The sequence below is a fragment of the Zootoca vivipara genome, chromosome 9 (genome assembly GCF_965207765.1).
Source record: "Zootoca vivipara chromosome 9, rZooViv2.hap1.1, whole genome shotgun sequence".
NCBI classification, from domain to species: domain Eukaryota; kingdom Metazoa; phylum Chordata; class Lepidosauria; order Squamata; family Lacertidae; genus Zootoca; species Zootoca vivipara.
The window spans coordinates 63,048,109-63,336,466 of record NC_142592.1 but is presented as its reverse complement, the minus strand read 5'-3'; positions in this window follow the sequence as shown (position 1 = coordinate 63,336,466).

Genomic DNA, 288,358 nt, shown 5'->3' with positions numbered 1-288,358 from the left:
CAATCAAGAATTATGTGATGCAACGATTCCGGTGCCCCCACAATTACAATCACATAAGAGCGATATCTGTCCATTGGAAAATCTATTTCTCAGCACGTTCGATGGGAAGGTGTTGAATCTTGCCTTTATAAAGGCGTATCTATGAGCTGAAGTAGTTAAGGAATTCAAATAATTTGGGAGCTTTAAAAGGGGTAATAAACCAAGGTTTAGAGGTGAGCAGGTACCATTGCCCAACACCATTTTCTGCTGCAAGTCCATCTCCACTAGTTTACAGGTTACTATTCTTTTAGCTGGAACTATGTCCTGCTCTCGTAATTTAGATGGGGAGATTCCCATCGCCGTAATTTTCAGTTGTAAAATTTTTACCCATGGGCTCTGGAAATCATCTCTCCACATACATTGTATCAAATACAGGTTTGGGAGATTGGGGGGGGGGAGGGTTTGGTGTCTTTTATTTTGTCTGACCAAAAATGGCAACTCCACAGCCAAGTGGTAACTCAAGACAGGTGTCCGACTCTTCCTTGCTGATCGTAGCCCCCTTCCTTTCAGGGGGCTTCTGGGCAGTGGCCACCATTTCCCAGCCTCGTCTCCTCGCCTTGCCAGCTCCTCAGCCAACGGCTATTACAAAGAGAAAGTGTGTGTCTGCATGTGTGGAGAATATGTCATCAGAGGGATTTCATTACATTTATATCTAATTCCGTATTATAATGGCTGTCAAAGATAAACACCCAGAGCTCCTTATCTGGCTTCCTCATCTCCTTCAAGGTGTGATGCAGTCATTCAGTTTTGCTTTGTTTTGTTAACTCCTTTCTCTGCGTTAAACACAGAGCCAGCCACAAACTGAAAGGGGGGGGGGAGGAAGAAGGAGCAGAGAGGTTTGCTTGTATGACAGAGTCAGGGTTGCTTGCAGGAGTAATCGCTCCAGCCCCAAAAGAATATCACCACCATCTAATTTATTACCAAGGCTCAGACCCTGAATTTCTTTTTTCATTATTTATTGAACTTATATCCCACCCCTCTTTCCCAAGATGCTCAATCTAAAACAAAAACAAAGCAGCATTTTAAAATTCTATGTCTTTTCTGCAGTGGCTCCCCGTCTGCGGGATGCTCTCCCCGGGGAATTTCGCCTGGTGCCTTCATGATACACCTTTAGGCACCAGGCAAAAACGTTTCTTTTTAACCAGGCCTTTGGTTGACCTGGTTGACATCAACCTTGGCCCTCCAGATGTTTTTGGCCTACAACTCCCATGATTCCTAGCTAGGAGGACCAGTGGTCAGGGATGATGGGAATTGTAGTCTCAAAACATCTGGAGGGCCGAGGTTGAGGAAGCCTGGTATAGGATGTCAACCAAGTCAACCAAAGGCCTGGTTAAAAAGAAACGTATACCCTTTAAAAATGTGGCTCTTTTTTTTTGGGGGGGGGGGTGTTATTGGACTGTTGTTTTTCATAGAATCATAGAGTTGGAAGAGACCACAAGGGCCATCCAGTCCAACCCCCTGCCAAGCAGGAAACACCATCAAAGCATTCCTGACAGATGGCTGTCAAGCCTCTGCTTAAAGACCTCCAAAGAAGGAGACTCCACCGCACTCCTTGGCAGCAAATTCCACTGTTAAACAGCTCTTACTGTCAGGACGTTCTTCCTAATGTTGAGGTGGAATCTTCTTTCTTGTAGCTTGAATCTATCGCTCCATGTCCGCTTCTCTGGAGCAGCAGAAAACAACCTTTCACCCTCTTCTATATGGCATCCTTTTATATATTTGAACATGGCTATCATATCACCCCTTAACCTTCTCTTCTCCAGGCTAAACATGCCCAGCTCCCTAAGCCATTCCTCATAAGGCATTGTTTCCAGGCCTTTGACCATTTTGGTTGCCCTCCTCTGGACACGTTCCAGCTTGTCAGTATCCTTCTTGAACTGTGGTGCCCACAGTTTTGATTATATATATTGTGGTTGATCTTTTCTTTGGACTGCGCTGAGACCTTCGGGTACAGGGCTATATAGAAATTCAAATAATAATAATAATAATAATAATAATAATAATAATAATAATAATTTAAAACATTCTAAAAACAAGTACAGTTAGAAACATCTAAAATCAGTTACAGTTAAGCATTCTATAAGCAGCCAGAGACATTCTTCCTCCGATTATCGTTGGGATGCCAGGAATGGGATTCTTCAGACATCAGATGCCTTGATGAACATGGATGCTTTCCATTTCCTCCTGAAACTCAGTAATGATGGAGACAGGTGGTCCTCACAAGGGAAGGCATTCTACAGCCAGGGAAGCACATGGTCCTCCTCATTTAATCCCTACCACAGCCCTTCCAGGTAGGTTAGGCAGAAAACTGGTGACTGGCCCAAGGCCACCCAATGAGCTTCATGGCCGAGTGTAGATTTGAACCCTGGTCTCCCAAGTCCTAGTCCAACACTAACCACTACACTACACTGCCTTTCCTTAGCATTTGGTCTGCTGAACGTTGAATAGCCATCAGTGTTACTGTTATTTTATTGTATTGGGTTTTATGCTGCAAACCACCTTGTTGTTGGTTTCGCCCCATTAATTTTTACACCCATGCTAAAAGCTACTTCTGATAATTAAATAAATATTTTTTTGAGGGAATAAAACCTCCTAAATTAGTGAGGAACTATTTCTGGGAAAAGAACATTGTGCTCTTTTTTTTTAAAAAAAAAGAAAGGAAAAAAAGTAACGTGCGTGCACACGCACACACACACCAGTGAAATAAAGCAAGCAAGCAAGCCATCTTTTCTTGAACAGAGAAGGTCATATAATGAAAAGAATATTGTAACCGGACTGATAACTGTGTCCCTTAAATTAATACTGGATAATTGGAAATGATAATTTGCAAGTGACATTTCCTGCATGGTTAACCAGGGTATAGGTATTATTGTTATATTGTTCACCGTGAATAAGTTGCTGCGCGGCTGTTAATAGCATTTGTCACTATGGAAGATAAAGCAACGATAAAGTGTAATCAAATCTCATGCTTCAAGGCTTGAGTTGATTGCCTGAGGGGGTCAGGAAGGAGCTGTACCCCCCGTCCTTGCAAACTGTGTTAACCCACCTCTTTAGTAACACCCTTCTTGACCCCTCTTCCACCCATGTTTCATCCCAAACCATGACTCCTCCTCTTGCTAAATCTGCTTATTACATTTTTAGTCCAAACTTCCTCGATGGGGAAGCATTTATTAACTTGCCCTGTCCGCCCCACAACTGATTTTCACAACAACCCTACATAGTAGATTGTTTCTATATCGATGGCACTCAAGATTAGGGTTACTATATTTCAAAAAGTAAAAATCCGGACACAAGTAGCTGTTGAGCTTTTTCGGGGGACATTTTGCCAATTTCCCAAAATTCCCCCCAGACACTAATCACGGATGTATGGCTAGCGGTGGTAAGGAAATAAATACATAACAGAAACAGACTGGAAAGAGAAGTTGCTGAATTGCAACTCATTACCAAGCTTAAAACCATGGAGAGACCTGGTATGAACAGAGACATAGGATTCTTATCTCATTATACATGATCAAGCTTTCTTTAGCACCTCAGCCCTTGCTTTTTCCTGCAAGACCAATTGCAGTCATTAACAGTCGTTTACAGTCATCAACAGGTTTACCACTCCGGTCAGCCCACCACCCATTCCCATCACCCCCCCACCCTCTGACTATACACAAGGGTCTGGTGACTTCTGTTTCAGTGTATCTGAAGAAGTGTGCAGGCACACAAAAGCTCATACCTATGACAAACTTAGCTGGTCTCTAAGGTGCTACTGGAAGGATTTTTTATTTTTATTTTGACTGCGTCAGACCAACACGGCTACCTACCTGTAACAAATACACAACAAACAATCAGAATATAACCACTTATATAAGATGGCCAACCAATGAAAACCAGTTAAGGAGAACACACCACAGGCACCTTTATTTACTATAGGTCAGGGGTGGCCAACTCCCAAGAGACTGCGATCTACTCACAGAGTTAAAAACTGGCAGTGATCTACCCGCTTTTTGGGGGTTCAGGTCAAAGTTGTTGAGCTTTTTTAGGAATGAGGAAGGCCTATTTTGATGGGGTTCGGGTCAAAGTTGTTGAGTTTTTTTCAGGGAGGAGGTAAAATGTTGAGCTTTTTTTTAGGGGAGCCACAGTCGTTCAGCTTCTTTGGAGGGAGCCAATGATCTACCAGTGATCTACCGCAGACGTCCAGTGATCTACCGGTAGATCATGATCTACTTGTTGGACATGCCTGCTATAGGTCAGTCAGAATAATGATGATATGTCTTTGCCTGGCAGTGGAAAGTCACCAGACAGGAAAACCGCCTCCCTTGGGAGGGAATTCCAGAGCCAAGGAGCAGCCACTAACAAGGCCCTGTCTTAAATTTCTGCCAAAATTGCCTCAAAGGTTGCTGGTGCAGAGAAAAGACCATAAAAGGGAAGCCAGTCTGTATGGGAGAAGGTGGTCTTTCAGGTAACCTGGTCGCTCAAGTCAAGTAGGCCTTCATAGGTCACAAACAAGACTTGAAGCAGTGCCTGCAAACAGTGAAGATTCATACCCTTCAAGTGTCCTGATTTCACTGGGACGTCCCTCCTTGCTTCTTCACAGCCCCTGCCATGCTACTGGGAGCTAAGCCATGGTTTGGCTTAGCGTTACATGCAAACATGGGCTCTAGACTTGTCTCACTCCAAGCAAACCTATTGGGAATTCCATTCCACCCTTTGCTCCAGATATGTGGGATTGTTACATTTCACATGTCTGTTTACTGTTCACATGCTCTGTATAGCTTTTGTTTTCTCTCTGAAGAACGACAAGGAGAGAGGCCATGTTTTTCTTTGTCCTGATTTATGTATATTAAAAGCGTAGTTTAGTATAGTATCCACGCCTCGAGCCTGATCTGTTGTGCGTTTACTCTGCTGAGTAAGGTGTGCTCTTGCACGCACAGCAGCTTGAGTCGCAGACGCACGTCAGAGGAGGATGACTGATGGATCTCCGCAGCGGCAAGGCTGAGAAGGGAGATGCTCCGGCTGGGGCCAAGCCAGCTGTGCATGCAAGAGCACACATTACTTAGCAGAGTAAACACAGCTGTAACAGAATTTTATTCTTAGCTTACTGCTCATGGCTTACTGGCAACAGACAAACCATGGCATAGGTGCTAGTAGGAAGGAGCAAGACAGCTGCAAATTATGCAAAGCTAGTTTGGTTTAGCGTTACACGAACACTGACTCAGTGATATGCACAAGGGCATCCAGTGAGCTTCATGGTTGAATGTGGGTTTGAACCTGGGTCTATCCAAAACCAACACTCTTAACTTCTATACACCAAACTATGTGCAAGGCTGGGCAGAGAAGGTTAAGGGGTGATATGATAGCCATGTTCAAATATATAAAATGATGTCATATAGAAGAGGGTGAAAGGTTGTTTTCTGCTGCTCCAGAGAAGTGGACACAGAGCAATGGATTCAAGCTACAAGAAAGAAGATTCCACCTAAACATTAGGAAGAACTTCCTGACATTAAGAGCTGTTCGACAGTGGAATTTGCTGCCAAGGAGTGTGGTGGAGTCTCCTTCTTTGGAGGTCTTTAAGCGGAGGCTTGACAGCCATCTGTCAGGAATACTTTGATGGTGTTTCCTGCTTGGCAGGGGGTTGGACTGGATGGCCCTTGTGGTCTCTTCCAACTCTATGACTCTGACTCTTTCCATATAGGTAGTTCCAGACCCTCCAAGTGTCCCTATTTTCCAGGTACAGTCCTGGATTTGCACAAGCCGTCCTGGTTTCTGATTTGATCCTGGAATATCCCGCTTTTCCTTAGGACATCCCTGGAGAAATGTTGGGGGTATGGAGCTATGTCACCCCCCAAGCCAAGGAGATAAGTAACTATACCTTTAGAAGACATCTGAAGGCAGCCCTGTATATGGAAGTTTTATTTTTTAAAATGTTTTCTTATGTTTTTATATATCTTGGAAGCCGCCCAGAGTGGCTGGGGCAATCCAGTAAGATGTGTAGGGTATAACAACAACAACAACAACAACAACAACAACAACAACAACAACAACAACAACAGAATAGGACACCCCTATTTTCATCAGAGAAGTGTTGGAAGGTAGGTAGTTCTGGGGCATCAGAGGGACAATATTTGGAATCTAGCATTAGGAAGAAGTCCTGTGAATCTTGCAAATAATTAAGGCATTAAAAGACTGGATAAGATTTTATTTATTTTAAAAAAATTAACAGGGTATATCAAATATATCTCAAGGCATGGATAAAAGAATACATGCAATCAATCATTACATTAATAAAACAAGAACAGATCATGCAATGAACACAGTCTTAAAATGCAGTGGTTGATTCACTTACTATAGCACAGTGGAGAGTCAAGTGAAAACATCTGAGAAAATAAGCAGGCCTTAACGTGGTACTGAAACAGAGCTAAAGTTGGTACCAGGTGGACCTTGGAGGGAAGATAACTCCACAGTTGGGGTGCCACTACAGAGAAGACCCTACTTGGTCAGGATATAAGAAGAGTGGTACTGGATCAGGCCAAAGGTCTATCTCGGCTAGCATTTTGTTCTCACAGTGGCCAACTAGAAGCCCATAAGAAGCCTACAAGCAGGTTTCGAGACTCACTTGTGATCCCCAGAAACTCAGATGAGCTATTGATAGATCTAGTATGTAATCTGAGCAGATGTCCAGTTCACTGTGTTGAATCCTGCCTCATAAATTACATGGAACAGAGCTGAAATTATTATTGTTTAGGAAGTGAGAGTGTGAGAAAATTGCACTTTGTTTTTTGCTATTTACCTGGGACTTCAAAAATCTGGCTATTTCGATTGGTCAAGTGGCCAAACAAAAGTTGACATCAGCTTTGCCTAAATTCTGTTGAGAGTCACCTTTCTGATGTGCCTCAATATTGACTACTAATGCCTGCCAGCTGTCAGATCCTGTCAAATGTTGAAAGCTTCAGGTTAGATACCATCAAATACCACCTGCTGCTGCATGTTAGCTGTCAGATATCATCTGCTACATATCAGATACTGTGAAATACTGTCAATTACATGTCAGTTGTCAAGATTGCACGAAGTACTGATTGCTATACGATCAGATTCTGATTGCCACACAAGGCTTGGCGAGTAATTCAGTTCAGCTTGCATTGCATTGCAGACTTACCTAATTGGCAGTTCTTGAAACAACATGGGAACTGAAATGCATCTTCTACCGGTATCTATCTATCTTTGAATTTTGCAGTGAAGTTCTCCAACCAAACAAATGTATGTTGGGGGAAAGGGAACATAAGCCTACAGGAAGTCCCAAAGGAAGATGTGAGTGCAATAGTACTCTCCCCACTTGTGAGAGCTTGTATGGCATAGTGGTTAGAGTGTCAGACTGAGACCAGGGTTCAAATCTCCACTTGGCCACGAAGCTCCCTGGGTGACCTTTGACCCAATCACTGTCTCTCAGCCTAACCTGCCTCGCAGGGTTGTCGTGAGGATATAATATGAAGTGAAGAACCATGTACACCACCCTGAGCTCTGGAGAACTTTAAAGTCGTTTAACAGTCAATCCCTCTTCCCAGGGAATTCTGGGAACAGAAGCTCTGGGAGGGGAATAGGGGTCTCCTAGCAATTCTTGGCACCCTTCCTAAACTACAAGTCCCAGAATTCTTTGGGAGTAGAACTGTTTAAAGTGGTATCGTACGGGGCTGTACTTCATGCAACAGCACCGTGAATATATACAAGGAGAGGCCTTTATTTTTGCATTGTTTATATTTTACTATAGCCACATATGCACTATACTTTGAAAGCACTATGATGCCTCTTTAAACAGTCATGGCTTCCCCCAAAGAATCATGGGAGTTGTAGTTTATTAAGGGTGCTGAGAGTTGCTAGGAGACTCCAGTTCTGCTCACAGAGCTCCAATTGCTAGAGTGGCTTAAAAATCAGTCCTTCTTCCCAAGGACCTCTGTGAATTGTAGCTCTGTGAGGGCAATCAGGGCCTCCTAACAACTCTCAGCATCCTTAAGAAACTACACTTCCCAGGATACTTTGGGATGGGGGAAGCCATGACTGTTAAAACCTTAGGTGGAAACAGAAGCCTGTCAATTACCAGCAGACTTTTGATGGGCTGCAGGCCTCCAGTGGGGTGCCCTAGCCTCGGTCATTGAAGGCACCCCCTTATCCGTGCAGGTGCCTTATCAAAAGACCCGATAGGATGTGAAAGAGGAGGAAGAAAATCCCTCGAATTAAGTTCAAGTATAAAATTCAAGCTAGGAGCTTAAAGAGCTGCTCAGGCAGTGGAGTGATGGCATGCAAAATGAGAATCCCGGAAGCGAGATAGGAGAGATGGGGGAATAAGAAGGAGGTTTAGATTCAGATGAATGCAAAATCCAGGTGCATCTCTCCTTAAGCTGCTCATCCACTCTGACTTGTCCATCTTCAAAATGCCTTTCCCCCTAAATATGCAGAAAGCCTTTTCTCTGCCTGTAGTTGCCAAGGTAGTACAGAGCGAAGCACATCTGATTTCGCCCCCCACCCTAAAACCTGGGATTACTCTCCCAAGCTCCTTTTCTGTATCACATCATGAAAAATCATTTCGGCGGAACCAGACCGATTACTTATTTCCCTTCCTTTTCGTTTGTACTGGGGGGGGGAACAGGACCCAGCAGCTTGCTCTCTCTGTATCTGTGCTCTCTGTCTGCTAGGATAAGACCACTGCGTGAACAAAACGGAGTAGAGGACTATCAAAGCTGGACGTTGGAAGATTCAGGACAGATAAAAGAAAGCACTTCCTCGCACAGCACAAAGTTAAACTATAGAACTTGCGCTCGCAGAATGCAATGATGGCCATCAACCTAGATAGCTGTACAAGAGGATTGGGCAAATTAATGGACAAGGGGGCTATCGATAGCAATTAGCCACGAGGGGTGTGCTCTGCCTCTACATTAGCCCCCCCTTTAGATTACTTTTTTAAAAATTACATTTTAATTTAATTCTGCCTTGGTCAGACCACACCTGGAATACTGTGTCCAATTCTGGGCACCACAATTTAGGAAGGTTGTTCACAAGCTGGAATGTGTGCAGAGGAGGGTGACAAAGATGATCAAGGGTCTGGAAACGAAGCCTTATGAGGAACGGTTGAAGGAGCTGGCTATGTTTAACCTGGAAAAGAGGAGACTGGGAGAAGATACATTCACCATCTTCAAATATCTTAAGGGCTGTCACATGGGAGAAGGAACAGGCTTGTTTTCTCTTGTTCTGGAGGGTAGGACTCAAACCCATGGCTTCAAGTTACAAGAAAGGGGATTCGAGCTAAATATCAGGAAGAACTTTCTGGCAGTAAGAGCAGTTTAACAGTGGAACGGACTCACTCAGGAGGCTGTGGACTCTCCTTCCTTGGAAGTTTTTAAGCAGACGTTGGATGCCCATCTGTCAGGGATGCTTTAGCTGAGATTCCTGCATTGCAGGGGGTTGGACTAGATCAGGCATAGGCAAACTCCGGCCCTCCAGATGTTTGGGACTACAGTTCCCATCATCCCTAGCTAACAGGACCAGTGGTCAGGGATGAGGGGAAGTGTAGTCCCAAACATCTAGATGGCCCTTGGGGTGCTTTCTAACTCTACAGTTCTATGATTCTATGAATTATGGAACTTTCAGCATATTAGACAGCCTCTATCCTCATTTTGCTGCTTCTGCAATGGCTTCTTTCTATTCTAAGTTCCTTCACTGCAAACGTTTTGGCTGCAGTTCTGCCGATACCATACCAAATGGAAACAGTTTTGTGATTCCTGTATTGGTGACCTTCCTTTAATTGAAGGTGGGATGTATGGGTTGTTGTTGTTGTTTACCCCACGCCCTTCAGCAATGTTGGAAGCTCCCAGCGAATGGGCACGGTTGAAATCTCAATTTGAAAATGCATTGAGTTGTTATTTTGCAGTTAGTTTGCCACTTAGCCTTCTGTTTTATTTTACAAAATTGAAGTCAGGGGATCCTAAGCCCCTTTCATTTTAGGGGGGCACCTGATCTGGTAGGCAATTCCAGCTTACTAGGAGAGGTCAAATGGGTGCCTGCGATAAGACTTGTGGCTAAATGTACTGCTTTATGGCAGGCTGCTGTCAAGGTGCATTATTTACTGGCAACGGTAAACTGACAAACGGAGGGTTCAAATTAAACCCTTAATGCTTTATGCCTTTTATGGGAAAGTTGCAATGCAATGTGTGTGTGTGTCTGTATGTGTGATCTCCACATATTTATTTTTTTAGATCTTTGTTTAAATTTCTAAATTACTCTTTGCAGGCGTTTTGCAGTATGTCTTTCTCTGGTTTACTTCAGGATAACCATGGAATTTTCCCAGTTTCTGCCACGATGGCTTAGAATTCTGGGTAATTCAGGAATCGATTAGAATGCTACATGACGGTTTGGGGGCACTGTGGCCATTTCATCTCATCCGAGGTCCCACCAACTCTTATCATGACCTATGCTAGGTTCAGCCAAGCCCAGAAATCTGAGGATTAATGCAATGCACGATTCTCAACTAAGCATCCATGACAGATGGCTATCCAACCACTGCTTAAAAACCTCCAAGGAAGGAGAGTCCACAACCGCTTGTGGGAGTCTGTCCACTGTTGAACAGCTCTTACTATCAAAAAGTTCTTCCTGATGTTTAGTCGGAATCTCCTTTCTGGTAACATGAAGCCTTTGGTTTGGGTCCCACCCTCCAGTAGAATCATAGAGTTGGGAGAGACCACAAGGGCCATCCAGTCCAACCCCCTGCCAAGCAGGAAACACCATCAAAGCATTCCTGACAGATGGCTGTCAAGCCTCCGCTTAAAGACCTCCAAAGAAGGAGACTCCACCACACTCCTTGGTAGCAAATTCCACTGCTGAACAGCTCTTACTGTCAGGAAGTTCTTCCTAATGTTTAGGTGGAATCTTCTTTCTTGTAGTTTGTAATCCATTGCTCCGTGTCCGCTTTTCTGGAGCAGCAGAAAACAACCTTTCTCCCTCCTCTATATGACATCCTTTAATATATTTGAACATGGCTATCATATCACCCCTTAACCTTCTCTTCTCCAGGCTAAACATACCCAGCTCCCTAAGCTGTTCCTCATAGGTGTTCTTCAGTTGAGTTTGCCCCATTTCCACACCAGTTTGCCTTTAAAAAATTCCTTGTGACAATACAGTAATATGTGTTTTTTCTAATGTACATATTGGTTGTGTGACATTTTGGTCAACATGCACATTTTTGAAAGCAGGTGTCCCCTATATATTGCATTTTTGTATATTGTTTTCATGAATGTATGAATTTTCTTCCCTGTTGTTGCTGTTGTTTAGTCGTGTCCGACTCTTTGTGACCCCATGGACCATACCACACCAGGCCCTCCTGTCTTCCACTGCCTCCCACAGTTTGGTCAAACTCATGTTCGTAGCTTCAAGAACACTGTCCAACCATCTTATCCTCTGCCGTCCCCTTCTCCTAGTGCCCTCAATCTTTCCCAACATCAAGGTCTTTTCCAGGGAGTCTTTTCTTCTCATGAGGTGGCCAAAGTATTGGAGCCTCAGCTTCCCTACTATATGCAATTTTGTACATTTTTTGGGGTTGCAGAACTCCTTAAAGGGTTTCATTTACTGGGCATCTGGTCAGCCTCTGTGAAAACAGGATGCTGGACTAAATGGGTCATTGGCCTCATCCAGCAGGCCTCTTCTCTCATTCTTGGCAAAATGAAGAGAAGTGCAAATTTCGTGGGGAAAGCTGCATTTTGGTTCACACCGAATCATACAATTGTAAGAGTGGGAAGGGACCACGGGGGGTCATCTTGTTTCAAATTAGGTCAGTTCATATTAAAACGAGGACTAGGCAAAATTTCTCCCCGTGCCTTACACTCAACATTAAGAGGATCATTTTGTAGCTCAAGACACAACCAGCGTTCTGGAGGAAAGACAGGGGAGCACGCCTGCTCCTCTGCAAGCCAAACTTAGGCCTGGTCTTTCCCTTATGAGGCCTGAAAGAGAATGAAGGGAAAGTCTGACACTTCCTGCCTTTGTAAGAAGTTAGCTAATTAAAAGCACTAATTGTGAGCCTTAGCTGACCGGTGTTGAAATGAGCCCTCGGCTGCTGCCAGGACTCCGTCCATTGTGCCGGGCTTGTTTATAGGGACGGGAAAATGACTTTCTAAACATCAAATTCCTGAGTGTTAGCCAAGCGCTGGGAGGAAGTTCCTTCTGCAGCTGCATGCCACGTCAGGGGGGCAGCCTTCCTGAGGTCTCTGCCCGAGGCTTCATTCCATTAAGCTGCCTTGGACAGTGCTATTTAATGCCTAGTTTCACAACCACAGTCGAGAGAAGGCACTCTTTGATGACCTGTGCTCACCAGAATTTCACCTTCCTCCCTGCAGAGACAGAAGGCATAATCCAGGTCGGGCTGGGGTGTGTGTGTGGTTTGTTGTTGCCAGAAACCCGGTTGCTAGATCAGGCCAAAAGCCTACACAGAACAGCATCTCATTCCCTACAATGGGATCAGAGTCATAGTAAGTGGCTTAGGTTAAGTTAGGTTAGGTTAGGTTAGGTTTATGTAAGGTAAGGTAAGGTAAGGTTAGGTAAGGTATATCCACTTAAAAGTCCCAAGATGATTTATGAGAAAGTGAAAATGCCTCGAGGTGCATATTGTGGCCGTTTCTAGCGATATATTATTTTCGGTTTGAAGGTGTTGTCTTTACCAATTTCATAGCAGTAAAACCTTTGATATTCAGACACCAGCACACTTTTAAATTATATTCCTGTAGTTTGGGGTTAAGGGCAGGACAGCAGAAGTGGATTTTACAAGCCCCAATGGTTGCGAAGAGACTTATATTTCAAACCTGGAACGCCAACACCAACCATCAATTACATAGAGTTGTCTACAGACCTCACCACTTTTGCTACATTTGAACATATCTTATATCTATAATATGCCAATCTCGTGCAGTTACCTGTTTGGACACCTGGAGGGCTGATATTGACTTGCATGCTTAATTTTTAGAAAGAAGCATGGATGGCTATTGTATTCTCAATGTAAGCTGGCATTATTTGCTGTTACTGCATTTCCCCCTGTCCTGTTTAAAAATCTGTTTTTGTTTGTTCTTCTTTGCTAAATTTGACATTTAAAAACAAACAAAACAGAGGGAGAGATAGTAAGTGGCCTAAGGTTGCCCGGTATGGTTTAGCATTGAGCAAGTCTCCAAATTCAGCTTTCTCTGGTCCTAGTCCAACATGCTATACCTACTGCACCACACTGCCTCCCAAGATGGTCCTAATGAAGTTGAGGACAAAGGATGGCATTAACTGCCAATTGCACAGGCTGTTTTCTGTATCCCTTAATGTACTAATAGAAAAACTGTCCAATGCAGAAGTACTATGAGTAGGCAGAGACACATTTAACTTTGTTTTCTTCTTTTGCTCCCCTGGGCTCTCACTTGTGGGGTGCCTCAGGGTTCCGTTCTCTCACCCATGCTTTTTAACATCTACATGCAGCCACTGGGAGAGATCATCAGGGGGTTTGGGCTGGGTATTCATCAGTATGTGGATGATACCCAGCTCTACCTCTCTTTCAAATCAGAACCAGTGAAGGCAGTGAAGGTCCTGTGTGAGTGCCTGGAGGCGGTTGGAGGATGGATGGTGGCTAACAGATTGAGGTTGAATCCTGACAAGACAGAAGTACGGTACTGTTCGTGGGGGACAGGAGGCGGGCAGGTGTGGAGGATTCCCTGGTTCTGAATGGGGTAACTGTGCCCCTGAAGGACCAGGTGCGCAGCCTGGGAGTCATTTTGGACTCACAGCTGTCCATGGAGGCCCAGGTCAATTCTGTGTCCAGGGCAGCTGTCTATCAGCTCCATCTGGTACGCAGGCTGAGACTCTACCTGCCTGCAGACTGTCTAGCCAGAGTGGTGCATGCTCTAGTTATCTCCCGCTTGGACTACTGCAATGCACTCTACGTGGGGCTACCTTTGAAGGTGACTCGGAAACTACAACTAATCCAGAATGCGGCAGCTAGACTGGTGACTGGGAGCGGCCGCCGAGACCACATAACACCGGTCTGGAAAGATCTACATTGGCTCCCAGTACGTTTGCGAGCACAATTCAAAGTGTTGGTGCTGACCTTCAAAGCCCTAAATGGGCTCGGTCCAGTATATCTGAAGGAGCATCTCCACCTCCATCATTCTGCCTGGACCCTGAGGTCCAGCACCGAGGGCCTTCTGGCGGTTCCCTTGTTGCGAGAAGCCAAGTTGCAGGGAACTAGGCAGAGGGCCTTCGCGGTGGTGGCGCCTGCCCCGTGGAACATCCTCCCAACAGATGTCAAAGAGGAAAACAACTACCAGACTTTTAGAAGACATCTGAAGGCAGCCCTGTTCAGGGAGGCTTTTAATGTTTAATAGATTACTGTGTTTTATTTTTCTCTTGGAAGCCGCCCAGTGTGGCTGGGGAAACCCAGCCAGATGGGTGGGGTATAAATAATAAATTATTATTATTATTATTATTATTATTATTATTATTATTATTATTCATAATGTTCAGGTGGAAATCTTGGTTTTCTGCTTTGCTTGTGAGCTGCAGCTCTCCTGGCAGGAGATCAATCTCAGATATACTGGCCATTCTTGGCTTTTCTTCTCCTGGGCCTATAAAATTGGATTCAACCCCACCTCCCTCTCTCTATGGCTAAGAAGGGCATATATTGTCTTTGTGACGAGGTTGTGAAAGAAAACACGGTTGTAAGTGTTTTGTGCCCAGTGTCCTTGCATACCCTCCAACATTCCTCAGATGAAAATAGGGACATTTATCCCCATGCACATTCAACTGCACTATATAAACAGAAGCATTATTGTAATAATTCTAATAGAGGAAAGCAATTGCATGTTCAAACCTTTAAACCTCCCCCTTAAATAAATTCACACAAGACTCAAATTTTTGGTTTGGTTTTTGGCAAAATTCAGGCCACAGCTTTATTGATTACAGCAAGTGAGTGGTTGCATAGACTCTGGTTTGACTAGCTCCCTGCACTGTTGCAGGTAGCGCTGACCCAGAGCTCTATCGTAGGTCAGCCAAGGGTGAATACCTGGAATGGCGGAAAGCCGGAGACATGCTATGTGACCACCAGCCAGACGTCCCCCTGGACTCAGGCATGGGCACAACCCCTCGCAGGGTTGACCAAACCATTGAGTCCCTGGATTCTTTTAACGGAATACCCCTTCGCATAGGGATGGCGAGAGCTTTCCCCCATCCCTATCACCTGAATCCCTATCCCCCATCCCTATCACGCCTATCCGCAACCTTACAAGTTGTGACGATTTGCTACGCAGCAGGTGAAACCCAAATGGCACCAGCCAGTCAGCCAAGTGGGGAAAATTCCTGCCATGCCCCTGTCCCAACGACAGACGACACACGATGGCATAGCAAGGTCAAGTGCACAAGCCCTAAATATAGGGAGATGTGGGCGGGTGTTCCAATGCACTGACCAAGAGAGAAAGCTCAGGGTCACGTGCATTGGCATATATAGGTCCCTTGATCCATTTGGCTAGCATCCCATTGGTCAGATTAAACCCGGCAACAAGGGACCTACCAATCGGGTGTTGTGGCTATCCAATCGTACCCACCCACAACACAAGGGTTAGGTTGCCAGGTCTCACTGCAACACGTGCCCTCTTTGAGGGAGGACACGATTTCCAAGAAGTTAAAGAGCATATCTACAGAAAGTTCCCAGTGCCCATTGCGAGGAGAATGCTGGAGAATCACACTCACAGAATTGTAGGGTTGGAAGGGATCCCCAAAGGTCATCTGGCCCAACAGCTATCTAGTCTATAAAAGGCTAATGGGTCTTTGTGGAGTCTCTGGACAAATGGAGACACTGAACAGGCACAACTGGAATTTCAGCTTCTCCCTGGAATGAGAGGAAGAAACTCAAATAGAAACATCCGAGGCTGCCTTAATTTGAGTGTGCTGGCCCCGGGGTGCCCAGCCCAGTGAACACTGGGTGGGATGACCAGAAACTCACCCGGGGTGGAGCAGAGGTGTGGTCAACAGTCCAGGTCAGCAGCGGTAGGTCCAAGCGAGGCAGCCAAGTCCAGGGGCTGGGCAAAAGCAGAGTCAGGAAACAGTCAGTGGGTCTAGCCAGGTAATCAGAGATCAGGAACACGCCAATGATTTGTGTGTAAAGCAGGGTCAAAGTCCAGTCCTAGGTCCAGGAGTCCAGCAAGGGGTCAGTCCAGCAGGAAGCAGGGCAAGGTACAGGTCAGGAACAGGCACAAGGTCACAGCGGGCTCACATTAGCAACTATGTTGCTCACACAACTTGGGACTGGGTCTGGCCGGCTTTTATCTGCCTCGAGGCATGGGGCGGCCCCGATCCTCCGGTGACTCGCCTCTCCTTCTGGCCTGGAGGCGAGCACTCCTCCTGCAAGAACTTACTGTAGTTTCCTTCGCCTCTCTGCCCTGAGCCTCCGCAGCTCAGGAGAGGCTGGTGGTTTACCGGACCCAGGGGCAGCCTCGGCTTCCCCTGACGGGGCTGGCAGAAGAGCAGCTGCAGGCAATGGGTCCTCCATCACATCGGGGCCCAGAGCAGACTCAGCTGATGACTGCACCTGAGGATCCTGCGCAGGTGAGGACCCTTCAAGCTCATGACCTCAGCTGGTTCTGTAGGCGGGGAACCCTGTGCAGGCGGGGATACTCAGGTTCAGCATCTGAGTCCAAATCCCAGGCCATCAAACTGAGTCAGACTGCTCGGGCATCTAGCTCAATATCGTCCACACTGTGGAAACAGCTCTCCAGGGTTCCAGGCAGGAATTTATCGCAACCGGACCTGGGATCCCATTCCTGCTGGGGCTTGAAGCCAAGACCTGCTGCATGCAAGACAGATGCCCTATGGAAGACTGAGCCAATGGAAGGGTACTTGCAGAGAGAGAACAATTATTTGCTTCTTTAAAACAAGGAGGAGGTGAAGGAGCTAATAGTGTCTTTTGAGAATGCTGTCACCATCTCATAACAACATAACTATAGGCAGTCCATCTCTTGAGTTCCTGAAGGGAGCCAGGAATGGAGGAAAAGTTGTAGTACAGTGGTACCTCGGTTTACCAACTTAATCCGTTCCGGAAGTCCTTTCTTAAACCGAAACGGTTCTTAAACCGAGGTGTGCTTTCCCTAATGAGGCCTCCTGCCCCCGGTGCCCTTCCACCATTCGGCTTCCATTCTTAGACCAAGGTAAAGTTCGCAAACCAGGACACTACTTTCGGTTTTCCGGAGTTCCTAAACCGAGTAGCTTGTAAACAGGGCTGTTTGTAAACCGAGGTACCACTGTATTTGAGTGTTTGTCTTCCAGCATAGAAAATCTTCCACAAAGAGAGATGCAAAAGGAAAGAGAGATATGGAAGGAGGGAGGGAGGGAAGGAGAGAAAGAAATCCATCTTTTCTCGGGTTTCACAGCAAACAAGAAGTGCCCAGAAGCCTCCTGGTTATTTTCTGGCTAATCCCGTGATAAACGTCTGGCTTCCTATCCTTGATGTGCCACCATTCTTCCACTCCCAAACACCATTGGATGCTTTGTCATTTGACTCACTATGAACAAACAGAGGCTGACAGTTTCCTTCCTCAGAGTAAACAGAACTGGTACTTAGACACAGTTCAAAGACTTTCATGCCCCCAGCTTGACCATTCCCCTCTCTGGACACAGAGAGTTCACATTTCAGTAGAGGAAACGCCTCCCAATAAAATAAAAAAAATCTGGCAATAAAATACAGCATAGTATTGCTTTTTATAACCTCCTCTTTCCCTGGGCAGGTAAACTATCTGCTTGGAACTGCCCGGCTGTTTGTACTGCTTCATGGGAAACAGTGGCTTCTCTCATGATACGTTGAGTTTAATGAAAAGTGTCCGTCTTGGAATGGAAACTCCTCTTCAGAATTTGGATTTACAGGGTTGGGGGTTGTCCCTATTTACAGTGTTCTTGGTTGTCCCTCTTTTGCAGGGACAGTCCTTGGATTTACACAAGCCATCCTGGTTTCTGATTTGATCCCAGAATGTCCCACTTTCCCTTAGGACGTCCCTATTTCCATCAGAGAAATGTTGGAGGGTATGGAATTATAAGACCCCTGAGCCAAGGAAATAAGTATCTAAACAACCTTTAGAAGATATCTGAACGCAGCCCTGTATATGGAAGGTTTTTAATGTTTAATGTTTTATTATGTTTTTATATATGTTGGAAGCCGCCCAGAGTGGCTGGGGCAACCCAGTCAGATGGGTGGGATAATAATAATAATAATAATAATAATAATAATAATAATAATAATAATAATAGAATACCTTATAGTTAGGTAGCCGTGTTGGTCTGACGTAGCCGAAACAAAAAATATTTTTTTTCCTTCCAGTAGCACCTTAGAGACCAACTAAGTTTGTCATTGGTATGAGCTTTCATGTGCATGCACACTTCTTTAGATACCAATATTAGAATGTCATTATTTTCATCAGAGAAATGTTGGAGGGTATGTAAGTGGACACACTTTCTGCTAAGGCTGTTGGATGTATCCTGCCTCACTAAATAAATAAGTAAAACTGGGCTTAATGTTTAGGTCATCTCCAGTTTTGAAACAAGTAAAGAATATGGGAACAAGACACAGGATGTTGACACGTACATACAGTCATACCTCAGGATACGTCCGCTGCGGGTTGCGCCTTTTCAGGTTACGGACACGCCAAACCTGGAAGTCCCGGAACAGGTTACTTCTGGGTTCTGCACGCATGTGCAGAAGCGCCAAAGCGCGCTTTGCGCATGTGCAGAAGCGCCACATTGTGTCAAACGCGTGAGCAGATGTGGCGCTTCATGTTGCGGCCTTTTCATGTTGCGAACGGGCCGCCGGAACGGATCCCGTTCGCAACATGAGGTACCACTGTAATCAGGTTTTTTTTTATAAAGGAGATCAAGGTTTGATGAGGGTAGGATGAAGGGCAATGAGAAACTGTTAGCACACTCAGAAAGGTGAGTACTTGTGTTATGAGGTACACAGACTTTTCTGGTAAGTTAAGCAGCCAATTTTTTTAAAAAAAGGGCAGACTTAACAGGGACATAGCTTGAGGTGTGGACTGAGTTTTTCTTTTAAAACTCATAGGCATGTTAAGCATTTGAAAAAGACCAAGGGCGATGAAGGAAATGAAAGTCAACGAAGGAGATAACCACAAGGAAGGAGAAATTTTCCTCCGACATGCAAATATTTAGTTTCAAGCTTGCTGGTGGGGAGAGGAAGTAAACCTTAAAAGTAGTGCAGAAACTGGGTTGATTTTTTTCTTGTTCTGTGCAATTATTACAAATTGCTTTCTTTGTCGGGGGTTTATTCCTTGCTATAGAAAAAAAATATTCCTGCATGGCTTCCCGTTGAAGGAATCCCTACAAAAGCAGATTTGTGGTTAATTAGCAACCAGTTTAGGAAATTATGTTATCATCACCTCATCCTCCTTTAACGAATTTTACCTCCCTCTGCTTCCTTCCCACTCTACCTCACTCCCCCCCAAAGCTGCCAAGTTTTTTCCAGCACAAGGATATTATTTTTAGCTAAATACACTCCTGTCTTGCCTACAAACCAAAGAGTTTTATTCTGGCCTTTGCATGTACACCTCGCTCATACTAGATTCCTATTAATTCTCCACTCTCCAGTGAGATCACTTTTGGGCATTGCTACGAAGGAAGGAGAATGGGGAGAGAGGAATTTTTTTTAAAAAAAGAGTATGTGCCTCAGAGCACTGGGCCTCTGCACATTTTGGCACCGAGGTGACCTCTGCTCCACACGTTTGTTGACAATGCACACCCGTTCATGTCATCCTTCACGGCAATGTAAAAACCTCAAGGAGAAAACAAACAAGGCCGAAAGACCCTCCGAGCTTCGAATGGCCGGGTCACAAGAATAAGCTGCGGGCGGCTCTGAGTAGGCAGTGCGATGGAACGAAACCCCGATGCAAAACAATGCGCTCAAGAGTGCTTGTTATTCTCCGCGTGCTTTTGAAGGGAGCAGGGCAGGCTCAAGACATTTCGTGGCCTGAGGCAGTGCAGCAAAGCCTCACAAAGTCAAAGGGAATATAGGGCTTAAAGCCAGTCAGGTTATTTTGGCACCTGAAAGTGTCTCTCCCTGACAGGATTTTATTGATTTATTAATTTATTAAACTATTTATTTAATAACTAGCAATCTGCTGGCCTTTCGTGGCAACTTAAACCAGCTGCCTGAGGCGACCACCTCCCTCTGTCTAATAGTAGGGCTGGCCCCAGAAAGGAAACAGTTGCTCCCTTCCACCTCCCTGCCCAATGATCTACTCCAGGGGTTGGCAAAGTTTTTGTGGCTTGGGCCGGTTCACGGTCCCGCAGATGCAGCGGTGGGCCGGAGTGTGTGTGCGCGCGCACATGGATGTGCACGCACGTGCAAACACTATTTCCGGCGCTCCTTCCGGCGCGGAGGAGGCGTGCGCAGCTTCCTGCAGCCAATGGGAAGCAAGCCAGTGTTGGTTTGGATAGGTGTGAAGCTGAGAGGATTTGCAAGAGGAAGCAGGCACAGAGCAAAGGGTGTGTGTGTGTGTGTGTGTGTGAGTGAGTGAGTGAGTGGGGGAGAGAGAGAGAGAGAGAGAGAGAGAGAGAGAGAGAATGCAGGAAGTCCCAAATTCTCAGCTGTTTTTTCAGGCCTACTTGTCCCGAGCAGCAGATGAGGTGGTCGAATTGTGTCGGGGAAGGAGCAGGTCCACTTCAGGGCCAAACTAGACATCGGACCTGCCCCTACCATTAGGCATCCTTTGGCGACTCCCTCAGGCATCTGATTTTGGCTGTCACAAAAGGGGCAACAGCATTAGGTGGAATGAGGCCTCCACCTCAGGTGGCAAATGCTGTGGGGAGCGGGCACAAACAGGAAGAACAGGAAGCACCCAACGGAAGTGACAAAAAAAAGGAGACTTCTTGCAAAGACTTTGAAGTTGATATTTTTGAGCTGTTTACCAGGAAACATGTTGCTATGTCTGCATATGGGAAAAAAATAAATATTATTTAGCGTTGGTAATAACAGCAATGCTACTTTTGAGATTGTGTTTCAAATGTTTTGTTTTTAAATATGTTTTATGCATGGCTTATTCATTGTTGTCCTGTCTTCTACAATAAGGCTCCAACGAGGGACTCTGGGGACTGGAAAGGGCTGGGCATTAATATTTGAGCTTGGTTCTCATTTTTTCTTCATCGTTTAACCCAGGTTTCCTCAACCTCGGCCCTTCAGATGTTTTGGGACTACAATTCCCATGATCCCTGACCACTGGTCCTGCTAGCTAGGGATCATGGGAGTTGTAGGCCAAAAAAATCTGGAGGGCCGAGCTTGAGGAAGCCTGGTTTAACCCCTCCAGTTCGCAGCACCATTAGCAAACTACGGTTCCCAGGATTCTTTGGCGGAAGTGGGAACTGTTGCTAAGACCATTGGTTGTTTAATTTCTTTGAACCAATTTTGTCTTTGCTTTTACCTAGGAATTTGGTTAAATTGGAAATGTAAACGTTCACTATTATAGTTTTGCTTTTTTGACCTTATAGCAGAATTGTTAAGTTGTTGTTTATATGATTTTCGATTGCTGTTTTGCTGTGTTTCTTTTATTGCTTTGTTCCCCGCTCTGGGATTGAAAATATTCAACGCAGGACAGGCTATACATACTGTAAATAAAAAGTATGGCACTTGCAGAGCCACAGTAGTGGGTGCTTCTGCTAGTTATTTTCTTATCAGTTAATAATGAATCCAAATACAGTAGGATTAAAGGAAGGGGGGAAGGAAAGAAGGTGACTATATATATTTATATAAAGAGACATGCCAATCAACCGAGATATTTACCAAAGCTTCCTATTGACCCTTATATGCTCTTATCTGAAAGCCATTATCTTCTAAGACAATGTTGACTAACAGCTTTTCCTTTAGTCTTGTTCCTATGTTAAAAGAATAACAAATAAGCTTAATTCGGCCACAAAATCTTTTCTCCATGCCTTTTTAAGCCTCACACAATGGCAGTTATTTTAAGAAGTATGACTAAGAACTCGCAACACTTTTATTCTCTGTCTATGTGTGTTTCCCCCCTTTACTCTCTTTCCCCAAACTGGGAACGCTTAATCACATTTAATCTTTGGGTACATGGAAGTGCCATTAACTTTGTTTGCTCGCAGACTGATATAAGAGCTTTCAGTCTCTTCTCTCTACCCTTATTCATTTCTCTGGTAAACCTTGCTGGGGTTTTTTTTAAGGACATGTTGAAGATTTGAAAGATTTGAAAGTATATCTTGGTTCGCGCGAGCTGAGCAGCGTTCAAGAAATGTTACAGATGACAGAGCCCAAGCATAAGCAAAGATGGGGGAGGAAACTTGCAAATCCCATGGGAATTATGGATCACGGTCTGGCATTTTGATATATCAAGGGCACAAAATGTGGGAAATAATGCCAGAAGCCTCCCTGTGAAATGGCGGAAAAGACTGCATATAAAACAAACAGGCAGAGAATTTTTGCAAAACATCGTGGCCCGTCTTGTATCTATTAACGATGGGACAGGCTCCCAAAATAGATGGAATCATAGAATTGTGGAGCTGGAAGGGACCCTGAGGACAATCTAGTCCACCCCCCAATGCAATGCAGCTGCCCAATATGGGGATCAAACCTGCAACCTTGGTCTTACCAGCACCATTCTCTAACCAACTGAGCTATTGGATATTGGAATTTAAGCATCTTGTCTCCGCCACCCATAGATCTAGTTTGTTAAGGGCGCAGAGAGTTGTGAGGAGACCTTTACTCCTTCACAAGAGCTACAGATTCCACCCAAACCTTAGGAAGAACCTCCTGACAGTAAGAGCTGTTCGGCAGTGGAATTTGCTGCCAAGGAGTGTGGTGGAGTCTCCTTCTTTGGAGGTCTTTAAGTGGAGGCTTGACAGGCATATGTCAAGAATGCTTTGATGGTGTTTCCTGCTTGGCAGGGGGTTGGACTGGATGGCCCTTGTGGTCTCTCCCAACTCTATGATTCTATGAGTTTCTGGAGCGGTTCAATCCTTCTTCCCTGGGAATTATGGTAATTATGGGAGGGGGGAGGGAATGAGGGTCTCATAACAACGTTTGGCACCCTTAGCAAACTACATCTCCCAGGATCCTTTGGGGGAAGCCAGGATAAACATAGAATTGCTATAGAGCTTTGTCAGTCCTGCCACCTAACATCAGCTAAACTTGTGCCTACAGTACCACCTTTTGCCAGAAGCACTGTTGGTGCAGTGGAGCAGAGATCAGGGGGGAAGCTGCCTCATCTGGCAAACCAACATGGCGCTGCAGAATGTCAAGGCCTGCTTGCTAGAGTCCCTGGCTCAAGGCCCTGACTACAGTCATGCCTCGGTTTAAGTACGCTTCGGTTTGACTACTTTCAGTTTAAGTACTCCGCGGACCCGTCTGGAACAGATTAATCCACTTTCCATTACTTTCAATGGGAAAGTTTGCTTCAGGTTAAGTACGCTTCAGGTTAAGTACCAATTATGTACTTAAACCGAGGTGCCACTGTACTTCACACAGGCAGACTGGATTTGTCCAAGGACGCCCTCTAAACTTCATGGCTAAGCAGGGATTTGAACCTGGATCTCTCCTGTGCTGACTCAAGTCCAACAGCACCAGTCAAAGAACAAAGGCACCTGTGTAAGCATTCTCCATGAGCCAGCCCCTAGAGGGACAGAACTAGAGTAAGGTGATGAACAGATGGTCCTTTCTGGCTTCGACTAATGCCCATATAATTAAGAAGACAGGTTCAAGTTGTTGCGCTGGAAATGGAGGATATGCATTTCCATTGGAGGCTCATGAAGACTTGGACTTGGTGGTGTTCCAGTTCGAGCTTCAGTCTAGCAGAAACCATGAAATGGAGAATTCACACCAGCTGTCCGTTTTCTCCTGGGGGACCACTGGAGGTCCCAACCTGGGGAAATGTGTCTAGCTCCATCTGGGGCTAATTACTCAATTAGGGAAGGAAACCACAAGCTATAACCCGATTTAAGAGCCAGTCTTTCTCCTTCTCAGTGTTCCTTTGACATCTGTCCAACCATGAGGTCAGACCCGTGATGGAGGAAGAGAATAAAGTATGTTTTGAGATTTGCCTCCAATGTCTGAAACTGGGCCTTTAAAAATGGACTCTTCACCCATCTGCCCTGCTTGTAGAGTTGAGATGACAGCTGTTTTGCAATTCTGCAAATCAAATGTAATTAATACGTTCTTTTGACAAATGTTCAAATCTGGGTTCTTCCCCTTTTAGAACAACGTTGTTGAATATTTGGATACCTGGAGATCAGTTTGTTTCTTTGCACAGCACCAAGTCATACAAAATTCCTACATTGCATTTTGCCACCCTGTCGAGACTCCTGGGGTGATTCATTTGCATGGGTTCATGTCCACCGATGACCATGTGAAATGAAAGTGCTCAAGTGTTATCTGCATAACACCAAGTGCTAAAGCTTCTCCATGACTTTAGACTGCAAGCAGGAGGAATAATAGAATCAGAAAATTGCAAAGTTGGAAGGGTCCTGAGGATCATCTAGTCCAGGGGTGGCCAACTCCCAAGGGACTGTGATCTACTCACAGAGTTAAAGACTGGCAGTGATCTATCCCCTTTTGGGGGGTTCAGCTCAAAGTTGTTGAGTTTTTTTAAGGAAGGGGGAATGCCCATTTTTTACGGGTTCAGGTCGAAGTTGTTGAGCTTTTTGGGAAGAGGGAGGCCCAATTTTTAGGGGTACAGGGCAAAAATGTTGAGCTTTTTTGAGGGGAGCAAAACTTGTTGAGCTTCTTTGGGGGGAGCCAATGATCTACCACAGAGGTCCAGCGATCTACCAGTAGATCACAATCTACCTGTTGGACGTGCCTGAATTCTAGTCCAATCCCTTGCAATGCCAGAATCTCAACTAAACATCCATGACAGGTGGCCGTCCAACCTCTGCTTAAAAAACCTCCAAGGAAGGAGAGTCCATAACCTCCTGTAGGAGTCCATTCCATGGTCAAACAGCACTTACTGGAGTTTGCATGTTTGAATTCTCTTTCACAAAGAAAACTCTCTGAATGAAGTAATGCAGCAAGCCTTGGAGTTGGGCTGAGCCAAGATGTCCTGCATGTGGGGGACCTGTCACTCTCTAGATCAGGCATCCCCAGACTGCGGCCCTCCAGATGTCTTGGCCTACAACTCCCATGATCCCTAGCTAACAGGACCAGTGGTCAGGGATGATGGGAATTGTAGTCCAAAACATCTGGAGGGCCGCAGTTTGGGGATGCCTGCTCTAGATGTTGCTATACGGTGACTCCTATCAGCTTTAACCATTATGGCCAATAGCTGGAGGGGTGGGAGTTGTGGTTCAGCAACGTTTGGAGGGCCACAGCTCCCTCAAGGCCTATGCTAGCTGGAATTTAAATTGGTCATATTTTGAATATTTTATTGCACTTATGATTTTAATCGTTCCAGCTGTTCTTCTTGAAAGCTGCTTGGTGGGCCCATTAAGTGGAAATACAAGGTAGGAACTCAACCAACTAACTAAGCCGGATAATAACACCTATATCTGCAGGAAGTGATGAAGCCCCTGGACGATCCCACCATTTGATTCTGCCAATTGATCCCAAGAGTCCGGCAACCACATTTGTGTGAAACCAAGGTCTTTTGTGTTTGCTTGCAGGTTTGCTGCCTGGATAAATTAGATACTGTTTGCTGTTAGCATCTACCACATCCTGACTTCTTACCCTTTGCAATGATGTCTAGCGGAGGTTAGGTAAAGGTAAAGGGACTCCTGACCATTAGGTCCAGTCGTGACCGACTCTGGGGTTGCGGCGCTCATCTCACATTATTGGCCGAGGGAGCCGGCGTACAGCTTCCAGGTCATGTGGCCAGCATGACAAAGCCGCTTCTGGCGAACCAGCGCGCACACGGAAATGCCGTTTACCTTCCCACTGTAGCGGTACCTATTTATCTACTTGCACTTTGACGTGCTTTCGAACTGCTAGGTTGGTAGGAGCTGGGACCGAGCAATGGGAGCTCACCCTGTCGCGGGGATTCGAACCACCGACCTTCTGATTGGCAAGCCCTAGGCTCTGTGGCTTAACCCACAGCGCCATCTGCACCCCGCTAGCGGAGATTAGAGGACTCTTAAACCTAGAACGGGGATGGGGAACCTGTAGCTCTTCTAGAGATTGTTTGACTCCAGTCCCCATCAGCCCCAGCCATCATGGCCAATGGTCAGGTGCGATGGGAGTAGTGATCCAGCAACATCGTTAGAGGGCCACAGTTTCAGCATTGCTACCCTAGAATGTAGGCTTATTGACCTAGCCAGTTCCTCCTTAATTGGCCCTCGCTTCAGTTGCATAGCTGAAGATTATAGTTGGACTGGTCTTGTTTGCAAGTCCCCCCCCCCAAAAAAAGAAAGAAAGACACATGCAAAAAGGATAAATGGAAGGGGGTTGGTTACCAGTAAAGCCAAGAAAGCCACAGCAGATGCACACAGGTGCAAGAACAGTTTCAATTTGGGTCAATAAATGTTGCCTCCTTAGTCCGTCAAGAGGGTCTTGCAACATGCCCTACTTTTCTGCGCTGAGGAATGGTGTGGTTAGAAACAGATGCAGTGTTAATAAAGGCTCGAGAAAGTTGAGCTTCCGTTAGTGGTTAGCCCTGGAGTACCTGACTGATGAGCTGGTTAATTGTACAGGGCAGAAAAATGCTTGAGCACCTTGCGTTTATTCCAAGGGGTACATGACTAGAATGCCTGCCTTCGACAAGTTGAGAGAAGCTCGTAACAAGCAGCGAGGATGCACTTCTGCAGGGATAACCATCACCTGTGACCATTGGCCATGCTGCCTGAGGCTGATGGGAGTTGTAGCCCAAAGCACCACTTTGGCTACTGTTGCAACACTGGGATATTTAGTGAGCATGCAGACATGATAAACAAGCCTGACTTTGCATAAGTAGCAAGACGTATTTTCTGCCGTGGCCAATAGTTATGAGCAATAAATATTTACAATGAACCAACGTGGTGTAGTGGTTAAGAGCGGTGGACTCGTAATCTGGTGAACCGGGTTCACTTCCCCGCTCCTCCACATGCAGCTGCTGGGTGGTCTCTCAGCCTCACTCACCTCACAGAGTGTTTGTTGTGGGGGAGGAAGGGAAAGGAGAATGTTAGCCGCTTTGAGACTCCTTAAGGGGAGTGAAAAGAAGGAAATCAAGTCCAAACACCTCCTCCTCCTCCTCCTCCTCCTCCTCCTCCTCCTCCTCCTCCTCCTCCTCCTCCTCCTCCTCTTCCAATATCATAGCAGAACCAGAGAATTGTTGCCCCATTGATGGGTAGGAACCTTTCCTCATGGGGTAGCAGATTTCATCCTGCGCAAAGATTAGAACAACCCTGATGGCATGTGAACAGGGTAAAAGTGGATTTTGCTGCAGGGGGATATGAAAGAACAACATGCCTGGCAGTGCTAAAACAATGAAACTTTGGTGTTATGGTTGCAGCCCTACTGAAAAGGGAATATTGGTGGTTGCTGCTGGCTCCACCCCCTTTTATAAGACTGCCCCCACCTCCCAGCAGTGTACCCTGATTACTGAGGTTGGGCATGAACCTCCAAAGAAAAACACTGAGAGGCAGGCCAGTCCCTAGTTGCCAGTAAGTTCCCTGGGATCCGAAGCACCGCGCGCGATCTTGCAAAGGGCACCCACAATGTAAAGTGTGAGTGCTCATTATTAGCAAAAGACCTGAAAGTGAAATAGAAAGCATCCCATGAACCCAGGACAATCCCACATTTGTAATTTTTGGCACTGCGTGTTGAAGTCGGAATGGGACAGGTAAGGCTGTGGAAATGTATCCTTCCTTGCCAACTTCCTGGCTATGCATGACACCTGCACATTAATATTGTGGAAAGAAAAACACCAATGTTCTTTTTTTTCTTAAGTGATCTCAATTAAGAGGGTTATTTGCAAGGAATCCAACATATTCATTACTCATGCCATTTGGGTTTTTTTTTTTAATATTTTAGCCTCCTCCATTCAACTGTGCACCTGAAATAGCATAGCAGTCTCTTGTCAATCACGCTCATCAACATCACTGAAAAAGTGCTCAATGCACTTCACATAGATTTCCGTGGCAATACTTACAATAACTCCCTGAGGTAGGCCAGAATTATTATCATCATCATCTCCCCACATTGGGGGTGGGGAGATGAGAGAACAGTGGTGTAGGGTTTATGTTGGCTCACTGTTATAGTGGAACGCGGGTGGCGCTGTGGTCTAATCCACTGAGCCTCTTGGGCTTGCCGATCGGAAGGTCGGCGGTTCGAATCCCCGCAACGGAGTGAACTCCCGTTGCTCAGTCCCAGCTCCTGCCAACCTAGCAGTATGAAAGCATGTCAAGTTGCAAGTAGATAAATAAGTACCGCTGTGGCGGAAAGGTAAACGGCGTTTCCGTGCGCTCTGGTTTCCGTCACAGTGTTCCGTTGCTCCAGAAGTGGCCACATGACCCGGAAAGCTGTCTGTGGACAAACACCAGCTCCCTCGGCCTGAAAGCGAGATGAGTGCCTTTGACTGGACTTAACCGTCCAGGGGCTCTTTACCTTTACTGTGCAATTTGATTTATATTTACTCAAAAGCAAATTCCATTCTGTTTAGTGGACCTTACACCTGTGTAGGTATGACTATAACATTGCAATCATAAATAGACTTACTTTGAAGTAAGCATGATTTAAGAATCAGCATTAACTTCCCATTGAAAACTCAGTGGTGCTTAAAATTAAGAACTTTAAGAGCCATGTTGGATCAGGCCAATGTCCTGTCTACTCCATCATCCAAAAAGATGACAGCTGTAAGCCTTTAAGCAGGACCTGAGCACAGCAACATTCTCTCCACTTGTAATTTCCACCAGCTGATTTTCAGACACATATTGCCTCTTGCCATGGTGGCAGAGCATAGCTCTTGTGACTAGTAGGCTAGTCATTGATAGCCTTATCCTCCACGAATTGGCCTAATCTTTTATAAAAGCCATCCAAACTGATGGCCACCACTACTATCGCACAAACTAATTCCTTAGTTAAAACTGTGTGCTCTGCAAGACAAAGACCAGGGATGCAGGAAATTTTAGATTCACTTTGCATTTAAAGGCAGATGTGCACTTTCCGGGGGGAAAAAAGTGAAGTGGAACAAAGCAATCTTTCTGAATGTGCACTTCTCTGAATTTTGCAATGGAGTTCTCCAACCAAGTAATGTGTATGATACATGCTTATACTTGGGGGAAAGGTTCCTAAAAATGCTTAGGTTAGTGGAAAGAACATTACAAAAATGTGTTGTATTAAAGCAAAATTGCAAAATTAGGAGAAAATTGCATTAAATGCAGATGAATTTTCATGAATATATATATTTTCATGAATTTTTGAAAGATTTGCCCACCTTCAGTGAAGGTACCCTTTCTGTCCTGCTTGAATAAGTGCTATGCTGTGGCTGGATCATGTCTTCTGCTACAATAATGTCAATAGGCCCAATCCAATCAGTTAAACTACTTCAGCTCAAGAAGCTGAAGCACTCTCCCACTGAAATCCATGTGACTTTACAGATCTGCATTCATATTTCAACAGCACTACTGCCCTATAATGACGTTAACATTAAGAATCATAGCATCATAGAATTGTCAGACCCTGAGATAAAGAAATAAACAGATTCCAATGTTTTTTATTCCAGTAAACCATGCACATAATCATAAAAGGATTTCATCATTCTACAATCAGAGAGAGAGAGAGAGAGAGAGAGAGAGAGAGAGAGAGAGAGAGAGAGAGAGAGAGAGAGAGAGAGAGGCTGCGTTTTGTTAGCCAGATTGGCAATTGCTTGCAACTTGCCAAGTTTCAGTGTGTAAATCACATGCCAGAAGATAGTTTGATTTCACAAGCAAAGGGGCTCACCTGCTTGTGAAAGGGATTCCTGCTGACAACACTCTTAAATGTGCAATCCCATACACGCCCTGGGTAAAAGAGTAAGAGAACCAGTGTGGTGTAGTGGTTAAGAGCGGTAGACTCCTAATCTGGGGAACCGGGTTCGTGTCTCCGCTCCTCCACATGCAGCTGCTGGGTGACCTTGGGCTAGTCACACTTCTTTGAAGTCTCTCAGCCCCACTCACCTCACAGAGTGTTTGTTGTGGGGGAGGAGGGGAAAGGAGAATGTTAGCCACTTAGAGACTCCTTAGGGTAGTGATAAAGCGGGATATCAAATCCATACTCCTCCTCCTCTTCTTCTTCTTCTTTGAAGGCAGTGGGAGTCGGACTCATTTTTCAGAAAATGTCTATAAGAGTGTGTTCAGTCCCTCTAATAAGGAAACTCAGGGGCTGAGTGCCGACAGGGTTGGAACTAAAATGGAGTCACCGAAACACAAAACAGTTTCAAGGGGCAAAACATCAACACACATGCAGAGCCCAGTGATGACTGAGCATGATGTTTAATGTGAGTACGGTGGAGTACCTAACAAATGTTTCAGGTTCCATTTGTTAGGGCACATCAGGCCAGCATTTGCAGGACAGATTCAAGCGCGGGAGGGTAGGGAAATCTTGTCTCCACTGACCAGTAGCAGCATTCTAGTTCTGCAGCACTCTAGTTTCCTAGTTCTGCAGGGAGATACCTCTTGCATGCAGAACATGTGCTCTGCCACTGAGCTACAACCATGTCCTGTGCCAGGCGCAATGTCCAAACAGCCTTCAAGGCCATTTCCAGGTAGAAGGACTGAAGCAGTCCAGGGTCAAGGTTATGGAGATGCAGAAGATAGCTGCTTGGGGCTGATACAAAGTGCTGGATTCGGAAATTCCCAGGTGTCAGAAAAGGTTATTTTTTGTATGCCACTATTGTGGCTCGTGTTTTGTGAGCCCCAAAATGGAAAACGAGCAAAGTCCCAACTGAAGAAGAATGGTAACTTAAACGATGCGCAGCTTGCGGACCTAACATATAGAATAAGAGATCAAGAAGAACATACATTTAAAGAAGATTGGAAAATGTTTATTGAATATATGGGGGGGGGGCGCGGAATTGTGTATATTTTAAAACGTGGGCAGCATTAAGATAAATTCAAGAGTGTAAATAAGTTTTGACGGATGTAATAATGTAATCCTGAATGGTTTAGTTCATATAAAACATGCAGGGATTTATGTTTTGCAAAATGAACCATGGAAAGGGAAGAAGGGAAGTCATTGATATTTCAAGGTTGTTTAAATGAATATTCTCAAATGTAAAACAGAAAATTTAATAAAAGTTATAGAAAAACAACAACAACAAAATGCTGGACTCATCTCACTAAATGGAGGTGTTGAAAGACATTCTTGGCTGGTACTAAGAAGCAGAGCTGCCATGCTTCCATCCCCATCTCAATACGGGTGACTCAGTCCCCAAACCAAGGTTGAAATGGTTCACTCAACTGTTCTGCCAAGTCTTTTTCTCTACCACCTTGCCCAAGAAGGGAGCATTTATGACTGAGCAGTGGTTGTCATAAGCCAAATTTTCCAGGGTGGGTTTCTGCAGGAGTGGAAGCCGGTGGGGTAAAAACTAAACATGTTCCCTATTCTTGGTGACCAGAACTGGCTTTTTTGGGGTCTATATTGATAAGATATGGGACCCAGGTGGCGCTGTGGGTTAAACCACTGAGCCTAGGGCTTGCTGATCAGAAGGTCGGCGGTTCGAATCCCTGTGACGGGGTGAGCTCCCGTTGCTTGGTCCCAGCTCCTGCCAACCTAGCAGTTCGAAAGCACGTCAAAATGCAAGTAGATAAATAGGAAGCGCTACAGCAGGAAGGTAAACGGCGGTTCCGTGTGCTGCTCTGGGTTGCCAGAAGTGGCTTTGTCATGCTGGCCACATGACCTGGAAGCTGTACACCAGCTCCCTCGGGCAATAATGCGAGATGAGCACGCAACCCCAGAGTCGGTCACAACTGGACCTAATGGTCAGGGGTCCCTTTACCCTTTACCTTTATTGATAAGGTATGTGCTTCTCAAGCTACTTCAACCTTTGATCAAGTAGCAAAGAACAAGAGCTGTCTATTGGGGACAATCTCTCTCCCCCGCCCCAGCCAATTCCAGTGGTGGGGTAATGTCTTTTTTTAAGAAAAGGAAACAACAAACGAACAACAACTCAAATTAATATTCAGCACGCAAGATGCATGTTATCTTCCTTCATTATTCTCCGTATTTCCCCTAAGGATCTGACTGGTGTGCTTCTTCAAGCACATTGTTCTTGTCAAAATCAATGAGAGAGCCGTCCGTGGAGGGATGTAGACCTGGGACTTATGAATTAAAATGTCCACCCAATAACAGACTGTGCTCACTGCAAGGGGATACTTGGCAGGCGACGGATGTTTTGAATTCTCCTCACAAAGCCTAGCAGAACCAAGGAAATGCTTTAGAAGTAGCTGGTTTTTTTAAAAAATAAAACAAAAACAAAAGTTGGATGCCTGCCTGCCTTTGATTCTTTCTGATCATAAAGACCATCCAAAAGGGGGTCTGTTTTTTTTAAAAAAAAAATTCCTCTGATATTTTGGAACGTGTTTTTAGAAGTGTCAGGAAAGCCAGTTCAGATCTTCCCCCGGATTTCTGAAGAACAGAAGAAGACCAGGTCGAAGCCATCATGTTTTCCACAGTAGCCAGCCAGATGCCCTTGGGAAGCCCAGCAGCAGAGCAGGACTGCGTCAGACCTCCCCTGTTCTTGTTCCCCAGACGTTGGTATTCACACGTTGAGCATTTCTGGGGAAACAAGACACTGGAGAAAACAGCTGCACTGCCAACAGGAGCAACACCCCAATATTTCCCAGGTCCACCTACTTCTCAAATTTTCATGAGCTTTGAAAAAGGAGCCACATCAAATTATTGCTTCTGTAAAATTTATTATTATTAATTAAATGTATTAGTCACTTTTTGCCACGGCAACTCAAAGCGACTTGCAGTATTATAAACAAAAAAACCCCACATGGATACATTAAAGCCAGCATTAAAAAAGAAGTCTACGGCCTCGGCCCAGTATACCTGAAAGAGCGTCTCCACCCCCATTGTTCAGCTTCGAGGGCCTTCTGACGGTTCCCTCACTGCGAGATGTAAGTAAAGCTCCAGGGAACCAGGCAAAGGGCCTTCTCGGTGGTGGTGCCTGCCCTGTGGAACACCCTCCCATCAGACGTCAAGGAAATAAACAACTATCTGACTTTTAGAAAACATCTGAAGGCAGCGCTGTATTGAGAAATTTTTTATGTTTGATGTTTTATCGTGTTTTTTTAATATTCTATTGGGAGCCGCCCAGAGTGGGGTATAAATAATAAATTGTAGTAGTAGTAGTATAAATAAGTTGTTGCTGTTGTTAAAAATCCCACTGACATAAAATTGCCATTGGTAGTTGTAAGGGGGAGGGCTTATAGAGAACAGCCCCCCCATCAGGTCGAGCTCTTCACAGAGCAGCAAGTCCAGTAGCGGATCAGATTACAGGAATCAGGAAGTAGAGAAGGAGGGGAGAGGCTCTGACAGCATGCGAGAGCCTCAACACTGAGAAGGAAGCAGCTGGGAAGGAAATGACGGGATTGGCTACTGGAGAGCAGTCAGAAGGACGGCCCTCCCCCCTGATGCCTGAATTGAGGCGCACGGCACCCCGTAGGGCGAGAGGGAGGCGCTTTGGGGTTCCCAAGCTGTTATGTTGGGCGTGAAACAGAAAGAAGCCATTGCGAGGTTCTGGCTCGGACTAAGCAGACATGTTTTCCAGACTCTTTGCACTGTAAATAATATGCACAATAAAAACACCTGAAAGACAAGGAGGTGTGGAGCGTCGTTACTCAAGAGTAGCCACAAGAACCTCTGACAGTAGTTAAAAGCCAAAAGCCCAATTAAGAAGAAATGTTTTGCCTGGTGCTCAAAGATGTGTAATGATGTTGCCAGGGGATGGGGAGAGCACTCCACAAGGGGGGAGCAACCACTGAACTGAAAAAAACTGCTTTTGTGTTTAATCTTGAATATCACCAAGAGAAGGACTTTAAACCTTAAAACTTCCTTATACCAAGTTTGGATCTTCTTTTTTTCAGATCAGGAAACAGGGCAGGCTGAGGAGTGATAAGGAAATGTTTACTGGAAGAAACTAAAAAGCCATCCATGGCTACTTTGCAAAGAATAAGTAAGCTCCTCCGGACCCAAATAAATTCTAAAGTGTCCTGAGAATGAGGGAGAATGAGGCTCTTTTGTTGGGGAAGATCACTTTCGAGAGACTGGAGGACAAGCACCGTCTCAAATAGGCCTTCCGCCCTCCTCAGATTCATTTCGGTTTGGGGCTCAATCATTCCATGGTGCATTTGTTCCCCTTCAGAAAAAAATAAATAAAAATTTGAGGATTCACTGAGATGAATCTGCTGCCAATTTGGACCACCACTTTAAGCTACTCATGTAGGAATCTGTTTTGACATGGCTCTAACATCTAAATGGGCACGAGGCCTTGGCAAGCCAGCCTAGAGGTTCATAAATCTGGTGAATTTCCTAGAATGATATTACTGCACGTGTGCACCTGAGGGGAATATCTGTAGGGTAGGAGACTGTTTTCCCCCACTTAAAGCTTCTGCCCAGAGTTTCAAGCGGTCTTGATATTTTGATGCACGATGCTCTTTATGTTTCTCCCTCGTTTTTATTTCCTTTTTGAACAATCATTTGTGTAAATCCAACCATAGAGAAACGGGCAAGGGAAATCAGCTGGGGATTAGTCATAACTCTGGTGTATTTTGCTCTAGCAACCAAGGAGGAGGATCATCACAATTCCTAATGCTGATTGATGGTTAAATACGCCAAAGCTTTCATGCCTCTCTTGTAACACCATTTGGACCAAGGAGGGGGGCATTAGAAAAAATCACACACACACACACACAAACTGAACAGCTTTTAATACATTTATAAGGGGCAATAGTAAAGGAAAATCAAAAGCATCTCCTCCCGCTGTCAGAGATGGGCCAGGAGAGTCTCAAATGTCAAGGTTCCTTGTCCAGGTCTACTACATCAGGCACCCCCAAACTTCGGCCCTCCAGATGTTTTGGACTACAATTCCCATCTTCCCTGACCACTGGTCCTGTTAGCTAGGGATCATGGGAGTTGTAGGCCAAAACATCTGGAGGGGCCGCAGTTTGGGGATGCCTGGTCTACACGGTCTACAATACCAGGTCTACAAGAATAACATCTCAAGATGGAGGAGCAGGACCACATTCACACCATGCGTTTGAAGCACAATGATGCCACTTCTCCCAAATAATTATGGGAGCTGTAGTTTGTTAGGGCTACTGAGAGTTGTGAGGAGACCCTTCTTCCCCTCCAGAGGCATCATCTTCTCTAGCTGGTTGAGAGGACCCAACACAGCGTCCTGATGTCAGGCATGTGATGTTGCGAGGGGTCAGAGCTGAACGCCCTCCGAACAATGCGCTGGCCCAGCACCCTCAAAAAAACCACTGGGGGGCAGGCAAACTACCTAACACGTAGGTGCTGTTGCATATGTTCCCCTCCCAGAACCACAGTTCCCAGAGTGGTTTAGCAATCAACCTCTCTTCACAAGGAAGTCTGAATGTGGCCCAAGACAAGAAATTGCCAGTTCGTTTCAGGGTCCTAGTCAAGGCATTCCCATTCACGTTTAAAGTCCTATCCAACTTAGGCCTCAAATAGTTGAAATACCACCTCCCTCCCTATGCAATTTCTCAGGTGTTAAGAATGGGAGAAGGGGTCCTCTTGGTTGTTTGACCGCCTTCAGGGGTTAGGTGACCCTTAAGTCGTGGCATTCCATGCCCATAGAGGCAGAGGCGTAGGAAGGTGAGGTGGTACCCGGTGCAGAAAATTTCTTGTAAACCCCCCCATTTATTTATTTATTTGCCTGCAAAAATGGTTTTACGTTATTTCATATTTTCTTACAAAGGAATGTGGATTCTGGGCCTCTGATAACAAGTAGGCGACTATGGACAGGTACTTAAATCTACAGGATGGATTGTGTTTTGGCTTGTGTTATTTATATTTATATTTATTGTTTATTTATTTAATAATGTGGGGGTGCATCTTTTTTGGTCTCAATTGCTACAGCGTAGGGTTTGGCGTGGCAGCACTGGCCCGGCTAGTCACGCTGCATTTGAACGCATGAGGAAGCGTGTCAATAGCGCGGTATCTTAAAAGATTGTAGAATTAGGGGGGGTCGCTTATCTTGCACCCTGCAATTAAATCTACCGTCACTTCCCTATACCGCGATGATGGTGTTCACCTGTCCCCAGCTGGGAGTGATTTGTGGTTGGGGGCTGTAGCTTGGGGTTTAAAAAGTTGGTTAGGTTTATGAGTGTTGGCGGGAGCCTGTGGCTTCTGTGGCAGGTTAGGCTTTGGTTGATGAGTTTGGGAGGGGCATCGCATGGAGGTGCATGCCCCTCAGTGTTGCTCTTATAGAAGTATTCCGTTAAAGGAATCCTGGGGCTCCGGGGCTCTAGTCTTTACACCCCCGCAATGGTGCAGGGCTGGGGCCAATACAGAGCACGAGCCTTGGGGAACATTTCTGGTGGGGGTAGATTGCCTGTGCTCAGCTATCTCCTCCACCATGCGGTGTTTACTTGACTTTCCTAATGCAGGAAGTCAGAACTGGTCCTGTCCCACCGTGGGGCAGAAGGTTAACCAAATACTAAGGCCAACACTCAAAATTATTTGTAATTTTTAATAAAGTTGTGGCCAAAATTATGCCAAAAAACAAAACCTAAAATAATGTGTCTGTCTGAGTTATTGGTGGGGAATTTTCTGGGGATGTCTTGGCTCGCAAGTAGGTGACTATGGACAGGTACTTAAATCTACAGGATGGATTGTGTTTTGGCTTGTGTTATTTATATTTATATTTATTGTTTATTTATTTAATAAAATTTATTTAAAAAAAACCCTGCAAAGTGGTTTACCAAAACACACACACACACACACCACAGCAGTAAAATCAAGAAAAATTAACAATCCTACTTTAAAACATACAAAAGCTAAAATATTAAGATTAAAATTACTTCAACTTCCTAAGCATCTAGGTATGCTTGCCTAAAGAAGAATGCTTTTAGCAGGTGCCCCGAAAAGAGTCTAGCAAAGGCACATGCTTTGTTGCAATAGGCGGGGAGTTCCAAAGTGCAGGTGCTGTCGCAGTAAACAATGCAGTACAGATATTATGTGGAACCTGTAGTAGTGCTTGAAACTACTGAAGGGGAGGTTTTATTTATTGTGATTTTACCATGCTCTGTATTATCTAATCTACTTGGCCTAGTCTCATTTTCTTCACATAGGCCGACTTTCCAGGACCCCGGAAGCCCAGCGGAGGGTAGGGCAGTAGGGCGGTTCATAAAAAACGTTTCTTAAAAATAAAATAAAAATGCCTGCTCCAAAGGTCTTATCTTATGCCTGCTCCAAAGGTCTTATCTTACTAAACTAGGGATTATATAGCGATATCTGAGATTTCATGCATATCAGTAAATATCTTGACCCTGCTCTACTGAATTGAAATTTCAGCCTTCATGACATAGGAAAACGGCCACGTACTGTAAACAGCTATTTTTGTGGACCATTAACAGACCATTGTATTTTAATACTTTGTTGGAACCCACCCAGAGTGGCTGGGGAAACCCAGCCAGATGGGCAGGGTATAAATAATAAATTATTATTATTATTATAAATTATTTATTTTTATTATTAGTATTATTATTATAAATTATTATTATTATTATAAATTATTATTACAGGGACCCAGGTGGTGCTGTGGTTAAACCACTGTGCCTAGGGCTTGCTGATCAGAAGGTCAGCAGTTCGAATCCCTGTGACGGGGTGAGCTTCCATTGCTTGGTCCCAGCTCCTGCCAACCTAGCAGTTCGAAAGCACGTCAAAATGCAAGTAGATAAATAGGAACCACTACAGCGGGAAGGTAAATGGCGTTTCCGTGTGCTGCTCTGGTTCGCCAGAAGCGGCTTTGTCATGCTGGCCACATGACCTGGAAGCTATACGCCGGCTCCCTCGGCCAATAATGCGAGATGAGCGCGCAACCCCAGAGTCGGTCACGACTGGACCTAATGGTCAGGGGTCCCTTTACCTTTATTACAGTCATACCTCAGGTTACGGCCGCTTCAGTGTTGCGTGTTTTCAGGTTGTGCACTGCGCCGAACCCAGAAGTCCCGGAACGGGTTACTTCCGGGTTATGGTGTTTGCGCAGAAGCACCGAATCGTGATCCTCCCGCATGGATCACGTTCGCAACCCGAGCGTCCACTGTATTATTAATCTTGTCTTTTAAAGTTTTTGCAGCCTACAACTTGGGACCTCACTCTGAGGAAATTTAATGTTACTGTACTATTAATACTACAAATACTGCTGCTGGGGGGCATGTTGTGCTTGGATCGAGAGCTTTTCCATTTGCTCTGCTCGTACTCTTCCTCACATATCCATCAGTTTTAACCTTGAGGCAAAGTGTGTTCGTGACCTATGGCCATCCTGGCCTGGGTGGATGGAAGATGGCATCTAATGACATATTAACCACCGCAGCTTCCCCAGCTGTGGTCCAGTTAGCTAGTGGTTGCTGCAGCATCAATTTTTCTTCCTGGCTAGAATCTCTTTCTCCTTCCTGGATTACTCACACAGAGGACCGAGGCCAATCTGGGACCACATTGATCGTGTGTGGGGACACTTTGGCCCTCCAGATGTTGCTGAACTACAACTCCCATTATCCCTGGTTATTGGCCATGCTTGCTGGGGCTGATACAGATGATGTCATGGAGCTACATAGCCAATCAGATTCAGATACATGCTGTCATCACTAAGTGCACAAATAAAATCAGGGGATGCTTCTTAAGCACTCGATGCAATGGCTGAAAAACCTGGGGGTTCTGTCAAGTAAGCCCTACTTTTTAACCTTTTTAAAAAACGAAAAATGTGGCAGAACAGATTGCCTTCCAACTCCATCAGCTGCTCTTCAAAGCATGGCACCCTCAAAGCGGGGGGTTGGACTAGATGACCCCCGGGTGTCTTCCAACTCTGCAATTCTATGATTCTATGAAAGCTGTATAAGTGCCACCTTGGAAACAGCATCATTTCATTTTCATGAGGGCATCTGAGGAAGGCGACAGCCAAAACATTTTTCCCACATAAATTAAAAACTCTGTTTTGTTGATGCATATATTATCTTAGTGATTAACTGAATCCTTATAGGGCTCCAGAACAAGCTTTCATGATGCTGTCTGATGCCTTTATAACACACACACACACACACACACACACACACGTATATGTATATGTACAAACAACAACAACAACAACAACAACAACAACAACAACAGCAACAACAGCTGTTTTGCTGTAGGGAATTGTAGCGTGTGGACTGATAGGTGAAAATGTGTGTAGGTATTTATTCAGTAATCAATCACAGGGAGAAAAGACCTTCAAATTGCGGTTGGAAGTTTTTATTTTTATCCCTTTTTCCTTACTATTGGTCTTTTTTTTTTTAAGGGGAAAAAACCCCTGCTATGAGGAAGGCAATACACGGCTGCCTAGCTCTCATCAAAAGCCAGCAATCACGGCTAAATCAGCATGCAAAATGCCACTCAACCTTGGGCCTTTATTAAAATTTGCTGGGACTCAATTTGAGATAGCGATCATTCTTATTAAAAAGCAAAATGTAAGATAGTTTTTTTTATATATAAATCTCTGGATGGAATGGAATTGTTAATCAGCATAGACTGATGTGATTTCTCTGTTGCAAATCCTGCCGAGGGCTCAGAACTGCCATATTACCATAATTCCTAGGCTAGAGCTGGCAGCTCAGGAGGAAAAAGGGGGAATAAAATAAAATAAAGACCCACAAGAGTCTTTCAAATGCTTTAGCAAAGCTGGAATCCAGAGCGGACAGGGCAGTCCAGGCATAGCTAGCCTAGGTTCCCCTCCAGGTTATATAACCAATACTGCCTGCCTCCCCCTTTCTTTTGGTAATCGTCCTCTTTGGGAATAAATATATACATTTTGGTTTCCTATCTAAATGCCAGTGCCAAAATGGACCTTTCCTATTGGAGCATACTACGCTGGGGAGGGCTGGGAGTAATTTTCAAGCCAGGGGCCACATTTCCTCCTGGATTTTGTTTTAGGGGTCGTGTACCAACAGTGGGAGGGGCCAGAAGCAAATGGGGGCGGAGCCACTAATGTGAATGCTGCTTTCTACCCAGGGAAGCAAGGGGCATTCTCAGAGCCCAAGGATACTTTCCGGCCTTGCAAATATACTTGAGGTGCAAAGAAGGGTCAGTAAAGGGTGCGGTTAGAGCAGGGGTCGGCAAGGCTTACCAGCCATGGGCCGGGTCACTCACACAGAGATTGTCCGTGGGCTGGACCGGTGCAGCGCAACACTGGAAATCGCGTCTGTGCATGTCCGCAGTGCCAAAAACCATGCCTGCGCAGAAGCTTTGGCAGCTGGGCATGTGCAGAAGCGATTTCCGGTATCTGCGCCTGTGCAGACACGATTTCTGGTGCTGTTCGGCGAGTCCCTGCGTCACGCTGCGCTGGTTTAGCACAGCATGCGGTGGGCTCACTGAGCTGGCTGCTCGGTTTGGGGGCAGCTTGTGGGCTGGCAAAACGGTATTTGTGGGCCGCATCCGGCCCATGGGCCACACGTTGCCGACCCCTGGGCTAGGGGGAGGGGATGGCAGGGTGGGCTAAGGATGAGATGGAGAGACCTGGCGGGTCACAATTGGTGAGTCACAATTCTGAACCCTCCATTATTTTAACTTGAAACCATTGGTTTTGGTCCTACCCTCTGGAGCAGGAGAAAGCAAGCTTGCTCCATCCTCCATATGAAAGCTCTTTAGATATTTGAAGATGGCTATCACATCTCTCAGTCTCCTCTTTTCCAGGCTTAACATACCCAGCTGCTTCAACCGTTCCTCATAAGGCTTGGTTTCCAGAAACTTCATCATATTGGCTGCTCAGAGTAGCCCCATCACAATCAATGGGCCTAACACAGTCATGTTCATTTCAATAGGTTTACTATGAGTAAAACATAGCTGAATACCTACCTACATTTCTAATACTTTCTTAGAAAACTTAATATGAAGTCTGTTGCTGTTTTTTAATGTGGCACTGTGGTCTCTTTGCCACTGAAGGGACAAAGTGGAGAAACCCTGACCCTCCGGATGTCCCAATTTTTTCAGCGACAGTCCTGGATTTACAGAAGCCATCCTGGTTTCTGATTTGATTCCAGAATGTCCCACCTTTCCCTAGGACGTCCCTATTTTCATTGGAGAAATGTTGGAAGGGATGGATTTATGCGACCCCCAAAGCTAAGGAGATAAATAACTATACAACATTTAGGAGACATCAGAAGGTAGCTCTGTATAGGGAAGTGTTTTTTTAAAATGTTTAATATTTTATTATGTTTTTATATATTATATTATGTTTGCCCAGAGTGGCTGGGGCAACCCAGCCAGATAGGCAGGATATGATATGGAAACCTATTCTCAACCGTTGGAGCTTGGCCATGGTTTCCTGACGCATTCCTCTTTCACACATTGCAAGTTTCCCATGGGGACAGCTGATGTGGTTTTGGCAGACATACCCACCAGTATAAATTATAAATTGACTGAAAATTCGCTTCAGTGCTGGCCTTCAATTGTAGATTGCCTTTGACTTTAGGCTGAGGAGTATTCCCAGTTTTTCTTCACTGGTCCATCAAATCTACCTGCCATATATGCTGATAACAAGCTCAGTTCAGAGGGCCCACTGTATGTAGGTTTTATTTTATTTGTTTTTTATCTTATATTTTGGAAATGTACATCCAGTTTTTCTGGGGTAACTTAAGGACTGGTGGGTTCCAGTGGTTAGCATTAGAATTGGCCCTGCACTATAAACTTGCAATATTCTTTCTTTCTTTTGTGTCCTGCCTTTCTTCCACCTTGACAATCACATACCAAACTACTCCATTGTTATTGTGCCCGCACCCATTAAGCAAGTTTGTTGTAGTCTGGTGACACCAGGTATGTGAAAAAATTCCTGTTTATGACGTTCTGGTAATACAAACCTAAGATGCAGCACACACAGAATCAGATTTGGGAGAGACCCCAAGGGTCATTTAGTCCTTGCATGCGTGTACATTTCAGTATACATGTAAGTTTCGTGTCATATTGATATTTTATTTTATTTTCTAGTTTAATCTTGTTGTTTTAAATTGCAAAACAGTGGAGTACTTAGGGTCTCTAAAGGTAATAAACTCGCCCTGGTACCTGGCCTTCCTCAACCGCTGGAAAGGGGAAACTGGTACACACATAGCCCAAGATATATTTGTACACATGTTGCTTCTAACCCAACAAAATGCCTTTTCAAGCTCATACCACCCGCCCTAGAGGAAGGGCTGTGACTCAGTCTGGACCATCTGCTCTGCATGTAAAAAGGCCTCTGTTTCAATCCTCAACATGCCCCAGTTGGTCTGGGAGAAATCCTGCCTGTAGGTTTGGAGAGACACTGCTAATCATGGTAGACAATGCTGAGCTAATGGAAGCCCAGGCAATGTCTCACCAAGATTCACATGGTCGTTTCCAGCCCTACCTGGAGATGCAAGGGGGAGACTTTGGGACTTTCTGCATGCAAAGCAGCTGCTCCAGCAATGAGGCATGGCCCTTCCCCCAAAAGCTTGGCTTTGCCATAGAGATACAGTACAATCATATCTGGCCGGCACAAAAAGCTGGCTGCTGATGTTTTCTTAGACATAATTTTCAGTACCAGTACTAGCCCCAAACGAAGAGATTTTTAACCTAGGGGTCCTGGCTTCAGAACATACATGAACTGGACACAAAAAATGCCCCCCATGCAATAAAATAACATTGTGTGGAAAATATTGTGTGCACGTGTTTCAGTGCATTTTTGGGGTGTGTGGGGTGTGTGGGTCCATAGCTTTCATGAGATCTCTCTCTCTCTCTCTCTCTCTCTCTCTCTCTCTCTCTCTCTCTCTCTCTCTCTGATTTTATAGTACAATGGTGCCTCGCAATACAAATTTAATTCGTACCGCGAGTCAATTCGTTTTGCGAAAAATTCGTCTTGTGAATCATGGTTTCCCATAGAAATGCATTGAAATTTCTTTTCTTGCCCTAGGAACACATTAATTAAATTTCAATGCATTCCTATGGGAAACCGCGATTCGCAAGATGAATTTTTCGCAAAACAAATTCTTCTTGCGAGTCACCATCAGATCGCAAGACGCATTTGTCTTGCGAAAAATTCGTCTTGCAGGCGTTCGTAAATAACAATAACAATTTATTATTTATGCCCCACCCATCTGGCTGGGCTTCCCCAGCCACTCTGGGCAGCTTCCAACAGAATATTAAAAACATGATAAAACATCAAACATTAAAAACTTCCCTAAACAGGGCTGCCTTCAGATGTCTTCTAAAAGTCTTGCTTATTTCCTTGACATCTGATGGGAGGTCGTTCCACAGGGCAGGCGCCACTACCAAGAAGGCCCTCTGCCTGGTTCCCTGTAACCTCACTTCTCACAGTGTGGGAACCGCCGGAAGGCCCTTGGCACTGGACCTCAGTGAGGAACATGGATATGTTTATAGAAAAACCATGAGATTCTCAGATGGTTCCATGGTCCCCCGAAAGGTTAAGAACCACTCGCTGCCTGAAATGTTTGAAGAGCAGAGTCTTTGAAGGATCACATGCCTCATTTGAACCCAAAGATCAAGATGGCAGTGAGAGGCTCAGTTCTGACCAGGGGTGCCAACTTGAATAAAATATTGGGGGTTCCAGGTAAGCCCTGCCCCACACAATCAATCACAAGACACACCACACACACCATTTGAATGACAATGCCCATCAACTTTTTTGGGGGGGGCGAACCCCTCAAATATTTTATGTGGGGGCCAAAGGGACACCTGTCCCTAGGAGTTGGTTCCTGTGGTTCTGAGTGACCAACCTTCTCTTTGAATTGAGGTGGGAACAGGCCCTTTTTCGGGTGATGCCATCTCAAAGTTGGAACTCTTTCCCCTTACCTGTTTACCCGATGCAAAATGTAACCTCCTTTAGGCCCCTAGTAAACAGTCCTGTTTCCCCAGGATTTTAGCCCCGTTTCAGTTCCCTTTGGAGCATATAGTATCTGCTGCTGTTTTAAGAATGCCTTTTACAGACCTGTAAATGCTGCCGAAATCTATTATTGTATAATATAATGTGCTGATTATATGCTTGCGGCCTTGATAATATTGTATCGGAAGGTGGAATAATAAGTGTTCCAAATTAATAAAGAGGTGCTTTATTAATTTTTTTAAAAAGAACCCCCCCCTCACATATATGAGAGAGAAATTGCATTTCTCGGCTAAGCGAGCCGGACTTTCCTCTGCTGCGACTGCTTCATGCGAAATATCGGTAGTATTTGTCAGCCTGGAAGTGTCTTGAGGCTGCTTCTGAGAGATACAAGGAGGCAACTGATAAGGAGAGCATCAGAAGGGCAGTTAATTGCCTCTAGTCTCTCGGTGCCGGGGAATATTTAAAATCTATGGGATTAAAGGCAGATTAAAAACTGTGGAAGCAGGGGCCCAATAGCGCTGAAAGATTCTAATCAGGAAGGGTAATGGCAGAGCAAAAATGAATGTGGCAAATAAAATGACAGATAGGAAATTCAGATCTCCTTCTAATGCTCGGAGTTCCATCTTGTAAGCACAATTCATCTACGTGTAAATCATTTTTTGGCTTCAAGCTTATCAGCCAATCAGTGAATTAAAAATGCTCTTTCCTCGGAGGATTAAAGAGGTTGATTGAAGTCAGTGTGAAAACTGGCTAATAAGTCTGGAAATGTCAGGAGGGTGCTTCAGAGAAACTTGCTGAACGCTTCTCTCTCTCTCTCTCTCTCTCTCTCTCTCTCTCTCTCTCTCTCTCTCTTCCTCCTCCTAGCTAAGCTGTGAAACGGGAAGTTTTAGAAGCTGTGTAGTTGGGTTACTTTGAGGAGGCAGCAGCCGTTTGAGCCGTGTTGTTTGTCTTCAAAGGATGCGTGTAATATTTCAAATCTAATGACTACATTATATAATCAATATTCTGATATACGGAAAAGATGCATGGGGGCATCCCACGTGCTTGCCGACAGGGGCTATCAAATTGCTCAGGATTTTCCACTGCACCAGACAGAAAGCTACCACACGCATGAAACAAGTCACCCCTATTCCCTGTGTTGCTTCCAAACGCAGCAGGAGATGGGTTGGGCCCCAACTGTTTGAGAAATGCATCTGCGGAATGATTTCACTTTCTCCTGCACTGGAGGGCTGAAGAGAACAAAAAAATAATAATTTGCAAGCTGGATCACAAAGGATGGGATGCGTGCAAGGCTGGGTTTACCATGAGGCAGAGTGAGGCATCTGCCTCGGGTGGCAAATTCTGAGGGGCGGAAAACAGCTAGAAATGTGTGCCGGGTGGTCTGCCCTGCAGCCACTATAGCTATCCTGCTGGCCTAGGGTGAGGTGGAGGACTGTTCCATCACCAGTGCTAAGGTAAGAATCAACAGCCTAGTCGGATTTTGTGCACAGAATGGGAAACGTACCATCTTGCTCATTCACCTCAGGCAGCGAAATGGGCCTCCTAAGGTGGGCTGCTGTCTCAGGTGCAGTGAAGGATTTTGCTGTCTCAGGTGCAGTGAAGGATTTTGCACCTGTGCTGCAAAAAAATCGCCATCATTTGAGTGGAAATGCCTCCTCATAAACATATTTCTGTACACTACAGTGGTACATCGCAAGACGAATGCCCTGCAAGACGAATTTTTCGCAAGGCGAATGCGTCTTGCGATCTGATGGTGACTTGCAAGACAAATTCGTTTTGTGAAAAATTCATCTTGTGAATCGCGGTTTCCCATAGGAATGCATTGAAATTTAATTAATGCGTTCCTATGAGCAAAAAAAAGAAATTTTGTGAAAAATTCATCTTGTGAATCGCGGTTTCCCATAGGAATGCATTGAAATTTAATTAATGCGTTCCTATGAGCAAAAAAAAGAAATTTCAATGCATTCCTATGGGAAACCGCAATTCGCAAGACGAATTTTTCGAAAAACGAATTGACTCGCGGAACGAATTAAATTCGTCTTGCGAAGCACCACTGTATTTTGAATGATCTACGCTTTTTTTTGCAAGCCATAGCCCTTGATGTAATGCATTTTTTATAGTTATTTGCAACGAATTTATTCATTTTAATGCACAGTCTTCTCTACTATAAGCATGTCTGTAAATCTTGCTTGGTTGGAGAACTGCGCTGCGGAATTTGTATAAGTGTGAATTTCAAAGGATGTCGCAGTTCGCATATTCTTCGGGTGAGTGAGAATCAGGCTTTAAATGAGAACAGAATAAAATTTCTACTCCCTCCCTAGTCTGGACAGCAACATGTCGGTTGCCCCAGCTCTAGAAGGATGGTGATGTATGCATAAAAAGGAAGTTATCATTAATTATTATCATTTCTTAAATTTGTATACTGCCCTATACCCACAGGTCTCTGGGTGTTTACAACATAAAGTCACAATATAGGGGGACTGCCGGCCGATCGCGCAGCAATGGCGGGTGCCATTCTCCTCAGCTGAGGAGAACGTGGTGCTCCCAAGGCAAGGGGGGACTGCTTCAGCACCCCCCCCAGAAGAAACCCCCAACCCATTTTAAAAGGGCATTAGATGTCAGTCAGCCAGCCAAAGGCCTGGTTAAAGAGGAATGCTTTGCCTGGTGCCTAAAGGTGTAAACAGAAAGGCCCCCTGGATGGTTAAGTCTAGTCAAAGGCGACTATGGGGTGCGGCGCTCATCTCACTTTCAGGCCAAGGGAGCTGGCGTTTGTCCACGGACAGCTTTCTGGGTCATGCGGCCAGCATGACTAAACCGCTACTGGCGCAACAGAACACCATGACAGAAACCAGAGCAGCGCACGGAAATGCTGTTTACCTTCCCGCTGTAGCAGTACCTCTTTATCTACTTGCAGTGGGGTGCTTTCGAACTGCTAGGTTGGCAGGAGCTGGGACAGAACAACGGGAGCTCACTCCGTTGTGGGGATTTGAACCGCCGACCTTCCCATCAGCAAACCCAAGAGACTCAGTGGTTTAGACCACAGCGCCACCCGTTCCCTATCTAAAGGTGTATAATGAAGGCGCCAACTGAATCTCCCTGAGGAGAGCATTCCACAAATGGGGAATGTTGCCATTTTCCGGACCTCTCCAGGAGGAGGCACACAAAGAAGGGCCTCAGAAAATGATCTCAGGGTCTGGGTCGGTTCATATGGAAAGAAGTGGTCCTTGAGGTACTGCAGAGTTTCTGCTTCGATCCAGGGGCTGAGGACACATAGCCTTGCCATTCAAACAATCAGGGACAGTATTGATCATCTCATTGGGAGCTGGGAGCCGGAATCTCTGGTCCTTCCTTTCTAGAAGATGATCAGCACTACCGATGATAAACTGAGCTGGGTAGCATGGCTACAGCTGTATGGTGACATGCATTTGCAGATGGATCAAGGCCCTTAACTCTGGCTGGGTTGTGTCCATATTGTTAAGAACGTTTCCGAAATTATCATTCCAGTCCACTCTCAGGGACCCTTGATTTATTAACCTGAATTCACATTTTCATCTTTATTTTCCCCCTTTCCTCTCAAAAAGCTCCCGGCAAATCAACAAAATGTTTTCCTTCAACGGATACGCAAGTAAACCTACGCAAGCTAATTTCCATTCCAGGTGAGTAACTCTGCTTTAATGCAGTTTTAAGGTTGAGTAACCAAGCGTGGAAAAGTAAGGAAATGCAATGCATTATTAAGATTGGGAAATCAAGCACTCTGCAACCAAATTTTAACTCTTGGTCCTCGTGGCTTCTGTGACAATGAATGAAACACTACAGCATGTGGCTTGGCTTGTTTGCTTGAGTTATCCAGAGCTATCTGATCTGTTGCAGAACTTATGCTGTGTGCTATTTGCCAAGAAGAAAGAAGAAGAAGAAGAAGAAGAAGAAGAAGAAGAAGAAGAAGAAGAAGAAGAAGAAGAAGAAGAAGAAGAAGAGGAGGAGTAGTAGTTTGGATTTGATATCCCGCTTTATCACTACCCGAAGGAGTCTCAATGCGGCTAACATTCTCCTTTCCCTTCCTCCCCCACAACAAACACTCTGTGAGGTGAGTGGGGCTGAGAGACCTCAGAGAAGTATGACTAGCCCAAGCTTACCCAGCAGCTGCATGTGGAGGAATGGAGACGCGAACCCGGTTCCCCAGATTAGGAGTCACCACTCTTAACCACTACACCACACTGGCTCATTTTAAGTAAGCCCCATTTTATCATGCATTGGAGTTAGTACTTTTATTATTATTAAATAAATTTTCATCACTTTTTTACAAAAAGCCTCAGAGCTACCAGTACGTACAATACGAAAACACCAACACCCCCTCCCCTGAAAACCAGAACCAAACACAATACTAAAAGCATTGATCCACATGTTTCAGGCAGGGGACATTCCTACCTAGAGATGGTGATGATTGAACCTTCTGGATGCAAAGCAGATATCCTAATTGCTGGGCTACAGCCTTTCCTCTCAGATAACGATGTTCATATGAGCTGTCGATTGCTCCCGCTAAATCGGGTCCTCCCTAACAAGAGGGCACTTGTTGCGGTGGGACCTGGCAATCAGTCTCTGTGTTGTGGGTGGGGACTTTGGAGTGGCCGCAGCACCCTATTGGTGGTCCCTCGATCTTGGGTGCAATTGGGCTTGAGGAACACCTGTCAAAGCGATCGAGGGACCACTATTTAACCGCTGCACATATCCCTGAGCTTCCTCTTTCGGGCTCAGTGCATCAGAACACCCGCCCACCTCTCCCTGTTTTAGGGCTTGTGCTTGACCTTGCTATGGGGTCGTGTGTTGCCTGCATAGATGCCAAGTTATCCCTTTTTAAAAGGGATTTTCCCTTATGCTGAATAGGCTTCCTCGCGATAAAAGGGAAAACTTGGCAGCTATGGTTGCCTGTCGTTGGGACAGGGGCACGGCAGGAATTTTCCCCACTTGGCTGATTGGCTGGTGCCACTTGGGTTTTGCCTGCCGCATAGCAAACTGTCACAACTTGTAAGGTTGCAGATAGGCTCTAGTTCAGGTTGATAGCGGTGGCAGGAGAAGAAGGAATCCACTGACTCATGTTGGTCTCCCCGTGCAGGGTTGTGCCCTGAGCCTGAGTTCAGGGCTCATCTCTGGGTGGAGGTCTAGCAGGGCTCCTGCTTGCCACTGTCCCAGGTGTTCATCCAAGGCTGACTTATGGTTGGTGCCCGAAGTCAGCGCTGTCTGCAAGGGTGCAGGGAGCTAGTCGAACCAGAGCCTATTCAGCCACTCACTTGATTTGTAATTGTTATATACTGAGCTGAATCCTATAATAATAGGATCCAAAAATGCAGCAGTCTGATTGGTTCGCAGGAGACACCCAGTCCAGCTCCAGGTGGAAGTGAATCCGCAATCTGATTGGCCTGCAGGAGCAGCCCATCAGGCTGCTGGCAGAAGTGAATCTGCAACCTGATTGGCCTACAAGTGCAGCCCTGAAGTAGCCAATCATGCACGGCCCATTGTGTAAATAATGTACCGTATATTCCGGCGTATAAGACAACTGGGTGTATAAGACGACCCCCAAATTTTATACGCAGGAATATACAGTATATAAGCAGACGTTTCGGGAAAAGAGCCATTCTTCTCTTCTTCTTTGCTACTACAAGCTGAATAATGAGCATGAAATTCACTCTCGACTCCGAGTATATTTCAGTAATCAATAAAGTTGTGGCCTAAATTCTGCCAAAAACCAAACAAAAAATTTGAGTCTTGTCTGAATTTATTTCTGGGGCTGGTTAAAAGGTCTCCACATGCAATAGCAAATACAGGTGCTTAGTAGTGTTAGGCAGCCCAAAGAAGCCTACTTATATGCAAGAGAGAGGTCTCAGCATAGAATCATAGAATTTTGGAAGGGACCCTGAGAGTCATCTGGTCCAACCCCCTGCAATGCAGGAATCTCAGCTAAAGAATCCAGGACACATGGCCATCCAACCTCTGCTTTAAAATCTCCTCAAGGGAACCCCGAGGTTTGGAGTAGCCTGGTACTACAGAAATATTTGCAAATACCAACCACCCATATCTAAGGAGACAAAGGCTACAGAAACAAAGTCAGGGAGGACTGACTTTCTAAGCTGTGGAAGCTGACTTTATTTTTTTAAAAAATATTTTATTTTAGTTATTGAATTTATATACCGCCCTATCCCTGGGGGGTCTCAGGGCGGTTCACAGAATAAAATCAAGATATAAAACCACAAATACATAATAAAAATAAATACAACAACCCAATAGCCACCCCCCTCAAATGTTTAAAAATGGCATAGGATGTAAATCAGATCAACCAAAGGCCTTTTTGAAAAGAAACGTTTTTGCCTTGCGCGTAAAGGTGTATAATGAAGGCGCCTGGCGAACATCCCTGAGGAGAGCATCCCACAGACAGGGAGCCACTGCAGAGAAGGCCCTGTTCTTGTGTTGCCACCCTCCGGACCTCTCGAGGAGGAGGCACACAAAGGAGGGCCTCAGAAGATGATCTCAGGGACCGGGTAGGCTCATATGGGAAGAGGCGGTCCTTGAGGTATTGCGGTCCTGAGCCGTTTGTGGGGTGGGGAGCAGAAAATCAACACAGAGTGAGAAGAGACTGGAAGAAGTCATAGCAGTCACATATACAGTAGCTCTCCACACTGCAACAATTTGTTGCAGGTCCTGCTGGTTATATTTTTAAGATGTGAATGCATGTTCAACAGTGCAAGCTCGGCACTCCTGTCACTGAGGTGTAGAACCACCTGTGATACCTGATGGAGGGCATAACAGGGGCTGTGCCTCAGCTCAGGCACCTGGCTATGTATTTATTTTATTTTAAAAAAATATTTTTTATTAAAGATTTCTTGAATTACAAAGGTGTGTGCAGTGTCACACATATTTTAACATGTATCAGCTTTGCAAATCAGTTTCATTTCATTTCATTTCTTCACTAAGAAGAAAGAGGGAAAACGAGGTAGATAGGGGATGGGAGGGTGGTTGGGGGTGGGATTAGGTGACGATGTTTCTGTTTTGCTTAATATATGTAGGGCTTGATGTCAGCTTTGTTTGTGCTGGTACTCCTTTATTCACTTGTATTCTTTTGATGGTGAGAGAGATTGGGGTTGGCCAAGGGTGTGGTTGTTCATTTGTGATTGGCTATGATGGTCTTTGTTTTCATGTGTGAGTGGGGTGGGTGGGTATTTTTGGGTCCGGTTAGCCATACAGTGGTACCTCGACTTACGAACGACTCGACAACCAAATTTTTCGACTTACGGATGGGGGTAATGGCCGTGCGCTTATGAATGTCTCGACATCCGGAAAAAAACCGTGGCGGTTTTAGATAGGGATTTTTCGACTTACGGATTTTTAGATAGGGTTGCTTCGACTTACGAATTTTTCCGTTTCCAATGCATTCCTATGGGAAATCGCGTTTCCAATGGCGTTTTTCGACTTGCGAATTTTTCGACCTACGAAGGTGCCTTCGGAACGGATTACATTAGTAAGTCGAGGCACCATTGTACTGATTTGTATACTGGCGATAAATATTTGTCATTATCTTGTTGGGCTGTGTGTGTGATAAAGGGGAACCATACCGGGGTGAAGGCATCCTCTTCTATTTGTACCCCAGAATTGGCCCTGTTAAACATCTTCCAAGATAATACTGCCCATTTAGACCACAAAGACCTCATAACCCACCTACTTCCAGCAACCAGAAATGTCTTAACCAGACACTGGCTATGTATTTATAATGTGCAGGAGGAATACTGTATCAAATAAATAAATACCGTATAAAATAAATTTGCTGGTGCCCCTCAGGAGCTGGGAGGTGGGTGTGTTTGCAAGAACAGATGATTGGGTTGTATTAATTTTTTTTAAAAAAAAACAAAGTTCAGGGTGTGTGGAGGGGAAGACCAGGGTGTAGAAAAATGTAGGGCAGGACAACTTGTTTCGCACTAAGGGCCTCATTAGAAACTTTTTAAATATTGCCTGCAGGGATCTGGCAATTATCTTGATTAATATAATTGCAGTGCAATTAATGCATTGAGAAGTGGGAGAGCAGTCTTTTTTCAGCCAGGTAGGATGACTCAGAGTGCTGGCAGCCCCCACCTGGTGCAGGTACCATGACTAAGAACTTCCAGGAAAATAAATGAAAGCAAAATCAGAATCAGGATGCTGATTTTTTTTTAAAAAAAATAAATAAATAAATCATGGGGATCAATACTCAGACTGTTGCCCTGTGCTGGTTAAATGACTGCTTTTGCACCAGGGTGACATATCAGAGATCATGTTCTGCATTTATCTTCATAGAATCCAGGAGATTTCGGGCTGGAGGTCACCTAACCTGTGCTCCGTGCATGATCTGTTGTCTTATTTGTTTATTAGAATTATTTCCCATCCTTTACCTTAAGGTTCCAAGGACGGGTTGCAACAATGCAGTGCAACAGTGCAGTGACAAAAACGAATGAAATAGTCACAGCTGCAAGAAACTATTACAAACACTTCCGTATATAAAACAACACAAACATTTCAGAACAACCCCACCTGCAAAGCAAAAGCTACCTGCTTAAAAGAGCACCGTAACAGATGCAGAATGCCATAAAGATCTCTACTTCATAGAATCGTAGAGTTGGAAGAGACCACAAGGGCCATCCAGTCCAACCCCCTGCCAAGCAGGAAACACCTTCAAAGCATTCTTGACATATGCCTGTCAAGCCTCTGCTTAAAGACCTCCAAAGAAGGAGACTCCACCACCACGCTCCTTGGTAGCAAATTCCACTGCCGAACAGCTCTTACTGTCAGGAAGTTCTTCCTAATGTTTAGGTGGAATCTTCTTTCTTGTAGCTTGAATCCATTGCTCTGTGTTCACTTCTCTGGAGCAGCAGAAAACAACCTTTCTCCCTCCTCTATATGACATCCTTTTATATATTTGAACATGGCTATCATATCACCCCTTAACCTTCTCTTCTCCAGGCTAAACATGCCCAGCTCCCTAAGCCATTCCTCATAAGGCATTGTTTCCAGGCCTTTGACCATTTTGGTTGCCCTCCTCTGGACACGTTCCACCTTGTCAGGATCCTTCTTAGGAAGATGTATCCTACTTATTATCCTACTTGTTATCCTACTTATGTATTTGTGTAGGAAGATGTATCCTACTTAAAAGGCCGGTTGGAAGTAAGAAGTTCTTAAGCAGGTGCTGAAGTGGCAATGGAGGGGAAACCCGCGGTGAAGATGCTGTAAGCTCAGAGGCCACAGAATTTGATCCGCTGCAGGGAAAAACTGGGAAACTGGGTTGGGAGAATGGATTGCAATACCCTGAATGGGAGCACTGACTGCACTGCAATGTTTTGTTGCAGTGTAGCTGCTGCTGCTGCTGCTGCTGTTATGGCTTTTTGCATCTATTTTTTTCCAGGCTTTCCCCTGTTGTAAACGAGATAGAGATCTGCCCCACATTACCTGCACCCAGTACCCTTATTTATTCATATATTTTTTAAAAAATACAAAATCCACCAAGGGTGTCTCCCTGATCTCTAACAACAGTCAGCCTCAGGAATCCTGCCTCTCGCTGCCAACTTGGAACCTGCGGCAGCAATTAGAGATTGCACAAAAAGCTGGCTCATTTTCCGTATGTATGAGTGTGTGTGGGTATATATATATAGAGGGGGGGGGAGAGGGAGACAGCAAGCAGCTTAAACTACCCTCAATTTAATTTCTTCCCCTCGAAGGAATGATCTCACAGAGGAGTGGGGCGGTGTCAGGGTGGAGCTGTGAGGGGCTGGGCAAACCCCAAAGCTCTTTCCCCACACTCCGCAGAGCTCCTGAATGTGCAGAAAGCTTCATTGTCTCTCCTAGCCCTTCCCTTTCACACAGCCTGACACACCTGTTTGGAGCGGGGGAAAGAAAACTAATCACGGAAAAGAGGCGCGTTTTCAAACGATGCCAAGAGAGGCCTGCCCCATAAAAGCTTGATGGGAGGGAATTCATTAATGTTCTGGAAAGGACCGGCCTCTTTCACCCAGTTTCTCAGGGGTGGCCTAGCCTGTGATGCAGCAACGTGGTTAAGAGGCTGAGCTGCAGCTCACGTAGGTCTGAAGCTTCCCTCGGTTGGGAACGCACGAGGCGGCCCTCCTCCTCCTCTGAGCCTCACCCATGCCATCTGCAAAATGGGTTTAATGACGCTGCTCTACCTCGCAGGGATGTTGTTGCAAGGATGAGCAAAAGAACAGGATGCAACGCCGCTCTAAAATGCCAGGTCTCATTATTGTGTTTCCCAGAGCTGAGGGTTCCCAGTGTGAGGATTTGAAGTACTGGTCTACCTCGCAAGGTTGTTGCAGGGATTACAACACAATAATGTGTTTACGCTAACTGCTCAATATTATTATGGCGTCTTCTAGAGTTTAGGGTTTTTGAGATTAGCATTTCCACCTATCTCTGGCCCATGATCCATGATAGACCAAATCCTGTAGGTGAGACTTCTATACCCACCACTTTATTCCTAAGGCATGGGAAATGCTTTGCCCATTGGATTTCTTCCTCTCGTCCTAGTGACACAGGAGCTCTACAAGGGGGGAAAAAAGATGGCAATGGAATCAAAAGGAAAGTCCAATTTCCTCCATGAACCTCAGAATATTTTTTTTAAAGCAAAGAAACCAACCAACCTAGTTTTCCGCACATTCAACATTAAAATGGAAATCATGCCTACATGTGAACCTGCCCTTAAGATACAGGTAGGTAGCCGTGTTGGTCTGAGTCGAAGCAAAATAAAGAAATTCCTTCAGTAGCACCTTAAAGACCAACTAAGTTTTTATTTTGGTATGAGCTTAGATCTGAAGAAGTGTGCATGCACACGAAAGCTCATACCAAAATAAAAACTTAGTTGGTCTTTAAGGTGCTACTGAAGGAATTTCTTTATTCTGCCCTTAAGAATCATTCTGCACAAGCTGCAGATGTGGTACAACTGATTGCAGACCCTCCAAGTGTCCCTATTTTCCAGGGACAGTCCTGGATTTACAGAAGCCATCCCAGATTCTGATTTGATCCTGGCACGTCCCACTTTTCCTTAGGACGTCCCTATTTTTATCAGAGAAATGTTGGAGGCTATGGAATTATGTGACCCCTGAGCCAAGTAACTATACAACTTGTAGAAGACATCTGAAGACAGCTTTGTACAGGGAAGTTTTTTTTTCATGTTTCATGTTTTATTATGTGTAGGTGCAGGGCCATCTTAAGCACCTCTGGTGTCCTGGCGCCGTGGTGCGACGGATCCCTCCGGTGCCCCCCCGCCCTGTTTCCCAGCGTGTCGGTCGGTCGGGCGCAGTGTGTAGTGCGGCTGCCGCAGGCGCTACTACGTGTCATGCAGGCTCAGCGTGCAGCGCAGCTGCTGAGGGCGTTGCTGTGCGGCGGAGCAGCCGGCGGCCAGACGGGCGCAGCTGCGTGGCGTCCCGCGCCACCCAGCCTGGCCGTAGGGCCGGCCCTGCGTAGGTGTGTGTGTGTGTGTGCATGTAAAAGATAAAGGACCCCTAGACGGTTAAGTCCAGTCAAAGGCGACTATGGGGTTGTGGTGCTCATCTTGCTTTCAGGCCGAGGGAGCCGGTGTTTGTCCACAGACAGCTTTCCGTGTCATGTGGCCAGCATGACTAAACCACTTCTGGTGCAATGGGATACTGTGATGGAAACCAGAGCTAGGTTTACTGTTTACCTTCCCGCTGCAGTGGTACCTATTTATCTACTTGCACTGGCGTGCTTTTGAACTACTAGGCAGGCAGGAGCTGGGACAGAGCAACGGGAGCTCACCCCGTTGTGCAGATTTGAACCGCCAACCTTCTGATCGGCAAGCCCAAGAGGCTTAGTGGTTTGGACCACAGCGCCACCCGCATCCCTTTACCTATATATAAATATATGCTGGACTAGATGGGCCATTGGCCTGATCTGGCAGAGCTCTTATTAACTATATATCTGCATGCATCTGAGTACACCCAGAACGGTGGTAGATCATGAGACTCTTCATTTCAGGGTTGCAGGGGGTTGGACTGGATGACCCTTGGCGTCCGTTCCAACTCTCCAATTCTATGATTCTATGTGTGGGAGAAACCTATGCTTGAACATTTCAACATGGTCAAGTTTTTATATTATTATTAATATACAGTGGTACCTTGGGTTGCAAATACCTCAGGTTACAAACACTTCGGGTTACAGACTCCGCTAACCCGGAAGTAGTACCTCGGGTTAAGAACTTTACCTCAGGATGAGAACAAAAATCGTGCGGCGACGGCGCGGAGACAGCGGGAGGCCCTGTTAGCTCAAGTGGTACCTCAGGTTAAGAACGGGTTCAGGTTAAGAACGGACCTCCGGAACGAATTAAGTTCGTAACCAGAGGTACCACTGTATTTGTTAACTTTATTGTTTTCTAGGTTCCTTGAGTTTATTTTAGTTTTAAAGGGGGAAAGCTTTTAAACTCACCATCCCTCCACCTTCGGCCATAGGGTTTGCTATTTATATGATAGCGGCAGGAAATCACAAGCCTGGAATGGCAAGGTGTCTTATTGTCCAGTCCTCTTGACTCTATACAATCTCAGGCCCTTGAGGGAGGAACATTCCTCTTATTCCCTCTGTTTGGAGCCACAGAGACAAGATCACACAGTTATTGTAAGGAAAGCAAGGCAGGAGCCAAACGTCTTAACCGTGCGGCACCCTCTCCAGGTCTCCTCTCTGCTTGCTTCCCTGCAAAGCCGCCTTCTGCAACCACACCTCCTTCCACATAACTCCTTGAGGGCTAGTGCAATGTCACGCTAAATGAAGAGGGGGCAGGGTGGGGCAAGAGAGCATAGAAGGATTCCTGTTATGACTCAGAAGTACACAACGTGCAAGTCTCTCTCTCTCTCTCTCTCTCTCTCTCTCTCTCTCTCTCTCTCTCTCTCTCTCTCTCTCTCTTTTCTTTCCATCCCCTTCTCCTTACTCCATTCTGGCCTCTTTGCATGGCAGCCTCGGTGTTAATTATACCCTTTAATGGGTGCTGTTTTAATTCCCCCCCTCAGTGTTTCAATTAAATTAATTGCACAATTAAAATTAATTAAAATTACATCATTTCGGAGGGAAGCAAAAACAAGAAAACAAAAAAACCCCACACAATAATAATAGTAAAATCACCCGTGGATGAACGCAGAAAATCTGGGAGATGGGGCAGGGAGGGGTGGGGTGGGAAAGGCAGAGGAGAAGGGCAGAGCTGGGAACCTGGCTGGGCATGCTACCACGCCCAGCTCCCTTCCTTTCCTTGCTCCGCTTGCGGTTAATTTGGGGAGACACTTGAGGATTGGGGCCCTTGAGCAGAACTTGGGTCAGAAGCAGCAGCTGCCTTTCTTGCCAAATGGTTATGCGTCCTCATTTACCATGGACAATCTGCTCTTAGAAGGGCTGTCAGGGTCATAGCTGCCAAGTCTCCCGTTTTCCCCGGGAAATTCCCGTTTTTCCATCTGTTCCTAGCTGAAAAAACGGATTTTTTTGTTTTTCCCTGGTTTATTCTGGCGCGACGGCCATTTTGGAACTGGGCAGAGCATGCTCAGAAGCGACTTTTGATGCTGCTCCGCCCAGTTCCAAAATGGCAGCAGCGCTACTTCCGGTCTGCTATTTCCTGCCCGGTTCCTTATTTCTCTGGCAGCAACTTGGCAGGTATGGTCAGGGGAGAGCTTGCTCTTCAGAGGAGTCCTTTATTGAGTCAGGCCATTGGACCTGGTGAAATGCTAACAGGGGATAGAGAAAGGGCAGAACTCCTCAACGCCTTCTTTGCCTCAGTCTTCTCCAAAAAAGAAAACAATGCCCGACCTGAAGAATATGGAGCCGATCATTCAGCAGGGGAAACACAGTCCAGAATAAGTAAGGAGGTAGTACAAGAATACTTGGCTAGTTTAGATGTATTCAAGTCTCCAGGGCCAGATGAACTACACCCAAGAGTATTAAAAGAAGTGGCAGAGGTGATTTCAGAGCCACTGGCAATAATATTTGAAAATTCCTGGAGAACAGGCGAAGTTCTAGCAGACTGGAGGAGGGCAAACGTTGTCCCTATTTTCAAAAAGGGGAAAAGAGAGGACCCAAACAATTACCACCAAGTCAATACCAGGAAAGATTCTAGAGCAGATCATTAAGCAAACTGTCTGTGAGCACCTAGAAAGAAACGCTGTGATCACAAAATGTCCTCATGGGTTTCTGAAAAATAAGTCATGTCAGACTAATCTGATCTCATTTTTTGACAGAATTACAAGCCTGGTAGACGAAGGGAATGCTGTGGATGTAGCCTATCTTGATTTCAGCAAGGCCTTTAACAAGGAGTTGGTCTCTTCCAACTCTATGATTCTATGATTCTATGGCCATCTAGCTCAATACTGTCTACACTGACTGGCAGCAGCTTCCCAGGGTTTCAGGCAGGATTCCTTCACAGCCCTACCTGGTTTGAACCTGGGACCTTCTTTGTACAAGGCAGATGCTCTGCCACTGAGTTACAGCCCTTTCCCTGCTTGCTCATAATGAATCGCATTTGCCATTTTGTCACCCTGCATTTTGATGAGGAGCTACCGAGTTTGCATTTCTTGAACGGATTCGCAGGTCAAACCGTGGCTACTGTTTTACAATTCTCAGTTCTCTGAATTATGCAATGCAATTCTGCAAGCAAACAGTAAGTGCAGAAGCATGTATTGGGGGAGAAGTGTGCCTTAAGAGACCTGTAGTGAGAATAAAAGGCAATGTTGCATTACATCTGGGGAAATCGCCTGTAAAAAGGTGCTGATAAATTTTCAGGAGGAAAACTAACTAACTAACTAACTAACTAACTAACTAACTAACTAACTAACTAACTGAAGTGCTACAGAAATGTAGAGGACTGAATTTTAAGATTTGTAAAATGTAAAATGTGAAGAAACAAACTGGACAGGTTCGTATGTCCCTACTGGCTGGTGCCCATAATGTCACGAACTCATTTCCTAGTTTCCCAATCGTTTTGTGAGTTAATTTTGAATGCTTAGTTCCCCCCTACACATGTGCACAGAAATATATATATATATATATATATATATATATATATATATATATATATAGACCAGTGGCTAATCCAATATTTGCGCTTTCCATCTATGTCTGCTTTCCAAGCAAGTGTTAACATTGCGCTTGCTGCAGCTGGTGAAGAACCTTCTCATAGCGTATTTTAATAGCTCTTTCTTTTTATTTATTTATTCATTATTTTTATTTTTATTGATACACCAAAAAAAAAAATCAAGAAAAGAAATACAAACCAAACCAAACCATAATATGGACATTATTAATTACAAATCAATAAAACAAAAAGCGGTCCTTGGACTATAGACCGGCCCTCCCGTCCATTCCTTATTTCAATTATCTATTATTTGTTGCCAATACAAATTTTTGTCTTAAATTAACTAATTAACCAATTATTGATTTATCTAAGGTTTCAGATCTTTCTTAAATCTACTACTAAAGTTATTCAAACGCTGCGACAGAGTTTAAACTACTGTAATTGTTTTACAGATAAACTTTAAAGACTTCCCATTTTGAGATGAATTCCTGCTTTGGTTTATTCTTTATTTTTTCTGATAAACTATCTAACTCCACATAATCTGTTAACTTTTGGATCCATTCATGAATAGAAGGGATTTTATCGCTCTTCCACATTGTAGCGATAAGAATTTTTGCTGCCTGTGGAAGTCAATATATGTAAGAATCATTTGTAATTAATAGAAGTTATTGCATTGTTTATGGTTATGATAAGATTAATTGTGCTAGGTACTTGATTTAGATTTGTGTTAGTAACTGTTAGCAGTACCGTATATACTAGATAACGAGGCAGGAAATGTATAATTTGCTTTGTTTATATATTGTATTGTTTATTGTATATATGTATTTTAGTTGTATGGTTTTGATTGGAATTTCAATAAAGATTATTTTAAAATTTAAAAAAAGAAAAAGAATGAAAAAGAAAAAAGAATTTTTGCTGCCACTGGGGCAAATAAAGATATACTCTTCATTTTTTTTTGCGGGATATCCAGATCTGTAATCCCCAGGAGGTAAGTTTTCTCTTGAAGGAAGTCTTTTTTGTTGTTGTATTTTTAAGTGGATACTCTCCCAGAATTATTTTGCATGTGATAGAAAGTGCCTGATTTATCTCCACACCTCCAGCAAATACTTGAGACATTTTTGTACATCTTTGACAATTTCCAAGGTGTTAGATACCATCGGTGTTGCATTTTTGAAGACGTTTTCTTTTAGAATATAACAATTTGTAAATTTCCAATTATTCTTCCACAAATTTCCCCACTGTGGCATGGTTATTGAATACCCAAAGTCCTGTGACCACTTAACCATGGCTGCAGTGACCTCCTCCTCTTCCTTGACATCCCAGTCAAATAATTAATAATAATAATAATAATAATAATAATAATAATAATAATAATAATAATTTATTATTTATACCCCGCCCATCTGGCTGAGTTTCCCCAGCCACTCTGGGCGGCTTCCAACAGAACAGAACATTAAAATGCAATAATCTATTAAACATTAAAAGCTTCCCTAATCAGGGCTGCCTTCAGATGTCTTCTAAAAGTCTGGTAGTTGTTTTTCTCTTTGACATCTGGTGGGAGGGTGTTCCACAGGGTGGGTGCCACTACCGAGAAGGCCCTCTGCCTGGTTCCCTGTAACTTGGCTTCTCGCAGCGAGGGAACCGCCAGAAGGCCATCGGCACTGGACCTCATTGTCAGTTTACTATCTTGGATTCGAATTGAGAGATTTCTGTTACGAACCCCTTTTGTTTGTCAGATTTAAATTTTTCATATACCTGATGGTATTGGAATCAGTCTGAGCCGTACTCTCTTTAATAGCTCTTTCAAGTGCAGGGCAGTTTGACAGCAACATTTTAAGGTCCCTGTTTCTATGACCTGAGAATGGATAGAAGCATGTCGATTTCTCTCCTATTATGAAATTGATACAATCTTCACATTCTAAGAGAGGCAATTGTCTTAAAAAAAAACACAACCAAAAATATCCTAAGATTCATCTTAGTAAAACTACAATGGAAGAAAGAGTTGGTTTCTGGTTTAATGGGAATGAACATTTTAAAGCTCTAAAACTCTTATTATGCAGAAGATTTCATACAATTCTCAAAGTAGATTTTTCAATGAAAATGAAAGGATGCCACTTTCTTTTTAGCATCCTATTATCTTGCAGTTTTTCCACAGGAGGAATGATCTAGGCGCAGTAATTACCATCTACTAGGAAGAAAATTTTTTATTTTCTATATTTTTTATTTTATTAAAAAAAAACAACCTACACAGTTGCAAAGTGTGGAGACCTAATTATCTATTCCTTCCAGTTCTCAGCACAGGTTATATGGAAATTCCTTTTGGATCTGATAAATGCAATTACTCACTAGTCTGCAGGGACATGTCATTACTCTATAATCACCTGGAATTTATTTACCAATAAACCTCATTAAATTGCTTCGTAATTAAACAGCAGTTACTTGGCATTTTGTCCTCTCCAGTATAAATTGCTGTGGACCTTTAAAGCCTTTCTAATTCCAGGGAATGGGAGCACCGATTTAGTGTTTTCAGCCCTCATAAGTCCAGAACATAGCTGCCAAGTTTTCCCTTTTCTCGCGAGGAAGCCTATTCAGCATAAGGGGAAATCCCTTTAAAAAAGGGATAACTTGGCAGAGCTGGCGTGGCTAAGCGTGAGCTATGAGCCAGTAACAGACAAAGTCACTAGATGGCCTAGCTTTAAGCAACTCACAATTGCTATGTTCTATGCAGGCGGAGGCAATGGGGGGGGGTGTAGGCAACAATTGCAGGATGAGGTGAGTGGTGCAATCCCCGAGGGCCCGAATCTGTTGCCCCTCTCAGCTGTCCTCAGCCTGCCATTTGAGGTGACTAGGGGACATGGGTGGCGCTGTGGTCTAAACCACTGAGCCTCTTGGGCTTGCTGATTGGAAGGTTGGCGGTTCGAATCCCCATGACAGGGTGAGCTCCCGTTGCTCTGTCCCAGCTCCTGCCAACCTAGCAGCTAAAAAAGCACACCAGTACAAGTAGGTAAATAGGTACCGCTGCAGTGGGAAGCTAAACGGTGTTTCCGTGCGCTCTGGCACTTGTCAAGTGCACCAGAAGTGGTTTAGTCCACATGACCCGGAAAGCTGTCTGTGGACAAACGCCGGCTCTCTTGGCCTGAAAGCGAGATGAGTGCCACAACCTCATAGCTGGCTTTGACTAAACTTAACCATCCAGGGGTCCTTTGAGGTGACTGTGTCAGTCTTCGGAGAAATTGCTTCCTCCCCTCTTTTGGCCATGCAACAGCAGAACAAAGCAATTAGTCTTTTACCAGTTTACGAGTGTTTAACGATCACAGCAAAAGAAAAATGCAGCCATTCTCAGAGTGAAGGTGCTCCCAATTAAGTTTTCCTCCTACTTCCCCTGAGTCCTTCCTGTCACTTCCCCTTCTTGCTACCTGATCTCGCAACCACTGAGCCTTCTGCATAGCAACCTTATCAGCTCTCCTTGCCCTTAGACACTTTCTAGCAAAGGGGAGTTAGTTATTTCTCTCTCTTCCTGTTCTGCTTCTCCTAGCTGTTCCCCACTCAGCTTTGCCCAGCTGTTTTTTTTTTTCTGAACTATGTCCCTCTGCAAACCAATTCTCTAAATCTATACCTCTCCACTGTTCCTGGGCAGCTTCATGATCTTGGTCAAGAGCAGGAAGAGGGGGAGGTTCCCACCATTCCTCATCAGAGCTGTAATCCTCAGTCTGGTCTCTGACACGCTGACCTTTAATATTTGTGCGACACCAAAATTCAGCACCTCCTGTGCACCTCACCTTTTGTTGTTTGTCATTGTTGTGGCTCCCTACGGCATCCTCTTGGCTCAGCACCCACTATAGGCGAACTGGTCAACCTTCCCTAAATCTGCCTCTGCAGCCTGGCCAAGTCCTGGGCCAGGGACCCTGGGGACTTGGAAGGCTCCCTCACCACCCCAGCCTAGCTGCATTGCCATTCACCACCCTTCCTATCTGGTCCCCATATGTTCTTCAACAACGGACAGAGAGGCTGCTTCGAAAAGGGAGCCAAGCTCAGTTCCCATCCTCAGTGACTTCCTGCCATTTTAAGTTTCCCCAAACATAGCTCTATGTTTCAATAGATTTTATTGATCTATCTATAACCACCTATAAAATATCTGAAGGGCTGTCACATGGAAGAGGGAACCAGCTTGTTTTCTCCAGTGGCTTCAAGCGACAAGAAAGGAGATTCTGCTAAGAACTTTTTGACCGTAAGAGCTGTTTGACAGTGGAATGCTCTCCCTTGGGAGGTGGTGGACTCTCCTTCCTTGGAGGTTTTTAAGCAGAGGTTGGATGACCACCATAGCTGCCAAGTTTTCCCTTTTCTCGCGAGGAAGCCTATTCAGCATAAGGGAAAATCCCTTAAAAAAAGGGATAACTTGGCAGCTATGATGACCACCTATCATGGATCCTTTAGTTGAAATTCCTGCATTGCAGGGGGTTGGACTAGATGACCTTTGGGGGTGCCTTCCAATTCTAAGATTCTATGGTTCTATAGCCTGAGTATTGTCACATCACTAAGATCTATGAAATATGAATTTTTCACAGGACCCTTCTTAAGTCCTAAAAGTAGATGCTTGTTTTCTTTTGGCATTCAGGGGTGGTGGAGGAGAAACACTACAATTTACTTTGGAAGAAATAGTGCACAGTAAAAATCAAATGTGTTTTTAAGTGAGATCCAGCTCCAAGGGCCTTCTGCCGGTTCTCTCACTGTAAGATGTGAAACTACGGGGAACCAGGGAGACTTCTTGGTAGTTATGCCTGCCCTGTGGAACGCCCTCTCATCAAATGTCAAGGAAATAAATAGCTATATGACTTTTAGAAGACATCTGAAGTCAGCCCTGTATAGGGAAGTTTTTAATGTTTAATGTTTGTTGTTTTAATTTGCTGGAAGCTGCCGAGAATGGTTGGGGCAACCCAATCAGGTGAGTGTAATAATAATAATAATAATAATAATAATAATAATAATAATAATAATAATAATATCTTCAGAAAACAGCCACACCTTTTGCACAGTTTTTGCTAAGGGAAACATAATCATAAAGCACCCTTGACCCCTCTTTTTTGGAGAATGGCAAATCCAACTTGATTTCCCTCTCCACAGTCCTCAGCTAAACCCAAATGAGACTTTCCCCTCTACAAATTATAGGCAGCCAGCGTCGTCTAAGCCGCCCTCCCTCCTCTCATCTGCGCACGCACACTTCTTTTTCCTTTTAACAGTCTCCTCCTCGCCATGCCATCAATACAAATAGCTTTGACATTTTTAGTGCATTTGTTGCAAAGGAGGTAACTTCAGGGGCCAGTGGAAGTCAGCAACGCTGAATTTCTCTCCTAGATCCCCATGTTTCTCTTATAATAAACAGAGCTGTCTATTGGGGAGATAAATTTCATTGTAACAGTCTGGACTTTCTTTCTTACTTTCTTTCCTCCCCCCTCCCTTTAACAAACCACCTGCAAGTTTTCTGCAAACAACATGTTTTATAGGAGCTCAAGGCAAAGCTCACCCATCACAACTTGACAGTAAGAGGAGGATGAATGGGGTCTTATCTCAGCCACACATGTAACCTTCAATGTCCCCTGGCCTGACCTCCCTCTGCACTCATTTATGAAAATGATTCATCTTCCCTTAACTGCCTGGAGGCTGTAGATCTTTCAATGCCGGACTTGTGCAGGCTGAGGTTATAAACTCCAGGGGTGTGGAAGGCATCTGCGGGCATTTTCATCCTGAACGTAAGGAAGTGTACACAAAACCCACTTAAAGGGACACTGAAGGATTATGGAAGGCGATACTTATCAGAACACATTATCTTCGTTAATGTAACAGCATAGGGAGAGCTCAGCTGGGTCAGACTGAAGGTCCAACCAGAGGCTTTTGGGCTGGCCGGAACCAGGACATGCGGACAATGCCTCCCTCCCTGCTTCTTCCCAGCAGCTAGAATTTAGCAGCATGCTGCCTCTTTGAACATGGATGTTCTGTTGTTGTTTAGTCATTTAGTCATGTCCAACTCTTCATGACCCCATGGACCAGAGCACGCCAGGCACTCCTGTCTTCCACTGCCTCCCGCAGTTTGGTCAGACTCATGTTGGTCATTTCGAGAACACTGTCCAACCATCTTGTCCTCTGTCGCCCCCTTCTCCTAGTGCCCTCCATCTTTCCCAACATCAGGGTCTTTTCCAAGGATTCTTCTCTTCTCATGAGGTGGCCAAAGTATTGGAGCCTCAGCTTCACGATCTGTCCTTCCAGGGAGCACTCAGGGCTGATTTCCTTCAGAATGGATAGGATTGATCTTCTTGCAGTCCATGGGACTCTCAAGAGTCTCCTCCAGCACCATAATTCAAAAGCATCAATTCTTCGGTGATCAGCCCTCTTGATGGTCCAACTCTCACTTCCATACATCACTACTGGGAAAACCATAGCTTTAACTATACGGACCTTCGTTGGCAAGGTGATGTCTCTGCTTAGCTATTAAACATTAGAACATAAGAAATTCCTGCAGGATCAGGCCATCCAGTCCACTATCCAGATCTCACAGTGGCCAACTGTGGGAAACCTGCAAGCAGGACCTGAGCACTCCCCGTCCTGTGGCTTCCATTCCTGCCGCTACACATGGAGACAGAGCATAGCTATAATCTAATCTAATCTAATCTATCTATCTATCTGAAGGTCCATGTTTGTTAAAGCCCACTTTTCTCCGAAACCGCTTGACCAATTGCGTTGAAATTTTGACACAACGTTCCAGACCAATGTGGGAGTGTTTGTATGGACTTGCATTTCATAGATGGGACACCTGACACAGGTAAAAATATGAATTTGTGTGCAAAAATATAGCACCCTCCAGTGGACGTCAAAGGAACAGCCGCCATTGTAGAATACTATAGCGGCCTCCATAGGACGGCAAAGGAACAGGCGTCATATCCGGTTGTGTACCAATAGAGAGGGAACCTCACAGTCAGCCTGGGAGACATGGCAGGCCTCACCACTCTTACCCTCCCATGCCGATACCCCCACAACCTCTGCCGGACACATAGCGAGACTGACAGACAGCCAGAGACACAGCCCGGACCTCGCCGCTCCTAGCCCCCGCCTCCGGGCAGGGAAGGAACCCGGAAACCACCCCAAAAGACAGCCCAGTCCTCGCCCACTCTTGGGGTTCAATCAGTCAATGTTAGAAATCCACCTAACAGTTTCCTCATCCAGTCCACATTTTACCAGCTTCTCTGCAAGAATATCATTGGGGACTAGATGTGCATGTGGACCGAAAAATACAAGTTAACAGTGTAAAGAAATATTTAAACACACTCTAAAGTGCAGCATTACCAGCAAAACAAAACACCCATTGTGGAAGAAATAAAATCTCCTCAATTAGCAGCTCCCTTTACAAAACAACACAATGAGAGCCCAGATTTGGTTTGTTTGAAGACACTAGTTGTTTGAAAGGCTAATAGTTTAAACAACATCCATTGTACTGAAGGCTGAAAATCCCACCACCCTCACCTTGACAGCAAACATGCAAGAATAATGGCACCAAATTAAAAAAAAAAACCTGACAATTTGCTGCCCCTCTCATAAGGCCCGAAATCAGAGCTCCCGGCGTCAAACGCCTCACTCTGCCTAGCGGTAGGCATGCTAACTTATATGCATAGATGCAAATTTCAGAAATACTTCCTGCCATTTAAATAGAGATGCAATGCATCTCACCATCGTGAGGCAGACCACGATGCCCTGTGGGAAAGGGCTGGTTTCAAGTCCTGCCAACTCTAGGAAGGAGTGGGAGAGAACCATCTCTGATATTCTGGAGAGCGACTGCCAGCCAGTGTAGATAATACTGTACTGAGCTAGCTGGACCATTAATTCATCTCAGTCTAAGGCAGCTTGCTATGTTCCATCTCACCTGTGCTAATAATGTCTGCTGCCCAGATGTCAATGGCCAACTTTAAGGCCCTCCCTGCCTTCCCTTCTTGGGGTTCCTTGCCTTCAGGCTGGACTTGGATTGCACTGCCCTTCAAACAGAAGTTGAGTGTCCTAACAGAAAAGAAGATGGAGCTCCTTGACCCGCGACAGTTTTGTAGAAGAATGGATTTCAAGAAGTGGTAGCTGGTCGTTCAAAAAAATAATCCTGCTGAAATCCCTTCTCCTACACAACTGTCAAAGGAGCAAGAGCCTAGTCCTCTTCTACATCTGTCAAGCCTAAACAGTGGGGGCTTTCAAACTGAGGACTGTCCTCTGATAGCTGCTAAAATAGAGGGCTGTGCTCTATAAAGCAGGACACATGACCATCCTATTCCTGTTTCTCAACTCAGTAGAAAGTGGCTGAGATGCACAGGAGAAGAGGGAGGAGAGCAGAGGGTTTTAGGGGAAGCTGGTAGACCAGATGGGACAGCTCAGGGCACTGGAGAAGGTCCATGGACCTCCATGGACTTCTCTCTGTTCTAGAGCATTTCTTGCATTGAAAGTACATCAAGAAAGGAGCCTAGGACACACCTTTCTCCTGATAAGAAGTAAGATCTGTTGGCATGTGGGTCTTGCCCTCCAGATGTCTGGACTACAACTCCCAGAAGCCCCAGCCAGCAAGAGGAGGGCTGGGCTACAGTGAGTTATAGCAGCTTTTCAGGGTTTCACAAAGGGGGCATTCCAAGTCTTACGAAGGGGTTGAACCTGTTACCTCCTGCATAGAAAGAGGACACTTTCTCAATGAGCTACAGTCTATTCTTTTCTCACGATAGTGGTCGGACCATTAAGTCAAACAGTAGGGTTCCCTGGACATAGCCAGTATTTAGCCCTTGTAAACAGCGTCTGGGTGGAAATCGCAAAGATTTCTGGGAAAATCCGGATGTATGGCAACCCAAGTCAGTAGTGTAGATTTTGGCAAATTTCAATAAAAACAGCTCCAAACTCAACAACTTTGCAAAAAACAACAACACAACAACCTTTGGGTCCGGATTCTCACTTTTTAAAATATGGCAACCCTACCAAACAGGGCACTGTTGCCTTATTTACAGCCAATTCAGAAGGTCACATTGCTTGTCAGTCTTCCCCTTCCTTAGTCTGTGTCACCCTTGAAAAACTCTTCAGGGAAGAGGATGGGGACCAAACTGGACCTAATTGGCTGCACCTGTCATTGGCTCCGGCTCCACCTACTGTTGGCCTCCTGCCTTACGCTCTACTAGCCTCAATGGGCACCAACCACCACTGCCATCTACCCTATTTCATGGGATTGCTGGCAGAATAAAAGGGGAATGAAAGAATGGCACATGGAGAAAGGCTGAAACTCTAGGTGCAAGTAATAAAAACAACTCAGCCAGAGGCCGGGCTCGTTCCATTGAACTGGCCAGAGCTTTTTCCTCCCTTCATTCCAGGTGTGCATATCTGAGAATGTCCTGGATCCATCCCAAGTGGCAGTCTCACTCACTGGCAGGGCAACAGCAAGCCCATGGCAAAAGCAATCGCCTACAGGAGTTCCCATCGTTTGGAACGCTTGCTCCTTCCCTCTCCACCCACCCTGTCTATTAAAGCACAACGTGTGCCACGGAGCGAAAATAAAGTCGACCCCGGAAATTCTAAGTAGGCTACAAGCAGCCAGGGCTGAATATAAAACGGGACTCGGTGTAATAACACAGCCAAGATGAAAAAAGTTGCATGGTGCCCAAGAGGCTTTTGAATGGGTGGGTGTTGAGCTGCTGGAAGAGATCGCTGGAACATCTTTCCTGCAGGTGATTTTTTTTTTCCATTTTGAGAGCCTCTCCTCCCCCCCTTTTTTTTATTTACTCCACTTTTTTGGTTCTGTGCCCTACTGAAGGCACCATAAATTAGCCAGGAGCAAACGCATCCCGTCAGAGGTGGGTGTGCATCACTCAGCCAGATTTCATTTCACGGCCAATTCTCCGGCACTGTTCGTTTCTCCCATAAAATGGGCAAGGCAAAGGGAGCTGGGAGATTGGCTAAGGAGGATCATTTCTCCCTCTCCCCCATCTCCCTCTAAGCTGTACTGTTAAACGGGAAAGCAGGCAGGCAGGCAGGCAGGCAGGCTGCAACATGTTTTAGGCAAGCCTGTGTGGCGAGGTGGGAGAAGAACTGGCATTGCGACTGCAGTAAACCCTTGAATGGTGGCTTATGATTCCCAACCAGAGAAAACTATTTATTGCCAGCTAATCAATGGCTTAAAATAAAATCATATCAAAATTCAGCCATGCTCTGTCCTGACTCTGGGTATGCAGACAGAAATGATTTTTTGTGAATGGCCTAAGGGTGCATAGGATGGAGACATGGAGGTGGAACGCCATTTGAACTAGGATTAATCCAACTGGAGGAGAAGCTCAGTTTGGTTTGCATTTAGAGGGGAACCTTTGTCATTTCAAATTCAGGGGGAGGGGGAAATACAGGGTTTGAAAAAACAGCCATCCTTCAGAATCTGCCCTTTTCTGAATTTTGAAATCCAGTTCTCCAGGCCAAGGAATGTGTGCAACAATGCACAACAAAAGCATATGCAAGTGAATACAATGTACAAAAGTGCATCACATTAGGGGAAATTGCTATGCAAAAAATCTGTACAATAGTCTGAGCTGGAAATATGGAGAGCTGAATTGAATGTTGAAAAGAAAACAATAAACTCTGTGAACTGATGGATTCGCTTATAGATTCGCCACATCTCCCATAGTCCCTGCCCACTGTTCATGTTGGCTGTGGTTGGTGGAAGAGCTGGATTTCAGTGTCACCTAGAGGGCCAGAGGTTTCCTATCACTCATCTACTTGTAATAATGTTGTTTAATTGTACACAGTAGTATTATAATTGCTTTATTTGCATTTGCCAGTCCTCTAGATGCCTTTGCATTTGTTGGCTAGAACTTGGAAAGGTTTGTGTCTTTCTGGAGGCCACGCAGAAATATTCATGTGAGAAGGTAAGAAGAGCCGGCTGGATCAGGCCAATGGCCCATCTAGTCCAGTATCCTGTTCTCACAGTGGCTCAACAGACTCTGTGGCTCAACCAGCAGGCAGGATTCTAGCACAAAAGTACTCTCCCTGCCCGTGGTGTCCAACAACTGGTATTCACAAGCATGGCTGCCTCCAACTTTGTGTGTGTATGAGCGGTCATTGGGCCCTTTGGCCACCTCCTGCTCTGACCAGTGTCCAATTTACACATCGACTCACCCCTGGTATAGTTGCAAACTTAGCAACAACGACCATAATTTAAATAGAAAGATAATAAATCTCTTCAGAACAAAAAATCCCCATCCCTTTTTGTCTCTCCAACATGCAACAGCTTCATGTCCTCCTAGATAGCTGTAAGCTCTACCCGTAGCAGAAGCTAGAAGCCCCCCTTAAATTTCCTACGACTTCTCGAGCACCCCTTTGCCTTTTGCACACGGAAAACTGAGGGCAGTGGGTGACTAGATTGGCCTTTTTCCATCCCAGAAGCACCTGGGATTCAGTGGTACACTGCCCCTGAAGGTGGAGGTTTCATTTAGCCATCTCAGATGTTGAGAGAGCTCTCCTTTCTGTCTTCCTCTTCCTTTCACAATGTTATTTAAGCCAGTAACCATTAATTCTACCAGCTAATTGTCTCCTGCTCAATGAGCCATTCATTCATGATTGCTTAGACTTGAGGCTAGATTAGTTTAACATGTGTTCAGATGCTGGCCCACCTCCCAAAGAGAGGAGCAGATCACGCCAGATTTCCATTCCTGGCTCCCTCTTGTCTTGGACTTAAAAGATGTTGGCATTGACCTCATTGGCTTGGGTGGGAATGTACAAAACGTCCACCTTCATCCCAGTTTCTTCCCCAATGAGGGCGGGGAGCCTTAACCAGGGGGAGAGGACTATAACAAATGACAGAGGCTGCCCCTTGGTTAGAAAGGCCACACAGGACATCATTTCCTGCCTGGTATTCTTGGGCTTGACACATGGCTCCATGCATTATTTGAAGCCATGGAGAGACTCTGCAAGACATCTCCTGCAGTAGTGGTGACTAGTAGCCATTGGCACTTCAAGGCAGAAGGCAGGGAGCCATAGCCAATGAGAGGCCGGGAAACACCAGGCAGGGGGAAGGCTGGCACAGGGCAGGCTGTGATTGGTGGTCCAATCACCCTAACGGACCAGACTCCATGGTACTTTCAGCCCCACCCACCCACCTCTGTTAGCTGTTAGCCTCCCTCTGCTCCAAAATAAGGTTTTCTTTCCCCTGTCCTTGGGAAAGAGGCTGGGCAGGTGTCCAATGCTCTTCCTCCACTATATGATTCCAGTTACCAGTTGCTGGAGACTTGTGCCCTTCTGCTCAGGTCCTGCTTCAGGGTGATCACAGTGAGAACAGGATGCTGCGCTAGATCTGATCTGATCAGCAGAGATTTTTTTTGTACATTCTGATAGGTCCAGCTTGAATGGGTCTTGACCCAACTTATAATGGGATTAGTTAATTTGATCAATGGAGAGTTCTTTTCCTTTCTAAGGAAATCCGTACAGGTATACCTTTACATACCCTCTAACATTTCTCTGATGAAAATAGGGGCGTCCTATTCAACAACAACAACAACAACAACAACAACAATAATACAGTCATACCTCAGTTTAAGTATGCTTCATTTTGAGTATTTTCAGTTTAAGGACTCTGCGGACCTGTCTGGAATGGATTAATCCACTTTCCATTACTTTCAATGGGAAAGTTCGCTTCAGGTTAAGTACGGACTTCCAGAACCAATTACACTCATACTTCAGGTTAAGTACGCTTCAGGTTGAGTACTCTGCGGACCCGTCTGGAATGGATTAATCCACTTTCCATTACTTTCAATGGGAAAGTTCGCTTCAGGTTAAGTACGCTTCAGTTTAAGTACTCCACGGACCGTCTGGAACGGATTAATCCACTTTCCATTACTTTCAATGGGAAAGTTCGCTTCAGATTAAGTACGCTTCGGGTTAAGTATGGACTTCCAGAACCAATTACACTCATACTTCAGGTTAAGTAAGCTTCAGGTTGAGTACTCTGCGGACCCGTCTGGAACGGATTACTCCACTTTCCATTACTTTCAATGGGAAAGTTCGCTTCAGGTTAAGTACGCTTCAGGTTAAGTACAGACTTCCGGAACCAATTGTGTACTCAAACTGAGGTACCACTGTACCCCACATATCTGACAGGGTTGCCCCAGACATCCTGGGAGGCGCCCAACATATATAAAAACATAATAAAACATTAAACATTAAAAAAACTTCCTTATACAGGGCTGGCTCAGGGGTGGCATAACCCCATGCCCTCAACATTTCTCCGATGAAAATAGGGATGTTCGGGGGTTACGGAGAGGGGCCGCTGGCCCGCGATGCCCCCAGACCCACTCCGACTGTTTATGGAGTGGGGGGAGCTTGGGCTGAAAAGCACTTACGAGGGCCAGGACTCCCGGACGCTAATCTGCATGGCGGGGATTTCCATGGTTAAAGAAGATAATTAGGCTTAAATCTATGGACATACTTCAGAAGGAGGGGAAGAAGCGCTGTTTACTGCTGAGAAATCTATGCTGCTGAGGGAGAGGAGTTAAAGGCTGTATATCATCTGGAAGAAGGATTGATGGGGACGGAGCGATAAGGGAATGGAGTTTTATTTTTCTTCATATGAGTTACTTCGTACCTTCCCAGACGCGATGTCCTGGCTTGTTTGGAGTGAAAGAGAAGCAAAAGACTGTGTGAGTTGAACTTTATAAACTGTTGTTACTGAGCATATTTTTTAAAGATGTGGAGTTGCCGATGAGAAAAGCCCCCCCCCCCTAGTCGGACGGAAGGAGTCCTGGACGCGTTCGGAGGATTTATGAGCTGTGACGCACTTTGAATTGGAGCAGCGACCTGAAGCTAAGTTCAGCTATAGGGCAAGGAGATCCATTAATTTACCAAGAGTTTATGGTTTGATGTTTAGGTCTTCTGCCTGGAAAAGCTGTAAATTTTATAAAGATCGTTAATCTTCATGGCTATGAGAGAAAACGAAAGTGATTTGAGCTTTTTAAGATGGCGCTGCTTCGACGCAACAGGGAGCTCCAGACTAAGAAGATTTATGGGGAGGCTGGACTGATTAACCCACACAGGAGAAAGAACATTTGTGAAACCTCGTTTGATATTTATCTCAGCAGCTGGGAAACAATTGGTTGAAAGTGGAAAACATCTATGTGACTGTAAGGGGAAGATCTGGATTATTATGAACTTGGAGGACGATTTGAACTTTAGAAAAAAGACGGCAGTGGACGGTTGCGAGGAATCCCCAATTTCTTGAAGCATGGGAACCCAAATAAGAGGTTCTTTGGACGATTTGGCATGGCATTCGGTTTGATTGGTGTATATATGTGTATAATTTGAAATAATGAATGTGATATAGTTGGTTTTAATTGGAAAGTTAATAAAATATATTTAAAAAAGAAAAAAGAAAATAGGGATGTTCTAAGGAAAAGTGGGACATTCCAGGATCAAATCAGAAACTGGGATGGCTTCTGTAAATCCAAGACTGTCCTGAAAAATAGGGACACTTGGAGGGCCTGCCTTTATCAAGATACAAAGAAAGGCTTCCCTTAGAAAACAGTATCAGTGAACACACCAGTCTTAGCTGCTCAGTAGCCAATTTTGATGGCTTTGTGAGCTTCAAATATGGCCAAGCAGTAGATATGACATAACTCTTTCCATGGGCCTTTTTCAAATTGGAAGGCATGGACAGATGGGGAATCTGCACAGTGCTAGAGAAATGTTTCAGGGAAAGTACTGTACCATTGAGCACCTTGCAATGAAAAGCTCGACACCACACCCATCAAAATATCTAAAGAAATTATTGCTGTTGTTGTTGTTGTTTAGTTGTCCAACCATCTCGTCCTCTCTCGTTCCCTTCTCCTTGTGCCCTCAATCTTTCCCAACATCAGGGGTTTTTCCAAGGAGTCTTCTCTGCTCATGAGGTGGCCAAAGTATTGGAGCCTCAGCTTCAGGATATGGCCTTCCAGTGAGCACTCAGGGCTGATTTCCTTCAGAATGGATAGGTTTGGTCTTCTTGCAGTCCAAGGGACTCTCAAGAGGCTCCTCCAGCACCATAATTCAAAAGCATCCATTCTTCAGCGAACAGCCTTCTTTATGGTCCAGCTCTCACTTCCATACATCACTACTGAGAAGACGAGCAGGAACCGGCAAGCCACTCCAGTATCCCTGCCAAGAAAACTCCATGGACAAAAACAACAGGCATATAAAAGAAATTATAGTGCCTTGATTTTTGAAGTGCTGGTGTGGAAATGTTGAAAGGCTGGAAACCTATGTGAAAAAGGACATCTGGTAACTGGGTTTTTTTGATTTGACAAGGTGTCACAATCACATTCTTCATTGTTTTAATATCTATGCAGAATGAAGAGCCACAGTCAGTCATGCTCAACAGGTTTGTTATGCATGAGCAACAAATAACTGTGGGACTTCAACACCTGAACACCTTCGCCTATGCAAAGTCCTGGATGCAAAAAATAAGAGATGATGCAAAATGAGAACTGAACATTGGTGTTAGGAGTCCAGGTCCCTGGCTTGATAACACAGTAAGCGTACGTACCGGTAATTAAAAAGGAGGATTTATTGCAAAAAAACCCCAAGCAATTATCTCCAGATGGCTCTAGCAAGCCTCCGGTCCCCATTACTCAGTTGACCCTTCTGAGAGCTGGTGTGTTCATGACAATTGTGATAAGATGTCTCCCCAGGTATCCAGATAGCAAGCATGGAAAATTGCTAAAGAGAAGGGCATCAACCCCTTTTCATTCTTTTTAGATGCACGAAATTTAGGTGTGCAGCCCAAAATGAACAACCCAGATCTAAGTATAGGTGCACACAACATCAGGAGACTGTGTGCATGTGTAGTTCCATCAGGTATGGTAATTAGAATAGGACAAGTCATCTGTCTGGGACCGACTCTAGAATGTCAGAACAGAGGGTTTCTTGTCGTCTCCAAACAGCATTTAGAAAGCTGGTGGACTCAGTTATCTCAGGAATACAGAAGCAATCGAAGAAAAGGGCTGTGTTGTCTTCTGCTGCTAGAGCTACATCTAAATCTGCTTATCCAAACCGCTATCTGGAAAAGAGTGACACCAGTTATTTCCCTTTTTATTTTATTTTTAAAGGGCTGTGCGCTTACTAAAAGATCTCTTCTTTTTGTTAACTTTTGCTTCAAATTATATAGCCAGTAGACACTTAGGTGTTATCTCAGGGAGATATCAATGATACAGTATTACAGCATTACAGAGGGTTTTATACACCCATGACAAGGAGCTGTCGAGAGTTTCTCAACTGACATATAATAATCTAAGGTACTTGATGTGCCAAAAGAGAGAGAGGGGAGGGAATAAAAAACAGTAAGATCACTAGATCAGGAAAGGGAAACGTGAAAACATGAACAGATGCCAGGACCTCCGACTGTTTAGGAGGGACAGTTTCTCTGAAAATTATTCATTTCTCCGGAGGGAGTCCGGTTGTAGTGTCTTAAACATAAAAATCAATTTAGTTTCTTGTTGTCTCAATATGTCCTGCTTGTGGTATTTCTTGGGTGTATACTGCCAAATGCCAAAAAAACATTAGATCAGAGTCACTATGCTTCATTTGTAAAAAATGAGGTGTAAGAGGAGCTTCCATCACGTTATTGCGGATGCGTGATCTGTGTTCCCCTATACGTACATTTAGTGACCGTGTAGTGCTTCCTACATACAATTTATTGCAGGGGCACCGTATGCAATAAACTACGTTCTTAGAGTTGCATGTGGTCATAGAGTTGATTTTAAAAGTGAACTGCATGTGTTCACTTTTTATTTCTTTTACTTGTAAAGGGTCATCTAGCCCAACCCCCTGCAATGCAGGAATCTCAGCTAAAGCATCCAGGACAGATGGCCATCCAGCCTCAGCTTAGAACCCTCCAAGGAAGGAGAGTCCCACCTGCTCCTGAGGGAGACCGTTCCACTGTCCAACAGCTGGACTAGATGAGCACCTGCTCTAATTCCGCAGAGCTCTTTGTATGTTCTTATATACAAAGGGAATACACATTAGACTCGGAATGTCCCATACCCCCAATCCAATCTGGGGCCTGATCCAGCAGTTTGGAGTGGGCCGGCTCTGATTCTGACCTGGATCTGGGCCCAGACCGATATGGGGACCTTGCACTGTGATGCAGTCAAGTATCTCTTCTGCTCTTCAAAGAAGCCCTGTCCGGCCAACAACAGAGTAGTAAAACAACACAATACATAAAAAATATAACGTCAAAATTATTAAGAACACATTTTTAAACAGTCACATGAACAAACAAACAAACAAACAAAGTGATGGTTGTCATTTTTAAAAAAGTAACGTATATTCCGGCGTATAAGACGACTGGGCGTATAAGACGACCCCCAACCTTTCCAGTTAAAATATAGAGTTTGAGATATACTCGCCGTATAAGAAATACGACCCAGCGTATAAGACGACCCCCGACTTTTGAGAAGATTTTCCTGGGTTAAAAAGTAGTCTTATACGCAGGAATATACTGTATATGTAAATAATTATAGTTTGGGATAATAATTAGTTGTACATACAATAATGATGCACTTAATGGTGTGTCTGTCTGTTTACAATCCCAGGGCAGGCTACAAAAATTTTAAAAGATAATATTGAAACTAGTTAAAGTAATTTGGAAGTGTGTGTGCAATCACTTAGGCATATCTGGTTTGGTTGAACATTGAAAGTGTGATTCAGAGTATGAAAGTCAGATAAAACGAGAGTCAAGATCTGCCGGTGTGATAATGAAGAGATGACCAAACCCTACCTCATGGTGAGAGATCCTCTCATACCTCGCCCAATCCCACAATTTGTCACCTTCTCTTTCTACAAGTAGTTACAAACAGACTGTCAAGAAGGCCCTCTGCTTGGTTCCCTGTAACTTCGCTTCTCGCAGTGAGGGAACCAGCAGAAGACCCTCGGAGGAGGACCTCAATGTCTGGGCTGAACGATGGGGGTGGAGACACTCCTTCAGGTATACTGGGCCGAGGCCGTTTAGGGCTTTAAAGGTCAGCACCAACACTTTGAATTGTGTTCGAAAATTTCCTGACTTCAGGCTAAAACAGTGCCTCATGTTGCTAGATTTGAATTTGCAAAATTCGTATAGTTTTGGACAGTGCTATTTTTTCTAGAAAAAGAGATGAGCTGGAACTCATCATGAACACCTCCCTCGTTCTCTTAGAATAGCAATGGCGCCCACTTGAGAGGTGCTGGAACCCATTTGAGAGGCGCCAGAATGGAGTTCCTGTGAGTTCCCCCTGAAAAACAGCTCTGGTTTTAGAAATTTGAGAAGAGGGGTGTAGTTCAGTGAGAGGATCTGCTTTATGTGGAGAAAGTCCCAGATTCAATCCCCTGGGAGAGACTTCTACCTCAAACTCTGGAGAGCCACTGCCACTCAATGTTCGAAATACTGTGCTTGATAAACCAACACTCCCTCCATCTAGTATTTAAAGGCCAGGGACTTCCGCCCCTCTGTGTCCCCCCAAAAACAAAATTTGCTGTAAAGGGAAAGCATAGACGGTTATTCTATTCACCTGTGTTTGTAGATTAATCCAACTTTCTCCTTATTGTGTGCTTATTTCCTTGAACTCTCAGTGCTATGGCCTTATCTTCTTAGCTGATTGAGCATTCCTATTTGTTGATATTTCATGGGTAATTGAGTTCCTTAGCAGAACTGCCTCTTCCCTTTCATCCAAATTTGTGCTTAGGGACTATGACTTCCTGGCCCATTAACAGCAGAGTCATTACCTCCATTGCTTTGGGGGGGGGGTTGTGAGGAGGTCTTTGGCTGGAGCAGACCAGTCCAAACTCGGTGCTTCCATTCCTGATGTCATCCAACTCGTTTGTTCTCATCTTTACTGGCTACCGGGCCCTGACCTTTGTCTCGCTTTGGGAGCTGAGTCAAAGGGAACACAGCCCTCGCTGCTCTGTTCAGGAGTATGACCAGAATGTTGTCCTTCAAAGGTTGCAAAAGGTGAGGAGCAATAAGGAAGGAGCACGTTGGGGAGGCTCAGGGTTGGTAGCTCAACCAGAAGAACCTGCAAAGCCTGTGTGAGGCATCTCAGAAGGGATCAGGAGCAAACATAGCTCTTCTTTCACCATCACGGATTCTTGTTGGTGAGTGGTTAATCTTTCTTTAATATAAGAACATAAGAAGAGGCGGCTAGATCATGCCAAGTGCCTATTTAGTCTGGTGTTGCTTCTTACAGTGGCCAACCAGATGTTCGTGGAAAACCTGCAAAGAAGGAAACTTGAGCACAAGAACACTCTCCCCTTCTGTGATATCCAGCAGCTGGATTTCAGGAGCAGACCACAGCCATCATAGCTACAAGCCAAAGATAGCCTTCTCCTCCATGAATCCTCTCTTAAAGCCATCTAGGGTGGTGGCCATCACTGCCGCTGATGGGAGCGAGTTCCAAAGTTTCCCTATGCGTTTTCTGATGGAGCCCTTCATTTCACCTGTCCTGAATCTTACAACATTAGTCATCGCTGGGTGTCTGTGAGTTCTAGTGTGATGACAAACTTACCTATATCTTTGGTTCCTCAAAGCCTCTGAGACTGTGCCTCAGTGAACTATTTTCCAAGTAAAGAAGAGATCACTGCAATCCCATGCATAGTTTCCTGGGAGTAAGATCCACGGAGCTCAGCGGTGCTAACTTCTAACTGCATAGGTACAACTGCTAAAGCACACAGAACCAGGGTTGTCTTAAGCATGCCTGGTGCCCAGGTGCGACGGATCCCTTCGGCGCCCCCCCTGTTTCCCGGCCCGGCGGGTGGGCGGGTGGGCCGGCGCCCTGCGCCATCCAGCCTAGCCGCCCTCTGTTGTGACGCCGCTGCACGCGGCGGAGGCAGCCCCAGGCCCACGCGCCTCCAGAGAGCGGCCTGAACAGCTGAGAGGCGTGCCTAGGGCTACATCCGGTGCGCCTGGGGTGGCCTCCGCCACACCTCTCCGCGGGTGCAGCGGGTGCAGCGGCGCCCCTGGTGGCCTGGTGCCCCACGCCACCGGACCCGGGCCTAGAGACGGCCCTGCACAGAACTATAGAACAATTCTCCACCCCAGACAGCCGAAATGGAATTCATCAGGAATGCAAACAATCTTGCAAAGAAGTTTACACTGATGGGATGAAGTGGGAAGCCTATACTCTGGCAAATCGCACCAGTACCCTTGCTCTTTAAGAAGTCCTGGAGTTGTGCCATCCTGTATTTCTCTTCCCACCATACCTTAGGATATGTGAACATGTCGATTTCAGTTTCTCTCAGTTTCCTTAGCCAAACCCCAGGGTTCCTTCAAGCATGCTCGTCCCTCCCTGTTACTCCTTGGTAGCCCTGTTTGGGGTCCATATCTGTCGGCACTTGCCACTGAGTTTACATGCATCAGAGGGGCTGATGCATATAAAACTCTTTGAACGTTCAGCAGTCCAATAGGCACACTCAATATTGTTATGAGAATCCCGGTAACAGGATTATATAACCTTGCAAACAGGGCAACATTTTGAGTAATATCCTTTTCTTCACCTCCTAGCAAACAGACTGCTTGCTATTGGTCCGACTGAAGGTTGACTCTGAGATAAGAGGTTCAGCTAAAGATCAATGTGAAGACAGCAAATCAACTGGTCGAAAGGAAAGTTCTTTGCCCTCCTTCTCTTTTTTTAAAGAAAAATGCTGTGGGCATTGATTGAAATCTAAGTGTAGCAAACAGGTCCTTCTCTGAGAATAGAAATTCAAATCAGAGATATGATCTTCATAGCCATGCAAAAGAGGAAACTTTGGAGCCAGCCTGGGATTCAAGATTGCTGCCAAATCACTTAGGGCAACTCTGCCTTGTATTCTTTTTTTCCCTGAATGTCTAATTCCGCCTGCATTTTAAGACTATAGTCACGTGCTGGTGCTGCTGATTCAGGACCTGGGGGACGGCAAACCCCCATTCTGGAGTGTTGACTATCTTCCCCAAGACACAAGTGACTAGCTTCTGTCAATCATGGGACCATAGAATTGTACAGTTGGAAGGGACCCAAAGGCTCATCCAACCCAACCCCAGGCAATAAAGGAATCACTGCTAAAGGATCTCGGAGTCTTAGCTGGGTTGAGCATCTGTGCACATAAATTTTGGGGATTATGGATGGTGTAGGTGTAACCATCCAAGCAATGGCTGGGTGCCCACTCTTTAATCTGCCCTACAGCGGGTGGATGGGAACTGGGCAAGGATTGAGGGTGGAGTTTGGACAACAGCCCAACTCCACCCTTCAGTAAAAAAACAGATGGAGCATGATTGACAGGTGGCTTAGGCTGCCTAATAATAGTTAGAATCCTGGGAATGATTTGGGTGGACAGGTCAGAATGGTTAGAATGTGCTTGCTTACATTTGAGCACAATATACTAGCTATCTAAAGGGGATTTTAATCTGGAAAATGATGGGTTATATGGCCATTCACCATTGGGGTAATACCGAATATAATTAAAAATTATATTCATTTAAGGGACCCAGGTGGCGCTGTGGGTTAAACCACAGAGTCTAGGGCTTGCTGATCAGAAGGTCGGCGGTTCGAATCCCTGCAACGGGGTGAGCTCCTGTTGCTCGGTCCCAGCTCCTGCCCACCTAGCAGTTCGAAAGCATGTCAAAGTGCAAGTAGATAAATAGGGACCGCTCCGGCGGGAAGGTAAACGGCGTTTCCGTGCGCTGCTCTGGTTCGCCAGAAGCAGCGTTGTCATGCTGGCCACATGACCCGGAAGCTGTCTGTGGACAAACGCCGGCTCCCTTGGCCTATAGAGCGAGATGAGCGCCGCAACCCCAGAGTCGGACACCACTGGACCTGATGGTCAGGGGCCCCTTTACCTTTACCTTTATATTCATTTAAGCTACTGTCCTATACAATGGCAGTAGCCAACATGGTGCCCTCCAGATGTTGTGGACTCCACCTCCCATCATCCCTTGCCATTGGCCATGCTGGCTGGGGATGATGGGAGATGGAGTATACCAACATCATTAGGGAACCACATTGCCTACCCCCTGCTTCTCCTTGAGCAGAAGTGCCACTGAACTAAATGGAGCTAACCTGGGCTTACTTTCATGGGAGCTTGCCAGAACTCAGTTCTTTTGGTGGGCCCACTGTTGCCATTCTAAGAGAACAAGGGAGGACAGATGGCTGTCACGGTCCGGTCAGTGGGCGGTTGAAGCCCTGGCTGAGAACGTCAGGACTAGAGACAAGATGGTGGTGTAGAAGCAGGAACAGGTGCAGGGTTGAGGGTCCAGCAGCAGGCAGTCGCAGGGTCAAGGAGCAAGGCAGAGGCGAAGGTCTGGGAGTCAAGGAGCAAGGCGTCAGCAAGGCAAAGGTCCAAGGGTCGAGGATCAAGGTGTCAGCAAGGCAGAGGTCCAAGGGTCGAGGATCAAGGCGTCGGCAAAGGCGAGGGTCCAAGGAGCAAGGCGTCGGCAAGGCAAGGGTCCAAGGAGCAAGAGGCCAGATGTAACCAGGCAGGGATAGCGTTGCTGTGGCAAAGAGCTGAAGGGAAATGCTGAGCTTTTATCCCTCCCAGCTCCTGCCACCAGGTGCAGTGAGGTATCAAGTGGCCTCACCTGAGTGACCACTCCTTGCCTCTCCAGCACAAGCTGAGACAGGCCCCAGTCCTGCAAAGCACTACAGGCCCCAGAGCCTGACTCCTGCCCATACTCCTGACAATGGCTCTCTTGAGTCAAATGGATGCCAATGACTGTGGTGACAGGTGTATTGCAATCAGCTTCCAGATTAATAAATTCAAATTGGTATATACAGGTGTTTAAATAAAGAATAACAAGAATGATGAAAGCCAGTGGTTGGGAATGATGGGGCTTGGTACATGGAGGTTCACATGTTGCATATGTTCTTGATCTGTAACTCATAAGAATGGAAGCCCTGTAGGATCAAACCAAAGGCTCATCTAGTCTCACATCTTGTTATCATAGTGGCCAACTGGATGCACAACATCTCTCTCACCAGTTGTGATTGACTAGCGGCCATTGACAGCCTTATTCATTGTGAGCTCAGTCTCTTGGTGGGCTATGCTATCCTGGCTGTCAAGGATTTGGCCCCAAGGATTGGACTCGGTGACACCAACCCTCGGTGCTTTCCAGCGCTGTGATGCCATGAATCAGGGTAGTAGGAGATGGCTTTGAGAATGCAGCAGCGATGCTCAGAGAAAGGAGGCTGGAGGTTGGGCAACATGTGCTGGCAAGCGCAGAGCAGAGAGGGAGAACCTGTGGAGTCAGCAGCTGAGCCGCACCGTCAATCTTTCCAAGGACGCTCATGCAGGAGGACAAGGGCTGGGACTGCAGAGGTGGCATGATGATGCAAGGGGCACAGGTGCGCTGCAGGTGTGTGAGCGTGGCAATTTGCATGCATCGGTATCGCCTTCCTTCTGAAGTGCTCGTTTTGAAAAAAACAAAAACAAAACAAGCCGCCAAGCACCTTAATTGATTTGTGCAACATCCGTGGGCAGCGGAGGTGTGAAAGGGAAATGGCTCTGTTACCAGATTCCCCTCTGCACATGTTCCATTCCATCTGATACAGCGTGATATTTCCTCAGCTTTCCATATGTGGATAATTTATTCTGGGTATTGGTTATGCTATTTGTGGCATGGATGCCATTCCAGGCACAAGGAGCTGGTGGCTGGTGTACTAGCAGTTCCTGGACAAAGACAACTTGACTGCGGTTACCCATACCCTGGTGACTTCTAGGTTAGGCTACTGCAAAGCGTTGCACATGGGGCTGCCTTTGAAGGCTGCCTGGAGACTTTGATTCATTCAAAACACAGCTACTAAATTGCAAACCGGTAGCAAGACATTTGGGGAAACATCTTGCCAGTACTTAAAGAGCTCTATTCGTGGAAGATAAAGCTGTTTGTGGCTTCTAGCGATGATGGCTATGTTCTACCTGCCAGAGGCGTAGGAAGGGGTGTGCAGGGGGGGGGAGGCAGACCTCCCCGGGTGTCATTGCTGAGGGGAGTGACATTCGGCACACCGCCTGCCCACGACTCCCAAGCCTACCCTGAGCCGCTGATGTGGTGGTGGTGGTGGTGGGGTGACAAAAAAAACTGTGCCGGGTACCACCTGACCTAGCTACGTCTCTGCTACCTCTACTTTCAGAGGTCCTAATTTGACCTGAAAGGGCTCATTCCCCTGGCCACACCCACCTCATATGACACCAAGTGCAAAGCAGATGCAAAGATGCAGCTTCAAATGAACAACCAGAAGCCTTAAAGGGTGCCGCTCCTGCTTGTTTCTTGGCAAGCAGCGCTTACTGTGTGCCGATCAGTTGACTGGAACTGACAGCAAACCCAGCTGGAATTGGTTGTCCTGAGGATCCTACCCTATTGCTGGAAGAACGTAGTTTATATTCTGATTCTTCAGGGTACTACCAGCATTGGATCATATCTACACTCTGTGCAAAGACTAAGGGCCTCTCTGGATGCCGGTTTTTTAATTGTGCATTTGCGATTATTTGTGCTCATGATGGCATCAGGGCAGTTACCACTTTTAATCTGGTTGGCCAATGTGAGAAGAACAGGATGCTGGACTAAGACGCGCCATTGGCCTGATCCAGCAGGTTCTTCTTATGTTCTTAACACTGTTTTGCACCTGCACCAGTTTAGGGGTGGGTGGATATACTGATTTATTTCCAATCCAGGCATGTCCTGTAGCTTCCTGTTGAAATCCTGCAACTTTTCATACCACGAGTGTTGCTGTTTTGGTCTCACTTTTGTTGCGGGATAGTGCAATAAGTGCTCTGCCAGACGGCAATAATGTCGTAACACTGGGTGCATTCCAATGTGGGGAATATTGAGCTAGTTTTCTAGATTATCATGCTGGCACTTTCTTCCCATTTCCGTATGCCCCTTTCATACGGCAGTACTTGTTGCATTATGGAATTTTTGACCGATCCACTGGCAAGTCACACTAAATTTCATTGGACTACTCCTCTACCCTTTCTGCATATATGTATCTCTGTTTCTCCCATGATCCCTCCATGAAAATGGCAGGAAAGATCCGTTTGCTGGTATACCGCCCCCAAATTTGTCATGTTACTCCGCCAATTTTCAAGGCTAAGGAGGTTGCAAATGATTTTTTCCCCTGGTAGCAATTAACACAAAAATGAGTGCTAAACCTCTGGATTTCCAGAAGTGGCCATTAGGTCATGCGGAAAGTCAAATATGATGTGGAAATTAACAGTTAGGGAAATGTAGAGGAAACAGGACAAACTGCTGTGTGAATGCAGTCATTGGGGAAGTACAGACGTACCTTGGAAGTCAAACGGAATCTGTTCTGAAAGTCCGTTCGACTTCCAAGGCGTGGCTTCCGATTGGCTGCAGGAGTGTTTGGCTTCCTAAAACCATTCGAAAACCGGAACAATCACTTCTGGTTTTCAATTGTCCGGGAGCCGAAACGTTTGAGTTTACAGGCGTTCGGCTTCCGAGGTTCCACTGCATCGCAGAACAACTGATAAAGCAAAATCATGTGTGGGCAGTCCAGTATAAATCTTACACTCATGCATTCTCAGTGTGTCAATGATGCTACAGAATACACCTGCAAGCCAACCAACCTGAGTCTGGGTTTGAGTCTGGGCCTGATGCAGTTGGCATGATCTGCCTGCCTCGGGATACCTTGGAAGAGTGCATCTTTGGGGGTGAAGTCAAATGGTTGGAGAGATACAGCGCCTGCTGTGTCTGTGTGACGTTGACCTATGACAGTGCTGGAGGTGAAATAGTTAAACGGGTTACCCAATAAGAACCCAGGGGGGTGGAGTCAAAGGGACTATAAAACCAGCTCGGGGGGGGGGGTAGTTGGGTTAGTTCAGTGGGTTCAGAGTTCAGTTGGGATTGGAGTGGGAGTTGAATTGCGGGGGAGACTGTGGGTAGGTTGAGTTAGTGTAGCCCAGGGGTGGCCAACTCCGAAGAGACTGCGATCTACTCACAGAGTTAAAAACTGGCAGTGATCTACCCCCTTTTGGGGTGTTCAGGTCAAAGTTGTTTAGGGAGGAGGAAAGCCCTGTCTTTTAGGGGTTCAGGTCAAAGTTGTTGAGATTTTTTAGGAAGGAGGAAGGCCCATTTTTTAAAGGGTTCAGGTCAGAGTTGTTGAGCTTTTCTGAGGTGGGAAGAAAGCCCTGTTTTGGGGGGTGGAGGGCTAAAATGTTGAGCATTTTTAGGGGAGCCAAAGTTGTTGAGCTCCTTTGGAGGGAGCCAGTGATCTACCACAGACGTCCAGTGATCTACTGGTAGATCACGATCTACCTGTTGGACATGCCTGGTGTAGCAGAATATAAATTGAGTCAGTAACAGTTAGTTGCTAGGAAGTTTAGTAGATAACTCAAGGGTGGAACTGGATGCAGGAAGGAGGCTGGTTTAGGGAGTGTTAGCAGGTATAGGAAGGTATAGGCCAGTATACCCTGTTTCCCCTATTTTAAGACATAGTTATAAAATAAGCCATAGCAGGATTTTTAAGCATTCAAGGAATATAAGCCATACCCCGAAAATAAGACAAAGTGATAGGCGCAGCAGCAATGCCGGCTGCGGCAGGAGGAGAAGGAGGGAAAAAATAAGACATCCCCTGAAAATAAGCCATAGTGTTTTGTTTTGTTTTGAGCAAAATAAATATAAGACGGTGTCTTATTTTCGGAGAAACACGTAGGCACCAAGTGTTTATAATTGACTCAAGACCGTTTATGAAACCACACACTTGCTAAACTGCAATAAACAAACAGAAGTTTTATGTTCCAATTTAACCCTGACTGGACTCAGTATTTTACCAGGTAGAGCCTGGTTGGTGGCAGCGGGAAATAAAGTGGTGGCACAGGGATCAATAGACCATGAAACGTCCGGGGACCCTGTGTGATCGCCACAGGCTGTACAGACCAATAAAGGAGAGACATGTTTTGTTGCAGCTGGGGCAGATGAAGGCATGCACCGTGGCACCACTTCTCTCTGCGCTTCTCCCAGTGGTTATTCCTCCTCTGGTCACTGCTGTGGATGCACAAGCTGACTGCCTACAATGAACAAAGGGGGTTTCCATCTGGAAGACTCAGTATTAGCCTCAGGTTTAATGGGTGTGACTTGAGAACAGTGTGTGTGTGCGTGTGCGTGTGTCCAAAAGCACATGGTGTGTTCCTATCTACCTTCTCACTTTATCTCCCCATTATCTTCCAGCTTGACATTATTAATTAGTTAATGCCTTTAAAGCTCTTTGAAGATCCAAAGCTCTGCAAGTATTATAATTCCCATTATCTGCCTGCTGTATCTCTCTTCACCTATCTCCCTATCTACCTTTTCTATCTATCTCTTAGAACAATAATACTTAACATTTATAACAGTGTTTTCTAATCTATAGCTGTGTTTCAAGGCACTTTACAAACATTAACTAATTAATCTAATCGAGCCATCTCGCAAACAACTCCTCCAGAGAATGGGGAATGGCTCCTTGAATGAAGGAGGCTGAGGTTTATTCTTAATTTTGCAATTTGCAGTAGTAACAAGCGTGCCTGAGAAAAAAGTTGAGATATGGAATAGATAGGTGAATAGAATTTGGCGTTGATGAGTGATGAGTGAAGTTTGGGGCTACCTAGTCCAGAATACCAATATGGGCAGCTCATAACATCTGCATCTGTTAACGAGTTGAGCTTCATTTTTCTCAAAAAAGAAAAGAAAGAAGTATGTTGTTTGAGCTTGGATTTTCCTTCCCTGTCGGACTTCAGTTCCCATCAACACTAGCTAGAATGGCCAATGGCCAGGGATGAAGGGAGTTTTAGTCCAAGGGCCTCTAGAGGTTCACAGATTTCCCCTTTCTGAGATAAAGGATCAGATTAAATTTAGCTTTCACTAGATGAATTCCTGCACTCGTTACTTCTGATATTGTCCCGGTTGTTGAGGATTCTCGTTTTCTTATTGCATTTCTGCCACACCTTTCTGTCAAAGATCAATGGATATCAACCTGCCTACCATATATCCTCACAACAACCTGTGAGATAGGGTTAGACTTCAAGAGAAAGCTTGGTCTATTGATACAAGAGAAAAGTAGTCTCCACTGTGGTGCTGTTGAGATGTTCTGGGACTCCAGCTCCCATCATTCCTGGCCATTGGTCATGCTGGCAGTGACTGCTGGTAGTGGAGTCTAGCAACATTAGGAGAGTCACAGATTCCCAAGTCCTGGTTTACTGGAAGAAGCAAAGATCACGAGTGTTGAAGCAATGGTTCTTCAACATCAACTTCGTTGGTCTGGTTGTGCGGATGCCTGATGATCATCTTCCAAAGCAACTACTCGACTCCAAACTTAAAAATGGGAAGCGTAATGCTGGTGGTCAACCAAAGAGGTTTAAAGACTGTCTCAAGGCAAATCTAAAAAAATGTAGTATAAACACACAACTGGAAAACACTGGCCTGCGAGCGCTCGAATTGAAGAACAGCCTTTCCCAAAGGTGTCATGGGCTTTGAAGACACTGGAACTCAGGACACAAGGGAGAAATGTGCTAAGAGGAAGGCACGCTTGGCAAACCCTCACCATGATCAACTCCCACTGTGGACAGACGTGTGGATCCAGAATTGGCCTCCACAGTCACTTACGGACTCACTGTTAAGACCGTGTTCATGGAAGACAATCTTTCTCAGCAACGAATGATCGCCGAAGAAGATGAAGAAGAGCAGCACTTAGAGGTCTGGCAGCTTTCTATGCCCTCCTATGTCATGGAGGAGAGGACTATTGATGGTTGTTAGCCAGGATAGCTATGCCCTGCCTCCGCAGTGGGAGGCAGCAATGCTTCTGAATACCAGTTGCTGGAAACCACAGGAGGGGAGAGTATTCTTGTCCTCAAGTCCTGCTTGCTGGTTTCCTACGGACATCTGGTTGGCCATTGTGAGAAGAGGATGCTGGATTAGATGGACCACTGACCTAATCCAGTAGGCTCATTTCATGTTCTTAAAATGTGGCGCCCAGAAATGGACAGAGCATAGCCAAGCACCATGATCAGAGTAAAGTCTTGTGATCTGGGCTGCCCTTTGGCCACTTTCATGTGGGTTTCCTGAGCACTGTGTGAAAGCAACGTTCTTTTTGGGGGAATTTCTTTCCTTGGTTTTGAAAAGCTACTCAGCCAGTTCTGTTGGAAGCTGTTGCTTCACTGCAGCACCGGAAGAGAGGAACATGTTGATAGCTGCAGAGCGAAAGCAGTTCTGCGTGAACCCGGTCCTTACGTGTGAGCACTTGCATCCCGCACCCCCATCATTTTCTCTCACCCAGGACTGAGAAGGACCTGCCAAGATTTACTTCCCTGCCTCCCTGCCATCCCGCCTGACACCCGGAATTGCCAGAATCCCAAGCACAAAGACTTCACAGTCATTTTTTTTTAAAAAAAAGGAGAAAGGGTAAATATGTCAACCTGTCATACGTGTCACATGAACGGGACATCTCTACCTATCTGTTACCACTTGCTAATTACAGAGATGACTGCTTATTATCATAAATCTTGGCAAAAAAATGTGCAACAAAATCCACTTTTTAAAAATGGCCCAGCAACCAAACTTAGTAGCAAAGATGCTTGGTAACGAGGTTGCAAAACAAACAGTATTGGTGTTTCCATGCTTTTCAGTTGCTCGATCTTTCAGTGTTGGAGAAATTGGAGTTCTTGGGAAAGTCCAGAAATAAACGATAAATTGCAAGAACTCAGGCCAAAAGAAGATGGATTTCAAAATAAATCTTCACAAGGTTTTATTGATGTGATGCGGAGTTTAAATGGGAATCAATCCCAATGTTGAAGGCAAATAAAGGTAAATTCCAGTAAGAATCAGGACAAGGCCCTGTTTCGACTATTCTTCGTCAGCAAAGATTCACAGGTCAAAGTGTACCAAATATGTTTGCCTACACTTTGGTACACTTTGACCTGTACACTTTGACCTGTGAATCTTGGTACACTCCGCATCACATCAATAAAATCTTGTGAAGATTTATTTTGAAATCCATCTTCTTTTGGCCTGAGTTCTTGCAATTTATCGTTTATTTCCGATCTTTCAGTGTGGCAGAATCTATCCTCTGGAATTCTCTGGCTATTGACAACCGGGCAGGTGCCTTCACTGTGCTCTCTTCAGCACCTTCCAAAAACATTTTAATTTAGACAAGCCTATCCAGATGTGTAGAATATTGATACGTGTGTTGTAATCTGGGTTTGTTTGTTTGTTACTTTATTGCTGATTTTTGGGGGGAATGTTTTAAATAGTTGTTTTCAACTGTTTTTACTGTTAAAACTATTTAGTTCAATTAATTCAATGAAACTGATGAATTTGATCCAGTTAAACCTGGGAGATAGCTCAGCCCATAGAGCGTGAGATTCTTAAATTCAGTGTCATGGGTTCAAGTCCCTTGTTGGGCAAAAGATCCCTCAGATGTCTTTTAAAAGTAGGATAGTTGCTTATTTCCTTGACATCTGATGGCAGGGCGTTCCACAGGGCGGGTGCCACCACCGAGAAGGCCCTCCGCCTGGTTCCCTGTAACCTCACTTCTTGCAGTTAGGGAACCAACAGAAGGCCCTCGACACTGGACCTCAGTGTCCAGGTTGAACGATGGGGGTATACTGGGCTGAGGTGATTTAGGGCTTGAAAGGTCAGCATCAACACTTTGAATTGTGCTTGGAAACATACTGGGAGCCAATGCAGGTCTCTCAGGACCGGTGTTATATGGTCCCGGCGGCTACTCCCAGTCACCAGTCTAGCTTCCGCATTCTGGATTAATTGCAGTTTCTGAGTCACCCTCAAAGGTAGCCCCACGTAGAGTGCATTGCAGTAGTCCAAGCGGGAGATAACCAGCGCATGCACCACTCTGGCGAGACAGTCTGCAGGCAGGGAGGGTCTCAGCCTGCTGCCTTGGACACAGAATTTTGTTTCATTGGAAACAAAACCTTTGAGAACAGCAAACCCAGTGGCCTTTTGCTATTAATAGACTGAAAATACACTGACCCTTCCTTGGGCATCCAGAGCTTGCGTTCAAATAATTATTATTTTAAGTTGTTGAGGTATTCTTAGCTCAAGGAGATTGTAAGATAGTGCTGAGCAAAGGGAGGTGTTTCACTTAATTGCTGGCCAAGATCTGAGATGAATTGATTTTGCAAAACGGGAGCCATGGACATCATCAAACATGTCCAGCTGCTGATTTAGCTGGCTCACCACCTGCCAAATTAATTCATCTCCAGACTTGGTCATTGCCACTAGGTGACTGAAATCTCACCCCTCCTCCACTCCTTGGTTTGGCACCATCTCACACTGTTCTAGAGCCAAACAAATAAAAATAGAATAAATGATAGCATTAATAATAATAATAATAATCTGAAGCCCTTGGGATGAATTTACATGAAAAGAAAATGCAGCCAGGAGATGTCAACCGGAATTGTTTCCCCTCTCTTAACTGGTGACATGTTTGCTTTAGAGAGCCAAAATCTGGAGACGGCTTCTTCATGCACACTCAATTCAATAAATGATGAAAACTAAGGAATCATAACTAATTATTGATGCAAAGCGCAGCAAAGTACAGGATCTTCAACAGAGTTCTAATGCTAACACAAAAGCTTAGAATTTATTTATTTGAGAAATTTATATGCTACCTTTCAGGATCTGCCAAGTTATGCTACAAAAACTGGTTAGAACATATTCATGGTCTTGTTATTAACATACAAAGCCCTAAACATTTCACTGTATACTGAGGGGTGCACACTAACTTTGGGGGTGAAGTGCAAAATCAGGGCCGTCTTACCCATAGGTGCTAGGGGTGTGGGGCACCCGGGCCCTGGGCTCTCAGGGACGCCAGGCCAAGAGTCTGGGGCACGAGAGTTGAGTCTGGGGAAGAGCCTGTCTGCCAGCATGAGTTCGGGGGCGACCGAGCCAGTGAGATGTTGAGGTGGCTGGCTGGCTCCGCCCTCCTGCGCGCCTGGGACTGGGCAACCTGGGAAGGGGGTGCGCCGGGCAGATCATTGTACCTGGTGCTGCATATGCTTAAGACAGCCCTGTGCAGAATGCATGGCACACAGTTCTGTCCTCCCACACCTGACCACCACTGCCTGCCCCCAGCATCTGTTACCTGAGGCAGTCAGCTCCCTCTGCCTAATGGTAGGGCCAGCCCTGCGAGAAAGAACATTTTTACGCCTTTTTTCAAGATTTGGACAAGTATGGATGGGATTAAATATTGCATCTGGACATCGCCACATGAGGAGCTTGAACCACGCACTTATTTGGGGCAGAGGCTCTGTGGTGCCAAGCAGGAATGATAGAGGACTGACAATAACAGGCATGAAACTTTCCCCTTCCTGTACTTTAGCAAATGGATGCAAGCCCTGATGATCATCCGATTGCTGGGGCTTGGGTGTTTTGCCTATGGATCTATGCAAGTCGTGACAAGTGTTGTTTATTATTTATTAAATGTGTATATCACCCTATACCAACAGATCGCAGGACGGTTACAACATAAAATCACAATATAAAAACAAAAAATACACGATCAAAACAAAGATAAAAACAACCCAATAACAGCCCCCTCCCCGACACATTTTAAAAGGACATTGGATGCCAATCAGCCAAAGGCCTGGTTAAAGAGGAACGTCTTTGCCTGATGCCAAAAGATGTAGAATGAAGGCACCAGCCAAATCTCCTTGGGAAGAGCATTCCATAAACAGGGAGCCACTGCAGAAAAGGCCCATTCTTGTGTCAGCTGATTGACACCATGCACAGAGCCCTGCAAGCTCCAGCAATCAGCTGATTATCGGTGCTTTGCAGATGCTGCCAATCAGCTGATCAGTGGTACCTACAAGCTGTCTTTTGGTCCGTCTGTATCTTTACCTGCCCCACACCTGAAATCATATACAATGCCAGGTGTCAGGTAGGTGCAGCTTTGCAAAAAAAAAAAAAAAAAAAAAGCTTCACGTGCCAAATGAGGTGGGATGGGGGTGGAGGTTAGGGTTGCCAGACTCAATAGAGGTCAAGACTTCTGTGCCTTTGATTGTCCTGCTCTCTTTTGAGTCTGGAAACCTTAAAGAGAAACCAGCAGACCCTTTGTTGAATTTCCAAGCAAAGGGTCTGCTGGTTTCTCTTTAAGGTTTCCAGACTCAAAAGAGAGCAGGGCAATTAAAGGCACAGAAGTCCCTCTATTCAGTCTGGCAACCAGGGCTGGCCCTACGGCCAGGCTGGGTGGCGCAGGGCTGGCCCACCGGCCCGGCCACGCAGCTTTGGCCATGCAGCTCTGCCCGCCTGCCACGCTGTGAAACGTGGCAGGGCGGGGGCGCCAGAGGGATCAGTCGCACCACGGCGCCAGGGCACCAAATATACTTAAGATGGCCCTGCTGGCAACCCTAGTGGAGGTGGGTTGGCTCAGGACTAATTAGACTTGCAGTAGCTGAGTAGGTATCTGTGTTTTGCAGAACTGTGATTTCTTAGCTAAAAATCAGAGCTGCCTCACAGCGGGGGAAGTGGGCTTGTAAGCTTTTCTTTGGTGTGGGGGCACCGAGGGTGGAGTGGGTGAGCACGCAGAACAAGGGGACTCATTTCACCTTCAAAAGCTTTCCACTTCCTCCCTGCTTGAGCTAGTGAAGCCTTTAAAGAAAGCCCACCTCTTCCCCTCTCTTGCCAAGGTGATAGCCTCAAAAGCAATTGGTGTGGTAGCAGGCTTCCTCCGGAGCCAGGCAACGTCTCATCTTACCAAGGCGAGGAGTTCACTGCTAAGGGGAGCAGAGCAGTGCTCCCCTTCATCAACCTGAAAAGGGGCTAGGATGGAAGTCAGCTCCCTTCTGCGGCCAGAGACTTTCTGAGCTCAGCTGGGCCAGGAAGGGCACAACCCCACAGGTGAGAGACCCAAGGGCGGCCACGCCAACCCTGGAGGTGAGGAGCCAGGAGAAGATGGATGGAAGACACGACTGCTGTCTCGGAGAAGGGGCACACATGCCAAGGACGGAACGGCGTGTTCTCTGTTGCATTCTGCCTGGGAACACAAATTGTGTCTGCTTGGCACATAAAGGAGCAGGGATGGGATGGGGCTAATTAAGACTTGAGCAATTCAAACTCACTCACTGAGCCCGTTGAGGATGAAGGGATATCATCTAGGTGTGCTTGGGAAGATTTACAGGCTGGATGCCAGAGGGGAGTACGGTAATTCTTCAGTCACAATAGTAGCACTCCCTCCTGGGAGTGGTGTGGGCTAGTTGCTCTTACTTGCTCAGTAACGGCAGTTTCTGACATTTATTAATATTTGCACATGGCAAGGTGGGTTTCTTGTCATCCGGAGACCAGACTGCCCACTGTCGCAGGTGGAAATAAGCTCACCGGTTGCTAGACTTCGTTTTGCCCCATATGGAGTCAGATGGCTTGCATTAAACCAGGCATAGGCAAACTCCGGCCCTCCAGAGGTTTGGGACTAAAATTCCCATCATCCCTGACCACTGGTCCCATTAGCTAGGGAATGATGGGAATTGTAGTCCCAAACATCTGGAGGGCCGGAGTTTGCTTATGCTTGTATTAAACTCTCGGGCTCCATTAGGAATCGGCTTTGCTCAACTGAGCTAATTCCAGCAAAGATCAAGAAAAGCATTCAGTTTTCCTAAGGCCAATTCTGGATTTAGAAATCCTAATGCACCAGGAGCACAATGGGGGCCTTCCAACTTCCCAGTGAACCATCATGGTAGCTGTGATAGAGGAGAGGGAGATCTGGAGGTCCGTGTGCTTTCCCTTCCTTCTCCTGTAATGGCTTGCAATCTCAAAGATGTGGCACAAGAGGAAAAGAGACTGGGAAGGAGGAGAAATGAAGCAAACACTGGTTCTTCATTTAAAAATTCTTCTGCCAATGAGCCAGAATAGAAAGGGTTCAAAGTGCAGAGGAACCAAACATGGCTGGTCTCGCAAGCTGAGGCCTTGCAGCCCTGCTATCTGAAGGAACAAGAGTGACTCTGCATTGACCCAGGCTGGTCATAGTGGCCTCCTGGGCAAGAAGGACTGAAAAAAAGTTTCCTGTTAGGGTCACGGCCACCTTGAGATCTTTTGATGAAGGGAGCTATATCAGTTTATTAAATAATAATAATTAATAATCTCCAGCAGGTCTTGTCCCCATGAAGCAGTTGCTGAGAGTGAAGGTCCCCCGCCTTCCCACAGCTTCCTAAGTCCCCTCCTCTCCAGGGTGCTTTCCAAGCAACTGGAGACTGCGCCTTCATGCCTGTCTTTGTTCCTCCCCCTTCATGCCTCTCCTGGTTCTAGGAGACCAGAAGGAAGGGGAGCTTGTCACAGCAGGAGATCTCTGCCTCTAGGCCTCCCTCCTTACCTGCTTCTGATTCTGGACTGATTCTCTGCCACAAACTCTCCCTGCTCACTAAGCCCTCTTACCCAGGCATCCCCAAACTTCGGCCCTCCAGATGTTTTGGACTACAATTCCCATCTTCCCCGACCACTGGTCCTGCTAGCTAGGAATCATGGGAGTTGTAGGCCAAAACATCTGGAGGGCCGCAGTTTGGGGATGCCTGCTCTTACCTCTTCCTCTTCCAACACCTCATCTTCCCAGTCATTTCCCTCTTCTCCCTCTGACCACTCATCGTCTTCCCACCACCAGTCCCCCAGGTTCTGAGCCTTCTTCCCTTGGGGGTTCCCCAGCGTGTTCCTCTCGCCATTCCTCTGTGTCCATACCAGTCTGTGACACCCTTCTTCAGGGTTCAGAATCGCAGCCGAGTACATTATTTACCTGTTGTCCCTGAAGTCTTATGTGAGTGGGGAGGAGAGCAAGGGAGGGAGGGCAGAGTGTTGTAGGACTCGTTAATTAATCGTTATCAGCCGCTTTGAAGATTAAACCTGTATACCACATAAGTGTTTTCCCCACACCTCTTACATGACTGCCACAAGCCCATGCGCTTCTGTTGGGGTTTGTTGCATTATTTCCTCGGGTCTTTTTTTGGTGTTTTAGTTAAGAGTGTTCTACAGAGCTATATTAAATTCATATAAATCATTTCCCTAAGGAATCCTGTCAAAAGTTTCATAGATGGGTTGTCAAGAGAATTGCCTCTGGGCCACTGCGAGGTGATGATAATTCTCCTGAAAACCTCTCTCTGGGCTCTTCCTGAAGTGTTCATCTTTGCCCCCCACCCCTGTCCCCCTTTTTTCTTTGAGCAACAGATATTTCCTGATCACACTCCGCAGCCGACGTGGTACATAATTACATACGATCCTTGTCTTCTTTTAATTAGTAGTTTTCTTTCACCCAGTAGGCCCTACATATTACTTTCGTTTGTTCCTCGGTGTAAAACGGAGCCCTTTTCCTTTTAAACCGGCATTTTCAAAACGTTGACAGATCACCAACCACAAAAGTACATTTTCCTCTCTGCAGGCTAATCGTTCCTAATTCTGATGGATTATTTTCTCAAAAGAAAGAGAGAGGGAGAGAGAGAGAGAGCTCAGTTTAGACAGGCGTTCGCAAATGGCGCTAGAGTGAGGTTTGGCTTTCTTGAAGCAACAACAACAACAACAACATCAGTAATAGAAATCACTTCCCCAAAAGACCACCCCCAAAAATGTTTGCTACAGTGCACAGTAAATCTTCATAATAACTTGACATGATTAAGTTATTCCACCCACTTTTCCACCCCGCCCTGGTGATGTTTCAACCATGAAGATTTATGAAATGTTACTCAGAAACATCTGTGTGGATTTTTTTATTAAAAAGTATATATATATATATTTACCAAAAATTCCCAATCCATCATCGTCTCCTCTTTTGCCTGCAAGCATTCCTGTCTTGCTGAATGAATGGCAAAGTGTTGGAAGAAAGAAGTGTCTTCACACCACAGAAAATATTTTGCCTCTGGGAACTTGCACCCCCCTCTCCCTGCTTCCCGTCCTATTGCATGAGCTGCTTTACCTTTTATATAGTGTGGCATTTTTTTTTTCTTTAAAAGGGGACAGTCTTGGAATATATCTACTTGTCTCCTCTATTTTAGAAATTAATAAAATGTAACTCCTCCCTTCGTGTTTGGCGAAAGGTTTTTTTCCCCAGGGGATGCCTTAGAATTCCCCTGTGAGGGCGCCATCTACCACCAGCAAAGCTGGGGTTTCTCTGCAAAGTTCTGCACAATTCTTATCCCATTAACCCTGACAGTGACTCTGCAAGGCAGGGCTGGAATTAATTACCATTAATTACTGAAGAGTCTGCCAGGGTACAGGGAACAGTTTAAAGTTTGCGGAGGCTGGCTGCTTCCAAGTGGGTTTGGCGATGCACCCCCCTCGCGTCTGCCACTCAATCCCCTCTCGAGCCCACTAATTCGGGACCCGAAGAAGAGGAGAGTGGCTCTGGACACCGCTGGGTACCTTGCGCTTCAGGGTAACTCCCCCTGAGGTTACGGGTCCGCTAAGCCTTTGCGGCACCCGCTATCCCCCGTTTCACTCGAAACGCCCCCGGAGAGGTCGTTTCGCGCTCCCTGCTGTGTCCGCAGCTCACCAGAAGTCCCCCTACCATTTCCATTTCAGAAGAATTCTTGTGGTTGTAGGATTGGGGTACCTTGCAGGCCAGCTCCTGCGGACGGATTGATTTTAACAGTGCAACCCTAGATGCATGGCGTCGGAAGCCATTTGGTTCAATGGAAATTAGTGCCCGGTAAGATGGCACAGAGAAGGACACGGGTGGCGCTGTGGTCTAAACCACTGAGCCTAGGGCTTGCCGATCAGAAGGTTGGCGGTTCGAATCCCCACAACGGGTTGAGCTTCCGTTGCTCGGTCCCTGCTCCTGCCAACCTAGCAGTTCGAAAGCATGTCAAAGTGCAAGTAGATAAATAGGTACTGCTCCAGCGGGAAGGTAAACGGCGTTTCCGTGTGCTGCTTTGGTTCGGCAGAATCGGCTTTGTCATGCTGGCCACATGACTTGGAAGCTGTATGTGGCTCCCTCGGCCAGAGTCGTCTGCGACTGGACCTAACGGCCAGGGGTCCCCTTTACCTTTAAGATGGCACAGAACTGCAACTTTAAAAGGGCAACCCTGTACGCAGAAGTTCAGTGAGTCTTACTCCCAGATAAGTGTGGGTAGGATTGAAGCCTCGGACTGTTAGCTTCTTTTAGTGTTAGAGAGCCAAACTAGATGTGGCTCTGACTTGCAGATGCTTTGTAGATCGAAACCTCAGTTAGCTAGCTTGTTATAATCTTCATTTATGAATTGCTTTATATAAGCATTTCAAGGAGATTTACAATCAGGCAATAATAAGTACTAAAAATAGGTTCAAAAAGCAGTACACAAAACTAACTAAAGATAGGTGTTAAAACAATACACAAAAACACCCAAGGCAGACAGCCTGAATTTCCTCTCATATAAATCCAGCTGGGAATGAAAATTAATGTTTCAATGGGGTTGATTTACTGTGCATTTTAATTAAGGTGTATTTATAATTCTGTAGTTTTGCAATATTGTGCAATGGGTGGTGTTGGTTTTTTTTGGGGGGGGGGAGGTTAGAAGCCGTCACGGCATTAAGCAGTATATAAATTAATTTAAAAAAGCATGTCCAATCAAAAATACCTTCAAGTGTTGCCGGAAACCACAAAATAGTAGGTTCCTGTTGTCTCTCAGTAGGGATACTGCCTCACAACATGGGCGGTTAAATAGTCAGGGTCAAACTAGATTTATTTCTTTGTTGCATTTATATCTCACCTTTTCCTCCAAGGAGCTTAAGGTGGCTGACATGATTCCTCCGCCTCTCATCCTCACAACAACCCTGTGAGGTAGGTTAGGCTGAGAAAAGCAGTGAGGGCCCAGGAGAGTCCCAAGGGCCGGACTGAGAGGCTTGGAGGGCTGCATTTGTACCCCCATTCCAGTCCCCCTCCTTGGCACGGGGCTTTCATGGACCAGATGCCATGATATTGCAGCTTATGCCATAATAAACCTGTTAGTCTTTTGTTGCACAGTTCTTTATTGCATGCAATGTTTGGCAGTTATGACCTCATGATGATCATAGAATCATAGAGTTCGAAGAGACCACAAGGGCCCTCCAGTCCAACCCCCTGCCGAGCAGGAAACACCATCAAAGCATTCTTGACATATGCCTGTCAAGCCTCTGCTTAAAGACCTCCAAAGAAGGAGACTCCACCACACTCCTTGGTAGCAAATTCAACTGCCGAACAGCTCTTATTGTCAGGAAGTTCTTCCTAATGTTTAGGTGGAATCTTCTTTCTTGTAGTTTGAATCCATTGCTCCGTGTCCGCTTCTCTGGAGCAGCAGCAGAAAACAACCTTTCTCCCTCCTCTATATGACATCCTTTTATATATTTGAACGTAGCTATCATATCACCCCTTAACCTTCTCTTCTCCAGGGTAAACATACCCAGCTCCCTAAGCCGTTCCTCATAAGGCATCGTTTCCAGGCCTTTGACCATTTTGGTTGCCCTCTTCTGGACACGTTCCAGCTTGTCGGTATCCTTCTTGAACTGTGGTGCCCAGAACTGGACACAGTACTCCAGGTGAGGTCTGACCAGAGCAGAATACAGTGGTACTAATACTTCCCTTGATCTAGATGCTATACTCCTATTGATGCAGCCCAGAATTGCATTGGCTTTTTTAGCTGCTGCATCACACTGCTGACTCATGTCAAGTTTGTGGTCTACCAAGACTCCTAGATCCTTTTCACATGTACTGCTCTGAAGCCAGGTGTCTCCCATCCTGTATTTGTGCTTTTCATTTTTTTTCCGCCCAAGTGAAGTACTTTACATTTCTCCTTGTTAAAATTCATCTTGTTTGCTTTGGCCCAGTTGTCTAATCTGTTAAGGTCATTTTGAAGTGTGATCCTGTCCTCTGGGGTATTAGCCACCCCACCCAATTTGGTGTCATCTGCAAACTTACTCAGGATGCCCTCAAGCCCATCATCCAAGTCATTGATAAAGATGTTGAATAAGACTGGGCCCAAGACAGAACCCTGTGGCAATCCACTAGTCACTTCTCTCCAGGATGAAGAGGAGCCATTGATGAGCACCCTTTGGGTTCGGTCAGTCAGCCAGTTACAAATCCACTGAATGGTAGCATTGTCTAGCCCGCATTTTACCAGCTTCTTTACAAGAATATCATGGGGCACCTTGTCAAAGGCCTTGCTGAAGTCAAGATGCCTGTGAGGTGAGAGGCAATTCACTTCTGACAGTTTTAGGTCAGGGTGGATGGTTCTCCTGCACAGGGAGCTGAGCTGAGGGGCCACAGAATACTACTACTACTACAACTACAACTACTAATCCTATATAATACCCTGAAATCTTTATTGATGAAAATAGGGATATCCTATTTAATAATAATAATAATAATAATAATAATAATAATAATAATACTTTTATTACTTATATCCCGCCCATCTGACTAGGTTGCCCCAGCCACTCTGGGCGGCTTCCAACATATGTAAGAAACATAACAAAACATTACACATTTTTAAAATAAAAAACTTCCCGATATAGGGCTGCCTTCAGATAGCTTGAAGGTTGGATAACTCCATACCCTCCAACATTTCCCTGATGAAAAGAGGGACACCCGAAGGAAAACCAGGACATTCCGGGATCAAATTAGAAACCGGGACAGCTTTTGTAAATCTGGGACTGTCACTGGGAAATAGGGACACTTGGAGGGTCGGCTATATTTATACGGGTCCCTGTTCAATTCAAGGACAAATCGTGAAGCTGAGGCTCCAGTACTTTGGCCACCTCGTGAGAAGAGAAGAATCCTTGGAAAAGACCCTGATGTTGGGAAAGATTGAGGGCACTAGGAGAAGGGGACGACAGAGGACGAGATGGTTGGACAGTGTTCTCGAAGCTACGAACATGAGTTTGACCAAACTGCGGGAGGCAGTGGAAGACAGGAGTGCCTGGTGTGCTATGGTCCATGGGGTCACGAAGAGTCGGACACGACTAAACGACTAAACAACAACAACAATTCAATTACTGTGAAAATGAGAAATATCTGGGGGGGGGGGTGTTGCCATATTTTGTCCTCACTCAGGGCGCCATATTGCCAAAGTCTGCCCCTGCTGCTATACACTAAAGTGAACTCTGTTTACAACTTTTGATCCCCCACAAATATACTCCTCTGACTTCAGTGGGATCTTCCATCTCAGTATTGGGTGGGGGGAACGACCACAGAAGTATCAACCTTTGCTCTCCACAGACATGAAAATGTCACCCACACCCTGCTCTATTGCTCACAGAACAATGGTATCTTCTAGCTCACTCTGGGGGACCCTCCATGGTGAGCAAATCCACCGCCCCCATTCCAGAAATGAGCTGGCCTTGAATTTTTTTTTAAAAAAGCAATATGGAACATCATTTTCTTCTGAGGAGGAGAGATGACGTTTAAAGAAACAGACCTCATTATGTCCTAATGACAGGTATAATTAGGAATGTCAATCTCCAAACGGGAGAGAGAAAGGAGCAGAAGAGAGACAACGGGTTGTGGGCCGTTGTGTATTTGTTCTCCGGGATATTCTACCATCCTGGCTTCGTCCAAGTAACTTAAGCCTCCGGGCTATATTGGACGAGGCAAGGTCTAATTGGGTCTCCGTCGCTTCCGCAATTTGCCATAATAAGGTTGTCTGCGGAGGGTTCAGTAGCCATTGGCCAGCATGGCTGGAGCCTCTGAAGGCTGTCAACGGCCAGAGAACAAGGAGTCCATTCGGGTCACGGTGAAAGAGGCGGAATGAATGCTGGTAATTGATGTAGTGACAGCCGTGTCTGCTTGGAGACAAGAGGAGTGGGCAGCAGTAACGAAAGACGTGGTTCCAAAGAATATATAAAAAAGGACAATGCATTGGCCCAAGAGAATGAAAGAGAGATACATCGCATGTTGGACTGTTTGCTGCTATTCAGGTGCCTCTTAAACGTTTGGAAAGCATTCAAATGCTCACAGAAACACAGAATTGTAGAGTTGTAGAATTGTGGAGTAAGGCAGGAATCACAGCTAATGAATCCCGGACAGATGGTCATCCAGCCTCTTTTGCCTTTTGCTATTCCAGGACTGTTTGTTAGGACATGTTCCTTGTTGTTGTTTAGTCGTTTAGTCGTGTCCGACTCTTCGTGACCCCATGGACCAGAGCACGCCAGGCACTCCTGTCTTCCACTGCCTCCCGCAGTTTGGTCAGACTCATGTTCGTAGTTTCGAGAACACTGTCCAACCATCTCGTCCTCTGTCGTCCCCCTCTCCTTGTGCCCTCCATCTTTCCCAACATCAGGGTCTTTTCCAGGGAGTCTTCTCTTCTCATGAGGTGGCCAAAGTATTGGACATGTTCCTAGTAATGACTATTTCGACTGAACAAAAGTACGATTATACCTCTTGAACCACCATAGCTCCCCCCTACAAGATATTGGGAACTGTAGTTCATTAAGGGTGCTGAGAGGTGCCCACACGAGTTAGACTAATCCACTATGTAGGCCTCAAGGCATGCCGGGATGGAAGTTGAAGGAAACCAAGACTCTGGATTTCATTGTACTACATTCATCAAAGACCAAAAATGGACTCTGGGCACATTCTTCTTCTTTTTTAACCTATTTTTTAATTGAATTATTATGCAAATACAAATGAAACAAAGAATACAAACATTTCTACTGAATACACGAGGAAAGAAAAAAGAACAAAAAAAGGAAAGGAAAAAGGAAAACAAAACAAAACATATACAAACAGTAAAAAACATAAGTATAATAAAAAATAAATATAATAGTAATCCCAGAATGTCATTTCTTTACCTGAATACTGACCCTTCTGGGATGAATCTCTTTCTGTTACACTTTTGGTTTTTGATTTTGACTTCTGTCGACCTCATGGTGGTTCATTTCCTATAACTAGTCCCATTTCTCTGTGTTTCAATATATTCCTTATCTTGGTATAAGGAGATATTTTCCCACTTGTGGGTTTATTCTAAACACAACCAAACACTGGTTGTTGAACCTTGATTCGATAGGTAGGTTTTTAGACAATCCCATTCCTTCTGGACTATTTTATTTGACTTGTTCCTCAAGGCTTCAGTCAACTTACGCTCTGGCCACATTCATACCATACATTTAACATGTTACTGCCTTAAAACGTCACTGCATGCCCTTCAACATGTCCAGGCTAAAAACTGGGACCTGTGTCTTCTGGGCCAGGCTGTTGGGCAAGTCATGTGACCCGTGCGAGAGCATGGTGCCCCCAAAATGGGATGTCCCAATTCAATCGGGGCAGTTGAGGGCTATGTCATTGCTTCCTTCCAAAAATTATTCCAGCCATTTGTTTGTTGAGGTGACTGAGATTTGTTAAGAGACGCCATCTTTTCCCCACAGAGCTACTATTCCCAGAATTCCCTGGGGAAAGGGATTGATGGCTAAACCACTCTGTTTGGGGAATAGGGGTCTCCTCACAGCTCTCAGCACCTTAAACAACATACAGTTCCCTGGGTTCTTTGGAGGAAGCCAAGGCTGTCTAAAGTGACATCATAGCTCTTCACATAAATAGTGTGGATGTAGCCTAACCCTTCTGCTAGATTCTAATCATTGTTGGACATCCAAGGGAATATTCCAGCCAGGAATTTTTTTTTCAAGGAGGTTGAGTAGAGTCCGTGAAAGGTGTGCCCTGGGGAGATACCCAAAAGCCAGGCAAATGTCTGGAGAACTGTCTCTGTCCTCTGGGCTTGATATACCATATTCCTCTATTACATTGCTTGCGGTAGAAATGGCATGCCCGTAGCATTAAAAATTAAGGGCTCCCATCATCACAATTCTGGCAATCACCCTTTAGCAAACCCAGTTTAGACCAGGAAAATGCCTTAAATTTTCAAGATTCCTTTTAAAAAGTGGGTGCCAGGGCAGCTGTTCAAGTTGCATGAGGAAACACGGCAGATCTGGTAAGACAGATGGATACTGTCGCATCTTAAACAAAGGCTCCCTCTCCTTCTCCCTCCCTCTCTTTTAACAATTCAGAGGAGCACATTTCCAGAAGCTGTAATTACTCATTGATGGTGCAAGCTGAGCTTCATCCCAGTGTTTATCCCTAAATAACAAAGCGTACTCTACATGGCAACGGGCATAGGATGCAACATGCCTTCTCGTTTCCCCAGAATAGTTCCTGGGGAATCTCCTGCCAAAAACTCAACTGGGTCTAGTTGCAAAGCATGACCGCAATCGGGCTGGTTGGCCAACTGGAGTTTCCACACCTTTTGTGAGAGACTGAGTTTTGTTTTACTTAAAGCAATAATTGCATTCTAATTTCACCATGTTGTATGCCCCTGTTTCATCACCTTGTGCCTGCAAGGAGAGAAAAGGAAAAAAGGAGAGCGGAAGAAGACAACAAACACTTTGAAAATAATTTTTCTCTTTTTCCTCCATTCCCCCCACCCCACCCACCCCAGTTCGTTGACCCAGGATAATCTGAACAAGCCATTTACTCTCTTCTGATGTGATGCTGGTGTGAGGAAGCCAATCTGATGTTTGTGCCCGGATGAAAGCAACATAAAAGGAAATAAAGTCTCGCCATACTCATACTGTTGTTGTCATGAAAAATGATGGATTATGTTTTAATGAATGTTATGGTTTTAAAATCAGCCCTGGCTGTGGGAGATTGGGACAACATTGGGTGCTTGAAGCAAAGGGGGAGGGAAGGGGGGGAGAACAGGGTGTGGTCCAGCAATTGCAAAGCATGAACATGCACCAAAATTTCAAAACAAAACTGTGCAAAACTTGTAATTAATTACAAGCATCCTTGGGATCCATCCAACAAGGAGCAAAGCTGCATTTTCCGGGTGCAGTGAGACCCAGGCACCTACAGGTTCAGAGGGCGGCTGAGGCCCAACACTGGCTAGAGAAGTGGGTGCAAGGTGGGGGTGTCAGGCCCACAGGCCAAATGCCCTCTCAGTTTCTCTACCTGGCCTGCGGTTCTCTCCCCACACTGCATCTCCTTCCCAGCCACACCTTCTCTCCCCGGAGCCACAACCCCAGCCAGCATTCGCTTCGCACCTTTCCCGAGTGCTTATTTGCCTGGCTGGAACACGTCTGAGAATGCCTCTTGCTTCCCGGGATGGAGGAATGAGAGACTATCATAGTCTCACATGACACCTCAATATTTTCTGAGCAGTGTGGGATCCCAGGGGTTCCAGGTGCTTAGCTAGGGTTTGGTTTCCTTGGAATGAGGGACAGTGGAGATGGTGATGTTATTGCGTGTGGAGGTCCCCAAAACCACCCCTCAAAATAATTCACACCACAGACAGAATTTTTGTTTTGGGTTTTTGGCATGAATTTGGCCACAACTTTATTAAAATACAAAATATGTGGGTGGTTGTGTAGGCATTGGATCTCCAACTGTCCCCTAAGGACAGAACTAAAGTAGCCTTGTCAACAGGGGAAACCCTACAGGGAGAGACAGGGAGCCGGGTGCTTGGCCCTCCCCTCTCCCCTCAGGCTCCCAGGGGCTCTCGCATGGCCCTGGCCCCCGACCGGAGGTAACGGACACTGCATATCGAGCCCCTGTATTCCTGACTGGAATTTCCCCAACACTCAGGCATTAACTTGAGGGGCCAACACAGTCAACAAGACCCCTCATACAACCACAATAACCAATGCCTAACCGCCAACCTTACAAGTTGTGACTATTTGCTATGCAGTAGGCAAAAACCAGATGGCACCAGCCAATCAGCCAAATGGAGAAATTCCTACCAGGCCCCTGCCAAGCAGACGACCCCATGATAGGCACAGCAAGGTCAACACAGAGGCCTAACATAGGGAGGGAGGGCGGGTGATCCGAAGTACGCAGCCAAAGAGGAGGAACAAACCACGTGCTTGCCTTTTATACCCCTGGGCTGTCCCTCTGAAATTGAAACATGCTTTTCTCCCCAACAACAGCCTGGGTCCAATCAGAATGGTGGCCAACTCATAGCCCCCACCCCAGCAACTCAGGGGTAGTTTGTTAGGCCCCCACCACAACACATGCTCTCCATGAAGGAGAACCCACATTAGTAGTACATACAGATGCTCCAAGTGTCCCTATTTTCCAGGGACACTCCTGGATTTACAGACACCATCCCGGTTTCTGATTTGATCCCGGAAGGTCCCGCTTTTCCTTAGGATGTCCCTAATTTCACTGGAGAAATGTTGGAAGGGATGGAGTTATGCGACCCCCGAGGCAAGGAAATAAGAAACTATACAACTTTTAGAAGACATTTGAAGGCAGCCCTGTATAGGGATGTTTTTTAATGTTTAATGGGTGGCGTATAAATAATAAAATTGTTATTATTATGAAATAAGGCTCCCATATTTTCATCGGAGAAATGTTGGAGGGTATGGACATATGGTTTATTTGCACATATATACAACCTGAGCCTACGATGGAGGGGCTCCCAACATCAACACCCCAGGAGGTCTTTGTTATGTATTCAGTGGTCTGTGTTCACCTGAGCTTGAGTCTGGACTGAGGATTCTGAGCCCCTGTGTTCTGATTCGATACATGATGTCCAATCATGTGGCATTATCAGTCTTTGGGCTACTGGTAGTGTCTCTTCACCTCTGAGTTACAGCTTGGGGGGTTTAGACAGCCAACCACTCTGAGTGTGGGAGTGGCTCAGTCCTTCAGAAATATATACAGTGGTACCTTGGTTTAAGTACACAATTGGTTCTGCAAGTCTGTACTTAACCTGAAGCGTACTTAACCTGAAGTGAACTTTCCCATTGAAAGTAATGGAAAGTGGATTAATCTGTTCCAGACAGGTCCGTGGAGTACTTAAACTGTAAGTACTGTACTCAAGGGACCCAGGTGGCGCTGTGGGTTAAACCACAGAGCCTAGGGCTTGCTGATCAGAAGGTCGGCGGTTCGAATCCCTGTGACGGGGTGAGCTCCCGTTGCTTGGTCCCAGCTCCTGCCAACCTAGCAGTTCGAAAGCACGTCAAAAATGCAAGTAAATAGGAACCGCTACAGCGGGAAGGTAAACGGCGTTTCCGTGTGCTGCTCTGGTTCACCAGAAGTGGCTTTGTCATGCTGGCCACATGACCTGGAAGCTATATGCCGGCTCCCTCGGCCAGTAATGCGAGATGAGCGCGCAACCCCAGAGTTGGTCACGACTGGACCTAATGGTCAGGGGTTCCTTTACCTTTACTGTACTCAAACTGAAGCGTACTTAAACAGAGGTATGACTATATAAGCAGTTGCTTTGCCCTTGTTTTCTTCTGTTAGCTCCATAAAGTATCTTGCTGTTATCACTGTGTCTTGCCTCCTAGAGACACACTTCAGTCTTGCTTCAGCCCTAGTCGCAGCCTTGAATTCAAGCCGAAATCAAGCATGTCTCTCACTCTCTGGCTTCTGCCTGCTTTTAGCTCAGCTCTCTCACAACTCTGGCCTTTGTCCTTCTAACTACCAGCCAGGTGAGGGAGGGGACCCCACCCACTTGCCTTCTGGTGCAGAGCAGCTTCCTTTGCCAGACTAATGATGGCCTGTACTTAGGGCCATTATGGCCCTTGCCTGGCTACTTGAACAATGGGACCTTCCTTTGCAAGTGATGTTCTGCCCTTTGTCGAGAGCCATCTTTTCCCCCTGTGGCAGCCCACTGGGCAAGGAGGAGAGGGAGAGAGAGCAAAGGTGGCGGTATTAGAGCCTGAGGAGGTGATGCCATGTCCTGAGGCCAGAAGGGTGCTGGCACCAATGGCTCATCTGGTGGAAGTGGTTCTGAGGTTGGCCTCTCCCCTTCCACTACAGAGTCTTCACCCTCATCCTTCACCAAGAGCCACCCAACTCCAGGACCATGACCCCCTGGGCCTGGGCCAAAATGGGACTGCTTCATCTCATTGTCACTTCTCCAGACGACCAGCTCACCAGGGGCCCTGCGATGATGCGCAAGACAGCAGACCAGAAGCACCCCAGGGCGTACGTGCACAGTTTTATGGGTAATTAATGCCTTCCAATGTTTTATCTTCTCGTTTAATAATAGAATAGCATCATAAAAATGTTGTTGAGGAGTACGATCTTCAAAGCATTCCTGCCGCCGTGAATGACTGATCCATGTAGCGGACCACTGAGATAGACTAATAAAGGGTTATTATCTCAGTTTTATATGTTTGTAAATGGAGTTAAAAGACATAAGCACCTCTTCTCAAGGCCAGCAAGGATACACGCTGTGGGACTCAAAATAAACGCCCCAAAGCAAGCATAGCTTTCTTGCGTCGTACACAATCAAGTCAACACACAGCAATGAATGTGCTCTTCCTTGGCTTCTGAAGGCCACGTTCCCTAGGGGCAGCCTTCTGGGGGTTGCATTCTGTTGGTGGGTGGAGCCAGAGGCAAAAGTAGGCGGGGCATAATGGGTGACTTTTAGCTTCATGCAGCAAGCTGCGTCTGAGCCACATAAAAAATAAAGCATGCTTCTTCAAAGACACTTCAAAGCGAGAGGTGTCCCAGGACACATTCTAGGAAGGCAAAAGCACCTCAAGAGGTTGCAGGGCAGGTCTGCCCAGGGTGTGAGAGCTGGAGAGAGTCCCATACAACATTTCTCTGATAAAAATAAGGGCACCCTACCATACCCTCCACCATTTCTCTGATGAAAATCGCGACATCCTAAGGAAAAGTGGGACATTCCAGAATCAAATCAGAAACTGGGATGGCTTCTATAAATACGGGACTGTCCCTGGAAAATAGGGACACTTGGAGACCACACAAAAAGGTCTCTAGGTCTATATTGGGCTTACCTGCTGAAAGTCCCCTATCACTGTTCTACATCAAACTCCTGAGTCAGCAAGCTGGCAGCCAACTGAGAAAAAACCCATCCTTATTCTTCTGGGCAGCCCAACAGACAAGGCAGGAAGTCAGTTTGGTCCAGAGAGCAGGACGCCAGCACACGGCTTACATGTGCATGGAGGGTTCACTTTCCATTCCAGTGGCACCTGCATGCCCAAAGGAATGCGCCTGGAAATTCAGCTGCCTCCATTGAACTGAATGGGGAAGAGTTTCCTGCAGGCATCTGAATGTTCCATGGAAGAAACGGCTGGATCCAGCAAATGTATGTCGAGCGCCTGAATTGCCCTGTAATGAGATATTTGCAGTTGTCTTAACACTTCCCTTAAGAAGGAGATTACTATTGTTAAGTGTGACTGTAGCAAAGAGTTAAAATAATTTTGCCAGGATTAACTTAATCCTGCCCTAAACACAAAGCAACTCAAGGATGCCAGTGAATTCTCTATTTTTAATCAGACTCCCCCCCCCAAAAAAAGACAAGATGAATCATGCCTTTCAAGACAGTTTCCCGTGCAATAAAAGTTTACACCCAGTGCGCAGCGCAGAACTGCGTGCATGTTTGTGTAGGTTTGCATCCTGGAACACTTGCTTTTTGCCAAATTAACAAAGTCCAACTTGTCAAATTGAAATCATGCATGGAAACTTCTTCTTTTTTGATGTCAGACATCACACTACAGTATAGTTATTCTAGGCACCAGTTTTATTCAGCAAATATTTTGGAGGTGGCTAATCTGGCCTGGGGGTTTGCTTTCTGCCTTGGGGTGCTTAAATTAGCTAATGTCTAATTTTAGCCTTGCAAACAGGGTTCTGATCTATCTCTATTGTGTGCCAGAAGTGGTTTGGTTGTGTTGCTAGCAACGATACTTCTGGAAGCGATTGGCTGAGCTGCTCTCATGTCACAGAAGCAGGCAGGGATTTCTGTTGCTGTCATTGGCTGAACTGCTTGGATCCTGCAGTCGGTGGATCAGGGAAAAGGGTCTAAAGGAAGTTGGGGTAGATTAACAAATGGCCTAGGAAAGGAATATTCTCATTTTAAGAGATTCCAGAAGGGCAGAGCAGGGAGGGGAAAGTTGGAAGAGGGAACAAGAGAATCAGAAGGGAAGGGAAGCTGGGGGCCTTCTCCAAACACTTTTTAAATTGTGCATTTATATTGATGGTATCAGGGCAGTTAATCCTGATACCACTTTCAATACTATTTGTAGCTGCAAAATTTTCAGGGTAGACACATGGCTAAGGGTGGGGAAGAAATTCAACCCACTTTCATTTTTTTATGACAAACTATCCATTTTGCATTTCTCAAACCAATGCTCAAACCAAAATACCATTAGCTTTGCAATTCACACTCTTTGAAATTTTGCGACACATTTCATGCATCAAATGATGTGTAGAAAAAATGCATGCATTCGGAGACAGTGTGCGCAAAGATGCACATATAGATGAAAATAACATGCAAAAAGACATTCTGCCAAGGAGAATTGTTTGCAAAAATGTGTATAACAGTCAAGCATGCGCACAAAATTTGGAGAAATCTGCACTAAAATGCTGATGAATTTCCAGCAGTTTTTTTCCCATTTGAAATTGTTGAGGAAGTATGAAAGACTGGATTTAGGACTGCAAAAATGAGGAATAAATCAAAACATTCTCCCATTACTAGTTACTGCAACATTTTGTACACCTATAACCCTGAGTTTTCACATCATAACTTGTACCGTATTTAGATGTTTCCCAAATAGAAGAATGGAAGTCCAGGTAGGAACTGGCCAAAGAAAACAAACCGTTCACCAGTCAACACAGGGTCAAGTAGAGAGCTCTTCTCCTTCATCTCAGCTGAAGCCACTCTGTATGGGTGACCGGTCACTAAAAAAGGATTAACCTTAATCGGCTTGGGTTGCTCAGCCCAGTAGCAACAGAGCTGGGTGAGAGGACCAGCCTGCCTGTCCTGAGAGCAGCATAAACTTGCCTTTCAGTTAACAGTACACTATCCCTCTTTACACAAGCTTGCCTCCTAGGTGGATCATGAGAGACAATAGCTTGGGACAATAGCTACGTATGTGGATGAGAGCCTGTGCTGGGAAGGGCCACAAACTGTGCAATTAGGCACTCTTGTAAAACTAGATGCATGAACTACCGACTGACATTTCAAGATGGCAATTAAAAGATGAACTTGCCGGAAATAAGCATAATAAAAAAAACTTTATTGGGTTTATGTTGAAACTGCATGCGACAGGCAGAGATTTGGTAAAAACGGAAGAGGGAAGACTCCAGCAAACAATTATAGAACCATAGAGTTGGAGTTGTAGAATCATAGAATCCTAGAGTTGGAAGAGACCACAGGGGCCATCCAGTCCAACCCCCTGCCAAGCAGGAAACACCATCAAAGCATTCCTGACAGATGGCTGTCAAGCCTCCGCTTAAAGACCTCCAAAGAAGGAGACTCCACCACACTCCTTGGCAGCAAATTCCACTGTCGAACAGCTCTTACTGTCAGGAAGTTCTTCCTAATGTTTAGGTGGAATCTTCTTTCTTGTAGCTTGAATCCATTGCTCCGTGTCCGCTTCTCTGGAGCAGCAGAAAGCAACCTTTCTCCCTCCTCTATATGGCATCCTTTGATATATTTGAACATGGCTATCATATCACCCCTTAACCTTCTCTTCTCCAGGCTAAACATACCCAGCTCCCTAAGCCGTTCCTCATAAGGCATTGTTTCCAGGCCTTTGACCATTTTGGTTGCCCTCCTCTGGACACGTTCCAGCTTGTCAATATCCTTCTTGAACTGTGGTGCCCAGAACTGGACAAAGTATTACAGGTGAGGTCTGACCAGAGCAGAGTGTTGGAAGGGACTCCCAGGGTCCAACCCCCTGAAATGCAGGAATTATGTCCACAGCTGTTCCTGGATGGGCTCAAACCACCAACCTTCTGGCTAACCGCCAGACACACTGACTCACTGCATCACCCCGGGTGATCACACAAATTGTTGGCGTTAATGCAGTCCCCCCCCCCATGTAGTGGGATCATCCGTATTTGAGAGAGGGGCGGCAGTAGAGCTCAGACCTGGCCAGTTGGTTGGCCTCCACTCTGTGTCCCTTCCGCAGCTATTCACCTGTGCAGCCTGTTTTCATGGGAATCTGTAGGTTTTTTGTGTGTTTTAAAAATAAAAAAGAAACACAACAAAAACTGATGGTGCTTTGTGGCTCCAGAGGGTAGAACCAAACAGAAGAAGAGATTTGCTGGATCAGACCAGAGGCCCATCTAGTCCGGCATTCTGATGTCACAGTGGCTAACAAGCCTGCAAGCTGGACAGGACTAGCTGAGAATGCACTGGGGCTTCCAAACAACCCCAGAAATATATTCCTCCCACCCCCACCCCCACCTCATCTTCCATAATGTTGGGCTTTTGGCTAATGCCTAATGAATTCTTTTAGGGCTGTCAAAAATACTCCTTAAATACAGTCTTTTACAATTGCAACCTTTTCTTAACCCCTGTATTTCAATTGCGGCTTTTGTTGATACGTCCCAATCTGTTTGAGGCTATTCAGCGTGAAATCTGTCTCTTTCTCTGTGTGTGCTTGTGTGTTTTAAAAACCGCTTCAGAGAGATGCTTGCTTTAAGGTGAAAAACAAGGTCTTACGTGCTGACAGTTCAATCCCTGACGATTAGGATTCCTTTGGCCGGTGACTGCATTTTCAACCTTCAAATCCTGAAGGTCGCGGAGAGGTAATGTTTTCATTAAAACATACCTGTTAAGTTGACCTAAAGCCGTAACATAAACAAAGCCTTTAAAAATGCAGACACCTGAAATATTTTCCCCCTTGCAAAAAGAGAGAGAGAGCCCGGCTCCAATTTCTGAATAATGAAAGAGAGACTGGGGGGGGGGGGAGGTTGAATGTGGCATAAGCAAATTCCTTTGAAGCGAAACATCTAACCCTATATTAGGCTTTTTTTGTTCTGTGCTGTGGATGAAAGTTCTTACTCCAAAGAAGTTGAAAGACTTTTCACAGACATTATCGATGGGTATACATGATAGACTCCTGGGTGGCTGATTGTATTCATCGGATCTTCCAACAGGTTTGAAAGCATAACACTCTGACATTTCTCGGAGTAAAAATGGTTTCAGGTTTTTTGTACAGTATAGCAGCGAGCAATTCCAACTGAATCAAACCTTTCCATGAGGTCTAGTGTCATGCCTCACCAGATTAAAAAGGTGGGGGTGGGGGGTGGGCACACATGCACACTCCATGAATACTTCAGAGCACATTTTTTTGCTTTCCTACTGGCATCAAGGTTGTCAAATTTGGTTGATTAATCACATAGCTTTAAATTGAGGAATTAGTTGATAATGTTTAAATGGATTTGCTTGCCACACAAACCTCAGTGCAGGCTCCTTTGTGAGGATATTGAAGGACATATGCAGTTTATCTTGTGAGTAAGTTAAGCTACAATTTAATAAATGAAAGCCACAATCCTACACAGTATAATAATAATAATAATAATAATAATAATAATAATAATCATTATCATTATCATTTGGATTTACATACCACCCTTCATCATAAGATCTCAAAACGATCACAAAATAAAATACAGAATAAAAAAAGCTCCATAACTTTTGTGTCCGGATTTTCACTTTTTGAAATATGGCAACCCTAGCATATTGATCAAAAGGCACCGTTCCATAACTTAACAGGCACAGTGATGCTTCAGGTTATGCGTTTTCAGGTTGTGTACTGCGGGAAACCCGGAAGTACCGGAAAGGGTTACTTCTGGGTTTCACCGCTTGCGCATGCGCAGAAGCGCCAAATTGCATCACGCGCGTGCGCAGATGCAGCACATCTCTCTGTCTCCCCTCTCTCTGTCTCCCCTCTGTCTCTAACTCACTCTGACTCCTATGCCTCCCACCCACAAGAAACCAACCGAACTAAATACGAACGCTGCGGGTTGCAGACGTGCCTCCATCACGGATTACGTCCGCAACCCGAGATTCCACTGTACTGCCATGTAAAAGGAATGTTGAAAAGCAGGACAGTAGCACTAGCATTATTATTCACAATATTCCCTACCTTTGAATGCACCCCTGATATTAATTTTGGGATATTACATCCCTTCTACTGAGCTATTGGTCTAGCTAACCTGGTAATAGTTCCTCTTACTGACAGACATCCAAGGAAGCTGAATGTTGGAAGATTCAGGACAGATAAAAGACTGACTTAGTCACACAGAGTGCAGTTAAACCATGGAACTCTCTTCCACAGGAGGCAATGATGGCCACCAACCTAGATGGCTTTAAAAGAGGATTAGGCAAAATCATGGAGGAGAAGACGATCAATGGCAATTAGCCATGATGGCTATGCTCTGGCTTCTGCTTCTGAAGGAAGGGAGAGTGATCTTGTGCTCAGATCCTGCTTGTTAGTTTCCCACAGGCATCAGGCTGGCCACTGTGAGAACAGGATGCTGGACCAGATGGGCCACTGGCCTCACCCAGCAGGTTCTTCTCAGTCTCAGGCACAGAGAGGGGTACTTCCCAGTCCCACGCCCCATGAGATCTTCTCACTGTTGCCGTATTTTGAAGAGCAAAAAAGAGGACACACTTGCCGACTTCCACTTTTATCGATGGATCGTTATGATGACTCTACCCATGAAAAGGAGGACGTGTCCTGGAAAAAGAGGACATATGGCAGCCCTATCATGGGACCCTCTACTTGCTCTGCTGTTGAACTACTCAGAAAACACAGGTGCTCTATTGATTTATTGTCTAGAGATATGGTTGGCCTGCTTTTTGGACAGAATGGAAAACTGAGTAGGTTTGCCATCAATCAATCAAAAGCAGCTCAGCAATTTGTCATTGGTTGCTTTTTAAAATTATCTTGGCCCTACTTGCCAAAAAAGAATGCCCGTTGGGTTCCCCGCTCCCCAGCTTCTTCATTTTAGCTGTACATCTTGAGTAAATTGACAGATTTTGCTCCGCCCCTGGGCCCCTGGGCCAGCCAATAATCACTAAGTTTTGCCCTAACCCAGTCCTGTCAAAATTGATTGGGTCTGCCTCTGGGCCAACAACAAAAACCCTTTATGGGTCCTCCTCCTGATCCCACTTCTGACACCACTGTTGCTTCTACTTCACACTGTTTCAAAGTGTCAAGACTGCAATAAAGATCAGCTGTTTCTGGTATTTCCCCCCTCTTTCCTTACCGCTTTTCCTTTGGTCTATTTGTTAACTGTTGAAACCAAAGTTATTTTAAATATTTCTACTACATGTCCCCATTCTCTGCCCTCATTACTGAGATCTTCTGGTGAACGGTGGGTAAGAACAACAACAACGGCATTAATTATTATGATTATTGCCAAATCTATTTATTTTGCAGCAAAACTCAGAAAGATAGTCTGGTTGTTGTTTTTTTAAAAAAAGACCCTCAAGACGTGTTAATAAACATTTTGTTTCAAGATTTCGACATCAAACTAATACTGTTTAATGCTGTGCTCTGTGTGTTGCCCCCAATTAGAAGAAACTTTCCGTTAATGGGCTAAGACAGAGTTATCATTCTAAGAATAATGTATTTATAAATAAAATAAAAGCTGAGAAGTGGGCAGCCCATTAATTCAGCTTGCCCTCCCTTTAAAAACATTTTTAATGTATACATTTGTCTGACTTCACACACTTGGCATTAAGAGTTTTTGGCAGCTTTTCGGATCCTCGTCCAATATTTTTTAGCATGGTAGCGACTGATACAGTCACATCATATCCATCTTTGATACGATTTAGAATTTTTTTATTTTAAAAAATAAAATAACAAACAGTAAATTTTTCTGGCTGCCCAATAGTCTTTAAACTGCAACTAAAAACAGTGGCTTTTTAATCGCCTTAGCATCCTCTGCGAGCTGGGAAGCTGCAATAATTTCCGAAATCAAAGAACCTTTGTTTCGTTGCTGTTTTGCATCCAGGCTCAGATATTTGGCCAAATGTTTGTCGGATCCAGCAGTGTGCTTTGAATTCTTGCAGAGGAGTCTGGATGGAATTGAAGTGCAGGTATTTGTTCCTCTGAATCTCTGGTTGGAAACTAAGTTTTTGATCCCCCGCTCCCAAAAAGCAGGGATCCATTTGCATCCTGACATCCATTACAGTTATTAGAACAGGCTTTATGTGCTTAACCACCCCCCCCCCCCCGCCAAAAAAATCCCCTACATGGCACTACAGTAGGGGAATCAAGCTCAATTTACAACTATTTTTTCCTGTTTATTTATTTCCACACGCCCTGTTATTTATTGTTATTCATCTAGCTCAATTTCCATCTATTTTTCTATTTATATCCATCTAGTTTTCAAGACCATAAAGAAGGCTGATCGCCGAAGAATGGATGCTTTTGAATTATGGTGCTGGAGGAGACTCTTGAGAGTCCCATGGACTGCAAGAAGATCAAACCTATCCATTCTGAAGGAAATCAGCCCTGAGGGCTCACTGGAAGGACAGATCCTGAAGCTGAGGATCCAATACTTTGGCCACCTCATGAGAAGAGAAGAATCCTTGGAAAAGACCCTGATGTTGGGAAAGATTGAGGGCACTAGGAGAAGGGGACGACAGAGGACGAGATGGTTGGACAGTGTTCTCGAAGCTACGAACATGAGTTTGACCAAACTGCGGGAGGCAGTGGAAGACAGGAGTGCCTGGCGTGCGCTGGTCCATGGGGTCATGAAGAGTCGGACACGACTAAACGACTAAACAACAAAGTTTTCAAGTATGCATCTTAAATATGTTTTTTATATATATATAAATTGTATAGATTTTACGATCAGGCTGCTGCCTGCCCCAGGCTCCTACAGGAGGGAACACAGTGTAAAAATGAAGTCGACAAGGATAAAAATAAAATAAACCAACTTAGATCCATTCAAGTGAAGCGAAAGAACTCTTCGGTATTGTTGGCGCATAGAATTAGACAATGGAAACTCCTTTTTCTTTAACACTCACTTGCAACATTCACGTACTCATGGCCTAGTCACAATTTACGTGAGTTGAGTCCCCTAGGAAACAGGTGAAACATGTCGAGAGTGAAGAGATGATGCGTTTGTCCAAAATTTGCAACAGTGGCATGTGCCAAGGAATTGTGTCCAAGTGGGGCTGCCAGCTGTGAACCTCCCATTTGCAAGCCATGTGGATGAAACATTTAAACAGCCTACATACCTTCAGCATTCTCAGAAAGTGCTTTTTGGTTTCCCACCAACTTGGGAAGCAAGCCCCATCACACTCAGTGAGGATTACTTTTGAATAATAATAATAATAATAATAATAATAATAATAATAATAATATATTATTTATACCCCGCTCATCTGGCCGGGTTCCCCCAGCTACTCTGGGTGGCTTCCAACAAAACACTAAAATACAGAAATCCATCAAATATTAAAAGCTTCCCTAAACAGGGCTGCCTTGAGATGCCTTCTAAAGGTCTGGTAATTGTTGTTCTCTTTGACCTCTGATGGGACCCAGGTGGCGCTGTGGTTAAACCACTGAGCCTAGGGCTTGCTGATCAGAAGGTCGGCGGTTCGGATCCCTGTGACGGGGTGAGCTCCCGTTGCTTGGTCCCAGCTCCTGCCAACCTAGCAGTTTGAAAGCACGTCAAAATGCAAGTAGATAAATAGGAACCGCTACAGCGGGAAGGTAAACGGCGTTTCTATGTGCTGCTCTGGTTTGCCAGAAGCGGCTTTGTCATGCTGGCCACATGACCTGGAAGCTATACGCCGGCTCCCTCGGCCAATAATGCGAGATGAGCGCGCAACCCCAGAGTCGGTCATGACTGGACCTAATGGTCAGGGGTCCCTTTACCTTTACCTTTTGACCTCTGATGGGAGGGCATTCCACAGGATGGGTGCTACTACCGAGAAGGCCCTCTGCCTGGTTCCCTGTAACTTGGCTTCTCGTAGTGAGGGAACTGCCAGAAGGCCCTCGGCACTGGACCTCAGTGTCCGGGTAGAATGATGGGGGTGGAGATGCTCCTTCAGGTATACTGGACCGAGGCCGTTTAGGGCTTTAAAGGTCAGCACCAACACTTTGAACTGTGCTCGGAAACGTACTGGGAGCCAATGTAGGTGTTTCAGGACCGGTGTTATGTGGTCTCGGCAGCCGCTCCCAGTCACCAGTCCAGCTGCCGCATTCTTCTTCTTTGGCAATCATTCGTAGCCGAGTAAGGATTGTCTTCCATGAACACGGTCTTAACAGTGAGTCCGTAAATGACTGTGGAGGCCAATTCTGGATCCACACATGCTTTCACAGTGGGGACATTGGTTTCCTGGCGGGAGTTGATCACTGTGTGGATTTGCCAAGTGTGCCTTCCTCTTAGCACATTTCTCCCTTTCATCCTGAGTTTGAGCGTCTTCAAAGCCCATGACACCTTTGGTAAAGGCTGTTCTCCAAATGGAGTGCTCGCAGGCCAGTGTTTCCCAGTTGTCAGTGTTTATACTACATTTTTTTAAAAAAAAATTGCCCTGAGACAGTCTTTAAACCTCTTTTGTTGGCCACCAGCATTACGCTTCCCATTTTTAAGTTCAGAATAGAGTAGTTGCTTTGGAAGACGATAATCAGGCATCCGTACAACATGACTAGTCCAACAAAGTTGGTGTTGAAGAATAATTGTTTCAACACTGGGGATCTTTGCTTCTTCCAGTACACTGGCATTAGTTCGCCTGTCTTCCCAAGTGATGTGTAAATTTTTTCGGAGACACTGTTGATGGAGAAGAAGAAGAGTTTGGATTTGATATCCCGCTTTATCACTACCCTAAGGAGTCTCAAAGCGGCTAACAATCTCCTTTCTCTTCCTCCCCCACAACAAACACTCTGTGAGGTGAGTGAGGCTGAGAGACTTCAGAGGAAGTGTGACTAGCCCAAGATCACCCAGAAGCTGCATGTGGAGGAGCAGGGAATCGATCCCAGTTCACCAGATTACGAGTCCTCTGCTCTTAACCACACCACCACACTGGCTCTCGGAATCTTTCAAGGAATTGTAGATGGCTTTCATAAGTGGTCAATGTACTTTTGAGTAGACTGTTGATGGCATCCATCTGTCTCAGGAGACAAAAGAGGAGAGTTATAGCACCTGCTGTAGAGACTGACAAAGGAGATATATGTTTTGTTGCATCTGGGGCAGATGAAGGTGTCTGGCTGTGCTGCTGCAGATGTACCAGGGCGCTTCTTCTTCTCTGCGTTCTTTCCAGGGGTCATTCCTCCTCTGGTCACTGCTGTGGATACACAACATGACAGTCTGTCTCCAGGTACAGAGGTCATCTGAAAGGGATTCCCAAACAGTGGGGTTGATATTACTAGCCTTCATGTCTCATTTGCTGACATCTTTCTAGAGTTGGTCTTTCCAACGGGCCTGGTCCCTGAAGCCAGCTTACTGGAGAGCACATGCATCTTCTTTCTATCTATCTATCTATCTATCTATCTATCTATCTATCTATCTATCTATCTATCTATCTATCATCTATCTATCTATCTATCTATCTATCTATCTATCTATCTATCTATCTATCATCTATCATCTATCTATCTATTATCTATCTATCTATCTATCTATCTATCTATCATCTATCTTTCTTCTTCTTCTTCTTCTTCTTCTTCTTCTTCTTCTTCTTCTTCTTCTTCTTCTTCTTCTTCTTCTTCTTCTATCACTTGTAGCCGAGTAAGATTGTCTTCCATAAACACGGTTTTAACAATGGGTCCGTAAGTGACTATGGAGGCCAATTCTGGATCCACACGTCCTTCCACAGTGGGGACATAGGTTTCCGGGCGGGAGTTGATCACGGTGTGGATTTGCCAAGCGTGCCTTCCTCTTAGCACGTTTCTCCCTTGCGTCCTGAGATCGAGTTTCTTCAAAGCCCATGACAACTTTGGTAAAGGCTGTTCTTCAACTGGAGCGCTGGCAGGCCAGTGTTTCCCAGTTGTCAGTGTTTATACTACATTTTTAAAGATTTGCCTTGAGACAGTCTTTAAACCTCTTTGGTTGACCACCAGCATTACACTTTCCATTTTTTAAGTTCGAAATAGAGTAGTTGCTTTGGAAGACGATCATCAGGCATCCGCACAACATGACCAGTCCAACAAAGTTGATGTTGAAGAATCATTGCTTCAACACTGGTGATCTTTGCTTCTTCCAGTACACTGATATTAGTTCGCCTGTCTTCCCAAGTGATGTGTAAAAAATCTGGCCCTCTAGCCCTTGGGTTGACAAACTAAGGCCCACAGGCTGGATCAGGCCCAATCATAGCTGCCTATTCAGCATAAGGGAATTTCCCTTAAAAAAGGGAGAACTTGGCAGCTATGGGCCCAATTGCCTTCTAGTTCTGACCTGCGGATGGTCTGGGAATCACCATGTGGATTGCCAGGGCACGGGTTCTTTCCCTCTTCCTCCCTCTCTCTCACACGGCAGCGCTTTTCTCCTCAGGGACGGAGCAATCTTGTTCCACGCTGGGCGCTGTCAACGGCAGGAGTCAGCTCACCCGCCTGCCCGCCTCAGCAGGGCGGGCCTGTGAAGGGGGCGTGTGATGCCACCTGCCGCTGCCTTTTCCTCCTGCTCCTCCTCCCTCTCCCTCAGCCCGCCCTTCCTTCCTTCTCTGCGCCACTTCCTTGTGCGCTTTCTTCACCGCCGCCTCCCTCCCTCCCTCCCTCCTTCATTCCTCCCATGGTGTTCAGGTGGCTTGTTGCAGTGGCTGTGGCTTGTGGGTTGACGGGCGAATCTGTCTTCTTCTCTGCGGTGCCTCTCGGGAAGCAACAGCAGCAGCAGCAGGTCCAGCGACGAGGGCCTTCTGGCAGGTTCCCTCACTGCGAGAAGTGAGGTTGCAGGGAACCAGGCAGAGGGCCTTCTCGGTAGTGGCACCTGCCCTGTGGAACGCCCTCCCATCAGATGTCAAGGAAATAAACAACCATCTGACTTTTAGAAGACACCTGAAAGCAGCCCCTGTACAGGGAAGTTTTTAATGTTTTATCTTTTGTTATGTTTTTAATATTCTGTTTTGGAGCTGCCCAGAGAGGCTGGGCCAACCCAGGCAGATGGGCAGCACATTATTATTATTATTATTATTATTATTATTATTATTATTATTATTATTATTATTTTAAAAACCCACACCATATGGGGGGCATTTTAACTTGATTTAGTTCTGTATGATTAGCATGCATTTTATGTCGTTTACCTTTATGGCTATTTTAACCCATCATCAGAATTCCACCTACCATTTTGCTTTTTGACAAGATCTTTCTCACACAACCACATATAAGATCCTCTTTGTCTTCAAAGTGATCCCTTCGCTTGAAAGACACCTTTGCAGGCGTTGATAACAGAACAGGACAAAAAGCCAATATGTAAATGTACAAAGATTTATTTTTTTAAAAAAAAACATAAATCGACAGAGACTAGAACGGGTCAAAACGATTTTCTTTCCCAGGGCAGAGAGATTCCCAGTTGGATTGGTTGCTCCTGAAACAAAAAGGATAAATGCAAACCGAACCCCCTGATTAGAATCTGGGACCGAGAGATAAAAGGTTTATCTGTGTAACAAGGGCCATTTCGATGGCATATTAGATGGCAGGCTGGCGTGTTTGGCTAAAACCGGCTGTTTCTTTGCTTTTGTCATTGAGAGTGGTTGGGGGGTGGGGGTGGAGAAATAATCTTTCCTTTTAAGTGAATTTAATGGGCTGTGAATAAATATGCAAATAGCCTTGGCATTTGGCTTCAGACTCGCAGTTAACTGGGTGCCTGTTTGAGGTGAAAATATCGCAGCGATTTGTGCAGTGTGGGTGGCACATTATCGTTCCTTGCATCGCTATATTCCCCTTATAAATCTCCTTATGTATTTTATAGTAGATCGCCTTGGGTGATTGATCAGCTTGATGAATGACTAGGAATAAAACGCTGCTCCGTGGTGTTACTACTATCTATGTCGGTTTTATTGGCAAAGGAGCTCGGAGCACAGTCTTTAAGTCTGCAGGTTGTGGAACAACCCCCTCTGGAGATGCGTGTTTTTATAGGCTCCAACCAAAGATGGTGATGAGCTTCTCCAAAATCAAGCTTAGTTAGTGCAGAATATTGGGGGTTAGGAGAGCCCGGTTGCACACATCTCCTGCAAGCGGTCTTCCCATGGGCCAAAGGATAGTCAACATGGCGCCCTGAAGATCTTGCTTGACTACAGTTCCCATCATCCCTGACCACTGGCCATGCTGGTTGGGGTTGATGTGCTGCAAAACATCTGAAAGGTTCCCATATTGCCTGCCACTGCCACAGACATCTGGTTGTCCACTGTGAAAACAGAATGATGGACTGTGATTTCATTGATCTTCCAAAGACCCCCAACTCCGCCCTCCCGCCTCACAAAATGGGCTTACTCCCATCCCACCCTCCCATTCAATCTAAGGTGGATTTGGCATAGCTCATCCATCTTTGAACACCAGCTATCTTCGTTTCCTAGGGATATTCTCTATTTTTTACTAGTCGCCCCTGGTAAAATCGGAACAGCAGTGTCGTTGTCACAGCCTTGAACATGGAGGACGTGAGGTAGGAGGTGGCAAGATTGAGTGGTTTAGGTACCAGGGACACTGGTGGTTATGTGGTCTAAACCATTGAGCCTCTTGGGCTTGCCAATCGAAAGGTCAGCGGTTCGAATCCCCGCAACAGGGTGAGCTCCCATTGCTCTGTTCCAGCTCCTGCCATCCTAGCAGTTCGAAAGCACCCCAGTGCAAGCAGATAAATAGGTATCACTGTGGTGGGAAGGTAAACGGTGTTTCTGTGTGCTCTGGTTTCCGTCACGGTGTTCTGAAGTGGTTTAGTCCTGCTGGCCACATGACCTGGAAAGCTGTCTGTGGACAAACACCAGCTCCCTCGGCCTTAAAGTGAGATGAGAGCCGCAACCCCATAGTCGCCTTTGACTGGACGTAACCGTCCTGGGGTCCTTTACCTTTCTTTTTACCCTGCAAGGAGCCCTAGGTCAGCGGCATAGCTAGCCGCCTGGCCGCCCAGGGCGGCAAACCCGAAGGCACCCCACCGGGGGGTGGGGGCGGGGTGTCCGTTGCGCGCATGTGCCGCATGTCACGGTGCATGCATCATAATGCACGACGCACGCATCACGACGCATGCATGCACAGGAGGGATACGCTGCGTGGCGGCGGCGACACAGCAGGCAGTGGCGGGCGGTGTCCGGCAGGCCTCCCCCTCTCCCTCTGGCCCTCCCTCCGCCCGTCCTTTCCGCGCTTGAGGCGGTTCTCCTCACAGCCAGTTTGTGCTGGCTCCACAGGGGCTGGTCCTGCTCACCCGCTGCCTGGCTTTCTTCAGGGCCATCATGGAGGCGAGTGAGGGCTGCGCTGCTGGCGGAGGGCAGGGAGGAGACGTCATGGAGGAGCTGGGCTCGGAAGCCACTGGAGCTCTTTCCGCAGTGCACCCCGGCCTTGCCTCCACGTGGGCGGAGAGGGGTGTTTGCAGCAGCGGCCGCCGAAAGTAGTCACCCCTGTCCATCCTGCTGCCCCCCGTCCAGCCTGCCGCCCGGGGCGCCACGCCCCTGCCCCCCCCATTACTACGCCACTGCCCCAGGTTGGTTCTGCTGGGGTTTCTGCACCACCTTGTCATTGCCGCAAATGCCCTGTCTCGCCCTCTCTCTTGACTGGCATTTATCAGAGATGCCATTGCTGGGAGGTCAGTTCTGGGGTGCCACCCCTCCCTACCAGCTGCTCCCGCTCAAGAGCAAATTGACACATGGAACATAGCTGCCAAGTCTCCCATGTTCCCTGGGAAACCCCCGTTTTCTCAGCCGTTTCCTGCTGGCAGCCCAGATTTTTTTTAAAAACCCGTAAATTCTCCGGATTCTTACCGGCCCGGGGAGGGTCCTTCTGCGTATGTCTGGAGTCTCCGGACATGCGCAGAAGCGATTTCTGGCGCTGCGGCCATTTTGGAAATGGGCAGAGCATGCGTAGAAGCAACTTCCGGTGCCCCTCTGCCCAGTTCCAAAATGGCCGCAGCGCCTTCCAGTGCCGCGCCACTGCCGATCCCGGATTTTTCAATCCAGGAGTTGGCACCTATGACATGGAGGTGTGCGAGAAAATTCTCTTTGCTCATTCAATAAGATTCCCAAATAGTCAGCCTTCCTCCAGTAATGCATTGCCAGACACAGTCCGAAAGAGTCTTTGAGAGTATACCCATTCACACACAACCTGTAGCTGTTTTCTTGCCAACCACCTTCTGCCATCACAGCAGCTCACCATTTCTTCACTAAACCAGAGTCCTTGAGAACACTTACTCAATCCAACTTTTCCCCTGTATTTGCAGAACCCTCCTTGTACCTTAACTGGAGTTGTTTTTCACTTGAATAATCTGCTTTAGGTTCCTCCTAAACTGGCTCTTGCCAGTTTTGTGGCCAGGCTGTACTCGTACCCAGTGACATGGGCCTTACTCATCACTGAAGCATAAAATCGTAGAGTTGGAAGGGACCCTGAGCATCATCTAGTCCAACCCCCTGCAATGCAGGAATATGCAGCTGCCCCATATGGGGATCGAACCTGTGACCTTGGTATCATTGGCACCATGCTCTAAGCAAATGAGCTGTCCAGGGATTGTTGATTTTGCAGAAGCAGAATGCAGGATCAGAGGGACAAGCCCTGTCCTATAACCCCTCCTTGCTGATGGGCTTTTCTGCGCGCGCACACACACACAGACACAGACACACACACACACAATGGAAGCATGGAGGCTGGGGCTGGGACAGTTCTTGCAATCCTGCTCCATACATTGCCTTACTTACCTTTGATTGTCATTCATACGGCGACTCGCGATAGACACCAGTTCCGTGATTTTTCAGCACTCTGGCCTATGCTGGCAAGCGAGATGGGTAGCTGCCCAAAGTGATTATTCACTTAAGGTGTAGAATGCACAAACCTGCTCATGGTGCCTAATGGCTGGAAAGTGTGACCGGGTTTGGGGAGAGCTCGTTTTTCCAACGTTTGGTGCCAAAAATAAGCACACATGCTTAGCATCAACCCTGTTAACAAATTGACTGAAACAGGAGCTCGGCAAAAGCCTCTGCCAGCACGGCAGTAACTGGGGCCTGCTGTGGGCTCAACGTGCAAACACATCTTCAATCTACGCCATTGCATAAGAGCTACTCAGGGCATGGATCAGCTTTGAGAGCCAGGGAAGCTGGGTGTGCATGTGGTTTTTTTTAATATATAAAGTATTTTTTTATTTAAAAAAGCATGCAACAAATTCACTGATGGATTGGTCTATTAGCCCTCAGACATGTTTGCCAAATGGAGCTTCCATTTTCCAGGGCAGTGCATTCACCTGGAGTACTGTGTCCAGTTCTGGGCACCACAGTTCAAGAAGGATACTGAGAAGCTGGAAGGTGTCCAGAGGAGGGCAACCAAAATGGTCAAAGGCCTGGAAACGATGCCTTATGAGGAACGGCTTAGGGAGCTGGGTATGTTTAGCCTGGAGAAGAGAAGGTTAAAGGGTGATATGATAGCCATGTTCAAATATATAAAAAGGATGTCATATAGAGGAGGGAGAAAGGTTCTTTTCAGCTGCTCCACAGAAGCGGACACGGAGCAATGGATTCAAACTACAAGAAAGAAGATTCCACCTAAACATTAGGAAGAACTTCCTGACAGTAAGAGCTGTTCGACAGTGGAATTTGCTGCCAAGGAATGTGGTGGAGTCTCCTTCTTTGGAGGTCTTTAAGCGGAGGCTTGACACCCATATGTCAGGAATGCTTTGATTGTGTTTCCTGCTTGGCAGGGGGTTGGACTGGATGGCCCTTGTGGTCTCTTCCAACTCTATGATTCTATGATTCCTCTCCAGGCAAGCAACTAGTAACAAGCAGCAGAGCAGGTGCGCTAAATCTAGGGGGCAGAGGTGTGTCAGCTTCCACGTACAGCAGGGATGGGAAACCGGTGGCCTCCCAGTTGCTGCTGCTCTGAGATGGCTCAGTCAGTAGAACATGAGACTCTTAATCTCAGGGTCCCATGTTCAAGCCCCACGTTGGGATAAAGATTCCTGCATTGCAGGGGTTGGACTAGATGACCCTCATGGTCCCTTCCAACTCTACAATTCAATGCGTTGCTGGACTACAACTCCCATCCCCTCTCACCATTGGCCACAGGCTTCCCATCCTCAAGCCTGCAAGTGCTGCTGATTTATATTTTTTTCAAGTGGGAAAAAGGATGCCCGTTTCTGAACAGCCAAATGGAATCCTGACGGGTTGCGAGAAGAAAGAATTCTCATTGGGCAAAAATTATGAACTGTGATTTCCTTTTTCATTTTCCCCGCACCTGCCCATGTGTACCTTTTTAAAGCTGTTCTATTTTTGATTTAATGATTAAAAAAAGGTGAGCTTATTCTCAGTATTAAAACAGAAAATAACCACTTGCTTCCCTTAGGTAATTAATTAAAGAGTGCTTACTCCTTAACCCAAGACGTTTTTGAGCATGAATGCAAGGGTGAGTAATTCATTTGGCTGAATACATTTTTTGAAAATTGGGAAGTGACAAATTCTACGCAGGATTCAGCCAAAGTAAAGTTCCATTGATTTCAGCAAGACAGTGCAATATGCATTTCAATGGACGCATAAGCATGCACTAAAACTCTGACCCTATGCAGATGTGTACGTGTGTTTAGAAGCAGATTATGTGGGTATATATGTACCATCACCTTGCCAATAAAGGTCCGTATAGTTAAAGCTATGGTTTTCCCAGTAGTGATGTATGGAAGTGAGAGCTGGACCATAAAGAAGGCTGATCGCCGAAGAATGGATGCTTTTGAATTATGGTGCTGGAGGAGACTCTTGAGAGTCCCATGGACTGCAAGAAGATCAAACCTATCAATTCTGAAGGAAATCAGCCCCAGGGGCGGCTCTAGGTAAGGTCCCGGTGGTGCGGTGTGCGAGGGCAGGGGCGCCGGAGCGATCTCCGCGCCTCAGCGCCTGGGTGCCCGACCTGCTCCAGACTGCCCTGATCAGCCCCGAGTGCTCACTGGAAGGATAGATTCTGAAGCTGAGGCTACAATACTTTGGTCACCTCATGAGAAGAGAAGACTACATGAGAAGAGAAGCTGAGGCTCCAATACTTTGGCCACCTCATGAGAAGAGAAGACTCCCTGGAAAAGACCCTGATGTTGGGAAAGATGGAGGGCACTAGGAGAAGGGGATGACAGAGGACAAGATGGTTGGACAGTGTTCTCGAAGCTACGAACATGAGTTTGACCAAACTGCGGGAGGCAGTGGAAGACAGGAGTGCCTGGCGTGCTATGGTCTATGGGGTCATGAAGAGTCGGACACGACTAAACGTCTAAACAACAACAACATGTACCATTCTGTGATCCTATCTCTTTTTCTGCTATTTTGGATTAGGCAGCCATTTTGTGCTATTCCACCTGATCACATCAACCCCTGGCCCCGAAAGGTTGGCAGCCCAAGCCACATGTTCCCTAGCCGTGGTCTAAGCGCAACACAAAAAAGTTCCGAGGGAAGAAAGTGATATTCTGTTGAGCCTTTTCTCAGTCCTTTGTCAACCCACTCTCAATTCTGCAAAAAGAGTCGGTCATAACTCCCTTGGAAGAATCTTCATTCCTACTACTTAACCTTTGATATCCTTTGGTCACCTGCCAACAGTTTTACACAGCTTCTATTTACTTATCTGATTATAAAAATAAGATTATTCGCCGGTAGAGTTCCGTTTCCAGCTATGAGCTAGACTGCTAACAGACAGCTGTTGAAGTCGAGAGCCAAATCCTGCTGTTGTCTAAACACACTGACAAACCAGTGCAAATCCTTGGATATCCAGGAATTGACTTTAGGTGTAAAGTAATTGAAATGAGTGCAGAGTCTGGCCCAGGTTTTTGACAAATCCAGGCATTCTGCTGTAAGATGGGAGAACACCTATGCTAATCAAATTGTGTAATTAGATCATGTTGATGGATTTAATGTGGATCTGGATTAAGTTCCCTTTTCATTCCCTGTGTACAAATCACGCCAATTATTTTCATTGTCTTCCTTATTTACATCTGAGGAAACAACTGTTGAGTGAATGATTCTTTCCCCAAATCTGCTTCATTCCAGTTTGCAATGGGACACAGCTGGCTGGCTCGCAAAAGGAACTTGGGTTTGGTTTACTAAGAACTGCTCAGATATGTTTTGCTGAATCAGGCCAAAGGTCCATCTAGCTTTCAGTGTCAGCCAGCTAGATACCTCTGGCAAGCTCGCCTTGACCTTGGCTGCTGATTGTAAAGGGACCCTTGACCATTAGGTCCAGCTGTGACTGCCTGGGGTTGCGACGCTCATCTCGCATTATTGGCCGAGGGAGCCAGTGTACAGCTTCCAGGTCATGTGGCCAGCATGACAAAGCTGCTTCTGGCGAACGAGAGCAGCACACGGAAACACCATTTACCTTCCCGCTGGAGCGGTACCTATTTATCTACTTGCACTTTGACGTGCTTTCAAACTGCTAGGTTGGCAGGAGCTGGGACAGAGCAATGGGAGCTCACCCCATCGCGGGGATTTGAACTGCCAACCTTCTGAATAACAAGCCCTAGGCTCTGTTGTTTAACCCACAGCGCCACCCGCTCCCTTTTTCCTTAGCCATGTACTGCTTGCTAAAACAAAAGACTTCTTATTGGTTTATAAGATGTTGTATTTCATAGAATCATAGAATTGTAGAGTTGGAAGAGACCATGAAGATCATCTAGTCCAACCCCCTGCAAAGCAGGAATCCTTCACCCAACATGGGGCATGAACCCACTACCCTGAATTTAAAGGTCTCATGCTTTACTGACTTTAGGGCAGGCTCATTAGGAGGGGAAAAGAAGGGATTTCGTCTCCTTTTACAAGGGAAGTGGGCTTGGTTGAAAAGTCTCCGCGATTGGCTGCTGCCGCTTCGATCGCTTCCAGTGCACCCCCCACCTCCGTAGCGGGAAGGACGGACTTCCAAGTTCTTTAACGTCCTTCCCGTGCTCCAAATTTTGTAAATTTAATTCAAAATTTGCCACACGCACGGTTAGGTCTCATCAATCTTCTTTTTTTGGAAGAGTTGGCCGCCTCCGCCACGAAGTCCCGCAGCTTTACGCTTCAAAGCTAGCGATGTGTGCTTGCCGCGCCGCAGCTCCAATGCCCAAACTGGAGAATTGTGTGTGTGTGTGTGTGTAATGCTTGCCTCGTATTTGAGGTGAGTACTACCAGCTCCTGGAATTACACATTTCCAACCATAGGAATATGAGTCTCCGTGACATTCTGATGGGGCTTATGAAGATTCCATCATACTTATTAAGAACATTAGAACCATTGCTGTATCTCTTCACTTGCCCATCAAATATCTTAAGGGGTGTCACATGGGAGAAGGAACAAGCTCGCTTTCTGCTGCTCCAAGACCTAAACCAAAGGCTTCAAGTTGCAAGAAAGGAGATTCCAGCATCAGGAAGAACTTTCTGACAGTAAGAGCGGTTTGACAGTGGAATGGACGTTGTGGACTCTCCTTCCTTGGAGGTTTTCATCCCTAAACTGCGGCCCTCCAGATGTTTTGGCCTACAACTCCCATGATCCCTAGCTAAGAGGACCAGTGGTCAGGGATGATGGGAACTGTGGTCTAAAACATCTGGAGGACCGGCGTTTGGGGCTGCCTGGCCTAACTACTGTCGTCTGTGTTCTGGTAACCTCAAGGTTAGAATACTGCATTGTGTTATACGTAGGGCTGCTTCTAAAAACGGTTTGGAAACTTCAGCTGGTGCACAATTCAGCAGCCAGGTTGCTGAATGGAGTAAGACGGTTTGAGCATATTACAGCGATCCTGGTCCAACTGCACTGGCTATCAATTAGTTTCCGGGCCCAATTCAAAGTGCTGGTTTTGACCTATAAAGCCTTAAATGGCTCAGGATTTTATCCTGTGAACCGTACTGAGTCCTGCAGGTATAGGGCGGTGTACAACAACAACAACAACAACAATGTTGAACCCTTTGGGTCCTTTCCAACTTCATAATTCTATGATTCCATAAGACAAGCCTGCTGGATCAGGCCAAGGGCCCATTTAGTTCAGCATCCTGCTCTCTGTTATATTTCCATACATTAGTATACAGATGTGTACAATCTTATTATCCTAATACACAAACAGTGGTGCCTCGACTTACGAATTTAATCCGTTCTGAAGGCACCTTTGTAAGTCGAAAAATTCGCAAGTCGAAAAACGCCATTGGAAACGCGATTTCCCATAGGAATGCATTGGAAATGGAAAAATTCGTAAGTCGAAGCAACCCTATCTAAAAATTCATAAGTCGGAAAATCCCTATCTAAAACCGCTGCAGTTTTTTCCTGGATGTTGAGACATTTGTAAGCACGTCCATTACCCCCATTCGTAAGTCGAAGAATTTGGTTGTCGAGTCGTTCGTAAGTCGAGGTATCACTGTATACTTATCAATAACCTAATATATTCTGTGCAAGCTCACCCCAAATATCATTGCATTTATCCACATAAAGTTTGCGTCAATAAGCAATAAGTCTGTTCGTATGTTGCCAATATTGTCATGTTGCCAAGCCATTGATTAAGGGGAACCGTATTGCTATTATTCCATTTCATCAATATCAATCTCTTGGCCACAATTAGGGCATGTAGAATCCATTTTCACTGTCCCGTTGTCAGTTTCCAAACAATGGGTACATAGTTCAAAAGAATATTCACCTCTGAAAATCATACATTTCCCCATAGCTTATCGTTTATATTGTTAAGCACTTTCTCCCAAAACCTAGCAAGTTTGGGACAAAATACAAAGCATGTGTTTCAAAGAAGCATTGTCCATATTACGTCTCCAGCAAAGAGCTCCATTAGATAGTCCTTTCTTATACAGATGTTTTTGGTTCTGATGCAGTCTTTGCTTAGGATTTTATCCTCCTTTCTCTTTGCGCCCAATGGCTGTGCCCCTGGCAACCATCTCTTCCCACTCCCGTCCCCCCCACCCTCCGCTGCAGTGTCCCAGCTAATCCCCTGTAAAGAGTTTGGATTTCCAAAACAGCCATCGATGCATCTGTCAAACGCAGCCAAGCAGGTGACATTTAGCTGACTCAGCACTTCACCCGGGTTTGACCGCTGTAGCTTCTCACACAGATAATCGCCTCTTCATAAGCATCAAATGACTTGCAGCTGAAATAGGACTTTGACAGCCCTAAAGAGACGGGCCCCCCTCCCCCTTCTTCGGTTCCCCTGGAACGTGCTATTCAAATGAGACATATATGTACAAGATTGCTTTACTTATAGCTCCCTGAATTGGACTTCTAAATTATTTGGGGCTTCGTCAGAAACATATTGGACCCGAACTTATGTGTTGCCACCAATTGTGTGTCACTGCACACTTAGCAGCAAGGGACTCTGAAAGCCCCACACTCAAAGGTTGTGTGAAACTGCCCATTTCAGTTTTCCTCAGTTTTTCATTTCTCCAATCTTCAATTCAGTTCTCCATACTTCCACATTAGTTTCAAATCTTTTTCTTTTCTTTTCTTGTAGTGAATATTCACCTATGTTTCGGTGTAAATTTCTTACAAAATACACATTTTTGTTTGCAACTGTGCCTCAGGTAATATATTTGCAAAACCATTTTCTGTTATATAATACAGTTTTGTATGTTATTTTTTACTGATGTGTGCAATTTTATGCATAACCTATCCCAAACTAAACATTTTTGGTACACATAAATTGGCTTCTTAAGATGCAGGAGAACTGCACGGAAAAAAATAGAGACATGCAAATAGCAAAATTTGAGACATGCAAATGGTGCTTCGGTTTGCATATTGTTTCAGAAAGTGCAAATGAGGTCAGTTCACATGTTACCTGGGTCTTCTTTTTACCTTTGGTTTGAAGATGGGGACAACATTTGGCTGCCTCCAGTCTGCAGGGACCTCACTTGTTCCCCAAGAATTCTCAAAGATTATTGACAGCGGTTCTGAGACTACTAATTCAGATGATAAAAAAAATCAAAAATCAAAAACTGACCCTTTGGACCTTTTTAATAATAATAATAATAATAATAATAATAATAATAATAATAAAGAAAATAAGAATCAAGAAGGATCTTGAAGAGTGCCTGCAAGGGGGGACTTTGATGTGTGCATAATGCTGTGTTTTAATGCACATTTCGCAATGCGCCAACAATTACAATCCTCCCCCATCCTGCCAAGGTTGGTGTGCAGTCATACTAGACGCTGAGTTTTTGCAAGATTTTCCCATTAGGCAAGCATTTGGGTTTCTGTCTGCAAGATTCCAAGCAAAATTTCTCAATCTACCGGAATTAAGATGGTGAAGCTGAACAGAGGCATCTACTAGAGAGCCAGTGCGGTGTAGTGGTTAAGAGCGGTAGACTCATAATCTGGGGAACCGGGTTTGTGTCTCCGCTCCTCCACATGCAGCTGCTGGGTGACCTTGGGCTAGTCACACTTCTCTGAAGTCTCTCAGCCCCACTCACCTCACAGAGTGTCTGTTGTGGGGGAGGAAGGGAAAGGAGAATGTTAGCCGCTTTGAGACTCCTTCGGGTAGTGATAAAGCGGGATATCAAATCCAAACCCAAACTCTTCTACTAAACATGGACCAACAATGGTGTCAGCCAGCACAGACCTTTGGAGGCTTCTGGGGAGTATCAACTTTGCAGGGAGACAAGTGATACAGTCCCATGAGTGTTTGCTGGCCCCCAATTATTGTGGCATGAGATCACGAGGGACCATACAAAATCAGCGTTTTCCCTATTAGATTTGCATCCTGGCAACCCACACCACATTGACCATGCTAGATGGGGCTGATGAGTCCATCAACAGCTGAAGGGCACTGCACTGGCGACCCCTGCATTGTGTCTTTCATTGCTACCCTTCTCTCCTGAGACCTCCTTTACCCATCAGAGGCCTTGCCTAATGATAGGGCCGGCCCTGGAGAGCACCAGGTTGGGAAGGCCTACCCATGCACTAGAGCATGAGACTCTTAATCTCAAGGACATGGGTCTGAGCCCCACATTGGGCAAAAGATTCCTGCATTGCAGGGGGCCTTGTGGTCCCATTTACAACTCTTTGAGTCTATGACTTGCAGCTCACAGGCTTACCCATTGAACATCATCACCTTTTAATAGGATGTGCTGTGCATAGACAGGGGGAAAAGGTATTGTGTATCACAATGCAGGGATCAACATGACCCAGAACCTGATGTTTGCTAGGAGAATAGTTTTCAAGATGGTGGCATTTTTTAAAAAAAGAGTAAGCATCTTATGGAAATCCTCATTAAAGAACCTTTTAATGAGGGTGAAAGAGGAGAGTGCAAAATATGGTCTGAAGCTCAACATCAAAAAAAAACTAAAATCATGGCCACTGGTTCCATCACCTCCTGGCAAATAGAAGGGGAAGAAATGGTGGCAGTGAGAGATTTTATTTTCTTGGGTTCCATGATCACTGCAGATGGTGACAGCAGGTCATGAAATTAAAAGACGCCTGCTTCTTGGGAGAAAAGCAACGACAAACCTAGACAGCATCTTAAAAAGCAGAGATATCACCTTGCCGACAAACATTCGTATAGTTAAAGCTATGGTTTTCCCAGTAGTGATGTATGGAAGTGAGAGCTGGACCATAAAGAAGGCTGATCGCTGAAGAATTGATGCTTTTGAATTATGGTGCTGGAGGAGACTCTTGAGAGTCCCATGGACTGCAAGAAGATCAAACCTATCCATCCTGAAGGAAATCAGCCCTGAGTGCTCCCTGGAAGGCAGGGCCATCTTAAGCTTATCTGGCGCTGTGGTGTAGGGATCCCTCAGGCGCCCCCCACCATTTACTTGCTGCTGGCTGTGCAGTTGGAAGGGAGCTCAACCTCCTCCGGTTGCGAGGTGGGTGCGGATGGGCAAAGGGGGAAGAAAACGCCCGCGCTCTAGCCGGCAGCTGAGCCACCAGAGCTGCTCTCTCTCGCCCTGGATCAGGGTTCTCACCTGCTGCTTCCAGGCGCCGGATCCAGGTGCCCGCAGTGTCCCGCTGCCAGGTCACACTCCTGACCCCTCTCTGCCCCTGCCTCTGCGCGCCCACAGAACGCCCAGACGGCGAGGGGAACTGGATCTCGCACTCATGGCCGAGTGGCTGAGGGGATTCCCGCAGCCGAGGGAGGAGCCGTAGGGCTTAGTGGCTCGTTGTGCCCCGCCAATACTAGGGCACCCGTTAGAGGGCGCTGCCCTGGCGCAACGAGCCACTAGCCCCTATGGGAAGGACGCCTCTGCTCAAAGGACAGATCCTGAAGCTGAGGCTCCAATACTTTGGCCACCTCATGAGAATAGAAGACTCCCTGGAAAAGACCCTGATGTTGGCAAAGATTGAGGGCACTAGGAGAAGGGGACGACAGAGGGTGAGATGGTTGGACAGTGTTCTCGAAGCTACGAACATGAGTTTGACCAAACTGCGGGAGACAGTGGCATGCTCTGGTCCATGGGGTCACAAAGAGTCGGACATGACTAAATGACTAAACAACAACAACAACAACAACAACAACAACATATGTACCAGTTGTCTCTCATCAAGCATCCCTTTCTAGAAGAATGAAGTTGCTTGTGGTGTGTATATAACATCAGCTGGTGCCTTGAGCTGTGGCTGGGAATGGCATAGTGGTTAGAGCAGACCAGCAGAACTTCTAAAGTTGGCATGGGAAGCTCTGGCCAAATTAGGTCCAGGATGAAGTCTGAGTTTGGCCTGCAAAGTTGTTTCCCACTCGCCTAAGCAGCTTATAGACGAGAGGGCTATTGATGGTCACTAGCCATGAGGCCACTAGTTCTGTCTAAGCAGTTGGAGGAAGCAAATGCTTCTGAATACTAGTTGGTGGAAATTGCAGGAGGGGAAGGAGGTCTTGTGCTCAAACCCTGCTTGTTGGTTTTCTACAGGCAGCTGGTCGGCCACTGTGGGAACAGGCTGCTGGACCAGATGGGCCAGGGGCCTGATCCAGCAGTTTCCTCTGATGTTCTTATGCCAGGCATCCCCAAACTGCGGCCCTCCAGATGTTATGGCCTACAACTCCCATGATCCCATGAACAGGACCAGTGGTCGGGGAAGATGGGAATTGTAGTCCAAAACACCTGGAGGGCCGAAGTTTGGGGATGCCTGTCTTATGCTCTTCAGCATATCCTCCAACATTTCTCCGATGGAAACAGGGATGTATTGTTTACTACTACTACTACTACTACTAATAATAATTTTATTATTTATACCCCACCCATGTGACTGGGTTGCCCCAGCCACTCTGGGTGGCTTCCAACATATATAAAAACATAATAAAACATAAACATTAAAAATAAACTTCCCTATACTGAAGGGCTGCCTTCAGATGTCTTCCAAAAGTTGTATAGTTACTTATGTCCTTAGCTCGGGGGTCTCATAACTCCATTCTCTCCAACATTTCTCTGATGAAATGGGAACATCCTATGGGAAAGTGGGACATGCCGGAATCAAATCAGAAACCAGGATGGCCTCTGTAAATCCGGGACTATTCTTGGAAAATAGGGACACTTGGAAAGTCAGACTGAGTGGGCAATATGCAGACTGCCCTGCAGGCAGTGTCAGTTTGTGGGCATTATCCAGGCTTCATTTGAGTGTGCATAATTGCTGGGGTTTATTCACATTCTCCAGAAAACTCCCATTAACCCCATAACGTACCGGTAGTTGGACTGCTGCAATGGAATGAAATATCAGGTTCAAATAATTCCCTCATTTTCTCATCCTGCTGCCCACCACCTGCCCCAGCCTTTCCCCCTGCCTAAATGAGAGGTCAGGTCAAACAGATAGTTGCCGTAATGAGCAATTTACGGTCCTCCTATTTGTCCTAGGATACGGGACGGGGCATAAATCAGGAGGCCGTTAGTTGGGTTTGTGCAGCTCCTGGCTATTAGATGTGTGTCAACGAGCAAAGGTGGGATCAAAGCCCCCAACGAGACGGCCAGGGGTCGTGAAGCATGGCTGGAGCCTAATTGTGGACCTTCCTTGGGCTAAGAGGAAGCTGGTAATGAAAGGCCATTAGCCAGAATCTCCGTCCAAGCAGTGGAGCAAAGAGGAGAGGAAATGTGTTTCTAGAGCAATAGATAGGCAGGTGGGTCTGGGCTCCAGGGCTGGTGTGGACCCTCACCCCTCTTTTTTTTTTGCTGATGGAGCCCAGAGGCCTTGGCGGATCACATCAAGGATCCACTTTGCCCTGCATTCTCTTCCCTGCAGTGGCCAGCTGAAGACTGCAGGAAAACTAAGAAGCAGGCAGGATGCCTTGGGAGCAGCCGTAGCTCAGCAGCAAAGCATATTCTCTGCTTTCAGAAAGTCCCAGGTTCTATACCCAGGAATGAATGGGAGAAGCACCTGCCTGAAACCCCGGAGAACCACTGATGGTCAGAATTTATTTATAAAAATATTTGTATACTGCTACATAGGAAAGAAATCTCTATCAAAGCGGTTTGCGGCAAGAAAAGGATGTGCTTGCTCGCAGGAGGCTGGCAGAATGGAAAAGTTTTCAGCAAGCTTTTAAAAGTTGGTAGAGAAGGTGCCTGTTGAATCTCAAGTGGCAGAAAGTTCCACAGGATTAGGTAGATGACACCACAGCAGAAATCCCCAAACTGCGGCCCTCCAGATGTTTTGCCCTACAACTCCCATGATCCCTAGCTAACAGGACCAGTGGTCAGGGATGATGGGAAGTGTAGCCCAAAACATCTGGAGGGCCGAAGTTTGGGGATGCCTGCACTACAGGCTCTGTTTCCTGTTGTCAAATGATCCTCACCTACATGGAGAACGACCAACGGCGCTCCTGCGGACGATCTCAGTGATGGAGCTGGGATACATAAGGGTTCAGGCATTCCCTGGACCCAAGTTGTCCGGGGCTTTGTGAATGAATACCTGGCTTGGTAGTAAGTGGACTGCCAGCACAGTTGTTTTAACAATGGTCCCGTGTCCTTGACCCAAAGCTCCTGTCAGCAATCTGGCTGCAGCATTCTGCACCAGCTGGAGCTTCTGAACCAGACCCAAGGGCCATAGCTGCCAAGTTCTCCCTTTTTTTTAAGGGAAATTCCCTTATGCTGAATAGGCTTCCTCGCGAGAAAAGGGAAAACTTGGCAGCTATGCCAAGGGCAGCCCCATGTGCAGTGCATTGCGGTAATCCAGCCTCAATATTACCATTGCATGGGCTAGAGTTGTCAGGCTATTCCTGTCCAGGAACAGCCCTAGTTGGTGAACCAGATGAAGTTGGGAAAAGGGCACTCCTTGCCACAGAGGACACTTGGGCCTCTAGTGGCCAAGATGTATCCAGGAGAACCCCCAAGCTATGCACTCGTTGCTCCAGTGGGAGTGTAACCCCACCCAGAGCTTGTCTATTTCCTAAGCAAGATGAGCAATTACTGAGCCAGATGAGTCAAGAGGCTGACTGTCTCAGGCAGCTTCTTAGCTCATAGCTCTTTGTCCTGCTGTTTGTCCCTCAGTATCCAGCACCAGGGACGCGGGTGGCGTTGTGGGTTAAACCACTGAGCCTAGGGCTTGCCGATCGGAAGGTCGGCGGTTCGAATCCCCACAACAGGGTGAGCTCCTGTTGCTTGGTCCCAGCTCCTGCCAACCTAGCAGTTCAAGGTGATGTCTCTGCTTTTTAAGATGCTGTCTAGGTTTGTCATTGCTTTTCAAAGTGCAAGTAGATAAATAGGTACCGCTCCGGTGGGAAGGTAAACGGCATTTCCGTGCGCTGCTCTAGTTTCGCCAGAAGCGGCTTAGTCATGCTGGCCACAATACCCTGAAAACCTGTCTGCGGACAAACGTCGGCTCCCTCGGCCAGTAAAGCGGGATGAGCGCCGCAACCTCAGAGTCGTTTGTGACTGGACCTAACTGTCAGGGGTCCTTTACCTTTACCTTTTTATCTATTTTTGGAACTGGTCCTGCAAATGACAACCTGTTCCCTCTTAGCACAATACCTTCAGAAGAGCCCTGCTAGGCAGTGGCGTAGCATGGGTTGCCAGTGACCAGGGCCCTGCAGAGAGGTGGATGGGTTGGAAACAGTAAGCATGCACATTCAACTGCCTAGCAGCGTCTGCATACAGTCATACTTAGGTTTAAGTACTGTACGCCTTGGTTTGAGTATTTTCAGTTTAAGTACTCCGTGGACCTGTCTGGAACGGATTTATCCAGTTTCCATTACTTTCAATGGGAAAGTTCGCTTCAGGTTAAGTACGCTTCAGTTAAGTACAGACTTCCGGAACCAATTGTGTTTGTTAACCGAGGTACCACTGTAATTCAGGAGATCACAGCTGCAGAGATAAAAAAGAAGAAGAGCCATTCCATTGTATGGAGAGGTCACTTCCTGGTTCGCATGGAGAAGCAGTTTTCAACAGAGCCCAGCTGTATTGAGGCAGCACCAGGTGTTGAAAATTTGCACCCGTAACAATTTTGTGCCTGGGGCAACTGCTCCTGTGGGCCCCCCATGCTACGCTACTGCTGCTAGGTCCATCTAGTCCAGAATCATCCTCTTCTCGAGAAGCCTGCAAGCAGGACTTGGGTGCAACTGCCTTCTCCCCACAACTGGTATTCAGATACTCTTTGCCTTTACCCAGACTGCACCTCGTCCTTCCTGCACCGGATGGTGTCCCCTCGTTTGTTGCTTTTTTGAAAGCATAGCTAATGTGGCAATCGAGATGTTTGTTGGCCTCCTCTCCTCTCCAGTGTGGCAAGCAATTTCCCACCTCCCCGTTCCGCTGTGCACGCAGCTGGCCAGAAGTAGCCAAGTGCACAACTTGTAATCTTCCCCTTGCATTAGATGGATTTCAAAGTCTTCGCAGCGGAGCGAGGGACTGTGGCGGCCCTTCAAGGAGTGAGGTTTGCAATTAAGTCCTGCCCGGAGACGGGAGGCAGGCCTGGCTTTGTCGGCGAGGGCTTTTCTTTCGCTCCGGTGATGACCTAATCAAAACAGAGACTGCGGCAAGTTGACAACCGGTAAGGCTGGCTGAAGTGTGGGGGGGGGGGAGGCGGGGGGGGAATGCAATGGAGGGGATGATAACATGCAGGCTGCTGAATGAACGGCTTTCAAAATAGGAAAGGTTTCTGAATGAGAATGCTCTTGGCTGATTTTCCCCTTGCCCCGGATTTATTGACACTCGCTTCTCTCTAGCTCCTGATTGAACAAAGAAAGGAACAGACCTAGGGCACCTTCTCCTTCCTTGGAGGTTTTTAAGCAGAGGTTGGGTGTCCATCTATCATGGATGCTATAGCTGTGATTCCTGCATGGAAGGGGGTTGGACTAGATGACCCTTGGTGTCCCTTCCAACTCTACAATCCTGAGATTCTGTGATTCACACTCTTCATTTAAAATGCTATGATACGCTTTATATGCCTGTTGTCTTTGTCCATGGAGTTTTCTTGGCAGGGATACTGGAGTGGCTTGCCAGTTCCTTCTCCAGGTGGATCACGTTTAGTCAAAACGCTCCACTATGACCTGTCCATCTTGGATGGCCCTGCATGGCATAGCTCATAGCTTCTCTGAGTTATTCAAGCCCCTTTGCCACGACAAGGCATTGATCCACGAAGGGTCGGACACGACTAAACAACAACAACAACAACAACAACAACAACAACAACAACAACAACAACAACAATGCGCTTTAAGCAGTCCTGGCTTCCCCCAAAGAATCCTGGGACCTGTCGTCTGTCAAAGGTGTGGAGAGGTGCCAGGGAACCCCTATTCCCATCCCAGAACTACAGTTTCTACTTAAACTACCAATTCCTCTTCACAGGGAATTCTGGGAACTGTAGCTCTGGAACAAGGGGTCTTCTCACAACTCTCAGCAAAATACTCACATGGTTGAAATAACCCCAATTAGCCACCTCTTTCCCAAAATTCGGCACAGATCATCCTCAAATGTACCACTGCAAATCAACCTCTTGGTGCATTGTTAAGTTGTAGTTACAAAACCAGATGCAAGTGTCAGAAAACAAGCAAATAGCTCAGCTTTACCCTTGAAAAATACTGTGATTATTCCACTCTGTATATAACCTGTTGCAACTCTGAGAATTGTAGATCTGTGAAGCGGATGCGGGCCTCCTAACCACTCCTAACCACTACAGCTCCCAGAATGCTTTGGGGGAAGCCATGGCCATTTAAAGTGGAGTCAACTTTATGACCAACTTGATGCCTTCCAGAAGTTTTGGATTATAACTTCCATCAGCCCCAGCCAGCATGTCCCGTTGGAGTTCCTTTCTGCTACCAACATTGCGGACTGGCTGTTCCTTCATGTTGAAAAAGTTACGTCCCTTCCATGCCAACATTCCATGCCACCCACCCAACTTACAACTATGCTGTAGTGCAGGGCCAGAAGATAGACTATGGTGGACACCATCCAGCTAGGAAAAGAAGATCCATCTGCCAAAAGAGACCCATCATGCTGCAGAAGCAGGAACAGCCCAAAATATTTTGCCGCCTGAGGCAAAGAACAAGACGCTGTCCTGTCCCGGTTCCATGTACTGGCAGTTCAATGTTATTTCAGTTGTGGAGATGGGGCAGCGTCTTCCAGCGCATCTGAAGAGCAGCAGGCTAAGTGAGGGAGTCAAAGGCACACACAGCTCTGCCCTTGAATGCCTCACCCCCTGCCTGCCCCCCAGCATCTGCTCAGGTTGCATAATGGTGGGGCCAGCCCTGGGTGCAAGTTGGTTTGTCTAACTCGGGTGGGCGGTGGCTCCCTGACAGGATCCTGGCACGTTTCTGATGGCTTGCCTTCACTTGCTTGCTGCTAGACTAGATGGTGGATCTGAATTCCAGGAAGGCAGTTTTGATGTTCTTACACAAAAAGGATGGCACATTTAGGGACATGGGGGGGGGGCTGCCTTGCATTGAGCCAGACTGTTTGTTGGTCCATTTAGTTCAGCACTAACTACACCAGTGGTCAGCAAGCTTTTTCAGCCGTGGACTGGTCCATGTGGTGGGACACATTCCTATGCCCCACAAATAACCCAGAGATGCTTTTTAAATAAAAGCACACATTCTACTCATGTAAAAACAACAGACAGGCCCCACAACATGGGCGTACCCAGGATCAAAACTAGGGGGGGCAAGGGGAGGGGCCAAGGCACGGAAGGGGAGGGGCCACTAAGTGGGCGGGAACGGCGAACTCGCGCTCCGCCGGGCTGTGCCCCTCCCTAGAAGCAGGGCTGGTGGGCGGAGGCGGAGCCCAGCCCAGCGGAGCGCGAGTTCGGCGTTCCCGCCCGCCGCGCCGCGCTCTCTGGTTCCCCGCCGCGCTTGGCCTTGCCAGAGGGCGCGACGGGGAGCTGGAGGGAGGGCGCAGCGCGGCGGGCGGGAACGGCGAACTCGCGCTCCGCCGGGCTGTGCCCCTCCCTAGAAGCAGGGCTGGTGGGCGGAGGCGGAGCCCAGCCCAGCGGAGCGCGAGTTCGGCGTTCCCGCCCACCGCGCCGCGCTCCCTGGTTCCCCGCCGTGCTTGGCCTTGCCTGAGGGCGCGCCGAGGAGCTGGAGGGAGGGTGCGGCGCGGCGGGAATGGCGAACTCGCGCTCCGCCAGGCTGTGCTCCGCCTCTGCCCACCAGCCCTGCTTCTAGAGTAGGGCAGCTGCCCTAACTTGCCCCGTGGTGGGTACGCCCTTGCCCCACAAATAAGCCAGATATGCATTTTAAATAAAAGCACACATTCTACACATGTAAAAACACGCTGATTCCCGGACCAGATTGAGAAGGCGATTGGGCCGCATCCAGCCCATGGGCTTCAGGTTGCCTACCCCTGAACTACACTGATGGTCAGGAGCTCTCTAGGATTTCAGACAGCAGATATTCCTAGGTCTAGCTGGAGATGTGACCAGACCATATCAAATTTCCAAATTTCCAAAAAAAGCTAAAAAAACATATTAATGTTATTATGGTTTGGAGATTTTGCCAGAAAAGCTCAACAACTTTGCCAAAAAACGCTCAACAACTTTTGTGTCTGAATTTTCACTTTTTGAAATATGGCATCCCTACAACAGTGGAGGCCTGATCCATGCTACACATTTAGATCAGTTACCATACCACTTGAAACTTCTCCCAGAGAATCCTGGGAAGTGTAGTTTGTTAAGGGTGCTGAGAGTTGTTAGGAGACTCCGGAGCCACAATTCTCAGCCTCTCCTTCTTCCCAGGGAGCTCTGTGATTTGTAGCCCTGTGAGGGGAATAGGGGTCTCCTAACACATTTCAAAAAAACCGAGATCATGGCCACTGGTCCCATCACCTTCTGGCAAATAGAAGGGGAAGAAATGGAGGCAGTGAGAGATTTTAGCTTCTTGGGCTCCTTGATCACTGCAGATGGTGACAGCAGTCAGGAAATTAAAAGACGCCTGCTTCTTGGGAGAAAAGCAACGACAAACCTAGACAGCATCTTAAAAAGCACAGACACCACCTTGCCGACAAAGGTCCGTATAGTTAAAGCTATGGTTTTCCCAGTAGTGATGTATGGAAGTGAGAGCTGGACCATAAAGAAGGCTGATTGCCAAAGAATTGATGCTTTTGAATTATGGTGCTGGAGGAGACTGTTGAGAGTCCCATGGACTGCAAGAAGATCAAACCTATCCATTCTGAAGGAAATCAGCCCTGAGTGCTCCCTGGAAGGACATATCCTGAAGCTGAGGCTCCAATACTTTGGCCACCTCATGAGAAGAGAAGACTCCCTGGAAAAGACCCTGATGGTGGGAAAGATGGAGGGTACTAGGAGAAGTGGACGACAGAGGACGAGATAGTTGGACAGTGTTCTCGATGCTACGAACATGAGTTTGACCAAACTGCGGGAGGCAGTGCAAGACAGGAGTGCCTGGCGTGCTCTGGTCCATGGGGTCACGAAGAGTCGGACATGTCTAAACGACTAAACAACAACAACACCTTTCAGTACCCTTAACAAAACTACATTTCCTAGGATTCTCTGGTGGATTAAAGTGGTATAATACTGTTTTAAATGTATACTTCAGATGGGACCTTAGTTATGTCTTTATAATGCATCAGTGTGCCCAATTGCAGGGTGGGGGGGCAACTTTTTTAAAGGAGGAGGAGGAGGAGGAGAAGAAGAAGAAGAAGAAGAAGAAGAAGAAGAAGAAGAAGAAGAAGAAGAAGAAGAAGAAGAAGAAGAAGGAGGAGGGAGTACAGTTATACCTCGGGTTGCGAATGTGATCCGTGCAGGAGGCATGTTCGCAACCCGTAGTGTTTGCAGCCTGAAGCGTCGCATCTGCGCAGACGCATGACACGAATCTGAGCTTCTGCGCATGCACGAGTGCTGAAACCCTGAAGTACTTCTGGGTTTGGCGCGGTCCGCAACCTGAAAAAGCGCAACCCGCAGTGTTCGTAACCTGAGGTATGACTGTATGATTTTGAGCATGACCAAGAAAAAGAAACAGTTGACAAGTCTATACAGACAAGGTTGGCTGGGTTAATTCCAGTTGCAAATGTCACTACCGGATAGCGAAGGAAAGCAACATGCACTTCGAGATTTGGAAGCTGTTCTTGGCTGGGTAACATGGGGCAGGTGTGCTCTGCCTGAGGCAATGTCCTCTGTGATGGATGGCAGGGCGAAGGATGGGGGAAAGGGCTGGAATTCAATATCTTTCTACCTCCCATCAAATTCTATGTCCTTCAGCTACTTATTTTAAAAAAGAGCAGCATCACAGAAAAGCGTCTACTAATTGCTTAGCAGTTTTTCTGAAATACATTGCTGACCCCAATTGCATGTTCTTCTTCTCTTCTTCCCATATATTTATTTATATCCCACCTTTTCCTCTGATGAGACTCAAGGCAGCTTACGGATAAAAGCAAGGATTGCTAAAAACAAAGAAAAAGCCATCCTTAAAAACAATTAAACACTGATAGAATCAAAACCATCTACATATATAAAAATCTGTTTAAGAGATACAAATAATTATAATGAAAAGAGCACGTCCCCATTCATGAATAACAGTATTTGGTCGCTGATCTGTTTCTGGGGGAAAGAGCACATGAGACCTCGAAAAGCAGATTGGCTATCACACACAACTGATTTCAAGAGTTAACATTTTGAACAAACTCCAGCTACTAACCAGAATTAACCTACCCCAAATTACCATATTCCAAAGGCCCCCTTCTTCCACTCCCATTGACTGATCAGATCACCACCGTTTCAGGAGACACACGCACACGGGTGGATGGGTACCTGCAACAAAATATTGCAGCATGGAGTGTTTATGTCCAGAGTTCCAGCAAGCCACATACCATTCCCTTCACTCCAGTTGGTTCCCCCCCCCCTTAATTGTTCTGGCGTCACGGAATCCACTCATTCCTCATTGGGCTGCTTTTTCAAGCTTGCTCCATTCATTTCTGCATTGACAGTGTTGTTGCCCTTCCGAAGACCTTGCGTAGGGTTGCCCTACGTCTGGACATCCCCAGAATATTGCAGTCGGAAGCAAACTGGCAAAATGTCAGGGAAATTCCAGATATATGGCAACCCATGTCAGGAGTGTTGTTTTTGCTTTTAAAAAATAGCTCAAAATCGGTGGGGTGATTTTGAGCAAAACTAAAAAAGCTCAACAACTTTTGTGTCTGGGTTTTCACATTTTGAAATATGGCAACCCCCCCATCTTTTGTTCTCAGTTGCCCCATACAATCCTGACAATACAATCTTCCTGGCATAGTAAGAACTGTTGGGCAATAGAACGGAGTACCTCAAAGAGTGATGGACTGTGGAAGTTTCTTAAAGAACAGGTTGGGTGGTCATCTGCCAGGAATTCCATAGTTGTGATTCCTGCATTGTAGGGGGCTGGACTAGATGATGCTTGGGGTCCCTTCCAACTCTACAGTTTGTTGATTCTAACTAAACCAAGTATTTCCACCCCGTCCCCACACCAGGGAAATGGAAGATTTTCTGCCTCCCCCATTCGTCTTGCACCAACATGGTATTTGCTGTTGCATGCAGATTCTGAAAGCAGCAAATGATTTTCTCCCCCGAAGGGCTTTTCGGCCCCGAAATCTCCTCCCCAAATCTCCAACTCTCTATATTTCCTCAATAGGAAGTACCTTGCCCAGACTTCAGATAAAAAACCAAGATGTTGCTTCTGTTGATAAACTCCCTACATTAAAGGCTTCAACCTCGAGCGCTTTTCAATTCCAAGCAGAACGCCAACCGTTTTATTTCCTCGTGTGCTTTCCATTTATTTCCCCCTCCTCCGAGAGTAATGCAATGTTTCCTTTAGCTGTCTATCTGTTCAATTGGGTGTCGCAGCTGGGAAGGAGTGGTGGTGTGGAAGGACTGCTTCATCCCAACGTGAGTTGATTAACTCGGGTGGAATCCAGGGGTGCAAAGCATTTTCATCAAAACGTAGGAGCCAGCGTGATCTTCTTGGAGCCGGCAGGAAGGGAAGGAGAGATGGAGCTTTGAGCAAGGCATTTTCAGGAAGAATGGGATCCCTACCTTTATTTTTTTAATAGTTTTTATTAAATTTTCTAAATTACATTTCAAAATATTCATTTAATAATCAATGACTTCCCTTCTTCTCCTTCCGTGGTTCATTTTGCATACTGCACATCTCTGCATATTTTACAAGAACTAAAAAAATCATTCAGCAATCCATTGTTACATCCATCAAAACCTATTCACACTGCTGAATTTATCTTAATGCTACCAGTGTTTTTAAATAAACACAAGTTTAAATAAGCACAATTCACCTATATATTCAGTAAACATTTCCAGTCTTCTTTAAACGTGCATTCGTCTGCAAGCTGCACATATTCCATCAGTTTAAGTTGCCATTCTTCTTTGGTTGGGACCTCGCTCATTTTCCAAACATGGGCTGCGTTAGTAGTGTACATAAATAGCCTTTTTTTAAAAAAAAATTAAAACAACTTTATTAAACATTATTAGCTTAAAACAAAACATATAGCATATAACATAACATAAAATTTTTGTTTTCCATTCATATCATCCCATTACAATTATCTTTGAAGTAATGCTAAAGACAAAAGAAGAAAAAAGAAAAGAAAGAAAGAGTGAAAGAAAGATGAAGAAAATAAAAAGGGGGGAAAGCAGAAAAGAAGACATTATGAGATAAAAGACTTCCGCTGCTTTTCACACAGCATTCGTATATTCTAATCGAAAGACGTTCTGTCGTTCTTAAACTATTCAGTCTTAATTTAACTCCTTTACATTGTTAACCTTCATTTATTATCTTTCATACAATTCCTGCAAGATTAGTCTAAACATAGCCAAATTTTTGTTCCCAGACCTTGTTTTCCCAAGTATTCATTAAGGTATTCCCACTGTTTATAAATTTTTTCTTTCGATTTCCGTCGAACCAAATCCGTCAATTTTGCTAATTCCAAATATTCACATAACTTGTTTAACCATTCAGCTTTAGTTGGAGTTTCCTGACTTTTCCATTTACTTGCAACTAGAATAGCCTTTTTTGACACCTGGGAATTTCCCGCTGAATTATCCCCAACAAAAAGGACTCTGGTTTTTTTTTGAAATGTACTTTTAAACATTTTTTCTCCAATTCATTATATATCATATCCCAATACTCTTTTAACCTTTCACAAGTCCACCACATATGATACCCTCAACCTCTTTACATCTCCAGCACTTATCTGATTCAGACGTAAACATTTTAGGTAATCCCTACCTTTATTTTAGGCAGCCCTTAACTGAGAGATGTCAGTGCTAAAGCCTGCTTGGAAATCATAGTCTCTGACCTTCCTGGAGTGCAGGGCTTGGGAACCTCTAGCCTAGAGGTTTTGATGATTAAGTGATATATAAAGGTAAAGGTAAAGGGGCCCCTGACCATCAGGTCCAGTCGTGTCCGACTCTGGGGTTGCGGCGCTCATCTCGCTCTATAGGCCGAGGGAGCCAGCGTTTGTCCACAGACAGCTTCCGGGTCATGTGGCCAGCATGACAAAGCTGCTTCTGGCGAACCAGAGCAGCGCACGGAAACACCGTTTACCTTCCCACCGGAGCGGTCCCTATTTATCTACTTGCACTTTGATGTGCTTTCGAACTGCTAGGTGGGCAGGAGCTGGGACCGAGCAATGGGAGCTCACCCCGTCACAGGGATTCGAACTGCCGACCTTCTGATCAGCAAGCCCTAGACTCTGTGGTTTAACCCACAGTGCCAATATGAATCCTATTAAATAAATAAAACACCATTAAATAAAAAATTAAATGGGAAAATTAAAATTGCATTCCCTTTCCTACTTTTCCAACGCCACTCTCCCAGCATGACAACACAGAAGTATGTTCTAAATGCCCATTAAAGTAACAGCTTCCCCCTGCATAACTTTTTCTGTTAAATTTTGTTAGCCAAGAAATACAGAGCCATACACTTAACCAGGCAAGTCATAGGGAAAACAAGAACCGTATCAGCAGTGCTATTTTCCCTGGGGGTAAACAGGGATATGCATACCCCTAAACATTTTGTGAATCTTTGTACTTTTGTCCATTTACTGTATTTATCTCCCCCTGATTTAAACTATAAAATGGTGCTTTTCTTGAGTCAAAATGAGACTCATTTTTATTTTATTTTTAGGGGGGGAAAGCACTGAGCATCAGTATGGAGCTACCGAATAAGGTAAAAAAGTAAAAGGTAAAGGACCCCTGGATGGTTAAGTCCAGTCAAAGGCGACTACGGGGTTGCGGCGCTCATCTCGCTTTCAGGCCGAGGGAGCCGGCGTCTGGTCACAGACAGCTTTCTGGGTCATGTGTTCAGCATGACTAAACTGCTTCTGGAGCAACGCAACACCGTGATGGAAACCAGAGCACACGGAAATGCTGTTTACCTTCCCGCCACAGCAAGTACCTATTTATCTACTTGCACTGGCGTGCCTTTGAACTGTTAGGTTGGCAGGAGCTGAGACAGAGCAACGGGAGCTCACCCCGTTGCGGGGATTTGAACTGCCCAAGAGGCTCAGTGGGTTAGACCACAGCGTCACCTGCATCTCAAATAGCATACTAGTCAAGAGGTATAAAAACAGGACATCCTGTTAAGCAGGATGCCTTCGTCCCAACCATGATAATGAATGGGATGTCAGCAGTGTGCAGGAATATCTGTCCCCGTTAATGTATATTTAAAACAAAAACAGCTTTGAGCTCTTTGGATGAAATCGAAACTTGGATGCTTGCATATTTGGGGGGGAGAGGAGAGCCCCCCCCCAAAAAAACTCCTCCCTCCCCTTTAGCTCACATTAGGTCAAGACCTGTTTGGCACCATCCACATTCTCCGACGCTACTTTGGTTTTTCTTACTTGAACTCTGAAAGGGAACAGAGAAGCAGGTACCCGGAGCCAGGAGCCGAGCACCTTCCAATTTCAGTCTAAAATTTCACTTAATGCAACGGTGGCGCCAGGCCCCCACATACGATGCGTACCGTTAAGCATATGTTTATGTAATGTGACGGCAGGCCTTGGCGATCCATCCCATTCTTTGCTAAAAGCTTTAGTCACTCCAGGTTCACTCATCCAAAACCCCTTATGATCTCAAATATCCCAGGTACTTTCTCCGCAACTAGCCTGGAGCAGAAAGCGAAGGCAGAGGAGATCGGGGCGGCAGGTATGGGCAGGAAGATTTTTTGGGGGGGGGAAGGGGAGGGGGGTAACTGTCAGGGACATCTCAGCTCTCAATATTGTATTTTGTTCTGTCCAGAAGGGGCAGTTGTTATATTTAGATCTGACCGTACTCAGTGCCAGCCTGCACAAATCACGTAAGCTTGAGGGCATTTGTTCATTTTCATGTGACATAATCTTTACCTGAAAGCAGAAATGGAAAGACGAAGCAAAGGAATGGACCCTGCTGAATCAGCAAAGTTAACAGCTAAAGTTAACAGCAAAGTTAACAGTGATGTATGGAAGTGAGAGCTGGACCATAAAGAAGGCTGATGGCCGAAGAATTGATGCTTTTGAATTATGGTGCTGGAGGAGACTCTTCTTGAGAGTCCCATGGACTGCAAGAAGATCAAACCTATCCATTCTGAAGGAAATCAGCCCTGAGTGCTCACTGGAAGGACAGATCCTGAAGCTGAGGCTCCAATACTTTGGCCATCTCATGAGAAGAGAAGAATCCTTGGAAAAGACCCTGATGTTGGGAAGGATGGAGGGCACATGGAGAAGGGGACGACAGAGGACGAGATGGTTGGACAGTGTTCTCGAAGCTATGAACATGAGTTTGACCAAACTGCGGGAGGCAGTGGAAGACAGGAGTGCCTGGCGTGCTATGGTCCATGGGGTCACGAAGAGTCGGACACGACTAAATGACTAAACAACAACAACAGCTAAAGTAAGAGAAACTAATTATTATTTTTTTTAAAAGAATATAAGCCTTTTAGGAATGGAAGCCGAGACCATATAACACCAGTCCTGAAAGATTTACATTGGCTCCCAGTATGTTTGCGGGCACAATTCAAAGTGTTGGTGCTGACCTTTAAAGCCCTAAATGGCCTTGGCCCAGTATACCTGAAGGAGCGTCTCCACCCCCTTCGTTCAGGCCGGACACTGAGGTCCAGCTCTGAGGGCCTTCTGGCAGTTCCCTCACTGCAAGAAGCAAAGTTATAGAGAATGAGGCACAGGGCTTTCTCGGTGGTGGCACCCGCCCTATGGAACACCCTCCCATCAGATGTTAAGGAAATAAACAACTATCTAACTTTTAGAAGACATGTGAAGGCAGCCCTGTTTAGGGAAGTTTTTAATGTTTGAAATTTTATTCTGTTTTTAGTCCTCTGTTGGGAGCCACCCAGAGTGGCTGGGGAAACCCAGCCAGATGCGTGGGGAAATAAATAAAGAAATAAATATTATTGGATTATTTGAAGAAATACTACAGCATGAAGAATCTGCGAGCAGGTTTCGAACTATGAGCAACAGAAAGAACAAAAGATTATTGTGTTATAACTATGTTAAAAAAGTGCGGAGACAGGGTGCACCAATGGGGTGTAAGAAAAACATTATGGAAAATGGGATGGGAATTTGGCAATATAAAAGTTTTGTTTTGTTTTTAACGTATTGGAATTAAAGGTGGAATTTTTGGAATTTTTTTTTTTAAAAAATAGCAATACTAGTTACCCGAAAGAAGGCGGGTCCCTGCACTTTTTTTTATTTTTAAAAAACATTTCATAAAATGTATACACCACTTGATGACAAAGCAACATCATCCCCAAGCAGTTTACAAAAAAATTGAAACAAAAACATTATCAATAGGAAAAATGAAGAACAATAATTTATCACGTTTGAAAAGTTAAAATGACAACAAGCCAAAAATGGATTAAAGCTCGTGTCAAGTTTCTAAACATCTGGGTAGGCTTGTCTAAACAATGATGTTTTTTGTTGTTGTTGTTTAGTCGTGTCTGACTCTTCGTGACCCCATGGACCATAGCACGCCAGGCACTCCTGTCTTGCACTGCCTCCCGCAGTTTGGTCAAACTCATGTTCGTAGCTTCGAGAACACTGTCCAGCCATCTTGTCCTCTGTCGTCCTCTTCTCCTAGTGCCCTCAATCTTTCCCAACATCAGGGTCTTTTCCAAGGATTCTTCTCTTCTCATGAGGTGGCCAAAGTATTGGAGCCTCAGCTTCACGATCTGTCCTTCCAGGGAGCATTCAGGGCTGATTTCCTTAAGAATGGATAGGTTTGATCTTCTAGCAGTCCATGGGACTCTCAAGAGTCTCCTCCAGCACCATAATTCAAAAGCATCAATTCTTCGACGATCAGCCTTCTTTATGGTCCAGCTCTCACTTCCATACATCACTACTGGGAAAACCATAGCTTTAACTATACGGACCTTTGTCGGCAAAGTGATGTCTCTGCTTTTTAAGATGCTGTCTAGGTTTGTCATTGCTTTTCTCCCAAGAAGCAGGCGTCTTTTAATTTCGTGACTGCTGTCACCATCTGCAGTGATCAAGGAGCCCAAGAAAGTAAAATCTCTCACTGCCTCCATTTCTTCCCCTTCTATTTGCCAGGAGGTGATGGGACCAGTGGCCATGATCTTGGTTTTTTTGATGTTGAGCTTCAGACCATATTTTGCGCTCTCCTCTTTCACCCTTATTAAAAGGTTCTTTAATTCCTCCTCGCTTTCTGCCATCAAGGTTGTGTCATCTGCATATCTGAGGTTGTTGATATTTCTTCCGGCAATCTTAATTCCGGCTTGGGATTCATCTAGTCCAGCCTTTCGCATGATGAATTCTGCATATAAGTTAAATAAGCAGGGAGACAATATACAACCTTGTCGTACTCCTTTCCCAATTTTGAACCAATCAGTTGTTCCATATCCAGTTCTAACTGTAGCTTCTTGTCCCACATAGAGATTTCTCAGGAGACAGATGAGGTGATCAGGCACTCCCATTTCTTTAAGAACTTGCCATAGTTTGCTGTGGTTGACACAGTCAAAGGCTTTTGCATAGTCAATGAAGCAGAAGTAGACGTTTTTCTGGAACTCTCTAGCTTTCTCCATAATCCAGCGCATGTTTGCTATTTGGTCTCTGGTTCCTCTGCCCTTTCGAAATCCAGCTTGCACTTCTGGGAGTTCTCGGTCCACATACTGCCTAAGCCTGCCTTGTAGAATTTTAAGCATAACCTTGCTAGCGTGTGAAATGAGCGCAATTGTGCGGTAGTTGGAGCATTCTTTGGCACTGCCCTTCTTTGGAATTGGGATGTAGACTGATCTTTTCCAATCCTCTGGCCATTGCTGAGTTTTCCAAACTTGCTGGCATATTGGGTGTAGCACCTTAACAGCATCATCTTTTAAAATTTTAAATAGTTCAGCTGGAATGTCATCACTTCCACTGGCCTTGTTATTAGCAATGCTTTCTAAGGCCCATTTGACTTCACTCTCCAAGATGTCTGGCTCAAGGTCAGCAACCACACTACCTGGGGTGTATGAGACCTCCATCTCTTTCTGGTATAATTCCTCTGTGTGTTCTTGCCACCTCTTCTTGATGTCTTCTGCTTCTGTTAGGTCCTTACCACTTTTGTCCTTGATTATGGTAATCTTTGTACGAAATGTTCCTTTCATATCTCCAATTTTCTTGAACAGATCTCTGGTTTTCCCCATTCTATTGTTTTCCTCTATTTCTTTGCATTGCTCATTTAAGAAGACCCTCTTGTCTCTCCTTGCTGTTTTTTGGAAATCTGCATTCAGTTTCCTGTATCTTTCCCTATCTCCCTTGCATTTTGCTTGCCTCCTCTCCTCCGCTATTTGTAAGGCCTCGTTGGATAGCCATTTTGCTTTCTTGCATTTCCTTTTCCTTGGGATGGTTTTCGTTGCTGCCTCCTGTATAATGTTACGAGCCTCCATCCATAGTTCTTCAGGCACTCTGTCCACCAAATCTAAATCCTTAAACCTGTTCCTCACTTCCACTGTGTATTCATAAGGGATTTGATTCAGATTGTATCTTACTGGCCCAGTGGTTTTTCCTACTTTCTTCAGTTTAAGCTGGAATTTTGCTATAAGAAGCTGATGATCTGAGTTACAGTCAGCTCCAGGTCTTGTTTTTGCTGACTGTATAGAGCTTCTCCATCTTTGGCTGCAGAGAATATAATCAATCTGATTTCGATGCTGCCCATTTGGTGATATCCATGTGTAGAGTCGTCTCTTGTGTTGTTGGAAGAGAGTGTTTGTGATGACCAGCTTGTTCTCTTGACAGAACTCTATTAGCCTTTGCCCTGCTTCATTTTGAACTCCAAGGCCAAACTTGCCAGTTGTTCCTTTTATCTCTTGATTCCCTACTTTAGCATTCCAATCCCCTGTAATGAGAAGAACATCCTTCTTTGGTGTCATTTCTAGAAGTTGTTGTAGGTCTTCATAGAATTGGTCAATTTCACTTTCTTCAGCACCGGTAGTTGGTGCATAAACTTGGATTACTGTGATGTTAAAAGGTCTGCCTTGGATTCGTATCGAGATCATTCTGTCATTTTTGAGATTGCATCCCATTACAGCTTTTGCCACTCTTTTGTTGACTATGAGGGCCACTCCATTTCTGCTACAGGATTCTTGCCCACAGTAGTAGATATGATAGTCACCCGAACTGAATTTGCCCATTCCCTTCCATTTTAGTTCACTGATGCCCAGGATGTCGATATTTATTCTTGTCATCTCATTTTTGACCACATCCAGCTTACCTCCACTCATGGTTCTTACATTCCAGGTTCCTATGCAATATTTTTCTTTACAGCATCAGACTTTCCTTTCGCTTCCAGGCATATCCGCAACTGAGCGTCCTTTCGGCTTTGGCCCAGCCGCTTCATCAGCTCTGAATCTACTTGTACTTGTCCTCCGCTCTTCCTCAGTAGCATGTTGGACGCCTTCCGACCTGAGGGGCTCATCTTCCAGCGTCATAACTTTTATATGCCTGTTGTCTTTGTCCATGGAGTTTTCTTGGCAGGGATACTGGAGTGGCTTGCCAGTTCCTTCTCCAGGTGGATCACGTTTAGTCAAAACTCTCCACTATGACCTGTCCATCTTGGGTGGCCCTGCATGGCATAGCTCATAGCTTCTCTGAGTTATTCAAGCCCCTTCGCCACGACAAGGCATTGATCCATGAAGGGATCAATGATGTTTTTAGTGGATGCCAAAAAGAGTACAGTGAAGGAGCCTGTCTGATATCAAGAGGCAGGGAGTTCCAAAGTTTAGGCGCTGCCATGCAAAAAGGTCAAGTTGGAGTTGGAAGTATGGCCAAAGGTGAGGGATGATGGAGTTGTAGTCCAGCTACATTGTGAGTGTGCTAGGTTGGCAAAGTCTGGGCTCGGCCATGCATTGAGTTTCCGAGCTATCCTGAAAATTATAGATACAGATATATAGAGAGGGATGGGTGGATGGGCAAACAGACAGGTGACAATACCTATATAAGGAGGCTTTCCCCATTAACTGTCAACCAGGAGATTTGCTGTAAGCTTCAACAAGGCACAGAAAACACTTTTATCAAGATGGCTAAATTCCTGCTAATCTGACGAATCACATCAAATAAAGGCAGCTACAAAAACCTCACTTTTTCTAAGAGGAAGCAAATCGCACTTCCCCACTGGGAAACGACTGTCGGCTAGACTTTCCACCACCTTCATAGCTCCACGTTCTGTTGGCCTTTCACCTACATCAAAAACGTCAATAAAACCAGATAGGGCTGATTTTTCTCCTTCACACATCAGCCTTAAAACAAATTAATTCCAAAAATGAAAGACCGAAGGAACAGATAAATCTTGGCTAAACTTAGCAGCAAGGCAAAAAACAAGGACAGAGCTGCTGTTAAAAAACAAAACAAACACTTGCCCTATTTGTCACATAGCATAATTTTGATGTTAGATTTTCATATGGATGTTATAAGTTGCTTCTCCTTTGGAAATATTAAAAGGGATGCATGACAGCAAAGCCATCGTCTCACAGCCTGATGAGTAATGAATCTAGGTTCTTTTTCAGCCGCCAGAACTGCACCAGTTTGGGACTAAACGCATTCAATCCAAACAGTTTGAGCTCACCTCTAATTAAGGATGCAAGAAGCCATATTTTTCCTGCTTTGCTCTATATCTTTTCTTTTGCATGCGGCGCTGCTTCTCTTCTGCTGCAGTTTGTCTTCTGCCCAAAGCTATGTTATTTTGTCTTGCTGTGCATAGCATTTAGGTAATGCACATTTCAATGCAAAGGAAACTCCATGAAAACTGGTGTGTGGGGAGATGTAATCAATTGTGAATCATTTGCGGACGGAAAGCAACGAGGGTGTCAAGTAACAAGCACATTTCCCAAATTGATTTCCATTACAAACATAGGAGGAATGAGTTAACACCAGCAAAATCCACTTCTGTTTGGGTTGGAATTTTCTCTGATATCCATTCCTCTAATATAAACAGGACACATGAAAATTCTGCTTCAGGTAAAGCTAATTAATATGTGGCTTTCTGGATACTTCTAAGCTACATATTCAACATGCACCCTGATTTGCTTGAGCAATACTTATATGGTCATTAAACTGTGTCCAGTCTTCACTGCACATTTGTTCAGATTTGTTTATGGGGCAGTTATATGACAATGAACATTCGTTTTGATTTGCCTGGTGTGTTTTTACACGTCTTCCCATTAGTCAATCATTCATCCCACACTTTTTGATGCATTTCCCCATCCATTTCCAAACCACAAGAGTATGCCATTGTTTTAAGTGGATTTGTTGTGCTAGGATTGACAGAGCACTTTAATCCACTTTCATTGTGCAAACTGGAAGTTCTGGTAAGTGTTTGATTCCCTTCTGGGAAAATATGCCTTTGGTGTGGAGACGTCTTGCATCTCCCATCACCCCTGATCGTTGGTCAACAACTTCTGGAGAGCTACAAGTTAAGAAAATTACAAGAGTCTGCTGGATTAAGCCAATGACCCATTTAGTCCGGGATCCTGCTCTCATGGTGGCCAACCAGATGCCCTGAGGAAAACCACAAGCAGGATTTGAGCACAAGAGCCCTCTTCCCTCCTGTGGTTTCCAGCAACTGGGATTCAGAAACATTATTGCCACTGGTCATTGAGACTGAGCATAGCCGTCATGCCTAGCAGCCTTCAATAGCCATCTCCTCTGTGAATTGGCCTAATCGTCTTTTAAAGCCATCTAGGTTGGTGACCCTCATGTGGGAGCCAGGTAATAATAATAATTTTATCCCCATCCCTGAGCACTGGGAATGTTTGCTTTATCTCAAATGGATCATCCAAACAAGGGTAGCAATGTCGTGCCCTCCAGATGTTCTTGGACTACAGTTCCTATCATGACTCTCCATTGGCCATGCTGCATATGGCTGATGGGAGCTGCAGTCTATCAATGCAGTCCCGTTGGCTATGCCTGCTCCGCAGAGATGAAGAACTGTGGCCCTCCAGATGTTTTATCCTACAACTCCCATGATCCCTAGCTAAGAGGACCAGTGGTCAGGGATGATGGGAATTGTAGTCCAAAACATCTGGAGGGCCAAAGTTTGGGGATGCCTGATATAAAGGAAATGCAAGTGCCTTTTACTGAGGCTTTCAATCTGAATGTGTTTTTAAAGATCGCTTCTTTCCGGGCGCAGAGTTATCCACAGTGATCAAAAAGAGCAGCCAGACAAATTGATTACACAAGTAACTTGCGACCGAAATGAAAGCCAATTATTTCCCTTTTCTTTTTCATTGGCGCTAATCAGAAATGGCGCTGTTGAATTCGGCAGAGTTACTCAGATGTACAGCTAGCAGATGCCCATGCGGAGCTGAGCTCGGCATTGCGAGCTCATGAAACCGACGGGGTGTTTCAGCTTCTGATTGGCATGACAGATGGTTTTGCACAGATGCAGGCTGTCACGCAACGAGCATGGAAATTGACGTACGCTGCAGATAACATTTGTGGGGAGTTCCTAACCCCTTCCTCCATCCCTCCGCCCATAACTTGTTATCAGCAGCATCCGGGGATCAGCTATAGGCGTCATTAAATCATCACGGTTTTATTTTGCTCTCATCTTTCTTGATTATTAATTTGCATATGTTCAGGGCAAAAGAAAGGCTGTGGGTGTCGTGCTTATTACAAAGAAAACTACACCCCCACCCCCACCGCCAAGAACTCATCACTGGTTTTCTGGCAAAAGTTCCAGTCATCTAGAGATTAAAACAGCAACACAGAAAACAAATTCCGTTCCTACACGCTAATTGTTAGAGAGTCAGAATTAGATAAGCTGCAGCATTGCAGAAGAATGAAGGGGTTTTGCTTTGAGATTCACTCTAAGGGAAATCAGCGTCGTTTCATCCTATTCAATGTAAAGTTGGGATGCGGGTGGTGCCGTGGTCTAAACCACTGAGCCTCTTGGGCTTGCTGATCAGAAGGTCAGCAGTTTGAATCCCCGCGACAGGGTGAGCTCCCGTTGCTCTGTCCCAGCTCCTGCCAACCCAGCAATTCGAAAGCACACTAGTGCAAGTAGATAAATAGGTACTGCTGAGGTGGGAAGGTAAACAGTGTTTCTGTGTGCTCTGGTTTCTGTCACAGTGTCTTGTTGCACCAGAAGTGCTTTAGTCCTGCTGGCCACATGACCTGGAAAGCTGTCTGTGGACAAACGCTGGCTCCCTCGGCCTGAAAGTGAGATGAGCGCCGCAACCCCATAGTCGCCTTTGACTGAACCATCCAGGGGTCCTTTACCTTACCTTTTTCCCTATTCCATGTTAAATTGTATGGAGGTGAAAGGCTACTACTATTATTATTCCTGCCACAAAATGTTGCAGCATCAAATGCTTCTGTTGACTGTTCCAGACAGACAGCCATGCCCTTTGCAGCAGTCCTCCATCCTATCTCCCCTCCATTCCATCTCATGGCCACTGAGCATGCTCACTGCTCATAAGTCTGTTTTGGGCTTCTTCCCCCAGTATTTTTTTCTTAAGAGGTTCCCCCCACCCCCGACTTCTGGAAATGTTTGACCTCCCTCAAACTTTGCCAATACTCTCTTCTTGTGCGCCTTGGCTATATAAAAGATGACACTTACACTTGAGCATCAGGAATACCAGTAGATGGAATTGTTGGAGTGACCATAATTGGTACCATTCCTGGTGTTATTGCTATTGCCACTAGAACATATATTTATATTGATTTAAAAATTCGTGGGGGGTAGGTTCATTGCAGGTTGTAAGCCATGCTGATGGGCTGCTGCTCTGTTTTCTGGCACAATTCAAAGTGCTGGTGTTTATCCTGGATCATTTGAGGTAGACTGTTTTCTCACCTGTACCTGCCCGTGCCTTGAGATCCTCTTTTGGAGGCCCTTCTCCAGCTGCAACTAGGAAGATGTTGAGCAAGGGATCAGTGCTCTTGGCTGTAGCATTCATGTTAAAAGGAGGCAACGACCTTTTTTATTTTACAGTGCCTAGAGCACTGGTTACCAAAGAGGGTGGTCTTGCCTCCTGGGCAACTAGAGTCAAGGGGGTAGCAGGGGGTTGCTGCAAATGTAAATGACTACCAGACTTTGAGAAGCTAGTATTACTGGATCAAGTTCCTATCGCTGGCTCCTGGGTGACATGGACGCCATTAGGCAGTTGACTATGCATCCATCCTCCATCCCTTTCCCTTTCTTCCACCCCCAGTGTATGGTTCTGGGTGCTGGCAACCTTTGCTATGCCACTGTATATTATATTATTTTTTTGGTTTTTTTGGTTTAATCGTTTAGTTGTGTCTGACTCTTCGTGACCCCATGGACCAGAGCACGCCAGGCATTCCTATCTTCCACTGCCTCCTGCAGTTGGGTCAAACTCATGTTAGTAGCTTCGAGAACACTGTCCAACCATCTCGTCCTCTGTCGTCCCCTTCTCCTTGTGCCCTCAATCTTTCCCAACACCAGGGTCTTTTCCAGGGAGTCTTCTCTTCTCATGAGGTGGCTGAAGTACTGGAGTCTCAGCTTCAGGATTTGTCCTTCCAGTAAGCACTCGGGGCTGATTTCCTTCAGAATGGATAGGTTTGATCTTCTTGTGGTCCATGGGACTCTCAAGAGTCTCCTTCTTGGAGCATCAATTCTTTGGCAATCAGCCTTCTTTATGGTCCAGCTCTCACTTCCATACATCACTACTGGGAAAACCATAACTATACGGACCTTTGTCGGCAAGGTGATGTCTCTGCTTTTTAAGATGCTGTCTAGGTTTGTCATTGCTTTTCTCCCAAGAAGCAGGCGTCTTTTAATTTTGTGACTGCTGTCACCATCTGCAGTTGAGATTTCTGACCAAGCAGACATCAGGACTCACACCTGCATAGAAATCAGATGTTCTGCCTACATGCCCAAGGACCATATGAACAGATCTTCCTGTGTCACACTTACGAGTCTTAAGTGTGGCTTTGGATTGACATACCGTGAATCTCACCCTGTTATTAACCTCTGGTTGAATTGGGAGCAACTATATTTTACCAGTCAATGTTGTGTGTGTGTGTTTTTTTAAATGTGCCATTCAACTAGCTCTCTTGATAAGAAAGCTTTCATTTTGTACAATTTTATTCCCCCCCCCCTTTGTACTTTCATATAAAAAATGCACTAAAGCTTATCACAAGCGTGAGAACCATGATGAGGGGACAGATAGTGGCAGGAAATTAGAAAAAGAGAGAGAAGGTTATTACTCAGATGAAATAATAAGTTCAAGGAATGGAAGGTTGGTACAGAAAAGGACATATTGCTGATGGGATATATTAATATCATGGAGGATATGACTATTGATGACTACAAGCCGTGATAGCTATGCTTTGCATTCATGGCCAGTGGCAGCAATGGTTCTGAATACCAGTTGCTCAAGGAACACCTCTCCCCAGATGAACTGACCCGGATCGTGAGAACATCATTTGATGTGCCTCCACTGTGAGAGGTCTGGAGGGTGGCAACACAAGAATGGGCCTTTTCTGTGGTAGCTCCCCATTTCTGGGATGCTCTCCCCGGGCCTTAGGCACCAGGTGAAACCATTCCTCTTTTCCTAGGCCCTTAGCTGATTAAACAATCGATGGACCGGTGGCGTTTTTATTTGTTACTATGTGTGAGGGACAAGGGATACAGGGAAGTCCCTCCCATCTTAAGTTCCAGCCCATCACCAAGCGCTGGAGAGAGTAAGGAGAGCTCTGCCTCCAGCGGAGAGTCAGGAAGTGGTGTCCGAGGCTCAGGCAGGGTTGTGGAGCCCATGCCTCAGGTGGGACAGGAAGTTGGACGCACGGGGGGGGAGGCCAATCCCCCCAACTCCCGAATTGCGACGCAAACGTAGGGGGAAGAGGTTGGGTCTGCCAAAGTTGTGGTGCTGGAAGAAAACGCGCCAATCGCCATTCGGGAGTTCTGACACCTCACCTTAAGGATGCATTTTTATTGCTCTGCACACTGTAAATAGTCAGCACTTAATAAAAGCCTTAAAAGACCATGCTGGAGTCGTTACTCTAGAGTAGCCATACCAGGCCCTCTGACAGCAACTCCCGAATCTTTTTTTGGCTACTTTGGAGTGCAGCGATGAGCGCTCAAGAGGCTGAGCATTGGAGGCTGGAGGCCGAAGCAGCGAAGCAGGAGCTACAGAACCTCACAGCGCACGCACAGCAGCAATTGCATGCCGCTCAGGAGGAAGCGCGAGGGGCGCAGGAGGAGCTGAACAAGCTGGTGGACCAGGTGAGGACAAAAGAGGAGACTGAGAAACAGCTAAGGGTGATGGTATTAGACCTGCAGAAAAAGTTGGAAGAGGAGAAAGCCGCTAGAGGTGGGGGGGCACCCCAGCCGCAGCTAGTCCAAGTGAGAAGGGGACAGAGCCTAGTCACCAAGTTCAGCGGAGACCCGAGGGAATACCTCGGATTCGAGACAGAAATAAATTATGCGCTGGAATTGCATGCAGCAGAATTCCCAGATGACGCGCACAGAGTCTACTTTATCATAGAGCATTTGACGGGGGCCGCCCGGGAATGGGTAAGACCGCTCATCGCGCAAAAAAATCCTTGCATGAAGAACGCAACTTTATTTCTAGAAGCTTTAAAATTAATGTACGCTAGCGACAGTGAAATGGAGGCCACTAAACAGGAGCTTCATGACTTAACACAAGGAAAATCGACAGTTAGGGACTACTGGGCGAAATTCACCATGCTGGTGCACAAACTGGGGTGGGATCTGAACAGTGAGCCAGTGAAATCAGCCTTCTACCTGGGTTTGCATGCAGACGTTAAGGATGAGCTGGCAAGAGGTCCTAGACCGCAGACTATGGATCAGCTCAGCAAAGCGGCGCTAGCGGTGGGGGTGAGACAGGAATCCAGATGGTATGACAAACAAGCGACGCGCGCAGCAAAACCTTGGTTCCCACGCTCTCAGGACAGACCACATCACCAAACCCCACCCCAGGGACCGCCCCCAGACCCGCCCAGACCAAGCCCAGAGCCGGAACCGATGGAGATCGGGGGAGCGCGCGCGCGGGCTTTTCAAACCCCGGCGGCGCCAAGACGCAAGGAGGGAAGAGGCGGGAATTGCTTTCTCTGCAACTCCCCCCGGCATCGCGTCAGAGACTGCCCTCATCGCAGAGAGTGGCAAGGAAAGGCGGGAACGGTTGTACCTTCCCCCACTGACGTAGCACCACAGCAGGGAAACGAGACAGCCTGGCTGCAGGAGACAAGGGGCAGCAGCCAGGCACAGTCAGCAGTGAACAGCCCCAGCCCGCCCACCCGCACAGAGAGGAGCAGAGCCAGCCCACCCCTCCCAGAGCAGGAGTGGTTCTAGAAGTCACACTGACGCTCCCAAATGGCTATCCCCTGACAGTCCTCGCCTTAATTGACAGTGGTGCCTCAGCCAACTTCTTCTCGAGAAACTTTGCAGAAGAGCACCAGATCCAACTTCTGCAGCTGGATTTTCCCCTGCATGTGGCCACCATTGATGGCAGAGAGTTGCTGGGAGGGGCCATCACTCATCAAACCCCCCCCATGAGAATGACAGTGGGAAGGCACTCAGAGACACTGGCTTTCAACGTCACGACCATCTCAGACCCCCCCATCGTTTTGGGAATGAGCTGGCTGGCGCGCCACGACCCCTCCATAAGTTGGCACCAGAGATGCATCACGTTTGGGTCGGACTTTTGTCTGGAACATTGCATGCAGCACCAACCAGGGGAGGGGCCTCCGATAGCCACGGTGGCCACCATGCACGTCAAAGGGGGTGAGGCGATACCCAAGCCGTACTGGGACCTGCAGGAGGTCTTCAGCGAAGCGGAGTCCGACCACCTACCTCCACACAGGCCTTTTGACTGCCAGATCAACCTGGTGCCTGGGGCAACGATACCCCCAGCCAAGCTGTACGCCATGTCAGACCAGGAACTGGAGGATCTGCGCGCTTTCATTGACAAGAACCTCAAGCGGGGGTTCATCAGAGAAAGCAAGGCAGCAGGGGGCAGCCCGGTCTTCTGGGTGGACAAGAAAGACACGCAACAGCGCCGTCTGGTGGTGGATTTTAGACGGCTGAATTCAGTGACAGAGCCAGTGGCTTTCCCCATGCCCAGAGTGGATGATCTTCTGACAGCGGCACGCAGGGGCAAGATTTTCACCAAGCTAGACCTAAGAGGGGCGTACAACTTGATCAGGATCCGGGAGGGCGATGAATGGAAAACCACGATGTTCACGCCTCTGGGCTCTTTTGAATATCTGGTGATGCCCTTCGGGTTGCAAGGGGGCTCAGCCTGCTTCCAGGCCTTCATGCACCACGTCCTGGGGTCCCTCCTCTTCAAGAACTGCTTGGTCTTTCTGGATGACATCCTTATCTATTCCAATGACCCAGTGCAGCATGTGAAGGATGTCAGGGAGGTGTTGCAGCGCCTGAAGGACAACCACCTGTATGTGAAGCTGGAGAAGTGCAAGTTTCACACCAAGGAGGTGGACTTCCTGGGCTACAAGCTGTCAGACAAGGGGCTGGCGATGGACAAGGACAAGGTGCAGACCATCCTGGACTGGCACAGCCCCAGGACGCGCAAAGATGCCCAACGCCTACTAGGCTTCGCTAACTTCTACAGGAAGTTCATCAAGAACTTCTCTCGTGTCACGGCTCCCATCACCGACTGCCTGAGAGGCAAGCAGAAGTTCAGGTGGACACCAGAGGCACAAGCAGCGTTCGAAAGCCTCAAGAGGGTATTCGCTTCAGACCAGCACCTGTTCCACGTGGTGCAGGATGCGCCCCTACGCCTGGAGACAGATGCTTCTGATAAAGCTGTGGGAGCGATTCTGTTGCAACTGGACACCAACAGAGAGTGGAGACCCTGTGCCTTCTTCTCCAGGAAGCTGACCCAGCCTGAACGCAACTACACAGTGTTTGATAGGGAACTTCTCGCGATCCACGCTGCGTTCCAGCACTGGCGACACTTCCTGGTGGGCGCCAAGCACCCCATCCAGGTGTGCACAGACCACAAGAACCTGGAGTTCTGGAGAACGGCCAGGGTGCTCAACCAGCGGCAGATACGGTGGGCAGAGTTCTTCTCGAACTTCAACTTCTCCATCCACTACATCCCGGGGGAGCAGAACGTCAGGGCGGATGCCCTCTCCCGCAAGCCAGAGTACATGGAGGAGGAGTTGCCACCAGCACCCAGGCACGTTTTCCCCCCATCTGCATGGTCATGCGGTGCAGCAGTGGTGAGCGAGGCAGAACTCACAGCACTGACGGCAGCGGATGAATTTGCCACCCGCATCTTCAGAGACCTGAGAGGGGGGAGGGAGCAGGCCAAAGACTTTGAGGAAAGGAGGGGTTTGCTTTTTTACAGGGGAGCCCTGTACCTCCCAACCAAACAGCTGAGAGGTAAGGTTCTCAAGCAGATGCACGACAACCCAACGGCGGGTCATTTCGGAAGGGACAAAACCACTCACCTAGTCATGAGACACTTCTGGTGGCCAGGGGTGCGGGAGGATGTTCGGGATTATGTCAGGGGATGTGACACCTGCCAGCGAGCAAAGGTGGTCAGAGCGCCACCAGCAGGTTTGCTGGAGCCATTAGCCACACCGCACAGGCCGTGGGAAGTAGTGTCCATGGACTTCATCACAGACCTGCCGTCGTCCAGGGGCAAGACCGCAGTGTTGGTGGTGGTGGACCTCATGTCCAAAATGTGCCACTTTATACCGTGTGCCAGGGCGGTCTCGGCAGAAGAGACGGCCAAACTGTTTGTGGACCACGTATTCCGACTGCATGGATTGCCTTTAAGAGTTATTTCGGATCGTGGCCGCCAATTTGTTTCCAGGTTCTGGCGACGGCTAATGAACCTCCTGCAGGTGGAGGTCAGCTTGTCGACGGCTCGGCACCCGCAGACCAATGGACAGGTGGAGCGGGTCAACGCCATTCTGCAGCAGTACCTGAGATGTTACGTCAGCCAGAGGCAAACGGACTGGGTGGATCGCCTGCCACTAGCAGAATTTGCCTACAACAATGCGGTGCACGTCTCCACAGGGGTGTCGCCCTTTAAGGCCAACTACGGGCGCGACCTCAGATCTTTCCCGGAGAGGGAGGGGGAGGAGGAGGAAGAGGGCCCACAGGCAGAGGATTGGGCAGAGGACCTGGAGACGGTGCACCAGCAGCTCAGAGAACACTTGGAGAGGGCCAAGGAAGCGTACAAGAAGGGGGCAGATCGCCACAGGCGGCCGGGAGAGGTCATCAGGGTGGGGGACAAGGTTTGGTTATCCTCGGAAGGTCTTCCCACCAGGGGGCGATGCAAAAAGTTAGCACCCAGGAGGCTGGGCCCCTTCACGGTCACGCAACAGGTCAACCCGGTAGCCTTCAGGCTAGCACTGCCGGAGGACATGAGAGTGCACCCAGTGTTTCATAGATCACTGCTGTCGCCGTACAGGGAAAGTACCAGGTTCAGGGACAGCGATCAACCTCCAGAGGGAGGGGGGGAGACGGGAAACGCCCGACAGCTCAATGAGGCAACTGAGATTTTAGACTCAAGGAGAGGGGTGAGAGGGCTGGAGTACCTGATAGCATGGGAGGACACTCCGCCATCCCACAATGAGTGGATACCGGCCACGGAAGTACCTGAGGAATTTTTAGTGGAAGAGTTCCACGCCCTGTTCCCCCACAGGCCCAAGCCCTGGCACATGGAAAGGGAGGGAGAGGGGGAGGAGCAGGAGGAAGGGATAGCAGGTAGCAGCTCCCCATGGAGATGGGAAGCGGAATTTGAGGACACGGAAGAAGAGGTGTGGGTTTCACCGAGGTCGACGACGTCAGAGGCAGGAGAGGACTGTCAGAACATTTTTACTCCCACCAGCTCTGATGCCACTGACTTCTTGGGGTTTCCGTCTTCTCAGGGGGAAGGAGAGAGATCGCAGGATTGGGGGGAAATTTTCACACCCACAGGCTCGGATGCCACGGACTTCTTGGGATTTCACTCGTCCCCAGCAAGCAGAGAGCCACTAGGGAGGGGGAGAGAGGAGCCTGGGAGGGGGGTGGATGTGAGGGACAAGGGATACAGGGAAGTCCCTCCCATCTTAAGTTCCAGCCCATCACCAAGCGCTGGAGAGAGTAAGGAGAGCTCTGCCTCCAGCGGAGAGTCAGGAAGTGGTGTCCGAGGCTCAGGCAGGGTTGTGGAGCCCATGCCTCAGGTGGGACAGGAAGTTGGACGCACGGGGGGGAGGCCAATCCCCCCAACTCCCGAATTGCGACGCAAACGTAGGGGGAAGAGGTTGGGTCTGCCAAAGTTGTGGTGCTGGAAGAAAACGCGCCAATCGCCATTCGGGAGTTCTGACACCTCACCTTAAGGATGCATTTTTATTGCTCTGAACACTGTAAATAATCAGCACTTAATAAAAGCCTTAAAAGACCATGCTGGAGTCGTTACTCTAGAGTAGCCATACCAGGCCCTCTGACACTATGCTATGGATTTTTGAGTTGTTTTTTTTAAAATATAATTTTTATTAAAATTTCCAAATAAACAGAAAACAACAAACACAAAAAACTAGTTACAATTTATCTTCAATTTCCCCATCTCAGTCTTTCGCTCTGCCGAGCTGTGACTTCCCTCCCTCCCATCATCCGGCTTTATTTCTCACTCCTGTCTCGCAGTTTCCTTTTATAAACATAGATAAGTTCATTTTGTAGGATTTATTTCAGTCCTGCAAGTGTCTTTAAACTTCTACAGTTCTTCTCCATATAGTCAATATAGTTTTTATATTGGAAACCGCCCTCTAATCTGTCCTGAGGGAAAGCGGGACATTCTGGGATCAAATCAGAAATCGGGATGGATTCTGTAAATCTGGGACTGCCCCTGGAAAATAGGGACACTTGGAGGGTTTGCAATAGTCTCAACCCTATTCAACCAGGCTACACCCCCTGACCCGTCCATTGCCACGCGCTATCGCTTGCTCTGTGTATCTCAGGGTTTGACCCTCAGGAGATCTGAAAACCCAGAGAGAGAGAGAGAGGGAGGGAGGGAGGGAGGGAGGAGATTTGAGCCATAAGGAAGGAGAGAACTTGGAAGGCCCATTGAGAAAGAATGAAATTGGCAAGCACTGGCAATCTCTGCAGTTCACACGGCGAGTTCATATATCAAACTGACAGTACATTTAACTATAGATAAACTCTGTATTGACTTAGAGGCCTGCTTCCTTCACTGGCAATTGAGTGGTGTGAATAACATGGCGGTTCACCTATAAATGACCGGGATTGAAAGTGGGGACTGTTCGCCCTTCAATCATTTCACTAAAAAGACCTGCCATAGCCCTATTTTCCGACTTGGAGCCTTCCTGTCCCAAAACAGAAGGTGGGAACATGCACACACACAAAAACCCAATGGAGGAACAAAAAGATAATTGACAGTGCAGGCCAATCTTTCTCCCAATGATTATGTACTTGGCCAAGGTATGTTAAAGTTTTATATGGTAATTATACCCATTGTGACTTTTGTAATTATAGCACAAGAAGGTCACAGGCAGGGGAACATTGCCAACCTTCCTGGTTTGGAGAGCTAGCCTGAACAGGAGAGATTGCGTGCAACTTTCCGTGTGCTTGTACAAAATCCGGAACCCAGAATCCTGGAGCCTCGGTCTTTTATTTTTCAAAGGGAACTGTTTTTCTAGACCCCTTTGGAATGTGGTTGGAATGGCTCCATCCCCAAGGAGCATAAAGGTTCTGAGTTCATTCCTTCACAAATACCAGTTGCTGGAAACCACAGGAGGGGAGAGGGCTCTTGTGTTTGAATCCTGCTTGCTGGTTTCCCACAGGCCCTTAGTTGACCACTGTGAGAACAGGATGTTGGACAAGATGGGCCATTGGCCTGATCCAGCAGGCTCCTCTTAAGACTTTATGTTCTCATGCTCTTAAGCTGCTCGCAAGGCAGGGAGAAACCACTGTTCTACCTTCTTGGCAGGTGGGTTGCTGTTGCTGACTGAGGCCGACTGTCACTGTCTGGTCGACGGGAGGTAGCAGGCCCGCCTGAGGATGTCAGGACCAGGGGCAAGATGATGGCGTGGAAGCAGGAACGGGGTCTGGATGGTGCAGGGCTGAGGGTCCAGCAGCAGGCAGTCGCAGGGTCAAGGAACCGAAGGTTGGGAAGCAGAGCGTCACGGAGGTGAGGGCCCGAGGGTCAAGGAGCAAGGAGGAAGCGAAGGTCTGGGAAGGTCTGGGAGTCAAGGAGCAAGGCGTCGGCAAGGCGAAGGTCCAAGGGTCGAGGAGCAAGGCGAATGATCAAGGAACAGGAGGCCAGATGCAACAAGGCAGGGATCGCGTTGCTGTGGCAAAGAGCTGAAGGGAAATGCTGAGCTTTCATCCCTCCCAGCTCTTGCCACCAGGTGCAGTGAGTTATCAAGTGGCCTCACCTGAGTGGCCACTCCCTGCTTCTCCAGCACAAGCTGAGGCAGGCCCCAGTCCTGCAAAGCACTATAGGCCCCAGAGCCTGACTCCTGCCCATACTCCTGACACAGACCCTCCAAGTCTCAGATTTTCAGAAGCCATCCTGGTACAGTGGTACATCTACTTATGAATAACTCTACTTACGAATGTTTCTACTTACGAATGGAACTCCGTCCGCCATCTTGGATGCGGTTTAGATAGGATTTTTTCTACTTACGAATTTTTAGATAGTTGCTTCGACTTACATTTTTTTTCTCCCAATGCATTCCTATGGGATTCGACTTACAATTTTTTTCGACTTACGAATGTACGTTCGGAACGCATTAAATTAGTAAGTAGAGGTACCACTGTATCTGATTTGATCTCAGAATTTTCCTTAGGACGTCCCTATTTCCACTTGAGAAATGTTGGAGGGTATGGCAAGACATCTATTTTCATCAGGGAAATGCTGGAGGGGATGGCAGTCTTTTCCTTGGAGAAATGTTGAAGGGGATGGAACAGGACGCCCCTATTTTCATTGGAGAAATGTTGGAGTGTATATGAGAGGAAGAAGATGGAGGTGTTGGAGAGGTGAACACTGTGAATGCTCCAGTAGGAGCACCACAGTGGTTGCTTTTATAAATTGATTGTTTAACATTTCAATTCAATGAAGAAAAAGAAAGAAAGAGAGGAAGAGGGGGAAAGAAAAACCCCATCAGCTCACATTAAAATAAAATAACCATGGATACATCCATCTTAATATCCATCTCAGCCAGGGCCGTCTTTACCTGGGGGCGCAAGGGGTGCGGGGTGTTAGGTTTCTATTCCTCTCACTGTGCAGGTCACATGCCTGTGTTATGCATTTCAGCAAAGATTGTTGGAATCACAGGAGCGGATGTTTGTTGTATTCTGTTTCCGTTTGCTTCCCCCCCCCCTTCGGACTTCTCTCAGCGAGAAGAGAGATGTTTTCCTTTTGTTCTGCCTTACGCTTAATAAAATAGCTTTTAGTACACAACCTCAGCCTGGTTCCGTCTGCGTTTTATCTCTGCTGGACTCTGAATATGTACTCAGTGTCTCCAAGACATGGGTCGTAATAAATCATCGGGAAGGGATGTCAAAACTCCCTAGAACTGAACGTTGATGGGAGAGGCGGGCTGGATTCGTTCCTGCATTATGCCTGTGGATCGTTCCTGCCCCCGGCTGACCCGACACAGGGCACCCAGGCGCCGAATTCTGGGGGGTGGGGGTGTGTGCCAGGTGCCCGCCGCTGAAGCTGCTGCCTAAGCTAATGTTGCTTCGGGGAGAGCTCTCTGGAAAGCCTCGCTCACCAAAGCCGGGAGGAGGGGGAGTGACAGGAAAGAAGGAGAGACAGGCAGAAAGAGAATGCGGCTATCTAGCGACGGGTGCCCGCACAGGCTCCGGAACCTTCCCAAGAAGAACTCGTATATGCGCGCTCGCAAGGGCCCTTCCAGCTCCTCTAGAAATAAGGCTGCTCCCACAATGAAAGGCTGCCTGAGATGGCTCTCCCACGCATGCGCACATTGCCCACCCATCTCATCTTTCAGACACCTCCACGCGCATGCGTGGAGTCTTTGTACCGACCCCCAATGTGTTCTTTGTCTTCTTTAGAAAAGCTGGTTTTAAACAAATGCGCGCGCGCACACACACACACACACTCTCTTTTGGGAGCCGCACAGGCGTGAGCTCTATTTATCAAATGATAACAGAGACATAAGTATAATAAAGTGAATTTGGGGGCTGTACTTAATTTGGGGGTGCTGGGCAGATCTTTGCACCCTGGTGGCGCATATGCTAAAGATGGCCCTGATCTCTGCCATCCAAGACAGGCATCCACACAAAGTTGACATAACAGATGTGTTTAAATGTAGCAAGAGCTGAGATGGCAGGGAAGGGCAAGACTTCCTGAGGGCCCCACTATTGGCCAGAAGAGATCCTACTGGGCTAGCTAGACCAAATGTTCTGGCAGCACAAGGCAGCTTCATATCTCAATGTGTCTGACTTTACAGAGGGCAGTTTTTATTCTTACGATGTGCTAGATCATGGGTAGGCAACCTAAGGCCCGGGGGCCGGATCTGGCCCAATCACCTTCTAAATCCGGCCTGCGGACGGTCTGGGAATTAGTGCATTTTTACATGAGTAGAATGTGTCCTTTTATACAAAATGCATCTCTGGGTTATTTGTGGGGCCTGCCTGGTGTTTTTACATGAGTGGAATGTGTGCTTTTATTTAAAATGCATCTCTGGGTTATTTGTGGGGCATAGGAATTCATTATTATTATTTCTTTCCCAAAATATAGTCTGGCCCCCCACAAGGTCTGAGGGACAGTGGACCGGCCCCCTGCTGAAAAAGTTTGCTGACCCCTGGATACATCGGTCTCATCCAACAGGTCTCGGCTTTCATTATTATGATATTATGATGTGCTGCATTTGCTGGACAGATCCATCAGGGATTTCATGATTGCGTGATTCAGCATGACTCTTCTTACGATGCAAATTGTAGAATTGTAGAGTTGGAAGGCACCCCAAGGGTCATCTAGTCCAACCCCCCTCCAATACAGGAACCGCACCAGCTTTTCTCCTAGTAAATATATTTTACGGGGAGAAAATTAACTTGGTGAATATACGAAAGCTGCTGCTCAGGTTGAGGCTTTCCTGCCCATTGTTTGGGCAGGATCCTGACTGCATTCCTGGGATTTCACCTTTGGAAGTGATATTACATTCCTTCTTAGGGTATCATATATGCTCAACTCTGCCACAGCTCCCCCCCTCCAACACACAATGCAAATCTTCCTACAAGTACAGTAGGAAGATAATACGAAAGCAGGCACTTATTGCACGCCTATTTAATAACCTATATTTATCATAATTACATAGGTATTTCGGCTACCAGGCGCTATTTGAATGCAGCGATTTATGCGTTTTCTTAACTTATTAGAAAGGTGCTATGAACTCGACAATCTGGCGGGGAGGGGAGGATGCAGAAATAACAATTATTCTTGCTAAGGCACTCAAATATTTTCTCTCGTTCATGCCTATTTCCTTCCCGCTTTTGATTTTCTGCTCTTCTGTTCCAGTGACGCCAACAAAGCAAAATTCATTAGCCCCATTACTCTCCCCAACTAATGAAATACTTGGAACAGCAGCATCGGAAAGGTTTATATTGGGCGAAGTTTGTGTTTTACTGTGGAGGAATCTAGCTAATACTGCACCGTTTACCTACTTTTGGACTGCCCATTAATCAGGCTGAGAGCCAACTCTAAACAGCACTAAAAGCTGCTGCTGGAAACGGGCTGAATTCCTTGGAGCAACACCTAAACAGACAGGCTGGCTTTGAGAGTGGGTTAGTTTCCTCAAAAGAAGACACCACCACAACCCCCGTCACCGAAAAAAGAGAATGTACTTCGATCCATTCATTTATTTTTATTGAAGTTTATTTATTTATTTCATGAAATAAGATTTAATGTGGACATGGTGTAGATGCTGCCACACTCAAAGGTTGTTTTCTTACAAATGTGCAATGGGCATTACCGGTATCTGATACCTGGGAAAGGTGTTCTGTTGCTATTATTGTTAAGTCAGGAACTGGGAGTCAGGAAAACCACTTCCGCATCCCACGGAGGTGGTGTTGTGGGCTGGCCCCGACCGAACTCTCGTGATGGGGGCTGAGAGCTCAGCCCCCTCGTGAGGTGGGAGTTCCCGGCTCCGTCAGACCCGGGCCGACCAATAGGGTCGGCCAGGAGGCGGGGCTTCACTTCTTTTAAGTGAGCCGGAGGCGGGAACGCAGCCTCTTCTCCCCGGCACGAGTGGCAGTTAGGCATTGGAAATTTGCATAAAAGAAGAAGGGGGGCAGATTACGTCATCCTCTGCCCAGAAATTGGAGAATTAATCCCATTAAAGGGGTTCTGGGGGCGGTAGCTTTGTCCTGAGCCTGCGGAGGTCAGGGCCTTATGGCACCCCCCCCCCAACGGTGGCCACAGGAGGTGTTCCAGTAGATGTACATCACCGGGCTCCTTTCTGGTGGTTAATTTCTCCCAGACTGTAACACACGGGTTACAGTTGGATATAGCCGGTTAGGTTCCAATGCCTAAGCCAATACCGCTCAACATCCGAAACCAATAAAGTTGTGGCCTTTTCACCCACTTAAAATCAACTCATTGTGTCTTGTGTCTTATTTCACGGGGAGGGAGGGACATTGCCACACAACTTCTTCCAATCTGCTGCAAATCATCTCCCAGTCTAATCCTGGCTCAAGAAGTGTGCATGCACACGAAAGCTCATACCTATGACAAAATTAGTTGGTCTCTAAGGTGCTACTGGAAGGAAGTATTTTATTTTTTGTCCTGGCTCACAATGTAAAGTAGGGGAAAAAACCAAACATACACCATAAGAGCTACATAGAACAACTGAACAGTGACATAATAATAATAATAATAATAATAATAATAATAATAATAATAATAATAATATATTTATAACCTGCCCATCTCCAGCCACTCTGGGCAAATCCCAACAGTTTAAAAACAGAATACGGGAGTATACCTGCCAAGTTCCGGCCTGAGAAATAAGGGACTGGACCGGAAGTAGCAGACCGGAAGTAGCGCTGCCGCCATTTTGGAAGTGGGCGGAGCATGCTCAGAAGCGACTTTTGATGCTGCTCTGCCCTGTTCCAAAATGGCCGCCACACCAGAAGTCGCGCTGCAGCCATTTTGGAACTGGGCAAAGCAGCAGCAAAAGTCGCTTCTGAGCATGCTCCGCCCAGTTCCAAAATGGCCACCGCGCCAGAATAAACCAGGAAAAAACAAAAAAATCCGTTTTTTCGGCTGGGGGCAGCTGGAAAAACGGGGGTTTCCCGGGGAATACGGGAGACTTGGCAGCTATGGATGGGAGGGTGTTCCTTAGGGCGGGTGCCACTACCAAGAAGGCCCTCTGCCTGGTTCACTTCTCGCAGGGAGAGAACCGCCAGAAGGCCCTCGGAGCTGGACCTTAGTGTCTGGGCTGAACGGTGGGGGTGGAGATGCTCCTTCAGGTATACTGGGCCGAGGCCGAGTATACATGGACAGAACAGTTTGGACAGATTCTACAAATTCAAACAAATCCCAGTAATTAAATAATCCAACCCAATAAGCCAACATACAATGCTATTCAATTCACCTCCCAAAGTCCTTTGGAACAGAACTCTTTTCATCTGGTTACATTGCAGGTTATACAGATGGGCCAAAATGAGCCTCTCTGTCTTAGTGGCTCAGGGATGTTACTGAAATGGCCCCGATCCACGTAGCAAGTCTCTTTTGACAGTGGAGAAACAGGACTTTGGCTCATGACCTGATCACACAGCGAGGAGAGTAGCAGAGGTGGTCGTCGGCTAATAAGACCTGTGTGAATTAGGTTTAACGTAAATTTTACTAAATTTCATCTCAGGCTAAAATTTGAAGCCAATATAAAGGTAACTAGGGACCCAGGTGGCACTGTGGGTTAAACCAGTGTTTCTCAACCAGTGTGCCTCCAGATGTTTTGGGACTACAACACCCATCATCCCTAGCTAGCAAGACCAGTGGTCAGGAATGATGGGAGTTGTAGTCCCAAAACATCAGGTGGCACACTGGTTGAGAAACACTGGGTTAAACCACAGAGTTTAGGGCTTGCTGATCAGAAGGTCGGCGGTTCGAATCCCTGCAACGGGGTGAGCTCCTGTTGCTCAGTCCCAGCTCCTGCCCACCTAGCAGTTCGAAAGCACATCAAAGTGCAAGTAGATAAGTAGGGACCGCTCTGGCGGGAAGGTAAACGGCATTTCCGTGCGCTGCTCTGGTTCGCCAGAAGCGACTTAGTCATGCTGGCCACATGACCCGGAAGCTGTCTGTGGACAAACGCTGGCTCCCTCGGCCTATAGAGCGAGATGAGCGCCGCAACCCCAGAGTCGGACACGACTGGACCTGATGGTCAGGGGCCCCTTTACCTTTACCTTAATTCTGGTTAATACCTGAGAGAAAGGTTACTACCTGAGAGAAAGTTTCAAGTTATTTCCGGGGGTGGGGTAACTCTGCACATTCCCACCTGGGACCGCACCCCCCAAAAACAACTGCTGCAGGTCCAGTTGTGTTGTAGGAAACATTTGCCTCATAGTAGTAGTAGTAGTAGTAGTAGTAGTAGTAGTAGTAAGAGTAAGAGTAATAATACCCCGCCCATCTTGCTGGGTTTCCCCAGCCACTCTGGGTGGCTCACAGCACATATCAAAACATCAAACATTAAAAACTTCCCTGAACAGGGCTGCCTTCAGATGTCTTCAAAAAGTCAGTTGTTTATTTCCTTGACATCTGAAGGGAGGGGGTTCCACAGGGAGGGTGCCACTACCGAGAAGGCCCTCTGCCTGGTTCCCTGTAGCTTCACTTCTCGCAGCGAGGGAAATGGCAGAAGGCCCTCAGAGCTGGACCTCAGTGTCTGGGCTGAATGATGGGGGTGGAGACGCTTCTTCACGTAAACTGGGCCGAGGCTGTTTAGGGCTTTAAAGGTTAGCACCAACACTTTGAATTGTGTATGGAAACGTACTGGGAGCCAATGTAGGTCTTTCAGAACCGGTGTTATATGGTCTCGGCAGCTGCTCCCAGTCCCCAGTCTAGCTGTTGCATTCTGGATTAGTTGTACTTTTCGAGTCACTTTCAAAGGTAGCCCCACGTAGAGCACATTGAAGGTATTGTGGCACCATTCACACAACAAGAACTACTTTGAAGATATCGACATTTTCAAAAGTAAGGGGTCCATGGCTTTGCTTTTGAAAAACAGGGAGTACACAGCACTTAGCTAATTGGGAACCACTATCTTAAGCTAGTATTTGAATCTGTGGTGCAACCGTTTTGGGAATACAGTGCACCATTCTGATTGCCTCAACTCAACAAGGGTATTATAGAGCTGGAGAAGTTTCAGAAACGTGCAACCAAAATGATCAGAAGGCCCAAAATGGCAGAAGGCCCTTGGAGCTGGACCTCAGTGACCGGGCTGAACGATGGGGGTGGAGACTCTCCTTCAGGTATACTGGGCCGAGGCTGTTTAATACTTGGGGTGGGGTAGCTCAGAGGCAAAACATCTCCTTTGCATGCATTAGGTCCCAGATTCAGTCTCCAGCATCTCCAAGCTGGACTGGGAATGTGCCCTGCTTGAAACCCTGGAGAGCAGCTGCCAGTCAGTGTAGAGAATACAGTGGTACCTCGGGTTACAGACACTTCAGGTTACAGATGCTTCAGGTTATTACAGACTCCACTAACCCAGAAATAGTACCTTGGGTTAAGAACTTTGCTTCAGGATGAGAACAGAAATCACGCCGCGGCAGTGCGGCAGACCCCATTAGCTAAAGGGGTACCTCAGGTTAAGAACAGTTTCAGGTTAAGAACGGATCTCCAGAACGAATTAAGTTCTTAACCCAAGGTACCACTGTACTGAAATAGATGGGCCAATGGTCTTGGTGTAAGGGAGCCTCCTATGTTCCTCCTCCTGGGTCATACCCTCCAACATTTTTCTGATGAAGATAGGGGTGTCCTATTCCATTTTTAATATTTTTTATTTATTTACACTATACCCCGCCCATCTGACTGTGTTGGCCCAGCCCAGCTTCTAACATATTTAAAACAACATGAAACATTAAAAACCTTCCATATACAGGGCTGCCTTCAGATGTCTTCTAAAGGTTGTATATTATCTCCTTGGCTCGGGGGGGGGGGGGGTCACATAACTCCATACCCGCCAACATTTCTCCGATGAAAATAGGGGCGTCCTAAGGAAAAGTGGGAAAAGTGCAACAGGTCATTTTTAATAAGGCCTGGGGCTGCAGTGGGCCGCCAAGTTTCACCTTCAGCAAAACATCAAGGCCCTGAACACTAGAGGAATCTTGAGGAATCATAGAATCATAGAGTTGGAAGAGACCACAAGGGCCATCCAGTCCAACCCCCTGCCAAGCAGGAAACACCATCAAAGCATTCTTGACATATGCCTGTCAAGCCTCTGCTTAAAGACTTCCAAAGAAGGAGACTCCACCACACTCCTTGGTAGCAAATTCCACTGCCGAACAGCTCTTACTGTCAGGAAGTTCTTCCTAATGTTTAGGTGGAATCTTCTTTCTTGTAGCTTGAATCCATTGCTCCGTGTCCGCTTCTCTGGAGCAGCAGAAAACAACCTTTCACCCTCCTCTATATGACATCCTTTTATATATTTGAACATGACTATCATATCACCCCTTAACCTTCTCTTCTCCAGGCTAAACATACCCAGCTCCCTGGGTATGAAGTCTCAAAGATGTCTGATAACGCCAGTGAAATTCACCAGCGGAATTCCAACCACCCTTAAATAGCTCAGTCTAGCCAAGCAAAGTGTTGACCGTTCATTTCCTTCCCTCTCCATTAGGCATTGCCTGCGTCCTCCCTCCTCACGGTTGCTTGGCTTTTACCGAGTGGTTAAGAAACCTGCCGCAAGAGGACAGAGCGACTATTTATTGGGACACAATCGGAGAATTGTGTGACAAGATGAACACAGTGTTGGACAGTGGAGAAAGGGGATCCACAGTCGAGGGCTGTGCTGTGTTTGAAACACAGTCTCCCCTCGACAATTACCTTCAATTAATGGTACATTGCACTAAGCATAAAATGAAGGTCAGGCCATTAAATCCATCGGCACTGCTTGGAAGCCTTCCAGTTCCACGTTAAACTATCCTAAATAGCTCGTGGTCACATTACATACTTATAACTTCATCGGCTCTATGAAGACAGAGGCTGCATGAGGTAGCAGAAAGAGTGTTGGCTTTCCGAGCGGATTCAAATCCCTGCTCACCCGTGAAACTCTCTCGATACACAGGGGTTAGCGGTTTCCTTTCTTTTCCTTAACAAGACATACATGGCGCTGGATTGTAATAAAACCTCAAAGCTGTTTGCAATAAAATCATCAATTAAAAAGCACCTTGTTTATTTCGTATTTATTTGTTCAGTTCATAAAATTAATACACCACTTGTTTGGAAACAAACAAACAAACAAACCCTCAAAGTGATTTGCAAAAATTCCTGAAGTTATATTTATAAGCCTTCCTTTTCCCAGACTGGGACTTGAGGTGATTTACACAATTTGAAACAACACAGATAAATGGCAAAAAGCTAAAACCACCTCAAAGATAACTGTTGAAAAGCAATGCGTTTTCTAACAGAATTGAAATAATTTGAAAACCAACCAACCAACCAATCTATGAGATGCAGATAATAAAAACAGCGCAGCACTGTTAAAAGCCCTTTCCTTTAAAAAGTCAAAAATAGCTAAATGCAACTATTTACAACATTCAAAAAAAAGTAATCAAAATGAATGATAAGCTAAAAACTGGATTAAAATGCACGATGACATTCTGCGTTTCTGGATATGCTGGCCTATTCAAAGGTGTTTTGAGAAGGCACTAAAGAGGATACAGCAAATGTACCTGCCTTCCAAATACAGAACAGGTGCTTTATGGCAAGGTGATCCGACAAGAAAACTGGTCTTTTCTTTTTGTTGTATATTTTAAAGATTCGAAATAAAGTCTTTTTTACTCAAAAAAAAAAAAAAGAGAAGAAAACTGGTCCCAGGCTGTTAAGACAGAATATTAACACCTCGAACTCAGTGTGATTGCAAATGGCAACCAGTGAAGGTCTCTGAGCACAGGTTGATTTTAGCTAGAGTGGTACCTTGGTTCTCAAACTTAATCCGTTCCGGAAGTCAGTTCCAAAACCAAAGCATTCCAAAACCAAGGTGCACTTTCCCATAGAATGTAATGCAAAATGGATTAATCCGTTCCAGACTTTTAAAAACAGCAATTTGACATGAATTTTACTATCTAATGAGACTATTGATTCTTAAAATGAAAGCAATAAACAATGTACTGTAGTCACACAATCAATCAATCAATCAGTAGCTGAACTGGGTTCCGCACAGTCACAAAAACGAAACAAAAAAGCCAAAAAAATGCAAAATAAATAGCAAAAACAGACAGACCTCAGCGTAACACTCAAATCGGAAGTGTGACACTCAAAACAGAGCATGTTCGGCTTCTGAAAAAGGTTCGCACACCGGGAAACTTACTTCCGGGTTTGCAGTGTTTTGGTTCCAAGTTGTTTGAGTACCAAAGTGTTTGACAACCAAGGTACCACTGTATATGAAGTTGCCGGGGGGGGGGAGTTTTATCCCCTCCCTCTGTACATGGTTCTTTCCCACACACCTGACACAACAACCCCATGAGGTAGGTGTGGCTGAGAGAGAGCACAACTTTCACAGCGTCACCTACCCGATAGTGAGCATCATGGCTCTATTCCCAGCCAAGAACTACAATTCCCAGTGTCCCCTGGGAAGAGGGGCTTGTTGTTAAAAGCACTCTGAGAACTGTTGGTCTGCGAGGGGGCACCCTCAACAAACTACAGCTCCCAGATTTATTTAGGGGAAGCCATGACTGTTTAAAGTGGTATATCCTTTGAAAGTGTTTCCTGAAGTTAAGAAAGTTTGGAGGAAGAAAATAACCCACCACTCCCATGGCATTAGAGTTTTGGATTGGCGTGGAAGACCTTGCTTATGGGACAAATTGATTGTGAGACCATGAGAGTTGGCTCGCAGATGGCAAGATGAGATTAAGTCCTGTGCAATGCAGCCCAGAAAGAGATTGCTATCGTTCTTCGAAGCTCACAAGCAAAGATCTTCACCCAGCAAGATTGCAGATAAAATATGAATATCTGCCTGAGTCGAACACGTGGGTGAGTTTCAAAGGATGTATGCTGCAGATTTTATCTAAAAATCTCACTACCCGCCCCTCTTTTTTTCGGGGGGGGGGGGAGGTACTTTGCCACTTCATTTTGATGACGCAGATTGTTTCCTACTACAGTTTTGCAGAATGTGAAAAGTTGCAATATTTGCCGTCTTGCTTTCAAAAGTCCTTTTCGGAGGAATTCAGGGCGGGTTTTTTAAAATTTCATTCCACTGAATATTCCCAGATACCTCCTCATTTGTGTTTCGCTCTATAGTTAAAGTCATTTCTAAAATTCATAGCTGATTAATTCTGGGATGTATTTGTCAACCAGTAGCGTTAATTTTAAATCATCATTATCACCATATGTGTGGGTCCAACAGGCCTTTAGCCACTAACTGGCTCTTTATGGCAGAGTCTTCCGAGGGCGGGTGTCACAGGCTGTCTGCTTTTAAATGATTTTAAGTGGGTCACTTATTTATTTGTGTGCTTTTAAATATTTAAATATTTACATTTATTGTGTGTTTTTAGTTGCATTTGCTTCAATTTGAGCTGTGATTTAGGTCCTGCACTGGGAGAAAGGCAGCATATAAAAACGAAAAAATAAATTAAATAATCTTAGTGATTGGTCACTGATATTGATCCCCCCTCTTCCCCTCTCCTTTCCCCTTATGTATCATATTTTTTGGGGGGATTGTAAGCTTGAAGGCAGGGACCTTTTTTGTTTTACCTGATTGTATCTAAGCCATTCTTGGAGCCCTTTGGGGTCCAAAATGCTCCTAAGCAATAGCCCACTTTCCCCCCAAGGAACTCAAGGTGTAGTGGACTCCTTGGGAAAGTGCTGGACTCTCCTTCCTGGGAATCAGCAAACTTTTTCAGCAGGGGGGGGGCAGACTATATTTTGAAAAAAAAATGAATGAATTCCTATGCCCCACAAATAACCCAGAGATACATTTTAAATAAAAGGGCATATTCTACTCATGTTAAAACACCAGACAGGCTCTACAAATAACCCAGAGATGCATTTTAAATAAAAGAACACATTCTACTCATGTAAAAACATGCTGATTCCCGGACCGTCTGCGGGCCAGATTTAGAAGGCGATTGGCCCGCATCCGGCCCCCGGGCCTTAGTTTGGAGACCCCTGCTTTAGGCTGTCTCTGATCAGATGTCTGTTCAAAGGCCCGCTCAGAACTGAAGTCTACTTTCAGTGAATCGCTTTGTCTCTTTCTCTCGGGGAGGAAGACGTTGCCTTCTTCTTTTTGGTACGTGGGGAATATTCAGCTGGCAACCCTCATAAATCAAATCATTATCATTAATAATCAAAGCGAGACAGTGGGAGAAATGGTGAATTAATCATGCCTGGCAGGAGAAGTACCTTTCCAGGAGCGCAGACACTGGCATATTAACAGGAGCAGAGAGAAGCCACACGTGAGCCATTTTCACACTCAAGGGGAACAACCGAAAGGGTGCTTCTCTCCTCCATCTCCACATGTTGGAGGCGAAAACATGGCACTCCCTTTGGACTCTGTGGCGGAAGCCAGCTACTTCCCGTTGCTTCATAGCAAGGCCATTCTCCCCCAAAAGTGGCAGACATGCAGAAGGCGAGGGGTTCAACCTATAGCATCTCCAGGTTGGGCTAGGGAAGACGCCATGTCTTGAGTCCAGAAGAACTGCTGCCAGTCACTGTGGGCAATATTGAACTAGATGGAACCCAATGGACTGCAGAAAGCAGCCAGGAACAGAGAGGCTTAGATGTTAGTCAGGGGAGAGCCGGCAGCTGCAGACTCCGGCTCTTCCTGACCTTGAGAGGCAAGCGGATAAGGCAGTACAGTGGTACCTTGGGCTACAAATGCTTCGGGTTACAAACTCCACTAACCTGGAAGTAGTACCTTGGGTTGAGAACTTTGCCCCAGGATGAGAACAGAAATTGCGGGGCGGCAGGGAGGCGGCAGCGGGAGGCCCCATTAGTGAAAGTGTACCTCAGGTTAAGAACAGTTTCGGATTAAGAACAGACCTCCAGAACAAATTAAGTTCGTAACCTGAGGTACCACTGTAGCTGAGAGCAGGCTGGAACACAGCCAGAGCTCGCAGGAAGTACAAACAGGCGTGAATAGGCTCAGAGGCAGCCTCTCGGAACAGGAAGTTGGAGCTGATCCACAAAGTCCGAAGAGTTGGTGAATGGGAGGGCTGCTAGATAGGAAGCAAAACAAGAGATGTAAGGATCGTATCTTGTTGACACCGGAAGGACTCTTCAGAAGGGTCATCTTGAGTAATGATGCCAGAGGCTTTGTTAGAGCTTTCTGGAGCAATAAATCCTCCTTTTTAATTACCTACACTTACTGTGTTATCAAGCTGAGGACCTGGACTCCTGACACTATAAGACATAAGACATCTTGCTGTTTTCCTATGTCTTCTTGTTGTTGTTTAGTCGTTTAGTCATGTCCGACTCTTCGTGACCCCATGGACCAGAGCACGCCAGGCACTCCTGTCTTGCCCTGCCTCCCGCAGTTTGGTCAAACTCATGTTCGTAGCTTCGAGAACACTGTCCAACCATCTTGTCCTCTGTCGTCCCCTTCTCCTAGTGCCCTCAATCTCTCCCAACATCAGGGTCTTTTCCAAGGATTCTTCTATGAATTCTATGAATTCTTCTCTATGATTCTTCTCTTCCTATGTCTATGCATGTGAAATTCACATCCCACCGAGACAGGGGTGGTACCTCCTGCCTCCCCACTGGAGGCGAAATGGGAAGTGTCGCTGTGCCACCCCACCGAAGCACCTCTTACCTAGGTTGCGTGATGGCAGTGCCAAGTGGCAGCAACGGTTTCATTTTAATAACTTGTATACTACTTAACATAACACAATCTCTAAGCAGTTCACACAAAGGACAACCAAAAAACCACAAGCATTTTTTAAAAAAATCTAAATATATAGTATCAAAATACAAAAAAGAATCCAGAAAAACATTACACAAAACATTAAAACAGAAATTATGGAAATTATGTTCGTGGGCTGTTACAATGCTTTGAAGAGAAGGCACAGTGAAGCCATGTTCAAACCCAACTTCACAAACAATGGTTTGAATTTGGCTCAGTTCAAACAAGCCATAGTTGATCTTAACTTCAGCGTACTGGTCAGTATGTTAGTGACAAAGTAAGATTACTGAAAAACAGAGGTGAAAGCTTCCAATTTGTTCCTTGAGGCTGCAGGACAAGGGAAGCAGACAAACTTGGTTTAATCATGACTTCCAAACCACTTCATTATCAAAGGCTTATGGACTAAAAACCTTCCTGCACACAACAACAACAACAACAACAACAACAACAACAACAACCTATTTATACCCCACCCATGTGGCTGGGTTCCCCCAGCCACTCTGATGGCAGCTTCTGGCGAGATCTCATAAGATTTCGGCAAGATCTTGTGAGATTTCAGTGAGATCTTCCTGGAAATCATTGCTGATGCCCGCACTGCTTCTTTGGCAGAGATGGGCAAGTGGGGCTTCCACTGCCTGAGGCAGCTGGTTCAGCTCGCCTCATGGGTGAGCCGGCCCTGGGCAGAGACCTTCATGTCCATTGGCCAAACCTTTTTTCTTAATCGTACTTTTATGTTCCGGGTGCCTTCTACCAGGGCAGACTATTGGCTCACCTAGCTCAGGGCAGCCTAAACTGACTAGCAGGAGCTCTTCAAGGCTTCAGACAGGGATCTCTCCCAGCCCAGCCTGGAGGTGCTGAGGATCGAACCTGAGACCTTCTGCATGCATAGAAGGTGATCTTATGCTGAGCTGCAATACCCCAGTGATCCAAAGGCGAAATAGTGATTCAAAGCATCAGCCGTTCCGAAAGAAATGCCCTCTGAATGTCACGGCAGACCCGCAATATCAGTAATAACCATAGTTCGCTGGGCTGTACTCTGGAAGACAAAATAATTCATTCTTTTGTTGTGACAGAATGATGGCTTCACTGCCTGGCTGTACTAATTGAAGTGAGGGGGACCCTGCAAGGGAGGGAGAGAGATATGGTTTTTTGTTTGTCTTATATCACTAACGAGTTTTTGTCATTGCTGCCTTTCTTGTAAAGCAAAGTATAATTGTGCAGCATAAAATGTCAGCAGGGTTAGCAGTAAATTAAGACATGAGAGGATATAAATCAAAGCAGGTGTCAATATCCAGAGCCGGTCCAAGGCATTCTGCTGCCTGAGGCAGAGGACAAGATGCACAGGCAGGTACGAAAGAGATGTTTAAAATGGTATAAAGAAAATGGATAGGGAGGTGTTCTGCCCCCTTTCTAATAATACTAGACCTTGTGGACATCCCAGGAAGTTGAATGTGGAAAGAATCAGAACAGACAAATGGAAGGACATCACGCAGCACACAATTAAACTACTGGTATGAGATTCACTCCTTACAGATGTAGTAATGGGTATCACCCATTTAAAAGAGGATCAGGCAGGCAGATGAAGATGATGGAGTTTATGGAACTGGCTGAGATGACCAGAAGAATCCGCAACCGGGGAGAGGAAGCGACAGAAGAAGAATGGAAAGATTTTAAGTTATATTTAAAAATATATATGCAAAAGTAACATATTAAGATCAGAATTAGGCTGTAAATAAACTGTGGAATTTATGAATATGTTAAGTGAAAGGAGTAAAATAAGATTATACAAGGTGATTAAAATGGTTTAGAAATTGCTAAAGTATAAGTTTGCCAAGAACCACAGGGGAAGGGAACCCAAGGGGGTCCCCATATATAATGTGAATGAACAAAGGAATAAGTAATTTTAATTGTGTGTTTTTTCCTTTTTCCTTTTTTCTTTTTTTCTGTATAGTGTTATTGTTGTAGTTTTTTTTTTCTTGTGTCTTCTTCTTTATATTTTGAAAAAATTCTAATAAAAATTATTATAAAAAAATAATAAAAGAGGATCAGGCTAATTCATGGAGGATACAGCTACCAGTGGCTACTGGTGATGTTCCACCTCCACTTTTGGAGACCACATGCCTCTGAATTCCAGTTGCTGGGAACTGCAACTGGGGGAACTGTTATTGCATTCAGGTCCTGCTTTCCATAGTCTTGGTCACTGGGAGAACATGATGCTGGACTAGATGAGCCCTTACTCTGATCTGGCTGGGCTCTTTTTATGTCCTCCCTCCCTTTAATATACTATTTTGGCCTGAATATAAGCTACACCCGAATATAAGCCTCACCTTTAAAATTCAAGGGGGAAAAGACAATACCCGAATATAAGCCGCTCCCTTAAAATTCCACAGGCACTCACACCCATTCTGTTTTACCGTATGGCTGTTTCAGCAGTGATTTCGTGAAAGCCATTTTTTGTAAAGGTCACGAATTTAAGCCGCACTTTAACTTTTCACAGTCGGAATTTGAGGGGGAAATGAGGCTTAGATTCAGGCCAATACGGTAATTTTTTAATTAAATTTTCTGTTTTACACTTTAGAATATTCATTTAAACAACCTTAAAATGTCAATGACTTCCCTTCTCCTCTTTCCATGGTTCATTTGGCATATCATAAATCCCTGCATTTCTTACATAAACTAAACCATTCGGTATTCCATTATTACATCCATCAAAACTTATTTACACTGCTGAATTTATCTTAATGCTGCCCATGTTTTCTAATATATACAATTCCCCCCTGTATATTCAATAAACATTTTCCAATCTTCTTTAAACGTATGTTCTTCTTGTTCTCTTATTCTATATGTTAGGTCCACAAGCTGCACCTATTCCATCAGTTTGTTGCCATTCTTGGGCTAACAAAACATGGGCTGCAGTGGTGGCATACATAAATAACCTTTTTTTGACAGCTGGGAATTTCCGCCTGAATTATCCCCAACAAACAGGACTCTGGTTTTCTTGGGAAAGTGCTTCTAAACATTCCCCCCCCCCCAATTCACTATGGATTATTACCCAATACTCTTTTACCCTTTTACAGGTCCATCCCATATGGAAGAACGTACCCTCAACCTCATTGCATCTCCCGAGAGATATGTCCTTCTGCCTGCCTCCCGTTTGATGCATGGAAGAAAATTGGGCAGGGTTGGCTCTTGCTTCCAGACTGATGATGCGACAACATCCGTCATTGGCTGGCTAGTGAGGAAGGCCGTGCGACAACACACAGCTGTCCTCCTCTCTCCCTGCCCTGCAACATACTGTGCCGCCTCCCTCTGCCTAATGGTAGGGCCGGGCCGGCTAATGAAAGGACGTCTGGTTAGGTTCTCTGAATGTGTGTGGGAAAGTGGTGGTGATGTCTTGGTTCACCTTTTAAAAAAGTAGCAGATAAAGTGCCAGGGGGGTGTCAAGCTGTTTCTGAGACATCTGAAAAGAAGAAGGTAAAAGAGATGGAAAGATGATAAAGTCCCTACCAGAGAAGAATGGCAGATCAAGTTGGTGGATTATATTGAAATGGCTAAAATGACTGGAAGAATCAGAAATCAGGAGGACAAAATTTTTAATAAGGAATTGGGGGGTTATAATTTATGTTAAAAACCCATTGTATACAGTTAAAATTGTTAGTAGGATTTAATCGTGTCCTCCCTTAAAGAGGGCATGTGTTGTGGTGCGACCTGGCAACCAAATGCTGTGTTGTGGGAGGGTACGATTGGATAGCCACAACACCCTATTGGTAAGTCCCTTGTTGCTGGGTTGAATCAGGCCAATGGGACGCTAGCCAAACTGATCAAGGGGCCGTTATATGCCCATGCACGTGACCCAGAGCTTCTTCTTTTGGTCAGTGCATTGGAACACCCGCCCACCTCTCCCTATTTTTAGGTCTTGTGCACTTGACCTTGCTATGCCGTCGTGTGTCGTCTGTCATTGGGACAGGGGCACAGAAGGAATTTTCCCCACTTGGCTGATTGGCTGGTGCCACTTGGGTTTCACCCGCCACATAGCAAATCGCCACAACTTGTAAGGTTGTGGATAGGCTCTGGTTCAGATGATAGGGATGGGGGAACACTCTCGCCATCCCTATGTGAAGGGTATCCTGTTAAAGGAATTCAGGGACTCAATGGTTTGGTCAACCCTGAGTGGGGTTGTGCCCGTGCCTGAGTCCAGGGGGACATCTGGGTGGTGGACATAGCATGTCCCCGGCTTTCTGCCATTCCAGGTGTTTACCCTTGGCTGACCTACCTGGTGTCCTGGGTCAGCGCTACCTGCAAGGGTGCAGGGAGCTAGTCGAACCAGAGCCTATGCAGCCACTCACTTTCTGCAATCAATAAAGTTGTGGCCTAAATTCTGCCAAAAACCAAACCAAAATTTGAGTCTTGTCTGAATTTATTTAAGGGGGGGAGGTTTAAAGGTCTAAATACACAAATGGGGAATTTTGGACACAATGGAGAGGTAACAGATTTGGATTATTATAAGAGATGCAGGAGGAAATTGTCAGAGGGCCTGGTATGGCTACTCTAGAGTAACGACTCCAGCATGGTCTTTTAAGGCTTTTATTAAGTGCTGACTATTTACAGTGTGCAGAGCAATAAAAATGCATCCTTAAGGTGAGGTGTCAGAACTCCCGAATGGCGATTGGCGCGTTTTCTTCCAGCACCACAACTTTGGCAGACCCAACCTCTTCCCCCTACGTTTGCGTCGCAATTCGGGAGTTGGGGGGATTGGCCTCCCCCCCGTGCGTCCAACTTCCTGTCCCACCTGAGGCATGGGCTCCACAACCCTGCCTGAGCCTCGGACACCACTTCCTGACTCTCCGCTGGAGGCAGAGCTCTCCTTACTCTCTCCAGCGCTTGGTGATGGGCTGGAACTTAAGATGGGAGGGACTTCCCTGTATCCCTTGTCCCTCACAGAAATGATTAACAATAGGACCCACAAAGGGGAGGAGGGAAGTTCAGGAAATTCTTTGGAATCTTGATTCTATGTTGTAGGTTGGATGAAGGTAAAGGGTAAAGGGACCCCTGACCATTAGGTCCAGTCACAGAAGACTCTGGGGTTGCGGCGCTCATCTCGCTTTACTGGCCGAGGGAGCCGGCGTACAGCTTCTGGGTCATGTGCTCACTGGAAGGACAGATCCTGAAGCTGAGGCTCCAATACTTTGGCCACCTCGTGAGAAGAGAAGACTCCCTGGAAAAGACCCTGATGTTGGGAAAGATTGAGGGCACAAGTAGAAGGGGACGACAGAGGATGAGATGGTTGGACAGTGTTCTTGAAGCTACGAACATGAGTCTGACCAAACTGCGGGAGGCAGTGCAAGACAGGAGTGCCTGGCATGCTCTGGTCCATGGGGTCACGAAAAGTCGGACATGACTAAATGACTAAACAACAACAACATGCCATTTTCTGATAGGAATGTTTAGTACTTCCGCTCTTGGAAATATTATAAATCAAGCACAGTTTAGTACTCACCTGACCCTCAATATTCCAAGACTGATGGTACCAAAGACTGTTGGGGGGGGGAGGCCAAAATGGCACAGAACCCCCCCCAATCTCATCCCATATATGTTTAGACCAGGCACCCCCAAACGTTGGGCCTCCAGATGTTTTGGACTGCAATTCCCATCTTCCCCGACCACTGGTCCTGTTAGCTAGGGATCATGGGAGTTGTAGGCCAAAACATCTGGAGGGCCGCAGTTTGGGGATGCCTGGTTTAGACCAGGGGTCCCCAGACTTACCGTGCGGCGGGCCGGTGCCCGCCGCGCCGACCGCGCAGTGGGCCGGAGGGTAGGGGAGTGCGCGCGCAGCGGGCCGGAGGGCGGGGGAGTGTGCGCCCGTGCGCATGCGCACACGCACACGCGCGGGGGGAAAATCGCCGAAAATCGCTTGTGCGCATGCGTATGGGCCTCCCCCGACCCGGAAGTGCACCAGAAATGACCTCTTCCGGGTCGGGAGAGGCCCATACGCATGCGCACAAAGGATTTTCGGCGATTTTTTGCCGGCTTTTTAGATCGTCGCTGCGCCGCGCGCCGTGAGAGCGGGCGGCGGCAGCGGGCGGCGGGGGTCGTCGCGGGCCGGATTGGAAGGCCGATTGGGCCGCATCCGGCCCGGGGGCCGTAGTTTGGGGACCCCTGGTTTAGACTATCAGAAAAATGGGTGTGCCTTCCCCACCCCTGTTCCAAGAAGAAAGACCTGAATTATTCAAACACCGTAGCCACAATGGTTTTGTATTACTTACTTAAATTGGGACAGTCTTGGTTTAGTTTCATGAATGGCAATCTGCATTTCGTTTAGGGAAATATGAATGTCAGCTTTCTCAAGCAGGTGCTGTTCAGGTGCTTCGAAATGCAGCTCACAATAACCTCAGCCTGCATAGCCATCCTCGCCGAGACTGATGGGAGTTCTGGTTCAAAATATCTGGAGCAGCCCAGGAACTCTTTGCCACATGTGTGACAAATACTGGATGCTAAGGTTAATTCTAGTGCCCTCATAGATGTGTTTTGAGGGGGAAAGTATTTTCTTTCACTTCTATCACACCTTTCTTCCATCACAGAAGCCAAAGCATTCAGGCACTGACCCCATGTGCTTTCAGACCATATTCTGGGACACAAAACTTTGATGAAGCTTTTCCGATGGTAGGCTATATGTTCTTCTTAAAGGTAAAGGGGCCCCTGACTATCAGGTCCAGTCGTGTCCGACTCTGGGGTTGCGGCGCTCATCTCGCTCTATAGGCCAACGGAGCCGGCGTTTGTCTGAAGACAGCTTCCGGGTCATGTGGCCAGCATGACAAAGCTGTTTCTGGCGAACCAGAGCAGTGCACGGAAACGCCGTTTACCTTCCCGCTGGAGCGGTCCCTATTTATCTACTTGCACTTTTGATGTGCTTTCGAACTGCTAGGTGGGCAAGAGCTGGGACTGAGCAACGGGAGCTCACCCCGTTGCAGGGATTCGAACCGCCGACCTTCTGATCAGCAAGCCATAGGCTCTGTGGTTTAACCCATGGCGCCACCTGGGTCCCTCTTCTTAACAATGTTCTTCTTAACAATGCATAATAAAAGTTTATAAAAATTATGCATGGTATAGAGAAAAAAACATAGAAGTTTTTTTTTCTTTCTCTTCCCTCAATCATAACATTATAAATTGTGGACATTTGCTGAAGCTGAATGCTGGAAGATTCATATTTTTAATGCTTTATTGAAATTAAAAGGAAACAACAAACAAAAGGTTTGTCCAGAAAAAGGAAAAGGAAATGGTAATATTTGTTACATCCAATCACAATAAGTTCTTCTTGCATTTCTAATGACTTCCCGTCACCCCATCATGCATCTACCTCTTAATCTAACACACTGTTTGTTTTCATTTTCTTTTGTTAATTTTCATCAGTAATATAGTCTCTTATAATTATCCATCATACCACAGAAGTCATTCGAGGCCTGCGAATGCTGGAAGATTCACATAAAAGAAAGCCTTCCTAGTTAAACTACGGAACTCCCTCCCGCAGGAGGCAGTGATGGCCACCAAACTAGATGGCTCGAAAAGAGGATCGGATCCATTCATGGAGGAGAGGGATATTGATGGCTGCCAGGCATAATGGCTATGTTCTGGCTCCGCAGTTGGAGGCAGCAATGTTCCTGAATACCAGTTGCTGGAAATCACAGAAGAGAGCTGCTCTTGTGCTTGAATCCTGCTTGCGTGTTTCCTATAGTCATCTGGTTGGCCATTGTGAGATCAGGATGCTGGACTAGATGGGCCATTGGCCTGATCCAGCAAGGCAAGCTCTTCTTCTTATGTTCTTATGCAAGACGGGCTCGCCCACGTTCTGGGTTGTCCACGTGGAAAACAAGAACAAGAAAGGCCAAATGAAGAATGAAATTGCTTCTCTTCCTTGCTCCTTTTTCGCTCCCAAAGAGCAGGCGCAGCTACTGGAGGCACAAATGTCCTCGGCAGCTGTTTCCGCCTCGCGCTGTAAATACAATTATGCATTCTCGTCATGACTAATTAACGTTCCTGATTCAAGGAGATACAAGGTAGATTTGCATTCCACGTGTTACTGAATAACCTCCGTGTGTAATATCGCCTCCCTCCCCGGGCCTTTGTGGAGCTGCAGAGCTGGGAGCAGCGGAGGTTCTCCCTCGGAGCTTCACGTCAGGCTTGCATGACCAGCGAGTCAACAGGCTGGCACAGCAAACCACCCACACATTGGGGTCTGTCCAACGTGTGACAATGGACCCGAGCTCGTTGTTGTTGTTGTTGTTGTTATTGTTGTTGTTGTTTTATTTTCTCAGGCAGGCTGAGCAGATCTGCCAAGCTTTTTTGTCCTCTCCTACATGACGCAGGTGGCGCTGTGGGTTAAATCACAGAGTCTAGGGCTTGCTGATCAGAAGGTCAGCGGTTCGAATCCCTGGAACGGGGTGAGCTCCTGTTGTTCGGTCCCAGCTCCTGCCCACCTAGCAGTTCGAAAGCACATAAAAGTGCAAGTAGATAAATAGGGGGGAAGTTAAACGGCGTTTCCGTGCTCTGCTCTGGTTCGCCAGAAGCAGCTTTGTCATGCTGGCCACATGACCCGGAAGCTGTCTGCGGACAAACGCCGGCTCCCTCGGCCTATAGAGCGAGATGAGCGCCGCAACCCCAGAGTCGGTCACGACTGGACCTGATGGTCAGGGGCCCCTTTACCTTTACCTTTACATGACATAGGAAGCTGCCTTATGCCTAGCCAGACCTCTAAGTGGCAGTCATTGAATCACAGAGTCGTAGAATAGAAAGGGATCCCAAGGGTCATCTAGTCCAACCCTCTGCAATTCAGAGTCTCTGATTATTATTAGAATTTGTTAGTTGCTTTAGTGGGTCCAACTGTTTCTGCATGTGCTGTAGAGGGATTTGAGGGGCAGCTCGGTCTCGTCAACGTGGGAAGGTAGCCCATCTCGGAGAAGGAGAACTTTGATCCAAAAGCTTCACTGCCTTGCGGGATATCTTCAGGAGAAGAAAAGGCTCAGGAGTAATCCCTGCACAAATCCAGAATGGAGTCCCTAATACAACTGGATTGCTCCTTGTATGTCTCCTTCTGGCAACTCCTGCAGCCAAGCTGGTGCCAAACGTCTTGCTCTGCTTTCCTTTGGACCCCATCACTGAGGCCAAGAAGAGGGTCTTGTCATCTGGGCAGCCCAGGACCCCCATACACACTGACCAGGCTTGCGCCCTGCAGAGGTCACTTCAGTGCTGCTAACGCAGCGGTTTGACTTCACCTTTGGAAAAGTGCTCCATTGTCTCTTGAGCCAGATGGAAGCCGACAGCAAGATCTTGCCCAGGGCAGCCCAAAACAACTCACAAACAACCAGAGTACTGAACCTGGGAACTAATGTCTTGAGATTAGGAACCATATACAACATTCGCACTCCGTGTGTGCAGAGCCTCGAGCCAAGTGAGTCCTTTGACAGCTGAGTTTGCTCCCATGATCCTTTGCAGCTTGCTGGGCCAGGCGGCCATAGTAGCCCCTCCGTTGCTTTATATACGGTAATTGGCCGCTGCTACTCTCAGCATCTTACATGACCCAAACCCTGAAGAGATTTCTTCTGAGGGTGAGCGGCCTGGGGGAGGTCCCCAGGGCCAGACAGAGAGGGCTTTGGCCCCTGAGCGGAGCCGTCTTTCCGATTGGGCTTACTGGCGCGTTGCGCCAGGGGACTGGCCTCTCAGGGCACCCCAGCGAGTGGGGGGGGGGAGCTGTGCAGCTTTGCCGGCAGCCTCCCCTTTCCCTGCACGCCCGCCAGCTTTGCCCTGTCAACCATATGGCTGGCGGGCATGCAGCTTGCCTCCCAAGCCTTGGTGGGAGGAGAGCAATCCCTGAAGAGGTTTGGGAAAACGTCGACAACTCTGGGAAATGGGGGGGGTGGACACCACGGTGACGGATATGCTTAAGGTGGCCCTGCCCCTGAGCTTGAGAGACCCCGTCCCTGAACAACAGTGATCTTTGAACTTGGTAGGCTTTCTTTCTTTGTTTTATCATTGCATTTTCTTACATTTGTACCCCAGCTTTCTTCCATCATAGAAGCCAAGATGGCGTACCTTTGGTTCCAAGGTAGTCACCCATCACGCCACAACCTAGACACAAACATGCTCTAGAACAGAGGATAGAACCGCCTTTCAGCTGCACCACCAGCCGGAAGGTCTACTTCTTTGCTCCCCAAAAGGGATCTAATTTATTTGCCTGTTTACTTGCTACTGATAGTCATTTGCCGGCTTGCTAAACCTTGCTGTATTGGCTGAACCTTTAATGACCTTTACATTCCACAATCTAATTTGATCGTGTACCAGCACATGCAGCCGACACAAATGGATGCTGATATTTGGCCAGTCTTCACATCTCATAGATAAGAAATGATCTGTCAGTGTCACTAACAAGTCCTGGGCCTCACACATAGTATGTTGCGCACCGTACATAATGCGTACTCACTCATGAATAGGCAACATGCGTAGTCTTTGCCGTATCAAGGAAGTGGAACTCTGGCGCCCTCTATGGGAGATCACAGGCACAAGGAATGGAGCTATGCAGAGCTGAGGAAGCTGCCTTTTAATTTTTTTTAGAGGTTCTGACGTAAAGCTGGGAAATTTTGTAACCCAGTGTCCTGGTCCATTCATCAGAAGTCACACCCATCTCTCATTTTGAAAAAAAAAGGAAATTTAAAAATGAATATGCTATGCCTTACCTGGTACAGGGCCTGCTTGTTTAGAGCATGGGTGGGGAATCTGCAGCCCCCCCAAATGACAATGGACTCTACCTTCCATCACCCCTGACCATGATCCTTGCTGGTTGGGGCTGATGGGAGTGGGAATCCTCACATCTGTTTTTGGGAGAAAGCCCTTTGCACACTGAATTTTCTGTTAAGGAACTCAGAACACCACAGTACCTCAAGGCCCACCTCTCCCTGTCTGAACTGATTCAGACCCTGCGATAATCATCAGAGGGGCTTCTTCATGTGCCTCCTCCGTGAGAGGTCCAGAGGGTTGCAACATGAGAACAGGCCTTTTCTGTGGTGGCTCCCCGTTTGTGGAATGCTCTCCCCCCCCCAGGGAGGTTCGTCTGGCGCCTTTGTTACACATCTTTAGGTGCCAGGAAAAAAACATTTCTCTAAAACCAGGCCTTTGGCTGATTAAACAATCTATGGCCTTTTGTTTGTGGGAGCGGGGATTATTGGTTTGTTTTTGTTTATTATGTGTTTTGTGTTCTCATCTTGTATTTTTATGTTGTGGACTGCCCTGTGGTCTTCGGGCAGTATCCAAATTGAATAAGCAAACAAGCAAGCCACATCTACAATTGAAGCCTGGCATCAACAGAGAATTGTGGGTCATGTTCTAGGAGGGGCACTGAATTTCCCCAGGGCACAGTCTCAGGCTTACTATTGTGCCTTACCTTCCAAGTCCCGGACTGCAGAATCCGGGACCGGCAACCTGGTGTTGTTTTGCCCTTCTATGGGCACAAAAAATGGCCACTGCCGGCTTCGAAAGTCGCTTCTACGCATGTCAGGAAGTGCGTCGACGCAACTTCCGGTGTCGCTCTGCCCATCTATGGGCACCAAAAATGGCCGACGACGACACCGGAAGTCACGTCTATGCACTTCCGGACATGCGTAGATGCGACTTTTGAAGCCGGTGGCAGCCATTTTTGGTGCCCATAGAAGGGCAAATCAGAAAGAAAAAAAATGGCCGCCGGCAGGAGAAAATAACGGAGAAAAACGGGAGACGAAGTGATACGGGGGACCACCGGGAAAAGGTAAGTAAAAACGGGGGTTTCCCGGGGAAAACGGGGTACTTGGCAGCTATGTATTGTGCAACAGCAGAGGCAGGGACCCTCTGGCCCACCAGCCTAAGTAGGTCTCACCGGAAAGAGGCTATTGTAGGATTGGCAAAGGTTCAGAAAAGGGCAAGGAGTGACTGCTCTATGAGTGCAAGGCAAGGCACTACAAGCATCGAACCAGCCAAATGCCTCTGGGAAGCGCAAGATCAGGACCACCCATCATTTTATATACCTGTACCATGTCTCCTCTTTCTCAGGTGGCATTCAGAGGAAACAGGAAAGACTAAACATAGGCAGCGTGGCCAGTAACCATTGATAGCTATTGTTGTTGTTGTTGTTTAGTCGTTTAGTCGTGTCCGACTCTTCGTGACCCCATGGACCATAGCACGCCAGGCACTCCTGTCTTGCACTGCCTCCCGCAGTTTGGTCAAACTCATGTTCGTAGCTTCGAGAACACTGTCCAACCATCTTGTCCTCTGTCGTCCCCTTCTCCTAGTGCCCTCAATCTTTCCCAACATCAGGGTCTTTTCCAAGGATTCTTCTCTTCTCATGAGGTGGCCAAAGTATTGGAGCCTCAGCTTCACGATCTGTCCTTCCAGTGAGCACTCAGGGCTGATTTCCTTCAGAATGGATAGGTTTGATCTTCTTGCAGTCCATGGGACTCTCAAGAGTCTCCTCCAGCACCATAATTCAAAAGCATCAATTCTTTGGCGATCAGCCTTCTTTATGGTCCAGCTCTCACTTCCATACATCACTACTGGGAAAACCATAGCTTTAACTATACGGACCTTTGTCGGCAAGGTGATGTCTCTGCTTTTTAAGATGCTGTCTAGGTTTGTCATTGCTTTTCTTCCAAGAAGCAGGCGTCTTTTAATTTCGTGACTGCTGTCACCATCTGCAGTGATCAAGGAGCCCAAGAAAGTAAAATCTCTCACTGCCTCCATTTCTTCCCCTTCTATTTGCCAGGAGGTGATGGGACCAGTGGCCATGATCTTGGTTTTTTTGATGTTGAGCTTCAGACCATATTTTGCGCTCTCCTCTTTCACCCTCATTAAAAGGTTATTTAATTCCTCCTCACTTTCTGCCATCAAGGTTGTGTCATCTGCATATCTGAGGTTGTTGATATTTCTTCCAGCAATCTTAATTCCGGCTTGGGATTCATCTAGTCCAGCCTTTCGCATGATGAATTCTGCATATAAGTTAAATAAGCAGGGAGACAATATACAACCTTGTCGTACTCCTTTCCCAATTTTGAACCAATCAGTTGTTCCGTATCCAGTTCTAACTGTAGCTTCTTGTCCCACATAGAGATTTCTCAGGAGACAGATGAGGTGATCAGGCACTCCCATTTCTTTAAGAACTTGCCATAGTTTGCTGTGGTCGACACAGTCAAAGGCTTTTGCATAGTCAATGAAGCAGAAGTAGACGTTTTTCTGGAACTCTCTAGCTTTCTCCATAATCCAGCGCATGTTTGCTATTTGGTCTCTGGTTCCTCTGCCCTTTCGGAATCCAGCTTGCACTTCTGGGAGTTCTCGGTCCACATACTGCCTAAGCCTGCCTTGTAGAATTTTAAGCATAACCTTGCTAGCGTGTGAAATGAGCGCAATTGTGCGGTAGTTGCAGCATTCTTTGGCACTGCCATTCTTTGGAATTGGGATGTAGACTGATCTTCTCCAATCCTCTGGCCATTGCTGAGTTTTCCAAACTTGCTGGCATATTGGGTGTAGCACCTTAACAGCATCATCTTTTAAAATTTTAAACAGTTCAGCTGGAATATCATCACTTCCACTGGCCTTGTTATTAGCAGTGCTTTCTAAGGCCCATTTGACTTCACTCTCCAAGATGTCTGGCTCAAGGTCAGCAACCACACTACCTGAGGTGTACGAGACCTCCATATCTTTCTGGTATAATTCCTCTGTGTATTCTTGCCACCTCTTCTTGATGTCTTCTGCTTCTGTTAGGTCCTTACCACTTTTGTCCTTGATAGCTATAGTCTCCCTGAATAAGCCTAATCCTCTTTCAAAGCCCTCCAAATTGGAGCCGTTTTATGGGAACAAATTCCATGGTTTAATTTTGGTATGTCCTGGCTCTTCCAACATTCAATTTCGTTGAATGTCCCCGAGTGCTAGTATTATGGGAGAGGGAGAAAACTCAAGGGCGTAAGATGAGTCTGCTGACTCAGGTCACAAGCCCATCAAGTCCACCATCTTATTCTCACAGTGGCTGACCAGATGCCTGTGGGAAGCCCGCGAGCATCTCTTCACCCACTTTCACCACTCCATCAATCATTTACAAACCTCTTACTCAACTTTTCTTTAAATGGGACAGCCCCTGATGTTGTAACCATGGGTCACAGGGGAATTTCCCCACCGCTTTGATCATTTTGGTGGCACGTTTCTGAAACTTCTCCAGCTCTATAATACCCTTGTTGAGTTGAGGCAATCAGAATGGTGTACTGTAGTCCCAAAGCGGTTGCGCCATTGATTCAGATACTAACTTAAGTTCCCAATTAGCTAAGTGCTGCGTACTCCCTGCTTTTCAAAAGCCAAGCCATGGACTCCCTACTTTTGAAAATGTTGATATCTTCAAAGTAGTTCTTCTTGTGTGAATAGTGGCCCCAGTACCTTCAATGCGCTCTTCGCGGGGCTACCTTTGAAAGTGACTCGAAAAGTACAACTAATCCAGAATGCGACAGCTAGACTGGGGACTGGGAGTGGCTGCCGAGACCATATAACACCGGTTCTGAAAGACCTACATTGGTTCCCAGTACGTTTCCATGCACAATTCAAAGTGTTGGTGGTGACCTTTAAAGCCCTAAACAGCCTCGGCCCAGTTTATGTGAAGGAGCGTCTCTACCCCCATCATTCAGCCCAGACACTGAGGTCCAGCTCTGAGGGCCTTCTGGCGGTTCCCTCACTGCGAGAAGTGACGCTACAGGGAACCAGGCAGAGGGCCTTCTCGGTAGTAGCACCCGCCCTGTGGAACGCCCTCCCATCACATGTCAAAGTAAAAAAACAACCACCTGACTTTTAGAAGACATCTAAAGGCAGCCCTGTTTAGGCAAGTTTTTAATGACTGGTGCTTTAATGTATTTTAAATCTTTTATTGGAAACCGCCCAGAGTGGCTGGGGAAACCCAGCCAGATGGATGGGGTATAAATAATAAATTATTATTATATTATTGTTATTCTAACATGTCCCAGAGCAATACTGGGCCATGTGTCTTCCAGACTGTTTTGGGGCACTGGGATCTTGCACGAGACATGTGCTAGCCATGATCTCACACATTTTTGGGGCCCTTTATCAAATCGTCTTAATGGCCTTGAATGCAAAAGGTCTCAGGTTCTGAGTCCAGTATCCTCAGGTAGGACTTGGAGAGACTTTGCCTGGCGCTCTTGAGATACTGTCAGCATACACAATATTGAGATAGATGGACCAATGGTCTGACTTGGTCCTATGTTCCTACTGTCAAAAGTTTGTATGTATGCCGCTAGTAGCCAAAATGTGTGAAAAGGATAATGCTCAAGGTGCTGGGAATCCCATAATACTCTTAGGGCTACCCAGAATCTTATACAGTGGAATCTTGTTTCTCAAACACCTTGGTACTCGAACATCTCAGCTCCTGAACACCAAAAACCCAGAAGTAAGTGTTCCGGTTTTCAAACATTTTTTGGAAGCCGAACGTCTAATGTGATTGTTGGCTATTGTTTCCGGGGCGCCAATCGGAAGCCGTGCCTTGGTTTTCAAACATTTCTGAAGTCGAACGGACTTCTGGAACAGATTAAGTTCGAGAATCAAGGTACCACTGTATCTACACAAGATGGGCCTGCTTGTTGTTGTTTAGTTGTTTAGTCATGTCTGACTCTTCGTGACCCCATGGACCAGAGCATGCCAGGCACTCCTGTCTTCCACTGCCTCCCGCAGTTTGGTCAAACTCATTTTCGTAGCTTCGAGAACACTGTCCAACCATCTTGTCCTCTGTCGTCCCCTTCTCCTAGTGCCCTCAATCTTTCCCAACATCAGGGTCTTTTCCAGGGAGTCTTCTCTTCTCATGAGGTGATCAGCTTCAGGATCTGTCCTTCCAGTGAGCACTCAGGGCTGATTTCCTTAAGAATGGATAGGTTTGATCTTCTTGCAGTCCATGGGACTCTCAAGAGTCTCCTCCAGCACCAAAATTCAAAAGCATCAATTCTTCGGCGATCAGCCTTCTTTATGGTCCAGCTCTCACTTCCATACATTACTCCTGGGAAAACCATAGCTTTAACTATACGGACCTTTGTCAGCAATGTGATGTCTCTGCTTTTTAAGATGCTGTCTAGGTTTGTCATTGCTTTTCTCCCAAGAAGCAGGCGTCTTTTAATTTCCTGACTGCTGTCACCATCTGCAGTGATCAAGGAGCCCAAGAAAGTAAAATCTCTCACTGCCTCCATTTCTTCCCCTTCTATTTGCCAGGAGGTGATGGGACCAGTGGCCATGATTTTAGTTTTTTTGATGTTGAGCTTCAGACCATATTGTGCACTCTCCTCTTTCACCCTCATTAAGAGGTTTTTTAATTCCTTCTCACTTTCTGCCATCAAAGTTGTGTCATCAGCATATCTGAGGTTGATATTTCTTCTGGCAATCTTAATTCTGGCTTGGGATTCATCCAGTCCAGTCTTTCGCATGATGAATTCTGCATATAAATTAAATAAGTAGGGAGACAATATACAGCCTTGTCGTACTCCTTTCCCAATTTTGAACCAAACAGTTGTTCCATATCCAGTTCTAACCGTAACTTCTTGCCCTACATAGAGATTTCTCAGGAGACAGATGAGGTGATCAGGCACTCCCATTTCTTTAAGAACTTGCCATAGTTTGCTGTCGTCGACACAATCAAATGCTTTTGCGTAGTCAATGAAGCAGAAGTAGAAGGTTTTCTAGAACTCTCTAGCTTTCTCCATAATCCAACACATGTTTGCAATTTGGTCTCTGGTTCCTCTGCCCCTTCGAAATCCAGCTTGCACTTCTGGGAGTTCTCGGTCCACATACTGCTTAAGCCTGCCTTGTAGAATTTTAAGCATAACCTTGCTAGCGTGTGAAATAAGCACAATTGTGCGGTAGTTGGAGCATTCTTTGGCACTGCCCTTCTTTGGGATTGGGCCTGCTGGATAAGGCCAAAAGCCCACCTGGTCCAGCATGCTATTCTCAAAGTGATCAGCCACATACCTCTGGGAAACCCTTAAGCAGAATCTGAGTACAACAGTATTCTCCCCACTCCTGATTCCCAGGAAATGCATGCCCAGGCACAGTGAGCCCACAGACAGTGGAGGCTAAGGCATGGAAGATGCGAAAAAACTACAGGACAAACTTATTGGGGTTAAACAGGCCATAACTTTATTGATTACAGATGGGAGTAGGTTTGGGGGTAGGAATTGGGTGTGTATATACTGTAGTGAATTATCCAACCTGTCTGCTGGTTGATTATTTCTCAGGGTCAATCCTTTGACATACCTCAGATTGGGAAGTCCCTGCAAGATTGCCATTTTGTATGTGTGTGTGTGTGTGTGTGTGTGCATGTGCGTGCTGTGGCCCATCAGCCCCCATCTGGGCATCAGGACAGAAGCATCTCTCCTTTGCCCCCTTTAAGGGGGTGCCCCGATTTCTTGGAGCATGGGATAGGGCTCCCAACTCCCACCCATCCGTCTTGACTAAGGATCCAACCCAATGCCTTAGCTGCCAACAAGTTGTGACAATTGCTGTGAGGTAGGCAGGAGCCCCAGACAGGCCCAATTTGTCTGAAGGAGAATTCGCTCCTGGCCCCAAATAAAGTGACCAAATATTTCCTTAGCAAGTTTACCTTCGGGCAGAGCCATAACATGCAGTATAGGGGGAGAGGGTGGGGAACCCAACACTGACTGGGACGCAGAATCCCGGGCATGGCTGGCTTTATAGCCAGAGAGCTGAACCAGAGGGGGGAAGTTTTTCCTTTGGTCCACTACCCAAGCCACACCCTCAGCTCCCCCATGGAAAAGCTCTAGCAACTTTTGCAGTTGGTGGAGGAGGGTGTGACATCGTCCTCCAGCAGTGCAGGGAGCAGAATACCGCCCTGGCTTGGCCATAGTCATGCCGAGCCTCAATCACCGGCCCCTGCAGGCAGCTGGTAAGCTGACCCTAACATTCAAAGGCATACAGCTTCTGACAGCAGAGGTACCGCATAGCCAGTGATGCTAGTGGACAGTGTTAGCCTTAGCCTCCAAGGATCTGTCTAACCCATGGGTAGGCAAACTAAGGTGCAGGGGCCAGATCCAGCCCAATCGCCTTCTAAATCTGGCCCACGGGTGGTCCGGGAATCAGCGTGTTTTTACGTGAGTAGAAAGTGCCCTTTTATTTAAAATGCATCTCTGGGTTATTTGTGAGGCATAGGAATTCATTGTTGTTGTTTTTCAAAATATAGTCTGGCTCCCCACAAGGTCTGAGCGACAGTGGACCGGCCCCCTGCTGAAAAAGTTTGCTGACCCCTGGTCTAACCTCCTTTTAAAGGCATCCAAGTTGGTGGCCATCACTACATCATGTGGGAAAAAGTTCCATAGTTTAACTATGTAGAGTGGTACCTTGGTTCTCAAACTTAATCCGTTCCGGAAGTCCGTTCCAAAACCAAAGCGTTCAAAACCAAGGTGCGTTTTCCCGTAGAAAATAAAGCAAAATGGATTAATCCGTTCCAGACTTTCAAAAACAACCCCGAAAACACCAATTTAACATGAATCTTACTATCTAACGAGACCATTGATCCATAAAATGAAAGCAATAAACAATGTGCTGCAGTCACACAATCAATCAGTAGCTGAACTGGGTTCCACACAGTCACAAAAACCAAACAAAAAGAGCCGCAAAAACAAAAATGCAAAATAAATAGCAAAAACAGACAGACCTCAGTGTAACACTCAAAACGGAAGTGGGGCACTCAAAACGGAAGTGGGGCACTCAAATTGGAAGCGTAACATTCAAAACAGAGCAAGTTCGGTATCTGAAAAAAGTTCGCAAACCGGAACACTTACTTCTGGGTTTGCAGTGTTTGGGTTCCAAGTTGTTTGAGTACCAAGGCGTTTGAGAACCAAGGTACCACTGTACTGCACAAATAAGTCCTTTTCAATCCCTCAGTGTTTATCATTGGATGTCCTCAAGTACTAGCATTATGAGAAAGGGAGGAAATTATCCCTCTGTTCCACTTTCTCTCCATCATCCATGATTTTTATACCTCATACAAGTTGTTATGTCCGAACACAACCCTCCAGTAAGCAAGTATCCTGGATCTCAAGCAAGATGGTTGAGCTGGAGGAACTCATGAAGGGTCTGGGCTGATTTATGGTCCTGGAGTATGGAGTGCCCAGATATCTCCTGTGGGAACACACAGGAAGCACAGTGATAGCAAGGGTTGGGGAGGTTGGAAGATGTCCTGGTTAGAGATGGGAGTTTCTTTGGGATACCTAAGTTTGCCGGTCAGTCTGTTGACCACAACACAGTGCTGCTCTCACACGCATTTGAGTCAATATTATTGCATAAACAAACTGTGTGGAGAGGAAATCCATCCTTAATGGCCATGGGAGCAGAACTCATGAGGTAACCCTGAGAAATGGATGCTCTTTTCCCAGCCTTAGATGTGGGTGGATGCTTCAACCCGTGTTAATTAAAAAAAACCCTGCAGAATACAGAATGAGACACTTTTTAAAAACTACCTTACACCACCCTCTGGCAAATGGAGAATGTAATTAAACAAATACCACAGAGTGGGTGGCTGCACCAAGCACCTGGTTGGTATGGCGTATGTCTGTAGGAGGCAAGAAGCTGAACTATCCTCCCATCTCCCAGAAAAGTGGGTCACTGTGTCTGATCTCAAGGGTCTATGAGGCAATCCGTCACGTGGCCTTCTACACAGGGTCAAAACATGCTTGATTTTTTATTTTTTTTAAATAATATATTTATTAGGATTTTTAAAACATTTAGAAAATACAAAACAAAAGAGAGAAAATACAAAACACAAAAAATACAACAATACAAAAACTACAAACAAGAAAAATATATAAAAAGAAAAACAGAAAAATTCTAATTTATAACACTTATCACCAATCTATTGACTTCCTCATTCCTCCTCCTTCTGCGATTCTTTACATATCCTCTGTAGTAAACTCTAAATCTTATATACTTTCTAGTTATTACTTTAATATTACCTTATTTCTATATCTTTTACATCTTAACCTATTATATTCTAGTTACAGGTAGGTAGCCGTGTTGGTCTGAGTCGAAGCAAAAATAAAAAAATTCCTTCAGTAGCACCTTAAAGACCAACCAAGTTTATATTTTGGTATGAGCTTTCGTGTGCATGCACACTTCTTCAGATACACTAGAAACAGAAGTGTCAGACCCTATATATATACAGAGGGTGGTGGGGGTGGGTGGGAATGGGAGATGGGCTGATGGGAGTGGTAAACCTGTAGATGGGTGTTAATGGCTGCTGATGGCTGCAATTAGTTCTGGGCTGAGGTGCTAAAGAAAGCTTGATCATGCATAATGAGATAAGAATCCGATATCTCTATTCATCCCAGGTGCTTCCATGGTTTTAAGCTTGGTAATGATTTCCAATTCAGCAACTTCCCTTTCCAGTCTGTTCTTGAAATTTCTCTGTAATAAAACAGCTGCTTTGAGATCTTGTATAGAATGTTCTGGGAGATTGAAGTGTTCTCCTACTGGTTTTTCAGTCTTATGGTTCCTGATGTCAGATTTATGTCCATTTATCCTTTGGCGTAGGGTTTGGCCTGTTTGTCCAATATAGAGAGCTGAAGGGCACCGTTGGCATTTGATGGCATACACATACCAAAAATATAAACTTAGTTGGTCTTTAAGGTGCTACTGAAGGAATTTTTTTATTTTTGCTATTATATTCTAACCAAATATTTCTTCTTAACTATTTTCTCATCAATTTCTACCGATATTTATTTTACACCATTATCTTTTCTACAACCTCTATTTTATCTCCCGCACTTCCACTAATTTCTCATCTATTATATGCTTATTCTTCAAATAATTTTTAAATTTCTTCCAATCTTCTTCCACTTCTACTTCACTTCGATCTCGGAGTCTCCTGGTCAGTTCAGACAGTTCCATATAGTCTAAAACATGCTTGATTTTTTAAAAGGCGAGGCCAGCGTGCAAGTGGCCACCTGGATGTTCCACATCCAAGGGAATGTGTTATTGTTTTTGCTGATATTATTAAATAAATTGTGAATTAATATATGGCTTAATGCAAAAAGAAGAAGAAGAAGCTTTGAAGCAGTTCACAAAGTTTTATGAATGGCCCTGCTACCAGGCTTGGCTAAAGCTGGAATGAGATCTTGTCTACCAGGTTGATGAGTCTCTGAAGAGTCCAGAGTGGAAGAAGAAGCCGCAGTATTTTCCTTCCAGGCTGAATCACAACTGAATCCTCCAGGTGAACCATTGGTTCCTTTTGGCCTGGCCTTGCTGTAAATAGGAATGAATGGATCCTTTCCTTTCCTTGACTGTCCAGTAGATCAGTCCTATGTTTTGTTTTCCCTGAAATCTGGTTTAGCTAAGGCCACATTCACACCACACATTTGAACAGCTATGTTACCACTTTCAACAGCCATGCCTGACCCCCAAAAGATTCTGGGGAGCTGTGGTTTGTTAAGGGTGCTGAGAGTTGTTTGCCCTGTTCCCCCATCCCCCAGAGCTACAATTCCCAGAGTGGTTTGGCAATCAATCCCTTTTTCCTGGGGAACTCTGAAAAGGGAGAGGTGCTGCTACCACTCCTTAGTAGCAAAAGGAAATGAAAACTAGATCTGATGGCTGGAGATCTGCGATCAGCTCTCCTACACTTCATTAAAGGGTTAAATGCCACTGCTTGGGTCCTTGTCACCACAGGAGGAGATGTCGAAGCTTTCCAGTGTGCTGCCTTCCCAGTCTGGTTGATGTTTGTTCCTATTCAATGGTAAACCACAGTTTTTCCCAGGGAATGTGACAGGATTAAAGAAATGCTTCTCAGACTCATACCTAGAAGTTTTGGGATAACCAGACTCATACAAGTGGCTAGCTGAGAAGCTCAGTGCCACATGGCTCTTACAAGCCTTTCTTGTGTTCCCATACCAATAATTCCAATAATTTAGGGACCTTTAGCATTGTAATTAAGCCGAGTTTTAAAACTCGGCATAGTTACAATGCTAAATTTCCCTAAATTATTGGTATGGGAACGCAAGAAAGGCTTGTAAGAGCCATGTGGCTCTGAGCTTCTCGGCAATGTTTTCTATATAACAATCAGAAAACATGGGCAATAAAACTTGGCTTAGTTTCAGTGGTGAAAGTCCCTAAATCAGGGGTATAGGAACACAAGAAAGGCTTGTAAGAGCCATGTGGTCTGAGCTGCAAGCAACTAGCCCAAAAGCTCTTCATGCATTGAGCTTCTCAGATAGGCTGGGGAATAAAGGCTTGATTACCTAATCCCTCCCAAGGTGAGGGAGAGTGACCTAACTAAGCCTGGCAGGACAGCTTACTCTATGGTATTAACCCCTTCATGCATGAATTAGACTTAAGCATGTTGGTTGTATGAGGTTGGTTATCACTCAGAAGTCTTGGGACAAATGGAAGAAACCACAGACCCAACACAAGTGTGCCTGAGCCCCGAATCACCCCTCTAAGTCCCTCAATTTTTCCCTTTCCAGACATTCTGTTTGCCCTAAGGGTTAGTGCAAATCTGTTTTTCTTCTAAAGATAAACAATGGGATCTGACCCAGGAACAGTCATTGGTCCATTGTGACCCAGCCTTTCCCATATTCTGCTCTAGTGGACTGAGAGGAAGGGTTCAGAATGCTATGATGATCAGAGGAAGGAAGAGTCTTTGTGCCTCGTAGGATACCCAACCACAAACCTAGCCAGTGTCACGGGTAGCAGGAAAGTGGATTTAATAGATCGGTTCTGATGCAGTTTTTTTTTTTTTAAAGGAATAATCTGAGCGTTCCATCCATGTTTCAAGTAAAACCTGGGTCTATTCGAATTAACTATCTCAGCACTTTGCGATGCAAAGGTGGGAGGAGGGAAGAAGGAGGAAAAGTAGTGATATTATTAATTCATCACAGCAGATGGGCTGTCAATATTACTCAGGTACGGTGCATTATTGCAAGCAAGTTAAAAGTAGGTCAGCAGAAGCCAGCAAGCTAAGGAGACTAATAATGCTTTCTGCTGGTAGACATTCATCTACCGCAGGGCTTCTTGCTTTATGTGCTGGCATCAACATGAGATAAGAATTTTGATTTGTGGAGTTCGGAGATCACATTTCTACAGGGGGTGGGGAGGGGGAGGAAAAAAAATAAAAGGAGGCAGGCTGCTCTTTTCCCCATTGAAACCATTTAGCTCCGTGTTTTTGATAAATGGACAAAGCGAATCCTGCTAAAACTCTGAGATTTATAACAAGAGGGTTTTTTTGTTTTGTTTTTTTAAAAAAACTGGGCAGATTTAGAGGTGAAAGGGAGAGTGATCTGTCAGTTTGCAAATCGTATCGGAGGATGCTTGGAGATATTCCACCATCTATATTTTTTTGAATAATCCACGTAACAGTGTGATTTGTGGGGCAGGAAGCCAAGTTATATAGCAAGGAGTGGGGTTTTATTGAAGGCAAGGGGCTTGAAACAAGTGGCAATTCTCCTCCTCCCAATATGATCATCAAGAGATTTCACAAACGGTAGTAAAATCCTTTTAGCTAAAAATACCTTCATAGATCAAGAAGACCAATTTTGGGGGGTGGGGTGAGGACAGGGAAAGAATCAGAATGGCACACAGTACTGTATTCCAAATGTGGTTGCACCATAGATTTGTATAATGGCCTAAGATATTGGCAATGTTATTTTCAATTCCTTTCCTAATGATCCCTAGCATGTAATCGATCCTTTTCGCAACTGCCACACACAAGGTCCACATATTTATTGGGCTGTTCAATGTCTTATCAGCTTTGCATGCAAAAGGTCCCAGGTTCAAAATTCTGATTCTAGGTGGTTTGAGAAGTTTTTATTTTGTCTGGCCGCCGCTTTCCCCAGGAAAATCCACTGTTTACCTGCTGAAGGTTGTATATTGTCTCCCTGCTTATTTAACTTATATGCAGAATTCATCATGTGAAAGGCTGGACTAGATGAATCCCAAGCCGGAATTAAGATTGCCGGAAGAAATATCAACAACCTCAGATATGCAGATGACACAACCTTGATGGCAGAAAGCGAGGAGGAATTAAAGAACCTTTTAATGAGGGTGAAAGAGGAGAGCGCAAAATATGGTCTGAAGCTCAACATCAAAAAAACCAAGATCATGGCCACTGGTCCCATCACCTCCTGGCAAATAGAAGGGGAAGAAATGGAGGCGGTGAGAGATTTTACTTTCTTGGGCTCCTTGATCACTGCAGATGGTGACAGCAGTCACGATATTAAAAGACGCCTGCTTCTTGGGAGAAAAGCAATGACAAACCTAGACAGCATCTTAAATAGCAGAGACATCACCTTGCCGACAAAGGTCCGTATAGTTAAAGCTATGGTTTTCCCAGTAGTGATGTATGGAAGTGAGAGCTGGACCATAAAGAAGGCTGATCGCCGAAGAATTGATGCTTTTGAATTATGGTGCTGGAGGAGACTCTTGAGAGTCCCATGGACTGCTACCGGTAGAAGATCAAACCTATCCATTCTTAAGGAAATCAGCCCTGAGTGCTCCCTGGAAGGACAGATCGTGAAGCTGAGGCTCCAATACTTTGGCCACCTCATGAGAAGAGAAGAATCCTTGGAAAAGACCCTGATGTTGGGAAAGATTGAGGGCACTAGGAGAAGGGGACGACAGAGGACAAGATGGTTGGACAGTGTTCTCGAAGCTACGAACATGAGTTTGACCAAACTGCGGGAGGCAGTGCAAGACAGGAGTGCCTGGCGTGCTATGGTCCATGGGGTCACGAAGAGTCGGACACGACTAAACGACTAAACAACAACAACCTGCTGAATCAGAACGAATGTCAGTTGGGTTTTCTGCAGATTGATGTTTGCGTGTTTAGACCTTTAAACCTCCCCCTTAAATAAATTCACACAAGACTCAATTTTTTGGTTTGGTTTTTGGCAGAATTTAGGCCACAACTTTATTGATTACAGCATAGGCTCTGGTTCAACTAGCTCCCGGCACTGTTCCAGGTAGCACTGACTCAGAGCTCTATTGTAGGTCAGCGTAGGGTGAACATCTGGAATGGCAGAAAGCCAGGGACATGCTATGTCCACCACCCAGATGTCCTCCTGGACTCAGGCACGGGCACAACCCCTCTCAGAGTTGACCAAACCATTGAGTCCCTGGATTCTTTTAACGGAATGCCCCTTCACATAGGGATGGCGAGAGCGTTCCCCCATCCCTATCACCTGAACCAGAGCCTATACACAACCTTACAAGTTGTGACAATTTGCTACATGGCAGGCAAAACCCAAGTGGCACCAGCCCATCAGCCAAGTGGGGAAAATCCCTACTGTGCCCCTGTCCAAGTGACAGATGACAGACGGCGGCATAACAAGGCCAAGTGCACAAGCCCTAAATATAGGGAGAGGTGGGCAGGTGTTCCGATGCACTGACCAAGAGAGAAAGCTCAGGGTCACATTCACTGGCAAATATAGGTCCCTTGATCCATTTGGGTAGCGCCCCCATTGGTCAGATTCAACCCGGCATCAAGGGACCTACCAATCAGGTGTTGTGGCTATCCAATCATACCCACCCACAACACAAGGGTTAGGTTGCCAGGCCTCACTGCAACACGTGCCCTTTTTGAGGGAGACACGATTTGTTGCAATTCTGCGGTAAACAGCAGGCTTCCCCTGGGAAAGCGATGGTTCAAAAGAAAAACCTGAAGGGCCCATGCTTACAAATCATGGGACAAACGGAAGTCTGGATGAACCCTCTGTCCCCAGCATTTCTAGGTAGGACTGGGAGAAACCCTGCCTGAAACCCCTGAGATCTGTTGCCAGTACTGTACACAATACTGAGCTAAATGGACAAATATTCCAATTTGGTATAAGGCAACTCCCTATGCTCCTGCCAGAAGCTTGTACCCATGCCAATAATAGCCAAAAGGTGTGGAAAATATAAGGATCTGGGGATGTACACTGTAAAATAAATATTAAAGGTTAAGGGACCCCTGACCATTAGGTCCAGTCGCAGACGACTCTGGGGTTGCGGCGCTCATCTCGCTTTACTGGCTGAGGGAGCCGGCGTACAGCTTCTGGGTCTTGTGGCCAGCATGACAAAGCCACTTCTGGCGAACCAGAGCAGCGCACAGAAACGCCGTTTACCTTCCCTATTTATCTACTTGTACTTTGACGTGCTTTCGAACTGCTAGGTTGGCAGGAGCTGGGACTGAGCAATGGGAGCTCACCCCATCGTGGGGATTCGAACCATCGACCTTCTGATTGGCAAGCCCTAGGTTCTGTGGTTTAGACTACAGCGCCACCATATCCCTTAAAATAAGTATTGGGGTGCTGGAGAAACACGTTGCGTAACTTGTAGAAGTGCAACCATCAAAGGATATGTCTGTGTTTTGCTCTTTGTATTGTTTTGTAACATGCAAACTAGGTAGGTTTGCCTTGAAATGCAACCTGAATTGTATCATTTGAGGTGAAAATAAGTATTGGGCCACCTCAAATGATACAATTAAGGTTGCATTTCAAGGCAAACCTACCCAAGTTTGCATGTTACAAAACAACACAAAGAGCGAAACACAGACATATCCTTTGATGGTTGCACTTCTACAAGTTATGCAATGTGTTTCTCCAGCAAAGTCATGTGTACAGATAATCATATACTGGAGCACCGCAAGTGTAGATTGACAAATCGCCCATTGTGCTATAACACAGCACCCTATGTTTGTGAAGCATTTCTCTTATGTAAGCCATACAGCAGCTCTGTGAAACTGTTGGCCTCCAATGGAGCAGTGCACCTTTGGGGGTGAAGTCAAAGCGTTGGAGAGTTACAGCGCCTGCTGAGGCTGTAGAGACCAACACAGGAGAGACATGTTTTGTTGCAGCTGGGGCAGATGAAGGTGTTCGGTTGTGTTGCAGCAGATGCACCAGAGCGTTTCTTCTCTCTGTGCTCCTTCCAGCGGCCACTCCTCTGGTCACCTGTCTGTCTCCAGGCACTGTGGTCTTCTATAAGGGTTTCCCACATGGCAGGGCTGATTCTGCCAGCCTTTGTGTCTCATTTGCAGGCACCTTTGTACCACAGAGTTGGTCTGCCAACGGGCCAGGTGCAAGAAGCCAGCTCCCCATAGAGCACGTCCTTGGGGATCCTGCCATCTTCCATTCTGCGGACATGACCAAGTCAGCTTAGATATCGCTGAGACAGGGATGCAAAAATGCTGGGAATGTGGGCTTGGGAGGGCACATGTTTGTTTGAAACTGTCCTGCCTTGTGAAGCCAAACATTTGTGAAGTAGGTCAGTATGACTGTGTGCATGCCCCAGAGGATTGGGGCCAAGTCAGATAGACAACAATTTGGCCAAGGCCAACAATCACATTCAATTCATGGGCATCTAGATCAAGGGAAGTAATAGTACCACTGTATTCTGCTCTGGTTAGACATCACCTGGAGTACTGTGTCCAGTTCTGGGCACCACAATTCAAGAAGGATACTGACAAGCTGGAACGTGTCCAGAAGAGGGCAACCAAAATGGTCAAAGGCCTGGAAACGATGCCTTATGAGTAACGGCTTAGGGAGCTGGGTATGTTTAACCTGGAGAAGAGAAGGTTAAAGGGTGATATGATAGCCATGTTCAAATATATAAAAGGATGTCATATAGAGGAGGGAGAAAGGTTGTTTTCTGCTGCTCCAGAGAAGTGGACACGGAGCAATGGATTCAAACTACAACTCCCATCAGACTGAGTCAGTATGACCAATGGCCAGGAATAATGCAGCTAGAGTTTTGGTAGGTTTCCAGGCTGGGGAATCTTGCTCCAAATCGATGTGTTCATTCAATAGGACTTCGGGGGGACTGGTTTGTACTCTTGCTTTTCAAATGCAGCATCCCTCTCTACATCCCAGGATCACTTTGGGCCAACCAAGTTTATGTAAGCCTTTAGATATATGAAAAAGAAAAATGGGGGAGCAGGAGAAAAATACAACACAATGTTTACATTTCCTTCGCCGGTTAGATGGATAAGACTAATAAGAAGAATGTAAGCATCAGGAGCCTTTGTTGAATTAGCAAGTCTTTCTTTTTGAAAGTTTTTTTAAACCATTATTTTATCATACAGAGAAACTTTGCCTTGTCACTTGATTTTTTTTTCCTTTTTTTTTTCAATAGGAAATGGATTGTCATCACATTTGTAAATGGCCATGTCCCTAGAGCACGTTATTCTGAAATTGCTCGGGGAAGAATACAGGAGTTTGCTTATCTGGCTGCATTGAACGCAGCAATCGAAAGCCGTACGTACATTCTGCTTGGGCGGCAATAAAGAGAAGAAGATTGTCTGCCATCCTGTGGAATGTGGGAGTATCTTCTTTTAAAATGCAATTATCTCGTGGTCTTCCCATTCCATACTTACCAACACTGTTCTGCAATGTGCTTTCTTACACCCTGCCACAAGTTGGGCATTGGAGGCCTGTGTGCTTTGGGAGGGGGGACAGGGCACCAGATCCTCTGGCAGAAATCCACCTGTGATTCTGAATGAGCGACCAGATGTTGTCAAGGGAGGATGTGGCAAACAGTCTTTTGGACTGAGGATTGGTTCCGCGCTCAAGTTGTGGAGCTTACTGTAAAATAATGGTGATTCCTCACCATATGTCCTGTGTAGGAGTCTTCTGTGCAAACTGATGACTACAAACGGGGGTGTCGGTCTTCATACAGTTTTAAGAACGGGTCCAAAGTAGCCAAACGGAAGTGTGTTGAAGTCTCACTGACAGACTTCAGGGAATCTGATCCATCCCATGGTGGGTGCCCAAGAATTAGATAAACAAGAAGAGCTCTTACCAAGTCTTTTATTCAATATTCACAGAGAGAGGCTTTGAAAAGTGCCTCTCTTGCAGCAATGGCGTTGCTCTAGGTAAAGCCCCACCCCCTCCGCCTCTCCTATTGTACATCATCCCTATGTTGGCAGATCTGTGCTTTTAGCCTCTGAACTTTCTGTTCTCCTACTTTTCAGGCCTGGCTGGTTCTGGGAGAAGGGGGGTCTGGAATGCTTTCTAAATACACTGAGTCTGTCAGTTGTCTCCTCCTCCTCCTCCTCCTCCTCCTCCTCCTCCTCCTCCTCCTCTTCTTCTTCTTCTTCTTCTTCTTCTTCTTCTTCTTCTTCTTCTTCTTCTTCTTCTTCTTCTTCTTCTTCTTCTTCTTCTTCCTGCTCCCCTCTGCAGCCTCTGAATTATGACCTCCTGCAAACTACTGTTGTAAATCTATACTATCTCCTTCTTCTCTGGGAAGTGCAGGAGAAGAGGCGGGGGAGAGAGGGATCTCCACCTTTCCTCCTCAGTCCAGTCCCTGACGCTCACTGATTTCAACACCCACCTTTGGTTTTTAACCTTTTCAAGTCCATGGCTCCCTTGGCCAACTACATTCTTTCTCCAGGGTTTTATTGCTACTGAGGTCAATATTTAATATTGGAGACGCCAATTTTGCTGTTATTGACACTAACTTTTCTGTCTTTATTTTTAGTTCTTATTATGACTTATATGGGGATTGTTTAATTTTGTTGGCCACATTTTGATGCGTTTTTATTCATTGCTTATGACTACTTCTGTTATATTTTTGCAAATATGCAAACCTTTTAATAAGTTGCCTTGAGAATTGTTTAACTACGGAAAGGCGGCATGGAAATAAACGATGATGGCGGTGATCTAGGACATAGGCAGGATCTCCCTTTGTACGGAATCTGGCGATAACATCCTTCAACTATAGCGGAGTGCATAGATTGGAATTGCAGATCTGTAAAAGCCCTTCCCCCCCTCCATTTAACATTTTTAAGGCTGGTTACACAGTGGGGATGAGGAGTCTGAAGATTTACCCTTGTTTGTCCAGTTTATGAGGACTTAAGAGTAGCCTTGTTCAAAGATTTAAATCTATCATGTGAAAGACTGACTGGGCAGTTGATTAGCTCTTTATTAGGGGACAGTTCCCCTTACATTTCCTCTTTAGAGCAGTGCTTTTAAGGTAGAAAGTTTGGGAGGATACGTCAAATTCTTCAGGGGAGCAATTTCCCATTTGACAGAATGCCTATTTTTAATAACTCTTTTAACTGTGCAATGTATTTTGCTTTGTTTTTATGTATCCCATGCTCCCCACAGCTTACAACAGGCATCCCCAAACTGCGGCCCTCCAGATGTTTTGGCCTACAACTCCCATGATCCCTAGCTAACAGGACCAGTGGTTGGGGAAGATGGGAATTGTAGTCCAAAGCATCTGGAGGGCCGAAGTTTGGGGATGCCTGGCTTACAACCACCCCAGACTCACTCATCCCCTTCCCCACAATCCCTAAAAGTATCCCAATATTTTAAACAAAAGACTGATATATCTGGGTGCCAGTTTGCCATCTTTTCTTTGAGCAAATAAGGCCACAGCAACACCATTGATTCAGACTACCTGGCAAAGAGAAAGAAAACTCAAGGATGAGTTTGTTGTCTTGTTTATGAAGAGCATCGTGCTAGCGTCATTCTTTTGAACAGAACCTGATGAATTCTTATCTTGTTTTATTTTCCCCTTCCTGTGTGCATTTATTTATTTCAAACTGTTTATACAAGATAACCGATTATTGGGGGGTTGGAGGGGGGAGTAAAAGAAAACCCAGGTTTGCAACTATTTAAATAACGTTGTGTGATTCTGTCTTTTCTCCTCACTCTTTCTTTCTCTCTTCTCTCTCTCTGCAAACAACAAACAATGCAATGAATATAGAGATACTGAACTTCCTATTACGAGTTCAGGAGGAAATGCAGCGCAAGGCCAAATTAATCAGGAATAAAATGAGGCCCGTAATCTCCCTTTCGACATCCACATGACAAATGAGGTGCTCTACGTCTGGTGTCGAAGGTATTCTAAAGTTTTAAAATCAATATGCTGGTCTGTAAAACTGCATCTCCAGTCGGGATAAGGAATACAAACATTGGGGGTGGAACACGCAAACCCAAGAAAATGTGACAGGCCACTGGAATTGAAGAAGCCCCCATTTCCCCCGCTGGTTTCAATGACATTATTTTGTTCAACGTGTGTTTAATTTAGCGATAAAATGCAGGTAGAGCTATGCTAAATTCATACTACCTACTACCGTAGCTCGTGCAGATAACTCCAGGTTAACACTCCTATCCCCAATCCATCTCTGGGAAAACATAAACTAGAGCTCAATACAGGAAATGAAGTATTTATTCTATTTTATTGTCTCATTCGGCACTGTAGAATTGTTGCTGAAATACTCAGAGATAAAGTTTGGCATTGTGGCCCAAATGGGGGTTGGGAAGAAGGTTCCAGAAGGTTCTCTTTGGGTGTATAGGAGATGCGTCTCCTAAAAGATGTCTGTGTTGCCAAGTTGCAAGCGTACACAAGTAAAACAAAATTTTGGATGCGCTTGACAGCACTTCTGAAGTTTTTGAGCTTGAAAGGAAATTGTTGTCACACATTATTTTGCACACTGCAGTTCCCTTATGGGGAGGAAGTTCCTGGGAAGCTAGAAATGGGTCAGTCAGTTGTTTCCCTGTGAGGTGAGAGATTTGTGGTAGTCAGACTACCTTCAAGAGGGGTAGCCATCTTAGCTTCTTGCAGCAAATGCAACAAAGAGTCTTGGGGCACCTTAAAGACTAACGAATTTAGTATGGCATGATATTTCACTGACTGTGATCTAGTTCATCAGATACATGAGGTATTATCCCGAGTTAACTTGTCTCTCTCTGTGTGACAAGCTGCTGTAGTCTAAGCTGTACAGCAGGGGGTCAGGCTAGTGAAGGTTTTCCTCCTCTCTCATAATTCTAAAAACTCAGGGTCATCCAAGTTTAATGCCTCTTCCCAGGGAACTCTGGGGAAAAGGCACCTCTTCACAACTCTCAGTGGTGGGACGCGGGTGGCGCTGTGGGTTAAACTACAGAGCCTAGGGCTTGCCGATCAGTAGGTTGGTGGTTCGAATCCCCACAATGGGGTGAGCTCCCGTTGCTTGGTCCCTGCTCCTGCCAACCTAGCAGTTCAAAAGCACGTCAAAGTGCAAGTAGATAAATAGGTACCACTACAGCGGGAAGGTAAATGGCGTTTCCGTGTTGTTAGGGCAAAATTCTGGGTGCGAGAATGCTCAGCCACCCAGTTCATCAGGCAAGGGCCTGTGGTCATTGCGGAGTATAAAAGGAAGGAGTCCAGCCACGATCCGGAGCAAACAGCAAGGTTTATTACTGCGCAGCAGGTTCAATGCCAGACTGAACACCGTGAACAGGGCTGCAAGAACTTTTAAAACTTCCCACCACCATCCCATAATGCACATCGAAAGCATCATACATACATCACTTGTGACAGGGTAAAACGTCAGAAAAGGGGAAGGTGCAAGGGGCATTAGCATACAGGTAAACAGGAGGTAAGCAGGATTAGCATAAGGTAACAATGCACGATGTGTTAAGCAAGTACCAGTAAGTATCTGGGAGGGGATCCTTGAGTACCTGGTGGGGAAAAACAATGGGTCCAGGTGTGAATATTGCCTCTGGCTTCGGAGGGTTGGGAATGGCAGGAGATGGTACCTGAATGGATTATGGATATGCAGAGGAGCACCACCCTGGCTACCTGACCTCTTGCTTAAGGGATTATGGCTGTTCCCTTCATCCCTGAGAGCCCTTGGCCAGAGTAGAAAAAGGGGGTTTCATTTAGAAATAAAGATACACTGTATTCATTCATAAAGAAATATGGTTACATAGAGTCTCAGGCAAAAGAGAAAGGGTAGGAAAGGGAGCCTTTATTACTCAGGGCTTGATCTTGAGGGGGTTCGTGTTGGTGCGATACTAGAGTGGTGTTGTAGGATCAAATGGGGTCCCCTTGAGGGCATTAGTGCCAATCTTGATTCCCAAATGAAGCCTCGTTTGGGTGCCCCCCCTATAAAATTCCCTAACACGTGTGCTGCTCTGGTTCGCCAGAAGCGGCTTTGTCATGCTGGGCACATGACCTGGAAGTTGTACGCCGGCTCCCTCGGCCAATAATGCGAGATGAGCACCACAACCCCAGAGTCGGTCACAACTGGACCTAATGGACAGAGGTCCCTTTACCTTTAGCTAACAACTCTCAGCACCGTTAGCAAACAACAGTTGCCAAAATTCTTTGGAGGAAGCCATGACATTTATTGCTTTAAATGTACAGCTCTGGTGACTGTTCAGGACAGACAAAAGAAAGGACTTCTTCATGCAGTTAAACTATGGGATTTTCTCCCGTAAGACGTAGTGATGACCATCAACTTGGCTGGTTTTAACAGCCTATTGGACAAATTGTTGGCTATGCTCTACCTTCAGAATGCCTCTGAATATCAGCTGCTAGAAGCTCAGTTGGGGGAAGAAAGCTGTTACGCTCAAATCCTGCTTGTGAATTCCCCACAGGCATCTGGTTGGCCACTTTGAGAAGAGGACTTGATGGGCCATTGGTCTGAACCAGCAGCCCTCTCTTCTTAAGCCTTATGTTCTTCAGACAATCCTGGTTGACCATTAATTCTTTCAAGGCAGAGGCGGAGCTAGCTGCTCCGGCACCCGGAGCCGGCCATAGGGGCAGGACTAGCTGCCTGTAGGGTGCGCCGGCAGTAGTGCATGTCCCATATTCACACGAATTCAAATGGTACATTGCAAGAGTGGGAAGGCCATAGCGCTTCACAAACCTGACCGACTGCCTCAGGAATGAGGGCAGCGGTAACAGCAAGGAGTTGGGGACTGGATGCGAGCCAGGTAGTGAGAAACCATTTTGGAGTCCAACTTCATTACAACCTCTTGATAGATTGATGGTGCCCTGGGAGAGTTGCCAAGTTGTTCTGATGCCGGGGGTGGCACCTGTGATGGAAAAAGGTGCATAAATTAAGGAATCAAACAAGCAAGCGAAAAAGGAGAGCAAGAGAGAGAGAGAGAGAAAGAGAGAGAAAGAGAGAGAGAGAGAGAGAAAAAATTGCTTCACACCCAACCCCTTGGCATACAGAAATCCAAACAAAAAGATAACAATGACAACTGGAATACATTACCCAGTTCACAACGCAGCAAATTCGGGTCTAACTATGAGGTTGCGTGTCCTCATCAACGGAGGAGGAGGAGGAGGAGGAGGAGGAGGAGGAGGAGGAGGAGGAGGAGAAGAAGAAGAAGAAGAAGAAGAAGAAGAAGAAGAAGAAGAAGAAGAAGAAGAAGAAGAAGAAGAAGAAGAGCTGAAACAAAAATGCAGGACGAGTCAGAGAAGTGTGAGATATTGTTTATTCCACACATATGAGAAATTGATCTTTTAGTATGGCGTCACTTATTCCCCAGAACTCCCTGCCTTATTGATATTAGTTTTCAGCACCTGATAGAGATGTTTTTATTCAGGCAAGCCTACCCATACTTTTACAATCTTTAAAAAAATCCTTATAAGGTTTTTTTAAAAAAACAACAACAACATTTTATTGCTCTTTTGAATGAACTTTTTAGGTAAACCACTTAGAGAGTTCTTTTTGATTATTAAGCTGTATATAAATCTTGTTAAATAAAACAACTACAAATGCTGGGGGGGGGGGACAGGAAAGCATTTTCCAAACTTGTTGAGCCCTTTGAAATCAGTGATGGGCCTAAGAGCAAATCCCAACTAATCCATGTTTGATATGGGACTAGTCACTAGAATAAAGTCCTTGTTCTATGTGGCTTTTAAAAAATAAAAAAATAAAAAACGAAGGAAGCTGCATACTGTATATCTTTTCAAAATGCACAGAGGGTTTTGGGTTTTTTAGCCATTTATGGGATGGTCCACTCTGCCTCCCAATCTTCTCATGCTAGCTTTTAAAATGTAAATAACTCTAATAATAATAATATCCTGTTTTCTGTTGTGGTGGCCCATTTGTGGAATGCTCACCTGGCACCATCTTTATATATATCTTTAGGTGCCAGGCAAAAGCTTTCCTTTATAACCAGGCCTTGGCCTTTAAATAATGTTTTTCCCCTTTTCCTCTTGCTTTTAATGTATCTCTGTGGGTTTTGTTTTTCTGTTTTTTGTTTAAGTCTCTTTGAGTGGACCCTCAGCAATTATTATTATTATTATTATTATTATTATTATTATTATTATTATTATTATCAGCAGCAGCAGCAGCATACATTTTTGCACTCAGGTGCCTCAAAGCAACTGATGCAATAAAATAAAACAACAGAGGCATTAAAATCAGATTAAAAGGGCAATGCACAAAAACGAAAATGCTGATCGGACATTATGTTCGAAGGGAACAAGTCCTACCTTCCCTGGCACAACGAAGGCCACTAGCATATCTTTCTACCCTTCCAATTAGAAATCATAAGCCTCAGTAAATTAGAAACTTTTTGCCTGGAGCCTAAAAACAGACAGCAATAGTACCAGGCATGCTCCCCTGGGGCGAAGAGTTTGGATTTGATATCCCGCTTTATCACTACCCGAAGGAGTCTCAAAGCAGCTAACATTCTCCTTTTCCTTCCTTTCCCACAACAAACACTCTGTGAGGTGAGTGAGGCTGAGAGACTTCAGAGAAGTGTGACTAGCCCAAGGTCACCCAGCAGCTGCATGTGGAGGAGCGGAGACGCAAACCCGGTTCCCCAGATTACGAGTCTACCGCTCTTAACCACTACACCACACTGGCTCTCCTCAGACAGGGAGTCACCACTGAAAAGGCACACTCCTGCGTTGTCATCCTTTGTATCTCTCTCGGAAAGAGTGAATAATAATAATAATAATAATAATAATAATAATAATAATAATAACAATAATTAATTTTTATTTATACCCCGCCCTCTCCAGTCAAAACCGGGCTCAGAGCGGCTAACACCAATAAAATTACAATAAAACATAAAAAGCAATTAATTAAAATACAGACCAAAATACAGTATTAAAATTTAAAATGCAGCCTCATTTTAAGTAGTCCATAAATCCAAGCCAAGGGAGGAAAACACAGGGGTCAGACTAAGTCCAGCCCAAAGGCCAGGCGGAACAGCTCTGTCTTGCAGGCCCTGCGGAAAGATGACAAATCCCGCAGGGCCCTGGTCTCCTGTGAAAGAGCCTTCCACCAAGTTGGGGCCAATACTGAAAAGGTCCTGGCCCTAGTAGGGGCCAATCTAGCCACCTTATGGCTCGGGATCTTCAGAGTACAGTGGTACCCCTACTTACGAATTTAATGTGTTCCGAACGCACATTCGTAAGTCGAAATTTTTTAAAGTCGAATCCCATAGGAATGCATTGGGAGAAAAAATTCGTAAGTAGAAAAAATCCTATCTAAACCGCATCCAAGATGGCGGACGGAGCTCCGTTCGTAAGTAGAAACATTTGTAAGTAGAGTTATTCGTAAGTAGAGGTACCACTGTATTGTTGTTTGTGGACCTTAAGGTCCTCCACGGGGCATACCAGGAGAGGCGGTCCCGTAGGTACGAGGGTCCCAAGCCGCATAGGGCTTTAAAGGTCAAAACCAGCACCTTAAACCTGACCCTGTACTCCACCGGGAGCCAGTGCAGCTGGTAAAGCACTGGATGAATGTGATCCCGCGGCCGGGACTCCGTAAGGAGCCTCTTCGCTGCATTCTGCACCCGCTGGAGTTTCTGGGTCAGCTTCAAGGGCAGCCCCGCGTAGAGCGAGTGAGTGCATGAAGAAGAATCTGCAAGCTGCTAACTACTGTCCACAGAAAGCCATTTTTAAAAATAGCACCAAGTGTCCCCGGGAGAGAAGCAGTCACCTGCCAAGTAACTAAGGGATCGGGCAATGTGCAGGTTGCTGAGTGGATCACTAACCCAGTCCGTTCACTGACTCCATATCATGCTTTGCTTTTGTCCAATTCTTTCCCCGTCCCTATTCAAACTCTGCACCCTTCCTTTCAGTTATGCTCCACACCCGTTTGCGAAATGCTTCGAAACAGTTCTCAAGAGGGTGGAGGCCAGGGGAATGCCCTCCTTGCTAATGTTCTCCCCTACCCAGGTCTGGTCATGCTTAGTAAAGTAATTGAGGCAAGAATGCTCCTTCAGTAGCAGATTGCTCCGTTGCCACTCTGTGCCAATGAGTCAGGCGTGCGCAACGATGCACATTGCACAACCAGAGCCAGACCGGAGTGAAAGTCTTGCTGCAAGGTGCTGGCAGGCAAATGAAACCTTCAACGCATGTGAGGCAAGTCCTACTGGTTGTTTCCAAGCCCAGTAAAACATAAGAAACGTAGGTAGGCTCGGCTGAGGTGCTCGTCTCTAGCCCAGCCTTGTGGATAGACCTAGAACTGAAAACTTTTTTAAAAAAATATTTTTATTAGTTTTCCATTTAATAATATACAATCACATCATTGGTACTCACTATACCTCTTTGGCTCTTTAGAGCAGCGTTTCTCAACCGCTGTTCCACGGCACACTAGTGTGCCGCGAGACGCTGGCTGGTGTGCCGCAACGTGCGGCGACGAGAAGGGCGATTTGCATTGTCACGTGCCTGGCGGCCGCCAATATTCACCACTGACCCGCCGGAAAGCAATATTTCTCCTCCTCTTTCCCAAAGCTCAGTGCAAACGAGCCTGGCGGCCACCAATACACAACACTGACCCGCCGGAAAGCAATATTTGGCAAGTGTTTCTTACAGTCATAATTATAATACAGGGCGGCACAAAGTTAAATTTTTTAACTTTTTTAATGGTGGTGTGCCTCGTGATTATTTTCACGGAACAAGTGTGCCGTGGCCCAAAAAAGGTTGAGAAACACGGCTTTAGAGCATGGGTAGGCAAACTAAGGCCCGGGGGCTGGATCCGGCCCAATCGCCTTCTAAATCCAGCCCGCGGACGGTCCGGGAATCAGTGTGTTTTTACATGAGTAGAATGTGTCCTTCTATTTAAAATGCATCTCTGGGTTATATGTGGGGCCTGCCTGGTGTTTTTACATGTGTAGAATGTGTCATGCTGGCCACATGACCTGGAAGCTGTACGCCGGCTCCCTCAGCCAATAACGTGAGATGAGCGCTGCAACCCCAGAGTCGGTCACGACTGGACCTAATGGTCAGGGGTCCCTTTACCCTTTACGTTTACTGGAGTTGCCCAGATGTCACAAGCTAAGCCATGGGGGTCATCTTTCCCTTATTCCAGCACCAGCCAGGTGAGTGGAGAAGGAACCATCACTCACAACTCCACCGACCACATCTGATGCCCCTGACAACCCCTGTACCTCCTGCACTACCTATATTGCACGAATATATATCTTCCATGAATGTCCCCAAAGCTCAAGGTGGCATATACTCCCTCTCCCCATTTTATCATCATCAACAACCCTGTGAAGTAGATTGGGCTGAGAGCGAGTGATCACTCAGTGAGCTTCGTGGCTGAGTGGGGATTTGAACCCTGCTCCCCCAAGGCCTAGTCCGACACTCTAATTTTAAAAATTCATATATATATATTCACATAATTCATCTTAAGCACACATCACAAGTTATCATTTTTCTTTTTCCTTGACTTCCCATATTGCCCACTAAGACGCTGTAGTTCAGATCTCTTTACTGCCTGTTTGCTTCTAACAACACATAAAATATAAACCTAAGAATAGCAATTTCTTGTTTTGCTGTTGCTCAGGATATAAATCCATCTCGTATTGCAAAAGAATAAAATTATTTACTTAAGTAATCCGAAAAGGGTTTCCACTCTTCTACAAACACCTCGTTGTCAGAGTCTCTTTGTCTGACAGTTAGTTTTGCCATTTCAGCATAGTCCATTAATTTATTAACCCATTCTTCTTTTGTGGGTTTCCTTCCACTTCTGCACATATAGATCCCTGCCGCTGTTGTTGCTTACATAAACAGTTTTAGCTTTATTTTTGGCATCTCTGTCCCAATCAAACCTGGCAGAAAGGCTTCTAAGTTTTTTGTTTTTTAAAAATCTATTGCCATTTTAAACATCTTAATTAATTCATTATTCATCATTTCACTGTAAGCTTTTGCCTTCTTATAAAACATTTTATACACCTTAGGAATCAATTTCTCATTCCCACTCAGTACATGTAATTCCCTTTCAAAATCTGATTCCCCCCCCCAAAAAAAACCCTTTTATTGCATCATACACTTGATATTGAAACCAGTCTGATAATAGATATCAGACTGTGATTATTGTGTGTCTTGGTGACTTTTCATTTTACATCCAGCCCCCTTGAAGCATAATAAATCTCTTTTTGTGCCCCATTTCTCCCAAATGTTTAGTTTTTTCAAAGAGCCAGCTTCAATTAGGGACAGCCCGGGGGGGGGGTGCCTAGTCCAACACTCTAACCAATTCACCACATTGGATAAACCCCCTGGATTTATCTCTACCGGTACATCTTCATATACTGAAGCCACATACTTATCTCCGGTATAATTAAGCATCCACTGTACTATCATAAAATGAAGCAGATTCTGAACAAGATTAATGTAGGAACGACTCTGCTCTAGAATGCATGCATGGTTTATATTGCTTACTGGCTTATCACAGCTGCAAAATTTACTGCCTCCCCTTTGCCAAAAAAACCACATATTCTGGGCAGAGTAGTGTTTTGCAACACACACAAACACACACTTTTTCTCTACATTGCTTTGGGCTGCATCTCTCGCTTGCTGCAATTTAGGCTCAAAACCCTCATTGTTTTGGTAAGAACAATCCTTTTATTTATGCTTCTCATCTTCCCCCTCATTTTCTTCTCTCCTCAATCCTCTTCCTAACTTCTCCAGAACTTACTGGGAATGCCCACACCCAGTGACGAATGACTAAGATTTGGAAATAGCATGAGGCATTTGCGGCGGGTTCTGCAAAAAAAAAAAAAAAAAAGGTGTAGCAACACTAGAAACTCAAGTTAGGAGGGAGAAAGGGGTTCAGATCTACGCAAGCGGTCCACCAAACCAGGTCGATGTGGTTCGCCAGCCATGGAGAGCCTTCCACCAGGAATGGCCTGCTCCTGACCCATTGGATGATCAACTTGGAATTCCCAGCTCATAGAATTATAGAATCATAGAGTTGGAAGAGACCACAAGGGCCATCCAGTCCAACCCCCTGCCAAGCAGGAAACACCATCAAAGCATTCTTGACATATGCCTGTCAAGCCTCTGCTTAAAGACCTCCAAAGAAGGAGACTCCACCACACTCCTTGGTAGCAAATTCCACTATCAGACAGCTCTTACTGTCAGGAAGTTCTTCCTAATGTTTAGGTGGAATCTTCTTTCTTGTAGTTTGAATCCATTGCTCCATGTCCGCTTCTCTGGAGCAGCAGAAAACAACCTTTCTCCCTCCTCTATATGACATCCTTCTATATATTTGAACATGGCTATCATATCACCCCTTAACCTTCTCTTCTCCAGGCTAAACATACCCAGCTCCCTAAGCCATTCCTCATAAGGCATCGTTTCCAGGCCTTTTACCATTTTGGTTGCCCTCTTCTGGACACGTTCCAGCTTGTCAGTATCCTTCTTGAACTGTGGTGCCCAGAACTGGACACAGTACTCCAGGTGAGGTCTGACCAGAGCAGAATACAGTGGTACTATTACTTCATATTGATGCAGTCCAGAATTGCATTGGCTTTTTTAGCTGCTGCATGACACTGTTGACTCATGTCAAGTTTGTGGTCTACCAAGACTCCTAGATCCTTTTCACATGTACTGCTCTCAAACCAGGTGTCACCCATCCTGTATTTGTGCCTTTCATTTTTTTTTTTTGCCCAAGTGTAGTACTTTACATTTCTCCTTGTTAAAATTCATCTTGTTTGCTTTGGCCCAGTTGTCTAACCTGTTAAGGTCATTTTGAAGTGTGTTCCTGTCCTCTGGGGTATTAGCCACCCCTCCCAATTTGGTGTCATCTGCAAACTTGCTCAGGATGCCCTCAAGCCCATCATCCAAGCTCTTTAGTCTTGTTTGCATTTTCTGCCTCTGGAACCTGCCCTCTGAAAGTCCACGGACTTGCCTTTTGCTTTCCCCTTGGGGCTGCAAATGGGGAGAGTGGGTTCTTACGCCCAGCTCCTTCTCCAGCTGTGAGGAGCCTGCTTCCTTCTGTCACCCCAATCTCCAGTCATGGACCCCGCTGCTATTTCAGGGGTCCTCATGGAAGTTGTATGGGGGTGGGGTGGGGGTGGTCCCTACACTAAGTTTGCATGCTGTGTATGAGTTAGTGGGTCGTAGAGGCTCCCACCAGAGTTTAAGTTTCTCGTTTTGCCAGGCATAATTTCAGTTTGGCACATTTCTGCGTCATTGTTCATGTTTCTTTTTGTTCGAAAAAGCCCTCTCCAAAACCAGTCTTCGTTTTAGTGTGTGGATGAATAGATAGAGAGACAGTCAAACAGATAGACATACTCAGTCCTATATACCTGAAGGAGCGTCTCCACCCCCATTGCTCAGCCCGAACACTGAGATCCAGCGCCGAGCGCCTTCTGGCGGTTCCCTCACTACGAGAAGCAAAGCTACAGGGAACCAGGCAGAGGGCCTTCTCGGTAGTGGTGCCCTCCCTGTGGAATACTGTTGACTCATGTCAAGTTTGTGGTCTACCAAGACTCCTAGATCCTTTTCACATGTACTGCTCTCAAACCAGGTGTCACCCATCCTGTATTTGTGCCTTTCATATTTTTTTTTTTGCCCAAGTGTAGTACTTTACATTTCTCCTTGTTAAAATTCATCTTGTTTGCTTTGGCCCAGTTGTCTAACCTGTTAAGGTCATTTTGAAGTGTGTTCCTGTCCTCTGGGGTATTAGCCACCCCTCCCAATTTGGTGTCATCTGCAAACTTGCTCAGGATGCCCTCAAGCCCATCATCCAAGCTCTTTAGTCTTGTTTGCATTTTCTGCCTCTGGAACCTGCCCTCTGAAAGTCCACGGACTTGCCTTTTGCTTTCCCCTTGGGGCTGCAAATGGGGAGAGTGGGTTCTTACGCCCAGCTCCTTCTCCAGCTGTGAGGAGCCTGCTTCCTTCTGTCACCCCAATCTCCAGTCATGGACCCCACTGCTATTTCAGGGGTCCTCATGGAAGTTGTATGGGGTGGGGTGGGGGTGGCCCCTACACTAAGTTTGCATGCTGTGTATGAGTTAGTGGGTCGTAGAGGCTCCCACCAGAGTTTAAGTTTCTCGTTTTGCCAGGCATAATTTCAGTTTGGCACATTTCTGCGTCATTGTTCATGTTTCTTTTTGTTCGAAAAAGCCCTCTCCAAAACCAGTCTTCGTTTTAGTGTGTGGATGAATAGATAGAGAGACAGTCAAACAGATAGACATACTCAGTCCTATATACCTGAAGGAGCGTCTCCACCCCCATTGCTCAGCCCGAACACTGAGATCCAGCGCCGAGCGCCTTCTGGCGGTTGCCTCACTGCGAGAAGCAAAGCTACAGGGAACCAGGCAGAGGGCCTTCTCGGTAGTGGCACCCGCCCTGTGGAATACCCTCCCATCGGAGGTCAAGGAGATAATCAACTACCTGACATTTAGAAAACACCTAAAGGCAGCCCTGTTTAGGGAAGTTTTTAATCTGTGATATTTTAATGTATTTTGGTATTTGTTGGAAGCCACCCAGAGTGGTGGGGGAAACCCAGCTGGATGGGCGGGGTATAAATAATAAATAATAATACTGATATTGATATACACACATTATTGCACAATTTTGCCTGATGAACATATTTTATGTTGATTCATTCTTGTTTTTTTAAAATATTTGCTATAGTGTTCGTGTTCGATTTCACAGTCGGGGAAAATGACTCGGTAATAATAATAAGAAGAAGTAGAAGAAGAAAATGCCCCACCCCAAATAAATGCATTTTTGGATGTTGAAATCTATGTGCATTTTTACGTACTTGCCCTTTTCCTTCAGCCCATACATATTTGGGGGTTGGAGAACTGCCCTGCAAAGTTCAGACAAGTGTGGGCTTGGAAGGATGGCTGCTTTTCAGTTTCCTTTTGGGAATTGTACAGTCGTTAAATTTGCATTAAAATGGGAACCAAGCTGCATTTCTCTCCCACCCCTATAATAGATTTTGGTCGGCTTTTGCTTTGCTTTGTTTCATTTACTATGTGTCCTATTCCCCGAGGGCTCAGGGTGGATCAAAACCTTTATGACAACCAACACCCTGTGGTCCTTTCCTCGTGAGTCACTGTTTTGAACCTTCTGACGGGAAGGAGTGAAGCACAGGGATGGAGACTTGTGTAGAGACACACAAGAGGCAGCCTTGGAGGAACCATCATTCTGCTGCCTCCTTGCAGCAGAAGTGGCGGAATAATTCAATCACACCAAAAAAGAGAGATGCAGCAGAACTTTGAGCGGATGGAGTTCAGTGGAAAGTCACTTGCCGTGTATGCAGAACGTCCAAAGTTCAGATCTCCAGATCCAAGGTTGGCATCTCTAGAGCTTATGTAAGCTCTTATAAGTTTGGGCTTTGAGAACCTGCATTCAAAATATAGAAGCACAGTGGTGCCTCAACTTACGGATTTAATCCGTTCCGAAGGCACTGTCGTAAGTAGAAAAAATTCATAAGTCGAAAAACGCAATTGGAAACGCGATTTCCCATAGGATTGCATTGGAAACGGAAAAATTCGTAAATCGAAGCAACCCTATCTAAAAATTCGTAAGTCGAAAAATCCCTATCTAAAACTGCCGCGGTTTTTTCCAGAATGTCGAGACATTCGTAAGCGCATGGCCATTACACCCATTCGTAAATCGAAAAATTATGTTGTCGAGTCGTTCGTAAGTCGAGGTACCACTGTAAACTCTTATCAGAAATTTTTAAGATATAACAAAAAGGAATCAGTGCCTAGATGTTAGCACCAACCTAATGATAGCATCAGCCCTGGGTATAGTCTACAACTTCTGGGGGGAACCAGGTTGGGAGAAAAAACCATCTAATCTCTCTGATTGTGGAAAATCCAGTTGCTGGCTCTTCTTGAGCAAGATTTGTCCTCTATAGGCTTAGTAAGTCTTTCTTTCTTTCTTTCTTCTTATTTTATTAAAATACATTAATTCAAAAGTTACAATACAGCTTTGTCCACTGCCAGAATATCACAGATTGATCACTCCAATCCTCAATCCCTCATCACTGTCATATTGGCTTGCCAAGTACTCTCAATAGGAAACCAGTAGTGATTTGATTGATTTTCAGTTAATATACCCCTTCCACAGGGACCTGTGCTATGATGGGGACATTAAAATATCCTGTCCTTCTTCAATCAAAGAGAAAAAAGGAGACCAAATCTCTCTATCTAGCAAGTCTATCTTTAATGATGTTTTGCACCAGTTTTCCCAGAATGGATGTTAAATTTCCAGGGCATTGTGGAGAGGAGAAATGGCTGGCTCCAGGATCTGTTGATGTACAGCAAAAGCTCCTTTAGGGCTCTCTATTAATGCCAGGGAAGTGCAATGTAAGTCCACACCATTGGAAAGTGGACTCAATGGAGCCCACTATGTCATGGGTTGCCTCAGCCTTGAAACTGGACTTCTCACCTCCATTACCACCCAGCACCCAAAGGTCAGGCTGGGACTTCCCTTTCTCCCTCAGTTGCCACATAACAGCTGGCAGTGGACTGTCTCTGCCAACACCTGGCAAGCTTACTGAGGGAGTGCACCGTGATGGATGAAATATACTCGTAGTCACGTAGTGATTTCATGCTCTTTATTGCAGCTCGTATAACAGTGACTGAATCCCGCCCCCCAACCTCAGGCTTTATATTGAGAAGAACTTCCTGACAGTAAGAGCTGTTCGGCAGTGCAATTTGCTGCCAAGGAGTGTGGTGGAGTCACCTTCTTTGGAGGTCTTTAAGCGGAGGCTTGACAGCCATCTGTCAGGAACGCTTATATGGTGTTTCCTGCTTGGCAGGGGGTTGGACTGGATGGCCCTTGTGGTCTCTTCCAACTCTATGATTCTATGATATACATTATTTACACAATGAGTCCCGTCTGATTGGCTGATTCTGCTTCCCTCCTGGAGCCTGAATGGGCTGCTCCTGCAGGCCAATCAGTTGTTGCGTTCTAGGATCCTACTGGCCTAATAGGCTGCGTAACTTCCTCCTGGGGTCTGATTGGGCTGCTCCTGCAGGCCAATCAGGTTGCTGTATTCCAGGATCCTACCTGCCTATTCTTCTAGGATCCAAGCTTAGTACATAACAATGGAAATCACTTTGCCCTGTGTCACCTCAATCCTGGCCCTAGTGTGAACAAAATGTGAGGCAAGAAGGAGCAGATGACACCCACTCCCATTTTACTAGTCATATTGATACGCTTTGAGCTTCTCTCCAAACCTGAGACGTTTTCCTCAGGCAAAATTTGGTGGCAATTCTAAGGGCTCATCCAGACATGCACTATATCACTCAGTATAAACACTTGCTGGACACACGAGACACACAAGTCAGCAGGTCGAACTGGAAGCTTGCTGTGAATTCCTAAAACCAGGGCAACGGGGGACAGACTTCAGATCTACTTTGGCTGTTTTAAAAAGATACTAGGCCACTGAAATCCACAGCCTTGTGCAAAAGAGGCACAATTGAATTGAAGCTTTCTGAGCCCAGGAATTTCAAGCACCAGAACTGAACCCAGTTCACAGCATTTGTATGCAAATATCGACTCCTGGTTAGCCCAAGTTTTCCTCCTCCCTTCATTTCAGCAGCATAGTTTAGGCCAGCAGGAAAGTTATTTTCTTGCTGTTATTAATCAGGAGTCAGAAATTTCTTGGCGTTCTGCTGCAAAGCATGCCGAGATCTTCCAGGAGATCCACAGCTACGTTTTGCCCACCCTTCCCTCAGGTTGTTTCAAGGCAGCAATGTTCTTAAGCTGAGATTCCCTCATGCAAGTCACTCAGCCAAAATCCAGTCTCCCCCCCCCCCAAGATTATTTTTTTCCTCTTTTTGCCAAATTAAGTGTTGGTTCCATCTACATCATTCAGGCGCAAACTCAGCCTAAACATTAGGAAGAACTTCCTGACAGTAAGAGCTGTTCGGCAGTGGAATTTGCTACCAAGGAGTGTGGTGGAGTCTCCTTCTTTGGAGGTCTTTCAGCAGAGGCTTGACAGCCATCTGTCAGGAATGCTTTGATGGTGTTTCCTGCTTGGCAGGGGGTTGGACTGGATGGCCCTTGTGGTCTCTTCCAATGCTATGATTCTATGATTCTATGATTCTATGATTCAGCCACCACAAATGAAAGAACGCTTCTGAACACTTGCCTGTAGCTTTTCCTTTTATCTCATTTTCTCCATCTCTAGTACTTAATTGTCTACCTCAAATAGATATCGCGAGGATTAATTAGTTAATCTTTGTACTATGCTTTCGAAATGTCAAGTGCTACTGTATTTTCTTAGGTTGTTATTATTTTTTCTTTAGAATGCATTATTAAATGCCTGCAGGTTCTTCTGTCTTTCTCACAATGGAACAGAGGAGGAGCCCTTAAAGGGTTGAGATGTGGTAACTTAAATTGTTCTTAATTTTCATTTAAAAAGCATCTCAATTATAGGCAACACCCTCCTTGTGAGTTTGGATGGGGGGAAGAATTTAAATCTAGTTCCCATTGGAAGGCAAGCCTACCCAATCCATACTGTTTGAATTTTGCAAGGCAGTTCTCCATTCATGTTGTGTGTTCAAAAATGCATATACCCGAGTAAAAGAGAAGCTATCCTTCTCCACAACATCTGAATCAGGAGAGGCTGTGAAAGCTCTGGACCGGTGTCTGAATGTAGTGGTAGACTGGGTGAGGCCCAATAAACTGTGCTTGAATCCTGGAAAGATGAAGGCTCCTTGGGTAGGTGGTTTCCATGCTTGGGAAATAGGCAAGTTACCTGTTCTGGCTGGGGTTGCATGCCCTCTTGTCAGGAGTATGGGCAGGAGTCAGGCTCTGGGGCCTGTAGTGCTTTGCAGGACTGGGGCCTGCCTCAGCTTGTGTTGGAGAAGCAAGGAGTGGCCACTCAGGTGAGGCCACTTGATACTCACTGCACCTGGTGGCAGGAGCTGGGAGGGATAAAAGCTCAGCATTTCCCTTCAGCTCTTTGCCACAGCAACGCTATCCCTGCCTTGTTGCATCTGGCCTCTTGCTCCTTGGACCCTTGCCTTACTGACGCCTTGCTCCTTGGACCCTTGCCTTGCTGACGCCTTGCTCCTTGGACCCTTGCCTTGCTGACGCCTTGCTCCTCGACCCTTGCACCTTCGCCTTGCTCCTTGCACCTTCGCCTTGATCCTTGACTCCCAGACCTTCGCCTTGCTCCTTGACCCTGCGACTGCCTGCTGCTGGACCCTCAGCTCTGCGCCTGTTCCTGCTTCTACACCACCATCTTGCCTCTGGTCCTGACGTCCTCAGCCAGGGCTTCAACCGCCCTCCGACCGGACCGTGACACCTCTGAAGGAGTAATAATAATAATAATAATTAATAATAATAATAATTTATTACTTATACCCCGCCCATCTGGCCAGGCCTTCCCAGCCACTCTGGGCAGCTTCCAACAGGATATTAAAAACACAATAAAACATCAAACATTAAAAACTTCCCTAAACAGGGCTGACTAAACAAGTCAGATAGTTGTTTATTTCATTGACATGTGGTGGGTGGGGGGGCGTTCCACACTGAGAAGTGTCTCGGGTGCCACTACCGAGAAGGTACAAAAGTCCTATGTGGCCACAAGTGCCTTTTACCAGCTTCGTCTGGTTGACAAGCTGGAATGTGTACAAAGGAGGGCACCCAAGATGATCATGAGTCTGGAAACCAACCTTTATGAGGAACGGTTGAAGGAGCTGGGTATGTTTAGCCTGGAAATGAGGAGAGGAGATACGATAGCCATCTTCTAATATTTCAAGGGCTGTCACATGGAAGAGGGAGAAAGCTTGTTTTCGCCTGCTCTGGAGGGTAGGACTCGAACCAAGTTACAAGAAAGGAGATTCTGACCAGGGGCAGAGCAAGGGGTGTGTGGTAGAGGCGATCCGCCCCAGGTGTCACCCGGGGTGTGTGTGCGACATTCGGCACTCAGCCTGCCCGCGACTTCCAAGCGTACCCCGGTAAAGTGGCGCAGCTTCCCCCTTCCCTCGATGGCTCGGGGTACCCTTGGGAGGTGTGGGAGGTAGGCACGCTGTTGCCCCGCGCTCCCAGCTGGAGGAGGCAGGCAGGCAGGGGAGAGGATGGGAAGGAGGAGACACGCAAGCGAATAATGGAGTGGGGCGGGAAGGGAATAGGAAGGAACTTGAGCATGTACAGACTCTGGTGCCCAAATGGTCCGCCTGCTGCCTCTCCCCCCCCCCCAGCTGTAGGGCGGCTGAGTGGAAGGAGGCAGGCAGACTCCGGAGGCCCCGCTGTGCACCCCACTCCTATGGGCGGTGCGCCACGCCCCTCGGCACCGCACCAGGCACCAGAGCAGCTTCCTCCACCGCTGATTCTGACTAAACAGCAGGAAGAACTTTCTGATGGTAAGAGCTGTTCGACCGTAGAACAGACTCTCTTGGGAGGTGGTAGCCTCTCCTTCCTGGGAGGTTTTTTAGCAGAGGTTGGATGGCCGTCTGTCATGGATGTTTAAGCTGACTTCCCTGCATTGCAGGGGGTTGGACTAGATGAACCCCAAGGTCCCTTCCAACTCTACAATTCTATGATTCTATCTGTTTTGCCAGCTATGGCCATTCCTGATCCCTGCAGTCTAGTATGTGGACATGGGTTCAGAGATACTCTTGGCATTTTCTACCTGGAGAAGTTTAAACAATAGTGTTCAGTGGAAAATGTCACTCTAACCCTTATTTCAGATGCCTTACGAGTTATGAAACTCACCTGCATGCTGTTTCTCAAGTTGGCTGCCTTGCATGGTATCCAACACGGTTGAGTTGAGTTGGCATTCGTCATTCTGCTTTCATTTGGAAAGGATCCACCATCTCCCAAGTCCTGGCCAGCACTGCAAAAGGGACTTGTGAAAACAAGCATGTCTTTCAACATTATTTATTAAGTGTTGACAATGTGCAAAGTTACAAGAGATAAATGAGGAGAGGCGCTGCCTAAAGATTTTTGTCTCACATACTTTGGAGTAGTGTCAATCTCTTCCTTCTTTTCTTTTGTGGCCATACCCTCTAAATTTATGTGAATTAAATATATAGGCTATTATAGCCTATCTTATAATGTTGTTGCATGTGTGCCAAGATGAATTGAAATGACCCTGTTTTAGAGATAAGAGGATTTCCCCTGTTGGGTGTCTTTATCATTCCTTCAGTGTGTTCTGCATACTGGGTTTTCTGGATTCTGTTTCATGCTAGAAAATGTCTGAAATGATTTGAAAATTGGAGGAGGGAGAATTGTGCTGAGGTTTTCAGTTTGGTCCATTCAATTCAGATTACGGGTTATCTCCTCCTCCTCCTCCTCCTCCTCCTCCTCCTCCTCCTCCTCCTCCTCCTCCTCCCCCTCCTCCTCCCCCTTCTTCTTCTTCTTCTTCTTCTTCTTCTTCTTCTTCTTCTTCTTCTTCTTCTTCTTCTTCTTCTTCTTCTTCATGGCAATATGGCTTTTATGCAGTTTATAGCCTACCCTGCAGAAAATATCAGGTGGTGTCACAACAATAAATACATTTAACAATAAATAATAAAACACAGTTAATTAGAAAACTGTCTGTTTTCTAATGTCAGGTAGGTAGCCGTGTTGGTCTGAGTCGAAGCAAAATAAAAAAAATTCCTTCAGTAGCACCTTAAAGACCAACTAAGTTTATATTTTGGTATGAGCTTTCGTGTGCATGCACATGAAAGCTCATACCAAAATATAAACTTAGTTGGTCTTTAAGGTGCTACTGAAGGAATTTTTTTATTTTGTTTTCTAATGTGTAAGACAGTTAGTTCCCCATTGTTAAAGGGCCTGGATAAAAAAGGGGGGGGGCAAGACTTCATTAGCACTTTAAGTTAGACAACACTGATGCCAGTCAAACGCCCAACTGGGGCACAACGGTTGAGAAGCCCACCCTTGGACTTCTCACTGGAACAATCCCAGCAGATCTCAATTTTGGTGTGGGGTAGTGCGGCAGAAGGTGCTGCCTCAGAGAACTCGTTCCCTAGCCAATAAGGACTTCATGTGTCAAAACCAGAGACATGAATTTGCCTGGTTGCAGGTAGACAGCCAGTGAAGATCTTTGGAGGCCCATGTTCCATGGCCACTGTTCAAGACCCTGGCAGCTGTGTTATTCACCAGCTGCAACCACAATGCACTTTGCAGTACCTGCAAGAAGCCAAAGTGGCTAAGTTGCACCTCCACCCTCAGAGGCTGTGTGCCTCTGTGACTCACAAATGGGGAGAGTGCTGTTGGGCTCAGGGCCTGCTTGGTGGCTTCCTGTGGTCATCCAGTTGACCACTGTGAGAACAGGATGCTGGACTACACGGGCTTGATCTAGCAGGACTTTCCTTCTGTTCAGCCATGGAACAGTTTTCAAGGGCAGCCCCACATGGAGTGCACTCCAATAGTCTAAACAGGTTGGCAGTGTTGTGCACCTTCCAAGACCCCCACCCTAGTAAGGGACTCACCACCAGCTCCTGGAGTCTTTGGAGCCTGCTTCTCCTCTTCCTTGCTGTTGTCCCTCTCTAAGTGAACTTCTTTCAACAGGGTGCTGTACAGTACTGTCATTTTGCCACCACCCAAAAGACTCTGTCTCTTATGCATCCCAGTTTTATTTCAGGCACTGGGGGACATAGAGCAGGGCCTCAGCAGATGATCTCAAGGGTTGGGCAAATTTGTATGGATGGCCAGGAGTGAGAGCTTATTACATAAAGATCCTAAATTCCCAGGGGACTGCAGGGGTAAGGTGCTCAGGTAAAAGGTAAAGGGACCTCTGACCATTAGGTCCAGTCGTGACCGACTCTAGGGTTGCGGCACTCATCTCGCATTATTGGCCGAGGGAGCCGGCACACAGCTTCCAGGTCATGTGGCCAGCATGACAAAGCCGCTTCTGGCGAACCAGAGCAGAGCACAGAAACACCGTTTACATTCCCGCTGTAGCGGTTCCTATTTATCTACTTGCACTTTGACGTGCTTTCGAACTGCTAGGTTGGCAAGAGCTGGGACTGAGTAAAAGGAGCTCACCCCGTCGCAGGGATTCGAACTGCCGACCTTCTGATTGGCAAGCCCTAGGCTCTGTGGTTTAACCCACAGCGCCACCTGCGTCCCTAAGGTGCTCAGGTGGTCAGCTGCAACTAGAGACATAGGAAGCTGTCTGATAAAGAGTGAAACATTCCATCAAACTCACTCTTGATTATACTATCTGGAAGTGGCTCTATAGGGTTTCAGACAGGGCTCTCTCCCCACTCTATCTAGAGATGCCAGGGATGTTGACCCCAGGACCTTCTGTGTGCAAGACAGACGCTCTACCACTGTGTAACAGCCCTTGCACTACTTCATTTATAGCAGTGCAAGAGCGCATATGTGCTATACGGGAACATTGGGTTCCGAGATACCTTTCGGGACCTTACTGGTCCTTCTATAAGTATTTGCAAAGCAGATACTCTGACACTGAGCTGTGGCTTTTCCCCTTAGTGGTGGCGCCAGTCAAAAGATTTTGGTAGGCATGGTGCAGAGAGGGGCAACATGTTTGGCCTGTGGGACAAGGTCTGTAGCTCAGTGGCAGAACACCTGCTTTGCACGCAGAAGGTCCCAGGTTCAATCTTCAGCATCTCCAAGTAGACCTGGGAGAGATTCACTCTCTGACACACTGGAGCAGGCACCCCCAAACTGCGGCCCTCCAAATGTTTTGGCCTACAACTCCCATGATCCCTAGCTAAGAGGACCAGTGGTCAGGCATGATGGGAATTGTAGTCCAAAACATCTGGAGGGCCAAAGTTTGGGGATGCCTGCTCTGGAGAGTAATAGACCAATGGTTTAAGGCAGCATCCCATGTCCCTACATTTTGATGGGTGTGTGCTTTTCAGAAGCTGATCTCTAGCCTTCCTGATGGAGAAGAATAGGGAACCATGGGGTGGGGGAGCTCAGAGTTCTCTGAGTCGGGAGCCATAGGAAGCTGCAAATCCCATGTACCCAGAGTTTGAAACCAACTTCAGTAAACCAGACTTTCACTGACCTCAGCAACTCAGGTGGAGGTTTCACAATGTGGCACATTATTCTTCTCTTCCCCATTTCACGCTTGGTACACGCCTGTGGATCTGGGCACCAAGCCAACAGCTTCCCATCATGGTGGAAGAAAGAGTGATACTGACATAACTGACATAACACCTGACCAGTGTGCAACCACATGGCAGTTCAAGATGCTTTATGTAATCACATCCTCTTAGCCTCATAACTGCCTTCCAATCAGCTCTCGGAGATCTGAGAAGTATAATACTTCAAAGCTGTTTAGTGTGGTGTGTTTTGTTTTGTTTTAAATTAATTCTCACAACACCTTTGCACAATTGGTGTTGCTATATGCAGCCTCCCCCGCTGCAGTGTTGCAGGGGTAGGAACTGATGCCAGGGGGGGGGGAGTGCCCTCCTTTATCTAATCTCATCCATCTCTGTATTTTCAAAGCCTACGATTAACTCAGATCATTAAGGCTTGAGCACTTGTTTGCACTCCATGTTACGAGTACCGTGTTTCTCATATTATAAGACATGTCTTATATTTATTTTTTCCTCAAAAAAAACCCACTATGGCTTATTTTCAAGGGATGTCTTGTTTTTTTCCTCCTCCTCCTGCCGTGGCCGGCATTGCTGCTGCGCCTATCACTATGTCTTATTTTTGGGGTATGGCTTATATTCCTTGAATGCTTAAAAATCCTGCTATGGCTTATTTTATGGGTATGTCTTAAAATATGAGAAACAGGGTAGGAACGGGATTAAGCCTAGCAAAGGCCTTGCTCTGTCAAGGGGTGATGCTTTCCTGGATCAGATCAAAAATCTGTCTAGTCCTAGTTCCAATGGTATGGGGGTAGATTTCTGAAGGAAGCCCACAAGCAGGACAGAAAAGCAACAGGGCCCCTTGTTGTTTGGCTCCAGAAATGAGTTTGGCATCATGTAGCCAACACAACCATAGAATCATAGAGTTGGAAGAGACCACAAGGGTCATCCAGTCCAACCCCCTGCCAAGCAGGAAACACCATCAAAGCATTCTTGACATATGCCTGTCAAGCCTCTGCTTAAAGACCTCCAAAGAAGGAGACTCCACCACACTCCTTGGTAGCAAATTCCACTGCCGAACAGCTCTTACTGTCAGGAAGTAAGACTTCATTCTGCAGACTTCATTCTTTTTCTTGGCATGTAACAGGGGGTGGGCACTGGGGTGCAGAACTCTGAAAATTCAGTGCAGGTAGCTTGACACTCTGAATCATTCTCTCCCATGTTTTACCAGGTATGGGGCAATAGCAAACACGTTCTGCCTCTTTTAAAGCCTCTGGTGAAGTTTTTTATCTAACTCATCAGATTTAGCAATTTGTAGCTGATCTAATCTCGCTGCAGAATCCTCACTCTCTGAAACTGTATCCACCAAGTGGCTTGTCGTAAACCTCTGTTTTCCTTCAATAGCAGAGCTGCAAATTATGCCACTGCAATTTCTTTCCTTTTCCTTGTTCCCTCCCCTCTATTTCCGCCACCTGCACTATTTCTCCTCATTTTGCAAAACCGCTCATATTCTCGTTTTACCTAAATCAAACAGATTTGCAGATTTGCTTAACAATAGCGCTGGGTGAATCATATCGCGGGTTGCCAGCTAGTAATCAGTAATTAACATTATAGGCAGCTAATGAGACACATCATCACCATTAACTTTCTACTCCATTATTAAAAGGGAGGATATAGGTCAATCTCACACACCTTTAAATTACTTTCCCTCCCTTCAACCTAGAGTAGCATAAAAAAAATGAGAAAAGAAAGCATTCATGCTATGTGTGTCAGGTGCTTCTCCCATGTTGGTCTCATACTGTGGTGACAGCTTTCAAATAATGCCTGTGTGTTTTGTAAGATCCTTGCGCAGGATTCCTTAAGAACACAAGAGCCGCCAGTGGAGATGCGTACAGGCAAGGACAACATACTGGCTTCGTGGGGAACAGCTACATCTGCTGCATTGAGCCAGAGGTGCATCTTATGCAGATGTTCCCAGACTTATTTGGCCTGCTGCCCCCTTTTCAGAAAATAATAATACTAAGTGTCCCTGTGGAAATCTACCTTCCTTAAACGAACAAACAGAAATACTGTATTGGCCTGAATATAAGCCACACCTTTTTTTCCCCTTCCAAATTCCCATCGTGAAAAGTTAAAGTACGGCTTAAATTTGCGACCTTACAAAAATCGGCTTTTATGATATCGCTGCTGAAACACACAAAGGAACCACACAAAAAACACAAAACGGAACAAAAAAAGAGTTTCATTGCCGATTTGCGTGGTTGAGACTGTTGTGCAGTTAATTCGAATGCCATTCACTGCTATCACTTGCAGGTCTCTCTAGCAGCTGTAGGGTTTTCTTCTTTACGGGTGTGAGTGCCTGCGGAATTTTAAGGGAGCGGCTTATATTTGGATATTGTCTCCCCCCCCCCCTGAATTTTAAAGGTGCAGCTTATTTGCAGGTATGGCTTATATTCGGGCCAATATGCAGTGTCAGAGGTTATTACGGCTACTCCTGAGTAACGACTCTCCACATACTTGTCTTTCAGAGTCTTTATTGGTGCATGTTATTTACAGTGTGATGAGCTGTCGGTTTCATGTCCGCTTATTCCGTGTCAGAATCCGGCACTGCCCCTTTGACCAACATAAGAGCCTGGGGACAGCGAATCTCCTCCCTTTTTTTCCTCCTCCTTAATTCCGGTGCCGGGGGAAAGGGTCTACGCTCCGTCTTTTCCCTCTCCTCCCTTTCCGTCTCTCTCTCTCTTCCCGCCTGTGGAGCAGGGGCTCTTCCCTGCTGCCGGAGCCCTGGCTCTCCCTCTCTGCTTCCTGACTAGCTCCTTCAGACCCTGCGCTTCCATGGCTGCTTGGGGAGGAGCCATTCCTGATGATAGGGGGAGGTTCTCTATACTCTCTCCCCCTTACATCCAGCAACAAATTTGCGTTCTTTTATGTACAGTGGCCCCTCAACTTATGAATTACTCAACTTCCAAAGTTTTCGACTTACGAACGGGACAAATGGCCGCACGCTTACAAATTTTTCTACATCTGAACGAAAACCGCTGGCGGTTTTAAATGCGGTTTCCTCGACTTACGAATTTTTCCGAATTTTTTTTCCCTATGGGAAACCGCTTTTCGACTTACGAATTTTTCGACCTACGAATGTGCATTCGGAACGGATTAAGTTTGTAAGTCGAGGGACCACTGTATCTATACTTCTACCTACATTCTACAACATAGAAAAGAGATTAAAAACCCACTGGGTGGACTGGAGCGATGCTTGCTGGCTCAGTTCAATCTGCCCCATTGGCCAAATAGGCAGGCAAGCTGCAATCCGCTTCCTGGGACCAGGAAACCCCCTTGCCTCCATCACAACCACCAGATCCAAGGGAGGTGTTGTTTTTCAATAAATTATTCTCTTCTTTTCTTTCTATATGTTTCCACCGCTCCCTTATTTTTATTTAATGCCCCCCAATTGCACCCAAAGCTCCTACTGCCCCCCTGGGTTGTTCCAGCACCCCCAGGAGGTGGTATTGTCCACTTTGGGAAACACTGATCTAGTGCAACATCCTGTTCTCACAGTGGCCAATCAGATACCTCCAGGAAGGCCACAGGCAGGTTGTAAAAGAAAGAACTCCCCTCTCCTTGTTATCCCCAGAAGCCATTGGGAAGCCTGCAAGCAGACCCCAGAGTGCCAGACTGCTCTATCCACCAGTGATTCTTAGCCACCGGCATTCAAATGCATCCTGCCTCCAACACACAGCGATCTTCTGCTGGGACAATTACTGTGCATAGGCTACGAGGTGCTAGTGTTGTTTGGATGCCTGATTATCATCTTCCAAAGCAACTACCAGTACACTTTTATGAGCTTATAAATGGAAAGCGTAATGCCGGTGGTCAACAAAAGAGGGTTAAAGACTCTTTCAAGGCAAATCTTTAAAAAATGTAGTATAAACACTGACAACTGGGAAACGCTGGCCTGCAAGCGCTCCAGTTGGAGAACAGCCTTTACCAAGGGTGTCATGGGCTTTGAAGAAACTTGATCTCAGGACACAAGGGAGAAACGTGCTAAGAGGAAGGCACGCTTAGCAAATCCACACTGCGATCAACTCCCGCCCAGAAACCAATGTCCCCACTGTGGAAGGACGTATGGATCAGCAGGTTCTCCCCATAGAGGAGAACATGGGTTGCGGAAGACATGGGTTAACAAGACATCCCAGGGTTGGAGAGGCGGATCAGTTTGGATGGCCACATGTGTGATTGGTGGGTGTGCTGTTTGTGCTGGGGAAATTTGCATGTAGCAAATGATTGATTGACAGCCTTACCCTATATATGCTTAGCGAGCAGCTTTCAGTTCCACTTTTGCTGCTCGCAACGAATCTCCCGCCCGCCCTCCTCTAATTTTAGGTGTTCTTGCATTGACCTTGCTGCGCCTGTCATGGGGTTGCCTGTTTTGGATTGGGGCCTGGTAGAAATTTTGCCACTTGGCTGATTGGCTGGTGCCAGGTGGTTTTTGCCTACTACGCTGCAATAAGTCACAACTTGTAAGGTTGGCGGTTAGGCATTGCTTCAAATTGGATGGTGGAGGGGTACGGATTTTGGTTGGGCCTGCCCCTCATGGTTGCTGCTGCCTTTAGGGGTATTCCTCTAAAGGAATCCTGGGGCTCTACATGTTTGTCCATTTATCCCCGTCAGGGGCCAGGGCATGAGCCTCGGGGAGCATCTGAGAGATGAGGTCAAGGGTGTGGGCCCCTGCCCCAATCTCTCCCAGAGGGTGCTTACCTACTGGCTCCCCTACTAGGCTAGTGGGAGTCAGATCTGTCCCAGGCGGGGGAGAAATGACAAGAACCAATGCCTAAGCAACCACTCACATTCAGTTGTATTTAAATAAAGTTGTGGCCAAAATTAATGCTAAAAACCTTAAACTTAAAATATTGTGTGAAGTGTGAGTTAATGGGGGGATGTCTTGGAATCTCAGGACACAACAGAATTGGCCTCCACAGTCACTTATGGACTCACTGTTAAAACCGTGTTCATGGAAGATCAATCTTACTCAGCTACAAGTGATCACCAAAGAAGAAGAAACTTCCAACACACTTCCCTCCATGCATTCAATGTTGTATTTTTTAGGGGTGACTCTCATCACAACTGGTCCTGAATGAGTGGCACACCTGAATGTATGAATCCACTCCAGGCACTGGGGGTCGATTTGAGGTGATACAAGGAGCTACTGTATCTCTGTTCTTACCTCTTGCAATCTAGACAACTGCACCATTCCTCCCCTCTGGCTATGCCCCAGGGAAAATTTGGGATTGTGCATCCCTAGAAAAAGGCAAACTTTGAAAATGAGTGGGGGTTTTCACAAGCAGCCGAGGACTGAGCATGGATGGATGTCTGTTGCTCAGAGGAAAGGAAATTCGGAAGACGTATTTGTGCCTAAAGCGACTCTTTAGATTGAGACCTCTTAAATATATTGCAGAAGATGACTATCCACTTCGAGGGAAACTGTTTGAATAGGTAACATCCATCAGATAAAGTTAATCCCTTGGTTTGCAAAGTACACAGGCAGATAGTTAACTTTAAATATGTGAGTAATTACCATGACATTGGTGGATTTAAATGCTTATATAGCAGCACCTTCCCTTAGCCTGTTTGGCAGAAGTGTCCAATGGGGAACAATTGATGCCTTAAGCAGTGGGTGTATTGGAGATTTGTAGGTATGATGTTTCCAGTCTTCAGCTCTTTGCCTAAACTCTCAATTTAGGATGATGTTATGCACACCTCCCCACCCCCAGCCCCCGCCTGCCGCCGGAGAAATCTCACCATGAGAAGAGAAATCTTTGCAATTCTGTCTCTTTCCATCATAACTGTGCCCCATGTGAAACAGCAGTAGAACCACAGAATTGCCTATACTCACCCCACTGCTCTCATTTCTCTACGAGAGCAAACATGTAATGTCAAGCGGCACAGTTAACTATTTTGTTTCTAGGAGCTAAAGACTGTGAAGACAGATCCAGGCGTTCTTGGAAGAAACTGATTTTCTAGACCCATTTCAATTGGGGTTGAGGCTCAGTTTTGGCACAGAAACCACTTTGGTCAACCTGTGTGATGACCTCTGTTTGGAGAGAGACAGGGGAAATGTGTCTATTGTGGAACCTTCCATGTGGAGTTCCTTAGGGTTCAATTTCACCCCCTTTGCTGTTTAATATCTACATGAAACTGCTGATTTAAGTTCTCTAGAGCAGGGGACAGATCGTGAAGCTGAGGCTCCAATACTTTGGCCACCTCATGAGAAGAGAAGACTCCCTGGAAAAGACCCTGATGCTGGGAAAGATGGAGGGCACAAGGAGAAGGGGACGACAGAGGACAAGATGGTTGGACAGTGTTCTCGAAGCTATGAACATGAGTTTGACCAAACTGCGGGAGGCAGTGGAAGACAGGAGTGCCTGGCGTGCTCTGGTCCATGGGGTCACGAAGAGTCGGACACGACTAAATGACTAAACAACAACAGAGCAAGCGTCAGCAAACTTTTTTTGGAGGGGGCCAGTTCACTGGCCCCCAGTCCTTGTGGCAGGCTGGACCACGTGTGTGTGGAAGCTTCTCTCTTCCCCCCTCGCTCCCCCAGCCGCTCCCCTCCCCCTGCCTACCTATAGGGTTGCCAGACTCAATAGTGGACAGGACTTCTGTGCCTTTAATTGCCCTGCTCTCTTTTGAGTCTGGAAACCTTAAAGAGAAACCAGGGTCTGCTGGTTTCTTTTTAAGGTTTCCAGACTCAAAAGAGAGCAGGGCAATTAAAGGCACAGAAGTCCTGTCCTCTATTGAGTCTGGCAACCCTACCTACCTATGCTGCTGCCTGCCCTTGCAAGGGCTGCTTTTGGGCCACCCGTCCCTCCACCACCACCACCGCCTCCAGCCTCTGCCGCTCGCAAGGGCAGGCACAGGAGCTGCGGTGGGGAGAGGCTCTGTCAACCACGGTTCCTGTGCCTGCCCTTGTGAGCGGCAGGGACTCTCGGCGGCGGCGGAGGGACAAGTGGCTCCAAATGGCTGGCTGATTCCAGAGAGGCGCTGCCCAAAATGGCACTCAGCCAGCTCAGCCCAGCCACCTCCTCCACTACGCAGAGCGGGGAGAAGCCAAGAGGAGGGCGGGAGGAGGCACTGCGGTGTGTGAGAGGGGGAGGGGGAAATGGCGCCGGAGGGGGGGTGGTGCTGCTGGGGGCGGGAATTAACAGGGGGGGAAACAGAATTGCCAATCTATGGAACGTCTGCGGACTGGATCCTGAGGACCATTGGGCCAGATCCAGCCCACGGTCATAATTTGCTGATCCCTGATCTAGAGTTTTGGAGTATGCTGTCAGCAATATGCTGATGATGCACAGTTCTGCTTCTCCTTTACATCTGCAGGTGTGGCAGTGAAGGTGCTGCCTTGGCAGTGGGCTGGATGAGAGCCTCCCAGGTGCCAATTGGCCATGCAGGCAGGGACTGCTGGGAGTCCAAAATATTTGGAGGGAACCACATTGTTTACCCTTCTCTTAAGCAGATGCCAACTCTGCCAGATGGGCGGGGTATAAATAATAAATTATTAAATTATTATTATATAGCAGAACTGATTTTGGGGGAATACTGGAAACATGTTCCTACTTTGTGAGTGCCTGGAGGCGGTTGGAGGATGGATGGCCGTTAACAGATTGAGGTTGAATCCTGACAAGACTGAAGTACTGTTTCTGGGGGACAGGGGGCAGGCGGGTGTGGGGGACTCCCTGGTCCTGAATGGGATAGGTGTGCCCCTGAGGGACCAGGTGTGCAGCCTGGGAGTCATTTTGGACTCACAGCTGTCCATGGAGGCACAGGTTAATTCTGTGTCCAGGGCGGCTGTCTACCAGCTCCATCTGGAACGCAGGATGAGACCCTACCTGCCTGCAGACTGTCTCACCAGAGTGGTGCATGCTCTGGTTATCTCCCGCTTGGACTACTGCAAATGCGCTTTACGTGGGGCTACCTTTGAAGGTGACCTGGAAACGGCAATTAATTATTATTTTTATTTTAATTAATTAATTAATTTAAACTAATTAATTTCCGAACACAATTCAAAGTGTTGGTGCTGGTTAAAGTGTTGGTTAAAGCCCTAAACGGCCTCGGTCCTGTATACCTGAAGGAGCGTCTCCACCCCCATTGCTCAGCCCAGACACTGAGATCCAGCACCAAGGGCCTTCTGGCGGTTCCCTCACTGCGAGAAGCAAAGCTACAGGGAGCCAGGCAGAGGGCCTTCTCGGTAGTGGCACCCACCCTGTGGAACGCCCTCCCATCAGATGTCAGAGAGATAAAAAACTACCTGACATTTAGAAAATACCTAAAGGCAGCCCTGTTTAGGGAAGTTTTTAATCTGTGATATTTTAATGTATTTTAATGTGTGTTGGAAGCCGCCCAGAGTGGTGGTGCTGGTGGGGACCCGGCCAGATGGGCAGAGTATAAATAATAATAATAAATTATTATTATTATTATTATTATTATTATTATTATTATTATTATTATTACCGTAATAGGATGCTGAAGGTATCAAGCCTCAGAAACAGATTTATTATGTCTTCTGATCCAATCCTCAGTTACAACCATTTGGGCAGAAAGTCACGCAAACAATAAAAGATATATTGAAAGGAAGGTTTCCTTTGAGTAGCTTTATTGAAAAATGGCATGTATTTATAAATCACTGTTATATGCAATCTCAGGATTATATTCAGCAATATGTATTCTTTTATCTGATATAAGTTCGGGTTGTACACATTGTTGAAGAAATTATATACTAGAATCCTTTTGTACATTGAGTAGGTTTTTTAAAAAAACCAAAACCAAAACATGATTTCTTTTAGGAGATGGGGCAAATGATCTGGAATATATTCTTCATTCTTTGCTCATATAGGTATTTGCATTTTTAGGATAGTAAACAAGCAAACAAATATAAACAATAATAAATAATAATATTTTTTTTAAAAATTATACCCCACCCTTCCCAGCCAGGGTGGTTAACACTGAATATAAATTACAATACAACGTAATAGAAAAAAAGAAAAAAAGAAAAAAAGGGGAAAAACAGTTAATTAAAATATGGCTTAAAATGTGGCTTAAAATATAGTTGCAGCCTCATTTAAGTAGTAAAGGTAAAGGTAAAGGTAAAGGGACCCCTGACCATTAGGTCCAGTCGTGACCGACTCTGGGGTTGCACGCTCATCTCGCATTATTGGCCGAGGGAGCCGGCGTATAGCTTCCAGGTCATGTGGCCAGCATGACAAAGCCGCTTCTGGCAAACCAGAGCAGCACATGGAAACGCCATTTACCTTCCCGCTGTAGCGGTTCCTATTTATCTACTTGCATTTTGACGTGCTTTCGAACTGCTAGGTTGGCAGGAGCTGGGACCAAGCAACGGGAGCTCACCCCGTCACAGGGATTCGAACCGCCGACCTTCTGATCAGCAAGCCCTAGGCTCAGTGGTTTAACCACAGCGCCACCTGGGTCCCTTTAAGTAGTAGGAGCCCATAAATCAACACCATTAAGGGAGGAAACATCAGATATTCACCAGAGCCAGCTACCCATGCTGGTCCTACATGGGTAAAAAAGTTTATATACCAAATCCCATCCAAGGGGTCAGAGTAAGTCTAAACTGAAGGCCAGGCGGAACAGCTCCATCTTGCAGGCCCTGTGGAAAGATGTCAATTCCCGCAGGGCCCTGGTCTCCTGGGAAAGAGCATTCCACCAAGTGCTGAAAAGGCCCTGGCCCTTGTTGAGACCAATCTAACCTCCTTGAGGCTCGGGACCTCCAAAGTGCTGTTGTTTATGGACCTTAGGGTCCTTGGGGCATACCAGGAGAGGCGGTCCCGTAGGTACGGGGGTCCCAGGCTGCAAAAGGCTTTAAAGGTCAAAATCCAAAAGGATTACTGAGGATTTCTTCTTATGAAACCCAATGTGACTGTGCTTGATTCGTGGCAATTGTCCATTTACAGATAAATTGACCCTTATCAGACTATGGTTGCTGTTCCCAATTGGTTCAAGAACAGGTCCTGGGCACCACTTAAGTCCCGAGGTATCAGTTTTATGTTGTCAGCAGTAGACGGGGTGTTGTGGTTGTCCTGCTCACCTGACCTCTGCCCACCTGAGTCACTGCAGCAAGCTGGGACGGAGAGGAGGAGGGACACAAGAGGCGGTGAGTTTGGAGCAGTGCGAACACACTGCCGGGGCACTGGATTGGCTCTACTGGCGAGTTTCCATCATGCCAGCCTTGCGGCCGCCGTGCCTCTCTGCTTCTCCTTCCTGAAATGCTGCAGTGACTCAGTGGGGCGGAGGTCAGATGAGTGGGGCAGCCCCACCGCACGGGGCACATGAATTTAGGTAAAGGTAAAGGGATCCCTGACCATTAGGTCCAGTCGTGACCGACTCTGGGGTTGCGCGCTCATCTCACATTATTGGCCGAGGGAGCTGGCGTATAGCTTCCAGGTCATGTGGCCAGCATGACAAAGCCGCTTCTGGCAAACCAGAGCAGCACATGGAAACGCCATTTACCTTCCCGCTGTAGCGGTTCCTATTTATCTACTTGCATTTTGACGTGCTTTCGAACTGCTAGGTTGGCAGGAGGAGCTGGGACCAAGCAACGGGAGCTCACCCCGTCACAGGGATTCGAACCGCTGACCTTCTGCTCAGCAAGCCCTAGGCTCAGTGGTTTAACCACAGCGCCACCTGGGTCCCCCATGAATTTAGGGTATCCCCAAATCCTCAGTTATTAATGGATCGCACATGAACTCAGCATATGTGAAGGAAGAAAAGGGGGTTAAACGTCCCCCTTTAAAATGTCCTTTGTAAAATCCATTATGGAGAGGGGGGCAGGGGTTTGTTTTTTCTAATATTAAAATAGGGTGTGCGGCCCTTTGGATATTGCTGGGACTACAACTCCCATCATTCCTGGCCATTCGCTTTGCTAGCTGGGGGTGATGGTAGTTGTAGTCCAACAACATCGGGAGGAGGACACCACAGGTTCCCGCAGCCCTTTCTTATATTAAATAAGAAATGTGAACAGTTAAAGTTAAATAAAGCTTTCATTTTAGTTTTTTTTAAAAAAGAACTCAGTTGCTGTGCATTAATAGCAGCAGCAGCAGCAGCAGCAGCAGCAGCAGCAGCAGCAAAACATTCCATAGCTCTTCAGTTATTGCACAAACAATACTTTGGACAGTCTCACTTCTTGCAAAGCCTACGGACCCAGAAAAACGTTGTTGTTGTTGTTGTTGTTTAGTCTTTTAGTCGTGTCCGACTCTTTGTGACCCCATGGACCAGAGCACGCCAGGCACTCCTGTCTTGCACTGCCTCCCGCAGTTTGGTCAAACTCATGTTCGTAGCTTCGAGAACACTGTCCAACCATCTCGTCCTCTGTCGTCCCCTTCTCCTAGTGCCCTCAATCTTTCCCAACATCAGGCTCTTTTCCAAGGATTCTTCTCTTCTCACGAGGTGGCCAAAGTATTGGAGCCTCAGCTTCAGGATCTGTCCTTCCAGTGAGCACTCAGGGCTGATTTCCTTAAGAATGGATAGGTTTGATCTTCTTGCAGTCCATGAGACTCTCAAGAGTCTCCTCCAGCACCATAATTCAAAAACATCAATTCTTCGGCGATCAGCCTTCTTTATGGTCCAGCTCTCACTTCCATACATCACTACTGGGAAGACCATAGTTTTCCCAGCTAAAGCTATGGTTTTCAAAGCTAAACAGAAAAACACAGAGCTGCTAAATGGGATAGAAAAGGACCGAAGCAGCATGCCAGGGCAATGTGAGAATTTGTGCCTCCAGTGATCCAACTTACGGGCAGGGAAAGACACACAGCATTTTGTCTTGTTAGACATTCCCCCCTACACTGAGCCAATGCACTCCACTGGTATATAATCGCTGAAAAAAATAAACAAACATGCATTCAAAACAGGGTTTGTATTCTGTAGCACTATGATATTTTTCCTGAAAATATTTGCTTCTTGAAAGTAAACAAATCTGAAATGTGAGTAGCAGAAAGAGCAGCGTTTTTTTTTTTTGCTGTCTTGTTGTCGAGATCTGACCATTGATAAGCTCAAGACAAGCAATTCATCCCCTAAGGCTGCAATCCTAAACATCTATTATGCTGTACGTTTTGAAAGATTCACTCCAAATTTAAAACGAAAATATTTTAACACTGACATTCTGAATTCTGACATTCCAATTTTGATACACATTTTTTTAAAATAAATAAATAAATCGGCATGCATTATATTCAAAGTATTAAGATTACCCTCTCCTAGCAGACTCAAAGCCTGTTAGACTCTGGAGAGATGATTCCAGGATCAGTGGATAGTATATGGAGCCAGAGCCAGCTATAAAAATGCTAGCAAACGTTTCCTGGAAGGAAAGTGAGAGGGAAAATAAAGAGACTGTGAACCCCTATTGATGCTATTGGCAGACACTTTGGGGCACGCCAGTCAGCCTGAATTTGTCAGCCTGAAGTTGTGCATAATATTTCTATTTAGGTACACTTTTCATATTGTTTCCACTCTGCTCTTTCCACATGTCATGGGAGATTACTACAGAAAGGCATAGCTGCCAAGTTATCCCCTTTTTTAAGGGAAATTCCCTTATGCTAAATAGGCTTCCTTATGAGAAAAGGGAAAACTTGGCAGCTATGCAGAAAGGGCCTTTTACAGCTGTGGTGGCTCAACCTGGAACATTCTCAGCAAGGAGGCTCACACCTACATTATTGTCATTCTTGGGCCAGGCAAAAGACTTGGCTGGGGAAACCCACTAAAGAGTGGCTGGGAAACCCAGCCAGATGGGCGGGGTACAAATAATAAAATTATCATTAAAATTATTATTATTATTATTATTATTATTATTATTATTATTATTATTATTATTATTATTTTAAATTGCCCCAGACTTTTAAATTTTCATTCACTTCCATTATGATTTTTTCTTAAAAACTAATAAAAAGTACACGTGAATTTATGCAGCAAAATTTGTTGTTGATTAAGATTACCCTGAAGAAGTGTGCATGCACACGAAAGGTCATACCAATGACAAACTTAGTTGGTCTCTAAGGTGCTGCTGGAAGGAATTTTTTTATTTTGTTTAGATTAGTAAAGGTAAAGGGACCCCTGACCATTAGGTCCAGTCATGACCGACTCTGGGGTTGCACGCTCATCTCGCATTATTAACCGAGGGAGCCAGCGTATAGCTTCCAGGTCATGTGGCCAGCATGACAAAGCCGCTTCTGGCAAACCAGAGCAGCACATGGAAATGCCGTTTACCTTCCCACTGTAGCGGTTCCTATTTATCTACTTGCATTTTGACGTGCTTTTGAACTGCTGGGTTGGCAGGAGCTGGGACCGAGCAATGGGAGCTCTCCCCATCACGGGGATTTGAACCGCCAACATTCTGATCAGCAAGCCCTAGGCTCAGTGGTTTAACCTGTGTATATACTGTATACACACACACACAGAGAGAGATAGACACACACATCTTTATCTAGCCAACAATAATAAAATTCTATAGCACTTACAAGTGTTTCAAATGCTATATAGTCATCACCTGAATAATCCATACAACAATATCATAGGGCAATATTATTCCTATATTGCAAGTATCAGTCTGAAGCTCAGTACAGATTCAGGTGCAATTTGAATTTGGTGTATGTGTGTCAGTACCCACCGCACCGTACTAGGTCTCCAATATTAATATTTGAGTAAAATATCTAATTATTATACCAATCTTGCTGACTACAAAGCTAAGAATAAGTAACCTTTTCTTTGTCCTGACGAAGAGTTATATCCTTATCTGTCGGAACAGCCTATCATCATTGGGAGTTTGATCTAATCCCAGTAGGATAATAATCCTTATTCTCTTGAGCAGATCTTAATTTGACATGCCAATTCCATCAAAATATTATCTTATCTTACCAACACACACACACACACACACCAAGATGGAATATGTGTCAACTTGGAAGCAATAATTATAGCTATATGCTCCAAAGTGTTTATTAAATTATCAAATTAATACACCTCTTGGCATGTTGGAGTTTGTGAGTAATTATAGTTTAGCACTGCGGTAATAATTTGCAAGATTTATGTAACCAATGAAACCACAACTGGAGCCAAAAAGCTGTCTGGGATAATTACAGCAAAGAGGAATGATCAACAGGTAATGCCCGCCAAAAGAACACAGCCCTGGGGCGGGGAGGGGCGGGGAAAGACACAGAAAATGGGGGGAGAGGTGGAGAAGAAAACCTACTTCAGGTATACCCTCCACAATGGACCGTTTTTCTCACTTGAGTTGCAGCAGCCCACCCACTGATAGGTAAGGATTGCCACATCTCCAGAGCCTCACATGCAGAAGATAAGGGGTGGAGTCAAATGGCATTTGGGGCGGGTCAGGGGGTGGAGCCTAGCTGTGCTTGGTGATTCCTGGGACTCGCTGGTCATGGGGACAGAGTGAATAGCAAAAGTCCTTTTCAACCCTGGCTGAAATCCCACGGGCTTCTCCCCCTGGAAATCCTGAAGGAACCTAATAAGTAAGGAAGTAAGCTGCACCGGTCCAAAGGCAGACTGAAGACAACATCTCAGATGCATGGCTAACAACAACAACAACAACAACAACAACAACAACAATTTTATACCCTATCTTTCTTTTCCACTGAAAAAACAATTCACTGATAGAATTAACTCTCTCTCTCTCTCTCTCTCTCTCTCTCTCTCTCTCTCTCTCTCTCTCTCTCTCTCTCTCTCTCCCCTGTCTATAATAAACCACTTTTTCAGCAGGGGGCCGGTCTATTTTTTTGGGGGGGGGGATGAATGAATTCCTATGCTCCACAAATAACCCAGAGATGCATTTTAAATAAAAGCACACATTGTACTCATGTTAAAACACCAGGCAGGCCCCACAAATAACCCAGAGGTGCATTTTAAATAAAAGGGCACATTCTACTAATGTAAAAACACACTGATTCCCAGACCGTCCGCAGGCCGGATTGAGAAGGCGATTGGGCCAGAGGCTGGCAGGACCAAGAGAAGGGCCTCATCTCAGAACCTAGGCAGGTTCATATGAGGGAATACGGTGTTTCAGTTAGCTTGGGCCTAAGCCATGTCAGGCTTTATAGGTGATAACCAACTCTTTAAATTGTGCCTGGAAACAGACTGTTAGCCATACTTGGTACACTTTGACCTGTGAATCTTTGCGGACGAAGAATAGTCGAAACAGGGCCTTGTCCTGATTTTTACTGGAATTTATCTTTATTTGCCTTCAACAATGGGATTGATTCCCATTTAAACTCCGCATCAAATCAATAAAACCTTGTGAAGATTTTTTTGAAATCCATCTTCTTTTGGCCTGAGTTCTTGCAATTTATCGTTTATTAGTGGAGCTGTTGTAGCAAAGGAGTTGTCTGCTACCTATAACTAGTCAATGATCTGGCTGCAGCTCTTTGAGTCAGCTGAAGTTTCTGAGCACTTTTAAAGCCACCCTATGTAGAGCATATTATAATAATCCTAACGGGGTGTAACTAAGGTGTATGTCAAGTCTCCCATATTCCCCGGGAAACCCCCGTTTTTCCAGTCATTTCCCGCTGGCAGCCCGGATTTTAAAAAAAACCCATAAATCCCCCGGATTCTTACCAGCCTGGTGAGGCTCCTTCTGCGCATGTCTGGAGTCTCTGGACATGCGCAGAAGCAATTTCTGGCACTGCAGACATTTTGGAAATGGGCAGAGCATGCGTAGAAGCGACTTCCGGTGCCGCTCTGCCCAGTTCCAAAATGGCCACAGCACGACTTCCGGTGCTGCGGCCATTTTGGAAATGGGCAGAGCATGTGTAGAAACAACTTCCGGTGCTGCTCTGCCCAGTTCCAAAATGGCCGCAGCGCGACTTCCGGTGCAGCACCGCTGCCGATCCCGGATTTTTCAATCTGGGAGTTGGCACCTATGGTGTAAATCACTGTGGCTGATACCCATAAAGCACCATGTATTCAATGTTGTGAGCAACCTTCTACCAGAAAATGCCTTTTAAATAAAATAGCAAAGTGTTATTTGAGACAGATGCAAGATTAGGAATGAGGAACCGGTGCCCCTCTAGATTTTGCTGGATTTCCATCTGCCCCAGCCAGCATAGCCAAAGGTCAGGGAAGATGGAAGTCACGTTCTAGCACCATTTGGAGAGCTGCATGTTCTCCATTTCTGAACTAGATGTTCCTCTTGACCTATCACAACAAACGATTTCTCAAAAGATGCAGTACAAAAGATAACATGTAAAATAAAAAAATTCCTTCAGTAGCACCTTAAAGACCAACTAAGTTTTTATTTTGGTATGAGCTTTCGTGTGCATGCACACTTCTTCAGATACAGTGAAATGGAAGTTTCCAGGCACTTATGTAGAGAAGGGGTGGGGAGGGGTGGGGATGGGGAGGGGGGATCACTCAGAAGGGTGGTGGAAATGGGTGATTGACTGACTGATAGCTGTTGATGACCGCAAACGACTGCAAATGGTTTTGCATGAAAAAGCAAGGGTTGAGATGGCTGAAGATCGCTTATCATGTATAATGAGATAAGAACCCGATATCTCTGTTCAAACCAGGTCCCTCCATGGTTTTGAGCTTGGTGATAAGTTGCAATTCAGCAACTTCTCTTTCCAGTCTATTTCTGAAATTCTTTTGTAGTAAGACAGCTACTTTGAGATCTTGTATAGAATGTCCTGGGAGATTGAAGTGTTCTCCTACTGGTTTTTCTGTCTTCTGGTTCCTGATGTCAGATTTATGTCCATTTATCCTTTGGCGTAGGGTTTGGCCTGTTTGTCCAATATAGAGAGCTGAAGGGCACTGTTGGCATTTGATGGCATACACAATGTTAGAGGATGAGCAATTAAATAGTCCTGAGATGGTATGTTGGATGTTGTTGGGGCCAGTAATGGTGTTGTCTGGGTGTATGTGGCAGCAAAGTTGGCATCTGGGTTTATTGCAGGCTCTGGTACCAGTGTCCATGTTAAGTCTGGTGGTTGTATTATTGTGGGTGAGGAGTTGTTTAAGATTGGGTGGCTGTCTGTAGGCAATGAAAGGTCTTCCTCCCAGAGCTTGAGAAAGGGAGCGGTCATTGTCCAGGAGAGGCTGTAGATCTCTGATGATGCGTTGTACTGTTTTAGCTTGGGAGCTGTATGTGATGACTAGTGGTGTTCTGTTATTTTCTTTTTTGGGTCTGTCTTGCAGCAGGTTCTCTCTAGGTATCTGTCTGGCTCTGTTGATCTGTTGTTTAACTTCATCAGGTGGATATTTTAGTTCTAAAAAGGTTTGCTGTAGATCTCTTAGGTGAGATTCTCTGTCTGTAGAGTTGGAACAGATGCGGTTGTAACGTAAGGCCTGGCTGTATACGATGGATTGTTTGGTATGTTTGGGATGGTAGCTAGAAGCATGTAGATATGTTTGTCGGTCAGTTGGTTTTCTGTATAAGGTGGTGTCTATACGTCCATCCTGTATTTTTATAGTAGTGTCCAAAAAATGTATTTCTTGCATAGATTGGTTCATTGTTAGGTTGATGGTGGGGTGAAAGTCATTGAATGTCTGGTGGAAGGTTTCCAGGGTCTGTTGTCCATGTGTCCAGATAATAAAAATATCGTCAATGTATCGCAGGTACAGGAGAGGTTTGAGTGGGTAGGAGTTAAGGAAACGTTGTTCTAAATCTGCCATGAAGATGTTGGCATACTGTGGGGCCATGCGGGTGCCCATGGCTGTGCCGCTGATCTGGAGGAACAGGTCATCACCAAATTTGAAGTGGTTGTGGGTAAGGACAAAGTGGCAGAGTTTGGTAGCAAAGTCCGCTGTGGTTTTATCTGAAATGGTGTTCCTTATGGCTTGTAAACCATCATTGTGTGGGATGTTGGTATATAGAGATTCCACATCCATAGTGGCTAGTATAGTATTGTTAGGAAGATTGTTCAAATATTGTATTTTCCTCAGAAAATCTGTGGTGTCACGTACGTAGCTGGGAGCACTGATAGCATATGGTTTCAGAACAGAGTCCATATAGCCGGAAACACCCACTGTAATGGTGCCAATACCTGAGATGATGGGGCGTCCTGGGTTTCCTGGTTTGTGTATTTTGGGTAGAAGATAGAAAGTTCCTGGCCGAGGTTCCGCTGGTGTGTTTGTGAGGATCTGTTCTTGGATGTGTAGGGGTAGCTCCTTAATAATCTTGTTCAGTTCTTTTTTGTATGCTTGTGTGGGGTCTGAGTCCAATTTCATGTAAAAGGCAGTATTGGAAAGTTGTCTGTGGGCCTCTTGGATGTAATCAGTTTTGTTCATGATGACGACAGCTCCACCCTTGTCTGCCTCTTTAATTATAATGTCTGGGTTGTTCCTGAGATTTTCTATGGCTCTCCTTTCAGCATGGTTTAGATTTTGTTGTAAGCGATGGTGTTTTCTGGTCACATCCGTTTGGATTCTGTGGCGGAAGCATTCGATGTACAGATCTAGTGTGGTATTGCGTCCATCAGGAGGGGTCCATGTGGAGTCCCTTTTTGTGTAACTTCTTTTCTTCTTGGTGATGACCTGTTCCTCCAGATCAGCGGCACAGCCATGGGCACCCGCATGGCCCCACAGTATGCCAACATCTTCATGGCAGATTTAGAACAACGTTTCCTTAACTCCTACCCACTCAAACCTCTCCTGTACCTGCGATACATTGACGATATTTTTATTATCTGGACACATGGACAACAGACCCTGGAAACCTTCCACCAGACATTCAATGACTTTCACCCCACCATCAACCTAACAATGAACCAATCTATGCAAGAAATACATTTTTTGGACACTACTATAAAAATACAGGATGGACGTATAGACACCACCTTATACAGAAAACCAACTGACCGACAAACATATCTACATGCTTCTAGCTACCATCCCAAACATACCAAACAATCCATCGTATACAGCCAGGCCTTACGTTACAACCGCATCTGTTCCAACTCTACAGACAGAGAATCTCACCTAAGAGATCTACAGCAAACCTTTTTAGAACTAAAATATCCACCTGATGAAGTTAAACAACAGATCAACAGAGCCAGACAGATACCTAGAGAGAACCTGCTGCAAGACAGACCCAAAAAAGAAAATAACAGAACACCACTAGTCATCACATACAGCTCCCAAGCTAAAACAGTACAACGCATCATCAGAGATCTACAGCCTCTCCTGGACAATGACCGCTCCCTTTCTCAAGCTCTGGGAGGAAGACCTTTCATTGCCTACAGACAGCCACCCAATCTTAAACAACTCCTCACCCACAATAATACAACCACCAGACTTAACATGGACACTGGTACCAGAGCCTGCAATAAACCCAGATGCCAACTTTGCTGCCACATACACCCAGACAACACCATTACTGGCCCCAACAACATCCAACATACCATCTCAGGACTATTTAATTGCTCATCCTCTAACATTGTGTATGCCATCAAATGCCAACAGTGCCCTTCAGCTCTCTATATTGGACAAACAGGCCAAACCCTACGCCAAAGGATAAATGGACATAAATCTGACATCAGGAACCAGAAGACAGAAAAACCAGTAGGAGAACACTTCAATCTCCCAGGACATTCTATACAAGATCTCAAAGTAGCTGTCTTACTACAAAAGAATTTCAGAAATAGACTGGAAAGAGAAGTTGCTGAATTGCAACTTATCACCAAGCTCAAAACCATGGAGGGACCTGGTTTGAACAGAGATATCGGGTTCTTATCTCATTATACATGATAAGCGATCTTCAGCCATCTCAACCCTTGCTTTTTCATGCAAAACCATTTGCAGTCGTTTGCGGTCATCAACAGCTATCAGTCAGTCAATCACCCATTTCCACCACCCTTCTGAGTGATCCCCCCTCCCCATCCCCACCCCTCCCCACCCCTTCTCTACATAAGTGCCTGGAAACTTCCATTTCACTGTATCTGAAGAAGTGTGCATGCACACGAAAGCTCATACCAAAATAAAAACTTAGTTGGTCTTTAAGGTGCTACTGAAGGAATTTTTTTATTTTACTTCGATCCAGACCAACACGGCTACCTACCTGTAACCAAAAGATAACATGGTTATTAATGGGTTTGGTTACATGAAGGTTTTCACTGGTGGCATTCATATTGCAGACCCTCCAAGTGTCCCTATTTTCCGGGGACGTCCCTGATTTAGAGAAGCCATCCTGGTTTCTAATTTGATCCTGGAGTGTCCCGCTTTTCCTTAGAATGTCCCTATTTTCATTGGAGAAATGTTGGAGGGGATGGAATGATCTGACCCCCAAGCCACCTGAAAGCAATCCTGTATAGGGAAGGTTTTTTTTTTTTAAAAAAAAAGTTTAATGTTTTATTATATTTTTATGTATGCTGGAAGCCACCCAGAGTGGCTGGGGCAACCCAGTCAGATGTGTCGGGTATAAATAGTAAAATTATCATTATGGAATGGGACGTCCCTATTTTCATCAGAGAAATGTTGGAGGGTATGATATTGTGGAATGCCCTCCCTGCTGAAATAGTGTAAATGTTTTTAAGAGCTCATATGCCCCTTAATATAACACAGCATTTAAGCGGTTCACAGAAATGACCACCCAAAAATTGGAAGGAAAGATAAAATACATTTACTGTATTTTCGCTCCATAAGACACACTTTTTTCCTCCTAAAAAGTAAGGGGAAATGTCTGTGCGTTTTATGGAGCGAATGTGTGGTCAATCGCTGGCTCCCTTTCTGGCCCCGCCCCCTTGCCCATGTTCTGCAGACGGAGGCTGTTTGTTTCCCCAGCGACATGTGACTGGCTGATTAGATTTTCTGTCTGGAAACTGTAGAAACGGCTCCCTTTCCTTTCCTAAAGAAGCTGCAGAACTGTGAGTTGAACCCCATAAAAACAGAATTTTCCCCTTTGCAAAGTAAGCTCAACAACTTGGAGCTGATCCTCAAAAAAGGGGCTTTTCCCCTTTGCAAAAGAAGCTGTGCAACTTTGAGCTGATCCCCCCAAAATGGGGCTTTCCCCCTTTCCTCCTCTAAAAACTAGGTGCGTCTTATGATCAGGTGTGTCTTATGGAGCAATTTAATTGCAAAGTGCAATTAAAAGAACCCAAGGAAATGTTAAGCAAAACATTAAAACATGAATACTGAGCAGTGTGATCACAATTCAGGCATTATAAAGTTTAGTAAGTTGTATTTGATGATGATAACGTTCATTAATAACCATGAATGCCAATTCATTAGATAGGCAAACTGACTTTAACGAAATGCAAAAGGAATATCTTGCAACATCAGAAAATTACACCATCATCAGTTTCTCTAAACGTTATTTACAATTATTGAAATTAAGAGCTGAAATCTTCAAACATTAGTCAAACGAAAAGTCTTTTATTATAATAATGAAGTGTTTAATCTTTAAGCAGGTGGTTGACTTGAATGAATTCTTGCTACTTGAATATATTCTTCCTTTCCTTGATCCTTTCCTTGATTTTGGAGAACTTATCAATTTAAATCATCAAGAGAGAATTTGGCAAGCAAACTTCTTCTTTTCAAGGGGAAATGTGAGGAGAGGGTGATGAAATGGAACGAGTTGCACAAGCATAATTCCCAGCTCCGCTGCTGTAGGAACAGGGCAATATATAGCTAACAAGCTGCTATTACTGTTATTATTATTATTATTAGTATTATTATTGCATTTATTAATTGCTTTTCTTCTCAAAAAGTAAACTCAAAGCAACTTACAACACAAATCCAAAATTAAAACAAACACAGAACTAAAACAAAACAAATGTTAAAAACTTTCCAAAGTTTTCCAAGCGATCTAACACATCCTGCTGCATAGACCTCAAATCTAAAACTCTCCAAGGCAAAGGCTAAAAATCTAGCTTGAAAGAAACATGATTGGCTTGTGGCAATCCATGAGCGCGGTGTCACCACTAAAAAGGCCCTTTCTCATGTTGCTACCCTTTACATCTCCCTTGGAGAGGGAACACAGAGAAGGACTTCAATAATTTGACACTCCCCAGCCAGGTGGGGTCCGAGGCAGTTTGCTTCCTGCTTTTGCAACTCTAGGGATGAAGCCCCCCATTGGGTAGGTCAAAAATAGGTGGAGCTACTGCTTCCTCTCTCCCTAATAGGCTATTAGGAGGACAGATCACTTGCATAGAATATTTTAATGTACGTTAAAGGTTGGATAGGATTAGGCCAAGGGCCTGATGCCCTCTGGTGTAACGAGCAAAATATAGTTTTACATTATCTAATTAAAATGTTTTATAAAATAATTTTTAAAAAATGGTTTGTACTTCACCACAAGCATTAAAATCAGGTCAGCTTTTAAGTGCAAGGAATAGTTTGCTCATTCACCATTTTTAAGCAGTCCCCCCCCCCAGTTATGGGAAGTGTTGGCTTTGGAGGGTTAGAAAGATAGAGTGAAAATATCAAAACTGTGAAATAAATCCTTAACAATATGGAGAAGATGCATGTTTTTTTAAATGAACAAATGAATAAAAGAATGTGTGAAAACTGTGGCAAATTTCACTACAATAGTAAAGAAAACTTGACCAGGTGAATTCTTGCCTGCCATGCCATTGTCACAAGAAGGAAAGGAAGATATCTTTCTTTGGCGGGGGGGGGGGGATACTACTATATAGTTTTAAAAACATATACAGTGGTACTTCGCAAGACAAATGCCCTGCATGACGAATTTTTCGCAAGACGAATGCGTCTGGCAATCTGATGGTGACTCACAAGACAAATTCATTTTGCGAAAAATTCGTCTTGCAAATCGCGGTTTCCATTGGAATGCATTGAAATTTAATTAATGCGTTCCTATTAAAAAAAAAAGAAATTTCAATAAATTCCTATGGGAAACCGCGATTTGCAAGACGAATTTTTCACAAAACGAATTGACTCGCGGAACAAATTAAATTTGTCTTGCCCTCGCAAGTGGTACCACTGGAGCAGTATATTATTTTTAAAAAGAAGGGAGAAGTGTTGGTTTGAAAATTTATTAACATCCTATTGCTGACAACTTCCTGTTGGATGTCTAGAATACGGGTGAGTATATCACAGTATCAGTAGGCAGTTGCAAAAAAATTCACAATCAAACATGCAGGTGTTAACAGTAATCTATCCCATCTATAACGAATCCAACAGCAACAAGTATATTTCAGCATAATAATTGGTGCCAAGTAAGTTGGCGGTTTCCTGTTTTGGCAGGCACTCCTTTTAATATTCCTCCCATGTTCATGAGGACTATGGACCTGATCTACAAATAATGATAATAATTAGAAAATGAAGCTAAGATTATTTAGCTATGCTACCAGGCTCCATTCTTCTTCTTCTTCTTCTTCTTCTTCTTCTTCTTCTTCTTCTTCTTCTTCTTCTTCTTCTTCTTCTTCTTCTTCCAGTCGGAATCTACCCTGAAGAAAGATGCCCCTACCATTGGCTAGAAACCTTTGGTTTCCATGCAAGCCCTGTGGAGACATTTTGTGCCGCTTATGAATCAGGACTTGTGTAAGATGGCTGCCAGGATAAACAGACACCTATAGAAATTGGCTCGGTGCTGCTGTTTATTTCCAAATAAACTTGGTTGCTGGGGCTCAGCTGTGCGAATTTGGTTCCTACACATTGGCTGAAATCCTAAAGCAGCTCTGGAAGCCCAGCCTCCTTTTATCGCAATGGGGTTTGGGCAAATGCGATGATATTCAGGTGCGAGCCGAAACACAAAAACAATAATTAAAATACTCTTAATAGATGCCACTTGTAGGCCCTTATTACCGGGGTCCTTGCTTTTTAATATGGTTTTATTTGAGTTTAATTACTTTTTAATGATTCTCTTTTGGATGTTTTTAGCTTTTTGTATTTTATCGCTGCTGTTTTAATATTCATAAACTGCCTTGAGTCCCAGTAAGGGGAAAAATAGTAAGTAATTGAACTTTCACCAGTATTTTAAACACCTTGCTTTTTATATTATTTTGAGTTTAAATACTTTTTAATGATTGTCTTTGTATGTTTTTAGCTTTTTGTATTTCATCTGTGCTGTTTTAATATATGGAAGCCTCCTTGAGACCCAGTCCGGGGGTGGGGGATACAGAATTAAAGTTAACAACAACAACAACAACAACAACAACAACAACAACAACAACTGAGCAGCGCTTGCTTCTGAGTAGACGTGCATATTAGGACTGAAGTGTCAGCTGGTTTCCCAAGTTTTGTTGGAGTCCTGGAAGGATCCTTTCTGAACCCGAGACCGTAGGAGCAGTAAACTGCCAGAGGTGAGGCAATGACTCCTGCGCAATGCAACACATTTGTCAGAGGGAAGAGCGTTGGATAGACACCTTCCCCAGGTGCTGGAGGACCCGATTCTTCCACCTACGTTTGAAACGTGTTTTCTCTCCCTGCTGTGCAATGTTTTCCTTGGCAGTCATCAGCACTGTCAGAAGTGCCGCTCGTATCCAAGAGGCCTTCGCCCTGTGTTCCCAGCATGTGGGAAGATCTGAAGGGGAAGGCTGGACTCCAAGCTAAGGTGATGATATGTAGGTTGTTGAGAGACAACACACAGGCTTCCTTCACTTGAGACAATCCTTGCCGGTGCTTGGCGGTCTGTTTTCCACACAGGAGCATGAGAAGTTGCCTTACACTCAAACTTGATGGCTCGGCTCTGCTTCTATGGTTGGAGGCATAGCTGCCAAGTTATCCCCTTTTTTAAGGGATTTTCCCTTATGCTGAATAGGCTTCCTCGCGAGAAAAGGGAAAACTTGGCAGCTATGGTTGGAGGTGACAACACTTCTGAATTCAGTTGCCGGAAACCACAGGAGGGGAGAAGGCTCTTGAGCGCGGGTCCCGTTTGAGGGTTTCAACACAGGTATATGGCTGGCCACTGTAAGAACAGTATGGTGGACTAGATCAGTCATCCTCAAACTGCAGCCCTCCAGATGTTTTGGCCTACAACTCCCATGAGCCCTAGCTAACAGGATGATGGGAATTGTCCCAAACATCTGGAGGGCCGAAGTTTGGGGATGCCTGGACTAGATGGACCATCGGCCTGGTCCAGTAGGCTCTTATTATATTCTTTTGTACCTCAGTATTGTTGACACTGGCTGACAGTGGCTTTCCAGGGCTACAGGATATAAGTTCTCTTCCAGTCCTTCCTGGAGATGTTTGAGATGGAACCTGGGACATTCTGGGTGCAAAGAAGATGCTCAACCACTGAGCTATGGCCCCTCTCCTCCTGAGGGGCAACACAGTTGAGGTGCACTCCCTCACCCTGGAGATTAATTCAGGGGAGCATGTCACTCCTAGATCCAAAAAGTTCCAGGATGGAATGGAGCAGCCAAATTCCGTCCCATATCAATCTCCCTGATGTTGATTTTGCTGCTGTTGAAAGAATGTGTGCAAAGTCCATGCATTAAATTAGGCCCCATCGGCAGTATGCATTCGGAGCAGTATCGTGCTTCCCATAGTCATGGCTTCCCTCAAAGGATTCTGGGAAGTGCAGCCTGTTAAAGGTGCTGAGCATTGGTAGGAGGACCCTATTCCCCTCACAGAGCTAGAATTCCCAGAAGGATTGACTGTAGAACCTCTCGGAGAATTGTAGCTCCATCCAGACAAACAAGGGACTGATTATAATCAGGCAATGGCAAAGCTAGCTGAGTTCCATTTGTTGCTCTTAATGCCCTTACCAGGCACGCAAAATGCTTGTAATGCTCACTCAGCTTGATGACCAAGATGACGACGGGTCTTATCTGATCATAGATTCTGGATCTTCGCACCATCTGGTCAACGACAAGAGACTGTTCCAGACTTTCGAGAAGCTGGACTCCATCGTGTCACAGGCAGATGGCAATTCTTTGAAATCCATAGGAAAAGGAACTATTTTTCTGAAATCTCTAAATTTGAGTATCAGTGACAACCTTCTGAGGGCCACACAGGCAAATGTGAGCAGAAAAGTGAATCTAAATGGTACCTTTGTAAGGTAAGCTGGTTTCTGCCATGGTATATCCCCTCTCTATCCTCCATCCAGGGAAACATAAGGCATTGTCAGAGTTCAAGGACCCATTTCAGCCAGGGAAAATTATGTGGGGTGCAAAGCAGGGCTGGTGAGGAGTGTGGTTGGGGGAGCTAGAGGGTGAAGTTTGACCCTCTCAGGCCTGAGGACCTCTGGCCCACTGATGTAGCAAATGCTGAGGGGGAATGAACGGGTTCAGAGCTGGGAATTCTGTTTGCCTCCAGTGAAAGTGGAAGTAGAAGTAGTGGTAATTCAATTTAATTATATTTTAGCTGTATATTAACTGAAAGTATTGAGTTTTTTAAAGTCCAAATATTGCTTCAGGTCTCTCACCATTAACAGTGTTTTCTTTTCCTCTTTATTGTGAGAGGCAACACAGTTTTATTATAAATACTCTACTACTCTACTATAAATATACAGTTCCTAGACATGGCATGTTTGTGAGGAAAAACAATGTCTGAAATGGGACAAGAAGGTTACTTGCTGGAGAATGCAGGCTAGAGATAAGAGATAAATTCAATTCAGTTCATATTTAAAGGGAAATCTGCATTTGGAATATGAGAACCAAAGAGCAGCCATCTTACAAAATTCGCATTTCTCTGAATTTTGCAATTTAGTTCGGCAACTAAATAATGTTTAGAAAAATGTATATACCTGGTAGTGGGGTAAAGAAATATTGGATAAATCAGCCTCATATACCCAATATGCTTAACTCTAATTAATTAATGAAGGGGTTAAGACCATAGAGTAAGCTGTCGTGCCAGGCTTAGCAAGGTCATTCACCCTCAGCTTGGGAGGAAGGGTTACTAAACTCTTCTAATCTCTTCCAACTTGTGAACCCTACCAGTAAGGAGGTCTAAGCTGGATTTTACAAGCTTAGACCACATGGTTTAAACAAGCCATCTTTGTGTTCCTGTACAAATAATTCAGAAACATTTACCACTTTTAGAACCAAAGTTATGCTGCCTACCTTTTCTTCCTGCTGTATGGAAAAGCACAAGAATCTGACCTTTGAAGAGTTTGCAAGTAAACCATTTTTAACTTCAGTCTCTTTCTGTGCTAATGGAAGTGATGAACTGTGGAAGCAACTTAGAATGGGATATTTTAAAGGTCTAACAAGATGTATTTCCACACTTTACTTTGCTGCGTGTTTTGCGATTTTAAATCTCTTCTGGGACTCTCTCACCAAAACCAGTACTTGCCCCAAACCTGGATCTAGGCATCCAGGGAAATCTCCTTTTTATTTTACCTACCATTTATTTCCTTTTATCAAAATGCAAAAGCCAACACAAAATGCATAAATGACATACAAAAATGCATTATATTAGTAAAATTGCTCTGCAACAAATGTGTATATTAGACAAAATTCCATGTGGATGTTGGAAGAATTTTGCACTAAAATTCCAATGGATTTTCATGAAAATATTTTTTTAATTGCAAATTGTGGAGAATTGAATCGAGACTAGAAAATTCAGAAATGGAGAGAAACTAAAAAGGTCAGATTCTCCCATCCCTAGCTGAGACTGAACCTGGACACCTGGCAACCAAGCATCACAGGAGCTGCTTTCTGCGAAGATGGAGAACTCCCAGTGCTTATTATTTTTGTCTCTGAAAAAAAAGTATCATTCACATGAACGGAAGGCAGCCAAGTCAATTAAGCAATTTCACAAACCGAGTGAGTCACTGCAACCCAGCTGCCCCAATCAGGTGAGATTGCCTCAATACTTTTCCTCTTTTTAAAAAAAAAATTCCCGAGACAAAGACACGCTTGTTATTCTACTCCATAATAAATCATGTCATTGTGATTGGGAGGCATGGGAGACAATCTTTAGAACAGGCACCCCCAAACTTCAGCCCTCCAGATGTTTTTGACTACAATTCCCATCTTCCCCGACCACTCGTCCTGTTAGCTGGGGATCATGGGAGTTGTAGGCCAAAACATCTGGAGGGGCGCAGTTTGGGGGTGCCTGCTTTAGAACTTCATTTCTCAAACTACGAGCCAAATCTAGGAATGACCAGTTCTTAGGGACAGCTGCCTTCTATTGAGTCAGGACTCAGGCCACTAGTCTGTCTAGCTCACTATGGGCTACCTGATTGGCAGAGGTTCTCCGAGGTTTCTGGCAGGGAGACTTTCCTAAACCTACCACAGAGCTACGGCCCTTCCTATTCAATTTAGGTGGTCCCCTAGACAGGCTCAGGGGCAGGAATCAGGACCCAGCACCCTTAGGCAGTTGCTGACGTGCCCTATATATAAATTTATAAATTTATATGAAGTCTCAGCCAATCAGAGAGCATACAGGACCTCGGGAAGTTCCAAGAGGCCATGCTAAAGCATCTTTAGGAGATGTTGTCTCTGCAAGGAGGTAAAACCAACTGAGATTGTACACAGAATGTGGTAGGCTCCATCTCTCAAGAGGAGATGCGTGCCTGGCTGGTTTAAAGGGCCCTTGTCTCATTTTGTGGTCTTGTGGCTTCTGCAAGGCTAAAGCAGTGGTACTGCAGAGGACTGAGTCAATGAACAACAACAACAACAACATATTATTATTATTTATACCCCACCCATCTGGCTGGGTTTCCCCAGGCACTCTGGGCAGTTTCCAACTGAATATTAAAAGCAATACAGCATCAAACATTAAAAACTTCCCCAAACTTCAGTTGTCTTTTAAAAGTAAAATAGTTGCTTATTGCCATGACATGGGAGGGCCTTCCACAGGGCAGGTGCCACTACTGAGAAGGCCCTCTGCCTGGTTCCTTGTAACCTCACTTCTCGCAGTGAGGGAACCGCCAGAAGGCCCTCGGCAGAAGACCCTTGTTTATTTCCTTAACATCTGATGGGAGGGTGTTCCATAGGGCGGGTGCCACCACTGAGAAAGCCCTGTGCCTCATTCTCTATAACTTTGCTTCTTGCAGTGAGGGAACTGCCAGAAGGCCCTCAGAGCTGGACCTCAGTGTCCGGGCAGAACGATGGGGGTGGAGACGCTCCTTCAGGTATACTGGACCGAGGCCGTTTAGGGCTTTAAAGGTCAACACCAACACTTTGAATTTGCTCGGAAACGTACTGGGAGCCAATGAAGATATTTCAGGACCGGTGTTATATGGTCTCAACGGCCACTCCCAGTCACCAGTTTAGCTGCCGCAATCTGGATTAATTGCAGGTTCCGAGTCACCTTCAAATGGTGCCAAGGTTGCATCCTCTAAGCAGGAGCCCCCTGAATGAGGTACTGATAGTTCTCCCCTCAAGGAAGTAGACTGATACTTCATCTCACCTGAATCCTCAACCACTTCCTGCAATGTCCTCATGTCATATGTTGTGACAGCTAACATGACCAGCAGCCGCTGTGTCTTGTCCTTCACGAATTTGTCTAATCACCTTTTTAAAGCCATCTAAGCTGTTGGCCTTTTAATGAGAGTGAGAGTGCAAAATATGGTCTGAAGTTCAACATAAAAAAAAACCTAAGATCATGGCCACTGGTCCCATCACCTCCTGGCAAATAGAAGGGGAAGAAATGGAGGCAGTGAGAGATTTTACTTTCTTGGGCTCCTTGATCACTGCAGATGGTGACAGCAGTCACGAAATTAAAAGACGCCTGCTTCTTGGGAGAAAAGCAATGACAAACCTAGACAGCATCTTAAAAAGCAGAGACATCACCTTGCCGACAAAGGTCCGTATAGTTAAAGCTATGGTTTTCCCAGTAGTGGTGTATGGAAGTGAGAGCTGGACCATAAAGAAGGCTGATCGCCAAAGAATTGATGCTTTTGAATTATGATGCTGGAGGAGACTCTTGAGAGTCCCATGGACTGCAAGAAGATCAAACTATCCATTCTTAAGGGACAGGTAGGTAGCCGTGTTGGTCTGAGTCGAAGCAAAATAAAAAAATTCCTTCAGTAGCACCTTAAAGACCAACTAAGTTTATATTTTGGTATGAGCTTTCGTGTGCATGCACACTTCTTCAGGTATCTGAAGAAGTGTGCATGCACACGAAAGCTCATACCAAAATATAAACTTAGTTGGTCTTTAAGGTGCTACTGAAGGAATTCTTAAGGGAATCAGCCCTGAGTGCTCACTGGAAGGACAGATCGTGAAGCTGAGGCTCCAATACTTTGGCCACCTCATGAGAAGAGAAGACTCCCAGGAAAAGACCCTGGTGTTGAGAAAGATTGAGGGCACAAGGAGAAGGGGACGACAGAGGACGAGATGGTTGGACAGTGTTCTCGAAGCTACGAACATGAGTCTGACCAAACTGTGGGAGGCATTGGAAGACAGGAGTGCCTGGCCTGCTCTGGTCCATGGGGTCACGAAGAGTCAGACACGACTAAACGACTAAACAACAACAACAACAAAGCTGTTGGACGTCTTCTCAGCCTACAGTGGTGAGTTCCACTGATTAATTGTGCATTTTGTGAAGCAATCTTTCCCTTGGTCTGCCCAGATCCCCCCCCCCTGCCAATCAGTTTCATTGGATGACTGATCTTCCTGCAGCATCTCAACCAGTTAGGAGTTCCTTCCGCAGTGGGTCTTCAGAAGTAAGAAAGTTCGAAAGCCATTGGTTTATATTAGCTTTGGTTGTTTGGTGGGTTGCAGGGTATGAGGAGAGGACAGGCATTATGTTAAAGAAATATTTACAATATTTGTCCAAATAATTTGAGATGGGCACAAATGTATGGGAGGTTTTATTTTGGGTGGCGGCGGTATAAATTAAGGTAGCCCCCTGACAAAGAAAAGAAGAATGTGAGCTCAAGCCAGTGAAACAATTTGAAGTATTTCAGCAACTCCAGTTTTATTCACTTTGTGAAACATGCTTAGTTGAACTGCCAGTCACTGTTACATTTCCATTTCCAAGCAATTAATTAAAACCCCAAATCAGGTTTTCTTCCTTGATCATTGCCAGCGGGAGACGGTTGCCATGACGACAGAACGATCAGTAGAGTTTGGCTGGGGGTGGGGGGGGGGAGAGGAGCAGGAGGAGGAGCAGGGAGGGAGGGAAGCAAGCTTTCCATGATTGAAACAGAAGGGAAGTTGTGGTGGAGACGGCTGGCTGGAGAATCTCGAGTTCATGGCAGTAGCGGAATGTAAGAGATCCAAGGTGGCGCAAAATGACAGTTTTCCCAAAGAGGCTGGTGGACTGAAGCTCATTTTCTGAAACATGCAGAAATGCTTATGTAGAAGAGGAGAGACGGGGATGGGGGCATGTGGCCTCACCCTTCCCCTGCCATCACAAACCACACTGGCTCCTCCCTGATGCAGTGTGCATGTTCGGTGCTTGTGTGCACTGGGGAAGCCTGCTGAACACAGATGAGAACAGGAAGAACAGTCCTGCTGGACCAACTCCCTGTTCTCACAATGGCTAACCAGATGTCTTTGGGAAGCCACAAAACTTGGCCATGAGTGCAACAGCAGCTGATATTCAGAGACAGGCTGCCCCTGACATTAGAGAGAGAACACAGCTATCATGGTCAGGGCCGTTTGACGAGGTCCTAAGCCACTGAAGGCAATGGGGCCCTTTATATGTCCAGCTGTCCTTTGTCAACAACAAATGGTCTCTGTTTTTTTGTGTTGGATATATGCTATATGGTAATATATGAAGCTAATAGGTAGCTGAAGCCATTTGCACATAACTGTATATTCCTGCGTATAAGACTACTTTTTAACCCAGGAAAATCTTCTCAAAAGTCGGGGGTCGTCTTATACGCCGGGTCGTATTTCTTATACGGCGAGTATATCCCAAACTCTATATTTTAACCAGAAAAGTTGGGGGTCGTCTTATATGCCGGAATAAACAGGTGTGTATTTTATCGAAGTCATTGTTGAACTGAAATACAATTAAGAAGTATATTAATAGTGAAATACAATTAAGAAGAAGTACATTAATAGTGAAATAATGATTAAGGTCTAACATAAAATGATTTTTTATTCATAACAAACTTAATAATGCAAACATGGATTTTATTTTATTTGTTTTTTATCTTATATTCTGGAAATGTACATCCAGTTTTTCCCCCTTTAAGTTTTTTTGGGGGCCCCCAAGAGAGTGGGGCCCTAAGCTATAGCTTGTTTAGCTTATATGTAATTCTGGTACTGATCATGCCTAGTCACAACTAATAGCCCTCTCCTCCATGAATTTGTCTGGTCCTCTTTTATAGCCATCCAAGTTGGTGGCAATCACTAAGCCTTGAGGGAGCAAATGCCATAGCTTAGCTATGAAGAAGTCCTTCCCTTTTTCTGTCCTGAATCTTCGTTGGATGTCCCCAAATTCCAGCATTCTGAGAGAGGGAGGACAACTCCCTAGTCCCTTTCTTTGCACCATGCATAACATCATACTTTTGTCTAAACTACAAAGATCCAAATGCTGTATGTAACCTTTCTTCAGTTGCAACACCTCCCAAATCGTTTGGGTTGCCCTTTTCCAACAATACAATACAATACAATACAATACAATACAATACAATACAATACAATACAATACAATACAATACAATACAATAGGGACGCGGGTGGCACTGTGGTCTAAACCACAGGGCCTAGGGCCTGCTGATCAGAAGGTTGGCGGTACGAATCCCCGCGACGGGGTGAGCTCCCATTGCTCGGTCCCAGCTCTTGCCAACCTAGCAGTTCGAAAGCACTTCAAAGTGCAAGTAGATAAATAGGTACCACTCCAGCGGGAAGGTAAACGGCATTTCCATGTGCTGCTCTGGTTCGCCAGAAGCGGCTTAGTCATGCTGGCCACATGACCCGGAAGCTGTACGCCGGCTCCCTCGGCCAGTAAAGCGAGATGAGTGCCGCAACCCCAGAGTCACCCGCGACTGGACCTAATGGTCAGGGGTCCCTTTTCCTTTACCTTTAATACCCAGAAACATCTTGGCTAGTGGCCATTCATAGCCATCCTATTGGGTGCAGCATTCCCCTGAATATTACTTGCTGGGGAATCACAAGTAGGGAGAGTGTTCTTGCACTCAGGTCCCTCTTCCCATGGGGTTGGGCTAGATGACGCTCGGGTCCCTTCCAGCTCTATGATTCTATGATTCTTTCTGACTGGGCACTGTAATAATACTAATAATAATAATAATAATAATAATAATAATAATAATAATAATAATATAGCTCCTGCCAACCTAGCAGTTCGAAAGCACGTCAAAATGCAAGTAGATAAATAGGAACTGTTACAGCGGGAAGGTAAACGCCGTTTCCGTGTGCCGCTCTAGTTCGCCAGAAGTGGCTTTGTCATGCTGGCCACATGACCTGGTAGCTATATGCCGGCTCCCTTGGCCAATAACGCGAGATGAGCGCGCAACCCCAGAGTCGGTCACGACTGGACCTAATGGTCAGGGGTCCCTTTACCTTTACCCCGCACATCTGGCTGGGTTTCCCAAGCCACTCTGGGCGGCTTCCAACTAAATATTAAAAATAATACAGCATCAAACATTTAAAACTTCCCTAAACAGGGCCGCCTTCAGTTGTCATTTAAAAGTAAAATAGTTGCTTATTGCCTTGACATCTGTTGGGAGGGTGTTCTACAGGGCAGGCTCCACTACTGAGAAGGCCCTCTGCCTGGTTCCCTGTAACCTTACTTCTCGGAGCGAGGGAACTGCCAGAAGGCCCTCGGCACTGGACCTCAGTGTCTGGGCAGAACGATGGGGGTGGAGATGCTCCTTCAGGTATACAGGGCCAAGGCCGTTTAGGGCAGGCATCCCCAAACTGCGGCCCTCCAGATGTTTTGGCCTACAACTCCCATGATCCCTAGCTAACAGGACCAGTGGTTGGGGAAGATGGGAATTGTAGTCCAAAACATCTGGAGGGCCAAAGTTTGGGGATGCCTGGTTTAGGGCTTTAAAGGTCAGCACCAACACTTTGAATTGTGCTTGGAAACATATTGGGAGCCAATGAAGATCTTTCAGGACCGGTGTCATATGGTCTTGGCGGCCGCTCCCAGTCACCAGTCTATCTGCTGCATTCTGGATTAATTGCAGTTTCTGAGTCACCTTCAAAGGTAGCCCCACGTAGAGCGCATTGCAGTAGTCCAAGCGGGAGATAACTAGAGCAGTGTTTCTCAACCTTTTTTGGGCCAAGGCACACTTGTTCCATGAAAAAAACTCACGAGGCACACCACCATTAAAAAAGTTAAAAAATTTAACTCTGTGCCGCCCTATATTGACTATATAATTATGACTGTAAGAAACACTTGCCAATTGCTGTGTTGGTTGCAATCTCCTGTAATAAGGCTTCACAAGCCGCTGATTTCTCTGCCAGCACAATCCTTTGCTCAGCAAGTTTCAGGTTGAGCTCATCCAGCCAGCTTCTTTAAGTTTGTCTAAAACCACCCTCCCGTGGTGGTGGCTGTTGAGAGCTGCGCTCGCCCCGCGTCGTGACCCGTCTGGCTTCCTTTCCGGCGGGTCAGCGCTGTATATTGGCAGCCGCCAGGCACGTGACAATGCAAATCGCCCTTCTCGTCGCCGCACGTCGCGGCACACCAGCCAGCAGTGTGCCGCGGAACAGCGGTTGAGAAACGCTGAACTAGAGCATGCACTGTGAGAACAGGATGCTGGATGAGATGGGCCTTTGCCTCGATTCAGCAGGACCCTCCTTACATCCTTATGTTTATTAGCAGCATAACTAACGGAGCATTACCTGTTAGGTGCTGCCATCTCCCAACGCCGCCGCTGACATCTGTTTACCTTTACCTGAATACCAGAAGCATAGCAGTGATGTCAACTCTCAGATAACTGTCATTGTATGTAATAGTAGAGGATTATCCTAATCTGATTCATACCTAGTCAGGGGAAGTCCGGGTATTGGGAAATTCTTGGCTTTTTTCCCCTTTTTTTAAAAAACCATTCTTTCCAGTCATGGAGAGGAGGCTCATAGAGACATAATCATGCAAATGTAACAGCCACCGGGAAACCAAATCAACAGGCCACTTTGAGGGATTAGTAGCAGAATGATCGTGCTCAGACTTCCTCTGTTAAGCTCAACCCATAATGTTGATTCTCATGTAATAATAATAAAACAAGACCATTTTGATTGAATAGCACAAAAGCTGATTACTTGCTTTGAGTCCTTAAGGGCAGAAACACCATGCTAACATCATGGCCAGTGAGTCACTGTTACTTACTGGGTGTGGAGGAGGGGAGAGGTTTGGTCCAAGCTATCGGAAAAGCTGCATTCTCTCATATGAACCTGCCCAGGTTCTGAGATATTTGAGGGAGACCCTTCTCTTGGTCCCACCACCACCAAAAGCATGCTTGCTGGGGATGCAGGAGAGGGCCTTCTTGGTGGCCGCTCCCGGACTTTGGAGCTCAGTCCATGGAAAAGCTGGACTGGCTCTCTGCTTGCGGTCCCTTTTCTGGCAGGTAAATACCTTCTGGTTCCAACAGGCTTTAGGGAACTGGCTACCTTTAATGAAAGGGCTGGTGATTCTATTGCAATTATCTGTATGTTTTTAATAGATCTTTAATATTTATGTATAGTTTAGGTTTTCCAACTGGAGTCTTTCCCAGCCCTATCTATAGATCTTGAGAAGGAGACCTGGGAACTTCTCCATGCAAGGCAGGTCTTCGAACGCTGATCTTCGAACGCCTTTCCCCATCCATACCCTGTGTGGATAAGCAGAGAGGAGTCGAGACCCTGGCTGGTGTTTACAGGACGGGTCACACTAATTTGATTCCTAGAAAGGTGCTGGGAATATGGCCCGTGTTCTTCCTGTGAAGCAATATCTGCAGCCGTTATCCTGCAAAGGCCTCCCACAATTTACTACTTTAGAATATCCCTTTTAAAGCTGTAATCTTTTTCTAGCTCAGGCATTCTTTCAGGTTTATCCAAGCTAATCAGAATGATCCTTAGGTGTCCCATTTCCAATGCTCGGTGAGGATAATAAAACTGTTTGCTCAGCTGAAGCCTGAAAAGATAGAGTAAAACAAACTTTTTCGATGACAGCCCCTAAATGGGCTCAACTGGAAATGGGATGCACCTCAAAAGGATGACATTTCTTATGTTCTCCATAATTAAAGCTATTAAGAAAGCAGTTTTTTAAGAGCATTTTATCTGGCGTATCGTGGAAGAAAGATCTAGATATGCATAGCAATTAAAGATCAACTTTGATTCTGATAATCCTTTTTAATTGCTTTTTTAATTGTAGTGATTTTCTTTTTAAAAAGAATCTGTGAAGTACTCAGTGGAAAGAAGAAGAAGAAGAAGAAAAGACACACCCTAAAACGCTGATGTGGGAAGATTAGTTAATCAAGATCGCTCCATTTTGTTTGACTAACTAGGAAGGAAACTTTGAGTGGGCCAAGTGTAGAATAATTATTCTGACTAATGTATGGCTCTGTGCGATCTCATCTCACCTTCTGGGAACAATGCACAACCAATTAAAGCTTGGATCATGGAATGTCATGCATAACTGACAGCAAGATTGCTTTGGCTTGGGGGGGCCGATGGCTGCTAGGAACGAGGTTCTTAATAATAAAAAATCAAGGCTGTGGAAGTGTTAGCATTTTTTAATTTTTTTGCTAGCAGCTGGACAAATACAGGTGTTGTGCTTTATTTATTTTATTTTAAAAGTTTGCATTATGCAACTGAATTGGGCCTATAGACTGTAAAATGGAATGCCTTCAAGTCAAAGGCCCATCTAGCCCAGCACACTATTTTCACGGTAGCCACCTAGCTACCTATGGGAAGACCATAAGTAGACCTTGCCCCTTGTGATTCCCGGCAACTGGTGTTCAGAGGCCTACTCTCTCATGGCAAAACATAACCTTCTTGGTTGATGGCCATTGGTGGCTTTCTGCTCCAAGCATCAACATGGCCCAGATCCATAGTATGCCTGTGCTCTGACTTCTTTCTTCCAAATAGGGCTCTGGGAAAAAAAGCTTCATGCTGATACATAAGCACTGTACAGTCGTACCTCGGAAACTGAACAGAATCTGTTCCGGAAGTCCGTTTGACTTCCAAAACGTTTGACTTCCAAAGCATGGCTTCTGATTGGTTGCAGGAAGCTCCTGCAGCCAATCCGAAGCCGTGGAAGCCCCGTCGGACGTTCGGCTTCCGAAAGAACATTCAAAAACCGGAACACTCATTCCGGGTTTGCGGCATTCAGGAGCCGAAATGTTTGACTCCCAAGGCATTTGGGAGCCAAGGTTTGTCTAGTCTGTGCCACCACTTGACCTATTTTGACTCTGCTGTGGAGGTGCCTTCGAATCCACAGCCAAGGTCCCGAGTCAAGCATCTTCCTGGGTACCAATCTTGGGCGATCCGTGAATCTCCTTTGACTCTCCACTACTGCTGTGAGATCTTCCTCCTCTAATAAACTCCTGCCTTGTTCCAGTTCTTGCCCTCATAGCGCCTGACATTTCATTGTTTTACGCAATTTCAGCCTGGTGAGATTTCTCATCCCACTACGAAAACACGAGCCTGCTCCACAGGAATGCACAAAAACAACCTGAAGAAAAATCCATCTTAAAAGCAGCGCTCGTGATCCAGAATGTCTGTGAGAAATGCATATGCCCTCTGGGGCTTTGGCTAATCACATTTGCATTGCAACATATTAGCAGTCAGCGGCCTGGACTGACTTAGCTGCAAAAGCTGAGGCTGCTGAACAGAATCTTGGGTTGGGGTTTTGTGGGCCTGGGTTGTTGGGGGGGGGGTTGTTGCTGTGTTGCTCTTATTTTTTGTATCTTTATTTTGGATCTTATGATTTATGTGGAAATTGTTAAATTTCATTGTATACTTTGTGGTGTTGTGCTTATTGTTTACAATCTTCTTTTGTTATGTAATTTTTAAAATATGATGCAAGCTACCTTGAGAAAGGCGGCATGCTAATAAAATGATTGATTGACTCATTGTAACCAGGCCCTGGACCTAGCAAAGACCCGCCAACACAACAGCAATGGCAGGTTTTTTTTAAAAAAGCAATGCACCTGTGTCCCATAAGTGGCTTTGGAAAACTGTTCCCTCAAATTCCAAGCTCTTTTTGGCTGAATTCAATGCTAAACCCAAGCCTGTGTGCACTCAGACAGCCAAGAAGGAATAGGCAAATCTGTCAATTTCAGTTACCCACCCTTCCTCATTCTCCTACTCCTAAGCAAAGTTATTCACATTTCCACATCAGTTGGTGATTTATTTATTTTTTTAAAGCAAGTCCTCAAGAAAATTTAGCAGCATGCTTATGTGAATCAAAATTGCATTTTGGGATGCAACTTTGCCTAATATACATATTTTTGCAATGTCATTCCCCCCCCCCAAAAAATCATGTACACTGTGTATGCTATTCTCACTATTATAAGCATTGGTATGCACCTTTCCCCCTAATGCACATATTTTTCTTTATATAACCAACATGCCTAAGTCCTCCTGGTATGCCCCGCGGAGGACCTTAAGGTCCACAAATAACAACATTCTGGAGATTCCGAGCCATAAGGTGGCTAGATTGGCCTCTACTAGGGCCAGGGCCTTTTCGGTACTGGCCCCGACTTGGTGGAACGCTCTTTCACAGGAGACCAGGGCCCTGCGGGATTTGTCATCTTTCCGCAGGGCCTGCAAGACAGAGCTGTTCTGCCTGGCCTTTGGGTTGGATTCAGCCTGACCCCTGTGTTTTCCTCCCTCGTGGTTTGGATTTATGGACTACTTAAAATGAGGCTGCATTTTAAATTTTAAATTTTAAAATTGTATTTTAATCTGTATTTTAATTAATTGTTTTCTTTTCTTTTATGTCTTATTGTAATTTTATTGGTGTTAGCCACCCTGAGCCCGGTTTTGACTGGGGAGGGCGGGGTATAAATAATTTTTAAAAAAATTATTATTATTATTATTATTATTATTATTATTATTATTATTACCATGGAGTAAGCTGTCCTGCCAGGCTTAGCTAAGTTCATTCCCTTGGGAGGAACTAGACAATCAAGCCTTTGTTCCCTCCTAGTCTACATGTGAACTTTGGTATGTAGGGAGCTCTGAGCTGCTCGCTCCAGGCACATGGCTCTAAGAAGCCTCTCAATAATCAAGGAACTTTCACCACTTTGTAACTAAACCAAGTTTTACTGCCTGTTGCAACTTTTTTCTGAATGCTGTATGCAAAAGCCCATGAATCTGACCTTTGGAGAGTTGGTAAGTAAACCACGTTATAACTTGGCAGCGAGTGGTCTTTTTCTATGTTAGGGGAAGAGAAAACTTTGGAAGGAACTTGGAAGGGCATATTTTAAAGGTCTAACAGCCTATATTCCCATGCTTTTCTTTGCTGCTTATTTTGTGATTTGAAGATTGGAAAATGTTTATTGAATATATGGAGGGAATTCAATATACTTTATTCGACCGATAGTCAGAAACAAAAAACATTTCTCAATACAAAGATAAACATATAAAACTGAAGGCATCAGAGGGATACATAAAAATATAAAAATATAAAACTGATGGCATCAGAGGGATACATAAATGGGGTATGACCGCGCTACTAAACCTCCTACAGGTAACCCACATCAAGACATTCGATTATACGTTTCCGACACTTGAGCGCCAGGAAGAGGAATTTAGCCACCGAGAAGGTTATTTTCCCAGTGGGCTTGTTTAGCAAATATGCTGCCTGCCGTTCTCTTAGTCGGGAACTAAACTGAGATAAATACGGGGCTATAAGATATTGCCTTAAATCATTATAAAAGGGACAACTCAGTAGAATGTGTTCTGTGGATTCTACCTCACCCAAGGCACAATGGCACATTCTCTGACCGTATGGGACTCCTCCATATTTTGTGGTTTTAAATCTCTGCTGGGGTTCTCTCACCAAAGTGTACTTGCTCCCAAACATGGATTTCGGTATCCAGGGATTTCTCATTTTATAGCTTCTAGATTTCCTTTGCGCCAACCGAACTAAAAACAAGCAACGTAACTTTAATATTTCCTCGGTACATGCCCGCCAAGGTTTTACAGTGTAAACACAAATTTCTAGGCAAACAGCCTCCGTGATAACTGAAGGATAGCATCCGCATTTGAGCGTGTAGAAAACATCATGATGTGAAATAGGCAAACAAGACACCTATTTGTTCCAGCCTGTTTGGTGTGATATCACTAAAAACCTGTTGGAACACAGCCTTTATGAAATGTTGTCTACAAGTGTCCCGTCAATGTACAGGGGACTCCTGCAGTTTACAGGCCCAGACAATGAAGACTATGCTCGATTTTGATGGTTCATCTGCAGACAACTAGTCACTTAATACAAAACACCCACCAAGTCTATGGGAGCACGAGGAGCTGGTATAAAGCAAAGTGGTGTAAATTAAAGCTGACGTGGTGTCACACCAGATCCAAACCACACTGCTCTGATGTTACCAAAATGAGTCACTTTTGGAAAATCTGGAAAAAGCAACACTGAGAGAGGAAGTGCTATACATTTTTTGGGGGGGGGGGGAGTTTTTATGTCCTCCTCTGCATGACTTACAGAAACATAGTCCCTTTTGTCATAGCAAGACAATAATGGAGGAAATCTGACCTGTTGAATTTCAGGTTAAAGGTAAAGGGACCCCTGACCATTAAGTCCAGTCGTGACCGACTCTGGGGTTACGCGCTCATCTCGCATTATTGGCCGAGGGAGCCGGTGTACAGCTTCCGGGTCATGTGGCCAGCATGACAAAGCCGCTTCTGGCGAACCAGAGCAGCACACGGAAACGCCGTTTACCTTCGCGCTGTAGCGGTCCCTATTTATCTACTTGCACTTTGATGTGCTTTCGAACTGCTAGGTTGGCAGGAGCTGGGACCGAGCAACGGGAGCTCACCCCGTCGCAGGGATTCGAACCGCCAGCCTTCTGATCAGCAAGCCCTAGGCTCTGTGGTTTAACCCACAGCGCCACCTGCGTCCCAGGTGCCATGCATTATTTTTTTAATGCTCATGCACCTAACAAGGGGAAAGCATTCACAGAAACCCAAGCTGACAGTCCTGAAGTATGATGCACTATAATGAGTTTGCAGCTCAAAAGATCCATATGTCTCAGTCAGGGCCGTCGTAAGCATATATAGCGCCGTGGTGCAAATATTCCTCCAGCGCCCACCCCCTATGTGCCTAGAATCTAGATAATCCTTCTTAAAACCACAGTCCTTTTCACCCTTACACAGAAGTAAGCCCCATTCAATTTAGCGGTGCTTACTTCCAAGCAGCTACACACAACAACTTTTCCAGCTGCACTCTCCCGGAGGAGCTGCTTCGCCCCATGGAGAACCCGGCGGGCGGCGCTGGCACCGTCCCAGCTACATCCCCGGCGCCCCTCCCCACCTTCAGGGATTGGGATCCAAAAAGATGATCTTGCAAACGCCGTGCCACTTTGAAGATCCCCTATGGTCCTTTGCACAGGGGCATTTCCAGCTCTCTCCCATTTGGGGAATGTGCCCCCCCCACCCTTAACTCTCACTCCTCTCAAGCTCCCTCAGTGAGCCTCATGGAGGAACCGAGCACCAGATAGCGAATGGAGGTGTCTTCTTCCCCACATTAAATGGGGGAAGTTGCAGGCAGCGGTAGGCAAAGGGGAAGGAGGCACCCAGCTCTCCACTGGGCGACTGACCCGGGCTCTGCTTCCCGGAGAAGCAGGAAATTGCCATTCAAAGGCGGTGGTGGCGGCAGCAGCAACGCTGGGACATTGCAGAAGCGCCCTTGGGAAACGTGCGCGCAGAGGAGAGGAGGCGCGACAATCTGCGCCCCGAGGAGCATGTGGCGTTGGGCAGCTGGGCTGGGCTGAGTGCGTGGGGGGACCGCCCCAGGATGGAGGCAGCTCTGCCGCTGCTGCTGCCTCGCTTCCGGCACCGCCACTGGGAAAGGAGCAAAGTGGGCGAGGCGTGGGCGGCTCTGTGTGCCTCCTCGATGCACCCCTCGATGCGTTCCTGCTGGGTGGGCGCCGTGGCGCAGGGCACCTCTGAGCCCAACGGGAAAGACGCCCCTGGTCTCAGCTTAAAGGCTTGTACATCAAAAATGTTTAATTCCATGTGCTGGCTTAGATATTTATTTATTTCATCTGACTTGAAATTGAATCTCAAGTCACATGAACTGAAATCTGGGATATTCAGCGACAGGGAACAATGTTCTGCAACTTCACGTATCCTTAAATTAATTGCCGTTGTTGTGGCTTGATTCCCTGGGCAAGATGGTTTTGAAAAGGCCGGGTGGACGAGCGTGCAGTGCAACAAGGTAAAGAGAGCCTGAACGTCACAAGAGGACTTCAGTCACACTGCATCATGGATTTTGTAGTCCTAAAGGCTTCATGTACGTTGATTTTGAAGACTAGAAATCCTGTGATTGAGCATGGCTGTGATCGAAGTACATGTGCACAGAGACTTCTTGAGCCATAACACTTGCAAATATAAGGTGGCAATTGAGACCGCCTGAAATCCAAAAAGACAGATGGGTTCTTAGCGGTCATTTGCACATTGACGTAAGAAAGAATATTTGCAGGGGTTTCACACATGAATCACCTGCGTTTAGATAGTTTATTTTGTCAAAAAAAAATTATTATTTTTGTGGGACTAACTTTGTAAACTCTTGCCCTGGTTACACCATGATTCTCCTTCTCCCCCTTCTTCCTTGGCAAAAGCTCTCTGCTCATAAAAGCAGAGTGACCCACTTCAGCAGAAAGCCGCCACTGTGACATAATCTTCATTACAGCTGGTGAAAATAAGCAGTCAGCTCCTTGTTTAAGATTCCTATAAGACACGTCTCTCTGGGTTGGGGCTCGGTTCAATCCACTAGAAAGATTAAAATCTGCACCAAGCATAGAATGGTGCATGCTTGATCCTGACTGACAAATACTAACTAGGCACCCTAATCATGCGTCGCTTCAACTGGATATTTCTAAATCCTGGAGCAAAGTCTCTCCACCATTATTCAGGGACGAAGCCAAATTATTATCTGGTGTTTCTCCTCTTGTATATTTTGAATGTCTTGTTATTTGTGCCCCGTTCTGCCTTTTGAACCTTAACACACCTGTGGAATCCCTGCCTGTTAAACTGCCATTGAAAGGCACAGGAGTCTTGCCAGAAAAGAGGGTGGCAACTCAACCCCTTCCATCTACTACTGTTGGCCTCTCAGCCAATGGGCACCAGCCATCACTGACCATCCATAACACTCCTTTCCAGGAACAAGAGACATTGTGCTCCATTCTAACTCTTCCCTTCCCTCCCCCATTTTTGGGGGTGGGAGTGTTTTAGGATCGAACCGACATGATGTTCATCTGAACCATACCTGCCAAGTCTCCCGCAGACAAATATGGGATCAGCAGCAGCAGCGGCACCGGAAGTTGCACCAGAAGTTGTCCGGTGGCCATCTTGGGGGTGGCCACATGGTGGCGGCCATCTTAGGGGTGGCCATGCGGCCACCTCCAAGATGGCCCCCGCCATGTGGCCACCGGGCATGCGTAGAAGCTATTTCTGGCACCAGCAGTGGCCATTTTCTGGTGCCCATAGATGGGCAAACCGGCACCAGAAAAATGGCTGCTAGCAGGAGTAGATTTAAGGGAGATTCACGGGAGAGGAGCTCAAACGGGAGACTGCCGGGAAATGGTAAGGAAAAACGGGGGTTTCCCAGGGAATACGGGGTACTTGGCAGCTATGATCTGAACACCCCTCAATTCATGGAACTGAGCAGAAAAACAGAAAGGAGGAGGTCAGCCCCAAATAACGGAGACTACAAAAGGTGGAGGGAACATAGCATTTAATGTTAAGTACATAATAAAATAAAATAAAAACAATCAAATATATTTTTTAAAAAAATAGCATTTATTTTTTGCATCTATATTGCACCCTTTTCTCCCAAGAGCTCAATGGAGCTCCTCATTTAATCCCACAACCAGGGCTGGATTTAGGTTTGATGAGGCCCTAAACTGCTGAAGGTAATGGGACCCTTTGTACGTCTAGCTGTCCTTTGTTAACAACAAATTGTCGCTGTTTTTTGTGTTGAATATATGCTATATGGTAATTTATGGACCTAATAGATATCTAAAGCAATTTGCACATCACAAAATATGTATTTTTTATCAAATTATTTGTTGAACTGAAATACAGTTAAGAAGAAGTATATTAAAAGTGAAATACAATTAAGAAGAAGTATACTTTTTTGGAGGGCCCCAAGAGAGTGGGGCCCTAAGCTATAGCTTGTTTAGCTTATACGTAAATCCGGCACTGCCCACCACAATCCTGTAAATTAGATTAGCCAGAGGGACAATAGCCAGTGACCTTCTTGGCCCCATGGGGATTTGAACCCTGGTCTTCCAGGTCTCAGTCAGACACTCTAACCACGACACCACACCAGCTCTCAGAAAACATCCAAGAAAACACTTCTCCATTTTTAGAGACGGGGAGTGCAATGAGTTCTGCTGGAGATCCTCCCCTCTCCTCTTTTCACACGTTTCCCTCTCAATTTTCATTGTAGGGCCAGAGAACGCCGAGTCGGCCCGCCGAGGGAATGCCAAACGGCGAAGCAATTAAATCAGTCCTTAGTTAGCCGTCTCCTAGTGCATGCAACTCGAGGCAGTGTCACTGACTTAACCTTGTATAATGTTTGCAGTGTTGCAGAAACTACTGTTCTCCCGAACCTCTTTTCAATTCCCCCCTCCCTTTCCCCCAAGCAAATCCCCATAACAAATGAAGATACACTTGAAGACTGGATTACATAGGCTGTTAGGCTTGCATGCCAAAGTTTACTTTAAATGGGGTGGTGGTGGGGAGCTACTTCTGAGAATTCAAATAATATGTCTAAAGCATTTCCAGGCTATTGCTTTGCATGTTATTTGTCTTGGCACACATTTCCCTCCCAGCATGGATATGCAACATTATTATTTTTTTGGAATGAGAGATGAATGGTGTTGAGTTAAAGCTGTTCCCTATTGATCCTGCATTTAGCATCTGTTGACTTTGAGTTTGCAGCTTGAAATAAAGTGTGTGTGTGTTTTAGCCAGAAGCAAACACACACACACCACCACCCCAACCCTTCTTTACTGGCAGGAAGTTGTTGACACACTAGGATTTGCAAACATTTGGCGTGAAATGTGGGGAAAGAACGGAAGGTGCCATATTATGATGTAATGAGCCAAACACACAACTGCTCGGGTCACGTGGTATATAACCTGCTGGACTGTGCCATTCAGATTGGAGGGGGTACTGATGGCTTGAATACGCTCTCAATAAAAACAAACAAATCCCAATACAGTGGTGCCTCGCTTAACGAATGCCCTGCTTAATGAAATTTTTGCTTAACGAAAGGATTTTTCGAGCGGAGGTTGCCTTGCTACACGAATTCGTTTTATGAAAAATTTGTCTAGCGAATTGCGGTTTCCCATAGGAATGCATTGAAATTCAATTAATGCGTTCCTATGGGATTCACTAGACGAATTTTTCGTTATAAGAAAAGACCCGTGGAACGAATTAAATTCGTCTAGCGAGGCACCACTGTACAATGGTACCTTGGTGCTCGAATGGCTCAGCTCCTGAACAAATCGGCTCCTGAACGCCGCAAACCCGGAAGTAAGGGTTTGTGAACGTTTTTTGGAAGCCAAACATCCAATGCTGCTTCCTCTTGAGTGCAGGCAGCTCCTGCAGCCAATCAGAAGCTGCACCTTGGTTTTTGAACGGTTTCAGGAGTCGAACGGACTCCCGGAACAGATTAAGTTCAAGAACCAAAGTACCACTGTATATAGAAAACCAGCCCCACTAGAACAAAGCTTGCAGCCCAAGCAACAAGCTACTTCAGAATACCGATGGTATTTAAACCACCACCACAATAAAACATTAGATTCCCCTTCCTGCAGTCTGAGGTGGTGCAGTCCAGCAACAGATATCATATGACCGTGGAGATGTGTTTGGATTCTAAACATATGGGAAGTCATGCGCTGACTGTCATTGTATGAGAGCACAGGTGATAGGGACCCAACATAATCTAGGAAAGGTCCACCTTCATGAAACCTCTTTTGCTTACCTATCATGCTTACATACATAGGAGCCTACTCCTAGGGGCCAAGGTCCTTTTGCCCCCCTACCCCATAAAATATACACCACACCTTGGGATCAATTATGTGGGGCGGAGCATACCCCTCATTTTTTATTCAAGTTGGCATTTTTGTGGGCCTCTGAGTGGGTATTTATACGTATATTGCAGAAAAATAGAAAGTATGTTACCCAAAATGTAGAGCAACAAAAAGAAAGAAACATATTTGCATAAAAGTTCCATATGATAAATTATGTGCATAGATGCAAATTTACAAATTACAATAATTTAAATAGAAATATATGTCGCCACTCTAGTGGGGAGCACTGTGAAGAGATTCGCGCTGTCTCTGCTCAGGCTCTTGCCCAGATGATGAGTGTGATGGGCAATTTTAAGGCCCCTCCTGCTCACCGTTTTTGGTCCCAGCACCGCTCTAAACAGTCAAGGCTTCCCCCAAGGAATTCTGGGAATTGTCATTTGTTAAGGGTGCTGAGAGTTGTCGGTAGATGCCCCTATTAGCCCCTAATTCCAGACTGGTTAAACAATCAAACCCACTAGCCCATGGAACTCTGGGAATTATAGTTCTGTGAGGGTAATAAGTGCTTCCTAACAACTCACAATGCGTTTAACAAACTAACGGTCCACATTTCCACATCAGTTTGCCATTAAAACAAATCTTGAAAATTCACCAACATTGTGATGTGAATTTCTCCTAATAAACACATTTGTATGCAATTTGAGATATAAATTTATTTATTTATTTATTTGCAACACAATCCCCCATACATTTTGTATATATTATTTTCACTAATATATGCATTCTAATGCATATTCCACCCTCACCCCCATATGTGCATTTTTTCTATTGGGCTGGAGATCTGCATTGCAAAATTCAGAGAAAAGTGAATTTCAAAGGATGTTTCAGTTCTTGTATTGCTTCTGGAAGCCTAAATCATGTGGGTTCATCTTTTAATGTAATCTGAACGGAGTTTCTGCCCCATGCCTACTTCTGAGTAGCCATGCATCAGGCTGCAGGGTAAATCCATTTTCTTGCAAGCAAGTTGAAGACAGAAGGGATTGTTTTCCCCTCCCAGATTTGTTTCGACTCTACATGAAATGAAGGAGGTCGGGCTCATAGATGAATGGGCTGGATGTGTCTTGAGAGGGACAACCCTGGATAAACACTTTGGGAGAATCTTGGAATTAAACTATCCACTTGGGCTTCATTATCCTTTACATAATGGGTGAATACAATGAAAGAAGGAAAAGTTGGCCAAGTTAATTAACACTTAGTCAAAGGGAAAGGGGTGGGGTGGGGAAATAGACATAACAGTAGTCTTAGGAACGACTTGACATTGAGATAAAGAAGTAAGTCATTAATTGGTTATCTTGTTAGGCGTACGGAAAGAGGTCCCCCCCACCCTTCCCAAGGTCAACGTGACTTTGACAGTGACCATAGATAGTGCTCCCTGCGATTGGAAGGCGAACAAGGGAAACACAAAGGGGGGAAGAAGAAGAAGAGGAGATAAGGAAATTGGATAGGTAATTATGCAAAGGTCTCGAGGAACGGTCAGATGATTGCAAGGCGGGTCAAAGGGCAGGACGTGTAATCGACGTGGCAGCAACCATAGAGGTCCGTGATTCACACTGTCTCTTTTCAGAAGGGGTATCAAAGAAAATGGAAAATGCCGAGAATGGCTAAAAGAAGCTACACACCAACACATGCAGAAAAACTAATGAATAATGGGTCAAAAACTGAAAACACTTTAAAAAAATAGTGTGCTATATCTTATTTGCCTTTTTTTTTAAAAAAAAATTTTTTGCAGTGGTACCTCGGTTTTTGAACGTCTGAAAAAGTCGAACGTTTCAGTTTTCGAACACCGAAAACCCAGAAGTAACTGCTTCAGTTTTCAAACGCTTTTTGGAAGTCGAACATGCCACGCAGCTTCTGTATTGAGTTTTCTGTAAGGTAAGACTTCCGGAAATGCATGCTTCAGTTTTTGAACGTTTTGTAAGTTGAACTGTCTTCCAGAATGGATTACGTTTGCAAACCGGGATACCACTGTATTTTATTTATTAGGCTTATATTATATTATGTTGAGAGTCCCATGGACTGCAAAAAGATCAAATCTATCCATTCTTAAGGAAATCAGCCCTGAGTGCTCACTGGAAGGACAGATCGTGAAGCTGAGGCTCCAATGGCCACCTCATGAAAAGAGAAGAATCCTTGGAAAAGACCCTGATGTTGGGAAAGATGGAGGGCACTAGGAGAAGGGGACGACAGAGGACGAGATGGTTGGACAGTGTTCTCGAAGCTACGAACATGAGTTTGACCAAACTGTGGGAGGCAGCGAAAGACAGGAGTGCCTGGCGTGCTCTGGTCCATGGGGTCACGAAGAGTCGGACACGACTAAACGACTAAACAACAATATTATATTATATTAGGCTTCTTCATAAGATCTCAGGGCGGTTCACAAGATAAAAAGACAAGGTAAAAGCACAAATAAATAGTTTTTTAAAAAACAATATCCTCCCCTCCCACAAACACATTTAAAAGGCTGTAGAATATTAATCAGCCAAAGGCTTAGTTGAAGAGGAATGTTTTTTTCATGGCACTGAAAGATATATAATGAAGGTGCCAGGCGAACTTCCCTGGGGAGAGCATTCTACAAACGGGGAGCCACTGCAGAGAAGGCCCGTTCTCGTGTTGCCACTCTCTGGACCTCTCATGGAGAAGGCACACAAAGAGGGGCCTTAGATGATGAACACAGAGGCCAGGTCAGTTTATATGGCATAGCTGTCAAGTTCTCCCCTTTTTTAAGGGAAAATCCCTTATGCTGAATAGGCTTCCTCGCGAGAAAAGGGAAAACTTGACAGCTATGTTATATGGGGAGATGTGGTCCTTGAGGTACTGCAGTCCAGAGCCATTTAAGGCTTCATAGGTCAAAACCAGCACTTTGAATTGAGCCCGGAAGCTAATTGGCAGCCAGTGCAGTTGGGCCAGGATTGGTGTAATATGTTCAAACCATCTTGCTCCGGTGAGCAACCTGGCTACGAAATTCTGCACCAGCTGAAGCTTCTAAACTGTCTTCAAAGGCAGCCCTATGTATAACGCATTGCAGCAATCCAGCCTAGAGGTTACCAGAGGGGTTTTTGCCCCAGCATAAACAGCTGAGCACACAAAAGAGGAAGGAAAATTGTTGCTTTCTTGGGAAATATATATACATTTTAAAAAGCTTAGGCAAACTGAGGCTTCCCGGCCCTTCCTGTGGCAGCCTTGTATTTCATTCATTCATCACATAGATAGATCATAGCTGCCAAGTATCCCATTTTTCATGGGAGCCCGGATTGGAAAAATCCCGCCGGCAGCCCGGATTGGAAAAAATCCCGCAAATCCCCCGGATTTCCTACCTGCCAGGGAGGCTCCATTTTGGGTCCTGGTGCCGCCCGATTTCCGGTGCCCAGACATGGGTAGCGTAGCACCGGAAGTTGCTTCTACGCATGTCCGGACATGCGTAGAAGCGACTTCCGGTGCCGCTCTGTCCATGCCTGGGCACCGAAAATCGGGTAGAGCGGCACCAAAAGTTGCTTATATGCATGTCCGGACATCCGTAGAAGCAACATCTGATGCCACGCTACCCATGTCTGGGCACCAGAAATCGGGCAGCGCCAGCACCGGAAGTTGCTTCTACGCATGTCCAGACATGCATAGAAGCGACTTGCGGTGCCACGCCGCTGCTGATCCCGCATTTTTCAGTGGGAGACTTGGCAACTATGAGATAGATAGATAGATAGATGGTAGATGATTAGATAGTAGATAGATGATAGATAGATAGATAGATAGATAGATAGATAGATAGATAGATAGATAGATAGATAGATGATAGATAGATAGCATCAACCAACACCATCCCAAGGACATCAAGTTTGACTCAGCTGTTGCCCCAAACTCTATAGCCTCAACTATGGAAAATGCAATTGTGATGCCTAAGGCAAATGGGGATAAACTAATAGTCAAATAATGAATGGTAAGCTGAGGCAGTCAGGCTTCTGAATCCCAGTTGCTGGAATGGAGAGCACTGTTGTGCTCAGATTCTGCATCTGGGTGGCCGCTGTCAGAACATGATTCTGGAGTTGATGGGCCATTACCCTGATCCAGTAGCCCCTTCTGATGTTCTGATGTCCCTTTCAATAGAAAGGGATGGGTTATCCATTGTCTGCTCCAGGGAAACCCTTGAATTGTGTGTGTGTGTGTGTGTGTGTGTATCTGGGGCCCATGTAGCTATAACTATGGAACACGTCCTTTCAAAAAACCAACAACTGTGTGATATGTGATATATGCTTAGGAAAATAAAATTATGTGGATGTATTTTTGCTTAGGTGCTAAGATGTCCAGAGCAAGAATCAGGCAACCGGACCTTGGATAGGAAACTTCTATAATCCTTAATCATTGGGATAACTTCCCTGGGGTTGGATGGGAGTTTGAGACCAACAGTATTTGGAATCCCCTTGTTCCTCATCCCTGCTCCAGGCTGGCAAACGTTGCTGAGCTGAGCCTTTTTTTATTTTTTAGAATTCAGCATACACTTCCCCTGTGTAATAAAGGGAAGTGACATTAAAAAGTTATAAAGAAAACTATTGTTAAAAACCTCTCGAGTTTTCAAGGCTGCGAGCTCCATTTGTAACACCGGGAACATGAAGCCGTTTTTCATTTCTCCGCTTGTCATCTCATTTTGTGTGTGTGTGTGTGTAATGCATAGATTTAAATGTCCCCAAAAGTAACACTGTTCCCAATCACAGAAACCATATTTTACCAGAACGATGACTTATTTCACTCCCATTGCAGCGTTCATCAGATTTCATTTATTTTTATAGCGTCAGGGACATTAACATTACCCTTTAGAAATGTCCTCCATTCCGTTCCAGCCTGGATAAGACACCTTCCTTCTCCGGTTAGGATAACTACCCCCGCCCCCCAAGATTAATGTCTTCTGATAAGGCGAGATTGTTAACCCGCAACAAATCGTAATATGAAATAAATGCAGTTGTCAAGTAAACTTTGAAACACAGGCTATATGTGGTGGGGAAGGGGAATCAGAGCTTCCCACAGTACAGATTAAAATACTGTTGATTGTACCTTTTTCTTGCATATTTATCTTTCTGGCTATCACAAACGATGGAAGTGTAGAAAAGTCACGTGGAATATTTATTCCAGGTAATAAAATGCAGTGAAATGCTTTGTGGGAGGGATGGCATTAAAGTAAGGAGCGTGCGGAAGGGGAAATACAGAAGTTTTGGGTTGGTCATGGCTTGTTGCCTTTCCCAAAATGGTGGCCAGATGCCATTACACTGAACTCAGGTACCACCTGCCTCTACACGTGCTCAAGTGTTTGTGTGAAAGAGTGGGCACTTGCCGATTTGTACTGCTCAATTACTTTGTACCTGAGTGCTCACTGGAAGGACAGATCGTGAAGCTGAGGCTCCAATACTTTGGCCACCTCATGAGAAGAGAAGAATCCTTGGAAAAGACCCTGATGTTGGGAAAGATTGAGGGCACTAGGAGAAGGGGACGACAGAGGACAAGATGGTTGGACAGTGTTCTCGAAGCTACGAACATGAGTTTGACCAAACTGCGGGAGGCAGTGGAAGACAGGAGTGCCTGGCGTGCTATGGTCCATGGGGTCACGAAGAGTCGGACACGACTAAATGACTAAACAACAACAAGGGGCGCAGGAGAGCAGTGCACCAGATCTGGCTGAGTCCTGAGTCCAATTTGGCCCGTTTGAAGGGACTTGGGTGTTGCATGAGTTGGGTTCAGACAGGCACAGATTGCTATAGCCCCAGCTGGATGACCCAGAGTCATCCATGGGTGTTAGGGCGTGGGACATCAGGCAGGAAAGAGAGGCAAGTAGGGTAGGGAAACCCCATTGAGGAGCTTAGACCTACCCATAATGGCTGGCTGGCTCTTCTGGGGGAAGGTAGGCTCAACTTCCTGCCTGCCTGATGCCTCCTCTCCCCCTAGATGGATCTCTCTGTTCAGAGGACGAGCGATCCTGCAGCCTGCAAACAGATTTCCATTATCATTCTTATTAGTATGAATGTTATTATACATGGGGAGTCTTTTAAAAGAGGTCCCGTGGAACATGTGTACTCTGTATCCACGGGGCCTCTTTTAAAGGACTCACTGTGTATTTATTTATATCCTGCCTCCCCCCCCCCAGTCTGGAATTCAAGGCGCCATATGCAGATAAAATAGAGCAAGCTAAACACATAGAAAAGACAATCACTAAAAGGTAAAAGAATTCAAATAATAGAAAAAGATCCATTAAAAAGGCAGGCAAACAAACAAACAAACAACAAACAGAACCTACCTTTCAAAAACAGTCAGTTCCCCAAAGCCTGTTGGAACAAGAAAGCCTTCTCTTGCATGGGCGTACCCAGGATCAAAACTAGGGGGGGCAAGGGGAGGGGCCAAGGCACGGAAGGGGAGGGGCCACAAAGTGGGCAGGGAAAGTGCAGTCAGAGGCGCCGGGCTGATGGGCAGAGACGGAGCACAGCCCGACAGAGCGCACCGTGGCGCGACCTCCCTTCAGCTGGGAGATTGAGAGAGAGATTGAGAGAGAGAGAGGAAGAGAGATCTGGAACCGCGCAGACGCCCCTCTCTCCTTGCGACCCTGTTCTCAGCAACTGCCGACCCCTGCACGGTTTTGCATGCGGGCAGATGACGGAGCCAAGCTCCTCCCGCTGCCTCGCGATGGCCCAATCGAAAAGACCCTGGCCAAAGGCGGGCGCCTTTGTCACAGAGAGGAAAGCTGGGGAGGAGCCGGCAATAGTGCAGCCGCCGCTGCGCCAGGAAAGGGGGCAGCGAGGCTGGAGTTCGCCAGGGCAGGAAGGCCCCCCCTGCCGGGCTCCCTGGTTCCCCGCCGTGCATGGCTTTGCCTGAGGGTGTGACGGGGAGCTGGAGGGAGAGCGCGGCGCGACAGGCGGGAACGGCGAACTCGCGCTCTGCTGGGCTGTGCCCCTCCCTAGAAGCAGGGCTGGTGGTTGGAGACAGAGCCCAGCCCAGCGGAGCGCGAGTTCGCCGTTCCCGCCCGTCGCGCCGCGCTCTCCCTCCAGCTCCCCGTCACTGCGCTCTCTGGTTCCCCGCCGCGCTTGGCCTTGCCTGAGGGCGCGACGGGGAGCTGGAGGGAGGGCGCAGCGCGGCGGGCGGGAACGGCGAACTCGCGCTCCGCCGCGCTGTGCCGCTCCCTAGAAGCAGGGCTGGTGGGCGGAGGCGGAGCCCAGCCCAGCGGAGCACGAGTTCAGCGTTCCCGCCCGCCACGCTCCCTGGTTCCCCGCCGTGCTTGGCCTTGCCTGAGGGCACGCCGGGAGCTGGAGGGAGGGTGCGGCGCGGCGCGGCGGGAATGGCGAACTCGTGCTCCGCCGGGCTGTGCTCTGCCTCTGCCCACCAGCCCTGCTTCTAGGGAGGGGCAGCCTGCGGCCCCCACTTGCCCCGCGGTGGGTACGCCCTTGTGGGGGGGCAGCTGGCTTCTAGAGTAGGGCAGCTGCCCTAACTTGCCCCGTGGTGGGTACGCCCTTGTTCTCTTGACAGCTGAAGAATAGCTAGGAGGGTACCAGTCCAGCCTATCTTGGGAGGGAGTTCAAAAATCTGGGAGCAGCTACCGAAAAGGCCCTCTCCCGTGTCCCTACAAACTGTAGCTGTGAGAGCGGCAAGACTGAAACAAAGGCCTCTCCCAAAGATCTCAGAGCCCAGGTAGGTTTGGATTAGGGAATATGGTCTTTCAGACCTGAGCCATATTGGTCGCTCTTGCAATCAAGTTCAGCTAAAGAGGAACTAATTGATCCCTACATCTACATCACTTGAAATCTCGGCGCTTGATAACTTTCCTCCCATTGGCCAGCAGCTGAACAGGAGAAATGGCTTCCCTGGAAAGTGCTTGTGGTCGGAGCTATGTGAAAGCAGCTGCTGTTTCTCAAACACGTGAGCCATCGCTTGATGTCATCTTCATCCAGTGTTGAACATGCATGTGTGAATGAACCCTGATTGCCAACGTTTTCCCTTGGCAACGCTCCTATGCTTTTAAAGGGTGTGCCAAAAAAAGAGGCAACACGTTGACCAATTCCAACGGATGAAATGTATCTGTTTTTATCTTTATAAACTATTGTTTGTATACAATCTGCAGAACAGGGGTCATACTCATATGTAACCCCTGCTCAAACACTAAGTTGTATACAAACACTAAGTTAAAAAACTGAAGAAGACCAAACCGAAACAGTATGATTACCTTGGATCACTGTCTCGCATGTCGTTATAGTTTATAAAGATAAAAACAGATACATTTCACCCGTTGGAATTGGTCAACGTGTTAGTGTTGGAAATGTAAAGAGGAAATAGGCTCATTCTACCATATGTGGTGGACATGCCCCAAGATAAAAGGCTTCTGGGAAATGATTTATAATGAAATGAAAAAGATATATAAAAACACATTTTTGAAAAAACCAGAGGCCTTTTTACTTGGAATAGTTGGGAATGAAATCCCCAAAAAAGATGTTAATTTGTTTATGTACGCCACCAAAGCTGCGAGAATTTTACTTGCGAAATATTGGAAGAAAGAAGAATTGCCCTCTTTACATGAATGGCAAATGAAAATGTTGGAATTTATGGAACTAGCAGAATTGACAGGAAGACTCCGTGACCAGGTGGATGGGAGAATGGAGGAAGATTGGAAAAAATTCAAAGTGTATTTAGGGAATTATTTTTGAGTAATAAAAGATTGATTATCTAGGGAAATATTGAAGTTAAGGCATTAGGGAAAAAGGGAAAAGATTATAAAACAGGAAATTGAATTATGAATATAAGATTGTGATTAAGATGAATTAAGAAAAATATGATGATGAATTTAAAAAGCAATGAGCTAGAAACTGTTACAGATGACTTTAAAATGAAAATCAGATAGAAGGGACTTGGGGAAGCAAAAGAGACAATGACTTAAAAGATGGTATAAGATGAAAGGTGTTTATTGTTTTTGTCGTTTTGTATTTTTATGTTTTGTAGTGTTATTTTGTTAATATGTTATGTTTTTTCTAAATGTGTTTATAAAACTTAATAAAAAATATTATAAAAAAAGGAATTGGTCGACGTGTTGCCTCTTTTTTGGTATTTTGACTCAAGTCTGCAACACAGGGGTTGTTTCATTAGCATTTAAAGTGTGTGCAGCAGGCATAAATTCAGCAGGTGAAGTTTACAGGTAAAAGCGCAGGATGGTTGTGTAAAAAAGAAGGGGAAGAAGAGAAACCATGCTTTCACTGTCCATGCTTGTAGGTGATGGGGACATTCTCCACTTTGGTTTGGGATAATTATTATGGTTATTTAAGGCATAGAACAAAGGAGTAGTAACGAGTCTAGATTTATTCTTCCATGTTTATTTCAGAAGGGTTATATAACACTCATATATATATATATATATATATATATATATATATATATATATATATATATACCTTTAAAGTGGTTTACGTGAAATAATAGAGGATAGTCATAAGGGAATGCCAATAAAATCAACAGACTTTAAAAACAAGTCATCGTAATAAAATGATCAAAATATAGCTAAAAGCCAACAGTTTTAGTAATAAATATACATAATGAAATTGCATGCCCAAGTAAAAAGGTTATTAGCAGGAGTCAAAAACAGCACAATTCTTTCTGCCTGATGTCAATGATGGATGCCTTGCTAGTGTAGAATGGGTATTCTTCAACTTCAGCTTTGTTGGACTGGTCATGTTGTGCGGATGCCTGATGATCGTCTTCCAAAGCAACTACTCTATTCTGAACTTAAAAATGGTAAGCGTAATGCTGGTGGTCGACAAAGGAGGTTTAAAGACTGTCTCAAGGCAAATCTTTAAAAATGTAGTATAAACATTGACAATCGGGAAACACTGGCCTGCGAGCGCTCCAGTTGGAGAACAGCCTTTACCAAAGGTGTCATGGGCTTTGAAGACACTCGAACTCAGGATGCAAGGGGAAAATGTACTAAGAGGAAGGCACACTTGGCAAATCCACACCGTGATCAGCTCCCGTCTGGAAACCAATGCCTCCACTGTGGAAGGACGTGTGGATCCAGAATTGGCCTCCACAGTCACTTACGGACTCATTGTTAAAACTGTGTTTATGGAAGACAATCTTACTCAGCTACAAGTGATCGCCAAAGAAGAATATGGCACTAGCCAGTGCTGCAGATTGAAGTGGCCCTGTGAACATATTTGGAGCAAGGCAGCCCTTCAATTCAACTTGTCCCAAGATGAATTAATATGGAATTGAGGAAGCAAAGGAGTTTACTGATGTTCCTTTTTGGCTCTCTTCCAGCAAACAATGGACATTGCTTGGTCCCATGGAGGAAAGGACCTGGGGTGGGGGGAGGAGGAGGAGGAGGAGGAGGAGGAGGAGGAGGAGGAGGAGGAGGAGGAGGAGGAGGACTGGTAGCTTGTATAAGCACCAGAGGTTTTCACAAGGCTTTGGCACTCCATTAAGTAAATATGTTTCTTATTTTAACCTCTCGAGTGCCCCAGGCCTTGCGAGGCTATTCTGCTTACTTGCCTATATGCTGGGGAATGTAGGTCATGCTCTCCCTCCAATTTGAATGGTCTGGCCTCGCCAGAGATGTCTGTGGGTGGGAAACCCTTCAAAGGTCTGACCGGATTAGCTGACAGGTCAGAAACTAA